The sequence below is a fragment of the Schistocerca americana genome, chromosome 2 (assembly GCF_021461395.2).
Source record: "Schistocerca americana isolate TAMUIC-IGC-003095 chromosome 2, iqSchAmer2.1, whole genome shotgun sequence".
In the NCBI taxonomy this organism is placed as follows: domain Eukaryota; kingdom Metazoa; phylum Arthropoda; class Insecta; order Orthoptera; family Acrididae; genus Schistocerca; species Schistocerca americana.
Window position 1 is genome coordinate 278,806,459 of NC_060120.1, and position 288,358 is coordinate 279,094,816.

The window sequence follows — 288,358 nt, forward strand, 5'->3', positions numbered from 1 at the left end:
AACGCAGCTTCGACAGTTTACAATTACAATACCGATTGCTGCTTGGTCCCCGCATGTCCTGACTTTGCCCCGCACCCTTTGAGGCCCTTTCTGTACTTGCCCGAGGCCATCTAACCTAAAAAAACCGCCCAGTCCACGCCACACAACCCCTGCTACCCGTGTAGCCGCCTGCTGTGTGTAGTGGACTCCTGACCTATCCAGCGGAACCCAGAAACCCACCACCCTATGGTGCAAGTCGAGGAATCTGCAGCCCACACGGCTGCTGAACCGTCTCAGCCTCTGATTCATACCCTCCACTCGGCTCTGTACCAAAGGTCTGCAGTCAGTCCTGTTGACGATGCTGCAGATGGTGAGCTCTGCTTTCATCCTGCTAGCGAGACTGGCAATCTTCACCAAATCAGATAGCCGCCGGAAGCCAGAGAGGATTTCCTCCGATCCATAGCAACACACATCATTGGTGCCGACATGAGCGACCACCTGCAGATGGGTGCACCTTGTACCCTTCATGGCATCCGGAAGGACCCTTTCCACATCTGGAATGACTCCCCCCGGCATGCACAGGGAGTGCACTTTGGTTTTCTTCCCCTCCTATGCAGCCATATCTCTAAGGGGCCCCATTACACACCTAACGTTGGAGCACCCAACTACCAGTAAGCCCACCCTCTGCAACTGCCCAGATCTTACAGACTGAGTAGCAACCTCTGGAACAGGACAAGCAGCCATGTCCGGCCCAAGATCAGTATCAACTGGAGACAGAGCCTGAAACCGGTTCGCCAGACAAACTGGAGAGGCCTTCCGTTCAGCACTCCGGAATGTCTTTTGCCCCCCTGCCACACCTCGAGATGACCTCCCACTCTACCACAGGTGAGGGGTCAGCCTCAATGTGGCCAGTATCCCGGGCAGCCACAGCCATAGTCTGATCGGGGGATGCGTGGGACGAGCTGGCCGTCCCCGACAAACCCTCGTCCGGACCCCCACAGTGATGCCCATTGGCAACAGCCTCAAGTTGTGTGACCGAAGTCAACACTGGCTGAAGCTGGGAGCGAAGGGATGTCAACCCAGCCTGCATCCGAACACAGCAGTCGCAGTCTCTATCCATGCTAAATACTGTTGTGCACAGAATGTCTGAACTAATATACAGAGAGCACAAACAATTCGACACAAAATTTAAATGGTTATTAAGATACAAGACTGCCTAGCAAATGCAGTAATGCTGCTACTTGCGCACTGCTGACACATTGCTCGGTGGCAGAAGGCTAACTGTACTGTCAGTAATGTACAAAGACTATTTGAAAGAAATAAACAAATGACAGACGACTACAAGACTTTACACGTCACAGATATTAAAATGCAAATCTGCCCCTACTAATTATGAAGCTACACAATGATTTGACGGATTTAACTAAACAAGTGCACTAAGAACACTCAAACGAATTTTCAGCTTGACTACTACACTTATATGAACGCTAAATAAGGCACTTGCTGCTACTTGTGCACTGCTGACACACTGCTCGGCAGCAGAATGCTATACACAAATAGGAAGTGTGCAAGGACCAAAGGAGGACAGAAGACAGACCCCAAAAACTATACACAAAACACGACTTATCTCCTAATTAATCTTCTTACATAATAATTAAAACTTCATGTTCTGAACTATGGTTCTGGATAATAAAAATGTGTGTAATTCTAGTAATAATGCTCAATTATTTATATCCAAAATTAGTTTAAGATTTCACTTCCACTCAATGAAATTATTTATTTTGGAACTTTACATGTAAAATCTCGTACCCTCAAACCTGCCACCCCTTATAAATGAACAAATGTTTGAATGCTAAGTAGTTTCCACCTATAATAAAGCAATGTGAGAATAGTCCCTTGAATAAAAACAGTCCTGGTTTTTTACTTATTCAAGAATGTAATAAGTTCATGCGTTCACTGTATCACCACCACAAACACGGGATAGGATGAATTTTACAAGTTTAATCATTCACACAAGACTGTTGGATCTTTCTGGCTATCCTTTACATCTATATATACCTAAATTTTTTAGTATATGTATATGAGTCTGCGAGTTCATCTACCATCACATTTTGAAATTAGATAGCAGATATGTGATAAATAAAACAGAACAGACTGCTTCTTTATCCCATCAAACATGGAAATTCCATATACTATAATGTTTAGTAACATACTGTTCAAATTTATTATCGCACACAATTAATGAAAATATGTTTTCAAATCTTATTACAGTACTGAGTAATACCCCATAGTTACCAACTAATGTTTACACTACTCGGGTCAGAAATCTTCTAGGGCTGCACCACCTTGGGCTAACATTATTATAACAAGTTTTATGGACCTAATATATAGAAGGCTTCACGTGGTGGAATTATTGCATGTGGATAGAGGGAGGATAGGACCCGTACCTCAATACGGGAAGGCAGAAAGGAAAAGGAAGAACTAACTGTGCAAGGACCAAAGGAGGACAGAAGACAGACCCCAAAAACTATATTCTCCCCACCCCCCCCACCCCGGACTACCCTCCTGGGAAAATAGTGGAGATCGTCGATCCCACAGAATGGACACCATCAGCCCTTCACCACTCCAGGCCCTGGAAAGTGATCCTTACCCCTTACTATGGAATGCTGACGGAAAGTATAGTGTAGTTACCTAGTTTGATTTCTGGAGAGAATAATGAAATTTGAGACTATTGTACTAAATCATACACCTGCTTATTCAAAGATTTCTGAGACAGCTGCTCATTTCTGCAGAATGGGAATGGATTCTATTTAATAACAAAGTACAACTATCCTTACCAAACAAAAACTCATGGAACCCATACCATAAAAAATGTACAACGTGTAATGCCTTTTCCCACAATAATTACACAGGTCTGCGAGATAAAAATTGTTTCAAATTTATTAAGTGATTTTTATAGTGTTTTCAATGCTGATTTTGGGGAAAATAGTGAAAAAATTCCATCAGGTACAGTTATTTCACAAACTGCTTGTCTAGTTTTAACTTTTTTTGATGTTTCAGCACTCTAGTGAGTTTGAATTTTGGTTTTTAGGATCTCCATAAACTGTTATTTAGCCGTTTTTATACTAGATATACATAAAAGAAAGAGTAATTAGGAGAAACCAGCAGTATTTTCATGCCAGTGCCTGTCTGTCGTGCTGCCCCTTCCCCCGCTATCACCAAACAGTGAGCTTCTGCTATTGTGCTTCTGTTCACAGTACTTCTTCACACTGTGCTGTTCACATTTTGTTGTTACTAGTGCTTTAAAGTAGTGACTGTTTTCTTGTGTTGTGAAGTTGTTTTATGGACAATGGACAATGGCTACTGGAGGACGTATAAACTCGCCCAATTGCTTCTTCTACATTTTAGGTAACTATACCGTTAAAAAGCAACAAAGAAACATTTCTGATTTTGTTGAAAAAGTATATTTCGCCTATTTTGGTATAAAGTTAGGCGATCAAGATAAGCCTTGGGCCCCACACAAAGTTTGTTCAGTGTGTGTCGAAGAACTGAGGTAATGGTTTCAACGTAAAAAGCAGTCCTTACGTTTTGGAATACCAGTATTTTGGAGGGAGCCCAAAAATCATAGTGATGACTGCTATTTTTGTTCTTGCAATGTATAAGGTTTCAATTTGGAAAACAAAAAAGGATATTTCTTACCCTAGCATTCAATCAGCCATTCGCCCTGTTCCTCATGGATCTTAAGTACCTGTACCCTCTCCTCCAGATTCTTTGGATGATATAGAGGATCACGAGCCATTGGCTCAGCAAGATGATAGTGAAGAAGACAGAGATTGCTATGATCCTGGCACAACCGATCCCATTCCGTTCTCACAATGTGAACTGAAGGATTTAGTTAGAGACCTAGGCCTTCCTAAAGAATTGGCAGAGGTGTTAGGATCTAGATTGAAAGATAAACATATGTTGGCTCTGGGTACATCCTTTTCTTGGTATCGATTGAGGGAAAAGGAGTTTGTATCTTTCTTCTCTCAAGGAGGTGACCTGGTGTTTTGCGGTGATGTTCCTGGACTTATGGCATGTTCCATAATAGAATATGCTCATGATGAGTGGAGACTTTTTATTGACTCTTCAAAAAGAAGCCTTAAAGCAGTACTTCTATACAATGGCAATAAGTATGCTTCTATACCAGTTGGACACTCGGTTCACTTAAAAGAATGTTACGAAAACCTTGAACTGGTTTTAAGCAAATTCTGCTATTCATACCACAAATGGACACTATGTGGTGATTTAAAAGTGATTTCAATGCTGCTTGTTCAACAAAGTGGCTATACAAAGTTCCCTTGCTTTCTCTGTGAATGGGACACTAGAGACAGAAAGAAACACTAATTAAAAAAAGCTTGGCCCTTGAGAAAAACCTTATAGGTAGGGGTTAAAAATGTTGAGAGGAAAAGCCTTGTGGATCCTAATTCCTAACAAGGTGTTACTTCAACCATTTCACATAAAGTTGGGGCTGACGAAACAATTTAAGGCACTGCCAAAAGAAGGGGGAGTGTTTCAGATATCTTTGTGGACAGTTTCCTGGTTTATCCGAGGCAAAGCTAAAGGAAGGAATCTTTGTCGGACCAGACATTAGAAAACTAATGACAGATCCCAACTTTGTGGACAAAATGGAAACAAAACAAAAGGCAACATGGACATCTTTTAAATTAACTGTTAACAGCTTCTTAGGAAACAAAAGAGATCCAAACTACAAGACAATCGTCCCAGACATGCTTGACAACTTTAAGAAGCTGGGCTGTAACATGAGCATTAAAGTTCATTTTCTCCACACACATCTTGACTACTTCCCTGCAAACCTTGGTGATGTAAGTGAAAAGCAGGGCGAAAGATTCCACCAAGACATCAAAGAAATGGAAAGAAGATATCAAGGAAGATGGAACGTCAACATGATAGCAGATTAGATTAGATTAGATTAGATTAGATTTACTTTCATTCCAATTGATCCGTAGTGAGGAGGTCCTCCAGGATGTGGAACATGTCAGAAAAACAACAATACATGACAAATATTTAAACTAAAACAAATAAGCTAATGTACCATTCCACAGGTCCCAAGTGGAATGATCGTCATTTTTTAATGAACACTAAGAGTCATTTTACAAAATACTATTGCACTGAATTTAAAATAAAAAAGTTTTATATTTATTTATAAGGTAAGAAACATGTAATACAACTACTGTAATACTTATTTACAATGAACACATTACTGCACTGAAATGGTGCAGAAGTTAGATTATACTTACACACACACACACACACACACACACACACACACACACACACACACACACACACACACAAATTTTCAGTGAACACATTACTGCACTGAAATTGTGCAGAAGTTATGTTGTACTTATATACAAATCAGTTGGTTTTCCTCAGAAATTCATCAATGGAGTAGAAGGAGTTGGCCACCAATAAATCCTTTAGGCTTCTCTTAAACTGAATTTCATTGGTTGTTAAGCTTTTTATGGCTGCTGGCAAGTTATTGAAAATGTGTGTTCCTGAATAATGCACACCTTTTTGTACAAGGCTAAGTGACTTTAAATCCTTGTGAAGATTATTCTTATTTCTAGTATTGATTCCATGAATTGAGCTGTTGGTTTGAAAAAGTGATATATTTTTAATGACAAATTTCATTAAGGAATAAATATATTGGGAAGCTGTAGTTAGTATCCCTAGTTCCCTAAACAGGCTTCTGCAGGATGTTCTTGAGTTCACACCACATATAATTCTTACTGCACGTTTTTGTGCCCGGAAAACTTTAGCTTGGCTTGATGAATTACCCCAGAAAATAATCCCATATGACATTATGGAATGAAAGTAAGCATAGTATGCCAGCTTTTTCATTTTTATATCCCCTATGTCTGACAAAATTCGCATTGCAAACAGAGATTTGTTAAGACGCTTCAGCAGTTCTGTGGTGTGCTCCTCCCAGTTGAATTTATTATCAAGCTGTAATCCCAAGAATTTAACACCGTCCACTTCTTCTATCTTCTTGTCATCATATGTTAGACATATACTCTTGGGACACCCCTTACAAGTTCTGAACTGCATGTAGTGTGTTTTTTCAAAGTTTAGTGACAAAGAATTGGCTAGGAACCAGTGATTAATGTCTACAAATATTTTATTGGCTGATCTTTCTAAGACTACACTTGATTTGCTATTTATTGCAATGTTTGTATCATCAGCAAACAAAACAAACTTGGCATCTGGTAATGTTACTGATGAAAGGTCATTGATATACACAAGAAAAAGTAAGGGCCCCAAAATGGAACCTTGTGGGACCCCACATGTAATTAGTTCCCAGTTGGATGATGCCTGATAGCTTGATACATGTCTCTTTCCTAATAACACCCTTTGTTTCCTGCCAGAGATATAAGATTTGAACCATTTTGCAGCATTTCCTGTTACACTATAATATTCTAGTTTACTTAAAAGGATATTGTGATTTACACAGTCAAATGCCTTTGACAGATCACAAAATATACCAGTTGCCTGCAATTTTTTGTCTAATGAATTAAGTACATTTTCACTGTAAGTGTAGATAGCCTTCTCAATATCAGAACCTTTTAGAAATCCAAACTGTGACTTTGACAGTATGTTATTTGAGATAAGATGGTTATAAAGACAACTGTACATTACTTTTTCGAAAATTTTTGAGAATGCTGGCAACAGTGAAATTGGACGGAAATTTGATGCTATTTCTTTATCTCCCTTCTTAAACAGTGGCTTAACTTCAGCATATTTCAGCCATTCGGGAAATATTCCACTGATAAACGACTGGTTACACAGATAGCTTAATATGTTACTTAGCTCAGAATCACATTCTTTAATTAACTTTGTTGATATTTCATCATACCCACTAGATGTTTTTGATTTTAAAGATTTTATGATGGACATTATTTCTGTTGGGGTAGTGAGGGTCAAATTCATATTATGGAAGTTACTTGAAATGTCTGGTCTAAGGTAATCCATAGCAGCATCTACCGAACCTGACAACCCCATCTTTTCAGTAACAGTTATAAAATGTTTGTTAAAAAGTTCTGCAACACTATACACATCTGTCACCAATGCATCATTTACTCTTAATGCTATTTGTTCCTCTTCATGTCTGGTTCTACCGGTCTCCTCCTTCACTATATCCCATATTGTCTTTATTTTGTTATCTGATATGACTATCTTTTCCTTGTAATATATTTGCTTTGACATCCGTATTACAGTCTTTAATATTTTGCAGTATTTCTTATAATGTGCTATAGCATCAACATTGGAAATGTTTCGGATTGACAGATACAGTTTTCTTTTTGTTTTACAAGATACCCCTATTCCTCGAGTAATCCATGGCTTCTTTGTAGACTTTGCTCTAACCTTGGTAAGTTTTGGGGGAAAGCAGTGTTCAAATAAGGTAAGCACTTTATTAGCAAAAATGTTATATTTTTCATTCATGCCATGAGCACTGTAAACATCAGTCCAGTGAATGTCTCTGAGGAGTGTCCTAAAATAATCAATTTTTGGCTTACTGATTACCCTCTTGAGCTCAGATTTAACAGATTTTATATCCTGTTCAGTATTAACATTTAACAGAAGGAACTGCATGTCATGGTCTGAGAGGCCATTGACTATTGGTTTTGTAATATAATTTTGTTCATTTGACTTTTCTATAAAGATATTATCAATGGCTGTTTGTGAGCAAGTGGTTATCCTAGTGGGGAACTTTACTGTGGGAATTAAGTTGAATGATAGTGTTACTAACTCAAATAGGTTCTTATTGGGAGAGTCTTTAAGGAAATCTACATTGAAATCACCAGCAACCACTATTTCTTTGTTTTTGGTTGTTAAATGGGCCAGTACAGCTTCAAGGTGGTTTACAAACAGATTAAAGTTACCTGCAGGTGCTCGATATACACTTAATATTATGAAAGATTTTTTGTGAAAATCTAATTCTGTTGCACATGCTTCCATATGCTGTTCTAGGCAAAATTTATGAATGTCTATGTTCTTAAATTTATGACAGTTCCTGATGAATGTGGCAACTCCTCCTTTCTCCATTTCTGATCTACAATAGTGAGATGCTAACCTAAACCCTGTAACACTTAAAAGTTCTATACCAGTGGTCACATGATGTTCAGAGAGGCAGATTATGTCAGCTGGGTTTGAAGACTCTAATTCATCTATGCAGATAGTTAATTCATTAATTTTATTTCTCAGTCCTCGAATATTTTGATGCAATAAAGATAGCTGACATTTCACATTGACTGACTTAAAATTGGATGGAGTTAAAATATCTGCTGACAGTTGAAAATTCTTAACCAATGGCTGTTTATGTTGACTACTGCAGGATGATAAAAAGAGATGATCCTCAACGAGTCCACAGCTGGAAAAGCAATAAAAGAAGCTTCGGCAGAAAGTGAAAGCGTTATAATAAGGACTTATGAGCTTAAAGAGGAACGGAAGTGTACTGGAAATGTAGTTTAGAACATGATTTATAAGTAAAATTTTATAATGTTGGAAAAAATGTGATAACTTGCTTAAATTTTCTTATTATACACAAAAATACTCCCTTTTTTGTGCCAAAACCTGACATGGCAGAAAAAAAATGGATTGCATTTTTGAAATCAGCACTGAAAAGTACATAAAAGTCAGTTATCAAATTTCAAACAACTTTCAAAAAATATTTTTTGCAGACCTGTTTTATTCAAGCTACATTTACTTTCCCATAAAAAAGATAGAAATCCTCCCCCAGCATTCAAGAAAGAGTAAAAGAATCCCTTCTAAATAACAAAATTTTATTCCTGATGAGCCATTAATAGGTCTTGTTTAATATTCCATATTATCTGGCCGTTTAAGACAAGATTTCTATAGATCAGAGATCAAAGAAAGGTTAAAGTTTTATACACTTACAATTTTTACAATTCCTTTCGCATTCCATGTCCTACATACATCTTTTGTACTCTTTCTGCAAGGGTGACAGATTCAAACATTTTCTACACCATGGACAGCCTCTTTTTCAGAAATTTTAGTCTCCATGTACATGCCAACCTATACTGGATCAACACCTCACTCATCCTTTTAAACCAGACTTCAGTTTGATTTGTTCACTCCACAACACAACAGTTGAAAGTTGCTTCCAAACACCCACATTAACACCTTTAATAATGTAAGCACATACCTTGTGCTGCCTATTTTTCAGAGCCTCCCTTCAAATTCTATTGCTACTTCATAGCTCTACGGTCATACTTACGTCACAGATTCTCTCTTCCTCATGTCTATCTTTCTTCTAAAGCTTCCACAGTATACAACCTCGTAACATTTATGACCTTAACCAATCTATGGACTTGGTTAAATAGTGAATACCTTCTGCACTGATTACCAAATTTCTGAGGTTATACAATCTGCTAATTACACTAGACGACTTTTGAGACCATTTGTATTGTTGTTATCCTTCTCTTATTCACTGATGAATGTGGTGCGGCACATTAGTTATTATGAGTAGCCCCTCATATAAAGTGTGAAATTTGCTTATATTTTTTCATATTTTTCACTCTTTTGCAACTCCAAATCAAAACCAAATCGCCCACCTTGTACTGTATGGCTGTATCTTTCTATCTCTTTTTCCTTCTCTCATTACAAATCACTCACATTATTGCTTTGTGACTCCTGTGTACCAACATCTTCCTGTGGTCATTCAACACGCTTTAGTATGGATTCTCCTTCTGTTTGTTCTACTATAACCACTGCAGAAACCTTTGTAACTGAATATGGCAATTCATTTAGTACCTTTTCAAACTATCTCACCCTCTCTCTCAATTTTTAATATCTACCCATGCAATAAGTCTGAAAAAGCATGCCCAACTTGTGCATGACCCATTCTGCTGGGTTACTTTGCAGATGATATTTGTAAATTAATGTATGGTTCACACTTTCTCATGCCAAAAATTCTTTAAACTGCCTGGCTAAAATCGGTTTCCCACTATCCGACAGCAAATGATCTCTTACTTTCGTTATAACATTATGAGATGCTGCCTTCCCTAACAGATATAATTGTATTAGTTTGGTCCAGCATTCCAACACTACATGTACTTATGTCATTCCTGCCTGGCCTCTGGGCAGTGGACCATAAAAGTTCACAACCAGTAAGCCCCATGGCTTATGTGGGACAATGGTTAATGCTATTTTGAGGGGTGCATAGTAACCATCTGTGGGAGTTGTTTCCTACGAAACAGTATTCCATTGTAGAATTTCGAATTGTCCTTTGAATCAGTGTGTCTTTGGCATAAAGCATCAATATATAACCGAGTCTATCCGTGTATAGTTCACTTTCCAATTTTTTACAAAAATTGTTTATATCTTTCTTATGTATTTACTTTTAGAAAATAAACAGCTAATCTGCCCTTTTCCGTTACATTTCAGTTTGACTGGACAGCTATAGGTAGTCAAGACAGTGCATTGGGTATTATGTTATCTTTTCCTTTTATGTATTTAACAGTTAAGTGGAATTCCTGTAGAAAGGGAGCTCATTGTGTTAACCTACTGATTTAAAGTTTGCTCTTTAATAGGAAAGTTAATGCACTATGGTCTGTATGTATTACTGTCTCATATCCCACAAGCAGGTATTTAAATTTCTTGAATGCCCCCTTTTTTTTAAATGAACACCATATGAAAGGATCATTTTAGAACACTCATTTATTAAGATCACATTAATGCAATGAATTTTAAATTTAAAAAGAAATGTTTTATATATTTATAAGGTAATAATTCATCAATAGTGTAGGAGGAGTTGGCCACCAATAAATCTTTTAAGCTTCTCTTGAACTGAATTTCATTGGTTGTTAAGCCTTTTATGGCTGCTGGCAAGTTATTGAAAATGTGTGTTTCTGAATAATGCACACCTTTTTGTACAAGAATGAAGATCATTTTTATTTCTAATATTGAGTCCACGAACTGGGCTGTTGGTTTGAAAAAGTGATATATTTTTGATGACAAATTTCATTAAGGAATAAATATATTGGGAAGCAGTAGTTAGTATCTTTAGTACCCTAAACAGCCCTCTGCAGGATGTTCTTGAGTTCACACCACATGTACTCTTATTGCACATTTTTGTGCCCCGAAAACTTTTAGCTCGGCTTGATGAATTACCTCAAAAAATAATCCCGTATGGCATTATGGAGTGAAAGTAAGCGTAGCATGCCAGCGTTTTCATTTTTATATCCCCCATGTCTGACAGAATTCATATTGAAAATATGTTTGTTTAGACGCTTCAGCAGTTCTGTGGAATGCTCCTCCCAGTTGAATTTATTATCAAGCTGTAATCCCAAGAATTTAACGTTGTCCACTTCTTCTATCTGCTTGTCATCGTACATTAGGCATATACTCGTGGGACGACCCTTACAAGTTCTGAACTGCATGTAGTGTGTTTTTTCAAAGTTTAGTGACAAGGAATTGGCTAGTAACCAGTGATTAATGTCCACAAACATTTTAGTAGACGATCTTTCTAAGACTACACTTGATTTGCTATTTATTGCAAAGTTTGTATTATCAGCAAACAAAACAAACTTGGCATCTGGTAACGTTACTGATGAAAGGCCATTGATATACACAAGAAAAACTAAGGGCCCTAAGGCGGAACCTTGTGGGGACCCCCCACATATAATTGGTTCCCAGTTGGATGATGCCTGACAGCTTAATACATGTCTCTTTCCTAATAACACTGTTTCCTGCCAGAGATATAAGATTTGAATCATTTTGCAACATTTCCTGTTACACCATAATATTCTAATTTGCTTAAAAGGATATTGTAATTTACATAGTCAAATGCCTTTGATAGATCACAAAATATACCAGTTGCCTGCAACTTTTTGCCTAAACAATTGCTAACATTTCATTCATGAGCACTCTACTGGCGAAAGCTATTTGTTTTTGCTCTAACGTGTGATCAGCCCCATTTTCTTGGAATATGTGATAGCCCAACCCATAATCTGACGCATTCACAGCCATATGATAAGGAATGGCAAAATTTGGGCAAGCCAATAGCCAACATGTTGTCAACACTTCTTTTATCTTTGAAAATTCTTCATGACAATTTCTCTCTCATCTCCACAACATGTTCTGTTTTAATAACCTCATCAAATGCGGTGCATTAAGCACTGGATTGGCAATGAATTTCTTTTATTAGGTTCTGGTCACTTTGTGATTACATCTAATGTCTAAGGATACGGCTGAATATCAACAGTATTTACAACATGTCCCAAGAATTTCATCTCTTTTTCAACCAAATTGCAATTTTGACAATTTGATAGTGACACCTTGGGAACCTGACATCTTAAAAAGTTCAGCCAATGTTGTGGATATTACAACTGTCATCAACATATAACAACACTTTACTTCCTAACTCATTCCCAGTGCTTTATCCATAGGTCTTACGAAAACTGACACTGATACATTTAGGCCAAATGGTAGGACTTGGAATTGGTAAGACCTTCCTTCAAACAGGAGTGCCCTATATTTCTTGAATCTTCGTGCAGGGCAATCTGCCAATAACCTGACATCAGAACCATTGTGCTGATGTATTTTACTCCTTCAAACTTTGCAAGCAATTGGGTCAACCTCCCCCCCCTCCCTCCCCTCCTATTTTATTCTATTCACAGTTTAAGCATCCAACATGATACATACAATTACCGTCTGGTTTTTTTGACACCTAATGGATTGTTATAACAGCTATCAGACATTTCTATAATATTACATTTTAGCAATCTTTAAATTTCATTTGTACTAATAGCTTCGTCAATACTGGTACGGAGTAGGTTCCAACAAAATGGATTGTGTGGTTTAATTTTCAACCTACAAATAAGTGGTTAGATTCTTTGATTTGTGAATGTCATAAATTATGTCTGCTCCTAATTGGTGACTGTCATTCTGTTCTAATGTGGTTTGTCAATAAAGTGAGTCCTAATCTGCCTGTGTTGCTTTGCTTGAAATGAATGACAGCCAAGTCATCTTGTTGCCTGTATATGGGAATGGTGCCATCGCATGTTGGAAGTTTAATGACGTATTGTTGTCTGACAACCAGTGTATGCCCAAAATGTAAAAATATGTACCTATCATATTACCCTTTTGTGGGCCATACGGGATATACTACCCACTAAACATATTTCTTTACACAGTGTGTACGGGAAAATGTGATACCACTGTTGTACTGTGCTGTCATCTAGTGGCAGCCCACTGCACCACCTGCAGTTTCTGTCTGTTGTGAAATATAGCTTTCGGGACTGTGGGAAGTATACATCCCACCAAACCATGATGTTTTAATGGTTAAAGTCGTTCCTGGAAGGGTCCTGGGAAGTATACTTACCACAAAATTAATCTGTCATTTGTGGTCCTTGGAAAGCATACTTACCACCAACTTACGTATATCCTAGAGCTTTTGGAAATGTGTTTTATCATCTCTGTCTATGCTTGATATCTTATGGTAGTACACTGCACCAAGCATATGAAAACTGCTACAACAATCAGTTTCTATTGTCATGGTATCACTACTGTTGTCGGAACAAGGTTTCAAGGAGTGTTTTCACACTGCGGTAAATAAACTTCAATATGGGTAAAAGTTATTTTTTAAGTAAAGTAAAAGAACACATAAAATAAAACAGAAAACACTGTTTTACATGTAATGGCAACACGTAACAGCTTAGAAAAGGGAAGTGGGAAGTTCATTTACCATCATAGTTTTAATACCTCAAAGGCGATGTGGTGATATATGTACCACAATAGTTCTTGGTCCTAAATCACAAAAATAAAATTATCAAAAATAAATATAGTCAGTTGATCACCATTCTAATAAGATAGTAAAAATATTATCTTTGCTGAGTTGCTACAAAAATGCACCTGCGAAAGGGTTAAAATTTCCACTAAAAACACTGCTTGTTGAAATGTGTGTCCGTTTAGTGTAAATTCGATAAACAATTCTGCATGTACTAGTTTGCTTGTCATACCTGTTACCCCTTTTATCTTTATTCCTGTAACAGGTAGCCGAGGGAATGCATTTAACAAATTATTTTGTTGTAAGAAATAGTGATCTACTACTGATATGTCACTACCAGAGTCTAAAATAACTTCCATAATTACATTATTTACAATGGATGTCAATTTCAGCTTCACATATTCCTGTGTGTGTATTTCCTTCATGTGGTTAGATATCTGTTAAACTGCTCGTAATCATACCTAATTAAGCTAGAACAGATTATTTGAGGTTCGTTTTATATTGCTTCACAGGACCAAACCTCTCCCCAGACACTAATTGGTTTTCCCTCTCTGTTATACTAGTATTGTTAAATGCATTATTGTGATAATTTCTGTAATTTTTTCCTGTTTCTATATCCATTCCTTGAATGGTTATAATCATGTCCATTACGTACCTGGTTTCCTCCATTCGTAGCATTCTCTCTACTGGGGCGAGGTCCTCTGTTAACATTACTCAGTTGATTATTGTTGTTGGTGTTGCTGCCTGTGTGCCATCTTTCTGACTGACTTTCCCATGTCAATGTGTTCTAGATATTCCAGTAAGTTGTTCACTTGTTCCCAGGCCTTCCGTAACAATTTGTCTGGCTTACATCCCTTGGTAATCAGGTAAGGACAACTTCTAATAAATGTTCCTCTTATGGGATCATTTAGATATTTTGCTTTGTTAAGATGCCATTCCGCAAAATCTCTATACCCATTCCCTGAACTACGGTTACATGGTTTCAATCCTAAAAGTTTTCATTTCAATTTCTTTTGGGCTCTGTTACTCCAATACTTAACAAAACATTGTAAGTTGTGAATATTCTAGCTTTAACCAACACCACTGTGCAGCATCACCCGTCAAGTGACTTATCACAAATCTCGTCTTATTAAAATCTGACCAGGAATCGGGTTAACAAGTCCTTAAATGACTTGCGTAATAAAATGGGGTGATATCGCAAAAAGGTGAATACTTGGGGAATTTGTGATTTAATCCTTTGTTTAGTGTTGTGGTCAAGTCAAAGCAATTGTTAGTGACTGTCCCATTCTTTAATAACAAGTCTTTTACCTCTTTCCTTAGTTCTTTCCTTGTCTCCTCCAAGCTCTAAACAGTTATTACATATCAGTGCCTATGTGCTTGAACTTTAATTATCATTGTTGTGAACTGTTGGTGTTCCCGAGACTGCAGATGTAGACTTTGTGGGGGTAGATTTATTGTGTACCAATTCTGTGCTACATACATCCTTCATTCACAAATTCAGGTTTTTGTATCCTTGGTTCCAATTCGTTACTTTATTACAGACAAAACATCGATATTCTGTTAGTGAAAGGATGTAGCTTTGTTTTAGTATTTGTTAGTTCTTTTTCTAATATCTCAATCCTCCATCCTAATTTGTCATTTTCTACATTGATATTATGTACTTGCTCTAAGGTACTGTCCTGATTAGTTTCCACTATTTCGAAGCACCTATCTATTGCGGAAACATGATTGAAACCCATATTCAATCCTGCCTCCACCATATCCGTCCTACCGAAGTTGGGCAGTGGAAGCATCAAATCCCGTTTCTAAATTCTTTAATCTGTTGTTAATTTGCACCAATTGGGTAAATTGAAGAATGTGCGCCAGGGCAGGTTGTTCTCTCACTATCCTTTAAACAATCTGTCCACCTACCTGGATAGGCTTCAGACTTGCTCTCCCTTCACTCTGCAATGGCAGATACTGGTTTATATGACAAAGTAGCTTTGACAAAAATTTCTACCAACCAAAAGGCCACAACTCCAGTCCATGGGCACCATCTGAAAGTTAAACTATCGGGCATTCGGGATTCTTGCAGGACTCGTTTGAAAAATGTCTAAAATTTCCTTTTAAGCTGGTTTATTGTCTTTAAAACTATGAAAATTGCTATCAAGTCTGTATTTAATATTCTGAAACTAACTATGCAATGCTACTGACTGTCTATGTAACAAGTTCACACCCAAAATCAGCTAGAAGATATTTAGTCTGATTCGATACTGACCCACAACTACTTGCGAGTTGACGCAGTCAGTCGTTCAGTAGTCTACTTGTACAAATGTGCTCGCCATAATGTCTCTTAATTTCTATGAAACATGCCACGTGGAGTTTATGTACTACTTGAAGTGTTCCCACGCGAAATCTCCTAAAATAAATCACCTGCAAAGCACAAACTTTCTAAAAATATACTCATCAATTACATGGGAACCAATCAAATGCGCACATTTCTTCATTTTGGCACAAATTTGATCATCGCAATGTAACATAAGTGTATACCAGAAGACGGCTCCCGAGCAAATATCTCTACTTATAGATCTGAGGCACCAAGCATTACTCAAACACGCAGGAAATGCTGAATTCCTATTGGATAGTATGTTTGGCAGCCAATCAGGTCATCTCAAGCAGTTTTATACTTGCGGTATTTCTAATGTCAGCCAATCACATTACCAAGCATAACTTAGTCTAAAAACCCAAAATTAGATAAGATTTAATTAAAAAACTAAATACAGTTCCTTTCCACAAAATAAATTACTAATAAATTCACAAATTCCCCTATTACACACATATCGTATCACATTCTCACTATGTACGTACTCCAGTCACTCTCTCAGTCATACAATGAAATAATAATTTTCCAATATACTAATCTTGAGGATAAAGCTCTTTTGTCTGTGTTTGCTTTAACAATTCATATGTTTTTGGGTGGGGTCCACCTTTGGCAAAACGCAATTTTGTTTTTTGTCCCAGACATGTTTCACTGCAGTTGCGGCATCATCAATGGGTTTTTTTATTTTATGGCTGTTAAACATAAGGAATAATATTCCAATATACTGTTAATTAAATCAGAAAACAGTGGTAATGAAACTACAGAAAATTCCAGAAAATTAGATTATATCAACCTATCCTCTTTGTTGTAGTTTCTTTTGACACCATAGGTGAATACATTACAGCCCCTACTTTGTTTCACCATCCCAGCACAGCTATTGTGTGTTTTTGGTAAAAATTTATATCTCCAAAAGTAGTAAACTTATTGATTTGAAATTTTAGCTGTGTGGTTGCATTACCTATAGAATTTGGTATACTACGTATGAAAAATATCAATCAATATTTAACAGTACTCCCTCTGATTACTAGAGATTGTGTAACGCATTACATGCAGCATTAGTCTAGTACATTGCTCATCCAGCCCAGTAGTCAATGTCAGCTGGGCAAGCGTGAGAACCAACTTCTCTCTTCCCGGCTCCACAGCAAGCTACATTTTCAATGCAAGGTGACAGTTCGTAAATAATATGCTACATTGCAAATGGGATACAACCCGTCGTCTCAGATCAATTACATCATAGTTCACTCATAGAAATTAATGTTTTTATTTTTGAGACAGATAATAAATCCGTTATCTTCTGTGGCAAGGCGTTGTCATTGTAAATTGGGTATCTCATTCTTCAAGTAATCCCACGTCGTCTTCTACTGTTGATATCAGCATGGTGTCTTGCGGTGGTTTGTAGAACGTGACCTGACAGACAGCTGCCAAACTACTTCTGCTCTGAACAACACGTAGTGCCCTTCAGACGAATGTCGAGAAACAAAGGAATGCATGACAGAGAAAACAGATGGTAGACACACATATCACGTACATTGCGATCACCGTGTACATCCATATTTCGAACATAATATTAAGTACATTGCTTCTATGAGTTCTAGTATCCTCTTTTCAGTTGACCTATATAGCTCAACAGAAAAATGAGATACTATTGCAAAAAAGAAAGCATGGACCACATCAGTTGACATTGTCGCAGAAAAAGCTGAGTAGCGCCATGGTGCAGTTGTTATGATACTAAACTATTGCATGGAGGGTCACGAGTTCAAAACTCACCTAGACTGTACAATTTTAAGTCTATATTCGGTTCAAGTACATTCTAGAAGTATCCACAAATGTCAAGAATCATTGTACTGGAATATTCTGTAGCTGCATATTTACTGTATGTGTTCTGTCCAGAGGCAGTTTGCTCCACACTCTTGTATGTGAAAGTGCTGAATAAACATTTGTTAAGTTGGTGTTCGTCATTCATCTAATTACACCTTCTTGTATATGACATTATTCTGGTGGAGACGCCGGGTATTGGAACTTGAGATAGCACACATTATCGACGACACAGTGGCTCCCACCAGGCCACAACAGAGTCGCCGTTTACGTGGCAAGAAACCAGAGTTAGAGCCATATTCAACAGACCGCAATCTATCGGAGGCAGAAGGAAAGGACGTTATGATGACTGCAACTGTGTGCCACCACATGAGACGTCCTTCCAAGTTCTCTGGTGACGATGGCCAAGATCCAAACAAGTGGCTGAAGGTATATGAGCGTATAGCCAAATTTAACAAATGGGACGACACCGTGTGTTTGGCTCTTGTCTTTTTCTACTTGGAGGGCACTGCCAAGCAATGGTACGAGAACAACGAGGAGATGTTCACATGCTGGGAAGTACTCCAGGCAGAATTGCGCAAGTATTTGAGCAACTCACGACAACAGAAGTGCAAGGCTGAAGATAAAGTGCAGGGCACAGCGCCCAGGAGAAACTACAGCATCCTACATTCAAGACGTCTTGGAGCAGTGTAAAATAGTGGATCCTAGAATGGAGGAGGAAGATAAGGTTGCACATCTCATGAAGGGTGTTGCTGAGGACATGTATCAAGCCCTACTCCTGCAGGAGGTTTCGACAGCAGATGACTTCATAAATGGTGTCAGTATATCGAGACAATGCACCAAAAACGAATTACATGCAAGAAGTTTGAATGGCTTCCAAACATTGTATCGATGTCTGTGATGGAGGATTTAAGGTAGTTAATGGATTACTTTGCAAGAAAAACTTTGATCTGCTTGGAAAGAGGTGGCTACCAGTGATTCCTAAACACGTGGACTTAGAAGTTCTACAGAAATTCCATGACATACCTGAGGCCAGATATTTAGGATTTATTAAGACATACGATAGACTCTCCAAGAGATTTTTCTGGCCAGGTTTATTTAGGAATGCCTGTCACTATGTGTCACACTGTCTAGAGCGCCAGAGGAGAAAAGCAGTTCCTCAGAAACCACCTGGCCGACTCATACCAATTTTACCAGCCGAAACGCCTTTCCAGCGTGTTGGGATTGACCACCTCTGACGACTTCCTACGTCTGCTAGTGGCAATAGACGGATTATTGTTTGCACTGATTATCTGACACGCTATGCCATTACAAAAGCCATGAAAACTGCCGAAGCATCCAAAGTAGCCAAGTTCATCGTGGAAGACATTGTATTAAAACACGGCACCCAAAAGTCGTTAATTACTGATTGAGGGAAAGTTTTTTAATCGAATCTTGTGACAGAGATAAACCGTCGGTGCAACATTACTCATCACATGACAACTGCCTACCACCCACAAACTAACGGCCTTACTGAATGCCTTAATAAGACCTTGGCCGACATACTATCAATGTTCATCAATGTTGAGCAGAGCAACTGAGATGAGGTGCTACCTTTTGTGACATTTGACTACAACACCGCCAGACAAGACACCACAGGATTTACTCCATTTTTCCTGGTGAATGGGTGTGAGGCAACTATGACGATGGACACTGTGTTTCTGTTACAGCCAGATGACGTGGATGACGACTACACCAGCCACGTGTTAACCAGAGCTGAGGAAGCTCGGCAGTTGGCTCGGCTCTGCACAATGCAGGCTCAAGAAAACGATTGCCGAAGATATGACACAAGCCACCGCCATGTTGTCTACCAGCCTGGTGGCCTCGTCTGGATCTTCACTCCTGTTCGGAAGGCTGGTCTGCCTGAGAAGCTCCTCAGGCACTACTATGGACCTTATATGGTTGAGTTGTCTGATGTTATTTGTGGTGTCACCGCCAGACACCACACTTGCTAGGTGGTAGCCTTTAAATTGGCCGCGGTCCGGTAGTATACGTCGGACCCGCGTTTTGCCACTATCAGTGATTGCAGACCGAGCGCCGCCACACGGCAGGTCTAGAGAGACTTCCTAGCACTCGCCCCAGTTGTACAGCCGACTTTGCTAGCGATGGTTCACTGACAAATTACGCTCTCATTTGCCGAGACGATAGTTAGCATAGCCTTCAGCTACGTCATTTGCTACGACCTAGCAAGGCGCCATTATCATTTGCTATTTATCTTGTGATGCATGTACCGTCAGACCGATGTTTACCAATTATGGATTAAAGTTAAGTATTCCAGAAGCTACATACTTTTTTTACTAGACTCAACTCCTTTAACTGTTCCAGACCTCACGCCAGCCTGCGTGAGCTTAAACGCGTGCGTTTCGGCTATCTCATAGTGGCTTGGCTGTCTTGCCAAGTCACAACATTACTTATGAAGTTGAAGATTTCAACTCTGACACAACAATGAAAGGTCAGAGATACGGTCCACGTCCTTCGAATGAGCCCTCTAAGGATCCTGCAACCAAGGGTAAATTCGAAACTCAACAATAGACAATAAGCAGAAAGGTGACGAAGAGCGTAGCAGCAAAAGAAGTTCTAAGAAGATCACTGCCAGGGTGAGAATCAGTCATCAGGAGGCGGAGTATGCAGGACCAATGACTTGTTCCCGGTCTAGGACGACGTACCACCGAGACACTGTTCTCTTAAGGACGGAGAAATGTCACAGAAGAAGCTGAGTAGCACCATGGCGTAGTGGTTATGATACTAAACTGTTGCATGGAGGGTCACAAGTTCAAAACTCATCTGGAGTGTAGAATTTTAATTTTTACATTCAGTTCAAGTATATTCTAGAAGTATCCACAAATGTCAAGAATCGTTGTATTGGAATGTTCTGTAGCTGTACGTATACTGTATGTGTTCTGGCCGAATGAATTGGAATGAACAAATTATTTAAATTAATGCAAGCGACAAAAATCGTACACAATGTCTGGCCTTTTCTTTAAAAACACATTTATTTACTTCAATTTACAATGATGACGCCTCACCACAGAAAAAAGCTGATTTATTATCTATGTTTTGAAAGTAAAGACAATATCTGTGAGTAAACCATTACATCATAGGTTAAAGCCAATTGCTCGTATCTCTTTCTTCAGTTGATCCAGTTGTTTGTATTGGATCCTGAACAGTAATTTTAGTATTGGTTAGTATTGCCTGTTACCAACACCTGTAACTTTGTTAAAATTGCTACTTCCGGAAAGAAGAACGTACATTCCGACTATATCCATATTGCCTGGTTAATAGTGGCTTCTGGTATCCGCACTTTTAACTTTTGTTCCCAGATCTTCCTTACTGATGTTAAATCTTGTTACCCATTTTCATTTTGATGTACCGATATTACTTAACTGTCTTCCAGTTCATTTCACACCAGGGTTGCCACATGCGAGGGTTTGTTTATATTTTAAGTTAACGCATTGTGATCTTCAGCTTGGAGCAGTCTCCAAACCCTTAACTTGTTAAATATTCTTATCTCTGAAGTAACTTAATTTTTACCAAAAGCCAAGACTAGGCAACTCCAATGTTTTAAGGCTTTTATTGCACCTTTAAATAAAACCACATATTAGATGTTCAGTATTTTGTTACAAGCGACCTTCTGGGTAGCTAATACCAAGTGTTTTTTCCCGATACAAACATACACGCATTACTCATCTAAACTTCTGGTCACTTGTATTCCTTGGGAGCATGGCTGACGCAGAAGACTCTCTCCTGCCTGCTCGTCCAAACTCCAAGTATGTCTTCAACACTCTTGGAATGGCATGGATACTAGGCGGAAAACCTCATGGAACAAAATACACAAAACAGGACTTTCACCCAATAAATCTTCTTAGCACACCAGTAAAAATACGGGCATGCGCGGCCTGCCCGAAAGTCCCGCGTCCGTAATTTTATGGATGCGTGCTCTCGTTCTTTCCCTTCCTTCCTTTGTGTGTTCTTACAGCTCCAGCTTGGCTGGGAGGTGCTGCATGGACTGTAGTTCGCGTATTGGTCACTAGATGGTGCGGGCATGCTGTGGAAGGGTGTGCTTCCCTTTTTATTTGTCGGGTTTTGTGAGTGGCGATTTTTTCCCGCGCAGTCTCAGTAGCGTCGACATGGCGAAGCGTGGCTTGACGGACGAAGTTGCTGCTTGCAAGTTATATCATGATTTAGAAGAAAGTGACGTTGATTTGTCAGAGGAAGATGTTGTAGATGACTCTGATGATGATGTGGACTATGTTCAAGAAGAAGTTTCTGGCAGTTCAGGTAAAGAATTTGACAACAAAACATATATAATTTTTGTTCAGATTTTCACTGAAAAAACTCTCAGTACGTAATTTTGATTTTATTTGCAAATACTACTCTTCTGATAGATTCAGAAGAGGAGAGCAGGTGTCCAAGCACTTCAGCAGCAAGTAATCCCGTCGATATTGTGCCTGTGGAACTAGCGAGACTGATGGCGAGGGGGAAGCCGAGACCTGCGTGCCGCACCGATTCTGAGGAAGGTTGGACGACTACTGATCGTGCACCAGATATCGATCTATAATAATAACGCTTGTCAAAAGTATGTATGAATTCGAGAAAGGTATTATATGTGGTTTTAAACAAGAAAGTCTAGGTTTTTCAATAAGAGTAATTTTATTGCTATAACTGAAACTTTTCATGAGTTGTTGTAGTTTAAAATACGTTAAAATCAGCCAGTCTTTATGGTAGAAACCCACGCGCAATGGCTCAGGACCCAAGGAGTTAGTAAACAATTGAAACTTTACATTCTGAACTATTATTCTGGATAACAAAAAGGCATGTAATTCTACTAATAAAATCTGTTAAATTTATATTCAAAATTAATATGTGATATCACTTCCACTCAACTATATTTATTTCCAAACTTTGGATACAAAATATCTGGAGTATCTCGTACCTTCACAATGTGCCCGTCAAAATAAAGCTTCAGGTAATCCCACATTATCTTATGGCAGTACTGCTTCAATTCAATATCTGCCACTTTTTTTCAAACAAAGGAAATAATGTTTTTTTTAAATTACACTTTACATCATCATCATCACCATCAGCCAGTTCTGTCACTTAATGATGTGGCCTCTTTGAGTCGCCGTGTAACAAAGCATCCCAGTAAGATCTTCCATTTCTTCCGATACTGAGCTTCCCGTTGCCAACTGAATCCCACTGTCTTCCTTATATCTCTGTCCCATCTGTCTGGTGGTCTTCCTCTGGGTCTTTTTTGGTAAATTGTGCTTCAGTCTAGGACTTGCTTAAGCCATCTACCATCTTTTGTTCAAGCAACATGACCAGCCCACTGCCATTTCAATGTATTCACACTTTCCATTATGTCAGTGACCTCCATTGTCGTCTTATTTCAACTGCTCTCTTCCTGTCTTTTTCATGTAACCCGACATCAATCTTTCCCTTTCTCTTTGGAATACTGTTAGATTCATAACAATGAACTCGTTTAATGTCCATGTTTCACAGCGGTAATTTATTATTCCAATATTTTTTCCTTGTCTGCAATTTAGCCTTGATCTGTGTCTAATGCTATTTGCTGATTCCTTCCAATAATAAGCATTCGCTTGGCTTTCTTTAAACAAGATTCATTCTCAAGACTGGCTTTTAGTGTGTCTTCTTCATACTTCCTGATGTCTTTCACACTCTTTCTCAAAGCTTTGCACACCTCTGCATATTTTATCTTATCTTTGTCTGTATCAATTTTCATTCTTCTTCTCTTGTCCATCAAACCTGTTGCTTCATTTGTCAGTTTCTTGGGTTGGTTTTGAGAGTTCCACAAGCCACCCACTTCTTCAGCTGTCTTAATTAGTATCTTTGATACTACTTCTGATTCACTTTCTTTTAATTTTCTCTGAATTCTTTCTTGAAATTCCTCTTTCCATTCTTCAAGATTTGACATTTAAAATTTTACTTTTTTGTTTAATTAGTTTTAATCTTTCATATTTTGTATTAAATTCAAATCTTGTTCCTACTAACCGATGATCACTGCTTGTCTTGAACCTGTTAAACATAGCGACATCTTTAATGTTTTGAGGCCTATTGGTCAGAATGAAGTCTTTACATATTTGCAAAAATTTTCTCATCTTCCTCATACATATAGGTTGAATAACAAAAGATCATGGGAACAAATCAAATGATTTGACCTATCTGTTTTGATGACAAAGAAATTCATCGACACTACAGTAACTTTTCCTTAATTTCCTCTAATTTTTTCAAATTTATGTGAGTTTGATTTCTTAAGGCAAGGCACTGAACATTTTTGGAAGATACGTAACACTATTTTGGTACAGGGCTTTTGAATGAATGTGTGTCTAAAAATCATGCCTATTTCTGGTTTCATAGGTATGTACTGAACTGTTTAGTGTAGAGAATTCTGGATATGACTTGAGAAAACATATAGATTCATCAATTCCCATATCATTTTCTCGGTTACCAGTTGGTGTCCTAGCAACCTACTTTTAAATGAGCCAAAGTCACTGGATAACAATTTCTTCTCAACTTTTGAAGTTTTTATAATGTTTGTCTTTTACATAATACTTAAAACATCCTTGGTTGTTTATTCTGTTACCAAACTTCTAATAATTGTATGTTGTTATAAATGGATTCTGCGGAATGTTGTCAATTCTCACAACCATTCGCTATTAGTAATGTTATGCCAGCATCAGTGGGCAGACCTTTCGCTCTTGAACTACTAGTGACTCAGCCTTATTCATCAGTGTTCTTTCAGACTTCTCCAGAGGAGCCTTCTCTATACCGCCATCTACTGCTGTCATCAAGGTTATATCAGCCATACTTTTATTTTAGTCTTATGATTTAACCTCTAAGAAAATGTGTTACCCTGTTTTACAGAGTAAAGAGTGTCTGATGATGATTCTGTAAGAGGTTAAAATGGTCGCCGAATGAAATAAATAAGTTACATGTGGTCAGGACTGTTTTTACTGAAACAATTATAAATTACTTGTACATCAAACTATAAGGGAATTTAATAAGAAAATGGAATTATTATACTATAGAGGGTGTTTCGGAAATAAACACCTAATTTCAGAACTCCATATTTATTGATAAAAACTTACTACAAACACGGTATATATATATATATATATATATATATATATATATATAATGGAAGGAAACATTCCACGTGGGAAAAATTATATATAAAAACAAAGATGAGGTGACTTACCGAACAAAAGCGCTGGCAGGTCGATAGACATACAAACAAACACAAACATACACACAAAATTCAAGCTTTCGCAACAAACTGTTGCCTCATCAGGAAAGAGGGAAGGAGAGGGGAAGACGAAAGGAAGTGGGTTTTAAGGGAGAGGGTAAGGAGTCATTCCAATCCCGGGAGCGGAAAGACTTACCTTAGGGGTAAGTCTTTCCGCTCCCGGGATTGGAATGACTCCTTACTCTCTCCCTTAAAACCCACTTCCTTTCGTCTTCCCCTCTCCTTCCCTCTTTCCTGATGAGGCAACAGTTTGTTGCGAAAGCTTGAATTTTGTGTGTATGTTTGTGTTTGTTTGTGTGTCTATCGACCTGCCAGCGCTTTTGTTCGGTAAGTCACCTCATCTTTGTTTTAATCTCAGAGACTGGTCTAGAAAAAATTGGAAATGAAATTCGTTGTCAAAAGATGGAGACAGCTTTTAGACTTACAAAGGACATCTACAACAAAAAAATGTCTCTCGAGGTACTCTAAATTGAGACATTACAACACGGTCATAAAACCAGAGTGCCTTTATGGGGCTGAAACGCTAATTTTAAACAGAAAAAAGGACATTCAAGAAATCCAAAAAAGAGAAAGAAAAGTAATCAGAAAAATTCTAGGTCCAAAATATACTGAAGAAGGAACATACAGGCTAAGAGCAAATAGTGAAATTCAACAATACACTAGCATATATTCGGATATGAAAAAACGCAGATTAAAATTTTATGGGCATATTAAAAGAATGGATGCTACCAGACTAACTAAACAAGTAGTGGAATTCTACGAAAATCGAAGTAAAGCTAAATTTGAGACAATAAAATGGATTGCTGCTATAAAAGAGGACATGAAAGAGGCAGATATAAAACAAGATGAAATTCAAGACAGAAAATTATTTAGGCAAAAAATTCATGACTGGGTAGTTGGTCAAGCTGAAAAACCAAAGAAAACTGGAACCACATGGTCTGATGAAAGGAAAAGAGCTCATTCCGAGAGAATGAAAACAATTTGGGCAGAGAGAAAGTCTAAAAGAAAATAACTGAATGCCCCGTGATTGTACTTCGTGTGGTCCAGTAGGGCCACAAACGTGAATAATAATAATAATAATATATATATATATTTTTTTAAGATATCGCAAAATCTTAAAGTTTTGGCTGTGCTGTTACAAATGCTGTGTGTCCACCAGCAGTAGCACGAACATCTAGAAAATAGCTAAATTTGTCAAATTTTACAAAGTGTATCAGCTTTTACAGAAGTTATGGCAGCTGTTTTCTGTTGTTCACTTTTTTCATCACAAGGTAAAGTGGAGATGAACACACTTTCCTTCACATATTCCCACAAAAAAATAATAAAAATAAAATAAATATTGCAATGTCGTGTCTGGGGTTCTCTGAAGCCAAGAATACAAGGCAATGTCTGGGTACCCTGTGTGCACTATGCAGCATTGAGCTATCTTCAAATGCTGCACAATTGGCTTTTTCACCAACTTCAGGATGAATCTGATGACTTCATTTTCCAATAGGATGCAGCTCTACCGACTGGCATAACTTATGTCAGTTTCTCAGTGACACACTGCCTCAGCGCTGGATAAGGTGCAAGGGTTGGCTGGTTGGTTTGGAGTGCAAGGGACTAAACTGCAAGGTCATCACTTCGTTCATCCGTTAAGTGTTGAACCAGTAGTAATCAAAGGAAGGAGGCGAAAGGCAAATACCAGAATGCCTAAGTGTAACTAACACAATAAAACAAGGTATTAAAACCAACATTTACATTGTATTGTCAATGACTGATTATTTTTGTTGTTATGAAAGCCTATGCAACCATCATTCCTTCTTATATAACCCTCTTGTCAGCCTTCGTTGTAGTCTGTTTTGTTCAAACTATTGCTGCTTTCTATCTTTAGTGATAGTAGTCCAATCGTTTGTCTGTACCACCCAGATTAATCAACAGTTTGCCCCTACATCTTGTATAGTACCAGTTTTCGTGCACTTAGAAGAACCCATTCTTATTTGTGAACTTTCATACAATTCCACTGTTATCTACGAATTTGCCTACAGGTCATTATTCAGCATGGCTTTCTCCCGATCGTCTTTTGCCGATTTGCAAATTTGACAGCTATTTTCTTTCCTACCCTCCACTTATCCTGCTTATACGCAATGGTTTCACGTTTTTGTGCATTCGTTTTTCGTCAAACTACTCTGATCGACTTTTACTGCCTTCTCCTACATTACTTTATATGCCAAGCAAATAAAATTACATTATCTCCTGGGACTTTCTCTTTCCCCATGTCCAGTTTTTAAAATATTGTCTGTCTCCTTTCTCAACTTTCCCTATAGGTTTTTTTTCCAGTCATTTTTATGCATCATATAATCAATTCTTCTGGCAAGAAATCCTCACCTACTCATCGACTCTTGCTAACCACTGTCTGATATCAGGTTTTTCTATGTAATTTTTCCCCAGCTTTTCTTCCACATTTCTATCTTTTTCCATCCTCTGCCTTTCTTTTTCACCACTCCCACCATCTGTAACAAGCTGTCCTCTCTTGCCATGATGAATCCCACCATATATTACATCAATTCTTTTCGAAAACATGCTTTTGCACTATCAAAATTAAGGTCCTGCATTCTGTTTCTTGAAACCTGCTTGTCGCGTGAAGTTACTCCCAAGCGCCTAACATTGCATGTCCCTGTTTTTGCAGGTAATCCTACTCTACACCAGGCTTTTACAGTTTCCCACGTTTCCTTGGATGGTATCATCAGCCAAACCCACTTCAGACTGCAACAAAATGCCAGACTTCACCTCAAAAACCTGTTCCACCTTCTCCTGGACTACCTCAACAGTGGTGTTTCCCTTTCTGTCCCTCTGCAGCTCCCCAAACAGCCACCACCTCTCCTCTCCTATGAACCAAGCTTGGCCAACCTTAACATCCCACAGCCTTCACCATAGCCTCCCAGACCAGTAATAACTCAATCACAAGAACTAGTCACAACAGTACCATGCTCTCAACCTCTCAGCTAAAGCACTCAGCCCTCCTGAATTATCTGTGTTATCCAAGGGTCTAACTTTCAGCCCTAAACCTGCATTTAACCATCCTGCTTTGGTGAACGGTCTCCTTTCCGTAACATGTAAAGTCAACTGGAGATATCACTTTGCAATCCAATCTCAAAACATTTCCAACATCAAGCCCGACATTCAACCCTGCCTTTAACAGTTCCGAACATGTTTTTTTTTTTCCTCCTCCTGCCACAGCTTGGTGAGCAGAATTTTTTTATCTATCCATTTACATTGTATTGTTAATAATTGATCAATTTTGTTGTTATAATTATCCATTACTGTTATCTGGAGGATCAATGTTACCGTGCTTATGCACATAATATCCAGTCTGAGGTGAAATAGTTTTAACTGACATAGTACATAAATTACAAGGGTTACGGGTCATTGGAAGGATTCTGAGGTCACTAAACTGTCTTTAATCACCATTTTGTCACCAATAAAACTTTATGTACTGCTGTGTCTGTAAGAGCACTTCCCACCTGTACAGGCAGTCTTGACCTGGAAATTATTTCATGGTGCCATCATCAGCTAGTGGAAGTATTTTAAGAAACGCTGTCATACGAAATTCTTTATACCTGCAAATCACATCACACTGTTTGGGAGTTATGCTGCAACATAAAATGTTTTGCATTTTTATGTAAATCAGCATAGATAACTGGCACTGGACAGGAGACAATTATGTGTTAACATTATATTACACATACTATTTGTTAATTTGAAGTATGTAAATGTGTTGAAGTACATAAATAAACTGTCACGCATTTACTGACCTACAGAATTTGTTTTATATAAGCAGCACACCCTGCTGCAAAATACTCTTGACAGAGCACAAAAAAGGTGACTATGCCCCTCTTACAAAGATGCTAGCAGAAATGTGGTGAAACAGCTGCCTCATTCCACCTTCCATACCAAACATTTTGGCATGCAAACATTTTCAAATTTCTGTGCTGAAACAGTGTAGCACAGAGATGATGGGAGAGAGAGAAAGTGGCAGTGAAAGAGAGAAGGGTGAAGACAATAGAAGTAGGAACCAAAGAGAGATGAGATAGTGATGGTCAGTGACAGGAGAAGAGAAAGAGAGGTGGATGGATGGATGTAGAAGCAATGGGAGCTACAGAGAGGAGAAAATGATCCTCGAGGACACGTGTGGGGAGGAGAGAATGTTTGTTGACAAGAAAGACAGTGGACTGTAAGTGAGAAAGAGACTGTGGTAATGGATCAAAAAAGTAATGGGACAAAGACAATGGCAGTGGCGGTGGGACAGCGCGACAGTGAAAGTGGCAGAGCAGGAGGTTAAGGAAGCATAAGGTAAAGGGGTGACGAGAGTGACAGTTGGTGAGAGAGACAGGAGAATGTGCCAATGGAAGCAAAAGGTGACAATGGGAGACAGACATATATACACAGTGGCAGTGAGAGGAGATACCAAGTATGAAGGTTTCACTAAAAGAGAGACTGGGTAGAAGGATTTAGAATGTTCTGTGTTAAAGTGGTTTGAATATGCCTGCATGCCAAAATTTTTGGTGAGAAAGGTGGAATGAAAACTGGGGCAGCTGGTTCCTCTTTTCTTCCACTCTCTTAAAGGGGTGCATATTTGCCTTTTTTGGGTGCCAAAAAGGGCAGTTTTCAGTGGTAGCTATTTGTATAAACTTTGGCTCCTCAAATATTTTGCCAATTTGTAATAAATAATATGTCATTATGCAACATTCTGCTCTGCTTGAGGCACACTATGGTAGGGCCTCATGCAGAATTTGTAGATGCTATATTCTGAGGGCAGGGGAGGGAGACAGGATGTGGCACACTGGGACAATAAATACTGAAATGGCCTATACCTTAATTTGTGACTTTTCGATTCTATAGCTGTATATTTTTCTCACACGTTTTGAATAACTGCTGTTTTGTCTATCCATATTTCCAGTTTGTTGAGGACATTATTTTCAATTTTGTATCAGGTACAAGTTTTATAATATAAATCAATCTACTGTCCATAAAATTTTCTAGTGTTATCATCTTGTGTACATCTCTGGAACAAGACAATTTTTCACATAAAAAAAAAGGAGAGAGAGAGAGAGAGAGAGAGAGAGTGTGTAGTAGTAGTAGTAGTAGTAGTAGTAGTAGTAGTAGTCTGCAACAGAATCAAGAACACATACAGAATCTGAAAACATATTAAAAATATAATTAAAATATGACAAAGAACCAGTGTTTGAAAGCAAAATTTATGAGTTTACATGAAAGTGCTAAACAACTAGAACTGTAATAGTATCAGAGGATAATGAAATTCAATAGATGATGATGATGCGATTTTATTAAATGTGATGTGGCAGTGGCCACAGCACTCAAGTCAAGTCAAGTCAAGTCAGTCAGTCTTCTTCAAAGGCAGCATAGTCAGACTCTGCCACAGTTAAGTCTTTGTAAAAATTAGTGTATTTTACTGGTTTTAATTAATAACATGGAAATGAACTTCGAAGTCATGTGTAGATCATTTTTATTTCTATATGCACAATGAATCCAGATATAAAATTATATTACAGCAAATCAAGATCAACAGCAAGGAGAAACTAAGAATAGTAACATCCTACTACAAACAGCAAATTCTGTGATATGCTAACAGAAATCACTTACAACCCAAAAAATAAAATTTGTTATTTTTTATTAATTTTAAAATTTTAATAGAATTGTTATAATGTGAAAACCATATTATTGAACTTTCTTTGTGCATAACAGAAGGGGAAATTCAGATAAATATTTATTAGTCAACATTCATTGTAAATCTTTACCTCTATTGAGAGGCATACCAGAGGACACACTTCCTTTCAAGGTATTTCTGTAATCGCAGGTATGCAGAACTAAAGTGTCACACCACAAGAAAACAATAATTTGTCATTGGAGAAACAATACAATGTAACTGAATGTCGATTTGACAAATGCGAAAGTGCACACAGCCACAGCACATTGTTATTGACTATTGTGTATCTGTGTTGGAAAGCTGACCTTAAGTTACAGCTTTAGTTGATGGAAAACATGATTTCCCATTCTCATCTGAGCAACAGCATCATCCATAAAGAGCCTCATAGAGCTTCCAAAATTTCAGTACTCAGTAAGTCATTCTGTTGCAGTGATCTGGAATTTACACTTTTTTTCACTTGCAGGTATTCTTTCAGCTTCATTTCCATTGTTGAGAGTGGAGAATTTGTCTTCCTCGTGGTTACAGCAAGTGTGCCGAGTCGAGTATACCAATTGTTTGAAATCTGGAGAAGTCACTTAATATTGTTTCTTCAATGATGAATTATTTCTTGAAAGGAGCTATCAGGATCAACTACATAACAATGATTACTGCATTTGTTGAAGCCACTATTTTGCTAACCAGAAAGGTCAATGGAAACTTGGAACTATATATCAATAACAAAGAACTAACCATATTACAGCCATCTTCCAATCACTTGCGTTCTTTCAGTGCTTCAACAACAGCAATCAGTTTCTGCAAGGTAACAGACAGTTCCTTGGCACAGATTTTTGCTGTTTCCCTCTCTGCCCTCTGAAAATTAAAAGGCACCATTAAAACACTGACATCTGTCAGAAGATGGCTGGAAGGGAAAGGGGAGAGGATATTTACGAAGCAAGTGTAAGATCCAGAAAAGATGGTTTAAAGCCAATTCTGTTTCTGAGTGAATTATTTCCATATGAAATAAGAACATGAATGCAAACAATATTTGCAATGGAAGAGAAGAACCTGCATACCACATGCCAAATGTGTCTTATAAATTAATTAAATGACACCTACAACTAATATCAGTGCTAAGCAAACCATTTAAAATTTAAACTAAATTATTTCAAAACAAGAATCTTCTTTGAACACTTACAAAACTGTGGCTGCTTTAAGTGAATGGTTTGGATTTGTCAGCTTCATCAACATGACAGAGCGATATTTTTGGGTGCGTTTCTGTTGTTGACAGTTGACTAAAATACATAAAACGACAGCTCTTTTATTGAAGAAGATCTCTAGCATCATTTTTGATTAATTGTTGTAGTAGATAATTACAGAAGTGTCACACACATTTTATTTTGCATTATTGGTCACAGAGTGATTTGTGTTGTCTTCATTAAAGCTCCAATAGCAAAAACATTTGGACATTTGGAATACAGTCAGTTTAGTTAGAATTGATACACTAGAGCTGGTAATTTGTCTTAATCTTGTCTACTCAGGTGGAGGCCTTAGGAAGCATATCTTATATCAGCCATTGAAACAGCACTGTTCACGTAGTCGAGGGGTCAGGCATCCAGCATAGGTAGTTTGTAAGACAGAACAGGGAAATTAGTTAAATACATTGGCTTATTTATGTCATGGTTTGGAAAACAGGGGGTGCACCCCTGAAATCGGCCACTGTCCGAAGGACGAACACACCCAAGTTAAAATGTAGGTAGGGGAGTGCAGGGGAGAGCATGTTGCCAGGCTGAGATGGTAGCAGAGCATGCATCTATTCTGGAATCAGCACTTTGTTCGCATCTATTAAGCAATATTAAGTTTTTGCCTTGGTTTGGAAAAACAGTAGATCCAGGGCTGGTGGAAGCGATCTCCCAGTCAAGCAACAACTTATAAGCAAGGAAAGTCTTCCAACTTAGAAAATTTTGACTAGACTATCCTGGCTTCCTTTCTGACCTTGGCCACATGTTCAGCACCAAAATAAGATATCGCACCTGTTTCAAGGAGCTCAGCAGGCCTGTGCCCACTCACTTCATTGCAGAGTTAATCTACAGCCTGTCATAGCATCACAGGACCTCTAACAACAGTAACACTTGTGTGCACAGTGGCTGCTTCTACTTTTCCAGGTCACCCCTAATACTGAAGTCAGTGGTTTTGGTCTGGCTGTTTCCAACTCCCTCAAGCATCAGCACTTTGTCATCTTTGCTAAAATCCCTACACGTTTGTCCTATGTTTCATGTTAATGGCTAAGACTACCACTTTGTTCACAAAAATGACGAACCGATCGCGCGCGCGCGTGTGCGTGTGTGTGCGTGTGTGTGTGTGTGTGTGTGTGTGTGTGTGTGTGTGTGTAGTTGTTGGCCAACAACCCTCTCATGACTGCTTCCTAGAAATAGAACTACTTCCAGACTTACCTGAAAGGTTCTCAGTACTGTACATTCCATCTACATCTGTATGAGGTTTGTTGTTCTCCAATTTCCAATTCCAACAGGTAACAAAACCTACTTGTTAACTAAATTCTGAAGCTGTTAACAATTTTTCACTCATTTTCTTTCTGTTTGTCACCATTCTCAGCAATCCTACTCACTCCCCACCCCCGATGTGTGATGTGGCAGAGGGAGGAAAACAATTTATCTGACATCAGTGGATGATGTGTCCACTAGCATAGCAGGAGGGGTTGAGTGGTGGTCTGCAAACATTCAGTGCACAGGGAATTGGCTGAACTTTGGGCGTGACTATACCGTATTTACTCAAATCTAAGCCGCGCTCGAATCTAAGCCGCGCTCGAATCTAAGCCGCGCTCGAATCTAAGCCGCGCTCGAATCTAAGCCGCGCTCGAATCTAAGCCGCGCTCGAATCTAAGCCGCGCTCGAATCTAAGCCGCGCTCGAATCTAAGCCGCGCTCGAATCTAAGCCGCGCTCGAATCTAAGCCGCGCTCGAATCTAAGCCGCGCTCGAATCTAAGCCGCGCTCGAATCTAAGCCGCGCTCGAATCTAAGCCGCGCTCGAATCTAAGCCGCGCTCGAATCTAAGCCGCGCTCGAATCTAAGCCGCGCTCGAATCTAAGCCGCGCTCGAATCTAAGCCGCGCTCGAATCTAAGCCGCGCTCGAATCTAAGCCGCGCTCGAATCTAAGCCGCGCTCGAATCTAAGCCGCGCTCGAATCTAAGCCGCGCTCGAATCTAAGCCGCGCTCGAATCTAAGCCGCGCTCGAATCTAAGCCGCGCTCGAATCTAAGCCGCGCTCGAATCTAAGCCGCGCTCGAATCCAAGCCGCGCTCGAATCCAAGCCGCGCTCGAATCTAAGCCGCGCTCGAATCTAAGCCGCACCTGAAAAATGAGACATGAAATAAAGGAGAAAAAAATTTCCCAAATCTAAGCTGCACCTGAAATTTGAGACTCGAAATTCAAGGGGAGAGAAAAGTTTTAGGTTGCACCTCCAAATCGAAACAAAGTTGGTCCATTGTAATATGAGACACAATTTAGGTCGAATGAATGACGATACCGCTACAGTAGTTTGGTTGGAGTCGTAAGCTTAGCAGCTAAGCTTTACCAGGTAGCCATTGCTATACGCCAGGCGCTCCGTCCGTATTTATACGGGTACTCTTCCTTTTTCACGTGGTTCGCCTGGTTTGAATCGATTGCTTATTTTGCTTTGATCTGATAAGTGCCGTTTTCTTTGTTGTAGGTGTTTACGTCACTCTAAGCTGAAAATGCATTACTGTACTGCGTCATGCATTGTTCGTCGCATTCTGATAGTTCGTGTTTACGGCCTGTCGCCGCTCGCGGCATGGCTTGCTTTTGTGCGCGCTACCACCGCTTAAAATTTAAAAAAAAAAAAAAAAAAAAAAAAAAAAAAAAAAAAAAAAAAAAAAAAAAAAAGAGAGAGGAATCGTCTCATTAGCGAAACAATGGCAATAGACTGCTATTTGTTGTTACTTACACAGCTGCTTTCTTTGATAATGATCAACAAGAACCAAATAATAGACTGCGTATGATAGAACATGTTCTGAACGAGAGTTAGGCGAAAATTTTTCTCCGTTTGAAAATCTTTGCGGCCGCTTCTTTAGTACATCAAATTCTGCACAGAAATTAGAGTCATCTTAGATTTAAAAATCTAGTCAGTTGCCGTGCTTCATTTCTGACTGTATCACTACTAGGCATAAGAATAATACGAATATAAACATGACACGATATGTATATTCTTCCGCGTTTGCTGGTGTCTCACTCTAGTTTCGTAGTTTATTAGGTATACAGGATTTAAATGAGATAGCAGCAAACACGAAAGAATACATGGCAAAATGTTTATATTCGTATTATTCTTATGGTGAAGAGAATACTTCATGTGATTCACATTTCATCAGGTTCCTATTAGCAACCATCTCTTCTCACAGGTAGGAAAAAATTCAGAACGTAGAGTTTGCCACATTGACAAATATCCCAGTCTTGCCAGTCAGATTTTCGTACTACATTGAAATTCTGCTACATTCGAGGATGAACAATACGGAATTTGTATTTACTTCGTTGGATAATGTATGAATATGCAGTGGTCGAAACTTAGGCCGGAGAAAAAAAAATCTAGTCTTCCACCTTTTTCTTTTAAATTTATTTACTAACGCAGAGGTTTTGGTGCCAGTATTTATCTTTGTGCCTACAAAGCATGCCTGTGTAGCGTTACATATATTCGACGGCAGAAGTTAGTTGTAGCAGCACCTACCAACATTTTTCTGAACTTCCGCTTGCTTTGCACTCGATTCTAAGCCGCAGGCGGTTTTTTGGATTACAAAAAGCAGAAAAAAAGTGCGGCTTAGATTCGAGTAAATACGGTAACCACGGAGCATAAAATTGCACTAAACCTCCTGCATCACTATCCACACAAAATTACCCATGTTCAGGAGTTGCTTCATGCTGTCCTGCCACTAAGACAAATGTTTGCTCTAGAATTTCTTGCTCACATGGAAGTGTACAATGAATGGCTATTGAACATTCTGTGGACAGATGAAGCCCATTTCCATCCCCAAAAACATATCCATGCACAGAATTGAAGACATAGGCAACAGAAAATTCACTCACACAACCAGTACCACTTTATTCTGCAAAGGTAACAATGTGGTGTGAGCTGACAGCCTTGCTTATAGTAAGGCCATATTTTTTTTGAGGAGATGGGCCCTGCAGGTCCTGTTATCTGTACTGTCACTGCTAAACATTATGAGTGTCTTTTGTGCATCAATGTCATTCCAACCCTTCAACAGCTTGGATGTGTGGGTAGGATCATTTTTATGCACAATGGTGCTCTTCCACACATTGCACAACCTTATGAAGCAGCTGCTGCAGAGGGATTCTGAAAATGCTAGAATTATCCGCTGTCATTTCCCTACAACCTGGCCATGCCGATCACCTGATCTTAAATCCATGTTACTTTTGGCTATGGGATTACCTGAAAGATGCTGCATTAAGTGCTCCAACTACAAATGTAGCCAAACTGAATGCACACACTGTGCAATACATTCTGAACATGACACAAACTCCAATCAGTTGTGGAACATGCCATTTCTCGATTTCAACTTGTGATAGAAAATGGGGACAGCATAATGAATATGTCTTATGCCACGACTATTAAATACCAATTTCATTGTCGTTTTTTCTGCAGTTTATGGCCTCAGGGCAATTAAAAATTGCTGTTGCTGTCTTGAACATTGCACAGCACAGCTGGTTTAATGTGCAACTCAAATCACAGCCGTCACATTGCAATTCATCAGTCACTTATTGTCAAACCCATTTACATTACATTGTAGCTCACAGCACCATCTAGTGGGAAAATTTTTGCTAAATTTTTCTTGTTTCATACCACTTCCTCTTTCTTGATAACCTTCCATTCAAATTAGACATCAATCTGGGCAGTGTTGCCTTTTCTTTCTTTTTAAGCATTTTGAAACTAGGACTTTATAATTAAACTTCTTGTGTTAAGAACAGATGCCTCTTAAGCAATGCAGTCATCAATCTCTTATGCTCCCAGATCATATGGGAACAGGAGAGAGAAAATTTTCCAAACTCGTTATAGCCCAGCACTGCTCAAGCACACAGAAGTATTAACACAAGCCAACCGTAGACATAAACATTTCGACACAATCACCAGGAGTACGACAACAACATTTCTGCGCGTGAATGTGAGCGAACTCGGCAGAATAGTGTAAGACAAGTACAGACCGACCTGCCCCCATTACTCTCTTAACGTTACATTAAGATACACTAGGTAAGACATAACACCACGTATCTGGTTTGGTGAAGCAGTTATGATACTGAAACAAATTGATTACACCAATCCTTTTGTTACACCATATTAAAATCATCATATTAATTATCTAAGTTGCTCCTATTTTTTCTTCCAGATTTTTTTTATATTTTATTCTTTTTTTATTTGAAGTCTTTGTGCATGCTATCTAAAATATGTATGTTATGTACTAACTTCAATTGAATTTCTTCCATTTTATCATCTTATATTTTCATCCATGTTATTGCAATCATTTTCTATTCCTCATTTTGCTTGATTTTTGGTGTATTTATAGTCTCTTCTTTCATTTCGTTCTTCACCTCAATAATTTTGTCCACAGTGCAACAAGAATTTATGTTTAAAATGTTTGTACGACAATTACCATAAAAATAATTTACATATGCAACGAGAAATACATTTTCCACAGCACTGCGCAGCCAGTATAAATAGAATGGAATTTTCAAATATTAAAATATTATGATGGATAAATAAAAATATTCCAAATATAAAAAGTGTGATTGTAAAAGAAAGCAAGAGCAAATGAAACCTTAATACAACCTATAAACTTACATGACATACGATTTTAAATTAAAAAAAAAAAAAAAAAAAAATAATAATAATAATAATAATAATAATAATAATAAACCAATCAAGTGAATGAAAATGATTATCAGTCATTTCCATAAAGATTTAAAAATAAAAGAAAAATTGTAAGCATCTGACAGGATAAAAACCCAACAAACTATCTGCTCCTTCAGGCTCTGGAAGGACAATGTGAAATTTTAAATTTTTTTCCCACTGATTAATTGCCAATGATGGACCACCAGAGTGAGATGCCTGGGACCCTAACCTCTATCATGATATACAGGGTGTTTCAAAAATGACCGGTATATTTGAAACGGCAATAAAAACTAAACGAGCAGCGATAGAAATACACCGTTTGTTGCAATATGCTTGGGACAACAGTACATTTTCAGGCGGACAAACTATCGAAATTACAGTAGTTACAATTTTCAACAACAGATGGCGCTGCAAGTGATGTGAAAGATATAGAAGACAACGCAGTCTGTGGGTGCGCCATTCTGTACGTCGTCTTTCTGCTGTAAGCGTGTGCTGTTCACAACGTGCAAGTGTGCTGTGGACAACATGGTTTATTCCTTAGAACAGAGGATTTTTCTGGTGTTGAAATTCCACCGCCTAGAACACAGTGTTGTTGCAACAAGACGAAGTTTTCAACGGAGGTTTAATGTAACCAAAGGACCGAAAAGCGATACAATAAAGGATTTGTTTGAAAAATTTCAACGGACTGGGAACGTGACAGATGAAGGTGCTGGAAAGGTAGGGCGACCGCGTACGGCAACCACAGAGGGCAACGCGCAGCTAGTGCAGCAGGTGATCCAACAGCGGCCTCGGGTTTCCGTTCGCCGTGTTGCAGCTGCGGTCCAAATGACGCCAACGTCCACGTATCGTCTCATGCGCCAGAGTTTACACCTCTATCCATACAAAATTCAAACGCGGCAACCCCTCAGCGCCGCTACCATTGCTGCACGAGAGACATTCGCTAACGATATAGTGCACAGGATTGATGACGGCGATATGCATGTGGGCAGCATTTGGTTTACTGACGAAGCTTATTTTTACCTGGACAGCTTCGTCAATAAACAGAACTGGCGCATATGGGGAACCGAAAAGCCCCATGTTGCAGTCCCACTGTCCCTGCATCCTCAAAAAGTACTGGTCTGGGCCGCCATTTCTTCCAAAGGAATCATTGGCCCATTTTTCAGATCCGAAACGATTACTGCATCACGCTATCTGGACATTCTTCGTGAATTTGTGGCGGTACAAACTGCCTTAGACGACACTGCAAACACCTCGTGGTTTATGCAAGATGGTGCCCGGCCACATTGCACGGCCGACGTCTTTAATTTCCTGAATGAATATTTCGATGATCGTGCGATTGCTTTGGGCTATCCGAAACATACAGGAGGCAGTGTGGATTGGCCTCCCTATTTGCCAGACATGAACCCCTGTGACTTCTTTCTGTGGGGACACTTGAAAGACCAGGTGTACCGCCAGAATCCAGAAACAATTGAACAGCTGAAGCAGAACATCTCATCTGCATGTGAAGCCATTCCGCCAGACACGTTGTCAAAGGTTTCGGGTAATTTCATTCAGAGACTACGCCATATTATTGTTACGCATGGTGGATATGTGGAAAATATCGTACTATAGAGTTTCCCAGACCACAGCGCCATCTGTTGTTGAAAATTGTAACTACTGTAATTTCGAAAGTGTCTGCCTGAAAATGTACTGTTGTCCCAAGCATATTGCAACAAACAGTGTATTTCTATCGCTGCTCGCTTAGTTTTTATTGCCGTTTCAAATATACCGGTCATTTTTGAAACACCCTGTATATTGCTTCAAAGAGTCAATCCCACACATGAGGATCTCCTTGTGAGTCACCGAGCCACACTACGAATTGTGTGAAAGATAGAAAATGAACTTGTGACAGATACTATTATTCTGTATACTGAGCAATGAAGATGGTCATTTAATGTGGTCAATGACTCTACTATTTGTTAACAGTAACACCATAATTTATTCACAAAAATGTGGTGCAGCAATTGTGGATTCTAAAAATAATTTTAAGTAAGTTAGATACCAGGTCCAATGGAATAATGGTCTCACAAACATAAAGAAGATACTGCCACACTGAAAGTTACAACTCTCACTTCCAGTTTAACTAACCTATGACAACAGTTTCACACATTGCTATGACAACACAGAAACCTTGAAGTACTTGTGCAAAAACACTCTCAATATTCCAGTGATGTACAGTATTGCACATAGAAGATATAATTAGTCTCACAAAATATAATATATTTAAAATAATGGCAGAATTCAATACAAGTCAACTGTGCACAGAATAGATATGTAACCTAAAACAATGTTAAGGATCCAAAAATGTACAAGCACAAATGTCACCTTTGTAGAATTTAAGAATGTCTATTACTATCGACAGACCAACTGTTTGTGGCAGTATAGAAGTGCTCAGAGTGGACAGGAAGACAAGTCTACCAGAATCTTAAAAATCTAACATCAAAAGTACAATTTCTTTGTTAAATCTGAGCTTTTTAATATATGTACAGGTGCTCAAGAAGATGATGATGATCTCATCCCTTGCTATTTAACTTAGTGCATTTCGATAACTCTCCTAATAACTTAGAACTTTTTCCAGAACAAACATTGGAAATTCTGAATGCAAAATGCATTTGCTGACAATTTGGCAGTGACCGAGTCTAAATAAAAAACAACATGACACAGGAAAACTACACTAAATAGCAACGACGACAGGCCTGCAGATATAAGTAAACCCTTTAAACGGAAAATCTGTATAGAAACAGCAGGAAAATTAAACTAAAGATGGAATATAAGGTGAATATACAGGTATTCTCCTTCAAAAACCTTTGAGGAATCATACTGCCAAAAAGAGTTGGACAGTAGCACAAGTCTAGAAAAGCCATGAAACTTCAAAGGGCATTTAGAATTACACGGAACCACTAACTGGAAATTTGTTAATTAGACAATGCAAAACTGTGATATTAGACTAGATCTCTTATACCAGAAGCCCTAAACCCATTAGAGACCACAACTGCTGGGGGCATTCTAAAACATGCAGAAATTAGAAAACAGGAGCAAGAAATTCTAAGGACTCAGCAAGAAGACTAATCAACATTAACAACTATGAAAAGGATAGATTGCTATTCACTGTAGAGATGACACATTGAGTTGCAGACAGGCACAATGAAAAGACTGTTACACACCGAACTTTTGGCCAAATTCTTTTTTCAGAAAAGGAAGGTAAAAACGAACAAACAAAAGCACACACACACACACACACACACACACACACACACACACACACACACACACACACACGGTTGCTACATTCGGATGCTGCTCTAGCCAGACTACAACAATTGCGTTGAATGGAAGCAGCAATCCAGAGTGGGGTGGAAATGGGGGTGGGATAGTAGGATACATGTGGGGGGAACGGAAGTCAGCATTGCCTCGCACAGCATGCAAGATGCAAGAACTGGAAGGAAGTAAGATGAGTCTGCCAGGTGAATGTTGGAAGGCTGTGGAGAAACGGGGAGAGGAGGAGGAGGAGGAGGAGGAGGAGACAAGGAGAGGAGGAGGAGGAGGAGGAGGAGGAGGAGACAAGGAGGGGAGCAGAGGAGGAGGAGGAGGAGGAGACAAGGAGGGGAGCAGAGGAGGAGGAGGAGGAGGAGGAGGAGGAGGAGACAAGGAGGGGAGCAGAGGAGGAGGAGGAGGAGGAGGAGGAGACAAGGAGGGGAGCAGAGGAGGAGGAGGAGGAGGAGGAGGAGGAGGAGCAGGAGGAGGAGGAGAAGACAAGGAGGGGAGCAGAGGAGGAGGAGGAGGAGGAGGAGACAAGGAGGGGAGCAGAGGAGGAGGAGGAGGAGGAGGAGGGGAGCAGAGGAGGAGACAAGGAGGGGAGCAGAGGTGGAGACAAGGAGGGGACCAGAGGTGGAGACAAGGAGGGGACCAGAGGTGGAGACAAGGAGGGGACCAGAGGTGGAGACAAGGAGGGGACCAGAGGTGGAGACAAGGAGGGGACCAGAGGTGGAGACAAGGAGGGGACCAGAGGTGGAGACAAGGAGGGGACCAGAGGTGGAGACAAGGAGGGGACCAGAGGTGGAGACAAGGAGGGGACCAGAGGTGGAGACAAGGAGGGGAGCAGAGGTGGAGGGGAGCAGAGGTGGAGACAAGGAGGGGAGCAGAGGTGGAGACAAGGAGGGGAGCAGAGGTGGAGACAAGGAGGGGAGCAGAGGTGGAGACAAGGAGGGGAGCAGAGGTGGAGACAAGGAGGGGAGCAGAGGTGGAGACAAGGAGGGGAGCAGAGGTGGAGACAAGGAGGGGAGCAGAGGTGGAGACAAGGAGGGGAGCAGAGGTGGAGACAAGGAGGGGAGCAGAGGTGGAGACAAGGAGGGGAGCAGAGGAGGAGACAAGGAGGGGAGCAGAGGAGGAGACAAGGAGGGGAGCAGAGGAGGAGACAAGGAGGGGAGCAGAGGAGGAGACAAGGAGGGGAGCAGAGGAGGAGACGGGGAAACGGGAAGCAGAAGAGGAGAGGAGGAGACGGGGAAATGGGGAGCAGATAAAGAGAGGGGAGAGGGGAATTGGGGAGGAGATAAGGAGAAGAGGAGAGTGGAGAAAAAGACTGGTGAATTGGCAGAGAGCAGCACACAATGAGGGTGAAGTCACTAAGCAACTATCATTTTGAGAGTGGAGTATCTATTTGAAATGACGTATTTTTCAACAACTCTATCATCCAAGACGGGGTTGGCGAAAGAAACCAATTATTAATTTATTCCCATTGTCAAATATAAGCTCTCCCAATACTAACTCGCAGGAAGTAGCTACTTCAATTGTAATACAAGATAAACTGTCGAATTGCTACGAACACATCACCACCAACTGTATCTAATCTACGTTTATGAACACTGTTGCGCCTTTTGTAGAAATTGTGACAGAACTTACCTCTGACTTTAGCTAGCTTTCAGGACCTATAAGAATTTGAGCTTCAGCACACACTATTAGTGCCTGGAGCCATGGTTCTTTCCCAACGTAACTATGTCAACTTACAACCACGGTACCAAATGTTCCTAGGTCTACCCTTATTCTGTGTTTGCCCCATACCGAAGCACTTTTTGTACTATTGTGAGACACACTAACCTAAAATCAGCTCAGGTCACAGCCCCTGCTACCCATGTAGCTGCCACCTGTATGTAATGCACCAGTGATCTATTAAGTGAAATCCAAAATCCTACTACCCCGTTGTGTGTGCCAGGGAACACGCTGCCCAGATGCTCACAGAACCATGTGAGTCTCCTATTCAGATACTCAACTGGCTCTGTTCCAAATGTCCGAAATTTGTCCTCTTGATAGTGCTGCAAATAATGAACTCTGCCTAGGTCCCACAAGCAAGACTGGCAGTCTTTACCACTTCAGGTTGGCGCCAGAAACCACAGAGAATCTCTTTCGATCTGAAGTGACACACATCATTAGTACAGACACGAGCCACCACCAGCAGTTAGCTGTATCTCTGTGCTTTTCATGGCATCCACAATGACTCTTCACTCCTCTGATGACTCCACCATATGCACAGTGAACTACTTCCCATTCTACACAGCTACAAATCTAAGGGACTGCATTATGCACCTACCACTGGACTCACTCCCCTCCCCCGTTAATGGGCACATCTTGCAGGTCAAGAGACTTCCTCTGAAACAGAGCGATTGACTGCATTTGGCTCAGAATCTTTATCAGTTACAGGTAGCACATGAAACCTGTTTTGTCAGATGAACTGGAGAGGCTCTTTGAATGGTCCCATGGAAAGTCTTTCATTGCCTGTCATACCTTAATGTGGGCAGTAACCGGGGCAGTCACTGTGGTGAACCAGTCAGGAGATGCGAGGGATGTTCTCAATGTGTCTTGCAACCGCCTCCCCCCCCCCCCCCCCCCCCCCACCACACACACAGCAATGCTCACTGACAACAGCCTGAAGCTGTGTGACTGAAGCCAGTGCCCCTTGGAGCTGTGAGCAAAGAGTCACCAATTAAGTTTGCAACTGAGCACAGCATTCACAGTCCCTAGCCGAGCTAGAGACAGAAATATACACTAAACATTTTTAATAATGCAGAATTGTGGCTACTAGACACACAAATAACCACGAAATTTAAGAATTCAGACAAAAATGCACATAGTAAATAAAAAATAAGTTGCTTCTTATTGTTAGAAGCTCAAAACAACTCATAATCTAAACACTATGCTCTGAGGTGCTGCTGACTTATCACAATGGATTGACAGGACATCACAAAAGTGTAAATAAGGGCAGCTCATTTTGTATTATCACAAAATTGGGAAAAGAGTGTCCCAGATATGATGCCCAAGTTGTGATGGCAATCATTAAAACAAAGACTTTTTACTGTGGTGAGATCTTTTCATGTAATTTCAATCAATGGCTTCCTTGTCCAAATGTGAAAATATTTTTTTGATGCCCACTTATGTAGGGAAATAGGATCATCATAATAAAATACCAAAACTAGAACTAGAGCAGAAATATTTAATCTTTCATTTTTCCCCACATGCTGTTCGGCATACGAAGGTGGTTCGATGAACCCACTGCCAGACAGCTTGTGTGACTGCAGAGTAGACACATGTGGATGAATATACAAAAAGACAATGTAGTCTCTAGTGCTGTTACAGGACAGGGTGTCACCTAACTGTTATTCAATCGGCACCAGGGCAAACAATAAAAGAAACAGAAGTTCAGGGAGAAGCAATACTAACTTTTAGTGTTTGCCGACAACATAATTATGTCAGAGAAGGCAAATGATTTCGAGTATCAGTTACACACGGTAGACACAATCATCTAAAGAGGTTACCAATCAAAGTAAAATAAAGATAATGGACTGTAGCCAAATGAAGTTGGGTGATACCGAAGAAAAGAAGACATAAAATGCATCGGACTGGTAACAGCAAAATGAAACAGAAATCTGCTGGTATTTAATATAGTAGTGTGTGTCCAGGTGTTCTGCACACAATCAGTCAAACTGAGAATACTTAGTACTGAAAATCAGTTTAAAGTGTTACAAAGCTACGTCTCTGGGATGTAGCTTTATATGGGAGTGAAATGAAATGAAACTTTGCTACTGTAAGCAGGTTCTAATGCTTGTCGGTAGCAGTAGTTCTGCAGAGATGAAATACTTGCACAGGCTGGACTAGCATAGAGATCTGCATGGAAACAGTCTTCTGATGCAATAGCAGCATGAACAACAATAAATCAGAGGGGCTGAAATCACGGAGTTTGCTGCGTACTCTTTCTGACCAGAGATGGAGTTTACAGCCTGCCACTCTAATGTAACACACTAAAGCTGTGATTCCAAACACGGCGACAGCGACCGACTGTGACTGCAGAAGACAGATGGCAACGCTGCCGCCTGCTGTCAGTGGGTTGCGGAACGCAGCGACAGACAAGCTGTGCAGTTGCCGGGAACAAGTGCACGAGGCGAGATGTCTGTTAACACCACTACTGTTGTTGGAAGAGGAAGACGATGACATTTTATTGTTGCATTCCAGGAAAAGACGAAAGCTGGTAATGCCTTTATATAAAGTAGAACTGCAGAAGGTAGTTACACAGCACTGATAAAAAGACATTTGTTAGGTGATGAAAATATCTTTGGGAGCTACTGCCGTTTCAATAAAAGACAATTAAATGACATAATGGCACAGTGCCTAAGAAACGCAATAAGTGAAGAAGAAAAATTATATTTGACGCTGAGGTAAGTCCACAAAATGTTATACATTATTAGATTGTGCTGCAGTTCCAAGACTTTCTGAGAGAGTTGTGGAGGTTGAAGGGCTGCTGTTATCACTTGGCTGATACTAATTTTTATTTTGGCTTCTGCCTTATAAACTGGAGGTAAACTCCTTACAACTGTGCTGATGTGATGGAAAAATAAGTCAATATCATCATCTTTGTGTTCCATAAACGTTTTTAGTAAATTTTGCCTAATTTCCTCCCTTTCTTTCCACATTTGTAATATTGTATCATCATTACTACAAACTTTACTGCGTTTTCTTTTCCGTGCTGGCACATAACGTTCATCGTTTGTTACTACAGATGTTTCACCACTATTTCCTATTGTAGGTATTTCTGCCGTGTCTTCTTCCTGTGATGCCGAAAGGTCCAGTTGACGAGTTCGATCTCCCCTCTCTTCTAGGCTTTCTTGTATTGTTGTCTGTGATGATGTCAATGTAATATTTGTTCCTCCAGATCTGCGTTGTGCAACACTGTCAAGGAACGATAGCTGTTTGTGCCTTTTTGTTTTGAATTTTTTGAGGCAGCAGAGCCCGTTCCTAATTTGCTTTTCTTCTTGAACCTCTGGTAACCGTCCCTTAAAAATTTCCACTTCTTCTTACAGTCATCACCTGTAAATGGAAATTATATTAGCTGTATGTTTTCGTTTGTTTCAGATTCTTGGCCACAGGCGAAAGTTACCGGTCTTTATCATTTGCCTATCGTATATCACCATCTTACATATCAAGAGTTGTCAAAAATGTTTTGAAGATATTAAGAATAAGGCTGCTGCCCATGTTGATGCCACCTTCTACTGAATCAGATTTCAGACGTATTAAAGAAGAATTTTGGCTTAAATGCAATATACCTAATTGTGTAGGCGCTATAGATGGAAAACATGTTCGCATAAGGGCACCAGAGAAAAGTGGATCTCTGTTTTTTAAACACAGAGATTTTTTTTCAGTTGTTCTGCTGGCTATTGTGGACGCAAATTGTATATTCATTAGCGTTGATGTCAGCGCTTATGGAAAAGAGTCTGATAACGGTACACTTCAGAAATCGGCTATCGGCAAGAAAATAGCCGCGAAGGAGTTTAATATACCTCCACCAAAGTGTTCGCCAGGCACAAATGTGGGTATGTTCGGCCAGTAAAAGCTGTCTCCGGTCGCTATGCGGTTCGGAGGCAGCGGCACTACTGGTCCCTGACTGGATGTGCGGTCTGCTGCCGAAGCAGGTATACGGCGGCAGACAACGCTGTCGCTGCGTTCAGCATGCCTCACATTGCAAACAATGGCAACTAGTGGTGCCGCCTGCAGCTGATCGGTGCGGTCTGCGGCCGTGTTCGGAATCGCACCTTAAAGCTCATCTGTTTTAAAAGAACTCAACAAGAAAACATATGACCAAGGGAACTACACTCCACAACCTGCACTAGCATCATTTAGGTACTGTGGTAATTTGCACATTAAAGATAGCTATATTTGAGGTTTTACAAATGACGAAATGTCATGTGATCACTGCATGTCACTCTAAACGCAATGTTATTTATGAATAAGTTGGTGATTTTGGCAGACACAGAAAAAGCTCTGAAATGAGTGCTGCACATGTTTACTGAAATAGCACAGGAATACCAATCAAGCATCTCTGCAACAATGACTAAACTGATTGCATTCAGAGAAAAGCTGGTCAATCTGGGGCAAGGTAGGTAGTTATTAATAAAACAAGTCAACATGGTAACTGTACATCACTGGTGGGATATAAATAATGGAATGAAGAAATTAACTATTTATATAAAGTTGAGGCATTGAGTCACTGACAGACACTTGAAAAGACAGAGGTGGAGAGTGGGACAGAGGGGTAAGGGTTGCCAACAGCTGGCAGGGAGAAACAGTGGACAGGGTATGAGTGTGGTACTAGGGAGCTCATACTGGGTGCAAGCAGAGAGTTGTGTGAAGCACACAATGACGCAGAGGAATGGATCAGGAGGCAAACAGAGGAAGAAGGGGACTGAGGAGAGGTGGGTGTGAGGGCATGATGGTCCCGGGCCATGGGTGGTTGTGGATACATGACAATGGCCAGTGGAGATTGAACCCAAGAGGGTTAGGGACTCATGAATGTGTTGAATAAACAATTCCCACCTACATAACGACAAGCCAGTGTTGTTGGGAAGGATCCAGATGGCACAGCTTGTCAAAACCCTTGTAGTTGCACTCACTCTGTTCTTGGCCACAGTGTGCTGCCTCTCCTGTCAACAATCAATCAACCACACTTCCTCAGTCCACCATCTCATTCTTCGCCACCTTTCTCCCCTCATCTGCTCAACTCAAAAACACCTAACCCCCGCAGAGCTGCAGTGCCAGCATTGTGTTGTTGCCCAGGGCGGTGTGTGATGGCTCTGTACAAGGTTTCATCTACACCACATTTTCAGTCATTTATTCGTATTTGCCTACTGATGACTCAGAACAGAACAGGTCAAGAAGTTCATTTACAAGGGTGTGCTGAAAAGTAATACCTCCAATTTTTTAATGTGAAAACTCGTAAAGCTTTGTAAATGAAACAAGCATTAATAATATTCTACATTTTTATTCTCCGTATCTGCAGCCTCTGCCCCTAAAGGGCTCTAAACTGCAGCATGTAACATGGCAACGTTTAACTTAACTGACGGTGCTTAAGAAACAAAATGAGTGCTGTGGCATCTGCAATAATCCAATACCGTGGGCCCATCTGATTCTCCTCTGCTTCCAAAACTAAAGAACATCTTCAAGGACTTTAATTTGATAGTGCTGAAGCGGTGCAAGCAGGTGAGGTCGTGGCTCGTCAACAAATTCAACCATTTTACAGTGATGGTAACAAGAAATTGGTCTCTCATTGTGAGAAATATGTTCATTACCAGGGTGATTTCATTGAGAAGTAAGTATGTGGAAATGAAGAATAAAGATGTGGAATGTTGTTAATTTTTATTTTACTTAAAAAGCTTTGAGCATTTTCACGTAAAAATTTTGGATGCATTACTTTTCAGCATCCCCTTGTACTTTGTAATTATGTGATTTAGGTAATGTAACAAACAAAGTTACAAATATTTCACATTCTATATGGAGCAATTTAAAGGAGCTTCCAGGGCAACAAATGAGAGGGATAACTTAAATTCTACAAAATAATGGCAGGGCCAACACTGCTGCATGGGAGCAGGTGTTTAACACAAACTAGATAATAGGCCAGATGAGAAGAAACCACAGAAAGGTTTATTAATAGCAGGCTATGCCTCACCTGACACAGAAGAAAAGACATCAGAAGGAAACAAGAGAAATAGATATTTTATCTTAATAAAGCAATAATGAAATACAAAAGAAATGGAAGGAATATATTACAAGACTGGATGTGGACTGAATTTCAAACAATCTGATGAACATCATGCTTAAACGTGCAAGAAGAAATGTGTGATAATCAAGAAAGAGATGGCTGGACCAATAATTCTGGTAAAAGGAACAAAGATTAAGATTTAAAGTTCTGTTGACATCAAGGTCATTAGAAACAAGGGTTGGGGGGGCAGAACACATTACGATATAATTTTTGATGATTATTATATGTAAGCATTACATAAATCTTATTTTAGTTTGAACAATGCGTATATGTTAAAGCATATATAAGGTAGATTATTCATGTCTTCAAGGATGAATATTTTAGTTCTGTGAGAGAACAGAGAGAAAAAAAAAGTTCAAATGTGTGTGAAATCTTATGGGACTTCGTTCCCTAAGCTTACACACTATTTAACCAAAATTATCCCAAGGACACACACACACACACACACACACACACACACACACACACACACACACACACACACACACACACACAAGGGAGGACTCTAACCTCTGCCGGGACCAGCTGCACAGTCCATGACTGCAGCGGCTTAGACCGCTCGGCTAATCCCGCACAGCCGAGAACAGGGAGATTGGTTCACAATGAAGTCAATTTCTGTGTGAGGTCAAATAAGATTCACATTATGGTGAAAGAAAAAACTGGATGTAATATGGCAGTAATCAAACTGCAAGTGAACCACAAGAAAGAGAAATCACTTTTACTAGAAGAAAGATATTCAAGTGACAAATACATGTTAATTTGTGCTTCACACTGTACCTAAAACCTGTAAAAGACAAAAAAAGGAATTAACCATTGAGTGGGTGAGTCATTTTACATAATCCAAGCAGGAATGCAGCAAACTATGTACATGTGTGAAGAATATGCCGTCTTTATGTTACCAAGGTAAAGATGTATGAGCTACATCACAGTTTTAATTTAATTAAACAATGTTAAAATTAGCTTGTGTTGTGTGATTTAAATCACTGTTCAGTTAAACAATAGTAAAAATAAACTTTCACTATATCACTCAAGATGTCGTTGTGGCTGACCTATATTAATCTACCCAATACTTTTCTTAAACACAGCAACACACTTACTACAATATAAAATGACACAGGTTTTCTACGTCGAGGCAGTATCAGTTATCACAAATTTATTTGTGATCTGCAGAGTCAATTGTCTTGCATATTTTCAAGAACTGTTGGCATTTCTCACAGGTATGAGAAGTTTTCACATGTCCTTTGCAAACTAAACTATGACATGAGCCACACTTTATGGTAGTAGAGGTGGCATTTGCTCATCCACATGTCACTCACCATCGTCTTGCCTTGATGGAAGACTCCTCTCAATTCTTTCAACCCCTGGTTTTTGTATTTCTTGAGGGAAGTTGGTATGCTGGCAGGAAGTGAAAGAATCTTAGCTCGTTCCACAAGCCGAGCCTTCAAAATGAGAAACTGCAAAATCTTTCAAGAAAATCGTTTTCTTCCTTTCGGATTTCCCCTTTTGTGCATGAAAAATGATTTGAGCATCGATTCCTGCTATATCCATCACAGCATAAAATATGACCAAAGGCTATCTTCTTGTCACCTGTGCGATGGAATATGCACAACCCAATTGACTGTGTTGACTCCACATTAGGAAATGGGACATGAATAGTAGACGAGTTCTGCCATTTGTGCAGCAAAATAACTGATGGTGGCCGAAAGAGAGCTATAAAATGTAGACTGGCAATGGCAAGAAAAGTATTTCGGAAAAGGAGAAATTTGTTGTTCTTAAATATAAATATAAGTACTAGTAAGTCCTTTCTGTGCATATTTGTATGGGATTTAGTATGGATGTGAACAGAAGCTTTTGCAGTGAGGTGCTGCAGAAGAATGCTGAAGATTAGATGGGTGAATTGCGTAGCTAATGATGAGGTACTGAATAGAATCTGGAAAAAAGAAATTTGTGCCACAACCTGACTAAAAGAAGGGATAAGTTGACAGGACACATTCAGAGACATCAAGGCATCACCAATTCAGTATCTGATGGAACTGTGGAGGGTAAAAATCATAGGAGGAGACCAAGAGATTAATACAGTAAGTACATTCAGAAGGACATAAGTTGTAGACGTTACTCGCAGAGGATGGTGGTGGTTAGTGTGAGGTCATTAGAGACGGAGCACAAGCTCGGGTTAGGGAAGGATTGGGAAGGAAATCAGCCGTGCCCTTTCAAAGGAACCATACCGGCATTTGCCTGAAACGATTTAGGGAAATCACGGAAAACCTAAATCAGGATGGCCGGAGACAGGACTGAACCGTCGTCCTCCCGAATGAGAGTCCAGTGTGCTAACCACTGCACCACCTCGCTCGGTTACTCGCAGAGGATGTGGCTTGCACAAGATAGAGTAGCATGGAAAGCTGTATCAAATCTGTTTTAGGGTCAAAGATGACGACAAAAAAATAGGTTATGTTAATAAAAGACAATGACTTACCAACAGTGGAAGTATTTCTTCAATTTTTTCCTTAATTTGCTGACACTCCATATCATCAATGATGTCAATCATATCCTGAAGAGTAGCAACAGATGCCCTGAAACATATTTAACCATTTCATTGTCTTCATTGTATTAAAACTTTTACAGCATTAGAATTGCCTACCGATTAGAATTTCAATGCAAACAAGAAATGGAAATCGTGGTAAGTGTGCCATCAGGTAGATTTGGTAGACGGTGTGTTGAGAAGCAGAAATGGACAAATTTGCTTATGGTACTTGTTTTCATCGGGGATTTTATGGCAAAGAGATAAATAGTGTGCGCGTGGTGGGAGAGGGAGTGTTTTAAGTCAACAATAATGATCACTACGATGGCAAAACGCCTTCGCCACTATCATTTTACTTAAACCAACACAAAAATCAACATTAAATATATGGTCTAAAATACATCTGATTGGGAGAACTAACAGAATGACACTATTGGCTTGGTGCACGATTTGATATATTCTCTCTTACTACCACACACTTTCTCACCACTTGCGTTCTTTGCTGCATACGTGTCTGGGGCTACGGACTGTTATATGACCAAGCTATTTGAGTGGAGTACACTATTAGGAAATGATTACACTTCTGCTGAACTCTTCATGCCTATTTTTATTATTATTATTATTTATTTATTTAAACCCTTTAACCATGGCTTTAAGGTTTATGTTCATGCCTATCATTTGCACAGTGGATGGTTTATTTAAACCCTTTAACCATGTCTTTAAGATTTATGGAAACATCTTCTTAAGAACAAATTAGTAATAATGAGCTACATATTGTGACAGAGGTAAGTTAAAAAATTAGCCTAAAGACGTCAGTAAAATATTTAATACCATGGAAGTGAAATTTTATATGTTACTGGTGCCTTTCGGCTATTTTTAAACGTACCTCCGCCACACGTGTACCCCAGTTATCACTAAACGCATACACTCTTGTATTAGCAATTACAGTTATTCGTCTTTCATGCAGTAGAAATCACGAACAACTCCGCGTGCCTTGCCACGAATAAACTTAAACTCTAATGCACGTTTATCCTACGATCTGACGCAATACCTTCAGCTTATAATCATACCTGCTGGAAAATCTACGCGCGTTGCGCCTGCAGTTGACAGCTTCTAACGGAACACAAATCACCTCAGCGTCGCCAGAAGCCCAGGCACAGTTGACGGTCAGGTCGATTGAGCTGTTGTCAGCAGGCTCACGCACATGCGCGGGGCTGAAGTCGCATATGAGCTGAAGTTCCGATCGATTAATAGCCAGGCACGCACGGGCGATTTTTCTGTCGACGCGACTAACAACCGCTGTTGAAGTACATCAAGATGCGCAGTCAGCGCCAGGAAAATCGCAAGTACTCTCGGTATCATAACATGTAACGGTATCGCCATGACATTCATGGAAACAATTGTTTGGTGGCGCTTTTGCTACGAAGAACGAGAAAACGGCGCAGATATCGTTACTGGTTGCATCCGATTCTAACTGGTGAAAGGCCAGTTTTACAAATCACACGAGGAGTTACAAAAAAATAAATAAAGGCTTTCAGTACAATCGAATGAGTAAGAATGCTTTTGACGCACTGCCTCAAGCAACAGGGCAGAAAATAACAAAACAAGACAACGTAGAGGAAGTCTGCACCACCTGAGAAGTGGTTATCACTGACCTTGAGGCAAGCACATATCATTTCATTCAACAATTTTTATTGCCTATGATTACTTTACATAACTGATCGGATACATCAAGAAAATCACTATCAAGTCGAAGCTGGCGAGCTTGTTTCCCGTGAAAGGTGCAAAACCAAGTTGCGCACTGAAGTTTCTGAGCTGTTGCGGTTGTCTGCAGAGGGGCACAGAAAAACGGTTTGTGGAGGTTCCATTTCATTTAGTACATGTGACGAATATGGCTGAGCGAATGAAGTTGCTGGAGAATAAGTTGCTCTAGTAGTGTTGGTATAACGCATGTCTGCAGGGGCGGTGGCAATGGAGTATCATGTTACACTGGATAAAATGACTTCAGAAATCAGCTAATAAATTACTCCAACAGATTCAATCATTTTTTATACTTATGTAGCAATACAGGTTGCAATTTTTTTCAAAACTCATTTTAACAAAAGAATAAGAGCGGCAAATAGCTTACTATCTAAACCAATCAGTATCATTTAACTTGAAATGAGCTTATTTTTATTACGAGGGAAATCCCAAAAGTAAGGTCTACTATTTTTTTTTTATAAATACATAGACATGTTTATTTCTACAATGGTTTACATCAGTTTACAGTTTGAACATTTAGCTATTTTTCGACATAATCACCATTTCTGTCGAAGCATTTTTGTAGACGCTGTGGCAGTTTTTGTATGCCCATATCATACCAACTCGGCGCCATGCTGTTCAGAAAGTTATGAACATCATCTTTCAACTAGTCGTCGGAGCTGAATCGCTGGGACCATAATTAACGCTGTAAGGTAGTGTGAGACTCTGAAAAAACTCAAACGGGCAATTCAGAACCGAAGAAGAGGAATGTTGAGCAAGCGCGTACACATTCTCCATGACAACGCTCGCCCACACATCGCTCGGCAAACCGTTGCTCTCCTGCAAACAGTTTCAGTGGGACAATCACCCACCCACCCTATAGTCCTGACTTGGCGCCCAGTGACTATCATTTGCTTGGCCGGAAAGCGATTCAGCTCTGACGACGACGAGGTGAAAGAAGAGATTCATAAATTTCTGAACAGCATGGCGGCGAGCTGATATGACATGGGCATACAAAAACTGCCACAGCGTCTACAAAAATGCATCGACAGAAATGGTGATATGTCGAAAAACAGCTAAATGTTCAAGCTGTAAACTGATGTAAACCATTGTAGAAATAAACAGGTCTATGTACGTATAAAAAAATGATACCTTACTTTTCGGATTACTCTCGTAACACATTTTTTACCATGAACTCCAAAACAGTTACCAAAAACTACTTTAAGCAACACTAAATTTTACGAATTTATCGGTGAAGGACCCCAATTCGCATTTTGTTAAGCGATATTCCATTCTCCCAACCCCCAACCCTTCCAATGACCGACTTCTAGAATCGCCCCTGCATGTTCGGATGCTGTGGAAAAACTGGTGGATGCTGATGTCTTGTATTCCTCATTTTGTCTTCTTTAAGTTCTTCCTTTTGTTTCTCTTTCAATATATTTAAGAGACATTCCTCGTATGAAGCAACATTCTTGGCTTCTCTTTTAGTAGGGTGTCTTACTTTTGTGCTCTGTGCTGCATCGTTGTTGTCGTTTTGTGAAGATAACTTTTGTTGTTTTCCAGAACTTCGATGTTGCTAGTGGTCAGTCTGTCTTCCATTGGAGGGAATAGAAATAACATTGCAGCAAAGTACAGATATTTTCTCCGTTTTCTTGCAGCCTCGCCCGACAGGCTTTTTTGTGAGGCCAGTTCTCTCGCAAAACAGTCCTTCAGATTCTTCCATTTCTTTTGAACTTTTTTACCTGTCATAAATGAAATTAATACTGCGTACACTTTATTGTAAGTATGTAGCCTAATATTCCTATGATTAAACATTAATGCTGTTACTGAATATTATTTCTCCCAGATGTCTTGTAATTGGAAAGAGCTTTCGCTCATTACGCTACGAGTATCTGCTGGGAGCCACTCTAATCAAAGAAATTGTGCAGGATACATGCGAACAGTTGTGGAAATGTATACATCCTCCTCATATGGCAGAAAAAACTCAGGATGACTGGATAATTATTGCCACACGTTTTTTGGAAAGGACCGACTTTCCGTATTACAATAGTGCTGTGGACGGATAGCATTCAAGACGCAAGGAACCCGCCAACACTAGCTCTGAGTTTTATAATCAAAAGATTTTTTTTCCGACAATACTTTGGCGTGTAGTGGACGTTGACTGTTGTTCCGCAGTGATACCCGTGCGCTCTTACGGCGAGAGTGGGCATTCTGAAGCATTCATGAAATCCAACTTCTTTCAAAGACTTAAAGATAATTAGTCAAACTTTCCAAATCCTCGAAAATTACCTCACGACGAGGAAGGAAACTTAGGTCTTTTAATTTTGTAGGAGGCGAAGCATTTGCACTGTCTAGACATTCTGCAGCCTTATTATAAGAGAATTCTGACAATGAAACAGCGTGTTTTTCACTAACCTACGTCGTGCTCGTAGAATGGTGGAGATACTTTTGGGATTTTGGCTAACAAATGGAGAATATTTCATCGGCCTATCGATGTGGACGTCAGTTTTACAGACATAATCGTAAAAGCATGTTGTATTCTACACAATTTCGTAAGAAGAAATGACGGTGTACGAATCGAGGACAAGTCATAAGAATGCCTCCTGAATCACTGTGAGCCTATAGAATTAGACCTAATGTGGGGTACACAGATTAGGGGTTACTTTGCAATCTGCTTTGTTATTCCACAAGGATCAGTCAGTACCTTGGCAATATGACAAAATATAAATTGTGGTCATGACGTTGTCTACATGAATGAATAAAATGTGTGAACTTTGACATATCTTTGTTTTTATTTTCTGGTCCAGGCAATTCAGTCCAGTTCCGAATGACGCTGCAGCACATTTCACCCCATAATTTCTCTTTTAAACTGCGACCACTGTATTATTGTAATTTCCTACTGTAGAGAGCTGGTCTCTTTCCTACTTATGCAATTCGTCTTTCTGAATCGACAACACAACGTTGTCTTTCGCAGCGCAACTCTCGTTATCAGACGTGCTGCTGGCGCACAGAACTTGTGTCTGCAAACACACTGCGAGAACGACTGAGGAAAAGCATAGCAAGTGCGTGTGATCCATTCAGCATCTGCGACTCGCGTCGCGCGTAGAATAGAGCAGGTCGCGTTTTTCAAATTGCCGCTACTGTTTGATCGCAGGTGCGCGCGCTCGTGTTCCAGCCATCGTTTTTCAACTTTGCGATAAACTAATCGAGCGATGGAAAATTACCCGTGCGCGTCTAGACTAAAGACTAGATTATACGACGACACTGGGTTGCGCCACGCTCGTTGTTCAGTTTCGTCGCTTTGTGAGTGCCGCATTCATGCCTAAAATGAAAGTTTTGGCAGCTGCACAATTTGTGGGGGAGTTAATGCCCGTTTGCGTGAAATCGCTGCACAAGACTAGAAATAAGAAACTTGTTTGTGCCCGTGGCTGAATAAAGAAGAGGCGTCATCTCGGTTGTTCGGTGATCTTGCTGAAAGAAACTGTAATGGAAGCCCCGAAGTTGTCTTAGTTATCTTAGTATGCTACCAGAACAGTCCACGTTTCTTCTAAAGGAAGAAAAATATTGTAATGCATGAAGCAATGTCGCCAGAACTGAAATTACATATCACATTGCTTTCTATATAGGGCCCAGAACTTCGTTCTGCTACGAGGTTCAGTTTTAGTTTGTGATGGCGCATTTACATTAACACCATATTTAATTAAGCTTTCTTCAACACATGGTCCACTGAGCTTCAAAGAAAAAATAGAGCTCGCTGTGTTGGCGAAAAATTCATTTGGAATTCTGGTTTCTAAATTTCGCTTGTACGAAAAGCCAATACCACTACGACTAGAAATAGTTTACTTAACTGTCAGTGCTACATGTGCAAGTTCATCACAGAAAAACAACTCCCTAACAGTATGCAAAACTACAGCTAATAATATACAAGGATGGTTGGTTGGTTGTTTGAGGTTAAAGGGACCAAACAGCAAGGTCATCAGTCCATTGTTTCAAATAGACTCCATTCTGCTAACGGGACATCTCAGAAAAGTCAGAACAATAAAACGGAAAAAGGGGAAACGTAAAAGGGCAGTCACGTTGTCAATAGTAAAAACAAATGAGGGAAGTTGGCAAGAGAACGAACCCAACACTTGTCTTGTGACAGCCAGAGCGAGAGCACCAGCAGCAGCGAGTACTGTTTGTATAAAGCGTTTATTTTGCATTTTGTTTACGACCTTCCACTAAGGAAGGGATTCTATTTGTGTTTATCTGCTCTGCATAGTAACTAACAGTTCTTGATAAAACTTTACGTAGTTTTCGTGTTAGATTTCTTAGTGTTTTCTTGATCGTTTAGAACAGAAAGCGCCCTAAAACCGTCTTTTGTTTGTTTCGCGGCCGTTAGCCACTAGTCACTTGAATCAGCAGTTGTCTTGTGACAGCCAGAGCGAGAGCACCAGCAGCAGCGAGTACTGTTTGTATAAAGCGTTTTTGTACTTATTTGCTGCGCTTAGCTTTTAAATAGTTTTTCTGGGAAAACCTAGCGTAGTTTTCGCGTCTCTTATTTCAGTGAGTGTTTCTTGATTATCAGAGTAGCTCATCAGAAGATTATCTTGGGAATTTGTCACCGTATAGAGTAGGGTAAACATAGTCATGTGTAGGGACTGTGGTTGTTGTGAGCCAAGGAGAATTGGCCACTATTCGGGGGCAGGTGGAGGCTTTGTCTGTTAGGCTCATCGAGCTCGAGGCGCAGGTGTCGGCTCGTAGTGGCGTTGGGGCAACTGTGGTGAGACCTATGCCTACTTCGGTGGCCTTGGAATCACATGGAACCCCTGATGTCGCTGCGTCTTCCGGCAGTGAGCATCTTACCGGTCAGCCATCACTCCAGGGTGAATGGCGGACAGTGGTGGGCTCGCGCGTGCCTGGCCGAAAGGCGAAGGTGGGATCTGGCCGCGTGGCAGCTGCCTTACCCCTTTCCAACAGGTACGGGGTGCTTCCTAGTGGTGATGACATCGTTTCCGAGCCACCACAGGATGCCTCGCCTGTTGGGCCAGTGGCCGATTCTCCGGCAAGGTCCCGACAGTCACAGAGGGCGGGCCTATTAGTTATAGGGAGCTCCAACGTTAGGCGGGTTATGGAGCCCCTCAGGAAAATAGCGGGTAGGTCGGGGAAGAATGCCAGTGTGCACTCGGTTTGCTTGCCGGGGGGTCTCGTCCGTAATGTGGAGGAGGCCCTTCCGGCAGCTATTGAACGCACTGGGTGTGACCGGCTGCAGATAGTAGCACATGTCGGAACGAATGACGCCTGCCGCTTGGGTTCTGAGGCCATCCTTGGTTCCTTCCGGCGGCTGGCTGATTTGGTGAAGACAACCAGCATCGCACGCGGAGTGCAAGCTGAGCTTAATATCTGCAGCATAGTGCCCAGAGTCGATCGCGGTCCTCTGGTTTGGAGCCGTGTGGAGGGTCTAAACCAGAGGCTCAGACGACTCTGCGACTATAATGGTTGCAAATTCATCGACCTCCGTTATTGGGTGGAGAACTGTAGGGCCCCCCTAGACAGGTCAGGCGTGCACTACACACCGGAAGCAGCTACTAGGGTAGCAGAGTACGTGTGGCGTGCACACGGGGGTTTTTTTAGGTTAGAGGGACCCCCCCCCCCCCCCTGGGCGAAACGATAAAATACCTGACGGCTTACCAGAGAGGACATTATCATCGTTGATAAAGAACGTCCGTCCTCAGAGACCAAAAACAGGAAAAGTTAACGTAATATTGGTAAACTGCAGGAGTATCCAGGGCAAGGTTCCTGAATTAGTATCTCTTATTGAAGGAAATAGTGCGCATATAGTATTAGGAACGGAAAGTTGGTTAAAACCGGAAGTGAACAGTAACGAAATCCTAGACACAGAATGGAATATATACCGCAAGGATAGGATAAACGCCAATGGTGGAGGAGTATTTATAGCAGTAAAGAATTCAATAATATCCAGTGAAGTTATAAGCGAATGCGAATGTGAAATAATCTGGGTTAAGTTAAGTATCAAAGGTGGGTCAGATATGATAGTCGGATGCTTCTATAGACCACCTGCATCAGCAACCGTAGTAGTTGAGCGCCTCAGAGAGAACCTGCAGAACGTCGTGAAGAAGTTTCGTGATCATACTATTGTAATAGGGGGAGACTTCAATCTACCAGGTATAGAATGGGATAGTCACACAATCAGAACTGGAGCCAGGGACAGAGACTCTTGTGACATTATCCTGACTGCCTTGTCCGAGAATTACTTCGAGCAGATAGTTAGAGAACCAACTCGTGAAGCTAACGTTTTAGACCTCATAGCAACAAATAGACCGGAACTTTTCGACTCCGTGAATGTAGAAGAGGGTATCAGTGATCATAAGTCAGTGGTTGCATCAATGACTACAAGTGTAATAAGAAATGCCAAGAAAGGAAGGAAAATATATTTGCTTAACAAGAGTGATAGGGCACAAATCGCAGAATATCTGCGTGACCACCATCAAACGTTCATTTCTGAGGAAGAGGATGTGGAACAAAAATGGAAAAAATTCAGAAACATCGTCCAGTACGCCTTAGATAAGTTCGTACCGACTAAGGTCCAAAGCGAGGGGAAAGATCCACCGTGGTATAACAATCATGTACGAAAGGTACTACGGAAACAAAGAAAGCTTCATCATAGGTTTAAGAGTAGTCTAATCATAGCTGATAAGGAAAAGCTGAACGAAGCGAAAAAGAGCGTAAAGAGAGCAATGAGAGAAGCATTCAACGAATTCGAACATAAAACATTGGCAAACAATCTAAACAAGAACCCTAAAAAGTTTTGGTCATATGTAAAATCGGTAAGCGGATCTAAATCCCCTATTCAGTCACTCGTTGACCACGATGGCACCGAAACAGAGGACGACCGAAGAAAGGCAGAAATACTGAATTCAGTGTTCCGAAACTGTTTCACTGCGGAAAATCGTAACACGGTCCCTGACTTCAGCCGTCGCACGGACGCCAAAATGGAAAATATTGAAATAAACGATATCGGAATTGAAAAACAACTGCTATCACTTAGTAGCGGAAAAGCATCCGGACCAGACGAGATACCCTTAAGATTCTACAGTGATTATGCTAAAGAACTTGCCCCCTTTCTATCAGCAATTTATCGTAGATCGCTGGAAGAACGTAAAGTACCTAGCGACTGGAAGAAAGCGCAGGTCGTTCCCATTTTCAAGAAGGGTCATAAATCAGATGCGAATAATTATAGGCCTATTTCGCTTACGTCAATCTGTTGTAGAATAATGGAACATGTTTTGTGTTCTCGTATTATGACGTTCTTAGATAATACAAATCTCCTTCATCATAACCAACATGGATTCCGCAAACAGAGATCATGTGAAACTCAGCTCGCCCTATTTGCCCAAGAAATTCACAGTGCCGTAGACACTGGCGAGCAGATTGATGCCGTATTCCTGGACTTCAGGAAGGCATTTGATACGGTTCCGCACTTACGTTTAGTGAAAAAAAATACGAGCTTACGGAATATCGGACCAGGTTTGTGATTGGATTCAGGATTTCTTAGAAGAAAGAACACAACATGTCATTCTTAACGGTTCAAAATCTGCAGATGTAGAGGTAATTTCGGGAGTACCGCAGGGAAGCGTGATAGGACCTTTATTGTTTACAATATACATAAATGACTTAGTTGACAACATCGTTAGCTCCGTGAGGCTATTTGCAGATGACACGGTTGTCTACAAGAAAGTAGCAACATCAGAAGACTCGTACGTACTCCAGGAGGACCTGCAGAGGATTAATGCATGGTGCGACAGCTGGCAGCTTTCCCTAAACGTAGATAAATGTAATATAATGCGCATACATAGGGGCAGAAATCCATTCCAGTACGATTACGCCATAGGTGGTAAATCATTGGAAGCGGTAACGACCGTAAAATACTTAGGAGTTACTATCCGGAGCGATCTGAAGTGGAATGATCACATAAAACAAATAGTGGGAAAAGCAGGCGCCAGGTTGAGATTCATAGGAAGAATTCTAAGAAAATGTGACTCATCGACGAAAGAAGTAGCTTACAAAACGCTTGTTCGTCCGATTCTTGAGTATTGCTCATCAGTATGGGACCCTTACCAGGTTGGATTAATAGAAGAGATAGACATGATCCAGCGAAAAGCAGCGCGATTCGTCATGGGGACATTTAGTCAGCGCGAGAGCGTTACGGAGATGCTGAACAAGCTCCAGTGGCGGACACTTCAAGAAAGGCGTTACGCAATACGGAGAGGTTTATTATCGAAATTACGAGAGAGCACATTCCGGGAAGAGATGGGCAACATATTACTACCGCCCACATATATCTCGCGTCATGATCACAACGGAAAGATCCGAGAAATTAGAGCAAATACGGAGACTTACAAGCAGTCGTTCTTCCCACGCACAATTCGTGAATGGAACAGGGAAGGGGGGGATCAGATAGTGGTACAATAAGTACCCTCCGCCACACACCGTAAGGTGGCTCGCGGAGTATAGATGTAGTAGATGTAGTAGTAGATGCTGAAGCAGCATAGGCAAGACCACCTGTGACTTAAAAGGTACAACTGCTATAATGCAGAAAGTACGTATGGGAATAGAAAAACTAACCAAGCCTTAAAAAGAAGGGGTAAAAACAGAGTAAAAGGGAAAGAAAAGAGGATTCCGGTCAGGGAGGTGAATCGGGAATCTCTGAACACTGCCTACAGTGGGAGACACCCAAACACTCACCGCCCTGCCCCAACACCAGAGGGAGATTAAAAACTTTAAAACTGAGAATAAAAACCACTCTCCCGGAGGAAACCTAGAACCAGAGAGACCATCCGGGAATCGTCAGCCAACATCAAAGGTAAAGTGTGGGGGAGTCTGTACTTAGCACGCAGAGCCAAAAGAAGGGGGCATTCAACCAAAATGTGGGCCACTGACTGGAAGGCTCCACAACCACATAGCGGGGGTGGCTCATCACGCAAAAGGAAACCATGGGTCAGCCTGGTATGGCCAATGCGGAGACGACACAGTGTGGTCGAGTCCTTGCGGGAGAGGCGAAAGGAAGAATGCCATGGGCCTGGATTCACCTTAATGGCACGAAGTTTATTAGACAGTGGAGTAGCCTACCAAGAATTGGCCCATGACTGTGCAAAGTGGGATTTGATGTGAAGCCGTAAATCCGCTGCAGGAGGGGTTACAGAAAACGGGGGGAAGTAACTGCTCCCCCAGCCAAACGATCAGCGAGCTCATTACCCGGGATACCCACATGGCCCGGGACCCATAGGAAGTCAATGGAACAAGCAGCACGGTGAAGATCAGCGAGATGGTCATGGATGGCAGAGACCAAGGGATGGCGCGAAAAACACCGGTCAATAGCAAGAAGGCCACTCATCGAGTCCGTACATAACAAAACGCGGTTGTGTTGGGATTGTTTAATAAAGGTAAGGGCCCGGGAAATTGCCATCAATTCCGCAGTAAACACCCCACATGAGGGTGGCAGTAGATGATTTTCCGTTCCAACAAAGGACGTGAAGGCATACCCAACATGATCAGCAGATTTAGAGCCATCAGTGTAAAAAACAACAGCATCCCGAAACTCCCATAAAATTTGGCGGAAAAAGGAACGGAACACCACCGGGGGGATGGAATCTTTCGGACCGCGGCGGAGATCCATCCGAATTCGAGGCCAAGGAACTAACCAAGGAGGGGTGGAGGGGAGGGAGCGAGGAAGACAGGACAAAGAAGGAAGCCGAAAATCACGGTTAAGAGACGCAAGGCGCAGTCCAACCGGTAAACCCGCCCGAGGGCGGGAGTCAGGCGGGCGACGTCCATGGTCTGGGAATAGGATAGAATAGGAAGGATGAGCGGGAGAAGAACGGATAGTAAGGGCATAAGACACCAGAAGCTGGGACCGCCGAACAGAAAGGGGGGGGGATCCCAGCTTCAACCAGGAGACTATCAACAGGGCTAGTAGGGAAGGTACCGGTGGCCAAACGGATACCACGATGGTGGACCGGATCCAGCACGTGCAGCGTGGAAGGAGCAGCTGAACCATAAACTTGACAACCATAGTCCAAACGTGACAGAACTAGAGCACGATAAAGACGGAGGAGGAGGGAACGGTCCGTACCCCAAGAGGAGTGGGCAAGGAAGCGAAGGACATTGAGTTTACGGAAACATCCTACCTTCAGGAGTCTGATATGGGGCAGCCAAGTGAGCTTGTTGTCGAAAAGAAGAACTAGGAAACGAAACTGTGGAACCACAGGCAATCTTTGTGCAGCGAGATAGAGCTCTGGATCAGGGTGGACCGTAGTACGGCGACAGAAGTGGACCACCCGCGATTTTAAAGGAGAGAATTGAAACCCGTGTGAGAGGGTCCATGCAGAGGCACGCCGTATAGCCACCTGGAGCTGCCGTTCTGCAGATGGCATCGAGGAGGAACTAACCCAAATGCAGAAATCATCCACATACAGGGCAAGGGCGACCAAGGGACCGACAGAGGCCACAAGTCCATCGATAGCAATGAGGAAAAGAAGGACACTCAAGACAGAACCCTGTGGGATGCCCGTCTCCTGGGTCCGTGGAGAACTAAAAGCAGTACCAACTCGAACTCTGAATGACCGATGGATCAGGAACTGGCGGATAAAAATCGGGAGTGGGCCCCGAAGACCCCACTGATGAAGGGTTAGTAAGATGTGATGGCGCCAGGCCGTGTCATAGGCCTTGCGAAGGTCAAAAAACACTGCAACCAAATGGCGGCGCTGGGAAAAAGCCTGCCGAACTGCGGATTCCAAGCGAAGTAAATGATCGATTGGAGATCGTCCCTCTCGAAAGCCACACTGGTAAGGGGACAATAGATCCCGAGATTCGAGGACCCAAGTGAGCCGACGGGCTACCAGCCGTTCAAGTAACTTACAACCAACATTGGTCGAACTAATTGGCCGATAGCTGTCAACAGATAGGAGGTTATGACCAGGCTTAAGGACAGGAACCACAATGCTATCCCTCCACTGAGAAGGGAAGTCACCCTGGAGCCAGATACGGTTAAACACCCGAAGAAGATGGTGCCGTTGTGGAGCACTGAGATGTTGAAGCAGCTGGTTATGAATGGAATCTGGGCCAGGGGCCGTATCGCGAGAAGAAGATAGAGCAGAAAGAAATTCCCATTCAGTGAAAGGTTCGTTGTAAGATTCTGACTCACAAGTGGTGAAACATAAGGTGACAGCTTCAGCCTGCTGTTTTTGATGAAGGAAAGCAGCTGGATAGGAGGCCGACGCTGATGCCACTGCAAAATGGGTCGCAAGATGTTCTGCGAGAACTAATGGGTCCGTACAAATGCCATCTGGGAGGTGAAGGCCTGGGAGGGTGGACTGCCGATGGCAACCTTGGAGAGAGCGAAGCCCATACCCGTGACAGAGGGACAGTGGAACCAAGGGAAGAAACGAATCGTTCCCAACATATCCGCTTGCTCTGTTTGATTAAATAACGGGCTTTAGCGCGAAGGCGCTTAAAGGTAGAAAGGCTGGCTACAGATGTGTGCCTCTTAAAGTGTTGCAAAGCTCGACGGCGATCACGGATGGCAATGGCAATGGCCGTACTCCACCACGGGACTTGCCGACGATGAAATTGTCCAGATGAGCGCGGGACAGCAAGGTTAGCAGCACGAACAATCGCGTCAGACACGTCATGTAGGACGTCATCAATACAACCCGACAAAGAGGGAGAAAACTCGACCTGTGCAGTATATAGAGGTCAATCGGCGCAGTGGAAAGACCAACGAGGTAACCTCTCCATCGGGGAGCGGGAAGGGAGCGTGATAATCAACAGGAAATGGTCACTATCACAAAGGTCGTCGTGTGGCGACCAGTGTAATGAAGGGAGGAGAGAGGGAGAAGAAAGAGAAACATCAATGGCAGAAAAGGTACCATGACCAGCACTGAAATGAGTAGGGGAGCCATCATTAAGAAGGCACAGGTCGTGGTCTGCAATAAATTGGTCTATAAGAAGACCTCGTCTTGATGGAAAGGCACTGCCCCACAAAGGATGATGAGCATTAAAATCCCCAAGGAGGAGGACGGGAAGAGGAAGTTGCTGAAGGAGGGTGGTTAAGGCAGCAGGTGTAAGAGTCCTGTCAGGAGGGAGATAAAGATTGCATACTGTGACTGCAGAGTCTAAGTGGACCCTAACAGCAACCGCTTCCAATGTAGTTTGGAGAGGAATCCACGTGCTAGCAATGTCTGTACGGACCAACGTACAAACGCCACCAGAAGCCCGCAAGGGTCCGATCCGATTTCGACAGAAAACACGGAACCCACGGAGGGTCGGTGAGTGAGCATCAGTAAAATTAGATTCCTGGAGAACCACACAAGCTGCTGAGTAGGACGAAAGAAGGGATTTCAATTCCGGAAGGTGACGATAGTAGCCATTACAATTTCATTGGAGAACCACAGAACGATGGTTTAAATGAGGGCTGAACACGCTAAATCCAGTCATACCGCCGGGTCCCCACCCGTCACCGACAAGGAGGGGGCGACATCCATAAACGACAGGTCAGAATCCGGTTGTGAAGTCAGGGAAGGGACCTCCGGTGACACCAGAGGCTCTTTGTCCCGGGACTTATGTTTCTTCTTCTTTTCAGGCTGAGATCGAGGAAGGCTGTGTGGCATAATGGAGCCAGCTGCAGCAAGATCAGGAACAGAAAGAGACCTGGGGGCCGATAGACCGCGGCTCTCGCGGTCGCCGCGCTGCAGCAGACCTTTGACCTGGAAGGTGCCGGGAAGGGGCATCCCGGGAGAGGCGCCCTCGACCGGCAGACGCCGAAGGAGTGGGACACTTCTCCGGCTGGGGAGGGGGAGCAGCGCCCAGAGGAGAAGGTGTGGGAGCCGCAGGGGAGGGGGGAAGGAGAGGGGTCCGGGATGGGGGTAAGGAAGGGGGAGGAAGGGATGAAGATGTAACCAAGGCGTAACTAGATGTCATGGACACAGGGTGCAATCGTGCATATTTCTTACGGGCCTCTGTGTAGCTTAAACGATCAAGGGACTTATACTCCTGTATCTTTTTTTCTTTCTTATGGACTGGGCAATCTGCTGAACGTGGAGAATGACTACCATGACAATTTACACATACAGGAGGGGGAACACAGGGACTCCCCTCATGGAGTGGACGTCCACAGTCACCACAGAGAGGGCCCTGGGAACAGCGAGAAGACATGTGGCCAAAACGCAAGCACTTAAAACACCGCATAGGAGGTGGGATGTACGGCTTCACATCACAGCGATAGACCATAATCTTAACTTTCTCAGGAAGGGTGTCCCCTTCAAAGGCCAGGATAAAGGCACCAGTATCAATACGATTATCTTTAGGACCCTTCTGAACACGCCGAACAAAGTGAACACCCCGCCGTCCGAGATTGTCCCGAAGTTCCTCATCAGTTTGAAGGATGAGGTCTCTGTGAAAAATCACACCTTGTACCATATTTAGAGACTGGTGAGGGGTAATGGACACGGGAATTGTGCCAAGATGGGTACAGGCACGAAGGGCCGCAGATTGGGCAGCCGAAGCAGTTTTTATCAGCAACGAACCCGACCGCATCTTGCTCAGGGAGTCCACTTCGCCGAACTTGTCTTCAATGTGTTCCACAAAGAATAAAGGTTTGACACTGGTGAAAGTATCTCCATCAGTCCTGGTGCAAACTAGATAACGGGGGAAAGGTTTTGCTCCTAGACGACGGGCCTGACCCTCCTCCCAGGGGGTAGCCACGGAAGGGAAGGCCGAAGGGGCAAGAGAAGCAGCACTTGAGGAATCAGTACCACGCAGAGAGACGGCCGCAGAAGAGTGGCCAGAGTTTTGGACCCGTATGCGTTTCATCTGCATAGCGTCCGCCCTGATACCACCCACTCCGATCAGGGGCTCTCCTCACGGGCGCCACCCAGCCACAGCAAGGGCCGTCTGGCACGGCGGCCATTGCCGGGAGTTCCGATGCTCCAGGATGACGAGCAACCACTCCAAGGCATGCATGCGGAGGTCACAGCTCAGGTATCAAAGTGTGATCCCTGTGTGTTCAGGGGGCTCAACCAAAAGGGTACATAGCGACCCCACCACACGGGCTGGCTACCGTGCTGGCTATGCACCCTAGCATCAGACAACGACGTAAAAGAAAAGGTGGAATGTACTAGGAGGGCACACGTTGGAGACACTAGGTAAGGTGCTCTTCCCGAAATGGCTCACACTACGGAAGAGAAATTTTGGAATGGAGGTCAAACCCCAGAGGGGGACCAAGGAATGCCAAAAGGAGGAGATGATTACGCAACAAAGCCGGAGTGTAAAACCAACAGAACCAGGAGGATAGCGGGGCCAACATAAGCAAGGACACCAATAGAGGGAGAGGAGAGGGCGAGGGGAAAGGGGTATGGAGGGGAAAGGAGGGAAGGGAAAGGAAATGCAGCCCGGGAGAGAAAGAAGGCTGCAATGGCTCGGGGCCCCGTGCTCGCCACGCACGTATCCACAAAAGAGTTGTGGACCCCTGGGGGGAATATACAAGGAGCACGTGGTAATGTTCACCAGCCACGTACAAAGAGAAACATCAATGCAATGACTATTCGAAGCAGTCCTCATTAAGGAGAGAATGGTTTGCTAACTACTTTCTTGGTGATTCTGTGCCGCATCAACATTTCGAAATTCACTCATTTTCTTTATGACGATGACTACTGCGACTTTTATTAATAAATACACAGACAAATATTGAATAAAAAATTCAACTTTCAAGATCTGTACAGCTTTTTCTCCTGTAAACGCTTTTCGTTAAAAAAGAATCGGCTAACTCGAACCAAGAGATTTTAGTTTTGTAAAAGCCAACTATTCCACAAGCAAATGTTTTGCACGCCTGTGTTTTTCATAAGTCATTTGTATATTTACTCCTAATTGAATGAATTTTGCTCTACAGCTCCGACACTTTCAACCTGTTCATGTTCAAATCGCGTATGACAGTTTCATGCAAAGCAGCGCCTGCTTGTTACTGTACACCATTTAAAACCCGCGAACACTTAGCCTACCATTGATATCCAATAAGCAAACAATTCCCTCCGTTCCTCACTTCATACCTCGGTTTGATTACACTTTAACCACCAGTCTCGTGCAACTAGTATCGCCAAAGTTGAAATAAGGCAAAAGTGTTTAGCTTTACCAACGAGTTGAGCTAACACACGCCGCGCATGCGCAGTTGCGTGCAACCCTGTATAGTGTAAACTAGGCTTAAAACTATCACAACCGAGTGAAACAATTTTTTCACCCTGACTCTACTGCGCATACGCAGCTTCGTGATATTGGCGACCGTCAGAACCGAGCTCCTACCACGCCGGCGAAGTGAAGCAACTGTCCCCACATTGAAGGCCCCAACCGCCGCCATTTGCAGGGACGAATGTAACTAGTAGATTGAAGGTTGCTAGTGACAACAGTAGCATTGTAAAACAATTAAAGCATGTTGGCCTCACAATTCTCGCTGAGTACCCAAATTTGACTGAAAGTTATTCTTAAAAACTGCACATTTTTGGTAAACATTAAGCGGGCCCTCCATGCCGACACTGAACAGTGACCATTCAAAAGATCTCACCTCTTCCTTGATTAGTATCTAAAAAGAATTATGCCAAAAATGCAGAAATTTTTTCGCCTGGTTTATTAACCATTTGTAACTTTCAGAGAAGAGTCGCAAGTGGGGAATTTTGAGTAGAAGCTACACATTTTCTTGTTCCCTTGTTAAAATTTGCTTCTTTTGCCAAAGCTCAAAGGACTTTACACTGTCTCAGACGCAACGAGAGAATTCTGAGACGGTGGTTTTAATACTGAGGAAAAGTACGGTCAACATCTTATGAAAAAGCACATCCTCGGTGCAAAACAAACGTATTCTATTTTGTTCCAAGACAGAGCATTTCTCGTTTCACCAGCTACAGGTGGCCCTTAAAAATTACATTGTTTCATCGGAAAAGTCTGTAGTTAGTGGATTAACACGGTATATAATGAAGTTTTGCATAATAACCATACGGCAAAATACTCTCTTTGTATGCTATCATTTGCTAAAATCTCATTTCGATATCTCAAGTAGTTTATGAAATATGAAGGATGTTGTGGATATTTCACTCTGGCTTTATCACTGACGCGGTGCGATCGCAGAAGAGTGCGTTACGTCAGATTGTTTTCTCTTGCAAACTTTTTCGAATTTCGCGCAGTCTCTCACTTCCCTGTAAATATCCCAATAAATTGGGACATCAGCGAAATGATGGGCGCATCGTAATGAACCTGACATAAAGCAACAAGTGCAGCAAAAACGAATTTTTTTACAGAATCATTTCTGTAATATCGTTTGAGAATGATTGCAAACTCGTTAATGCGTATCGGCCACTATAACCTGGGCAACCTATACTAAGGGGGATTCCATCGCACAGGATTGTGTATACAACATTTTGTTAAGATATTTGACATGTAGTACTTGTAAACACAACCAGATGAAATATGTCAAGTGTCTAAATGCCGTTAAGTCTTCAGGCTCTCTGCTTCATACTTTTATATTTTCTTCTTAATCTAAATACATATATGTACTTAATTATTCAGTGAGCTCCAATTTGTATTTTAATTTGGATAAGAGTACATGTCTCTCCCCCTCCCCCCCTGAATTTTTTGTAACCCAATTACAGCACACGTCTATGATATGCACTAAAATACTAGGTAGACAATTTTTGTCTGCAATGCATTACACATTTTATGAATGTACCTTGCAGTTCTAGCACTTTTATCCCAGCAAAAAGTGTTTTAGATAGGCCTATATGGCACTGATGGAGATCGGCCTACACTGTAGATGAATTTTACCACAACTAGTCTTTAACATTCATTACCTTCCAAACCAACTTAGATCTCAGACTACATTACAGCTCAGTCAGTCACCACAACCAAGATTTCAGTGGAGGGGGGGCACTACCAAACTCAAGTCATTAATATCTGTAATTAAGTTTACAAAACTGCTCCAATTTTGTTCAAATTCAAAAGAAAATAACTAAGAAAGATTACTATTTTGTTCTTTGCTATTATCTACACACAAAGAAGCAGGAGCTGGAAAGGTACAAGAAAACTGATGTTTTCAATGATTAAACAGTTCATTTTTAACAAATTGACATCTTATGGGTTACCTACATCACTGATTATGAAAGAAAATAGATTTTGTCAGTGCTCGCCTGATTATTTTCCTGTGCAAATTGGCATTTCATGTATTTGCAATGTGGTGAAAATTAATTTTAATATACTGCTTTACTGCAGGTTTTACAATAATATGAACTTTATTCTCAGAGAAATCATTTTCAAGTAAATGCTCTTTCAAGTATGGGAATAAATCTCACTGTATCACTATTGGCACAGCATTTAACATTATGTCACTGACCACACTACCTTTTGGAAGTACATTACCAGATGACAGAACTTGCAACCTTATTAGTTTCGGTGCCTCTCTGCACACAGTACCAACATCTGTTCGTAGCATGATCAAGCCACCATTGTCTTGTCTTTTTAACAAATCCGAGTATTGCACAGGTTCTACACAAAAACTATGTATGCAAGTGCCCCAATTTAATTATTTCACCAAATGTTTGACATCAAATCCAGCAATGTAAATAACCATATTGCTAGTATATTCACCCATATGACATGTTTTCCCAATCCAAGACAGGAGACGTGTGTTATCTTGAACCTGACAATAAGCACTTGCTTTATGTTTAACCTCATTTGAAAGGGGAAAATTCCTGAGGATTGCTCTGAACTGGAAGAGAGATGGATTGTTATTCCAACCTAATATATACCTAACAAAAGAAAAATACATTTCCAGGTGCTACAGGCTTAACTTGTACCACACTTAAAAGTGGAAATACATACCGTACACAACATTTACAAACCACTTCGCATTAACAGAATCACTACCCTTCTACCATAAAACACCAGTAATCAGCAATAAAAATTTATTGACAATGACAACCTACCAGAAAAAAGATCCAGTACAGTAGCTACAGCATGTAAGATATGCCACCAATCTGACTTGAACAAATTATTTATTGAGGCTATAATCTATAACTAAAATTTCCAATACAGATTTTGCCTATTTGAGGTTTCGAATAAACCTGCAATTTCAGTCCAAAGATTTTGAACTATATCCTGATTACGATACTTTCATCCTCGGGATGCCACGAACTGACTCTTTCTTGGACTAACCTCATCAGTTTCTCATACTCCACATTTCGTGTGTGAGAATGTCAGTCAATTTGTCTGAAGAAAACAAACTGATTTTAATTTTATTGATTGTCTTCTGAAGTCTGCTCATTCAGTAGATAACATCAGTTATAATGTGACCATGCACATAGTGGCGTATGATTTGAAAAGATCTACCGTCTCCAGCTGATTTGCGCCACCTGCGGAATCCACAGCCTTACTGGAACGCATATTTCACGCGTTTCGTTGTCTGACCACTTATAGTGCTAGGTGACACTTGTGCTATCTTTGTGTTGCTCACATGTTTCTGAGCTAAATAATGAAACAGTGCACTAGACACGTATTTTTTTCAGGCTTAGAACTAAACGTTTTGAGAATTTATTGTCATTGTCAAGTGCAAATACTTAGGTAAGTATTTTGTGTGCTGTTTGTATGTGTGTTGTGTCATCTTTCTGTGGTTAAGGCACAGTACTGTCACTCTTGAAACCTAAAATTACAGATAAAGGGACATAAGGCGAAAGGGTAGGGCCCATGTACTATCATGGCTCATTTCTTGTAACTACTTTATTGGCATAAATACCTCTGAAACAGGTAGGCCTTTGGCAATCACCATTTCAGTTAATTACAACACAGAACAAGCAAGATATCAGATCTCAAAAACAGGGCAACAAAACAGGTAGGCCTTGATTAATAGTTTCAGCTAACCAAGATTGTGAAATAGCTCCTAATGTAATTAAAAGGAACAGGCAGGCCTTCAACAATACCAGCTTCAGTTAAGTAAAATTACCAAATAGAAAACAGCCCGGCCTTTAATAACAGCTACAGTTAAGTACTTGAGTTTGAATTGCCTTCTAAAAAGGGTTTGCCAGCAGGCTTACAAACAAGGAGCAGAAGGTACACCAAACAGGAGGGCCAAGAAAGGTTATAACAAGAGGACTGGCCTTCCAGGGCCCTTTTTGTTGGGTACAGACCAGCAAATGAAATACTAACACAGCAAGGTTAATTACGTGAAAGCAAAAATTACTAGACAAAATGTGTACCCGCATCACTGCAAGATACCGCCTCTACAACCACGGCAAAATGCTGGAAAGAATACCAGGCTTCCAAAACCAATCACATAGCCTCAGCAACTGCAAATTTTGAGACTGCAGCACCACATAAGTCAATATAATTAACAAAGCCACGATGTCTGCAATGGGCGAAGATATCTCTAAAACAGCAACAGGCCGTATTACAGGACAAAGGTACTTCTCTGATATTCGAACACGTTTGGCCGGGAGCTTGGCGAAAACCCAACCATCTACGTACCACGTGACAACAGGTAGCATGGGAGTGGGGTGATGGTCCAGCCACAGCATGGAAGTAAGATGTTATCTATCACTCTGGTTCAGGAAACACCATGGGCTCACACAGTTTAAGATGTCCTGTTTAGAAACAACCAAGGGCAGTATTGATTCAGAAAAGGAAACAACAGCCACAACTGAAGGAACCAACTGGTGGTGAAGTAGATCAGCTAAGAAACCACAATGATTGCAGCACACCTATCGGTATCAATTTGAAAATAACAGTTCAGATCTCAAAATCAAGAACTTAACTGAAGTTCACGAATTGAAGCTGAAGCTAGCCAGTTGCAAATGGGGCCCAGAATTCAGCACAGCAAAACTGGCTTCAACTCTCTAATTGGTGTGTCACGTCCCTGAGCTGGCTGGCCAGGCTACGCACAAAGACAGCACTAAGCCAGCCATGGATTCAAATCGGCCCACAGATGTACCCAGCTCACTAACTCAGTGTGTGTGTGTGTGTGTGTGTGTGTGTGTGTGTGTGTGTGTGTGTGTGTGTGTGTGTGTGATACTAGAGTAAATACTTGATCACAATAATGAGAAATTCTTGAAATGCATCGAACCCAGCATGAAAAAATACGTAAGTTGTGCAGTGTTTCGTTATTTAAAGAATGAATGGCAGTTGCAGACTTTGCAAAAACATCGATTGTGATCAATGAAAATGAGTCCAACGTAACTGATTCACACCTGTGGTCAGCACTTCTTGAAGAAGCAGTGATACAAAACATTAACTGAATACGCTAATAATTATTCCTAACATAAATTTCCTCATCTACATCCAATTTCCTTTCAAGTATTTTGATTTTATGCATATGATGATAAATTCAAGAAAATTATCTCCTTTATTTTGGACACACAGATTTTGTTGCTCAATGACAATGCATTGCAGATAATTAGTGCCAATGTTAATAAATTACAATGTAGTAAATACCCATACATAACAATGCTGGAAGTTATCTAATCTTAAGAAAAATGATCCTTGGTTTTTGTTTGGTAGGTAGTAGCTTCCATGTGTCCACTGGTTATGAATCTGGTATGCAGCTTAATTTCAACAATATATGTGCAACAGCATAGCATGATTATTTCTACCTACGCCACCTCCCCTCTAAAGAGACCCAACTTAGTGCATGCATGCCATTTATAGCAATGAGAATTGTATGCAATACCCAGTTACCAGCTCTTGTTACGGATCCATGTAGGAAGATGGAGAATTTATTTGTTTTGGAAGTGGTGTTAACAGAGGATAGTGAGATCCTTTTGCTTTTGATACACCAGACTTTAAATATGCAACGCTTTTCCACATAAAAATCCATCAAGGGCATAAAAATATATGAAGAGGTATGAAATTTTCAAAAGGTTGAGCTATAGTTCCTTTACATGGCTAGCAACAAGAATGCTATGAGACTGAATGCAAAAAGTTATGTGCATGCACGCACTGATCTCTTTGGAGCAAGTGTCTAAAGGCTTTGGAGCAAGCAAAATTATTCTGATCTACCAGAGCTACATATATACTCAATTAACCACCCTGAGGTGCATGCCAGGCAGCACATACCACTGTACCAGTTATTCGGGTTCCTTCCTGTTCCATTCACGCATAAAGTGCAGGAAGAACTATTATGATCTTATCCTCACGATCCCTAATTGAGCGGATAAGTAAGGGATTGTAGTATATTTCTAGAGTCATCATTTAAAGCTGGTTCTTGAAACTTTGTTAACAGGCTATTTCAGGATAGTTTACACCCATCTTCAATATTCTGCAAGTTCAGTTTCTTCAGTATCTCTGTGACACTCACCCACAGATAAAACAAACCTGTGGCCATTCGTGCTGCCCCTCTCTGTCTATGTTCAATATCCCGTTACTCCTGTTTTGTATTCTAGAACTGGTTGCACGAGTTGTTTGTAAGCTATCTCCTTTGTAGACTGATCGCACATCCCCAGTATTCTTCCAATAAACTGAAGACCACCACCAGCATTACTGATGATTGAGTCAGTGTGAGAATTTCAATTCATATCCCTACAAAGTGTTACACACAGATATTTGCATCAGTTGGTCGATTACAACAGTGACGCAATGATATTAGTCATATGATACTACATTTTTGAGCAGTTGAAGTAATTTGCCAATCTTTGCACCACTTTCGACTCTTAATATATGACTGAATATTTATGCAGCTTCTATCAGACAGTACTTCCTTATTTCTAACTGTATCATCTGTCTAAAGTCTGAGGTTTCTATTAATATTGTCTGCAAGGTCATTAATATGCAACATCAACAGCTAGGGTACTAACACACTTCCTTGGGACACCCCTGAAGTTCTTCTACATCTGACAATGACACACTACTCAAGATAAAATGCTGTATCCTCACTACTAAGAAGGCCTCAATCCAGTCCGAAATTTCACTTTATACCCCTTATGACTGTACTTTTGACGATAAGTATGTCATACTGAGTCAAATGTTTTTCAGAAATCAAGAAATACTATATCTATCGGACTGCCTTGGTCCAAAGCTTTCAGTATGTCACATGGGTTTCACATGACTGATATTTTCGGAATCCATGCTGGTTAGCATGGAAGTCATTCTGTTCAAAATACCTTTCATGTTAGAGCTCATAATACGTTCCAACGTTCTACAACAAATCAATGTCAAGGATATTAGATAGTAGTTTTGTGAATCACTTCTACGATCCTTCATGTAGATCGATGTGACTTGGGCTTTTTCGAAGAATTGGGAATGCTTTTTTTGTTCAAGGGATCTACGATAGAATAGTTAGAAGAGTGACTAACCAGCCGCAAATACAGTATAGAGCCTGACAGTGTTCCATTGGGCCCTAGAGCTTTGTTCAATTTTAATGATTTTGGCTGTTTCTTAACGCCATTGACACTAACACATTTCAATCATCATCTCGATGGTATAAGAATTAAATTTGGGAAATTCTCCTGGGTTTTCCTTTGTAAAGGGACGTTTGAAACCAGAGTTAAGCATTTCAATTTTTGCTTTGTTACCCTCAGGGTTCCCGTCTCATTCACAAGGGACTGAACATGAACTTTGGTGTCACTAACAGCTTATAAATATGATCAGAATTTATTTGGGTTTTAAGAAATATCATTTGACAGTATTCTGCTACAGTAGTCATTGAAAACATCAGGCATGGTTCTATTGACAAATAAATGCATTTCATTCAGCATCTCTCTACCCAAAGCCCTACACTGTTTTACACCAATTCTGCAACAATCTGTTTGTTGCCACACCCGCGTTGTGTTCACTCATACCAGTTTCAGTGCGGACATCCTCAAAAGAGGTCAGGTCTATCTGTTCCCATTAGATCCAATGAAATGAATTGATCATATGGCATTTATTGGCTGGGATATCCCTTTTAGGGTTCGGCCGCCATATTGCAAGTCTTTTAGTCATTGCAAGTCTTTTAGTCAACGCCAGTTCGGAGACTTGCGTGTCAATGATGATGAACACACAATACCCAGTCCCCTGCCGGGAATCGAACCCGGGCCCCCTTTGTGGTGGGCAGTAACGGCTACTGCTGCACTAAGGAGGCGGACATTAGATCCAATATATTTCCATCACAAATAGGTTTCCAAACTATCTGTTCTGGGTAGTTTTCAGAGAAGACATTTAGTAAAGTTTTGCAGGATGTCTTATCACGCCCATCTCTAACAAAACTGGAATTTCCCCAATTAATTGTTGGATGATTAAAGTCTCCACTGACTATTACAATATAGTTTGGGAACTTTCGTTCAAGTGAATTTAGAAAGTCTCTCAAGTTTTCAGTTACATCAGGAGATGAGTCTGTTGGATGATAGAAGAATCCAGTTAATTCCAGCCGACCCCTGATACTCTGTCTTGCCCTATCAATCTCAAAGGCATCTTCAATTTCGGTCTCAGTGGATTTGAATTCCTTGTTTACAGCGACAAATACACCACCACTATTTTCTATTTGCCTGTCCTTTTGATATACTCTTAAATGTTCCCCAAAAATCTCACTGGTTGTTGAAACTAGTTGCAGTCGTCCTTTGGCTGCGACTAACAGCCTTCACCCAGTCACAAACCGCAGGAACTCTGACAATACCTGCATCAAATGCATTCATGTGGTTCCAATGGTTGCAACTGTATCTCGAATGAACCTAGAAGCTTTTTCCACTTCTGGCTGCAAGTGGAATATGTTTATGTATTCTTATCTATAAAATTCGAGTACTTTGCCTCATTTTGATCACTCAGATATACACACTAAACAAATTACCAAGTATACTAAAATAGCTGCTATAAAAGGGGGAAAAGTATGGTGCTAGTTACATTTCAGTTGTGCTGAAGAACTTTCGCCTGACATAGAAAGCACGCGACTTATTTTTGAAATACATGTATGTGAACCTGTTGTAGAGGTAGACTAAATATTAAACACTAGTCAACTATTTTATTATGGTATTGGAGATTTTCTCGCGAAATTACTACAAGAAGGCCATACCATACACCACTGGTACACTGGGGATTATTTTAAATACACTTATATGAATATTTTGAATGTAATTATTATTTTATGCCCATGAAGTAATCCTGTATAACTGCAGTGGCAGCTGTTTAAGAGAACAAGAGCATGTGAACACCCTAACTTATGACACCTTTCGGATTTATTGGTAATTTTTCTTTGAATACTGGTAAACATAATGTAGATGCAGTAATCTGAAATACACAGCACCAAGTCTACAATGTTACGCTACATTGCTACCCCTCTGTGAAACTTGGCATCTGGGTTGCAAGCGCACCTCCAGTTGTGCATGTTTTAAGGAGCTTTTTTGCATGCACAATTGGTGTGACGTAATTGCCTTATGGGCCAAATACTCACGAATTTGATAAATAAAGTGAATGGTTCATGGCATGCACAGCTAGCCCTTACCACTATAAGTTCATGCCAGTGCCTCCTGGTGGTAGCACACTCCACCAGACTTTCATCCCCGTCCACTTAGGATAAATTGCGCTAGATGGTAGCGCACTACTCAGGTATGACAGTTAACTCACTATATGGTAAAATTAGATTGGACATCAATATACGTTATAGTTAACCTGATAGAAAGACCTATGTTATGGGAGTATTCTACTGCATTGGCTTCTTGCTTAGTTTGCATTTATCGTGAACCTCTTGCTCAACATAAAGTCCCGAGTGACTGGAAAAAAGAGCAGGTGACGCCTGTATATAAGAGGGGTAGTAGGACAGATCCTCAAAATTATAGACCAACATCCTTAACATCGGTTTGTTGCAGGATTCTCGAACATATTCTCAGTTCGAATATAATGAATTTCCTTGAGACAGAGAAGTTGCTGTCCATGCATCAGCACGGCTTTAGAAAGCATTGCTCCTGCGAAACGCAACTCGTCCTCTTCTCACATGATATCTTGCGAACCATAGATGAAGGGTATCAGACAAATGCCATATTCCTTGACTTCCGGAAAGCGTTTGACTTGGTGCCCCACTGCAGACTTCTAACTAAGGTACGAGCATATGGGATTGGTTCCCAAATATGTGAGTGGCTCGAAGACTTCATAAGTAATAGAACCCAGTACATTGTCCTCAATGGTGAGTGTTCATCGGAGGTGAGGGTATTATCTAGAGTGCCCCAGGGAATTGTGGTAGGTCCGCTGTTGTTTTCTATCTACATAAATGATCTTTTGGGTAGGGTGGATAGCAATGTGTGGCTGTTTGCTGATGATGCTGTGGTGTACGGGAAGGTGTCGTCGTTGAGTGGCCGTAGGAGGATACAATATGACTTGGACAGGATTTGTGATTAGTGTAAAGAATGGCAGCTAACTCTAAATATAGATAAATGTAAATTAATGCAGACAAATAGGAAAAAGAATCCCGTAATGTTTGAATACTCTATTAATAGTGTAGCACTTGGCACAGTCACATTGATTAAATATTTCGGCGTAACATTGCAGAGCGATATGAAGTGGGACAAGCATGTAAAGGCAGTTGTGGGGTAGGCGGATAGTTGTCTTTGGTTCATTGGTAGAATTTTGGGAAGATGTGGTTCATCTGTAAAGGAAACCGCTAATAAAACACTAACATGACCTATTCTTGAGTACTGCTCAAGCATTTGGGATCCCCATCAGGTCGGATTGAGGGAGGACATAGAAGCAATTCAGAGGCAGGCTGCTGGATTTGTTACTGGTAGGTTTGATCATCATGCAAGTGTTACAGAAATGCTTCAGGAACTCTGGTGGTAGTCTCTACAGGAAAGGAGGCGTTCTTTTCGTGAATCGCTACTGAGGAAATTTAGAGAACCAGCATTTGAGGTTGACTGCAGTACAATTTTACTGCCGCCAACTTATATTTTGTGGAAATACCACAAAGATAAGATAAGAGAGATTAAGGCTCGTACAGAGGCATATAGGCAGTCATTTTTCCTTCCTTCTGTTTGGGAGTGGAACAGGGAGAGAAGATGCCAGTTGTGGTACGAGGTACCCCCCGCCACACACCGTATGGTGGATTGCAGAGTATGTACGTAGTATACTAAATCTCATTCAGAATCTACATCTAAGTTTTGGATTTTCTCACACAGTAATCAATTTGAGGTGCTGAGAACCAAGAAGTACATCACTGTTGATTGTGACTTATTCATGCTTCTCATACCTGTTTATCTTATGGTGGAAAGGTTTACCTGTGCTAAAGGCCCACAATGTATATATGAAACATTAACAAAAAGCTGTCTCTCAGGTTTCTTGGATATTCACTTAAATATGCTTTTGGCCCTTATGGTTCTCAGCACCTCATTTCTATCCCAGTCAAGTGATCATGTTCATAGACAGTACTACCTGAATTTAATCATTTCCACAAATGGCAATTTGTGTTTGGAATTGATTGTTTACTTAGCAGGAATCTGCTTTCATGTGTAGTATCAATATGAACTCCATTGAATGTTTTTATGTGCTAACAGCAAAGAAATTACAAGGAAAAGTTAGTCGCAAAGGAACTAGGTCTTCTATCGTCCGGAAAAGTGACGAACTCAAATAAGCTTGACTACAAGCGAACAATGAAGAGTATAATAAGCGTAAGTTGTTGTGTGGGTACAGCACAAGAATGTCCGATTTTCAGCCTGCAAGTTAATTCAGTAAGTGATACATGTGTTAGCAATCTTGTACATTTGTCTGAAAATATAAAAAAAAGCACGAAAACTCCCATACACACAAACATGTGAAACTGAGTGTAATGAAAGCTTAAACATTATTTCTTTCTTGCCCTAAACTGTAATTAATTATGTATAGAACAACAAAAATCCCCAAAACAATTCTGTCCTTTTTCAGACAAGTTATTATTATTATTATTATTATTATTATTATTATTACACTCGTCACTTCACAAACAATCATCATAAAGGAATTCAAGTTCAAACGCTCTCTTAAATGGGAATAATCGAAAATAATAATAATTACACTCGTCAACAGCCATTTTGCATCTGGGATGTGATACATCAACTAGTATGTATTTTGGTGTGCAGAATCCGAATACACCTTTTAAAATGGTCTAGCATGTACCATTTTTGAGTTTTTAAATGTTTTTTATTTTTCATATTCAAAATTTTACTTTTTGCTGCTGTTCTGTTTTGATGTTTAATTGTTTTTGATTTGCAGGGGAGAGCTAGAAGATCTGCAGATTGTCAGTAAATGGTTGGTGTGGTAATCCAGTGGTGTGAAAGAGATCCTCAGTGAAAGATAGTGTAAGTTTCAAAGTTTCAAACACACAAAGTTTGCACTAAGAAAAATGGCAACTAATAAATCTCGTTGCTGTCTAAACCACAACAACAACTTTTGTTATGTGTGTGAGAAATTCACTCCAAAAGCCCAAAGAAAACCAATCACTGATTTGGTTAAGAAGGCATATAAATTTTATTTTGATCATCCTGTTGGTGATCAAGATAAAAATTTTGCACCTCACATTGCCTGCATAACTTGTACTACAACTTTAACCGAGTGGTTGGAAGGAAAACGCCAAGCCATGCCATTCACTGTTCCGATGGTGTGGTGTGAGCCAAACGACCATTATTCAGACTGTTACTTCAGTCTTACAAACATTTCGGGATATTCAAGCAAAACTAGACATAAAATAAAGTATCCAAATGTATCTTCAGTGAATCTGCCTGTGCCCCATGATGAGGGGTTGCCTGTTCCTGTCTGTAACTTGAAAGCCACAGAACCAGACACCATGTGAAGTGAATCAGAAAGTATTGAACACATAGAAGAGTACTGCTCCCAATATCATGAGATTTCACCTCAGCTCTTTAATTGAAAGGAATTGAACGATTTGGTTCACTATCTAAAACTTTCGAAAGAGCAAGCTGAACTCTTGGTGTCAAGACTGCAACAATGGAACCTGCTAGCTCCAGGAACAAAAATTTCCTCTTTCAGATCAGGAGGTGCTTCCTTCGCTCACTATTTTGACATGTAGAATTCAATGTGTGTATGTAGAGATGTCAACGGTCTGATGATGCAGCTAGATGTACAACATAATCCACAGGAGTGGTGACTATTTATTGACTCTAGTAAAATCAGCTTGAAAGCAGTACTACTGCATAATGGCAGTACTACTGCATGGCTTATGCAGTAGACAAGAAGCAAACTTACAAAACCATGGCTTTGCTGCTAGAGGCAATCAAATATAAGGATCATGAATGGCAGCTTTGCTGTGATTTAAAAGTTGTTGTACTCCTTACACGTTTACAGGCCGGATTCACGAAATACTGCTGCTTTTTGTGCCTTTGGGACAGCCATGACACCAAGAACCACTATACAGGCAACGATTGGCCTATAAGGAAGTCATATGTTCCTGGAAACGTAAATGTGAACACCACCTCATTGGTTGGGCCCGATAAAATTATTTTGCCTCCCCTTCATATCAAGTTGGGTCTTATCAAGAACTCTGTAAAAGCTCTGGATAAAGGTGGTGAGGCTTTCAACCACTTAAAAGAAAAACTCCCAAATTAAGTGAGGCAAAGCTGAAACAGTATATTTGTTGGACCACAAATAAGAAAATTGCTGAAAGATCCAACCTTTGATACCAAACTCATAGGCATCCAATTAGCTGCTTGGTCTTCTTTTAAAACAATTGTGAAGGGCTTTTTGGGTAACAGAAAAGGCAAAAACTATGTTACCATTGTGAATGACCTGTTGGACAACTATAAGAACATGGGATGTAGAGTGTCACTTAAAATTCACTTTTTACATTCGCACCTTGATTTCTTCTCGGAAAATTTGGGAGCCGTAAGCTACGAGCATGGTGAACGCTTTCACCAAGAGATTCTTACCATGGAACACTGTTACGAAGGCCATTGGAACCCTTCGACAATGGGTGACTACTGCTGGGGTCTTGTTAGGGAGAGTGATGAAATGGCAAACAAAAGAAGAGCTCCGTCGTCACATTTTTCAAAAACAAAAAAAATGATTAAATGGGAAAATATCTTCTGGACTAATCTGGACCTTTTAACGGCATCATGCCCACATATAAATACAAAATAGTATTGATTTAAAATGTTCTGAATTTGTATTTTTGTTTGACTTAATTGCGTCAGTTTTCACTGTTACCATTTGTTATTCTGCTGTGTATCTAGGAAATGTGACATCATAGAGAGAAACTGATTTTACCAGTGTATTCAGCACCCCAAAATTAGGAAAATCCACCCATTTACAACCCAGACCCAGAAAAAAAGTTCAAATTTTTTAAACTAGTGGTGTTATCATTATTAATATTGGCAGTAGCTGTAATTGTATAAATATGTTGGTAAGCATAACTTGTGTGTCAGATGCTATTAATTTCACACACTCTTTTTATCTGAATCAAAAAATCTGTGAGCACCTAGAATGAATACTTACGAGCCGTCACTGTATAACTGTTTGTCTAAATCGAATAAACAACTTTCAAATTTTGCAAACACTTTTTTGTTAGTATTTGATTTATGACACGACATTCTCACAGCTGCTTATCTGGTAAAAGTAGTTCATCCACCTCTTCATCCCAGCGGAGTTAAAACTCTTAAGATTTATTCAGTCAAAAAGCAAAATGTCTGTAGTGTGGCTCATTCTATTTAGTCACGTATTCAATATTTCTTTGATAGTTTCGGTTGTTTTCTTTGAACAAGAATACTGTTGGTGTACAGTAGCTTCCACAGAGACTAATACAATAAAGAAAACTTTAACATAAGAATGTTTAGCATGTAAGCAACTGTTTTTCAAGAACAAACTATTTAACCAGTGACAATCGTCACCATAATAATATTGTTGCCATCGTCGTCGTCTTCTCCTTCAGTTCAGAGACTGTTTCAATGCAACTTTCCACACTACTCTATACCTTGAAAGCCCCCTAATCTCCAAACAACTACTGCAACCTACATCATTTCGAACCTGCTTACTGTATTCATCTCTCCAATATCATAAGAGATACAAAAAAATAACTAAATTAGGGCAACAAACAAAAAATAAAGAATGCAAGCGAAATGTGAATAAGCAAGCGATATGGGAGTAGGCAAGCATAGCACATGTCCTAATACCTACTTTCAGAATGGTGAAACACACACAGCCAAGTGTTCTCTAAAGCCGGGTGTGTATGGTCACGTGATGTCAATTTCCGGTCTGTAATGTCAGTGCCACCAGGCATTTTTCTGGTGTGACACACAGCCCTATTTGGTGTGTGGCTGTACGAACAGAAGCGACGAGTACCCAGGTGCTACCTGGAAAAATTTTTGTGGCGCACCCAAGCTGACAGACTCTAGCACATTCAGAGCTGTAGTGGGAGGTACTCTCTACATGACCCGGGTGTGAATGTTTCGTGTGTGCCATTTAATCTCTGTTTACAGCTGTCAGGTCAAATGAAAACAAAATGGGTTTCTGTGGTTGGGAGTTATCAAGTGAATTAAAATATATTCACATAATCACGGACAACTAAAATATGCTATTAGTTTCCGTTTTCTGATTTCATTTTATTTCCAGCAAGCAACCAATAATTGCCTTGCGCAACAATAAAGTTATTTTTGTTGGTTTGCTAAACAATTTTGGCTTTTATTAATCTTTTCCAGAGACAGTCCATTTAAAACAAAGCATTTCACTCCACACTGTTGCCTAGTTTCAAGTATTTACTCAATTACAACTGCATAGTTTCATTTCCTGTCACATGCGGCCGTATCCCAAAATAAGAACCAAACATGAGATAACATAATACTGGTATACCACGAAAATCAGCATACTGAAAACCACACTGAAAAGCTTAACACCAGGTACTTCAGGGTGAATTTAGTCATACAAACATGCACTTCAGGCCAAATTATGCATTCTGATATGGTTTACAAAATTCTGATGCTCTTTGAGTATACCCTGATACCCTGTTTGTTTTATGACATACTGTACTATCTCTTAATGCTTATGAATACTGGTAAATGTTCACTTGAAGATTAATAAGCAGGGAAATTTGGTCAGTGGTACTGAATAAAATGTTTTGTTTCAAATATATTTACAGTTTTAACAAAATTTTACAAATCTGCCTTCCGTGAAACACAGTTTTTTGATCATATGATATGTTTCAGCACTTCTCTGGTACATCTTCCACGCTTTACATTATTTCTTAATTTGTATTGTTTACCTCTTAAATTAAGAGAATGACATCCTTGGTAAATTATTGACTGGACACACACTGTGTTTTATCGTGCAAGTCCCTACATGGCTTTATATTTATTCCTAGAGTAGAAACTGTATCTACTATCTAAGAACAGCTCTGACATTATCATTTTCATGCATTACAAAGAATACTGCAAAATATTGAAGCACGTGATCCAGAAATCAAAGCAGCTGTATTATGGGAAAAAGATAATTACATCACCCAACAAAATAAAAACTGTTTGGGATATAGTGAAGACAGAGATAGGTAGGGGCCGAAAAGGAAGAGGGATAGGAGCAGAGAGCTCTAAAAATAAATGAGACATTGGTAACAAATGAACGTATTGCTGGAAACCTGCTAAAGAAATACTTTGTTTCTGTTACGGGCAGCTTGGGGTTTTAGGTTCAGTGACCAGTGCAATGGAGTATCTGAGACCAATGATTAAAAATAAGTTCAGTAAAATGGAAATGACACTCCGTCTCCCAAAGAAGTAGCGTCCATCATAAAATCCTTAAAACCTTAGTATTCTAGTGAATATGATAGCATATCAATTAAGTTAATCAAAGAGTGCTCATGCAAGTTGAGTTCTATCTTAAGTTATTTGTGTAATCAATCTCTTAGCAGAAGATTTCCTGACTGGAAAGCCTCTCTACAAGAAGGGGGATAAAGAAATACCATCAAGCTATTGACAAATTTCACTTTTTCAAAAATATTTGAAAAGCTTGTGTTCAAGCATCTCCTTGAGCATCTGACTGCAAATTATATATTGTTCAAATTACAGTTTGGGTTTCGTAAGGGTTCTGATCTAGAGAAAGCTAATTAGGTTGGTTGTTTTGAGGGGAAGATCAGACCAAACAGTGAGGTCAAGGGTCCCATCGGATTAAGGAAGGGTGGGGAAAGAAGTTGACCGTGCCCATTCAAAGGAACTATCCTGGCGTCTGCCTGGACCGATTTAGGGAAATCATGGAAAACTTAAGTTAGGAGACCAGATGTGGGTTTGAATCACCATCGTCCTGAATGCGAGTCCAGTGTGCTAAACACTGCACCACCTCAATCAGTAAAGTTACTGACATTTACAAAGCTATTCGCATGTACAGTGAGAATGTGCTTAATTCATTAGATAACAGATTAGAGGCTACTGGCATTTTTTCTGTGAACTGTCAAAAGCCTTTGACTCTGAATCACAACATTCTCTTAAGTAAATTAAAATATTATGGGTAACCCTCAATGTTACGAAATGGTTTGAGTCTTATCGAATGAACACGAAACAAAGGGTGTCATAGCAAAATACCTGTGCAGTAAGCAGTCTTCATCTGATTGGGAATTAATTCCTTGTGGTGTTCCTCAAGGTTCCATCTCGAGTGATTTGCTTTTTCTTGTGCACATTAATGACCTCCCGTCAGTTACACTGCCAGGTGCTAAGTTTGTTTTGTTTGCAGATGATACAAACATCGCAATAAGTTGATAATCAAATTTTCACTGGCCATAATAAATGGATTAAAGCTAATTCACTGTAACTAAACTTTGAAAAGACTCACTATATGCAGTTCAGAGCCCGTAAGAGATTTCCTTCCAAAATGTGTATAACATATGAAGACATGCTGATTTAAGATTTATTTTTTTATTTTTTGGGCACTCAACTACTAAGGTCATTAGCGCTCAGTCACAAAAGTTAGTGCACTAATAGCATAGAAAAACGCAAGGGGGCAACACCAGAAAGTACTTACAAAGACGCAGATAAACAAAATAAAGGAGTTAGATATCTTTGGACAAGTCCGTCAATGTAATAAAACTAAGGACACGAGCAGCTGCTCGAGCGTCATCAGCTAAAAGTTCCTGTAAGGTAGACGGCAGACACAGGACAACACAAGAGTGAAGAAAACGGGGACAGGACAATAAAACATGGCGCACTGTCAATGGATGACCACAGGGGCACTACGGGGCGGGGTCATCAGACAACAGGTAGCGGTGGCTAAATCGGCAATGCCCAATCCGCAACCTGGTCAAAATGACCTCCTCTTGCCGGGAAGGGCGTGGGGAGGTCGTCCAAGCAGTCGGGATAAGTTTGATGGCCCTAAGCTTATTTTCATGGAGAGAGGACCAACAAGCCTCATGCCACAATGATGAAACACGCCGACAAAGAACCCCACTAATATCAGTTGATGGGACACAAAAGGAAGCTGTCCGAGGCAGGAGGACAGCAGCCTTGGCCGCAGCAGCAGCTTCATTCCCAGGCACACCAACGTGGCCAGGAATCAAAAAAAAAAAAAAAAAAAAAAAAAAAAAAAAAAAAAAGACACCAGCGCCAGTATCAGCTAGCGACTGAAAGGACCGGTGAATTCGTTGCACGAGAGTGTGGTCTGAATATGGGTCACGGAGACTCTGAATGGCGCTCAAAGAATCAGAGCAGATGGCATAGGGAGAATGACGATGGCGGTGGCGGATATACTGAACAGCCTGACAGAGAGCAAAAAGCTTGAACACTGGTCAACGAGCCGGTACTGAAAGGTATCATCCCCAACGACAAAGGGACATCCGACGCCAGCAGTAGTCTTGGAGCCATCTGTGTAAATAAAGACGTTATTAGCGAGCCCCTAACAAAGTTCGACAAACCCTGAGCGGTATATCGAATCCGCGGTCTTCTCCTTTGGGAGCGAGCTGAGTTCAAGGTGAACATGAACCTGAGCCTGGAGCCAAGGTGGCTTCAGGCTCTCACCCACTCGAAAAGTCATAGGGAGGGTAAAATCAAGTTGCTGAAGCAGCCGACGAAAGCGAACTCCAGGAGGTAACAGGGCAGAGACGTCCGCATCGGCGGTCGAGAGAGTAGTCAAAGAAGGATAAATATGACGGGTGTTCGGGCACTGACATCAGTTGGCAGGCGCACCGACAAAGCAACATATCGCATGGTAGTTTAGCGGTAATGCGGCAGCTTCGGCATACAGACTCTCAACAGGGCTGGTGTAGAATGCTCCAGACGCCAGACATAACCCCCGATGGTGGATAGAGTTTAGATGGCATCAGATGGACGGCCGGGCAGAAGAGTAGACAAAGCTCCCATAATCCAGCTTTGATCGGACAATGAACCGAGATAAGCGAAGCAGGACCATTTGATCCGCTCCCCATGACGTACCGCTAAGAACACTGAGGACACTCAGGGAACGGGTACAGCGAGCAGCCAAGTAAGACACATGTGGAGACCAGCAAAGTTACCTGTCAAATGTAAGACCTAAAAATATTGTTGTCTCCACGAATGGGAGAGCAACGGGACCGAGATGTAAGGATGGTAGAAGAAGCTGTTTGTAACGCCAGAAGTTCATACAGACTGTTTTCTCACCAGAAAAACGGAAACCATTAGCGACACTCCAGGAATATAGATGGTCTAGACAACACTGAAGACAGCGCTCCAGGAGACATGTTCTCTGAGCGCTGCAGTAGATCATAAAGTCGTCCACGAAAAGGGAGCCTGAAACGTCAGCTGGAAGGCAATCCACTATTGGATTGATAGCTATGGCAAAAAGGGCCACGCTCAAAACAAAGCCCTGGGGCACCCCATTCTCCTGGCGAAAGGCATCTGACAAAACAGAACCCAAACATACCCTGAACATTCGATCCATAAAAATGCATTAATAAAAAGAGAGACCTCCAAATCTAAGAACACAGCCACCGTCTGGCGCTTACACAAAAAGCTGTTCATAATGAAGGTCGACAAGGTAACTAGGTGGTCAACAGCACAGCGGCGCCTACGAAAGCCACATTGGAGATTGGTAAGGAGGCGTCGAGATTCAAGGAGCCAAAACAATCGAGAATTTACCATGCGCTCCATCACCTTGCAGACGCAGCTGGTAAGGGAGATGGGGCGATAACTGGAAGGAAGGTGTTTGTCCTTCTCTGGTTTGGGTATGGGAGCAACAATTGCTTCATGCCAGCGTTTGGGAACATGACCTTCAGTCCAGATGTGATTATAGGCGCAAAGAAGAAAGCCTTTACCTGTAAGAGAAAGGTTCTTCAGCGTCTGAATATGAATACCATCGGGCCCCAGAGCAGAGGATCGGGACCGGGCGAGTGCACTTTCGAGTTCCCGCACGGTGAAGGTGGCATTGTCACTTTCAAAAATTCAAAGACTGGAAAGGAGGTGGGCATGCCTCCTCTGATTTTTCTCGGGGGAGGAAGGCAGGGTGGTAATGGGCAGAGCTCAAAACCTCCGCGAAAAAGCAGCTGAAGACATTTGAGACATCCTCAGGATTCACAAGGACTTCATTCGCCACAGTCAGGCCAGAAATCGGGGAGTGGACCTTGGTGCCAGATAGCCGGCGCAGGCTACCCCAGACAACTGAAGGAGTAAAACTGTTGAATGAGCTGGTGAAAGCCACCCAGCAAGCCTTTTTGCTTTCTTTGATAACACGACGACATTGTGCATGGAGTCGTTTGTAACTGATACAGTTCGCCATCGTAGGGTGGCATTGGAAGGTGCGTAAAGCACGTCGCCAAGCACGAATAGCGTCACCGCATGCTGTAGTCCACCAGGGCACTGGGACTCTACATAGAGAAGAGGAAGTACAAGGGATGGAATATTCAGCAGCACCGAGAATAACGTCCGTGAGGTATGCAACCTGACTATAGCAGCTGGAGAAGGTTTGATCATGGAAGGTCGCCAGAGAGGTGAAAAGCCCCCAGTCAGCTTTGGAGATGTTCCAGCTAGTGGAACGTGGAGAAGGGGTGTGATGCAGGAGGTGGATTACGCAGGGGAAATTGTCGCTCAAGTATGTGTCAGACAGAGCATACCACTCGAACCGACGTGCAAGTTGGATAGTGCATATTGAAAGGTGCAAGCGGGAATAGGTATGTGTTGCGTCCGAAAGAAAGGTAGGTGCACCGGTATTTAAGCAGACTAGATTGAGGTGGTTGAAAAGGTCTGCCAAGAGGGAGCCTCTCGGGCAGGATGCTGGAGAGCCCCAAAGGGGATGGTGGGCATTAAAGTCTCCAATCAACAAAAATGGTGTAGGAAGCTGAGCAATCAGTTGCATCATGTCTGACCTAGTAAAGGCAGACGATGATGGAATGTTAACGGTACAAGTGGAAAATGTGAAAGTGGGGAGAGTAATTCGGGCAGCAACTGCCTGCAGATCTGTGTGCAATGTGATTGGATTGTAGTAGACATCATCCCGAACCAGCAACATGACTCCTCCATGAGCCAGAATGCCTGCCACAGGCGATAGGTCAAAACGCATGGAGGTATAGTGTGCCAGGTCACTATGATCGCATGGGTGTAACTTCGTTTCTTGGAGACCTACGACAAGTGGGCGGTGCATTCGAAGGAACAATTTTAGTTCCTCTCGGTTGTACCTAACGCCGCGAATATTCCATTGAAGAAGTGCCATTATGAAAAAAAAAAAAAACAAGAAAGGGTCACCTCGATGGCCACTGAGGGGCTGGCCTTCGAGGGAGCACTGCTGCTGCAATCGGGGTGAGTCATGGTCCATCAACTCAATAGTTGCGTCTGCCACCTCCCTGAGCTGGTCAGGAGGGGCAGCTTCCTCCGCTGGTGCAAGGCCAGCTGATCAGCTACCAGCGGTGCGGCCTGGCGAAACTGAAGATGGCTGAGGACGGCAACCGCTGGGTGGCGCAGGAGAAGAAACGCGCCTCGTCGGAGATGGAGATCTCTTCTTTCTATGAGCCTTCTTTGAAGAATTATGTTTTGTCGAAAGAACAGTTGATGGCTGTGAAGTTTGTGTACGCAAGAAATCTTCACGTGTCGGTTCTTTCTTGAAGGTCCGATCATCTGATTTAGAGGTCCTCGTCTTAGCAGTAGCAGATGATTATGTTTGAGCCTTAGGGTTGGTGGGAGGAAGAGGAGACGTTGATCGGGCGATCTTAGCACTGGCCTATCTGGCAACCGAATCGCTAAATGTTAGATCGCATGTCTGTGTAGCTACCTCCCTGGTAGGCCGAGGAGAGGCAAGAACGGTACTGTATTGACCTGCCGGAAGCACAGTGGGCTTTCTGCTATTTAATAACTTGCGAGACGCCGAGGTCGACAGCTTCTCTTTCACTCGAATTTCCTATATACTTTTCTCATCTTTGTAGACGGGGCAGTTGCGAGAGGAGGCAGCATGGTCGCCCATGCAGTTGATGCAACGAGGGGACGGAGGGGCACAGTCACCCTCATGGGCATCCCTGACACAGGTAATGCTTTTAGCCGCACTTTAACAAGACTGCCGTGTATGGTTAAACCACTGACATTGATAACGCCTTGTAGGGCTGGGTACATATGGCCGAACAGTAATGATCTCATAACCCATTTTAATTCGTGAAGGCAACTGGACATTGTCGAATGTCAGGAATATGGTTCAGGTCGGTATGAGGTCCTTGTCGACCCATTTCATGACCTGATGGACGGCCGTCACTCCCTGATCAGAAAGGAAAGACAGAATCTCCTCATCAGTTAGTCCGTCGAGTGACCTGGTATACACCACGCAACACGACGAATTCAAGGTGTGGTGGGCCTCCACTCGTACAGTAAATATGTGTAAGAGAGGGGCTCGAAGTAATTTTTGGGCCTGGAAGGTGCACTCTGTCTCCAACAGCAAGGTACCATTGCGCAACCGAGTACAAGATTTCACTGGTCCTGCAATCGCTCTACACCCTTCTGAATGACGAAAGGGTTGACTGTTGAGAAATCGTGACCGTCAGATCTTGTGACAACAAGAAACTTCGGTGCTGATGGTAGAATTTTTGGAACAGGAGTTTCATCTAGCTTTCTTTTTTGGGCAGAAGACAGGGGGGAAGAAGAAGAAGAAGAAGAAGAAGAAGAAGAAGAAGAGGAGGAGGAGGAGGAGGAGGAGGAGGAGGAGAAATCCATTGCGGATGTATCCCTCATGATTTCCAGCGTCCCCGATGGCGCACTCCTTCCTTATGGGGACCCTTTCAGAGGGCACTCCCGCCTTAGGTGATTGTCCACACTTCAGGTCACACCTCCCGAGAAACGGACGGAGGGACCAATCGGCACGTTCGGAAGGTAACAGCTCTGGCAATCACCCCTTCTTGGGCCTGGCCTTTACCAGGGGGTACTAGCGTGCCTTACTTGTCTACCCAGGGCAGGGAATTACGCATTCCCCGTCACCGGCTACATGCGCGAACGCGTGGGTCGGCCTTCAGACATGCACAGGGAGGAAAGAAGAGAGGAAAGAGAGGGATAGAAGAAAGAATCTCAAACACCAAAGCGGAGAATAATACACTGAAAAGAAGACAAGGAGAATAGGGCAAGGAGAATGAGGCAGAGATAGAAGTAAGGGCATGAAAGCAAGGAGAAGAGTGAACGTAGGGAAAGACCAATAGAGGAAGAAAGCATAAGGATGGAGAAAAACAAAGGAAACAGGATCCTGGCATTTTCAAACGTCTGTCTCTGGACAAAGGCTCGATACTTTCCTCCCAAGAAGAGGGAGTGTGAAGGGGAGGTAAGGGGGGGAAGGGGGGAAGGATTGGGGACGAGGAGGGATGGGGGAGGGGGGGGGGGGGGGTAGGGCAGCCCTGAAAGGAAGGAGAACTGCACCAGCTCGGGGCCCCGTGCTCGCCACGCACATATCCACGAAAGAGTTGTGGACCCCTGGGAGGAGGGGGGATTGAAGAGGCTGGTAGTGTTAAATTTCTGGGATTACAGCACGACAATAAATTCAGCTGGGAAGGACATATCACAGAATTGGTGAAGCGCCGAAACAAGTCTGTATTTGCAGTGAGAATTATGTCAGATGTAGAACATATAAATATAAAAAACTTGCATACGTTGCTTACTTCCATTCTATTATGTCATACAGGATCATGTTCTGGGGTAACTCATCAAAAGCAAAAGTTTAGTGTGTGAAAGTGTGTACTAAGAATCATTAGTGGTGTAAATTCAAGAACGTCTTGCAGAAACCTGTTTAAGGAACTTTGTACTCTAACCACTGCTTCTCAGTACAATTATTCCTTAATGAAATCTGTTCCAAGTAATATCTCTCTCTTTCCAAGGAACAGCTTAATACCTAGTATCAATACTAGGAATAGGAACAATCTACGTAAGGACCTACAATCACTTACCGAGGTAGAAAAAACGGGTCCAATATTCCGGAACAAACAATTTTCAATAAATTGGGAGCAACCATTCAAAATTTGGTTTCAGATAAAGCACAGTTTAAACAGAGTTCGAAAGACTTTTTGATAGGCAATTCCTTCTGCTCTATAGATGAATACCTTAACAGGGCCTGTCACACCAGCTTAAGTAAAAATGTCTGTTAGATTTCAGTAGTAAAAGTAGTTTTGCTGTTTGGGGAGCAAAATAACTGATGATGGTCGAAGTAGAGAGGATATAAAATGTAGACTGGCAATGGGAAGGAAAGCGTTTCTGAAGAAGAGAAATTTGTTAACATCGAGTATAGATTTAAGTGTCAGGAAGTCGTTTCTGAAAGTATTTGTATGGAGTGTAGCCATGTATGGAAGTGAAACATGGACGATAAATAGTTTAGACAAGAAGAGAATAGAAGCTTTCGAAATGTGGTGCTACAGAAGAATGCTGAAGATTAGATGGGTAGATCACATAACTAATAAGGAAGTGTTGCAGAGGATTGGGGAGAAGAGAAGTTTGTGGCACAACTTGACTAGAAGAAGGGATCGGTTGGTAGGACATGTTCTGAGGCATCAAGGGATCACCAATTTAGTATTGGAGGGCAGCGTGGAGGGTAAAAATCGTAGAGGGAGACCAAGAGATGAATACACCAAGCAGATTCAGAAGGATGTAGGTTGCAGTAGGTACTGGGAGATGAAGAAGCTTGCACAGGATAGAGTAGCATGGAAAGCTGCATCAAACCAGTCTCAGGACTGAGGGCCACAACAACATTATTTCAGTTTTAACAGCACTTTGTCACAACAGTCAAGATTAGGTATTTTGTGTATGATGAATTTATTAAAGTTCATAGCTATGTCTCATTCTCACATTGTACTAATACTGTAAATATTAGAAGTTCCTGTCTATTTTAACATATTCACCAATTTCGACGATCTCCTGACAAATGATCAGGGTAGTGAGTATTATGTTCAAATGTTTTGTATTATACTTACGGACATGTTCCACGCCCACGAGAATCTTCTCATTTTTGGGTCTATTGAATCCAATCAAATATAAACTGCCATTTGTGGAGTTTCTTGGCTTCACAGAGAACCTTGTTAATTTTTTACACAGTTTGAAATAGTCAAGGAAAATTTACTTTATCTTTCTTACTAACTTTCTGTAGTGCTGTGTGGATGTAAACCTCATTGGAAATGGTACAAACATTATTGCAGATTAAGAATAAAAGAAAATCTATGTTTAAGTTACCATACAACAAAATATTAGGGTGCTCTTAGCTGTACTGTCTAGATTTGAAACTGGTTTTGGTTTTGTTTAGTTTTGCTTTGCTTTAGGGCACAAAAAACAACTGGGGTCATACGCGCCCAAGTCAAAACTATAGAACACGAAGACAGAGAGGAGTTAAAAAACAACTCTACATCAATCCCAATTGACATAATAGAATACAGCTAAAAACAGGCATGGGATAAAAGGGCTAAAAAAGACTGCATACAGAAAAAGAGGCCCACAACTAAAAATTACATGGCTTTTGCCACACTGCTTTCGCAGATAAAAAGTAAAACGTGGTCGACAACCCGCATGTCATTTGCTAAAACAACCAATAAATCAGATGGCAAACCCATGCAGGAATGTAAATGGTTAAAAAATGGGCATTCCATCAGGAAGTGGAAGACAGTTAAAATCTGGGCAAAATGTGCACAAAGGGGTGGGATAGCAACACTTATCAAATGACTATCGCTAAAAGGGCAGTGCCCAATACGCAACCTAGTTAAAAGGACCTCCTCCTGGCAGGAGGGCCAAGAGGAGGTCGTCCAAGCCACTGGGAGAGGCTTAATAAGACCGAGTTTATTCCCGTGAAAGGAGGGCCATTGGCGATGCCAAATGGACATCACCTCCTGACAGACAGCGACACAGTGATCATCGGAGGGAATATATGACTTGCAAGCTGAGGTACGAGAACTGCAGCCTTGGCAGCAGTGTCAGCAGCCTCGTTTCCTGGCAGGCTGACATGCCCATGAGTGCACAGAAACGTCACACTGGCTCCACCAAGAGTGAGCAAGTGACAGTTTTCCTGGACCTGCTGCACTAAGGGATGGGCAGCGCACACAGACTTTGAAGGGCACTGAGTGAGTCTGAGCAGAGGATGCAATTGAAAAGGCTGTGTCACTGGATGTACTCCGTGGCCTGATTCAGGGCTAAGAGCTCAGCTGTAAATACTGAGGAGTGTGCCAGAAGCAGATATCTAAAGGCACACCCGACCCCACGGTCAGCCAAAGAGCCATCAGCGTATACAAAGGAATTATTGCGAAGTTCCATGCGAAGGTCGTGAAACTGAAGGCGATAGCCCGAGGCTGCAGTAGTATGCTTAGGAAGCAAATGAATGTCAAGGCCACCATGGGCTGCTTCATGAAGCCAAGGCGGCAAAGGGTTCCAACCACCGGGAAAGTCGCAGGTAGTAGGTTAAGCCACTGTAGCAAGTGCCAAATGCAGACTCCAGGAGGTAAAAGAGAAGAGGGACACGTCCCATTCTGGTGATCACAGGAGTCATCAAAGGAGACGGCATAGGATGGGAGGCCACGCCTGGCAGACAAATGGCATGCATACCTGCTGAGAAGAAGTCACAGCGGTAGGACAGTGATAGTTCAACAGCTTCAGCACACAGACTCTCAACTGGGCTAGTGTAAAAGGCACCTGTGGCGAGACGGATGCCACAATGGTGGATAGTGCTGAGACAGCGTAAGAGGGATGGATGTGCAGATGCATAAACACAGCACCCAAGTCGAGTTTCAACAGACAAGGAAATGGTACAAACAGGGAGTGTGGTTTGATTGGCACCCCAGGAAGTACCACTGAGGACGGGTAGGACATTGAGGAACCATGTACAGCAGGCTGCCAGGTAAGAAAAATGGGAGGACCAAGAGAGTTTCCTATCGAGCATGAGCCCTAGGAATTTCATAGTTTCAACAAACGAAAGGGCAATAGACCCAAGATGTAAATATGGTGGGAGAAACCATTTGCGCTGCCAAAAATCGATAGAGACAGTTTTGTCAGTGGATAGTGAAGAGGACGACGCTCAGGATGGAACCCTGAGGCACACTGTTTTCCTGGATAAAGGTGTCTGACAAGGCAGATCCCACAGACACCTTGAAAACTCGATCTTTTAAAAATGCCTGAAGGGAACAGGGCAGGCAGCCACAGAAGCCCCACGTGTAAAGACTACGGAGGATACCAGTTCTCCAGCAGGTGTCGTAGGCCTTCTCCAAATCTAAGAACACGGCCGCTCTGGGATTTCCGCAGAAAACCATGGGTAGACAAAATAACAAGATGGTCAACTGCAGAACGCCGCGCTCTAAATCCACACTGTGGATTAGTCAGTAAATTGAGAGTCTCAAGCCACCATACCAGCCAGGCATGAATCATACGTTCCATGAAGTTGCAAACGCAGCTGGTAAGAGAGAAAAGGCAGTAGCTAGAAGAAAGGTTTTTGTCCTTACCAGGCTTAGGTATAGGTACGACAGTGGATTCAAGCTAACGTACAGGAAATGTGCCTTCTGCCCAGATGCGGGTGTATGTATTAAGCAGAAAGTGCTTACCCGCAAGCGAAAGGTGCTGCAACATCTGAATGTGGATGGCATCTGGCCCTGGAGCAGAGGATCGGGGTGAACTGAGAGCATGATCTAGCTCCCTCATAGTAAAGGTGGCATTGTAGCACTCACGATTCAGGCAAGAGAAGGGTAGCACCTGAGCTGCCTCCGCTTGTTTCCGATGGAGGAACGTAGGGTGATTGTGGGAAGAGGTTGAAACTTCCGCAAAATTGTGGCCCAAGGTGTTGAAGATAGCAATAGGGTCCATGATAACATCGTCTGCTACTCTAAGGCCAGAGATTGGGGAATGGATCTTTGTCCTGGAGAGCGATCAGAGGTTGGCCCACACAACAGAGGAAGGGGTGGAACTGTTAAAAGAACTGGTGAATTACATCCAGCTCTTTTGCTATCCTGAAGAACACCATGACACTTTGCATGCATCTGTTTATAATGAATGAAATTTGCCATTGTAGGATAATGGTTAAAAATGTGGAGAGCACGTATCCGTGCGCGAATTGCGCCGTGGCATGCCACAGTCCACCAAGGGACTGGTACACGACGTGGAAAGAGGCAGTGCGAGGAATGGTCGTTCCTCAGCAGTAAGGGTAACGTTTGAGAGATATTCCACCTTGTCATCACAACTGGGGAAATCTTTTTCTTCAAAGGTCTCCAGGGAGGAGTAAAGCTGCCAGTCAGCCTTAGTAAGCTGCCATTTGGGTGCATGCAGATGGGGGAGGAGTCGGCCAAGGGATAGCACACGCGAAATTGTCATTCGAGTAGTTGTCAGAATCACGGACCACTCATTACGATAGGCAAGCTGGGCAGTGCATGAGGATAGGTCCAAATGGCAATAGGTGTGTGAGGAGTCGGAAAGAAAAGTGGGTGCTCCAGTGTTAGGGCAGAAGAGGTTAAGTTGGTTAAGAAGGTTGGCCAAGAGGGCACCTCTCTGACAGGTCCTGGGAGAACCTCAAAGGGGATGATGCACATTAAAGTCACTAAGAAGCAAAAATTGGGGATGTAGCTGACCCAAAAGCTGAAGGAAGTCTGCGCTGGTGATATCGAGTGATGGAGGGAAGTACATGGTACAAAGGGAAAAGATCAAGTGAGGAAGGAAAAGGCAAACTGCAACAACTTTAAGATGGGTAGTCAGGGAGATGGGCTGACTATGAATGTCATCCCTTATGAGCAGTTTGACGCCCCCATGAGATGGAATGCCGACATCAGGGGGAAGGTCAAAACAAATCCATAAGTAATGTGAAAGCTCAAGGCGGTTGTGAGGGTGCAATTTCGTTTCCTGAAGGCAGAGTACAAGGAAATGCTGCAATGCTAAAGCAGCTGTAAATCCTCTTTGTGAGACCGAAGACCGCAAACATTCCATTGGAGGACAGTCATGATAAAGAGATGTAGGGGTGTCTACTTGGCAGCTGCCAAGTGACAGCTGGTGTTGGGTCACTACTACAAAGCACAGGAGCAGAAGGATCCTGCTCCATGGTGTCCACAGAAGCATCGCCTTGCTTATACGGTTGGTCCATGGAGTCCAACACTGGAAAACAGTTGGTGGTGCACATCGGCGATATGGAGGCAGGTCGGGCTAAGGATCCACGTGGTGACACCGTTTAAGAAGATCTTCGAGTTGGCGAAGCAGAAGACCGTTTGCCTTTGGTGAACTACTTCAAGCCGTTCCAGTTGGAGGAAGACTTGTGTGCTGTTTGGCTGGGCAATTTCACAACCCGAGAGCTGAATTTGAGGTCATGTGTCTGCATGGCCATGTCCTTCATGGAGCGAGGGGTAACAAGAATAGAACTATGGGTGCCAGACAGCAGAACACAGGGTTTGTGACTAGCTAGTAACTCGTTAAAGAATGGTTATGGCACTCTTTCCTATACCCGAATCTCTTGGGCAGCCCACTCATCAAGATACACGGGACAATCCCAAGAGGAAGCGGCATGGCCACCATTGGAGTTGATACAGTGGGGAGAAGGAGGTGGACAATTGTCCTCGTGTGGGTCCCACCACAGGTTACACATTAGATTGATGTCGACAAAATGTTCCGGTGTGGTTGAAATGACGACACTGGTAGCAGCGCAACGGGTTTGGAATGTACGGCCGGACTGTGATGCTTGCTTTGATCTTGGACGGCAGCACCACTCTGTCAAAGGTGATGAAAAGAGTGCGTGTGGGCATGAGGGAGGAATCTACCTTTTCCATTATACGATGGATGGCAATGACACCCTGATCAGATAAGATTGGATTTCGGCCTCTGTTAGACCGCCTAGCAGTCTGGTGTAAATTACACCACGGGAAGAATTGAAAGTTCTATGGGCCTCGACATGAACAGTGTAGCCATGCACAAGCAAGGCGGCAAGCAGTTGTTGTGCTCGAGAATCAGAATTAGTCTCCGCAAGCAAAGTACCATTCTGGTAAATGAAAGCAGGACCTCACAGGGCCAGCAATTGCATCAACACCTTTCTGAATGATAAACGGATTTACCATGGCAAAGGACTGACTGTCTTCAGTACGTGAAACCATGAGGAACCGTGGTGCAGTGGGAAGGGTCTTTGAATCATTAGCCTCACCTCATTTATGTTTCGTAGACGTTGACTGGGAAGATGATTGACTCATTGTGAGAAAATCTCCCACGATTTCAATCTTCAGGTTTAGGCAGTGCAAAGATTATTCCATTAACTTTCGTGTGGGCAGCAGCAAGAATTCTCCTTCTAATATTTCGGCTGTATAACGTTCATTCATCTTCAGAGTGAGCCGCAAGACTGCCACTCCAGTGCTAGCTTCATCCCTTTGTACTCGTGTACTGCGCGACTGCGCATGCGGCCACAGATGCAAATGCGACAGAGACATTGGTCTGTGGCAGAACGTGCACAATGCGTGAGTTGCATCTATGACTCCGCAGCCGATCTGTGTTGGCGTGTTGATATATCATTGTGAGCTGCACTGTGACGCTGTCTTTGTGAGTTTATTACAGCAAGTGCCGGATTCCATGATTTATGAAGGTTGAAGCCACTATCTCTACTAATTAAATTTGTCGTCAAGTGAACCTGGATCGCCTCCTTCACAATCGAGTCCCAAAAAGATGAAGTTGCCAAAATTTCGACGTTCTCATACAACATACTGTGACCAGTGTCAATAGAGTGCACTGCTGACTTGTTAGATTGTAAAAGTGTTCTGTACATCTTTCTTGGACAATACGAGTTGTTCGTCCGATGTAAGAATAGCCACATTCACATGGAATTAACTCCAGATTTTCCGAGCAGCAAATCATCTTTGTCGGAGCCCACCAGCGCAGCTGTTTTGGGTGGAGGACGAAAAATCACTTTTACTTTCTGCCTGCTGAGACTCCATCCTATTTTTGATGAGAGGCTACCCACACAGGGCAGGAAGGCCTTCATCTTCTTCTGCTTTCTTTGTGGCCTTTCTCACTTTCATTTTCAGTGCTTGCTTTATTTGCTGTGGGGCATACCCATTGTCTTCAAACACTATTTGTAAGTGGGTAAGTTGATCTTGCAGACTGCTTTCGTCAGAAATAATATGCACTCTGTGGGTCAAAGTTCGGAGAACACTCATCAACTGGGCAGGATGGTGGCAGCTATTAGCACACGACTTTTACAATGCAACAAGGCAGCAGTGGCAGAACACTGTACTGACACTGGTCACAGTATTTTGTACGACAACGTCGAAATTTTGCCAACTACATCATCCTTTTGGGACTCGATTGTGAAGGAGGCAATCAAAATTAACTTGACGACAAATTTAATTAACAGAGATAGTGGTTTCAACCTTGATAAATCATCGTCACAGCGCAGCTCACAATCATATATCGACATGCCAACACAGATCGACTGCGGAGTCATGGATGCAACTCGCGCATTGTGCACGTCTCTGCCACCGACCAACGTCTCTGGCACATTTGCATCTGTGGCCGCATGCGCAGTCGCACGGTACAGGAGTATAAAGGGACGAAGTTAGCACTGGAGCGGCAGTCTTGCGGCTCACTCTGAAGGTGACTGAACGTTATACAGCCGAAATATTAGAAGGAGAATTCTTGAGGCTGCACACCCGAAACTTGATGGAACTCTCCCATGATTGCCAGCGTCTCAGATGGCACGCTCCTTCCAACTGGGGGGGACCTTCACAAGGGTGCGCACCCACTTTAGGTGATTGTTCACACCTCAGGTCACACCTCCCGAACACCTGACAGAGGGACCAATCGGCAATTTGTGAAGGTCGCAGCTCAGGCAATCACCCCTCCCCGAGACTGGCCTGTACCAGGGGGTACATGCGAACTCTACCTGTCGACCCAGAGCTGGAAATTACGTGTTACCCAGTCACCTGTTATGCATTAGATGCATGGCCTGGCCTTCAGGAGTGCACAGGGAGGAAACAGAAAAAGAGGAACCTCAAACACTGAAGTGGAGGAACGAGAGGAGGAGGGAAACAAAGAAAGGATAAGGGAGTGATAAACAAAGGTGAGTCTGTTCTTACGACATCGACAGACAATGCAGAACATTCCCAATAACATCCCAGACGTGTTCCCTAAGGGAGGGGAAAAAGAATAGCAAGAGTATAGAAATACAGCACAGAAGGGGGGGGGGGGGGGGGGGGGAATGCTGCAAAGGCTGGGGCCCCGTGGTAGCCAACTACGAACCGACCAAAGAGTGGCGAGCCCCGGGAGGTTAGTTTTGAAATGAATATTATGCCAAGAACTGCTTTCTTATTTTCCATCCCTTATCTGGATAGGATACGAACAGAGCAAACACTGAGCACAGGCTTTCTACGTGATCATACCTGCACATGCACAGTAATGCTTGTTTTCTGGTGCTCTCTAGCAACTGCTCAAATGAACCTAGTAAGGCAGTGCCCGTACCGGGGGAAAGATGCATTCAGCTTCAAAAATTTCAGAGGCCAGCAACGTATAATGAGTACAATTTACTACATTATAACACAAATGATAGTAATACTATTTGCAACAGTACTCCTGTTTGAAACATTCAGCAAGTAAAGACAATTTCTTAACAGCTTTTCATAACATTGGCCATATCCATTTCTGGAGCCTCTTTCACCTCTTAAGTAACTGGTCCTTATGGACTGTATAACCTTTGCAAAAAAAGAAACTCTAGGCATTTTTCAAGACCACCATTACTATATGTTAGATTCTTTATTACTCACTCTGCATTTGTAAGTGTAGTATGACTGTCATACATTTACTCATTAACATTACAAAATACATATTTACAATGTTGTATTTGGCATTTCTCAAAATTCTTCTAAAGAATAAAATGTGTTAGGTAATAAGCAGTTTTTCCTTAAGTGGTTTGATTGGCACGCTTATGATATGTTTACACTGTTTGCTATATCTTTTGAATTCGATGAATGTATGACTATTTTGTGATAAGACCGGAGTAGTACTGGTTGTATTTTAATCCTGTCCAATCTGTTACACTTAAATTTGGTAGTTTAGTTTTCTAGAATATATAAATTAAGTAAGGTTATGTAAGGGGTCCATAGGCCCTTACTATAAGTTTTGCGACAGCACAGGTCGACAGGACAAACAATCGATAGTGTGCGTTGGGTGGCGAGAGCGAGAGCGAGAGCGAGTGTTGAGATAGTAGTAGAGTGGGACCCAGGCTGCGGGCCGGGTCGTGGGGCGGCCGGTGGCCGTAATGCAAGGCCGTACCGACAAAGGGGGTGGCCATCGCCGCGGTTTAACCCCTTTTGTGTTAGAAATATACGGGAAAGTGAACAAGTACAATTACTAGTGTGATTCAGTGATATTTCAGTGCCGATATTTGTAATTACGCGTCTACCGCGCCGGCATTATTTGGATTGCAGTGTTGGATTACAATGATTGAAATTGCGTGTGACGATAATGAATAACAAAGAGGCCTGTGCTGAGAATAGCCGTTATTAATTCTGTACGACGAAGGCAGTGGCTGTCTCCTTACTTTTGCGTTTTGGTGATGAATATAGGTCGTTGATTAATGAAGCTGTGTTGTTGTTCTTCTTGCCACCAGACATTTTATTATTACAGCATTCGAGAAGGACAAAATGGAATGTAACAACTCCGTAGCAGTCCAATCCGATCGCCAGCCCCATTAGGTACACGGTCACAATAATTAATATCTGTTTTGGGCTGCTATCAGATCTCAATCGAACGGGATAAGTCAATAGATTAAACCGGAGTGTTACAGTTATCACAAATAAACCTTTTGGCCCATAAGGCTTTCAGCAAAAATAGACAACCCCCCCCCCCCACACACACACACACACACACACACACACACACACACACACACACACACACGACTGCAGTTGTGTGTGTGAGTTGCCCACCCCACTCTGGATTGCTGCTTCCATTGTGTGTGTGTGTGTGTGTGTGTGTGTGTGTGTGTGTGTGTGTGTGTGTGTGTGTGTGTGTTTTGATGAAGGCCTTATGGGTCAAAAGTTTCATTTGTGACAGTCTTTTTTTGTGCCTACCGTGACTCAGCATCTCCACTACATTGTGAGTGGCAAATTTCCTTTGTTACATTCCATCCTGGATTTTCCATTGTTTGACTAAGGAGGTTAAAATCTTATACCTGGTGAACAAAGGCTTGCAACGAGTTTTGCTATCTGCTCTAGCCATTACTCTAATTGCCTACTTCTGAATTAAAAGAATTTATTTCTTCTTTTTTCTTTTTCTTTTGCTGTTTTCTCAGAGTATGAATCCACATTCCAAGACAGATTGAAAAAAGACAAAAATGCTGCCCTTACGTATTCAGAGGTGACACTTGACATCGGTCTCTTCAGCAAATATAATACTCTTGATAACCGAACTGTCATTGTTCCACATGGGTGTTCAATGTCAGTTTGTTGTCAAGTGTACTGCCCAGAAATTTTACATTTTGTTGTTCTATTTTTGCAGTCTCTGATAGACTGAACCACATATTGTGTCTCTCATTTTGTTTTACTATTAAACATGTGCATTGAACCAGGATGTTGCACTTACTTTCCCTAAATTCATTATTTTGACAAGGTCTTCCAATACATAATAATTTTGTTTTACTATTAAACATGTGCATTGAACCAGGATGTTGCACTTACTTTCTCTAAATTCATTATTTTGACAAGGTCTTCCAATACATAATATACAGACAGAAAAGCAGTGCAATCTGCGTACATATATGCCTTTATATCTGTATTATCCAGTATGTCATTTATTTGTAACAAATTTTGATCCATGTGGCACTCCATGTTGAACCTAAACATGTTTCATAACTGACCACCTGAATTCACCACCTGCATCCTTCTCTGGAGGTATGATTCCACCAGTTTTAGACTTTCATCACAAATTCGATAGTATTCTACACTCACGCTCATAAGTTAAGAATAATGCTGATACATGATGAAACAACCCTCTGGTGGGCAGTTTGTGGGTTTAAATCACCTCGGGATATGACCATGCAGTGCATCTGACCTGCGGTCATCACACGGTGGTGCTGGCGGCAGTCCACATATGCAGAGGTGTGTTGGTGCATGTCAGAGTATGGTGCAGTGAGTAAGTGTGCAGACGTTTTCAGATGTGCTAATAGTGACTGTGTTGAAAATGGCTCAAAGAACACATATTGATGACGTTATGAGGGGCTGAATACTAGGGCGACTGGAGGCTGGTCAAACACAGCAAGTCGCAGCACGGACCCTCCATGTGCCAAAAAATGTGATCAAGATTATGGCAATGATTCCAGCAGACAGGAAACGTGTCCAGGCACCACAGTATGGGACGTCCACAGTGTACAACACCACAAGAAGACCGATATCTCACCATCGGTGCCCGCAGACCGCCATAGAGTACTGCAGGCAGCCTTGCTCGGGACCTTACCGCAGCCACTGGAACAGTTGTCTCCAAACACACAGTCTACAGATGACTGAACAGACATGGTTTAGTCGCCCGCAGATCTGCAAGGTCCATTCTACTGATCCCTGGTCACAGGAGAGCCCGTAAATAACACAGTACATGGTCATTGGAACAGTGGTCCCAGGTTATGTTCACAAATGAGTCCAGATATAGTCTTAACAGTGATCCTTGCCGGGTTTTCATCTGGTGCCAGATATAAATCCCTTAATGTCCTTGAAAGGGACATATATGGGGGTCGTGGTTTGATGGTGTGGGGTGGGATTATTATTGGAGCATGTACACCCCTACGAGTCATTGACAGAGGAACTGTAACAGGTCAGGTGTATCGGGACTCATTTTGCACTGCCTTTTCAGGGGTGCAGTGGGTCCCACCTTCCTCCTGATGGATGATATCGCATGGCCCCACCGAGCTGCCATCGTGGAGGAATATGTTGAAACAGAAGATATCAGGTGAATGGAGTGGCCTGCCTGTTCTCCAGACCCAAACCCCATCGAACACGTCTGGGATGCTCTCGGTCGACATATCGCTGCACATTTTCAAACCCCTACGACACTTCAGGAGCTCCAACCGGCACTGGTGCAAGAATGGGAGGCTATACCCCAGCAGCTGCTCAACCACCTGATCCAGAGTATGCCAATCCGTTGTGCGGCCTGTGTACGTGCACATGGTTATCATATCCCATATTGATGTTGGCGTACATGCCCAGGAAACAGTGGCATTTTGTAGCACATGTGTTTCGGGATAGTTTTCTCAACTTATCACCAATACTGTGGACTCACAGATCTGTGTCGTGTATGTTCCCTATGTGCCTATGCTATTAGCGCCACTTTTGTGCAGTGCCATGTTGTGTGCCACCACATTCTGCAATTATCGTTAATTTATGAGTGAGTGTAGTTTGGGGAGCAAAACATGGAGATCAACACAGTCAAAGGACTTATTCAGATCACAGGTATTACCTGTGTGCGAGCACGGTCCTCTAATGCTGAGAACATGTCTAGTAGTTTTACACCTTATAGCTTACATACGTGACATTCCTTTCTTGTAACCAAACTGTGACGTACTTAACATGTTTTCCAGTTTTTCTTTTCCTCTTTTTTAATTTATTTTGCACATCTACTTCCATATGACCAAATTGAGGAACAAATCTCCAAGGTCATGGAATGTGTCTGTACATGATATTACAACATAAAAGTTATAACAGATAAAATAAAATGTTTATGAACCCAAAAGGAGACAAGCTGTAAGTTTATGTAAACACAATCAACAATATAACACAAGAATCAGCTTAAATTTTCAAGGAACTCCTCGACAGAATAGAAGGAGTGGCCCCATGAGGAAACTCTTCAGTTTTGATTTCATTACTGCTAAGATATTTGAATACATGTAATATCTAATTGAAAATGGCTGTAGCAGTATACTGCACACCTTTCTGCACAAGAGTCAAGGAAGTGCGATCTAAATGCAGATTGGATTTCTGCCTAGTATTAACCGAGTGAAAGCTGCTAATTCTTGGGAATAAGCTGATATTGTAAACAAGAAATGTCAGAATACCCGGACTAATGAACAGGGGTTGACAAGATGTTCACGAGCTTACACCACTTATTGCCCGAACCGCCCGTTTTCGAGCCAAAAATATCCTTTGAGAGTGGGAAAAATTGCTCCAAAATACTATACCATATGTCATAAGCGCATCAAAATATGCATAGTGCACTACTTTTCCATGTCTATCACTTACTTCAGATACCGTTCGAGCAGTAAAACTGGCAGCATTAAGTCTCTGAACAAGATCCTGAACGTGGGCTTTCCCATGACAGTTTGCTACCTATCTGAACACCTAGAAATTTGAACTGTTCAGTTTCACTAATCATATTCTCATTCTGTGAAGTTAAAACTTTGGGTTTTGTTGAATTACGTGCTAGAAATTTGAAACTTATTCTTACTGTGATTTAGTGTTAGTTTATTTTCTACAAGCCACAAACTTATGTCAAACTGCATTATTTGAAACAGTGCCGATGTTGCACACAATATCCTTTACAACCAAGGTAGTGTCATCAGCAAACAGAAATATTTTAGAATTACATGTAATATTAGAGGGCATATCAGTTATATAAAAAAGGAACAGGAGTGGCCCCAGGACTGGTCCCTGGGGCACCGCTCCATTTCACAATGCCCCACTCAGACCCCAAATCATAGCCGTTCTCAACACTGGATAGTTATCTTATGCTGTCTATTTTTAAAGTAAGAGGTGACGCAGTTCTGAGCTACTTCCCGTATTCCATAATGGTCCAACTTCTGGAGCAATATTTTGTCATCAACAGAATCCAACACCTTAGTTAAATCAAAAAAAGATGCCTAGCATTCGAAAGCTTTTGTTTAATCCATCCAGTACCTCACAGAGGAAAGAGAATATAGCATTTTCAGCTGTTAAACGATTCCTAAAACTGAACCGTACACTTGATAGCAAATTATGCGAAATAAAATGGTCTATTATCCTCATACACACAGCCTTTTCAGTAACTTTGGCAAACACTCATAGCATAGAAATAGGTCTAAAATTGTCTACATTATCTCTTTCCCCCTTTATAAAGCAGCTGTATTACTGAGCACTTTAATCGTTCAGGAAACTGACCATTCTTAAAGGAAAAATTACAAATCTGGCTTAGTACAGGGCTAATATGTGCAGCACAGTACTTAATATTCTGCTAGGCACTCAATCATATTAATGACAGTCATTACTCTTCAGTGATTGAGTCAATAATTAAATCTCGCCCTTGTCAGTATCACAAAGGAGTATTTCAGACATCAAGAGATGTTACACAATTTCCTGTAGAAACTAAGTTTTTTTTATTTCACCAGCAATGCTCAGAAAGTGATTATTAAATACTGTACATAAATCTAACTTATCGGTAAAAGAAATATTTGTACTACGAACTGACTTTCTATTGTCGACCTTGCACTGCTGACCAGACTCTTCCTTCACGACTGACCCTATGGTTTTAATTTTACCCTGTGAATTAGCTATTCTATTTGCGTTCAACGTATCTTTGCCTTCCTAATAACATTTTTAAGCACCTTACAATACTGTTTGTAATGTACTACTGTAGCTTGATTGTGACTATTTCTAACATTTTGACATAATTCCCACTTTGTTCTACATGATATCGTTATCTCGCTAGTCAGCCACTCACACTGCCTTTTACTGCTTGTACCCTGTTTAGAACATTCTAATGGAAAGCAACTCTCAAAGAGCATGAGAAATGTACTAAGGAAAGCATTATTTTTGTCATTTATGTTAATAGCACTATAAACATCCTGCCACTCTTGTTCCTTAATGAGCTTTAAAAAACTCTTTATTGCTGTTGGATTAGCTCTTCTATATACTTTGTAATCATATACAACATTGGTTTGAGCGCAAAAATCTTTTAATGTTAAAATTTGTGCATCAAGGTCTGAAAGGCCATTGACCCCCTTACTAACAGAATGCACATGTACTAATGAAGAATGAATAAAAATATTGTCTATGGCTGTGCTGCTGTTCCCTTGTACCCTGGCTGGAAAAATACACAATCTGCATCAGATAATATGAATTTAGGAGATCTTCCTACACCCTCTTTCTTGCACAATCACATACTAAATTAGTGTTGAAGTCACCACATATAATAGAAATATAGTTTCACTAAATTCAACTGCCCTGCACAACATTCAAATACCTATTCCTGCAGTGCCATGACATGTACGGACTCAAATGGAATACTCTTTATGTAAAAGGCCACTACCCCAGCAAATAACTCTTTAAAAAACAGCCAGCTAATCTGTATCCTGGTAAAGGAAGCCTCTGAATTGTCAAATTATTTAAGCAGTGTTCTGAAATAGCAATTGTGTCAGAGTCAACATCTATAAGCAGTTCACTTACTTTATCTCTAATGCCTCATATTTTGATGAAATATGCTAATTCCTTCTCTATTTGAATACCTGACCTTTGAAGCTGATTGCTTTGTTAGAGGGACTTCCTTTAAGCTGGGATACCTATCAGCTGACTTCAATCTAAGAAAGGTGCAGCTCTGACACTAACTACTACGGGAATTTTTCTATGAGAGGTCCCACCACTGCCCACTACACTGTCACCTATAAGTTTTGCCATCCTCCCTTTCCCACACTGTTGAGGTGCAGGCCATACCCAGTGAAACCAGATTTATTGACAGATTCAACTGGCACCACTGCAATGTGAGCCACACCCTCCGCCATCAGTGCCTTCTCCAGCCCCATAAAACATGCATAACAGCAGCATTAATACAAGGCCGATCATGACGCTGAAACAGTTGCACAAAGTGCACATTAGTGCTAGGTACTCATACATTAGTTTATACATAATGTTTTCGAAGACTTTAGTTAGTACTGAGATTAGTGAAATTGGCCTGTAGTTTGCGGGTTCAGATTGCTTCCCTTCTCAAAAGACCAGAGTCACCTTGCATAATCTGAGGGGATAAGGAAAAACACCCTCTGTATGACAAGTTTATGGAGTATGTGAATCAAGCTACAATGTAATGTATTGTTTCTTTTAGTAGGTTATTTGATACATTAAAAATATCTGTATCAAATGAATTTTTTCAAGTCTTCAACAATTTCAAGAACTGCCTCTCAATTTACCTCCCTAAAGCTGGTTAACCCTGCGGCAGGCGCGCTTAAGATTGTTGCATCAGCGGGCGCGGGCGGCACTCTGTGCCGCCTACATTTAAATACATAAAAAACCAGTTTTTTTAGAATTCTTTGGTGGAATTAATTATTTATTGTTTATAGCATCATTCTTAACAGCAACTTTTAATATGATCTGTATGCATATATCCAAGGTGCATGGGAAAATTGAAATTGTTACAGAATATCTGACATACATTTCCAGGATATTTCCTAAGTGCTACCTTAATAACAATTCTAAATAAATTATAACCACAGATATGATTCAATTGTTTACCATTGTTAAAGCAAGTTTTACAAAAACGTGTAATATGTATAAAAACTTTGTAGTAATAATAAAGAATAAGGCAGTCAGTAAATACATATCATGAATCACACACTTTCTTCCTCCGGAGAAGCTCTGCAATCATTACATGTGACAACATTGTGGCAACGTCGCTTGCAAACGAATCTTTTGCAGCTATTGCAAGTGACAGTTTTATTTATTTATTTCCACCACAAAGATGGCACCTCCCACACCACCTTACAGTCTCATTGTGATTGGCGGGAATTGATTGATGAGGTGACAGAAATCCTTGAATATCTCATGGTAGAGTAGAGAGCTGCGCCCTTTCTTTCAAATGGCAGTCCATCAGAGCCAAGGCCAGGTTTGTTAGGTAGGTTCTTCTTCTGAATCTTCTCTGGATCGTTTGCAAAAAACAAGACCCAGAACTTTATCCCAGCAATATCCAGATAATGAAAAACAACGCTAAGGGCCATCTTTTGTGGTCCTTTGTGTAGAGTAGGATGTACACACACAATCCACAGTATCGACTCCACCTTTTGTTGCATTGTAGTCCAAATTTACAACAGACTTGCCTGTAGCTGTGTCGATTTCAGCAGATTCATGCATTGACAACAGGAAAAGCACAGCCTTGTTCCTTTTTGTTTGACACGACACAAGACAGAAGTCATCTTGAAATCCGAAAAGACAATTTCCAATTTCTCGCGATCTGTTGGGCAAAAATTCCGGAGGAATTTCCTTCTTGTTCTTTTTCAATGTTCCAGTGAACGTTAGCCCATTTTCTAAATGATGCTGGGCTACAGGGTAACTACTGTAGCAGTTGTCCGTAGTTACATTCCTGTGAGTTCCCTTGATTGGCTCAACCAATCTATTCACAATATCCATTGGCTGGTTAGACGCAACATATGGTCCACGATTCTGTCTGCCGCAGTATACTTCAAAATTAAAAGTATAAAATGTCCTGCTATCGCACAATGCATACAACTTCAATCCATACTTAGTGGGCTCATTGGGCATGTACTGAACAAAACCACAACATCCGTGAAATGGGACAAGCATTTTGTCTATGGCTGTGAACTCCCCTGGACTGTAGTTATTTCTGCAATTGTTCAGAAATGCTGAGTGGAGATTGCAGATGGCAGTAGGTTTATTAGTTGCTAGTTGTTCTTTTCTTGTAAAGTATTGTCAAACCTGAGTGACCGGAGCAAGAACAGAAAGCGCTTGTAGCTAAATGCTGCCCTTAGAATAATCATTCCTGTTCCATTTGATGCCCACAGTCCTAATACATTTGTGCGTCCTTTTTGTACAGCAATGAGAAACAGTTCTCCTAAAAGAGCCGTTACTTCAGAAGCAGTAGTAGTTTTGCAATCTCTAGCCCTCGAGTAATTCACAGATGATCTCTTGTTATTTACGTACTTGTTTGTGTTTGCAATGACATAATCAATTATCTCAGGATCAAACAATTTGAGAAAACTTTCAATTTAAGTATTAGCTTCTCTACCATTGCGTTTCGGGCCAGGTAGGACTTTGATTATATTCTTACGTTTTGGTTTCCCTGGTAGTGCTAATGGATTATTTATCCACAAAGTTTCTTGGTCCTTTCCAATATAAAAATGGCAGTCATCATGTGGCATTCCTTTCACTTCATTCCCGTCAACGCATGACTGCTCAGATTCGCTGGAATGATCTGCACTTTCAATTATTTCTGCTTCCTCATCGCTGTCAGAGAAACCTGCGTAATCTTCTTTGTCAGATGATTGCAGAAGAAGACGCTCAATTTCTTCTGGTGTTAGTCCTTTCCTTCGTGCGGACCTGGGAGACAATAAAATAATTCTAACACCAAAGCAATGTTAATAACTAAACCATCATTCACCCACAGAGTTGTAAAACAAAGCTAATAATCATCAGAACATTCGACAGTGGTATGGCTACATGTACTTACATTATCAGGCGCGTGCGGTACGCAGTGCCGTCTCAGTGCAGTCGTCCATTTCACAGGTGAGTCACAGCTGTTATGGTGGGTATAATTACGGAGAAGTAATGCAGTTTGGCGTGTGACTAAACACTAAGCATATCTAGCACCACTGTTGTGTGCTCAGCACGCTGACGTAATTATTGAATGAAAACAAAATTGGCGGCACTGTATGCCGCCACGCGCCCGCTGCAGGGTTAATGAAGGTCCAGCCTGGTAATGATATAGGTTTGTGTTCTTGCGGTAATCCCTATATGTTTCATTAGGTTTTCTTATTAACTTTTACACTTCCTTTGCACAGCTTACAAAGTGATGGGTGAATGTAGTGCTTGATTTTTGAAATTTAGACATTTAAAAACATTATCTGAATACTTTTCTGAGGATTTTTTAAGTACTTGTACTAGTAAAACAAAGTTCTATCGTACCACATCTCAAAATCTGTGAGTACGATTTCCTTTCAAAGATATATGGGTGTAGGAGATATATGGTTGTAGAGTACCAGTGTGTACCATCACAAATCAAGCACTGGTTAAATATATCTCCTGTTATTGTAACTGTGTTATCAAGTTTTTGACTACACCTTTAGTATTATTAGTGACCAGGCTGCTTTGCATTGGTTTTAACTATTTTTTTATGGAATTAGTGTTGGATCTTTGTTAAGCCAATTGTAACTCTTTCTTGTACAGTTTCTTGGTAATTTTTTTCAGGGCTTTAATTTCATCAGAATTATTAACTTTGCTTAAGCGTTGTAATAGCAGTAGTTTATTCTTTACGTTCTCGCATTCTAGGGTGTACCATGGTTTTCCCTTTCTAGTTGTAAGTTTTTACTTTAGTACTATATGAACACTGAAGATAGTAATTAATTAACTGTGGAAGACTTCATAATCAAGTTAGGCTTTGTACCACATTTTAGAAGTAATTTGTTCCAGTCTGTTATGCTGATCAGGTGCACTAGTCTTTTTCAGATTGTATTTTGTTAGTACTAAGGTATTTATAGACTTAGTTAACTTATGTTGGGACTTGTTCCAGTCCACTTTTATACAAAGATTTAAATGTATTGTTAACATGATGTGGTCTCAGAAAACAAATTCTTTCACACTGACTATATACGTAACATGAAGACAGTTGACAAAGACGTTATCTAAGTGTGCTTTAGGTCTAGTACGTTTTGAATTAATGTAATGGAAATTGTGTGAATTTAGGATATTCAGTAAGTTTTTAAACCAAGGTTTGTTACACACTCTTTCACTTAAGTAGGTGACAGCAAAAATTAAAATGCAGTATACCAACAGCAATCAAATCTGTAGAGATAGTGAGAAAAAAAAATGAAGATTAATTTTCTTAAGTTTTGAAAAAACTATCAGATGTTTCATCGGTCTTGTACTATCTGCTTTTACCCATCCATGACAGAGGACGTGAATTTCTGTTTAGTTCACTAATAATGTGAAATATATTAATTCTTATAGTAATAAGCGGAAAGCCCATTCCGCTTATTAGTTCTTTATTTTAAATGACCTATTTGTCTGCATCATCAGTACTTTAAACACTATGGAGAAGCAAGAAATTTAAGCATAACAAGGCTTGACACCTTACTGCCTTCAAAGAAGAAGAGGAGGCAAATCACCTAACGGCTAGAAGAAATATCTAATAATCTAAAATTACATGTTAAAGATTTTTTGTGTTTACAAAAAATCACAAGCTTGACTGTCTGGAGTGTGCATTCCTGTTCGTAAATTAGCTGAGACACACGGTCCCGAGCAAACTAACTATTGTTGCACCTTTTGTATGGCACCAGCAAATTTCCATCGTAATTATTATTCTTAAAATTTTAATTGATCTGTAGATTATGTGGCCGAGTACCCTGTCAAAGTTATTTAGATAAGTATTTCATCTGAGTTAGGGGGCTCTGTAATTATATGCTAATTTAACTTTGAAATTACGGGTATCATATGTGATTTAATTGAAGTTTCAACACACGACCATCTGAAATCACGTGTTCTGAGGTCTAAGTCACTGGAAACGTAGATCACAGTACCATCCTTTTCGTTTCGAGATCTGCAAAAACTGATGCGTATTTATAACCTCCTTGTTTATAGTATTCTATTTGTTCTTGTTTAATCCAGTGTTAGGATAAATAGAGGAAAGAATACTTATTTTGTGTTAAAGACTCCTCCAGTATTTTAGTTTATTAAGTAAAATTAGGACCATTCAAATCTGTGCTATAGAAGTCTTCCTCAAGTCACCATCAAAATCAGTTTTCCATCAGTCACGTACTTTATGGTATCTTCATTAATTCCCAACAGATTTCATGGTATTTCCCTATACAGCACGGTCTTCGCCTAATCCAGTGGGGCTCAAACTTTTTTGCCCGAAAGTCAATATCGAAATTATAGGGCGGAACTTTGGCTTTAGGAAAGGTAAAGGCATGAGAGAGGCAATTCTAATATTGCAGTTCATAATGGAAGCAAGACTAAGACACGTTCATAGGATTTGTCAACATGGAAAAAGCATTCAACAATGTAAAATGGCGCAAGATGCTTTAAATTCTGAAAAAAATAGGGGGTAAGCTATAGGGAGAGACGGCTCATATACAATATTTACAACAGCCATGAGGGAATAATAAGAGCGGACAACCAAGAACGAAGTGCTCGTATTAAAAAGGGTGTAAGACAAGGATATAGGCTTTCACCCTACTGGTCAATCTGCACATCAAAGAAGCAATGATTGAAATAAACAAAGGTTCAGGAGTGGAATTAAAATTCAAGGTGAAAGGATATTAGTGATACGATTCGCTGATGAGATTGCTATCCTGAGTGAAAGTGAAGAAGAATTACATTATCTGCTGAATGGAATGAACAGTCTAATGAGTACAGGGTATCCATTGAGAGTAAATCGAAGAAAGACAAAGGTAATGAGAAGTAGTAGAAATGAGAATAGTGAGAAACTTAACATCAGGATTGATGGTCACGAAGTAGATGAAGTTAAGGAATTCTGCTACCTAGGTAGTAAAATGACCAATGACGGACAGAGCAAGGAAGACATCAAAAGCAGACTAGCAATGGCAAAAAGGGCATTCCTGGCCAAGAGAAATCTACTAATATCAAATATCGGTCTTAATTTGAGGAATAAATTTCTGAGAATGTATGTTTGGTAGTGAAACATGGACAGTGGGAAAACTGGAACAGAAGAGAATCGAAGCAATGGAAGCGAATGTTGAAAATTAGGTGGACTGATAAGGTAAGTAATGAGGAGGTTCTACGCAGAATCTGAGAAGAAAGGAATATGTGGAAAACACTGATAGGGAGAAGAGACAGGATGATAGGACATATGTTAAGACATCGGGGAATGACTTCCATGGTACTAGATGGAGCTGCAGAGGGCAAAAACTGTAGTGGAAGACAGAGTTTGAATACACCCAGCAAATAATTGAGGCTGTAGGTTGCAAGTGCTACTCTGAGATGAAGAGGTTAGCACAGGAGAGGAATTCGTGGAAGGCTGCATCAAACCAGTCAGAAGACTGATGGGGGGAGGGGGGGCGGGGGGGCGGGGGGCGGCACCTTGGGCTAAATATGAACTGATCATAATATTAATGGATAACCTATATAAATTAGTATGTCATGAGCCACCAATAGACTACCTGTAGTAAGGGAGTAATAGGTTCCACTGGCAAAGTAATAAATGTTAAAAGTCTTACTCTATTCAACATACTTCATATTTAATTCTATTTTAGATTACTGCCTCCCTCCCCCATCCTACAACTGTTACACTAATTGCCTGATGAATTGTCATCTTGGTGGGTGGGTGATTAATTGTAATTACATTTACATGTATTATACAGTATGAGAGACGATGGCAAATGTTTAGTATCCATTCTGATTGCCATTTTTCTTCTTCTCATTGCTTTGTATTAGAACAGCCTTAATTTCATACTTCTTGCTACAAATATTTACCAAATTTGTGGGTGACCATCTCTATAACGTGCAGTTATGAATTCATGGTACTTCCATGTCAAAATTTATACCATAGTACCTGATCCGTACAAGTCGTGCAGGCCTGTGAGTTGCCACCCTCCAAGGTAAGTGGCCAACTTCACTTAGCTCACGGCCGAATTCACCAATGTCAGTTAAAATCAAGCACATCTTAAAATATCACTCTGTCTGTGAAGTATTTTTATTTGTTACTGAACAAAAAACTGAAGTTCCCTCCTTGCTTCTGTCTGTATAATGATGTAATCTCAGAAACTACAGGGAATCTGAACCAGTTTTGACTGCTGGATTGACTCATAAGAAAGGTTTGTGTGCGTAATTTATAAATATTTTGTGGAAATTTGCTCAAGCATGATGAATTAAATTCTGCCAGCACTGTAAAATGATTACTTTTTCATCTAGTGGTACAGCCACTGTAACTCCAGACAGTAGTGAAGTGGGATGTAATATCCTGTCAACTTCACATGGTGCACTCCGGATAACAATAAAGAGGTTACAACAGAGGTTGCCAGACAATCTTTGGATCTCTTGGCTAAAGCACACGATGCCTTACAATACAGCAAATTTAACAGGCCCTTCTCAGGGCCACCTGACAAGTCTTTGACCATGTATCGAGATCTGCCACCTCACTGCAGAAGTGATAATCCAGCTAAATACCAGGTCCTGCATAAAATTCTGGTAGATAATTTGATGTCTCACCCTTTCACAAAACCCATATTGACAGTAAAGACCGCTTAACAAAAGAGATAAAATACCGGGATATGACTTGTTAGGAGCCACATACCATCATACTTACAATCACTATGTATGTTCACTCCTACATGAACTTTCCTGATTAAGACATCCATCACCAACACCACTCACTAAGTTGCCATCAAATTAAGGGAAATAGCTACGAGTAATATATAAAACTCCCACCACCAACTCAACATCCAAAACCTTTCCTCTAGTGCTCCACCGAGCAGTCTATGCTGGAGACTAACAGTCACCACACACAATGGAAATAGAGGACCAACAATAGCAATGGCGAAACACTAATAAGCTGGGCTGATAATAATCTATTACTGCTTTTTGATGCAAAAGTGAAGGGATCTTTTAAATCAGCAGCTAGAAACCTAGTATACAACCATGGTTTGGACTTCGTAAGCAAAGACGATGAGAACATACTGCTACAAGGGACCCACAGAATACTTCAAGACTTCCTACCTAGCCAACATAGACCAGTTCTAATTGAAATAGGAGTAAGTGTCTCCTTGATAAGGTCCTATCCCTGTCCAAGATGGAATTTTTAGAAGGCAGGCTGGAAGAACTTCTCCAGCCACCTTGACAAATGCTTAGGCTGGACTCCACCCACTATCAAAAGCTACCAGAGGTTCACAGGAGCAGTGACAGACAGCAAAGAAGACCATCCCTAGACGTTTCAGTAAGGAGTACATATCAGGATTGAATAGGATGTTAAGAACTATTCATACATTTAGTGTGAAGAACTATTCATATGAGAGTTCCTCCAAGGAGGAGACAGACGGGTAGCTGATGACCTGATAAGTACAATGGACATGGCTCGTCATAAGAAATGAACAGAGACAGTCATGAACTTGGAGCTGAAAAGATCTGGCAGAGAAGCCTGGGCACTTTTAAAGTAAAAAGGCAAAATGCTAACGACGCAAGAGGTGAAATGGCCTTGCACCTACACAGGACTGTGAATCATGTTATGACTACTTCAAGTACCCCATGGGACAAAGCACATGTCACCCATATCAAACATGAATTCACAGGTTCAAAGACATCTAGTCCTGAGCGTATTTTCTCAGGCATTTGGTGTCAAGGAAACAACAATGTCACTCGAAGAAGTCAAAGCAGGAAAGGCACCAGGGCCTGATGTAGTTCATCCTGAGTTCCTCCTGAACTGTGGTAAATATATCAAAAATGACTAGCAGAGTTGTTTACTGGTATCCTGATGAGAGGGGGAGTCATGAAGAGATAGAAAAATTCTAATGTCATTGCTATCCTTAAGCCACAAAAATCAAGCAATGAGCCAAGAAGCTACTGCCCAATAGTCTTTGTTAACTGAAGGTACAACCTTCTTGAAAGAGTCATCTACAAAATAATATAGAAAATTCTGATTGAACAAGCTTTTTTTGCTTTTTTTTTGCCCAAAAAAAAAGCTATACACACCAAATAATGTCACTCATGGCCTGCATAAAAGCAGGTGTTCACAAGAATTTAAAAACATCAACTACATTTATAGATCTCTCAGCAGCTTATGACACAGTATGGATACATAGGCTTCTCTACAACCTCATTCAAATAACCCCACGCAGAAAAACAGCCCAATATATTAATACAATGTCTGCTGGAAAGTCATTCTGGGTCATACTGGCCAACAGGGTGAGTGCTTTAAAGACACTAAATTATGGATGACCTCAGGAATCCATCCTTGCCCCACTCCTGCTCAATCTGGAGATCTCCGATATGCCTGAAACTAGATCTCTAAAGTTTGAACGCACTGATGACTGTAAGCTGGCAATGGGACATAGAAGAAATGGAAGTCATGTTAACATCTTGTTTGGCGACAATGGGAATCTACTTTCGGAGATGGAGACTGAAGCCAAACTCCAAAGAGAGCAGATACAGCTTACTTTCATTTGTGCAGCGTAGCAACGGATACACAGCTCCAGGTCTATTTTGGTGACAGACTGCTTCACCACAATCAGCACCAAAAATGTCTAGGGGTTATGTTCCACCATACACTACCCGACCAGAATCATCTGAGAAACACTTCCGTGAAGATACTAACTAGAAACCATTTCCTGCATAAGCTGTGCGATACAACTTGGGGTTCCACTGCTGAAACACTGTGCACTTCAGCACTTGGACTTGTGTACTCTTCTGCTAAATATGGTGTTCCCGTAAGCTCAACAGCACATGCATACAAACTCTCGATGCACTGCTGAGCAATACAATGAGAATCTTCAGTAGTACCCTCCTATCGACCCCATCAAATGGCTGTCCATATTGAGCCACAGTCCACCCTTAGCACTTCAATGAAAAGCAGCTCTACCCTACAAGTTTAAAAGCATACAAGGCATTCCATCTCCCTATCCATCAAGACATGGTTATCCTAGAAAGAAACTGCTTTAATCAAGAAAACAACCATCCATGGAACTACACATGTATCCAACCAAGTCAATGGAATCATGGGAACGAGACTGGGCAGAGGCTTGTGTTCCACATTGCCAGAACTTTCCTTGCATAAGAACATAAGAAAGAAACCTGCTGCCTTTGACCAATCATGCAGAATGTGGACAATGAGTAACGGATTAAACATCAATCATGGCAGAAGCATGGAGTCTCTTCACATATGGAGTAAGGATACATCTTCAATCCTGTGACATCCAAGGATTTCTACAAGCCCTTATTTTTTTACCTATTTATCCCCTGCTGACTTCACTATTTCATCTCTCACAGCTAGTCATTCATCTTCTACTGGATTCCTTTTCCCTGTTGTAGTAAATCACTGCCCCATGCTCCCTCTGAAACACTAAATGTCTGGTTCTTTCAACACATCCAGGTCTCATCTCCTTAATTTCCTACCTTGTTGCAATTTCTTTAGTTTTAACCTACAGTGCATAACCGATAAACTGTTGTTGGAATCCACATGAGTGTCTTCAGGTCTCTTCCACGTATATAGTTTCCTTTCAAGATTCTTAAACTAAGTGTTAGCAATGACTAAATTATGTTCTGTGCAAAATTCTACCAAATGGCTTCCTCTTTCATTCCTTTCTTCCAGTCCATATTCCCCTACAATTTTTCCTTCTCTTCCTTTTCCTACTATAATTCCAGTCCCCCATCACTATTAAATTTTTATCTCCATTAACTATCTGAATTAATTCATACATTTCTTCAATCTCTTCAACTGTGGAGCTAGTTGGCATATAAACATTTAAGATGTGGGCTAGTATCTATCTTGGCTACAATAATTTGTTCACTATGCTGTTCACAGTAGCTCACCCGCATTCCTACTTTCCTATGCATTATTAAGCTTACTTCTGTACTACCCCTATTTGATTTTGTATTAATAACCCTATCATCAACTAACCAAAAATCCGCTCCTCCTGCCATCGAACTTCACTAATTTCCACTACATCTAATTTTAACATATCCATTTACCTTCAGGCACTTCCTTCCCTTCAACTTAGGTGCAATTAAATTAGTGTCAATAGCTCTTATATTACAAGCAATAGCAAACAAAAATGATTCTGGCCTGAGCTGCCGCAGTTGACAGCCGTGTGCACGAGGTGTGCTTGCTTGTGTGTATGAATGGGTGTGTGTTTCTTTATTTCCCTTTTGCTGATGAAGGCTGTGGCCAAAAGCTTTGTGTAAGTGTCTTAATTGTGCCTGTCTGCAGCTTAATGTGTCTTTATGATAAGTAGCAATCTGTTTTTTCCTACACTGTTGAAATTCCCTAAAAGACAATTAGGTCATTTCATAATGAGTTGGCATAGTTGTGAGCTCTCTTACAGCTCTCCACCCTTTGTAGCTGCAAATGAAGTTCCATGGCAGAATCAGTACCAGTGCATAGCAGGTCCACTACAACAAGAAAGAACGAGAAGGCGACTGTAAATCATTAGTAAGTTAGAAACACTCTTTAACAACACTGAGGTGACAGACCAATCAAGAAGTGATAATTTCTTTACAGCTCATAAATACAGCCACTGTTTAGACATTACATTTCGAGCCAAGGTGAAAGAGACACACAAGAAGTGCTGAAATAGGAGAGGTTGTGAGATACAAAAAGGAATTTTCAAGAAATAACAAAAATTTTGCCAAGAGTAACCGAGGTAAACAACAAAGAAGATATAGGCAAAACTGTGCAGAAGTGTCACCCAATATAATTGTTATATTTAAGTAGTAGTTATGTGGTGACTATAAAACCAATGAAGTGTGATTTAGCACAACAGAATGCATAAATGAGATTACTTGATAATAACAACCACATGAACAACAAGAAATAGTCATGTGTTGAAATAACTGCAGGAAACATTATGTTGATGACATTGAACAGTCAACCAACGATGGCAGTGCAGCAGCGCTTCACACCGCAGCAGCTGAGCAGCAGACTATGGCAATGGTCACACACACACACACACACACACACACACACACACACACACACACACACACACACACACACGAGTATAATATAGGCTGTTCATGAGAATAACCTACATTCCACTAAAGGCCATCATGCTAGTGACAAGACGGTTAAACATTTTATGTAGTGTGAAAAATATATTGTGTGTGTCCCAATCTGTGATGTGTACAGATGGTGCAGATATAGTGATTTAACAGCAGGGGCAAGGCACTAAGTAAGCATGAATATACGTTACATACATATCTGAAAATGAAAAAATAAGCTTTGATACTTATATTTGGTAAAGCAAACAATTATTAACTAAAAAATTGGCTACCTTCATGTATGATCCTTCATGTTCCATGGAGAAATTGAATTTATTAGAAAGCATGGTGTGCTAATAAAGTTGTAATTAGTTAGTTAATTTATTTTACATGACATCTTTCATCTTCGTGGGGGAGATCTGTGATTTAACAAGTTGTTCCACCTCTTCCTCACAATCAAATGAAAGATGTTTGGATAAAAACATTTAGGTAGTTAGCATGTAAATAATACTCACTGTACGCATGCCACAGTTTTGGTTTGAGCAGATACAATGAGAGAAATGTGAGCACAGGACGTCAAGAGTCCCTACCTGCTCTGGAAGTGTTTAATCACAAGGTTCAACCCAGCTCACAATCAACTTCATAAATTTATTATGACAAAAAAGTAACTAAAAGATTTGTTCACTCCTGTACCAACTTGTGAGAACCAGAGTTTGTATTATACAAAACTGTAATAATATCCCTAATTTTTTAAATGAACGTACTATTATTTGCTAACATATGGTATACTCTTATACTTACACAAAATCTGATAGTTCCAAATCTGTGTCTTTTTTCATTTCTTTTACCTTTGTTACAGCTTCACAAATAAATTGTTTGTTGAGTAGTATGTCATCAATTTCAAATGCAGTTTGGGACATTTCTTCAACCCCACCATCTAGAAAGATATTAATATACTGAAGAATATTTTGTCACTTTTGTTCAATTATTAAATCAAATTTACACTCTCCATAACATATTCTATTTTCACAAATAAAAATGTGAGAGAGAACACAAAACGGGCAGGAAGGAAGCAGACAACTTTTAGAGGGATTCGTATCAATTATATCTTGAACTAGAAAAACATTGTCACTTATCAGCAGTGGTGGTAAGGTTGTTATTTCTAAAGATTCATGTTATCCATCTTGCCTCAATTAGTCTATTAACCATGTTTCATATAGTTACCAAGACTGAACCTGTCATGAAAGTGCATTTAATGGTGTATGGTAAGGCTTCCACATCCATCATCTGTCCTACAGCACAGCGGAGAAGAACACACTAAGTCTTTATCTGAAGAATCAACAATGACAACCACACATCTCCTGCTCACACACACACACACACACACACACACACACACACACACACACACACACACACACACACACACCCCTTGGTAATGATGCAATTGTTTATTTCTGCAGGCACTGGGCTGTTTTTGACCAAGAATTGTTTATCTTCTCTATCTGTATATCATCCGGTGTAGCTGCTGTATTGTTGTTAATTAGTTCAGTGGCTATCTGAACTTCATCTACATCACTACTCTGCAATTCACATTAAACACAGGGTTCATCAAATCACCTTCAGACTATTTCTCTACTGTTCCATTCTCCAACAGTGTGAAGGAAAAATGAACACAATCTTTTGATATGCACTCTGATTTTCCTTACTTTATTATGAAGATCATGTCTCCCTATGTAGGCGAGTGCCAACAAAATATTACTGCATTCAGAAGAGAAAGTTGGCAGTTAAAATTTCGGAGGAGATTTCAGCACAACAGAAAACGTCTGTTTCAATGATTGCCACCCCAAATTGCGTATTATTTCTGTGACAAACTCTCCCCTATTTCACGATAATACAGAATCAGTTGCCCTTCTTTGAACTTTAACATCCTCCGTTAGCCCTATCTGATGAAGACCCCATACTGGGCAGCAATAATCCAGAAGAGGACTGACAAGCATGGTGCATGCAGTCTCTAACAGACCTGTTGTACCTTTTAAGTGTTCTGCCAATAAAATGCAGTCTTTGGTTCGCCTTGCCCACAACATTACCTATTCATCACTCCAATTCAAGTTGTTCATAATTGTAATTCCTAGGTATTTAGTTGAATTGACCGATTTTTGATTTGTTCAATTTATCATGTAAGTGAATTGTAACAGATTCCATTTAGTAATCATGTGGATGATCTCACTTTTCATTATTTGGACTCAACTGCTACTTTGCACAGCATACAAGTATCTTATCTAAATCATATTGCAATTGGATTTTATCTTCTGATGACTTCCCTAGATGGTAAATCACAGCATCACCTGCAAACAATACAAGTCGAGTGCTCAGGTCATCTAAAGTGTTTATGTAGATTAGGAAAAGCAGAGGGCCTGTAACACTTCCCTGGAGAACCCAAAATATCACTTCTTGTTTTAATCTATGACTTATCAGTTACCTTTCTGCCAGGAAATCAAGAGTCCAGTCAAAAAATTGAGATAATACTCCATAGGCATGCACTTTGGTTAGAAGTTGCTTGAGATAAACAGTGTCAAAAGCCTTTTAGAAACCTAGAAATATGGAATTAACTTGAGATGCTCTGGCAATAACACTTATTAGTTCACGTGAATAAAGAGCTAGTCTCATTCACAAGAACATTATTTTTTTTTTTACTGTGTACTGACATTCAACAGATCATTTTCTTCGGGCTAATTCATAATGTTTGAACTAAGTGTATGTTCCAAAGTCTTACTGCAAACCAAAGCCAGTCATATATTCCACAGACTACTCTTATATCCTTCCTCGAGTATTGGTATGGTATGTGCAACTTTCCAGTTTTTAGGAACGGATCTTTCATCAAGCAAGCAGTTGTACATGACTGCTAAGTATGTAGCTATTATATAAGCATACTCTGAAAGGAATCTAACTGGTATACCATCTGGACTGGAGGACTTCCACTTTTTAAGTGATTTAAACCGCTTCATTGCACCGAGGATATCACTTCTAAGTTACTTATGTTGGGAGCTGGTCTCTATTCGAATTCTGCTGTATTTACTTCGTCTTCTTTGATGAAGGACTTCCAGAAAACTGTGTTAGTAACTCCACTACAGTGGCACTATCACTGGAAACTTTAGCATTGCTATCACACAGTAAAGGTATTCATGGTGTCTTGCACTGGTGTACTTTACATACTACCAGAATATCTCTGGATTTTCTACAGATATGAGACAGTTTTATTGTGGAAACTACTAAAAGCATTTAGCAGTGAAGTGCAAGCTAAATTTCAAGTTTCAGTTAAACATCGCGAATCTTTGAGACTTTGCTTTCCTTTAAATTTGACATGCTTTTCCCAGTGCGTCTACAACAGTGTTCTGGCCCATTTTGTGGATCATGGTGGGAGGAGAGGGGGGGGGGGAGGGGGGGGGGGGGGAATCAGTTGCATCTCTTATTAGTTTATAACAAACCTCTCAATTGCTGTAAATACAATTTCTTTGTATTTAAGTAATGGCTGGTCTACATATAAATGGTTAGTTTGGAAGGAATGAACACCACCTCTTAGGACAGCATCAAGCAAAGTTTTATGTGGTTTTGATTAGATTAGATTAGATTTACTTTCATTCCAATTGATCCGTAGTGAGGAGGTCCTCCTGGATGTGGAACATGTCAGAAAAACAACAATACATGACAAATATTTACAACTAAAACAAATAAGCTAATGTACCATTCCACAGGTCCCAAGTGGAATGATCGTCATTTTTAATGAACACTAAGAGTCATTTTACAAATACTAATGCACTGAATTTAAAATAAAAAACGTTTTTTATTTATTTATAAGGTAATAAACATGTAATACAACTACTGTAATACTTATTTACAATGAACACATTACTGCACTGAAATGGTGCAGAAGTTAGATTATACTTACACACACACACAAATTTTCAGTGAACACATTACTGCACTGAAATTGTGCAGAAGTTATGTTGTACTTATATACAAATCAGTTGGTTTTACAAAGAAATTCATCAATGGAGTAGAAGGAGTTGGCCACCAATAAATCCTTTAGGCTTCTCTTAAACTGAATTTCATTGGTTGTTAAGCTTTTTATGGCTGCTGGCAAGTTATTGAAAATGTGTGTTCCTGAATAATGCACACCTTTTTGTACAAGACTAAGTGACTTTAAATTCTTGTGAAGATTATTCTTATTTCTAGTATTGATTCCATGAATTGAGCTGTTGGTTTGAAAAAGTGATATATTTTTAATGACAAATTTCATTAAGGAATAAATATACTGGGAAGCTGTAGTTAGTATCCCTAGTTCCCTAAACAGGCTTCTGCAGGATGTTCTTGAGTTCACACCACATATAATTCTTACTGCACGTTTTTGTGCCCGGAAAACTATAGCTTGGCTTGATGAATTACCCCAAAAAATAATCCCATATGACATTATGGAATGAAAGTAAGCATAGTATGCCAGCTTTTTCATTTTTATATCCCCTACGTCTGACAAAATTCGCATTGCAAACAGAGATTTGTTAAGACGCTTCAGCAGTTCTGTGGTGTGCTCCTCCCAATTGAATTTATTATCAAGCTGTAATCCCAAGAATTTAACACTGTCCACTTCTTCTATCTTCTTGTCATCATATGTTAGACATATACTCTTGGGACACCCCTTACAAGTTCTGAACTGCATGTAGTGTGTTTTTTCAAAGTTTAGTGACAAAGAATTGGCTAGGAACCAGTGATTAATGTCCACAAATATTTTATTGGCTGATCTTTCTAAGACTACACTTGATTTGCTATTTATTGCAATGTTTGTATCATCGGCAAACAAAACAAACTTGGCATCTGGTAATGTTACTGATGAAAGGTCATTGATATACACAAGAAAAAGTAAGGGCCCCAAAATGGAACCTTGTGGGACCCCACATGTAATTAGTTCCCAGTTGGATGATGCCTGATAGACATGTATCAAGCTCTTTCCTAATAACACCCTTTGTTTCCTGCCAGAGATATAAGATTTGAACCATTTTGCAGCATTTCCTGTTACACTATAATATTCTAGTTTACTTAAAAGGATATTGTGATTTACACAGTCAAATGCCTTTGATAGATCACAAAATATACCAGTTGCCTGCAATTTTTTGTCTAATGAATTAAGCACATTTTCACTATAAGTGAAGATAGCCTTCTCAATATCAGAACCTTTTAGAAATCCAAACTGTGACTTTGACAGTATGTTATTTGAGATAAGATGGTTATAAAGACGACGGTACATTACTTTTTCGAAAATTTTTGAGAATGCTGGTAACAGTGAAATTGGACGGAAATTTGATGCTATCTTGTTTCGGATTGACAGATACAGTTTTCTTTTTGTTTTACAAGATACCCTTATTCCTCGAGTAATCCATGGCTTCTTTGTAGATTTTCCTCTAACCTTGGTAAGTTTTGGGGGAAAGCAGTGTTCAAATAAGGTAAGCACTTTATTAGCAAAAATGTTATATTTTTCATTCATGCCATGAGCACTGTAAACATCAGTCCAGTGAATGTCTCTGAGGAGTGTCCTAAAATAATCAATTTTTGGCTTACTGATTACCCTCTTGAGCTCAGATTTAACAGATTTTATATTCTGTTCAGTATTAACATTTAACAGAAGGAACTGCATGTCATGGTCTGAGAGGCCATTGGCTATTGGTTTTGTAATATAATTTTGAGTTTATTTTTGGTGGATTTGGGTGTTAATGTATTCAACCTCACTTCAATGGCTTTGCAGCCACTAATCCCTGTAACACTCATTATACTCCCTATTTGCTCAGGATTATTTGTTGCTAAGGGGTTAAGTATAGTTTTAAACTATTTACATTTCAAATTAGTTCCCGAACTAATTGTTCTATTTAATTTTCAGAGAAACCATTCAGGACAGTTTTTGATGACTTATGCCTGTCACCGAATTTATTATGTACACTATAGCTCAGAAGTTTTTGAAAGCCCTGAAAGTAAGATAAAAAAGCTAGTTATCAGATTCAAATACGTATTAGCTATATTGTTTCCCTAGTGTAGTGCTCAATACAATGTTTGAGAGTAGATTCCACATTTCTTAAAATGAAGTTGTTCAAAACATAACCTTCCGTTGTTATGCTGTTCACGTTCCAAACATTTCATGCCACTAATTTTGTATTGTGGTGGCATAATACAATCAGTTAAGCACGAGATAGCAAAGAGTGAACTTCAGTGAGTGCTCAGTGATAATGAAATGTAGCATGGAGCATGGAGCTTTCAACTGAAAAATATTCTGCAATAGTGTCTACACGCTTCCGGCCTTACTATGCAACAAATAGCACATGAAGAACATACGAGGCGGGTGGGGGGGGGGCAAAGGAAACCGGACTCCAAGGGTGCTGCCACTGGTAGATGTAGTGCAGGGTTTTCACACTACATGGTGTTAGTCGAGACCTTCATGAAACAGCTGTGCAGACAGCGCCACGGTGTCAGTGTAGAGCTGAACGTGCAAGTGTGGTATTGTGTTTCTCAGACTGTTGGCGGGTTACCTCTGCGAAGTCGTTATGGCACCTTAAAAGAACAAAGAGTGTGTGTGAAATTTTGTTTCCTGCTTAAAAAAAACTGCAATTGAGACACACCAAATGCTTCAGGAAGCTTTCCAGGAGGATGCTATGAGCCGCACACAGGTTTTCGACTGGTTTAGGCGCTTTAAACATGGTGAGATGTGTGTTGAAGACCAAGCTCGTTCTAGACGCCCTTCAACATCGGGAAATGAGGAGAACATTGAAAAGGTTCGCCAAACAATCGACCAAGTTTCAGCAGAGACAGGAAACACTTGGAGCTCGTGCCAGCGGATTTTGAGTGAGGATTTGCACGAGACGTGTTGCTGCTAAATTTGTTCCCCACCTTCTCACACAGGAGCAAAAAACAATCTGCATGCCAGAATCTGCATGAATGTGTGTCAGGACTTGAAAACAGAGATTGCACGTGATCCAAACTTCTTGAACAAACTCATTACAGGGGATGAGAGTTGGTGTTATGGGTATGACCCAGAAACCAAGCAAGCGTCAAGCCAGTGGAGCACTCCTAACTCTCCCAGACAAAAAAAAGCAAGGCATTTGAGGTCAAATGTGAAGACGATGATCATTGTCTTTTTTGATGTGCATCGGAAATTCATACCCCCTGACCAGACTGTTAACCAGCTCTTTTACTTGGACGTTTTAAGGCATCTACGAGAGGATGTGAGGAGAAAACGCCTGGAACTTTGGCGATCAGGTGACTGGTTTCTGCATCACGACAACGCTCCAGCACACATGACCCACTATTTGGCATCTCGGAGGTGGTCTGACGTTCCCCACGCTCCGTATTCGCCGGACCTAGCCCCGTGCGACTTTTTCCTATTTCCACAAATGAAAAGAACGCTAAAAGGGGAGCATTATGACGATGTGGAGGTGGTAAAAACAGCTTCGCAAAGGGCACTGGACAATATCAAACTTGAAGAGTTCCAAACATGCTTCCAACAGTGGGAAAAGAGACTTGACAAGTGCATTGCATGTAATGGAGAGTATTTTGAAGGTGACTGAAGTAATTTTGTAAAAAGGTTCATCAATAAATTTTTTATGACCACAATCCGGTTTCTTTTGGGTCTCCCCTCGTATTTTCTTGGGATGTGTCTACTCCACTTTGCAGGGGCATGCAGATACTAGCCAGAATATGTACCGACCTCGAAAACGTATGTCATAAGTCACATCAAAAAGTGATGAAAAATACATAGTAGTCACAAGTAAACATGATCACATTGAAACAGTGCCAGTTTTAACAGCAGAACTCAACTATAACAGGGCAAAGCCGGTGAGTGAGTACTGTGAAAAGACTTATTCAGGCAGTGAACCTAAACAGGCATGTGGCAGCTAAGAAACCATTACTGACAGCTACTGATAGGCAGAAGAGGCTAACTGGGCAAGATAACATGAAAGTTGGGCAGTAAATCAGTGGAAAAGGTACTTTTCACCAACAAATCCAAATTTGAGGTCTTTGGCACAAAGCGATAGGTTCGTTCGCCAGTAGCCAAGTGAACGAATGTTACCCCAATGTGTATCTCCAACATTAAAACATGGAAGGGCTTCCTCATGGTCTGGGGATGTTTTGGAGATGATAAGACTGGTGATCTTGTACAAATAAAAGGATCAATGAAGAAAGAGGATTACCATCACATTCTACAGTAGTGTGCAAAGCCATGTGGAAGATGTCTGATAGGCAAGGGATTGTCCCACAGCAAGGTTGGTTGGTTGGTTGGTTGGTTGGTTGTTTGAGGTTTAAGGGACCAAACAGCAAGGTCATCAGTCCCTTGTTTCAAATGTGGTCCATTCCGCGAGTCTGACATCTCAGGAAAGTCAGAACAATAAAAGGGAAAAGGCTAAAAATGTAAAAGGGCAGTCATGTTGTCAATGGTAAAAACAAAATGAGGGAAGTCAGCAAGAGAACGAACCCAACGCTATGCTGAAGCAGCAGAGGCAAGACCACCTGCGACTTAAAAGGTGCAACCGCTAGAATGTAGAAGTACATTTGGGAAAAGGATACTAACCAATTCTTTTAAAAAAAAAAAAAAAAAAAAAAAAAAAAAAAAAAAAAAAAAAAAAAAAAAAAAAGGTTAAAAACAGAGTAAAAGGGGAAAAAAGAGGATCTCAGTCAGGGAGGTGAGTCGGGAATCTCCAAACACGGCTTACAGTAGGAGATACCCCAGCACTCACAGCCCTGCCCCAACACCAGAGAGAGATTAAAAACCTTAAAACTGAGAATAAAATCCACTTTCCCGGAGGAAACCGAGAACCAGAGAGACCATCTGGGAATCGTCAGCCAACATCAAAGGTAAAGTGCGGGGGAGTCTGTACTTAGTACGTAGGGCCCAAAGAAGGGGGCATTCAACCAAAATGTGGGCTACTGACTGGAAGGCTCCACAACCACAAAGTGGGGGTGGCTCATCACGCAAAAGAAAACCATGGGTCAGCCTGGTATGGCCAATGCAGAGACGACACAGTGTGGTCGAGTCCTTTCGGGATAGGCGAAAGGAAGAACTCCATGGGCCTGGTGTCACCTTAATTGCACGAAGTTTATATGACAGGGGAGTAGCCTCCCAAGAGTTGGCCCCCGACTGTGCGAAGTGGGATTTGATGTGAAGCCGTAAATCCGCTGCAGGAGGGGATACAGAGAAGGACGGGTAAGTGACTGCTCCCTCAGCCAAACGATCAGCAAGCTCATTACCTGGGATACCCACATGGCCAGGCACGCAAAAAAAGTCAATGGAACAAGCAGCGTGGTGAAGATCAGCGAGATGGTCATGGATGGCAGAGACCAAGGGATGGCGCGAAAAACACCGGTGAATAGCCAGAAGGCCACTCATTGAGTCTGTACATAACAAAATGCGGTTGTGTTGGGACTGTTTAATAAAGGTAAGGGCCTGGGAAATTCGCATCAATTCCGCAGTAAACACCCCACATGCAGGTGGCAGCAGATGATTTTCCGTTCCAACAGAGGCTGTGAAGGCAAACTCCACATGATCAGCAGATTTAAAGCCATCAGTGTAAAAAACAAGAGCATTCCGAAACTCCCACAAAATTTGGCTGAAAAAGGAACAGAACACCATCGGGGGGATGGAATCTTTCGGACCTTGGCGGAGATCCATCCGAATTCGAGGCCGAGGAACTAAACAAGGGGGGGTGGAGGGGAGGGAGCGAGGAGGACAGGACAAAGAAGGAAGCTGAAAATCACGGCAAAGAGACGCAAGGCGGAGCCCAACTGGTAAACCCGCCCGAGGGCGGGAATCGGGTGCGCAACGTCCATGGTCTGGGAACAGGATAGAATAGGAAGGATGAGTGGGAGAGGAACGGATAGCGAGTGCATAAGACACCACAAGCTGGGACCGCCAAACAGAAAGCGGGGGATTCCAGCTTCAACCAGGAGACTATCAACAGGGCTAGTAGGGAAGGCACCGGTGGCCAAACGGATACAACGATGGTGGACTGTATCCAGCACGTGCAGTGTGGAAGAAGCAGCTTAACCATAAACTTGACAAGCATAGTCCAAGCGAGACAGAACTAGAGGATGATAAAGACGGAGAAGGAGGGAACGGTCCGGACCCCAAAAGGAGTGGGCAAGGAAGCGAAGGACATTGAGTTTACAGAGACATCCTACCTTCAGAAGTCTGATATGGGGCAGCCAAGTGAGCTTGTTGTCGAAAAGAAGACCCAGGAAACGAAACTGTGGGACCACAGGCAATCGTTGTGCATCGAGATAGAGCTCTGGATCAGGGTGGATCGTAGTATGGCGACAGAAGTTTACCACCCGTGATTTTAGAGGAGAGAATTGAAACCCTTGTGAGAGGGTCCATGCAGAGGCACGCCGTATAGCTCCCTGGAGCTGCCACTCTGCAGAGGCCATCGAAGAGGAACTAACCCAAATGCAGAAATCATCCACATACAGACAGACAGAGGCCACAAGTCCATCGATAGCAATGAGGAAAAGAAGGACACTCAAGACAGAACCCTGTGGGATGCCCGTCTCCTGGGTCCGTGGAGAACTAAAAACAGTACCAACCCGAACCCTGAATGGCCGATGGAACAGGAACTGGCAGATAAAAATCTGGAGTGGGCCCCAAAGACCCCACTGATGAAGGGTAAGTAAGATGTGATGGCGCCAGGCCGTGTCATAGGCCTTGCGAAGGTCAAAAAATACTGCAACCAAATGGCGGCGTTGGGAAAAAGCCTGCCGAACTGCGGATTCCAAGCGAAGTAAACGATCGATTGGAGACCGTCCTTCTTGGAAGCCACACTGGTAAGGGGACAACAGATCCCGAGATTCGAGGACCCAATTGAGCCGACAGGCTACCATCCATTCAAGTAACTTACAAACAACAGTGGTCAGACTAATTGGCCGATAGCTGTCAACAAATAGGGGGTTCTTACCAGGCTTAAGGACAGGAACCACGATGCTATCCCTCCACTGAGAAGAGAAGTCACCCTGGAGCCACATATGGTTAAACACCTGAAGAAGATGTTGCCGTTGTGGAGCACTGAGATGTTGAAGCAGTTGGTTATGTATGGAGTCTGGGCCAGGGGCCATACCCTGAGAAGAAGAAAGTGCAGAAAGAAATTCCCATTCAGTAAAAGGTTCGTTGTAAGATTCTGACTCACAAGGGGTAAAACATAAGGTGGAAGCTTCGGCCTGCTGTTTCCGGTGAAGGAAAGCAGCCGGATAGGAGGCTGATGCTGATGCCATTGCAAAATGGGTTGCAAGATGTTCCGCAAGAACTAACGGGTCCGTACAAAGGCCATCTGGGAGGTGAAGGCCTGGGAGGGTGGACTGCCGATGGCAACCTTGGAGAGAGCGAAGTGTAGCCCATACCCATGACAGAGGGACAGTAGAACTGAGGGAAGAAATAAATCATTCCCAACATATCCGCTTGCTCTGTTTGATTAAATAACAGGCTTTAGCGCGAAGGCGTTTAAAGGTAGTGAGACTGGCTACGGATGGGTGCCTCTTAAAGTGTTGCAAAGCTCGATGGCGATCACGGATGGCAATGGCAATGGCCGTACTCCACCACGGGACTTGCCGGCGACGAAATGGTCCAGGTGAGCACAGGACAGCAAGGCTAGCAGCGTGAACAATCGCGTCAGACATGTCACGTAGGATGTCATCAATACAACCCGACAAAGAGGGAGAAAACGTGACCTGTGCAGTGTATACAGGCCAATCGGCACGGTGGAAAGACCAATGAGGTAACCTGTCCATCGGGGAGCGGGAAGGGAGAGAGAGAATCAACGGGAAATGGTCACTATCACAAAGGTCGTCGTCTGGCGACCAGTGTAATGAAGGGAGGAGAGAGGGAGAAGAAAGAGAAAGATCAATGGCAGAAAAGGTACCATGACCGGCACTGAAATGAGTAGGGGAGCCATCATTAAGAAGGCACAAGTTGTGGTCTGCAATAAACTTGTCTATAAGAAGACCTCGTCTAGATGGAAATGCACTGCCCCACAAGGGATGATGAGCATTAAAATCCCCAAGGAGGAGGAAGGGAGGAGGAAGTTGCTGAAGAATGGCAGTTAAGGCAGCAGGTGTAAGAGTCCTGTCAAGAGGGAGATAAAGATTGCAAACCGTGACCTCAGAGTCCAGGTGGACCCTAACAGCAACCGCTTCCAATGTAGTTTGAAGAGGAATCCATGTGCTAGCAATGTCTGTACAGACCAACGTACAAACGCCACCAGAAGGCCGCAGGGGTCCGACCCGATTTCGACAGAAAACACGGAACCCACAGAGGGTCGGTGAGTGAGCATCAGTAAAATGAGATTCCTGTAGAACCACACAAGCTGCAGAGTAAGACGAAAGGAGGGATTTCAGTTCCGGAAGGTGACGATAGTATCCATTACAATTCCATTGGATAACCACTGAATGATTATTTAAATGGGGGCTGAACACACTAAAGCCAGTCATACCCCCGGGTCACCACCCATCACCGACAAGGAGGGGGCGACATCCATGAACGACAGGTCAGAATCAGGTTGTGAAGCTTGGGATGGGACCGCTGGTGACACCAGAGGCTCTTTGTCCCGGGACTTATGTTTCTTCTTCTTTTCAGGCTGAGATCGAGGAGGGCAGTGTGGCATAAAGGAGCCAGCTGCAGCAAGATCGGGAACAGAAAGAGACCGGGCGACCTGGGGCCGACAACGCAGCTTCCGCGGTCGTCGCGTGGCAGCAGACCTTTGGCCTGGAAGGTGCCGGGAAGGGGCATCCCGGGAGGGGCACCCTTGACTGGCAGACGCCAAAGGAGTGGGAAACTTCTTCGGCTGGGGAGGGGGAGCAGCGTTCAGAGGAGAAGGTGTGGGAGCCGCAAGGGAGGGGGGGAGGAGAGGGGTCCGGGATTGGGGTAAGGAAGTGGGAGGAAGGGGTGAAGATGTAACTGAAGCATAACTAGATGACATGGACACAGGGTGAAGACGTGTATACTTCTTACGAGCCACTGTGTAGGTTAAACGATCGAGGGACTTATACTCCTGTATCTTCTTTTCCTTCTTATAAACTGGGCAATCTGGTGAACGTGGAGAATGATTTCCATGACAATTAACACACACAGGAGGGGGAACACAGGGACTCCCCTCATGGAGTGGACGTCCACAGTCACCACAGAGAGGGGCCTGTGAACAGCGGGAAGACGTGTCTAAAACGCAAGCACTTAAAACACCTCATAGGAGGTGGGATGTACAGCTTAACATCACATCGATAAATCATAATCTTTACTTTTCAGGGAGGGTATCCCCTACAAAGGCCAGGATAAAGGCACCAGTATCAATGCAATTGTCCTTAGGACCCTTCTGAACATGCCGAACAAAGTGAACACCCCGCCGTCCGAGATTGTCCCGAAGTTCCTCATCGGTTTGAAGGATGAGGTCCCTGTGAAAAATCACACCTTGGACCATATTTAAAGACTGGTGGGGGGTAATAGTCACAGGAATGGTGCCAAGATGGGCACAAGCACGAAGAGCCGCAGATTGGACAGCTGAAGCAGCTTTGATCAGCAACGAACCCGACCGCATCTTGCTCAGGGAGTCCACTTCACCAAACTTTTCTTCAATGTGTTCCACAAAGAATAAAGGTTTGGTATTGGTGAAAGTATCTCCATCAGTCCTGGTGCAAACTAGAGAACGGGGGAAAGGTTTCGCCCCTAGCTGATGGGCCTGACCCTCTTCCCAGTGAAGCCATGAAAGGGAAGGCTGAAGGCGCAAGAGAAGCAGCACTCTAAGAATCAGTTCCACGCAGAGAGACGGCCGCAGAAGAACGGCCAGAGTTCTGGACCCGTATGCGTTTCATTTGCATAGCGTCCGCCCTGATACCACCCACTCCGATCAGGGGCTCTCCTCACGGGCGCCACCCACCACGGCAGCCATTGCCGGGAGTTCCGATGCTCCAGGATGACGAGCAACCACTCCAAGGCTTGCATGAGGAGGTCACAGCTCAGGTATCAGAAGTGTGATCCCTGTGTGTTCAGGGGGCTCAACCAAAAGGGTACATAGCAACCCCACCAGACGGGCTGGCTACCGTGCTGGCTATGCACCCCAGCATCAGACAACAACATGAAAGAAAAGGTGGAATGTACTAGGAGGGCACACGTCGGAGACACTAGGTAAGGTGCTCTTCTCCAAATGGCTCACACTACGGAAGAGGGGCACCACGGAGTGCCAAAAGGAGGAGGTGATTATGCAACAAAGCCAAATTGTAAAACCAACAGAACCAGGAGGATAGCGGGGGCAAACATAAGCAAGGACGCCAAGGAGGGGAGAGTAGCAAGGAGGGGAGAGTAGCAAGGAGGGGAGAGTAGCAAGGAGGGGAGAGTAGCAAGGAGGGGAAAGGAGCAAGGAGGGGAAAGGAGCAAGGAGGGGAAAGGAGCAAGGAGGGGAAAGGAGCAAGGAGGGGAAAGGAGCAAGGAGGGGAAAGGAGCAAGGAGGGGAAAGGAGCAAGGAGGGGAAAGGAGCAAGGAGGGGAAAGGAGCAAGGAGGGGAAAGGAGCAAGGAGGGGAAAGGAGCAAGGAGGGGAAAGGAGCAAGGAGGGGAAAGGAGCAAGGAGGGGAAAGGAGCAAGGAGGGGAAAGGAGCAAGGAGGGGAAAGGAGCAAGGAGGGGAAAGGAGCAAGGAGGGGAAAGGAGCAAGGAGGGGAAAGGAGCAAGGAGGGGAAAGGAGCAAGGAGGGGAAAGGAGCAAGGAGGGGAAAGGAGCAAGGAGGGGAAAGGAGCAAGGAGGGGAAAGGAGCAAGGAGGGGAAAGGAGCAAGGAGGGGAAGGGGAAGGAAATTCAGCCCTGAAAAGGAAGGAAGGCTGCAATAGCTCGGGGCCCCATGCTCGCCACGCACATATCCACAAAAGAGTTGTGGATCCCCTGGGGGGCCCAGCAAGGTAACTACCTTTAGCACACTTCAAAACTGTGTAAAGAGCATTTGGCAAATTTAGAAAAAAGGGAAGGTACTGAAAAATATTATCTGGCCATCCCAATCCCCTGACTGTAATTCTAGCGAACTGCTTTGGGATCTCTTGGAAAGAGCACTTAAATCAAGGCCTCTTACTAAAGTTCATCACCTGCAGACCAGACTACAAGAGGAATGGCGGTATCTCATGAACGAAACCCAGATGAAGCTGACAGCGAGAGTGCCTTGCATATGTAGAGCAGTGATTAAAGCCAAACGAGGTTACTTTGATGAGAGCAAAATCTGACTGCACGTATTTAGTTTCAATAAAAGTTTATTCCAAATCTGATTTGCGAGTATTTCAAACAATTCTGGGTCCAATTTGCGCTTTTTCCTCAAAATCACTAATGTTAAATCAATAGCAGTTGAATGATTTTGTCAGGTGTCACGCCTGTTTGGAAATCATCAACTAGAAAGTGTAAGTAGCTTACAAACATTATAGACATGTCACGAATCCCCTTTATTCTGTTACAAGACAGAGTATGTTTGCCAATATTTGCAACAAAAAAACCAGCAGACCCGTTTATGCTAGAATTTATTGTTACTTCCATTGTGTCCTCTCTAATTTTAACATTCCACAACTTGTATTTTCTCTTCTGCTACTTATCACTTGCATTTTTAGTTTAGTTTATTCTTAATGTACATCCTGTGCTGCATAGTTTGTCCAATTTGTTAACTATCCTAACAGGACTTCCAGATTTTCTGCTACACCAGCTATGGTGTTTACAAAACTAACAAGTTTGTTTCTTTAGCCATTATGGAATTATTCAATTTAAAACTGTCTCCCTCTAACTTTCAATTTTTCTCATCCTCATTCCATTTTTTAAAATACCTTAAATTCCTTAGTATTCATGGACTATAAAGGCTTTTGATGACTTTAATAAATGTCATCTGTGGAGAATGATGAAATAAAAGGTTATGCATTACTTTGTATTGTTTTGTTTTGCTTTAGGGCCCAAAAAAACTACTGGGTCATAAGCGCTCAAGTCGAAATTATAAAACACCAGGACAGTCCCAACTGAAATAATAGATGACAACTAAAAACAGGGACATGGAGAAAGGGCTAAAAAGGCACCATACAGAAACAGAGGTCCAAAACTGAAATTAAATGGCCTTCGCTATACTGCTTTGGCAGATAAAAAGTAAAAAGCATCATTTGCTAAAATCCCCGATAAATCAGACGGCAAAACCAAGCGGGAACGTAAACAGTCAAAAAATGGACATTCCATTAGGAAGTGGCGGACAGTTAAAACTTGGGCACAACGTGTGCAAAGTGGTGGGGTAGCGCCACTCATCAAATGACGATGGCTAAAAAGGAAATGACAATGGCTAAAAAGGCAGTGCCCAATACACAGCCTACTTAAAATGACCTCCTACCGGAGGAGCTTATTCCCGTGAAGGGAGGACAACTGGCGATGCCAAAGGGACACCCTCTTGACAGACAGAGATCATCAGAGGGAATATAGGAACTAGGAGGCCGAGTTACGAGGACTGCAGCCTTGTCAGCAGCCTCGTTTCCTGGCAGATTGACATAACCAGGAAACCACATAAATATCATATGGGCTCCACCAAGACTGAACAAGTGACAGCTTTCCTCAACTCACTGCACTAAGGGATGGGCAGTGTACAGCACACAGACTTTGAAGGGCGCTGAACGAGTCTGAGTAGAGGACACAATTGAAAAGTCCATGTCGCCGGATGTACTTCATGGCCTGATACAGGGCGAAGAGCTCGGTTGTAAATACTGAGCAGTGTGCTGGAGGCCAATATCAAAAGACACAGCCCCAATGACAAAGGCACACCTGACCCAACAGTCAATTCAAGTGCCATCACTGTACACAAAGGTACTACTGCGAAGTTCCATGCAAAGATCGTGAAACTGAAGGCGATGGACCGAGGCTAGAGTAGTGACCTTAGGAAACAAATGAATGGGTCACTTCACGAAGCCAAGGTGGTCAAGGGTTCACACCCACCAGGAAAGTTGCAGGTAGTGTGAAGTTAAGCCACCGCAGCAAGTGCCGAAAGCAGACACCAGGAGGTAACAGAGAAGAGGGACGAGCCCCATTCTGGCAATCAAAGGAGTCGTCAAAGGAGGTGGTACAGGATGGGTGGCCAGCATGGCAAACAAATGGCATGCATACCTGCAGAGGAGAAAGTCAAGGCTGTAGGATAGTGGTAGTTCGGCAGCTTCAGCACACAGACACTCAACTGGACTAGTGTAAAAGGCACCTGTGGCCAGATGGATGCCACGATGGTGGATAGTGCTGAGACAGCGTAAGAGGGATGGATGTGCAGATGCATAAACACAGCACCCATAGTCTAGTTTCAACAGACAAGGTACTGGTACAAATGAGGGAGGGTGGTTCAATCGGCACCCCAGGAAGTACCACTGAGGACAGGTAGGACATTGAGGAACTGCATGCAGCAGGCTGCCAGGTAAGCCATATGGGAGGACCAAGAGAGTTTCCTATCAAGCATGAGCCCCAGGAATTTCATAGTTTCAACAAACAAAAGGGCAACAGGCCCAAGATGTAAATATGGTGGGAGAAACCATTTGCACTTCCAGAAATTGATACAGACAATTTTGTCAGTGGAAAAATGAGAGCCATTGTCAATGCTCCAGCAGTAAAGACAATTAAGACATATCTGAAGATTGCGCTCAGTGAGACAGGTCTGTGGAGAACTGCAATAGATGGCAAAATCGTCAAAAAAATGAGCCGGAGATGCCCGGCAGGAGACAGGCCATGATAGGGTTAATGGTGATAGTGAAGAGGACGACGCTCAGGATGGAACCCTGAGGCACACTGTTTTTCTGGATAAAGGTGTCTGACAAGGCAGAAACCACACACAACTTGAAGGAAACAGGGCAAGTGGCCACAGTAGCCCCACGTGTAAAGAGTACAAAGGATACCAGTTTTCCATCAGGTGTTTTAGGCATTCGCCAAATCGAAGAACACGGCCACAGTCTGAGATTTCCACAGAAAACCACTCATGACACGGGTTGACAAAATAACGATATGGTCAACTGCATAACGCCGAGCTCGAAATCCACACTGTGCATTCATTAGTAAACTATGCGACTAACCACCATACCAGCGAGACATGAATCATCTGTTCCATCACCTTGCAAATGCAGGTGGTGAGAGATACGGCAGTAGCTAGCAGGAGGGTTCGTGTCCTTACCGGGCTTAGGTATGGGTATGAGAGTGGCTTCACACCAAAGTCCGGGAAATGTGCACTCTGCCCAGATGCGGTTGTGTTAAGCAGAAAGTACTTACCCGCACGAGAAAGGTGCTGCAACATCTGAATGTGAATGGCATCTGGCCTTGGGGCGGAGGATTGGGATGAACTGAGAGAATGAACTAGCTCCCTCATAGTAAAGGAGGCATTGCAGCACTCACAAGAACTGTATCACCAGAGTCTCCTCCACTTGTTTTCGATGAAGGAAGGTAGGGTGCTAGTGGGAAGAGCTCGGAACTTCCGCAAGATGTGTTGGAGATAGCAATAGGGTTCACAGTAACAACATCTGCTACTGTCAGGATGGAAATTGGCGAATGGATCTTGGTCCCACTTGGTCCCAGAGAGCTGTTGGATGTTGGCCCACACGACAGAGGCAGGAGTGGAACTGTTAAAAGAACTAGTGAATGAAATCCAGCTAGCTTTCTTGTTATCCCGAAGAATGTGACAACACTTTGCACGCATTATGCTATAATGAATGCAGTTTGCCATCGTAGGATTACAGTTAAAAACATGGAGAGGACATCTCCGTGAGCGAATTGTGTCGTGGCATGACGCAGTCCACCAATGGACTGAGATGCAGAATGCTAAAGAGGAAGTGCGAGGAATGGGGCATGCTAAAGAGGAAGTGCGAGGAATGGAACATTCTGCAGCAGTAAGGATAATGTTTCAGAAATATTCCACCTGGTCATCACAACTGGGGAAATCTTGTGCTTCGAAGGTCACCATGGAGGAGTAAACCCGCCAGTCAGCCTTAGTAAGCTGCCATCTGAGTGTGCACACAGGTGGGGTAGGAGTCAACAAACCCATAGCACCTGGGAAATGGTTGCTGAAGTAGGAGTCAGAAAGAACATACCATTCAAGACTACGGTCAAGCTAGGCAATGGAGGAGAGGTCCAAATGGTGTGCGAAGAGTCGGAAAGGAAAGTGGGTGCTCCAGTATTTAGGCAGAAGAGGTTGAGTTGGTTAAGAAGATCAGCCAAGACGGCACCTGACTGACAGGTCCTGGGAGAACCCCAAACGGGATGATGTGCATTAAAGTCACAGAGTAACAGAAATGGGGGAGGCTGCTACCCAATAAGCTGAAGGAAGTCTGCCCTTGTGACATCAAGTAACGGAGGGAAGTAAATGGTACAAAGGGAAAAGATCAAGCGAGGAAGGAAAAGGCAAACTGCAACAGCTTGAAGACAGTCAGGGAGATGGGTTGACTATGAATGTCATCCCATATGAACAGTATGACGACCCCATGAGATGGGATGCCGACCTCAGAGGGGAAGTCAAAATAAACTGGGAGGAAATGTGAAAGCTCAAAGCAATCGTGAGGGCGCAATTTTGTTCCCTGAAGGCAGAGTACAAGGAGACACTGTGAAGCTAAAAGCAGCCATAAATCCTCTTTGTGTGACTGAAGGCCGCAAACATTCCATTGGAGGAGAATTGTAATGAGGAAGAGATGTAGGGGTGTCACCTCAGCAGGTGCCAAGTGACAGACTGTGAAGAGTTCTACTACAGGGCACAGAAGCAGGATGATCCTGCTCCATGGGGTCCACAGAAGCATCAGCTTGTTTATGCAGACGGTCCGCAGAATCCAATGCTGAAAAATGGTTGGTGGTATACATTGGCGATACAGAGGCCTATCGGGCTAAAGAACCACGTGGCAACATCGTTGAAGAGGATCTTTGAGTCGACAAAGGCGAAGAACGTTTGCCTTCAGTGGACTACTTCGTTCTGCTTAGAGGAAGACTCAGGGTGTCGGTTGGCTGGAGGGACATAGGAAGTCTTCACAGAAGTACTCCTTCTGTCCTTTCTGGCCTACTGGTTGTGTAGCTGGTGGCTTTGCCCCTTGAGGTGAGAGTTTGATGTCTCTTCGCACAGCTGGACAGGGGGATGGCAATGCTACCTTCATGCTGGGTGATTTCACAACCTCAAGAGCTGAATTTGAGGTTGCATGCCTATGTGGCAATGTCCTTCATGGAACGACGAGTAACAAGAACAGAACTATAGGTGCCAGGCGGGAGGATGCAGTGTTTGCGATTATCCAATAACTTGTGAGCGACTGGGTAAGGCACTTTTTCCACGCAAAAATGAACATGGATTTTCTTGAATTACAGTGCGAACTACCAAGAATCAAAACAAATGTTTAAGACAAAATGCATGTAGGTTTTTATGTAGAATCTGATTCTGCAATAAAAAATGGGTATTCTCATACATCTTTTTGCCAAAAAAGATGACCTACAATAAGAAATTTGTTAGGTAGAATATATAACCTTGAGATAGCAGGAAAAATAAAAAAAAAAAATTTGTGGAAAAAGACCCCAAGAAAGTCTTAGTTGGTAATGAAATATTCTAACTTTTTAAGATCCAATTAAGTCTAAATATGACAAAGATACATACAGAAATTTGAAAAGAAGCTACTAGTAATGGAGACAAGAGAATTGGGTATGGGGGTTCAGGGGCTTTCCCCCAGAATTTAAAAAAATTGACAATAAAAAGAGCACATATCTTCAGACCAAAAGCTGGCAGATATGATGCCAAAATCTGTGACAAAGTCTCACCATTATCTGTTGCTACAAGGGTTTGAAATGGAAATGTACATCTTTTTGTCTTTTTTTGCATGCAGGATTCTAGTGGGGTCTGAGAATTTAGAATCTATGCCTTGGTTGTGTCAATATCTTTTGTGTTGCACTGCATGTTGTCTTCTTTATTCCATGGACTGCATACTGCAATAGTTTGTGTAACTCTGTTTAGCTTGTTAATGCGTACAATAAATCTTATAGTTACATCTGATGCTGCCAGCAAACTACTCTGCTAACAATAAAGGAACTGATTCTTGTACATTTCTTATGATGCTGAAAAATAGAGTCCAAGCTCTTCCTGTTTATCCCTTCTTAAACGCATGTCTTAGGCCAATCCATGTTGCTAACTGGTAAGCCATTTGACGTAAGTCACCACGCCCAAAGTCACAAAATTTGCATTTCATGTGAATTAAGTAAGAAACTAGTTTCTTTTCCAATTATTCAGTAAGTACAAGTTTTCTCCCAGTTTTCTGTGAGATTAGTTTTGAAGGAGATACTTCAGACTTGCTAAATGCTTGCAACATCAATTTTAGCACATTAAATATTCTAGCAGCCTTCATTACAGTTTCATTTCTAACTGCAGGAATCGCCATTGTCATATTTATTTATTTCCATTTCTTTCTTTACTCATGTGGCATATATTTTGGGTTTGTACTTGGCATTCTATAATGAAAACAGTTCATGTTAGTCACATTGACAAAATGGCCCAAAAGTCTGGCAAAAGCCCATATTCAAAAAATATGTAATGGCCCAGTAATATTTAGGTTAACTACAAAACGAAAAAGAGAGTAGCTATTAACACTAAAGCTATTCTGAAAGCTAAGATTATCCTTAACAGAATATGCTGGAGAGAAGACTACTCAAACACAGAAACTAACAAAAAATAATGAATGCTGTACTGTCACTGCCATTGAAAGCATTGCAGGTAGCACCTAGTGACAGTTGGTAACACACTGAGAAATTTCGTCGGATGCCAATAGTGATCATGTGAGAGACCACCGCAGCCAATGATGTGTGTACACTGGGCCTGCCTCCACCGGATGCTGATAAAGAGTGACCTCTGCAAATGGAGATATGACAGCCCCACAGGAGCCAGGGGCAGTTTCTTGTAAGCTAGAGAGCAGACGGCGTAGAATTGTGACATTCCAACTGTGTGTTGAGTCTGTTATTGTGAATAATGGACAATGATTACATAGTGTACTTCTAGATTGATCAAAGTTGGGTACACATAAATATAAAGATTCTTTGTGCAGATCAATTATTTGCTCTTGTTCCAGATATCTACAGCACCAGGATTTGCAGCTCCACTACACCTGCCCACCTGCGTTCCTATTAGGTTGATGCACAAGTTCATACCATTTTTAGTTTGCATGTTGTTATTCAAGTTGCTACAGGTTCATTTATCCATTCTCATTTTTTATTTGTAATCCACTGTAGCTATTTTGTGTTTACATATTGTCATTTTGTCATTTGAAGATAGTGAGTGGAGCTGTGGACACTAGAAAATTGAGTGCCAAGTGGGGAAATCTGAACATTTCTAACATTCCTCGGTTTCCAACATATTCAGCAGCGGTGGCAACCAGAAACATTTGTATCGTATGTGCACAATGCCACTGGTCACAGCATGGCAAGAAAATGGTTTTCTCATTTTAAGGAGAATCATTACAACATTAGTTAGTCCCCACATTAAGGAAGACCTTTGGGGTTTGATGAAGACTGTTTGAACACATTAATCCACAATCATCTACATCAGTGTACTGAAGAACTGCCAAATGTTATGAACTGTGATCATCCCATCATCGTGCAACATTTCCATGCAGTGGGGAAGATTCAAAAATCTGGTGTATGCATGCTGCACGCTCTAAGCCAAAATCACAAAAATCAGCAGGTGGCCACAGGTGCATCTCTGCTTGTTCATTATTAATTGGCTCATGAACAACAACAACAACAATCATTGCTGTCTTGTATTGTTACTGGTGATGAGAAATGGTGTCTTTATGCTGACTTAAGGAAAAGAAAGGCATGGTTGAGCCCAAACAAAGTAGCAACTCGCCATATAAAAACCTGCATGAATCAGTAAAATATTATGTTATGCATTTGGTGGAACAGATTTCTTTTTCCTTCTTCACATCTATATGTATGTTGTGGTACACTACGAATTGCTTCTCCAAGGCATAACTATCACTGCTGACATTTATTGTCAACAACATGCAATGTCTTGCAGATTCAATATAAAAACAACGACCAGGAAGACTGCGTGAAGCGGTGCTGCTCCATGATGGCACCCACCTGCATTATGATAGAACGACAAAATACACTATACAGAAGTTGGATTGGAAAGTCATTCCACACCCACCTAATTCATCTGATCCTGTGGCCTCAGATTTTCACCTTTTCTGCTCTCTACAACCTTCACAGAACTTCGTTTCCGGATGAAAATCCGCACCGAACATGTCTCAACAAGTTCTTTGTCTCAAAACTACCGATTTCTTCAGACTGGCAGACTGTTGTAAATAGTAAAGGAGAATACATTATTGACGTCTAAATTCTCTGTTATGTGTATATGTTGTGTTTATTAAAACCTGTGGAAAAATGCTACAAAATTATGCACCAACCCTATATATTGATGTTCACTGACGGATACAACAAACGCATACCAGCTTACACTTGAATTTATGTTGGCTACAATTGCATGTAACAATGAACCGACATGGAAGTTTTACAGAACACCAACATCTACACTCTGGAAACCACTGAGCAGTGCATGGCAGAGGATACATCCCATTGTACCAGTTATTAGGGTTTCTCCCTGTTCCAAGTACATATGGAATGTGGAAAGAATGATTTATTGAATCCTCGTGATCCTTTATGTCAAAAATATGTAGAGGTTATAGTATATTCCTAGAGTCATCATTTAAAGCCAGTTCTTGAAACTTCTAGTTGTCTTTCTCAGGATAGTTTGCGTCTATCATCAGGAGTCTGCCAGTTCAGTTTCTTCAGAATCTCTGAGACACACTACCATGGATCAAATGAACCTGTGACCATTCGTGCTGTCCCTCCTCTGCAATATGTCAATATCCCCTGTTAGTCCTATTTGGTATGGATCCCACACACTTTAACATTATTCTAGAACTGGTCACACAAATGATTTTATAGCAATCTTCATTATAGACTGATTGCACTCCCGAGCACTCTACCAATAAACCGAAGTCTACCTCCTGCTTTATCCACGACTGAGACCTATGTGATCGTCCCATTTCATGTCCTACAAAGTGTTTTACATAGGTATTTGTATGAACCGTCTGATTCAAACAGTGACTTTGATATTAGGCATACGATACAGTGGTTTTTTTTTTTTTTTTTTTTTTTTTTTCCCATTTTATGAAGTACACAATTTTTTACATTTGTGAACATTTAAAGCAAGCTGCCAGTCTTTGTACCACTTGGAAATCTTATCAAGATCTCACTGAATATTTATGCAGCTTTTCTTTCACACAGTACATCATTATAGATAACTGCATCATCTGCAAAAAGTCTCAAGTTACTATTAAGATTGTCTGCAAGGTCATTAATATAAAATATGAACAGCAAGGGTCCCAACACACTTCCCTGAGGCACACCTAAAGTTACTTCTACACCTGACAATGACTCTCCAACTAAGATAACATGCTGTGTCCTACCTATCAAAAAGGTCCTCAATCCAGTCAAAAACTTTACTTGTTTCCCTATACAATAGTACTTTCGACAATAAGTGTAGGTGTGGTATGGAATCAAATGCTTTTTGGAAATCAAGAAACACTGCATCTATGTGATGCCCTGATCCAAACATTACAGCGTGTCATGTAAGAGACGTGAGAGTTTGGTTTCACATGATCAATGTATTCGGAATTGTTGCTGATTGGCATGAAGGAGGTCATGCTGTTCAAGACACTTCATTATGTTTGAAATCAAAATGTTATAAGATTCTACAACAAACTGATGTCAAGGATATTGGACAGTAGTTTTGTGGATCACTTCTACCACCATTTCTGTAGACAGGTGTGGACTGTACTTTTTGTTTGAGGGATCTATGACAAATTATAGTTAGAAGAGGGGCTAGCTGCAAATTCAGCACAGAATCTGATAGGGATTCCACTGGATCCTGGAGCTTTGTTCACTTTTAATGATTTCAGCAGTTTCTCAAGACCACTGACACTAATACTTTTTTCATTCATCTTTTCAGTGGTACAAGGACTGAATTGGGGCAATTCTCCTCAGCTTTCCTTTGTAAAGGAACATTTCAAAATAGAGATAAGCATTTCAAGTTTTGCTTTGTTGCCCTCTATTTCAGTTCCTGTCTCATTCACTAGGGATTGGACACAAACTTTGGCGCCACTAACAACCTTTAAATATGACCAGAATTTCTTTGGGTTTTGTGAAAGATCATTTGAAAATATTCTCCTACAGTAGTCACTGAAGGCTTCATGCTTTACACTCTTGACTGCCAATGCATTTCATTCAGCATCTCTATCTGTAGCCCCATGCTTTGTTTCACACCTGTTATGCAGTAATGTCCGTTCCTTTACAGTGACTGTATGCCACGGAGGGTCCCTCCCATTACGAACTGTTCCACTGGATACATATCTATCCAGTGCATGGTCAATTATTCTTTTAAACTTGAGCCATAGTTCCTATATAGGCTCCTGTCCTGTGCTGAAAGTTTCAAGTTCCTCATAGAGATCTGACACTATTGATTTTTATCTAGTTTACTGAATGTATTGCTACTCACTGTAAAGTTGCACACAGGTACAATTAAAAGACACTCAAAGCTTTCAGCCACAGCCTTCATCAGTAAAATGCGCATGCGTGCTATCGCCAACTCCAACATCTCGGGCTGAGATGCTAGAGTCGGCATCGTGTGTGTGTGTGTGTGTGTGTGTGTGTGTTTTACTGATTAAGGCTGTGGCTGAAAGCTTTATAGGAGTGCCTCACTTGTGCCTATCTGCAACGTGTCTTTTGCAAAACTATTGATATTGCTACTTGAAGTTGCCATTGTCTGATTACTGAACATATATATCTTTGCTTGTTTTAGTTGTCCTTTGTACTTTGGCAAACATTGTTGCCACAACAGTGTCATAGTCACTGATGTCAGTTCCAATGTGGATTTTGACGTGAACATTCTCAAATATGTCTGGTCTGTTTCTTTCCAGTAGATTCAATCTATTTCCATCATAAGTGGGGCTCCGAACTATCTGTTCTATGTAGTTTTCAGAGGCGGCATTTAGTGATGTTTCACAGGATGTCTTGCAACACACACTACAAAAATCTTGTTTATCCAACTGATGGTGGAATGATTGAAGTCTCGACTGATGATTACGTTATGATTGGGGAACTTAGGTACAAGTGAACTGAGTTTTCCTCTAAAGTTTTCAGTTACATCAGGAGATGAGTCTGACGGGTGATAGAATGATCCAATTATTTTTTGCCTACCCTGATACCATCTCACATGCAGCTTGAATTTCTGTCTCTGAGGACTGGAGTTGCTTGTCTACTGCAACAAATATGCCACCTACACCTCCCATTTACCTATCCTTTCCATATGCACTTAAATTTTCCCTAAAAATAGCACTGCTGTAAATTTCTCATTTCAACCAGCTCTCTCTCTCTCTCTCTCTCTCTCTCTCTCTCTCTCTCTCTCTCTCTCTCTCTCTCTCTCTCTCTCTCTCTTCCCCCACCTTGTGTTATGTGAGCTTCACTGCTTTGAGGAGAGCTACAAACTCTGGCACAAACAACTGATGTGGTCTGCAAGATTTTTGCCATTTACAAACTTTATTTGTTGTTTACAGCATTAAATGCTACCTCGTAGGAACATAGGTGTACAGCACAACTAAAATGATAGGAGTTTAGTTCCATCACTTGGTGGGACTATAACAGAAGCAAGCCCAGCCTGCACTCAGAGCTGCTATGATGGCTACACCATCGGAGTAGAGAGTGTGCCAGCCTGGGTGGCCTTTGCCCCACAGCACTTCTTTATTCTGTACCCTTGTCACTTCAAGCATTCATCACCTAACAAGCTGTGCCTGAGTGTGGTGTGCTCGAATGAGTATATGTGAGCAAAATCCTTACTTTGCAGACCTTCAGTTTAGACTCATCCAAGATCACACAGTGAATGAAGTTGCTCAATTCAATTGTGTAAAAGGTGCACAGTCCAATGAATCTTCAGGGATTGGGGTACCACTTGCAGCCATGTAACACAGTGAAAGGACAGCAGTCATGAAAATATCCTACCAGGGATGGACCAGAGACAAGTGCCATGACTTATCAATTACAATCTTCATTTGGCCAAATGACAAACTGGACAGTAGGTGGCTGTAGGCACATAGTGCAGTCTGATGAGTCACAATTTTGCCAGTTTTCAAATAAAGTAAGGTATTAAGTGCAGTAATGGCCCAATGAGGCATTTAAACCACAACGATTGAAAGATGTAGTTCGATTCAGAGGTGGTTCAGTAAAGTTTTGGCAGCAGCATTTTTTTAACCATGACTTAAGCCCATTCATTCACATTACAAGGCACGGACCATGAGGCTTATTTAAACATTCTCGGTGATCTAGTGTTGCCCTTTCTTCAACATCACAATGAATACGCTGTGGACAATCCTCCCTTTAAAGACAGCCGTATTCACAGGGCTGTATGCATACTTTTCTGAAATGATGAACACTGAAGCACCTTTCTGCACATCAACTGTGCCACTAAATTGCCAACGGATGAAACACGGCAATTAACATCCCTACAATTTGGTAGTTTTACGGGATCTAATCATCACTAATTAGGTTCGGCTTAATAAACTTGTGCCAAACTGTGGTCAATACCAGGACTATATGCAGTGTCAAATCTGCTGGGAGGGTGACAGTCTTTGACCACTGTGTTTACCCTTAGTATAGGGCAGGGGTCTACAAACGTTTTAGTCTGCGGGTGGGGACATCCGACCAGCTAACGCGGGCCGGTTTCGGCCTGCGGGCCGTATTTTGGAGACCCCTGGTATAGGGTCTTGATTTTATGTCCTCATACTCTTAGAGGAGGTAATATTATGTTAAATGTAAAGAAATCCGCCAAGCAAAATTTCAGAAAAATATCTGCTTAGGCATGGAATATATTACTTGTGTAAAGAATGTTCAATACTCAGGAGTACAATTAGAATAAACAGCTGCTACATCTGAACTTATAATCCACAGGAGCCCTTATAGAGAGAGAGAGAGAGAGAGAGAGAGAGAGAGAGAGAACTACTACCACCACCACCTCACCAAATCCCTGAAATATTTTGAAGATACTGTGGGAGGATGACAGGATAAAGCATGGCCAGAAGTTTTACAAAGGGGTGTGTTTGCACTCCAGGATAATGCACCAGGTCATTCTGCACAGGATATAGTCATACTTCTTTGTGCTTTAATTCTGCCTTATTCACAAATTTTTCTGATATGAGGTGATTTTCGAGGTGAATCTTTCGTGAACAGAGAAAATACAGACTTTTACTATCAAGGTCTTTGCCAAGTCATCCATCATTGCAAAAAAATTGTCACAATGAAGAGCGAATATATATATGAGGATTAACATAATCAAGTTTCATGGTTGCAGGTTGATTTTTTGTCATTGTATTTAAACCTTTATGATGACCCCTCATTATATATATATATATATATATATATATATATATATATATATATATATATATATATACACACACACACACACACACACTCCTGGAAATTGAAATAAGAACACCGTGAATTCATTGTCCCAGGAAGGGGAAACTCTATTGACACATTCCTGGGGTCAGATACATCACATGATCACACTGACAGAACCACAGGCACATAGACACAGGCAACAGAGCATGCACAATGTCGGCACTAGTACAGTGTATATCCACCTTTCGCAGCAATGCAGGCTGCTATTCTCCCATGGAGACGATCGTAGAGATGCTGGATGTAGTCCTGTGGAACGGCTTGCCATGCCATTTCCACCTGGCGCCTCAGTTGGACCAGCGTTCGTGCTGGACGTGCAGACCGCGTGAGACGACGCTTCATCCAGTCCCAAACATGCTCAATGGGGGACAGATCCGGAGATCTTGCTGGCCAGGGTAGTTGACTTACACCTTCTAGAGCACGTTGGGTGGCACGGAATACATGCGGACGTGCATTGTCCTGTTGGAACAGCAAGATCCCTTGCCGGTCTAGGAATGGTAGAACGATGGGTTCGATGACGGTTTGGATGTACCGTGCACTATTCAGTGTCCCCTCGACGATCACCAGTGGTGTACGGCCAGTGTAGGAGATCGCTCCCCACACCATGATGCCGGGTGGAGGCCCTGTGTGCCTCGGTCGTATGCAGTCCTGATTGTGGCGCTCACCTGCACCGCGCCAAACACGCATACGACCATCATTGGCACCAAGGCAGAAGCGACTCATCGCTGAAGACGACACGTCTCCATTCGTCCCTCCATTCACGCCTGTCGCGACACCACTGGAGGCGGGCTGCACGATGTTGGGGCGTGAGCGGAAGACAGCCTAACGGCGTGCGGGACCGTAAGGTAAGGTTTATCATTAGGAAGGTTCTGAGATATGGTGATGCTGTAAGACTTCCAATTACAAGAAAGGAAGACCATAAATCTGCTAGTTAGACAGTAGACATTCATGATGAGAGAGGGTAAGTAAAGACATATTCATGACACTACACTCTTGTTGGTTCTTGTGATTCTGGGTGGTGGTGGTGGTTAGTGTTTAACGTCCCGTCGACAACGAGGTCATTAGAGACGGAGCGCAAGCTCGGGTTAGGGAAGGATTGGGAAGGAAATCGGCCGTGCCCTTTCAAAGGAACCATCCCGGCATTTGCCTGAAATGATTTAGGGAAATCACGGAAAACCTGAATCAGGATGGCTGGAGACGGGTGGTCTTAGATATTAGAGGTATACAGCTATATTCATTTTAAAAAAGTATGACTGCCATTACACAGAGACAAATGGAGGTTGGTTGTTTAGTTGCTGGAGTTAAAGGGTCCAAACTGCAAGGTCATCCGTCCCTTCATACTGTATGTACTGGACCAGGAAAAACCCTCAGAAGGATGCAAAAGGCAAATCCTCAGAAGCCTGATACTAAGAAGATACAATAAGGCAGAAATAAAATCATGGAGTATCAGGAAGGGAGGGAAAGAAGCAAAGGTGGACAAGCTGCTCACAAGTGGATGGGGAAACCCACAATCAAATTATAGTTGCTCCTCACACTCCAGAGAGGTGGTGGTGGTGGTGTTGGGATGTTTAAGGGGGACTAAACAGCGAAGGTCATCAGTCCCCCATTCCAAAATCAGGTGAGCCGAAAATCTACGGAGCAGAGAAAAACCAAAGGGGGAGGAGACGTCCCCCCAGGCGCTAAAAGAACACAAATGCAGCAACAAACACTACAGACAAGAACAGGACAGAGGATCACCAGACAGAAAGAAACAGAAGAAAGGAGGATGGCCGGAGACTGGTTGACTGACCATGAGAAAAAAAAGGGAAAGAGTCAACCATCTGACGGCACACCAGAACAGCAACAGACACAAGGACAAAAGACACAGAAAGGGAAAGGCGCAGGACCTCCCTAAATCGAACCATAAAAAGGACTACTACGGATAAAATGTAAAACAATGTCAGCCATGGAGGCATCGTCGGATAAAACCAAAGCCAAAGTGCCCGGGAGATTAAAAGATTGCCGGAGTGTGCGCAGTCGAGGACACTCCAGCAAAATGTGGCCGACCGTCAGCCGGGACCCACACCGACACAAGGGGGGATCCTCCTGACGCAACAGATGGCCGTGCGTCAAGTATGTATGGCCGATGCGCAGCCGACATAGGACTACCGAGTCCCTGCGAGAAGCCCGCAGGGAGGAACGCCACACATCGGTCGTCTCCTTAACAGCCCGCAGCTTATTCGGGGCTGTCATGCCACGCCACTCAGCAGCCCACATCCCAATCAGCTTACGGCGCAACACCAGCTGCTGGTCGCGAGCCGTAAGGCCGATCTCCAAAGCCGGGGCGTCGATCGCCCCTTTGGCCAGCCTGTCGACACGTTCATTCACCGGGATGCCAACGTGACCTGGCGTCCAAACCAAGACCACCGAACGACCAGAACGGGCAATGGCGGAAACAGACTCCTGAATAGAGGACACCAGAAGAGAGGAGGGATAGCAGCGGTCGATGGCCTGAAGGCTGCTCAGGAAGTCACTACAGATGACGATGGACCTACCTGAGCAGAAACGCATATGCTCAAGAGCGCGCAAGATGGCCACCAGCTCTGCAGTAAAAATACTGCAGCCAGCCGGCAAGGAGCATTGCTCAACATGGGCAGCGTGAGCAAAAGCGTAGGCAGTGCGACCATCAACCAGGGAACCATCCGTGTAGACAGGCTCGCAGCCCGGAAATGATTCGAGGAGCGCAAGAAAACGGCGACGGAGGGCCACAGGCGGAACCGAGTCCTTAGGTCCCTGTGCCAAATCCAGACCGACGGACGGCCGGGACAAACCCCAGGGAGGCGTAGGTGTACGGACCCGGAAGGGAGGCGAAAGAGGGAATGAACCCAGTTCTGACAGCAGGGACTGGACACGGACAGCTACGGAAAGTCCAGACCTAGGTCGCCGTTCGGGCAGATGGAGGACCATAGCAGGGAAAAGCAGGCGACGATTGGGATGATCTGGCGAGCAATGAACGTGGACAGCATAGTCGGCGAGCAGACGATGGTGGCGAATCCGCAGTGGGGGAACCCCGGCCTCCACCAGTAGACTATCCACGGGGCTGGTGCGAAAAGCGCCAGTGGCAAGCCTAACCCCACAGTGGTGTATGGGGTCTAACAACTTCAACACTGAGGGGGACGCAGACCCATAGGCCAGGCTCCCATAATCAAGCCGGGACTGCACAAGGGCTCTGTACAACCGCAGCAGCGTGCAGCGATCTGCACCCCAAGACGTGTGGCTAAGGCAGCGGAGGGCGTTGAGGTGCCGCCAGCATTTTTGCTTCAGCTGAGTAACATGAGGAACCCATGTGAGCCGGGCATCAAACACGAGTCCCAAGAAGCGGCAAGTGTCCACCACTTCAAGCAGGTGGCCATCGAGGTAAAGTGCAGGATGAGGGTGGACCGTCCGACGCCTGCAGAAGTGCATAACCCGAGTCTTGGCAGCAGAGAACTGAAAACCATGAGCCAGAGCCCATGATGCTGCCTTGCGAACGGCGACTTGCAGCCTGCGTTCGGCGACTCCCGTAGTTGTGGAGCTAAATGAGATGCAGAAGTCGTCGGCATACAAAGAAGGAGACACCGACGACCCCACTGCTGCAGCCAAACCATTAATGGCCACTAAAAATAAGGAGACGCTCAACACCGAGCCCTGCGGGACCCCATTTTCCTGTATATAAGAGGAACTAGAGGTGGCACCGACTTGCACCCGGAAAGAGCGGCGCAATAAAAAGCTTTGAAGAAAAGCCGGGAGCCGACCACGAAGACCCCACCCATGCAACGTGGCGAGGATGTGATGCCTCCATGTGGTGTCATACGCCTTCCGCAGATCGAAAAATACAGCAACAAGATGCTGACGTCGGGAAAAAGCCGTACGGACAGCAGATTCCAGCCGCACCAAATTGTCCACCGCAGACCGGCCCCGACGGAAGCCACCCTGGGATGGAGCGAGGAGACTGCGCGACTCAAGGACCCAACACAAACGCCGCCCCACCATACGTTCGAGCAATTTGCACAAAACGTTGGTGAGGGTAATGGGACGATAGCTGTCCACTGCCAGTGGGTCCGCACCGGGCTTCACGATGGGGACAATAAGACCCTCTCGCCATTGCGACAGGAACACGCCCTCGCTCCAAATGCGGTTAAAGATGGTGAGGATGTGTCTCTGGCAGTCCCTGGAGAGATGCTTCAGCATCTGCGCGTGGATGCAGTCCGGTCCTGGTGCTGTATCAGGGCAATCGGCGAGGGCAGCGAGGAATTCCCTCTCGCTGAAAGGAGCATTGTATGTTTCATAATGACGCGTGTGGAATGAGAACGGCGTCCGCTCGGCTCGCTCCTGTAGAGAGCGAAAGGCGGGGGAATAGGATGCAGTCGCAGAGCTCTGAGCAAAGTGCGCGGCTAGCCGTTCAGCAATGGCGGCAGCGTCCGTGCAGACAGCGCCGTCCAGGGAGAGCCCAGGGACACCCATAGGGGTCTGGGAGCCATAAATCCGCCGGATCCGGGACCACACGTGCGAGGACGAGACACGGGAGCCCAGGGAGGAGACGTACCTCTCCCAGCACTCCTGCTTACGCCGTGCAATAAGACGACGGGCGAAGGCACGGAGCCTCTTAAAGGCGATGAGGGTCTCCAGAGACGGGTGCCGCCTATGACGCTGGAGAGCCCGCCTACGGTCGCGAATAGCCTCAGCAATCTCCGGCGACCACCAGGGGACAGCCTTCCGCCGAGGGAGGCCAGAGGAACTGGGGATGGCAACCTCGGCCGCTGAAATGATGGACGTGGTGAAAACACGGACCACCTCGTCAATGTCACCCTGTGGGGGAGACGCAATGGTTACAGCGGAAGTAAAAGCTGGCCAGTCAGCCCTGTGGAGAGCCCAGCGGGGCAAGCGCCCAGAAGAATGACACTGTGGCAGTGACAAATAGATGGGAAAATGGTCACTACCACACAGGTCAGGATGCACCCTCCAGTGGAGGGATGGGACAAGTCCAGGGCTGCAAATAGAGAGATCGATGGCCGAGAACGAGCCATGGGCCACACTGAAATGCGTGGGAGCACCGGTGTTCAAGAGGCTAAGGTCGAGCTGAGCCAACACATGCTCCACGGCCCAACCACGATCATCGGAGACAGTCCCACCCCATAGAGGGTTGTGGGCATTGAAATCGCCCAGCAGCAGAAAAGGTGGCGGCAGTTGTGCTATCAGAGCAGCCAGGACATGCTGCGCGACAGTACCATCAGGTGGAAGGTAAATACTGCAGACGGTGATAGCCTGTGGCGTCCACACCCGAACAGCGACAGCCTCTAAAGCTGTTTGTAGAGGTACAAACTCGCTGTGAAGAGAGTTAAGGACATATATGCAGACGCCACCAGACACCTTTTCATAAGCGGCCCGGTTCTTTAAATAACCCCGATAGCCACGGAGGGCGGGGGTTCGCATTGCTGGAAACCAAGTTTCCTGGAGAGCAATGCAGAAGAAAGGGCGAAGGCTGATAAGTTGGCGGAGCTCAGCTAAATGGTGGAAGAAACCGCTGCAGTTCCACTGGAGGATGGTACTGGCCATTGCTGGGAAAGGCGTGACGGGATGGGGAAGGCAAATTACGCCGCAGGGTCACCTGCTGCCTCCAAGTGAGCACCTGTGCCAGTGCTTTCCATGGCGTCGGAGGGACTGGCGAGATCGAGGTCCTCAGCGGACGCCAGGATCTCCACCTCGTCCTCAGACGCAGAGTTTGAAGGGTGCGGTGGGACAGGTGCCACCGCAATGTCAGGATGCTTGGGAGCCTTTTTCTTCAACTGCTTCGCACGCTGTGCCTTGGGAGGGTCTGGCTGGGAGGGCCCCACTGGGTCAGTCTCAGGGACGGACGACGACCGTGAAGCCCTATGACCAGCGACCGGTTGTTGCTTCAAAACTTTGCGGGTATCCGCTTTGACACTGGGCAAAGCCTGGGAAGGGAGGGCCCCAAGGGACCCCTTCCTGGCTAGAGTAGCCGAAGAAGCCCTACGCTTCTCCGGCTGGGAAGGGGGGGACGAATGTCCCTGATGGTTGGGGTGGTGTCGCTCCTGGAGTAGATGGAGCAACCGAGGGCGAAGTGCTCCCCACAACCAAGGGGGCCGGGTCATTTTGACATAGCTGAGAGGCAACAGTACGTGACGACACGGGAGAGGATCGGACCGCTGTTGCAGCAGCGGCATAGGTGGATGTCATGGGCACAGGATGTAGCCGCTCATATTTCCGCCTTGCCTCTGTGTAGGTCAAGCGGTCCAGGGTCTTATATTCCATTATCTTCCTTTCCTTCTGGAAGATCCGACAGTCCGGTGAGCAGGGGGAATGGTGTTCTCCACAGTTAACACAGACGGGAGGCGGAGCACATGGAGTATCAGGATGCGAAGGACGTCCGCAATCCCGACACGTGATGCTGGAAGTACAGCGAGATGACATGTGCCCGAACTTCCAGCATTTAAAACACCGCATCGGAGGAGGGATATATGGTTTCACATCACAACGGTAAACCATCACCTTAACCTTTTCGGGTAAGACATCACCCTCAAAGGCCAAGATGAAGGCACCGGTGGCTACCTGATTATCCCTCGGACCCCGATGGACGCGCCGGACGAAGTGAACACCTCGTCGTTCGAGGTTGGCGCGTAATTAATCGTCGGACTCCAGAAGAAGATCCCTATGGAATATAATACCCTGGACCATGTTGAGACTTATGCGGCGTGATGGTAACTGAAACATTCCCCAACTTGCCACAATTGAGCAACCTCCGTGACTGGGCAGAGGATGCCGTTTTGATGAGCACAGAGCCAGAGCGCATCTTGGACAAGCCCTCCACCTCCCCGAACTTGTCCTCTAAATGCTCCACAAAAAACTGGGGCTTGGTCGACACGAACGATTCTCCATCAACCCGCGTACGCACAAGGTACCGGGGTGAATATTCGCCACTGCCTTCTTTAGCAAGACGTTCCTCCCATGGAGTAGCTAGGGAGGGAAACGATCTCTGATCCAATTTCTTCCCGTTGAGGTTAGACCTCGATCGCTTAGAGACTGCCGGTGGACGCCCACCAGCGATAGATGATGTACCACGCTTCATTGCGGGTCATCCGCCCTGATGCCACCTACTCCGACCAAGGGCCCTCCCCACGGGCGCCACCCAGCCACAGCAATAGCCACCTGGCAGGATGGCCATTGCCGGGAGTCCTGATGCCCCAGGGAGATGGGCATCTACTCCTTGGCATACGTGGGGAGTGAACGGCGCAGGCATCAGTAGAGCGATCCCTGTGTTGTCAGGGGGCTACAACCAAGAGGGTACATGGCGGCCCCACCACAACGGACTGGCTACCGTGCTGGATGTTAGGTGACATGTGGTCCATGGGCGTCGCCAGTGCAGAAAATGGCCCTGCACAGTGCTTGGCAGAAAGAGCACGCAGGAGCGCATCCATGCCCAAGGGATGGAGAGCGGGCAGGACTGCAATGCAACGACGAATAAGATGGCGAAAGTCCTCAACACAACATGGACACAATGCACCAAGTAAGGCGCCCTTCCCCAATCGGCTCGCTCTTCGGAAAAATTTGGAAATATGGAGGTCAAACCCGACAGGGGACCATCACATAAGGCCGAAACGTTTGAGACTCCTTTTAGTCGCCTCTTACGACAGGCAGGAATACCGCGGGCCTATTCTTACCCCCGAACCCGCAGGGGGGGACTCCAGAGAGGATATCTGGGTTCCATTACAGGAAAATATGTGACAAAGAGAAGCAAGGTGGGCAAGGAGGGAAATGAAGTTGTTTCTTACATTCAACACACACAGTAAGAGCACTAGTTTCACCTGCGAGAAAATTATGGTAATATGGATAACTCTCTCTTGTGCGACAGCTCGCTGCCGAGTGCAAGTCTTTATGTGACATCATTTAGGTGATTTCCAAGTCAGTGATGAAATGATGAGAACAACACAACACTCAGTCCTCTAAAAGCAAACAATCTGGAGATAGTAAGTATGTATAAGTTATTTTTCCCCATAACCACTACAAGGATTACTGTGTGGTCAGTTTCGTTAAAAAGTTACCAGCTGTTAACCAATCCCAGCTTCATGAACAAAATTTAACAATAAATCGGCCCTGTTCGATGTGCTACTCTTACACCTCCGCTGTTCATGGAGGAACATGGCATCCAAGCACTCGTGTGTGCAAAGAACTAATTATATATACAGACTGGTTTGAAAACATTTATGTGTAACTACAGAAATTTATTTATCCATCACCACTGTATTAAGGAAGTATTTATTGAATTTGGTGAACAGAGCTTCCAGCATGTCATTCTGGCCAAAGCTCTTACCTGGAAACTTTCTCCCTTTATTTTTTTACTTCCATATTACACATGGTTTTTGAATTGTTTTTTCAATATTAATTTTTTGCACATAGGCCCTACTTCTTTTCCATAACAGACTGTAGAATGTTTCAAAATTAAGTTTTCAATCTCTGATATAGAGTGCACTCTGAATTAAACAAAAAGCTCTTACTGATTAAACGTTGCAATATCAGGCTTTATATCATTTCCTATTTTTATTCAATTATTTCCTCATCTGCTTTATAGAAAGGGATAATTCAAGAAGCTGTAAGAATGAGTAAGCGAACAAATTTCTCACGTGTACATAGTGTCTGCTCCATAAATCTCTTATCCAAAAAGTTATGTCAGAAATACACACATCAAAAAAAGTTTTGCATCACCTCGATTCCGAGAGTTCCGAAACCTGTACAGAAAATTTAAAGAGAGATCAAGATAAACATTATTTCCACCTTTTCAATTGCTCATGGGAACCACACACTGCATGTTGTACCACCATACTACGGGACCTTCGGAGGTGGTGGTCCAGATTGCTGTACACACCGGTACCTCTAATACCCAGTAGCACGTTCTCTTGCATTAATGTATGCCTGTATTTGTCGTGGCATCCACAAGTTCATCAGGGCACTGTTGGTCCAGATTGTCCTACTCCTCAGAGGCAATTCGGCGTGGATCCCTCAGAGTGGTTGGTGGGTCACGTCGTCCATAAACAGAGCTTTTCAGTCTATCCCAAGCATGTTCGATAGAGTTCATGTCTAGAGAAGATGCTGGCCACTCTAGTCGAGCGATGTTATCCTGAAGGAAGCCAATCACAAGATGAGCACAATGGGACACGAATTGTCCTCCATGAAGACAAATGCCTCGCCAATATGCTGCCCATATGGTTGCACTATTGGTTGGAGGATGGCATTCATTCAAGTATTGTACAGCCATTACGGCACCTTCCATGACCACCAGCAGCGTATGTCGGCCCCACATAATGCCACCCCAAAACAGCAGGAAACCTCCACTTTGCTGCACTTGCTGGACAGTGTGTCTAAGGCATTCAGCTTGACCAGGCTGCCTCCAAACACGTCTCCGATGATTGTCTGGTTGAAGGCATATGCGACACGCATCAATGACGAGAACATGATGCCAATTCTGAGCGATCTATTCAGCATGTTGTTGGGCCCATCTGTTCTGCACTGCATGGTGTTGTTGTTGCAAAGATGGACCTCATCATGGACATCTGGAGTGAAGCTGCACAACATGCAACCAATTGCACACAATTTGAGTCTTAACACGACGTCTTGTGGCTGCACAAAAAGCATTATTCAAATTGGTGGCATTGCTGTCAGGGTTCCTCCAAGCCATAATCTGTAGGTAGCAGTCATCCGCTGCAGTAGTAGCCCTTGGGCAGCCGGAGCGAGACATGTCATCGAACGTTACTGTCTATATCTCCTCCATGTCCTAACATCACTTTGGTTCACTCTGAGACACCCGGACACTTCCCTTGTTGAGAGCCCTTCCTGGCACAAACTAACAATGCGGACACGATCAAACCGCAGTACTAACTGTCTAGGCATGGTCGAACTCCAGACAACACAAGCCTTCCTGGTGGAATGACTGGAACTGATCAGCTGTCGGACCCCCTCCATGTAATAGGCGCTACTCATGCATAGTTGTTTACATCTTTGGGCGGGTTTAGTGACATCTCTGAACAGTCAAAGAAAAATGGTTCAAATGGCTCTGAGCACTATGCGACTTAACTTCTGAGGTCCTAGAACTTAGAACTAATTAAACCTAACCAACCTAAGGACTTCACACACATCCATGCCCGAGGCAGGATTCGAACCTGCGACCGTAGAGGTCGCTCGGTTCCAGACTGTAGCACCCAGAACCGCACGGCCACTCCGGCCGGCACAGTCAAAGAGACTGTGTCTGTGATACAATATCCATAGTCAACGTCTATCTTCGGGAGTTCTAGGAACAGGGGGTGCAAATCTTTTTTTGATGTGTGTATTTTACTTTTATACTAGATATGACTGTTTGGCCACCCATATGCATAGGATCTGTGGTATAAGATTGAACCAATCATGAACAAAGAACATTTTAGAGTTTACAAAATTAAGTGATTGTAGTTCAGTCTTAACAACACTGTATTTGGAAGCAAGAGCAAGACGCTAAATAAGTCAAGTGCCAGAACATTATTATTTTAATGTTTTGCTTTCATTAATGAGAAATAACTTATTAGGGTTTTCTTTTGACAAACAGTTCACTGTTATAGCACATACTATTTCCCACTGCTTCCGAATCTAAGTGGCTGAAGGCATTTAGAACTAAAAACAGAAGAAGAAGAAGAAGAAGAAGAGTGAGGTATTCAGCAGCAAGGTCATCAGCACCATTACTAAGTGTCAGCTTGCTATTTGCTTGGGAATACCACGTGTGTCCCCACAGGCAGAGCTGCTTATAATGCAGGAGAGTCACCTAGCAATGACAAACTGCCATCACGATGTACTGAACTATTACACTGAAAACCAATCAAAAATGCCTAACTGCTTTGGCACAACATGCTGAACACCCCTGCTCAGCACATCAGGGATAAGGCCCAACAGTTCCCGAAATTTCAAAATCCATGTAACACTGGTGGCAGTGTCGGCAAGGGTGGTGGGCAGATCTCCAGATAAACTGAGGGTTTCTCTAATGTCAGTAAATAAAACTGAAACAGGATGTCAAATTAAACACCTTTCAGCCATCTAGTTTTCAACCTTATTTTATTTGGCAACCAGATTCAGCATTTCACTACACCATCTTCAGGCCCCTGATCAACGTGTAGAAAGACTACCTCAGCTGCGATATGCCTGAAGACCGTGTAGTAAAAAGCTGAAACCGGTTGCCAAATAAAATAAGGTTGGAAACTAGATGGCTGAAAGATGTTTAATTTGAGATCCTGTATTTAACAGCCACGTCCCACAACCATCTCTAAAAAGATGAGCATACAGGGGAGGAAACCATGCATTAATGGGCAATGTCCTATGCACCATTTGATGAGCACGACGCCCTTCCATACGCCTGCATGGTTGTGGCACAGTTCCATGCGACGTACACCATGCGAGCACTGCGGGTGGGGTGGGATGAGGCAGGGAGTGGGAAGACAGTCCTGCCATATGCTCACTTTGGTAAGATGCATATGCACAGTGGAAGAATTCCCCATCCGAAAAATACAGACTTACAGAACTTTATTGTCACTGAGTAGTGTTGCAGTTTTTATCGTTTAAGTGCTCCATCTCTTTTCATTAGTACATAATAGTTTTCAGTCTCATATATCAGTGTATGTTTTTTGTTTATTTTTTTGTCCAGAACAATGAACGGTTCAGTAACTGGTGAGCCATTACCAACTGGGATTATAGCTTCTGCCTCTACATGTTTTCAAATCATAAGAAGGGACAGACGATTCATCGTGAGGGTAGTGAATAAGGAAGAAAGGAATATTATAAAATCACATGATCTAAAAGCACGGCAGGAAAATAAAACAAGGTTATCTACTTGCTGCCTGTTATCCTGGCGCATCTCTAAGATACATTACAAAAAGTAAAAAATGGGTCATTTCCTTGAGTATGACCCCTTTGTGCTCCTGGTAAAAAGTGTCCAAGATCTGAAGTACATAAGTTTCACTGTCATTGCTTGGGTATGGATGTAATAAGAGCCATTATACTAAGTACAAGTGGATATCACATTTCCACTGCAAGCTAGAGACAGTCGAGAAGCCCTCACGAATAACAATGTTTTAATTGACTCGTCATGACAAGAGAAAGCATTTCAATGGTTGCATACACATTATCAGTATTAATAAACTAACTATACAACAGGCTATGCAAATGATGAGATGGTCAGTATTATTGCGAAAGTATGAGTATCCTGAAGTCATGTACTGATCAGATACTTAATTTGTTGAAAGGTATTGCTGACAAAGGCAGATCTACTTTCACGACAATCTCTTTCAAGCAACATGAACTCTTTTTCTCACAAGGCACACCTACTCATCACTTTTTCAATGGTAAGTGTCACTGATGTATCTGGATTAGAAACAAGACTATTATGTTGAGGCTGACATGAGCAAATTTCACATAATTTTTGAATTTAGTTCGTCTGTGACTGACTTCACAATGGTCTCATACATCTACAAATTCGAGGTTGAAACCATTACTTTTCTGTGTTGGACTGACGTGGAATTACCACATAAAATAATGCATATAGCCCCACATCATAATTTGTAGTGTTCGGGAATGTGTAGATGGAAAATCCTATCTGGCAAAACAACTGAACAACCAATAGCATTCCCTTGCTAGAAGCCATCCACACATACAATGATAAAACTGTGGTATTTACTTAAAACTGAAGAAAACAGATTCGTAAAAAAAGTAGTGTTATGTAAAAGTTTTCTTCTACTTTGTCAAGCTTAAGATCACTTTGGGCCTATGAAGACACTAAGTTGGCAATCTGTTCGAGCCCTGGCCACATACTCTGAGGTCTGATACAGCCAGATCTGCGAGACAGTCAGTAGCACATATACTGAATGACTTGGCCACATGGGACCAATTCCTGAACAACCACTCAAAGTTAGTGTGGGCTAATGACTGAGGCAATGTTAAGATTTTAATGGCCTGTCAAGTCAGAAAGAGGTGCCGCCAAATCCAGAGTGGTCGTTTACCAGCCTCTGCACACAAACTCTGAACTGGTCTGGTCTGAGAGACTCTAATCGATAACCTACTCTTCTCATGGTGGACAGCATCTAACGTCTTGGGGTGGAAGTACATGCTGATACATAAACCATGCTGCCATAATCTAATCGTGGTCTGACAGACATACTACAAAACTGCAAGAGGCTGGACTGTCGGCTCTCCATGCATTTCCACTGAGGTATTTCAAACTGTTCCATGATCTGAAGTTCTTTGTTCACTGGTCTTTCAGGTACAGGAACCAGGTTAATTTAATGTCAATCAGAAGGCCTAAAAAGTGCATATGGTACTTACAATTTCAAACAGCTCTAGTTGGCTGAAACTGAAATGTGGTCTTCTCTGGTGTGAACACAGAACCATTTTTAATGGCCCAAGCTTCCAGCCTCCTGATGCTCATCCCTTGTTGTCATTGCAAGATCGGAGGAAGAGTAGAAGAAGACTGCGAAATCACCCACCAACAAAGATCACTTACATGGCTCCTGACTGTGGAGGAGATGCCACTGATAACTATCACAAACAGTGCAAAACTGAGTATACGGTCTTGGGGGACCCCAAGTTTCCTGAATGTAATGGTCATACAAGGCACCACCAACGCAATACCAAAAGCATCAGTTCTCGAGGAAGAATTCGATAAGTGGCAGATGTCCAGGTAGCTGCCATTCATGTAGTTGGTGCAGGATGTTGTACCTTAAAATGGTGTCTTACACTTTTTCAAGTTAAAAAATCACATCATCCAACTGGTTTCCATGTAACAAAGACTGTTGTATAGACATCTCTGGAATTAAACTGTGAAGAGCAGAATGGTTGCACTGAAACTGCACTAGCAGCAGCACAGATCTCGGGATATGACGAGCCAGACGAGGTAGTGGTTGACCATGGGCTCTAGGGTCTTACCCACAGAAGATAATTGCCCGTTTCCCAGAATGGAATTAATATTGCCTCCTTCCAAGTGGTGAACTACTGACCATCAAACAAGATTTGACTGAAACAAGACAGGAGCTTGCCTTTAGCTCCGGGGCACAGATGACTGAGCATGTCACCAACTCTCCGCGTGTAGTTCTACACTTCCATGACACCCATGGTTTTCCATTTCTCCCACAATTCCTCAGGACCCATATCCATCACAACAGAGCATGTAACCATGCCTTCACATAAGTTAAAAATATTATGCAATTCAGCCACAATAGGATAGTCCTCTAAGGCCTTGCATCTCCACAGTTTAGATAATTTAGGCGACTTGTGAGTTTCATTTACAAGGGAAACTCTCCATCGCAGCCCCTCTCTGATTTAGTGGTAAGATGGCCCAGTGGATAACCTGTCAAAAACTGAACACAGATCAAGCATGAAAACAAGAAGATGATGTACTGAACTATGGAAAAAAAAGCAAAATGTAAACTGAATGGTCCAAGAACAAGAAGTGCTTATAGAGTAGCTGGAAAAAAAAAAAAAAAAAATGGCGTGTTGGTTAAGTGGTTACGGCATTGCATTACCACCACGCGGGTGAGCAGTATTAAAAACTATCTCGTGCCCTTCCTCAACATTATGAACTGTCCCTCTGGTCATTGAAACGTTTGTCCTTTTTCTGTAGTCTTGGCAGTTGTCATACTGTACATTGATTACTGAAAATGAGCCGTCGTAAGAATATGTTGACGTCACAAGTAAATGAGGTGAATAGTGAGAGCAGCCAAGATACCACATAGACGTATCACAGAAATTGAAACAACATATAAACGGGTGTGAACTATGTTACAACGATAGTATTTAAGAGTCAAGATTTCCAAAACGGAACACAACTCCAAAAACGTTAAAAGCATGTGTTTTCACAGTACACAGAAACTGTGTCATTGGGAGTGATCACGTTCACACGAACACCTATATCGGGCAATGACATACCTCGATCATTTACCAGTCGTACAAATTACGTGCATCGATAAGAGATTCCTATTGTATGACCCACATACTGTCACTAATGCCGTATATGACAACAGACATGTTTCCTGAATAAAAATCTCTCCGTGTACATGCCGCGTCAATTCAGGATAAAACTCCAAGCTTTCGACCACTACCTCCATGGTCGTCGTCAGGGCTAAGACTAACTGTCGTGAACTAGCGAGGCTCCCACTCGTAGCCAGACATGTTTCCTGGTGGAGGATTTGACTGATTTGTCACCTTGTCATCAAATGTTTGCGGTTCCCATTCAAAAGCTGCTTCCTTTTGACTAACAGAATAGTTGTGGAGAATCTACTGTTATTACAGGTCCCTACCTTAAACCTCGTTATTGCAAATGGATGTTACACCACAATACAGACACAAATTTGAATAGAATGAACAGCAAGAGGAACAAAAAGAGGTACGAGGGAGGTTTGAAAATGGCTCGTCCATTGCTGTCCAACATCGTAACCGCGATGCCACTTCTTTCCCCAGATGCTCTATATTGCACTGCTACTTCTTGGACCATTCACTGTTTCCATTCCCCACCCCCACCCCCTCTTTCTTCAGAGTCCAGTACAACTTCTTCCTGTTTCCATGCTTGATCAGTGTTCAGATTTTGATGGGCTGCCCACTGGGGCCTCTTACCACTAAATCCAAGGGGGGGAAGGGGGGGGGGTGCAATGGGAAGTTTCCCTTGTTAGAAGTGTTCCACTATGAAGTCATCTAACACTTCAAGGCTCCAGCAATACCCTTCAATCCTTCATAATTAACATCTATATCTACATGGTTACTCTGAAATTCACAATTAAATGTCTAGCAGAGGGTTGATCAAAGACCTTCAAGCTATTTCTTTATCATCCCACTCTCTAACAGTGCACAGGAGAGATGAATACTTAAATCTTTCCATGCAAGCTCCAATTTCTCTTATTTTATGATGATTTATTCCTTTGTAGGTGGGCACCAACAAAATATTTTAACACTGAGGAGAAAACAAGTGTGAGGCATCATAAGAAGATCCTGCCACAACAAAAAAATTCCTTTGTTTTAATTATTGCCACCCCAATTCACTTATTGTACCAATGGCTCGCTATCCTCTACTTTGCAATAATACAAAACGAGTTGTCCTGAATTTTTTCAACGTCCTCCGTCACTCCTGTCTGATGTGGACCCCCACTGCACAGTAGTACTCCAGAAGAGGACAGAAAAGTGTAATGTAAGCAGTCCCTTTGGTACACCTGTTGCATTATCTGTGTGTTCTGTCAATACATCACAGTCTGGTTTGCTTTCCCAACAACATTATCTTTGTGATTGTTCCAATTTAAATTTGTGTGTGATTTATCTTGTAACAGAAATTTACCAGATTCCTTTTAGTCCTCATGTGGACGACTTAACAGTTTTCATTATTTAGAGTTAACTGCCACTTTCTGCACCATACATATATTATGCCTAAATTGTTTTGCAATGGATTTTGATCACCTGATGACTTTACTAGGTGGAAAATGAGAGTATCATTCGCAAACAATCTAATGGAGCTGTTTAGATTGTCTTCTGAATCGTTTAGATTGATCAGGAACAGCAGAGAGCCTGTAACACTCCCTTGGGGAACGCCAGATATTGTTTCTGTTTTAATCAATGACTTTCCATCAGTCACTACGGACTGTGATCTTTCTGTCAGGAAATCACAAACCCAGTTGCACAACTGTAGTGATAACCCACAGGCATGCAATTTGATTAGAAGTTGCTTGTGAATATCAGTGTCAAAAGCCTTCTAGAAATCTAAAAATATGGAATCAATTTGAGATCTATTGGCAGCATTCATTACTTTGTGAGAATAAAGAACTAGTTGTGTTTCACAAGAACAACATTTTCTGGATCTTTGTTAGCTATTTGTCAACAAATCACTTTCTTCAAGGTAATTCATAATTTTCAAACATAGCAAGGGTCCCAAAATACTACTGCAAATCAACATTACTGATATGAGTCTATAATTCAGAGGATAACTTATTTCCTTTCTTGGGAGCTGGTGTGACTTGTGTGTGCTACTTTCCAGTCTTTAGGTATGGCTCTTTCGAGGATTCTACGTGTGGTCTATGGATCTTTGATGGACAAAATAATGTATGAGCTTTTTTTTCCTATATTAAGAGGTTGCCTTCAAAGAGCCAGCATAGAAGCCTTTCACAGCTGTCAACAAAGTTTGCTCTTATCTACTGTGGAGAACTGTTACAAGATAGATGGTTTGTATCATTGGCAAATGACACAGGTGTTGTGGATAGGTGTTCCAGGAGGTCATTAATAGAGAGAAAGAAGAAGGGGCTAAGATTGAGCCCTGTGGGACTTCTGATGTAACAGATATTGTATCTGAATAGCTTGTTCTTATATCATGTGTTGTTATTTCTACCAGCTGCTCTCTGTCTGATAGATATGACAAACCATTCACTGCAGACTTCTCTTATAATGTAAGCATCCAGTTTATGTAGGAGCACTGTGTGATTTACTAGATCAGTGGTTGTGAAACTCTGGCCCAACTCAAGTATTCATGTGGCCAGCAGTTACAAGCCTCATTTGACAATAATGAGCGTCTAGCAACTAACAGCTGAATCCAAAAAGAGCTTCCGAAGACTGTAGCTTTCTGCTCAATAACCAACAATTTTTTTTAGATGTGCTTAATTGTAATGGACATTGGTGAATTCAGCCATTAGCTACACTAAACTGGACGCTTACCTCGAAGGCAGAGGGATAACTAAGGTGACGTCTGTGGTGTTAGAGGACGTAGTGAGGGGATGTTTTCTTGGTTAACTTCCAGTTATGACAACTGATGGGCATGCACAAGTCGTACCAATCAGCCACTATTGACACGGAAGTAACATGTTCACTACACAAAATATCATCCTCAAATGCAGTACTTATTTGTAGAAAGTAACATTAAATTAATTAAAGCTGTTTAAAATAATGGCATGTGTAGACGAAAATTGGCATTTAAATCATTTAGCACACTTTTGTGATTGAGTCTAATATTGAACAGTGCAGTCATTCACATATATAGTAAAACCAACAACTCTTATCACACAGCTATAGTGTCACAACTGTTAGATTGTTGAGTTTGGCAGCAATCTGAAAGAGGGCACAGTCAACACTACTTGTTCTGAATGGTGCCAAAAGGCAAAGATCAGTGCTTTTGGGGCTGTTGTCCAACTTTTTGTGCTCTTATTACAGCTATTCTATTTTGGGTTAATTACGCACTAATTTATGTAGATTACCAACTAATAATATTACCCACTATATATGCGATACCAACTGAAACCCCACAATGTCAATGTTGACTCCTGAGCAAAAAAGTTTGATAGCCACTGGACTAGATCAAACGCCTTTTCAGATCAATGGAAACTCCAGAAGCCGACTGTGTCCAAATTAATACAAGTTGTTATGCACACTATGTGATCAAAAGTACCTGGACACCCTCAAGCACATATTTTTCATATAAGGTGCAGTTTGCTGCCACCTAATGCAAGGTACTCCATATCAGTGACCTCAGTAGTCAGTAGACATCGCGACAGAGCAGAATGGGGCGCTCTGCGGAACTAATGGACTTCGAACATTGTCAGGTAATTGGGCGTCACTTTTATCATACACCTGTACGCGAGATTTCCACACTCCTGAACATCCCTAGGTCCACTGTTTCTGATGTGATTGTGAAGTGGAAACGTGAAGGGACATGTACAGCACAAAAGCATGCACGTCTACCTCGTCTGTTGACTGATAGACACTGCCGACAGTTAAAGAGAGGTGTAATGTGTAACAGGCACACATCTATCCACGCCATCACACAGGATTACCAAACTGCATCAGGATCCACTGCAAGTATTATGACAGACGGGAGGTGAAAAAACTTCGATTTCATGGCCGAGCTGCTGCTCATAAGGGAAATACAGAAGCATCCGATCCCGCCCGTCTGCTTTGACCCATGAAGTCACAAATATGGCAGAAACTACCATAAACCACGATTCCAATATGGCGCATATTAAGTCGTTACGTACACATTATGAGGACGAAAACGGGAAATAGGGGTTTTCTTGGTGGGGACAAACTAAATATAAACAGATTTAGGCACCCACCCCCATACAAAACGACGAAAAAAACCGACATCACAAAACTCCCCAAATACCACTAAACACACATCATCTGGATACTGATACTTCCATTAACCTATATAGCTCAATAGCAGCGCCCGATCCCATAAATTAGGACCTAACACTTCCCTTGACCTATATGGCTCAAAAACATCTCCCGATAGTAATACCAACGTTCACAGCCACACATTGGGATCGAACACTTCCCTTAATCTGTTATCCTTACGACATCTCAACATACAGCTGTCCCTGCTCCGAGACGCCGGAACTTTAAGTAAGCCTCATTTCTTCACATCATACTGAACACTTCACGACTTCATCCAAAAATCCGAATAGTTGGAGAAATTGTATTAGAGACAACACACTGTCCCCCTTCATAGCTGACAACCGAAAACTGTTGACCCTGTCAGGCATATCCATACCCACCAAAGACATAAAAACAGCAATTTACCAAAATTCACACACGACGCCACACTCACAAACTAAACCAAATACATCACATAACACACCACCAGAGAGCACCACTGATCGCATCAAAATGACACCTGCAAACACGGCACTCTCACAAACTAAATTCCGCGCCATCGTGATGTCACGCACCACAACAGCCTTACGTCACGGGTCAAAGCCGACAGGTGCGATCCCTCATAAGGCATACATCACACCAGTAAATGCCAAACGACACCTCACTTGATGTAAGGGGTGTAAACATTGGACGATTGAACAATGGGAAAATGTTGTGTGGAGTTACGAATCACAAGACACAATGTGGCGATCTGATGGCAGGGTGTGGGTATGGTGAATGCCCGGTGGAGGTCATCTGCCAGCGTGTGTAGTGCCAACAGTAAAATTCAGAGACGGTGGTGTCAGGGTGCAGTTGTGTTTTTCACGGAGGAGGCTTGCACCCCTTGTTGTTTTCCATGGCACTATCACAGCACAGGCCTACATTGATGTTTTAAGCACCTTCTTGCTTCCCACTGTTGAACAATTCAGGGATGGCGATTGCACCTTTCAACATGATCAAGCAACTGTTCATGGTGGTTGTTGGGATGTTTAAGGGGGACTAAACAGCGAAGGTCATCAGTCCCCCATTCCAAAATCAGGCGAGCCGAAAATCTACGGAGCAGGTAAAAACCGAAGGGGGAGGAGACGTCCCCCCAGGCGCTAAAAGAACACAAATGCAGCAACAAACACTACAGACAAGAACAGGACAGAGGAACACCAGACAGAAAGAAACAGAAGAAAGGAGGATGGCTGGAGACTGGTTGACTGACCACGAGAAAAAAAAAAAGGGAAAGAGTCAACCATCTGACGGCACATCAGAACAGCAACAGACACAAGGAAAAAAAGACACAGAAAGGGAAAGGCGCAGGACCTCCCTAAATCGAACCATAAAAAGGACTACTACGGATAAAATGTAAAACATTCTCAGCCATGGAGGCATCGTCGGATAAAACCAAAGCCAAAGTGCCCGGGAGATTAAAAGATTGCCGGAGTGTGCGCAGTCGAGGACACTCCAGCAAAATGTGGCCGACCGTCAGCCGGGACCCACACCAACACAAGGGGGGATCCTCCTGACGCAACAGATGGCCGTGCGTCAGGTATGTATGGCCGATGCGCAGCCGACACAGGACTACCGAGTCCCTGCGAGAACCCCGCAGGGAGGAACGCCACACATCGGTCGTCCCCTTGACAGCCCGCAGTTTATTCGGGGCTGTCATGCCACGCCACTCAGTAGCCCACATCCCAATCAGATTACGGCGCAACACCAGCTGCTGGTCGCGAGCCGTAAGGCCGATCTCCAAAGCCGGGGCGTCGATTGCCCCTTTGGCCAGCCTGTCTACACGTTCGTTCCCTGGGATGCCAACATGACCGGGCGTCCAAACCAAGACCACCGAACGACCAGTACGGGCAATGGCGGAAACAGACTCCTGAATGGAGGACACCAGAAGAGAGGAGGAATAGCAGCGGTCGATGGCCTGAAGGCTGCTCAGGGAGTCACTGCAGATCACGATGGACCTACCCGAGCAGAAACGCATATGCTCAAGAGCGCGCAATATGGCCACCAGCTCTGCAGTAAAAATACTGCAGCCAGCCGGCAAGGAGCGCTGCTCAACATGGGCAGCATGAGCAAAAGAGTAGGCAGTGCGACCATCAACCAGGGAACCATCAGTGTAGACAGTCTCACAGTCCGAAAATGAGGCGAGGAGCGCAAGAAAATGGCGACGGAGGGCCACAGGCGGAACCGAGTCCTTGGGTCCCTGTGCCAAGTCCAGACGGACGGACGGCCGGGACAAACACCAGGGAGGCGTAGGTGCACGGACCCGGAAGGGAGGCGAAAGAGGGAATGAACCCAATTCCGACAGCAGGGACCGAACGCGGACAGCGACGGAAAGCCCAGACCTAGGTCGCCGTTCGGGCAGATGGAGGACCATGGCAGGGAAAAGCAGGCGACGATTGGGATGGCCTGGCGAGCAATGCACGTGGACAGCATAGTCGGCGAGCAGTCGATGGCGGCGAATCCGCAGCAGGGGAACCCCGGCCTCCACCAGTAGACTATCCACGGGGCTCGTACGAAAAGCGCCAGTTGCAAGCCGGACCCCACAGTGGTGTATGGGGTCTAACAACTTCAACACTGAGGGTGATGCAGACCCATAGGCCAGGCACCCATAATCAAGCCGAGACTGCACAAGGGCTCTGTACAAGCGCAGCAGCGTGCAGCAATCCGCACCCCAAGACGTGTGGCTAAGGCAGCGGAGGGCGTTGAGGTGCCGCCAGCATTTTTGCTTCAGCTGAGTAATATGAGGAACCCATGTGAGCCGGGCATCAAACACGAGCCCCAAGAAGCGGCAAGTGTCCACCACTTCAAGCAGGTGGCCGTCGAGGTAAAGTTCAGGATGAGGGTGGACCGTCCGACGCCTGCAGAAGTGCATAACTCGAGTCTTGGCTGCAGAGAACTGAAAACCATGAGTCAGAGCCCATGATGCTGCCTTCCGAACGGCTACCTGCAGCCTGCGTTCGGCGACTCCCGTAGTCGTGGAGCTAAATGAGATGCAGAAGTAGTCGGCATACAAAGAAGGAGACACCGACGACCCCACGGCTGCAGCCAGACCATTAATGGCCACTAGAAATAAGGACACACTCAACACTGAGCCCTGCGGGACCCCATTTTCCTGTGTATAAGAAGAACTAGAGGCGGCACCGACTTGCACCCGGAAAGAGCGGTGCAATAGAAAGGTTTGAAGAAAAGCCGGGAGCCGACCACGAAGACCCCACTCATACAACGTGGCGAGGATGTGATGCCTCATGTGGTGTCATACGCCTTCCGCAGATCGAAAAATACAGCAACGAGATGCTGACGTCAGGCAAAGGCCGTACGAATAGCAGACTCCAGCCGCACCAAATTGTCCGTGGCAGACCGGCCCCGACGGAAGCCACCCTGGGATGGAGCGAGGAGACCGCGCGACTCAAGGACCCAACACAAACGCCGCCCCACCATACGTTCGAGCAATTTGCACAAAACGTTGGTGAGGGTAATGGGACGATAGCTGTCCACCGCCAGTGGGTCCGCACCGGGCTTCAAGATGGGGACAATAAGACCCTCTCGCCATTGCGACGGGAACATGCCTTCGCTCCAAATGCAATTAAATATCGCGAGAATGTGACTCTGGCAGTCCCTGGAGAGATGCTTCAGCATCTGCGCGTGGATGCAGTCTGGGCCTGGTGCTGTATCAGGGCAATCGGCGAGGGCAGCGAGGAATTCCCTCTCGCTGAAAGGAGCATTGTATTTTGCAGAATGACGCGTGTTGAATGAGAACGGCGTCCGCTCGGCTCGCTCCTTTAGAGAGCGAAAGGCGGGGGGATAGGATGCAGTCGCAGAGCTCTGAGCAAAGTGCGCGGCTAGCCGTTCAGCAATGGCGGCAGCGTCCGTGCAGACAGCGCCGTCCAAGGAGAGCCCAGGGACACCCATAGGGGTCTGGGATCCATAAATCCGCCGGATCCGGGACCACACGAGCGAGGAGGAGACACGGGAGCCCAGGAAGGAGACGTACCTCTCCCAGCACTCCTGCTTACGCCGTGCAATAAGACGACGGGCGAAGGCACGGAGCCTCTTAAAGGCGATGAGGGTCTCCAGAGACGGGTGCCACCCATGACGCTGGAGAGCCCGCCTACGGTCGCGAATAGCCTCAGCAATCTCCGGCGACCACCAGGGGACAGCCTTCCGCCGAGGGAGGCCAGAAGATCGGGGGATGGCAGCCTCGGCCGCTGAAATGATGGATGTGGTTAAAACACGGACCACCTCGTCAATGTCACCCTGTGGGGGAGACTCAATGGCAGCAGCAGAAGTAAAAGCCGGCCAGTCTGCCCTGTGGAGAGCCCAGCGGGGCAGGTGCCCAGGAGAACGACTCTGGGGTAGTGACAAATAGATGAGAAAATGGTCACTACCGCACAGGTCAGGGTGCACCCTCCAGTGGAGGGATGGGACAAGTCCGAGGCTGCAAATAGAGAGATCGATGGCCGAGAACGAGCCATGGGCAACACTGAAATGCGTGGGAGCACCGGTGTTCAAGAGGCTAAGGTCGAGCTGAGCCAACAAATGCTCCACGGCCCAACTGCGGTCATCAGAGACAGTCCCACCCCATAGAGGGTTGTGGGCATTGAAATCGCCCAGAAGCAGCAATGGTGGCGGGAGTTGAGCCAGCAGCGCAGCCAAGACATGTCGGGGGAGCTCCCCATCCGGAGGAATGTAAACAGAGCAAACAGTAATAGCCGGCGAGAGCTCAACCCTGGCAGCAACTGCCTCTAAAGGCGTCTGAAGGAGTACTGGCGAACTACAGACAGAGTGGTGAACAAAGAGGCAAACCCCACCTGACGCTCGATGACAGGCAGCACCGTTCTTATAGTATCCCCGATAACCGCGAAGGGCGGGGGTCCGTAGTGCAGGAAACCAAGTTTCCTGCAGAGCAATGCAGAGAACAAGGGAATCACTCAGAAGCATCCGGAGCTCAGGCAGGTGGCGGAAATAACCGCCGAAGTTCCATTGGAGAATGGAAGCAGGAAGGGACTGGGAGGGCGTGAATGCAACTAAGAGGCAGACAGCGCTTCAGAGCCAACTGCCGCCACTGGGGGAGAGTCAGCTGAGTCCATAGGAGAGGCCCCCAAGGGTTCCGTGAGGGCGAGATCCGCGGCAGAGGCGAAGATCTCCACCTCATCCCCGGAGCCAGGACTATGTACAGCAGGCGGTGCTGAAACCGCCGGAACGTCCTTCTTGGACACATTCCGTTCCTTCTTCTCGCGTCTGCCCTTAGGGTGAGAGGGCTGGGAGAGCTTCTCTGAAGGAGCGTCGGAGGCTGACGACGACGCAGAAGCCCTACGACCAGCAGGTGGCAGAACCTTCAGCCACTGGCTGACATCTGGCTGGGAAGGAGAAGAAACGGAGGAAGGGAGAGCCCCGAGGGACCCCTTCCGCGAGAGAGGAACCGGCGGAAGCAACGCCGGCGGAGAAGGAGGGGGAGGAATCGAGCCTCCCGGTTGTGGAGCAGATGTCACTCCCGAAGTAAGCTTGGGGGGAGAGACAGAAGAGGGTTTGCCCCCAACTGCTTAGGGGGCAACAGAGGAAGGCTTGCCCCCAGGCACGAGGGGGGCAGACAGAGATACACGGCCCCGAGGGCCCACTGAAGGCGGCACAGATGAGGCGACAACCGTCGCTCGCGTGGGCGACGATAACGTGGCTGCAGCATAAAATGGTCGAAGGGAAGCAGGATACAACCTTTCATATTTCAGTTTTGCCTCTCGATAAGTAAGCCGGTCCAGGGTCTTAAATTCCATGATCTTCCGCTCCTTATGAAGAACGGGGCAATCTGGCGAGCATGGAGAGTGGTGCTCCCCACAGTTGACACATACAGGCGGGGGCGCACATGGAGAATCGGGATGAGAGGGGCGTCCGCAATCTCGACATGTAGCGCTGGATGGGCAACGGGAGGACATATGCCCAAACTTCCAGCACTGGAAGCACCGCATCGGGGGAGGGACGTATGGCTTCACGTCGCAACGGTAAACCATTACCTTGACCTTCTCGGGCAAGACATCACCCTCGAAGGCCAAGATAAAGGCACCGGTGGCCACCCTGTTAGCCTTGGGCCCTCTATGCACACGACGGACAAAATGGACGCCACGTCGTTCCAAGTTGGCTCTCAGCTCGTCATCGGATTGTAACAAGAGGTCACGATGATAAATAATGCCCTGGACCATATTTAAGCTACTGTGGGGAGTGACGGTAACAGGGACGTCACCCAGCTTACCGCACAAGAGCAACGCTCGTGACTGGGCTGGGGAGGACGTCTTGAGGAGGATGGACCCATTCCTCATTTTAGACAACCCCGCCACTTCCCCAAACTTATTCTCCAGGTGTTCCACAAAAAACAGAGGCTTCGTCATAAGAAAGGAGTCACCATCAGTCCTGCTGCAGACAAGGTATTGCGGTACTTAAGGCTCCCGCTTGGCACTAGATCGGCGTCCCTCCCATGGCGCAGCCAACGAGGGGAACGTCTGAGGGTCATATTGCGCAGCATCAAAGTCGACTCTACCTCGCTTAGAGACGCTGGTGGCCGTGCGACCACCAGCTTGGTGTGATTTATTGCGCTTCATTGCGCCACATCCGCCCAGATGCCACCTACTCCGAACGAGGGCTCTCCCCAAGGGCGCCACCCAGCCAAAGCAACGGGTACCTGGCCAATATCCCATTGCCTGGAGTCCCCGTGCCCCAGACAAGATGGGCACATACTCCTTGGCATGCATGGGGAGGAAACAGCTCTGGCATCTGTAGTGCGATCCCTGCGTGGTCAGGGGGCTACCACCAAGAGGGTACATGACGACCCCACCACAACGGACAGGCTACCGTGCTGGATTTTAGGTGTTGAAAGGGTCCACAGTTGTCGTGGGCGCTAAGAAGAAGAGTGCGCAGAAGGCGAGAAGGAGACAACCCAGAAGATGTTGGGCGTAGTCCCCCCCCCCCACACGACAATAGGTAACATGCAAGATGGTGGAGCATGATGGACCAATAGAAAAACACCACGTAAGGTGTCCTTCCCCAAATGGCACGCACTAACAACGGAAATTTGGAAAAAAAAAAATAGGTCAAACCCAAGAGGGGACCATCACAGAAGGCCGAAACGTTTGAGACTCCTTTTAGTCGCCTCTTACGACAGGCAGGAATACCGCGGGCCTATTCTTACCCCCGAACCCGCAGGGGGGGGGGGGGCAACTGTTCATAATGCACGACCTGCTGCAGAGTGGTTATACAACAAGAACATCAATGTAATGGACTGGCCTGCACAGAGTCCTGACCTGAATCCCATAGAACACCTTTGGGATGTTTTGGCCCACTATGCATCTGCATTCAGTCTTCTTTAACATCATTTGGAATGACTTCCTTTATCTCTGTTCCACACTGCCCGGAGCCTTGTAATGTCCCATTTAACAAATGGGAGCTTTCCAGTGCCATTGCTATCTGCACCAACATGACTACTGTGCTGGACTGGGTGCACAACCAAATGCTTCAGTAATTATCAGTGGCTCTTAAATGACTTTTCACTGACCATTTTGCCCTACATTTCACTTGAGCAGAAAGCATAGAAGGCCAGTCGGAGGGGGGAGATGAAGGTTGCATATCTTTACCGCAGAGTCTGAATGGATCCAAAATGGTCATAGCTTCCAGTGCAGTATGACAAGAAACCTAGGAACTAACAATGTCAGTGCCGACCAACGTATAGGCATCACAAGATGCTCACAAAGACCCGACCAGGTTTCGGCAGAATACTTGGAAACCATGAAGAGTCGGGAACTGAGTATCCACAAAATGGAGATTCTTGTAATACAACACAAGCTACAGAGTATATATAAACAAGGTACCGCAGTTCCAGAAGGAGACAATTAACACTATTACAGTTCCATTGGAGGAAAGTAATATAAGAGGCCAGATGAACATTAAATGTGCCAGAATCAGTCATTGTGTGGAATCAGTGTCCATCACACCTGCTGGAAATCGCGGGTGGGTGGTTGTCCTGAGACTTGCACATTAGGCCAGGGCCAGCCACAACATGCCAAACTTCACGTGAGCAGTGTGTGTGGGTCAAGGCCTGGCCTGTCACTCAGGTTTGCTTGGCCCGTGTCTGAAGCACACAAAGCAGCGTGACATTTCATTTATCATTGCAGTGCAGAATTTTGCAGTCTACACAACTCAGAGTTTGACAGACTGTTTGCACAGAAGGAAGTGGTCTAGTGAACTATCATCACAATCCTTTAAAAATGGTAATAACAGAAGAGAGGGATGAGAATTCTCAATTCTCGTATGCAACAGGTGCTGCTTATATGCTACAAAATGACAGTTTCGTACAATGTCAAAGGAATTAAAACTTATAGCTGACAATGAAAAAAGGCAAAAACTACAACGATCGACAGACAGGATCCATTGTTCTGGACATCAAGAAGCACTTTGTACTAAATTTGCAGACACAGCACTTGAAGAAATTGGTGGTACATACAGTAAAATTTCTGAAACGACACCCATGATTCCACCTTCAGTTGCAACAGTTTTCAATGCAAATGAACAGTACATTACTGCAAAGTGCAAAGTCAAGGAGCATGACTGGAATAATTTTTCCAGTTATATCTCATTATTGTTGAATTTACGAAGAAAAAAGCAGTGCAGGAACGAAAATTAGAACATTCAGAATGTATTGAAGACTTCACGTTTTAAGTGGACTTGACTGCACACTACATTACACGGTAACTTCTTTCTGATTTGATGGAGGGCCACTTAAAAAGAAAATCGAATTTTAGAAGGAACAAATTCTGACAAAGGCAATCCAGTTTGCTAAGCTCACTGGTGTTGAAGGAAGCATGAGGTTTGAAGAATTCATTGTGTCCTTGCAAGAATTACAACAAAATTTTCATCAAAGTTTTGAAGATGCTGTCAATGTCACACCTGTTTACAAGAAAGACCTTTTTCGATTATGAAACTAAATAAGTCACAATTACATGGCAACTTGAGTTTAAAACTCTGAAACTGTCTGCACCTGTCCATAAGCCGACAGTTCGTACCAGATAAAAGTCATGTCTTCAGCGCACCAATAATAATTAATACTGACACCTTGTTTTTTTTGTGATCTATATTGTTGAGAAATGAGAAACCTAAGACCCAGGCATACGCAGTACCACTATACAGCCATTTAAATGTGGCAAGTTTTCTGTTTCCCCATCTTCCCCCTCCTCATGCACAGTGTGGTGGAGCAGTGGGGGAAATGCGAGGCAAGGCTGAGTGCTTTGGCAGTCAGGCTTAGGCCTTAAATCTTGGCCACCCCAGCCATTAGGCAAGAGTCGCGGTAGTCTCAGGATAATAAAAGAGAATGAATGACCTTGAGGCCTCCACAGCATGGGTCCCCGCATCTGACGAAGTAACAGGCTTCTTGTCTTCGAGATGCTGGAGAATGGGATTCATAGAGCCCCAGCCCCAGTGGGTGCCAGGAAAGATAGTTTCTTCTCCAGCTGAAGAGAGGAAGAGGGAACAGGAACACCTGGGAGGAGGTAGGGGAACACGACAGAGCTACGGAGGAGGAAAGCATGCAACAGAAGCAAAAGTGGAGATGGTCAAATTACTGTCGGGCCTCAGAGTAGGCTAGACTGTCAAGAATTTTGAACTGCTGAATCATCCTTTCCTTTTTAATAGATCGAGCAGAATGTGGGCTGGAACAGTTCACGCACATGGTAAATAATATATTGTCCAAGTCACAGTTTGGGGTTCTTAAGGGTCCTCATATAGAGAAAGCTATTTACATTTACAGTGAGAATGTACTTAATTCATTAGATAATAAATCAGAGGCCACTGGCATTTTCTGTGACCCGTCAAAAGCCTTCAACTGTGTGAACCACAGCATTCTCTTGGGAAGTAAATAAGAATACAGTGTTACCAGCAATGCTTCCAAATGATTAGAGTTTTATCTAACTAACAGGAAACAAAGGGTGTTGTCGTAAAATATCTGTGCAGTAAGTTGCCAGTCTTCATCTGATTGGGAATTAATTACATATGGTGTCACTCAAGGCCCCACTGCTTTTTCTTGTGTACAAGAATGACCTCTTGCCTGTTACATTGCCAGATGCTAAGTTTGTTTTGTGTCACTCAAGGCCCCACTGCTTTTTCTTGTGTACAAGAATGACCTCTTGCCTGTTACATTGCCAGATGCTAAGTTTGTTTTAATTGCAGATGATACAAACATTACAACAAGTAGCAAGCCAAGTACAGAATTAGAAATGGCTGCTAATCAAATATACACCGACATTAATAAATGGTTTAAAGCTAATTCGCTCTCACTGAACTCTGAAAAGACCCACTACATGCAGTTCAGAACCTGTAAGAGTATTCCTTCCAGCATGTATATAACATAAGAAGACTTGCAAATAGAAGAGGTTGACAGTGTTAAATTTCTTGGATTACAACTCAATAATAGATTCAGTTGGGAAGGGCATACCACAGAATTGCTGAAGCAGCTAAACAAGTCTGTTTTTCAGTGAGAATGATGAAAGATGAAGGAGATATAAATACAAAAAAACTAGCATACTATGCTTGCTTTCATTCTGTTTGTCATACAGGGTATTATTCTGCGTAACTCATCAAACTGCCAAATGATTTTAGCAAGTAAAGGCATGTAATAAAAATCATTTGTGGTGTAAATTCAATAATATCATGTAGGAACCTGTTGATGGAACTTTGTATTCTAACCACTGCTTCTCAGTATAATTATTCCCTAATGAAATTTGTTGCAAGTAATATATCTCTATTTCTAACAAATAGCTCAATACACAGTATCAGCTGTAGGAATAAGAGCAACCTACATAAAGAGTTACAATCTGCCAGCAATCATTAAAAGCTTGGTTTCAAATAAAGTACAGTAGAAGCAGAGTTTGGAAGACTTTTTGATAGGCAACTCCTCCTACTCTATAGATGAATATCTTAACAGGGACTGTCAGGCAAGCTTCAGTAAAGTCGTCGGATTTCAGTTTTGACGGCACTTTGTCACAACTGGAAAGATTAGGCATTTTGTGTATGATAAATGTGCTTAACAAAGTTTCATTCTGACAAGTGTATTAATTCTGTAGATATTAGCAGTTACAGTTTACTGCAATGTATTCACCCATTTTGACGATCTGGCAAATGATCAGAGTCATAAGTATTACATTAAAATGTTTTATGTTTTTTTATGTTATACTTTCTGACATGTTCCACACCCATGAAAATCATCTCTTTTTGGGTCTACAGAGAGAAATCCGAATCTAATCTAACCTTCATTTTCATCCTTGCAAATAATATCCCAGGACTGAGATTGAAGTACATTCTTAAACATGTCACTACTGCTAGGGTTTCTTATCTGCCTCCTGCAGATGAAAGTAGGTGATGACTTTTCTTCTGTTTGTTCTAAACTCAGCCATAACACGCTCCCCTGATAAATTAGACCAGTTCAGGACTTCAGTAAATGGGAAAGATAATGGGTATAAGAATATTGCATTCATACAGCTGCTTGAATTGCGTTCTTATTCTAGTTGGACACTATACTACGTTCTGGATATCGAAAGTTGTTAGTAGGTTAACGACATGATTCGCTGCACGTAAAATGTTACCAAAATTCATGTTAAAATCACCACACAATATGTTCTTACCTTTGAATCTGTAAAAATACACAAGTTTAAAATGTGTTCAGAAACTGGGATATGCTGTCATCAGGAGAATGGTAGGTACAGACTATTATTACATTCAGATGCTTGATTTCTACACCATAATGCTCAAAATGTTTTTTAAATATTTAGGTGGTCAGCTTTGTTGCATATGCTGAATACTACGTCCTCCTCAACAAGTATTAGACAGCCTCCAACCCCCCCCCCCCCCCTCCCTGCTGTCAGACCTGCAGAATCCATTACCAACTCCATAATTTGAAAAGCTGAAGAATGACATGTTCTGAGTTTTGAGCCAGTGCTCTGTGAAATAAGTAACATCAACCCTGAAACTGTTGACTGACAGACTTCAACTTCTGTTTGTTATTTATTGATTGGATATTATGATAACATAACAAAAGATCAGGTTCCCGTGTTTTTTTGTTGCTTCTGGGCCAAATTCTTTTTTTCGTAGGTTCCCAAATCGACAAATGAGAACACACTATTGAAGTACAATGATCACTTTTATTGAATCCTACACCTCACTACACATTACCTATGAGATGAAGCATGTTTATCCTAAATGAAGGAGACAAAAGTATATGGATGCCATCTATGTTCTTCACCATAAGCCTTATCATAATTCTAGTTTCTGACACAAGGAAGACCATCTTCCCGATGATCACGATGCCTTGACAGAAGTAACTTCATGTGAACACTGTAGCAATTGTGAGGATGTGGCATGTCCAAACTGAGGATTCACCATTGTCATAACATGTAAGACTAGACCACAAGAGCTATAGTCCACTCTGAAATAGCAGATTGCTATTTTGCAAAGAGATGGCGCAGTGCCATTTACACTGAAAATATTTCCCATTTGTGGCCATTAAACTTCCATTTTTACTAGCTTTTGTGTCATCTAATAATATTTGTAACCAGAGTAATCTTTGAAATGGCGAGTACTGCAAGTAGAAACTAAAAGAAATATGTTAACTTCATATGTTTCTTTAATGTGTGTGACATACTATTTACTGTAGCTTCCTTTCATTCTGTTCACACATAAAGAATATGAAGATGATGACACTGTGTCAATTGTTATTGGTGCCAAATCTTCACGACCTAGAAGTATATTGTGACTGTGTGACTCTTAGCGAAAGGGCCAACACTACGGTTGTACTACATACTAAATTGTCTTTTAACTAGGCCTAACAAAAATCCATATTTCGAAGTTTATTTATTCACTGTACAACAACACTGGTTATATCGTATTTGTATGTGAACTGGTGTTAACAAAACATATTAGCAAACATTTAATAGGTTCCACATCATACGTATATCCTACGAAAAGTAGAACACCCAACTTCAAAAATCTCATACGCCCAGGAAAACTTCATGCATGACGGATGCAGATATCTTAAAAACAGTCATTAATTACCGAATTAAATTTCATACGAACCAGACATGTTTTTCACATCTACCACGTTGTTCTTCAACATTATTCTTTTTACAATTCACTACGTCCCGACAACATCACACACCTTCTTCGAAAACAATTTTTTTCTGGCATTTGTGACTTCGCGCTCAATCGACAATCTATTTGAATTCCGTCATGCCAACCACTGAAGCTCAAAAATCTCAACCGGGTACTGAAAATGTCCCGTCTCTGTCCCGTGGTAAAGAAAGACATCTGATGCCTAAAAAAAAGGAGAGAGAGGGAGAAATAATGGACTAAGATTCCACAAGGAGGAATATAAACTAGTAGTAGTGTTTAGGATGCACAACTACCATATTTACTAAAGCCCTTGCAACACTACATAATATAAAGTAAATTCAGGACTTGCGTTATTGAACTGGTTGCTTCTCGTTTCAGTTGATACAGCTTTCCTTTTGTAGAAATATTACTCCCGAAACACAGAAGTTTTCCTCATTTAGTCCCCATCGCACACTTAAACTGTCACTTCATACAAGCTTTTCTTAGTGTGAAAATTGAGATGTTTCTGTTCCACTTGATAAGTTGAGCAATCTATTCCTTTTGCTTAAAATGAAGATCCCACAACACATATGGAATTTAAATTCTCTGTTCCAATTCTGTTCCGTTTTCTTGCTATTACATCACTTGCAATAGAAAATATTCTTTGAGCTACAGCATTAAATTGTGGAAGTGAACGAAACAGCTTAGCAAGTTAACTGATATTTTGAAAAAGCAGCTGATCGTGGAAGTCTTTCAACTTTGAGATTTCACTCCACATATAATCCAAGTCGATTTCTGAAAGTTCCTTCTTCCTTCCCTCAGGCACAAATGGAAGACTTCTCCATTCAACTGCTCAGGGATTTAGATCAAATCCTTCAAACTTTGATGCAACAAACAATACATCATTTATCTGGGACGATCTGTCTACTATTAATGTAATATTTGGCTCCATGAATTTTAAGTTTTCAAAAAAATCATCGTGTGTAGGTAGATATTTCTTCGGTTGCTGTGATATAGAAGTCAAGACATTTAAGTCTTAGTTGATGAATTCACTTTTTACATTCTCTAGGGAGAGTTTGTACTAACTGCTCACATTCGGGCCAAGATACACTGATTCTAATGTGAGACAATGGTATGGCTGAAGTTTATTAACCTTGTGCATGTCAGTGATGACACACGGGCTAGAAAGTTCTGACCAGTGTTTTGAAACAGACGCAAAGAATCTTCCAAAACCTTGTGAATCAATATTTCCCTCAATTGTAAAAGGACGTTAAAATTGTTGAAGTAAACCAGAACATACTTTAGAAACGACATCTAAGATTTAGTATACAAATTTTCTCTACCCAATGAATCGTTTCTGCAGACTTTAACTTATCTTCAACAGTTGCTAACTGGAAGTAATGGAAAAATACATCTCAGTTTTCCAGCAGATGAACAAGACATGCATGTAAAACAAGCTATTGTGTACCCCATAATTCAGCACCTTTTTACGTTTGACTCCAAACAATTCTTGAAATTTTTGTAAAATTGCGCATTACTTTGCACTGCCAAATGTGTAGCTCGCCACGGATCTTATTAACTCTTCACAGGATCTAGGAAGCTTCTCACACGCTTTCCTTGTAACTAAAGCAGATGAATGGCATATACAGTAGAGAACAATCAGATTTGGTACAACATTTGTAAGTCTTGTTATGACAGAAGTACGGCTTACCACAATTACAGACGCACTGTCAAAACCATGCCAATTAAATTTGCAACTGGAATATCCTTCTCTTTCAACATAATCTCATGAGCTATGAATAGGTTTTTGCCGAGCAGTCTTTGGCATCCATGGGGATCAATTCCAGAAGTTGTGTTTTCACACAACCGTCAATTGGCGACAATTATTTCACTATAATGCACACATGTCTGCTATTTGATACATCCATACCGTCGTCCACCAGAATAGAAAATTTAATGTCCTTTAGTAACTGAACCTTTTTACCAGTTTCCACCTCTGCAATAACATTTTTCACTATATTAGTACACTTTATACTGCGTAAAGTCATCTCTGAAACAATGTCGGAGTCAGTAAAAACATATTTTACCAGTAACAAGGAACAAGATGCTACATTGTTGAAAACGAAATATTATGCCCTGCGAAGAAAGTTGATAATCTTCTTTCAGCTTCCCAAATGAAATTTTCACTTTGCAGTGGACTGTGTGCTGGTATGAGAGTTCCTGGATTAAAACTGTGTCGGATCGAGACTCGAATTCAGAACCTTTACCTTTTACAGGCAAGGGCTCTACCAACTGAGTTGCCCAAGCACGACCCACGTCCTCTCCTCACAGTTTTACTTCTGTCAGTACCTAGCTTCCTACCTTCCAAACTTCACAGAAGCTCTCCTGCGAATCTTGAAAACTAACACTTCTGAAAGAAAGAATACTCCAGTGAAATGGCTTAGCCACAGCCTGGGGGATGTTTCCAGAATGAAATTTTCACTCTGCATCAGAGTTTGCACTGATATGAAACTTCCTGGCAGATTAAAACTGTGTGCTGGACCGAGACTCGAACTCGAGACCTTTTCCTTGTGCGGGCAAGGCAAACTAGGGGACTGAGACTCGAACTCGAGACCATTGCCTTGCCTGCAGAAGAGAAATGTCCCGAGTTCGAGCCTCTGTCCAACACACAGTTTTAATTTGCCAGAAAGTTTCTTATTTCAGCTGTCTTCACTTTTTCTGCATGTTTGCTTTGATCACACATTTTCGTAAATAAATCGACAACAGTTCTGTTACTTTGCACAGGTGTAACGTTTGAATGTGATTAACTCGAAAAGCATGTTTTTCGAGTTCGTTTTACCACAAGTAACAATCACGTTAATCGCTTTACACCACGCCTGTCTGTTGTCGACTTCAGCAGCCTCCAAACACCCTTCAAATCTGTCAGTTCAAATAATAGAAAGTTTTGGTATGTTTTACCAGATCTAATTCACTGCACCCGGATTTCGATTTCTTTGCACTCGAAGGATCACAGTCCAACACTCTCAGACGCGTACAAAACAAGTCACTCAGAAAAATATTATTTAATAACGTCAAGATTCACACACTAGACTCTAAGTCCAAGAGGCAACAAACAGGTAATACCTTCAGGTGACAATGAACTGAGCAAATTAAACCACTTCAGCTTGACTTAGTCTCCTGTCTAACTTGCATTCTGAGATGCATCGTTTATTCGTAAATTCGACAATGTTTCACACGTGTCACTCATTCATAAATAATGGTGCATTTAAGTCATGCTTACGAAAGGAAATTTGAACTAACCATAGCTCCTACAATGGGAGTGCAGACTGCTGGTTGAACAGGTGTCACATAATTACTTCCATGAGTTGTTTTACTGTACTTTCGCGGTATGTGACAGTCTTACCTACAACAGTGTATGTGTGTTACCTTTGTGTATGTAAACCTATTCTGTCCACAGTGATAATGCTGACTGCTAGTTGTACAAACGACAGCTGGCGGGTGTTGCATACTTAACGTCTGTGAAATGTTTATCTTTGCTGTGTGCCATAACGATTACTACACTACATTAGAGGCAGCAATTAAAGGTCCCATATTTATCTCCCTTTTTGCAAAAAAAATCCCTTCTCCCTTCCTGAAAAATACTTGTCAAAATGTCCCACAATGTAGGAGAAATCCCATTGCTTGGCGACACTGTTTGAATTTAATGTGACAATTTCTAAGATCATACACTACACAGCAAGTCAACCATGGAATTTAGTTGCTTTTCTAAGCTCCTTGAAATCTACATCCTACGAAACATTACTAAATGTCTTCTACCTAGAACAGTTAGATCGGAATCCCATTCATGATGGAAATATATTAGACCTAATGGCAAGAAATAGACCAGACACCTTTGGGGCTGTCCATATCGAAAATGGTGTCAGTGACCGTGAGGTGGTTGTGGCAACAATGATTGCCAAAGTACAGAAGACAACTAAAACAAGTAGAAAGATATGTATGTTCAGTAAACTACATAAAAAAGCCGTAGTGTCATATCTCAATGAGGAACTTGAAGCTTTCAGCACAGAACAGGAGGTTTAGGGGAACTATGGCTCAAGTTTAAAACACCCTGTCTCAGGTGTGGTCTGAGTGAGTGCTATACTTACATAGCCATAAAAGTTGCATTCAGAAATTTCAGTGGAACAGTTCAGAATTTATGTAAAAGTTTGCATTAATACCACCCAAAAATACATTCAAATAAATTTTAAAGTCAATTTTTACTAAAAAAATTGGCTCTGAGCACTAAGCGAATTTACTTCTGAAGTCATCAGTCGTACTAAAAAACGGCACAAAATTAAAACAATATTACACGATAACATTAATACTGTGAAAACCCAAATATTTTGCATTCCAAATTCTACTTCTTGCAGTAATTTTATTGTTTATTATTCAAGTAATAATAAAAGCATAAAAACTCCCACAAAACATTCAAAAAAATGAAAATTATACTAGTACATTTTAGGTATTTAGTTTCCTTCTCAGGGGTTCTCTTTGCACTCACTGGAAATTTTTGTACAGATTTCAAGTCAGGTCGATTACTTGCAACAATGGCAAATATAAGAGTTTTTTCTCTTCTGTATTGGGCCACATTTGGAGCATGTTTTGAGTTTTTCCAATCGTTCTACAACATGTACTCCTGGTTCTGCTACACCCAAAACATGGTGAAGGATGCATGAAGTTCACAAGGTATGTGAAACTAGTTGTCTCGCTTTTTATCTGTGGTGTCACAAATGAGTTTACAACCTTCTTCAACACTTAAAGCAGTTCACCTGATTATTGTCTTTATAGTATTGTGAAGGACAAACTCGTTCAATTTCGTTGTCAGTATCTGATCCAGCATCACTTCCGAAACATACCTCAAACCATTTTGTCCATAGCATGAATAGTAGATGTAGACCGGGTTACTGAATGCAGTTCAGAACTTGTAAGGGGTGTCCCACGAGTATATGCATAACATATGATGACAAGCAGATAGAAGAAGTGGACAGTGTTAAATTCTTGGTATTACAGCTTGATAATAAATAAATAAATATATATATATATATATATATATATATATATATATATATATATATAATAAATTCAACTGGGTGGGGCACACCACAGAATTCCTGAAGCGTCTAAACAAATCTCTATTTGCAATGCGAATTCTGTCAGACATAGGGGATATAAAAATGAAAAAGCTGGCATACTGTGCCTACTTTTACCCCATAATGTCATAGGGGATTATTTTTTGGGTAATTCATCAAGCCAAGCTAAAGTTTTCCTGGCACAAAAACGTACAATAGATTATATGTGGTGTGAACTCAAGAACATCCCGCCGAGGCCTGTTTAGGGAACTAGGAATACTAACTACTGCTCCCAAAATATATTTATTCCTTAACGAAATTTGTCATTAAAAATATATCATTTTTTGAAACTAACAGCTCAGTTCATGGAATCAATACTAGAAATAAGAATAATCTTCACAAGGATTTAAAGTCACGCTTGTACAAAAAGGTGTCCATTATTCAGAAACACACATTTTCAATAACATGCCAGCAGCCATAAAGAGCTTAACAACCAATGAAATTCAGTTTAAGAGAAGCCTAAAGGATTTATTGGTGGCCAACTCCCTCTACTCCATTGATGTATTTGTCAGTAGAGTCAACTGATGTGTGTATATACATAATCTAACTACTGCACCATTTCAATGCAGTAATGTGTTCATTGTAAATAAGTATTGTAGTAGTTCTATTATATGTTTATTACCTTATAAATAAAAACATTTTTTTAAATTCAGTGTATTAATCTGATAATAGTACATGAGTATTGTAAAATGATCCTTTCATACAGTGTTCATTAAAAAAAAAAGACGATCATTCCACTTGGGACCTGTGGAAGGTATATTAACTTATTTGCTTTAGCTGTAAATATTTATCATGTATTATTGTTTTTCTGACATGTTCTACGTCCTGGAGGACCTCCTCACTTATTAGCAATTGGAATGAAAGTAAATCTAATCTATAACACAACATCCCAGGTATGATCCCAGAGACCGCTAGCACAAGGGAAGCAGTAATGGTACAAGTCCACGCCATATTCAAGTGGCTACTGACAAAGGAAACCACAGCAGCTTCGGGAAAGAGCAACTCCACAACGCTGCAATCTCCTACCCCACCATTATACATTAGCAATAGAGTAACAATAAACTTTAGTGATCTATGAGACCGCACATGGAACGTCAAGGGTGAAAAAAGCAGTTGACCATGCACTGGATAGATATGTAGCCTGCCTAGTACAACAGTTCATAATAGGGGAGGAGGGAGCAGGAGAGACCCTCCATGGTAACAATCATTGTAAAGAAACTTCTAAAGAAACAGAGATTACTGCATAACAGATGTAAAACAAAGCTTAGGCCTATAGACAGAGAGATACTGAACGAAACGCTTTTGGCTGTCAAGAGAGGATTGTGGGAAGCCTTCAATGAGGACCGTAGCAGAACCTTGTCAAATGAGCTTTCCCGAAACCCAAAGAAATTCTGGTCTTATGTAGAGGCTGTTGTGACACCGATGTTAGTGTCATAAAAGAACTTAATATTTTTTTCTTATTGACAAAAGGTTTAGATAATTATTCGACTCTCATACTAAAGATTCATTTGAAAAGTATTTAACACTGATGGACAAAAGAAGATTTACGGTCTTCATTTATTAGTTTTAGTAATAGTTACCTTGTGCTGTTCTCATGTCCTGGTGAGAATACGTACAAACGAAGTGCTGTGTAATTTCTGGTGCAATCCCGCTAAATAATGAAAGCAATTTCTCATTTATGGTACCATGGATCCCAGGTCCTGTAACTCTGGAAGGTTATTATTATTTTAATTTTGAATGGAGAATTTAGATGGAGACGACGATCTTGACGACAGCGCTGCTTAACAACAGAGGTACCTGAATATGTTCACCTCTTTCCCTTCATGGCCCCCAGTATCAGTTTCAATGTTTAGGTCGTATTTTCTGCGACATTCAGAAACTGCAATCTTTCTTATCATTTAATTACAAAGTCCAATTATTTTCTTTCTCAGACGAATAAATGTATTTTAACTACAGTTATTTTTACCCAGGCCACGAGGAATGATAATACTTTGAACGTACGTTCGCATACAACTGAGTGTGTACCGATGTAACTATACTTATGACCTATTTCCTTTACAGTATTGATTCTTATTTTGAACCGCTCACTCGCGAATGTACGTGCGCTTATTTTGTGTAGTCAGTCGAGTGTATTCCTTAATAACGTTATTCAGTGGCTTAGTTTCCACAGTTAACCTTTGCCTCTGTCGCAACAGCGCTTCACATGAAATGTTTATTACGTGACATTTATACGAACTCTCATTTCAAAATTACGACACCGGCTGACTAAGCTTTTAACAATTTAACAGGGCAGTTACAGTGTCTAGTACTCGCGAATGAGTCAGGAACTTAAACTCACTATAGGAAAGCAAAACAAGAAATGCTTAACTCTGTTTTCAAATGTTCCTTTACAAAAGAAAACCCAGGAGAATGTCCCCAATTTGATAGACGTATCATCGAAAAGATGAGTTAAATATGTGTTAGTGTCATTGGAGTTGAGAAACAGCTGAAATGGTTAAAATTGAACAAAGCTCCAGGGTCCGGTGGAATCGCTATCAGGTTCTATACTGAATTTGCGGCTAAGCTAGCTTCTCTTCTAACTACATCTATCGCAGATCCCTCAGACAAAGAACTGTCTCCAGTAGTTGGAAGAAAGCACAGGTCACACCCGTTTACAAGAATGGCAGTAGAAGTGATCTGCAAAACTACCGTCTAATTTCATTGTATAGATTTGTTGTAGAATCTTGGAACGTATTCTGACCTCAAATATAATGAGGGATTTTGAATAAAATGACATCCTACATGTCAATCAGCATGGATTCCGAAAACATCGATCATGTGAAATCCAACTGAAACCGATGTACATTGTTAGCCGATGTGCAAATTAATTTACAACCGTACCAAATTTGATTTTTATAAATTTTGAAGTGAATGAACTGAATTAAATGGATTATCTTTCGATCTTAATTTACAACTCTTGTAAAATGTAAGTCAGTAGTAGTGTGAACTTACGTCGATTTTTGCGTTCTCTACGCCGTTGAGATTTCCATAAATTAGTTATATATATATTTCTTCTTCCGTCATAAGTACTTCTCATTTTTGACCATGAATACAATGCTGATTTTTATCGGACTTCCTCTTCAGATGCAGGCAGCTACAATGACATGAAGTTAGCATAATGCGCGGAAGGAAATGAAAACTTTCGTGGTTTTGCACTAACAAGAATCCTTACACTTCGTATTTTCATAAAAATTATTATTCAGTTAATACAATATCTACTACACACTTCTCACAAGAATACGTCTTCTCCCTACGAGAACTAAAGACAAAGTCTATTAAATAATTGACAAAAAAATTTAATGAAATTTCCATCATTTGTCATTCGCCTTCCGGTACATCTTTTCTGACACTTACAGCGCTCTCGCTAGTGTTTATTATCACAGGTTTTTAACTTTCGTCGTAGCGTGTTGGGGATTTTCCTTATGTATACAATTGCCCCCACACTGTGCGGTGACATGTAATGGAGGCGTACAATGTTTTAAGTACATTCATACAGCTTAAATTTAAATTTTTCCGAAAGGGGTACAATTACCTTTATTTGTCGGCCTATTTTTGTTTTTATATTGGGTTGGAGATGTCAGCTTGTCTTGCTTATACCTTATATTACAGGAAATACATGGCTTACATACGTAATGATAATTCATTAAGTACTTACATGAGAACGCTGCAAGAGCGGCCACTTGTCCTTTTGGCGACATTGCCAATCTCTGTGCTCATGCGCACAAAATATATTTGTTGTCTGTGCAAGAGCCGTTAATGCTCCACGCATTATTGTGTACGGTCGTTCGTGCTTCCACTCACGCTTTCAATGTCATTTTCACACTGAGTGTCGTATCATCCGTCGAGTAATTTTGCTGTGGCGTTGTTTTCCATTGTGAGTGCGGTGCATACGCGTTTACTCATCAAGAACCGATGCTGTGCCAGATAATTCACCTTTGATACGGCGAAAGTGAATCAACACCACCACAGACTTTGCATACACCGAAAAACTCTAGAAAACCGGCCACATATATCTTCTATCATTGTACTTACAATTAAATGTTATGATCGTGGTCTCAACTGATTGGTATTCGGCAATGAGCGAAGTATCGGAAATACACCCCACTGAAGGCTGTTGTTCTGGAAATGGAAATATCTGTGCCTTCCTTACTACTGGATATACTCTTCCCTTTGCCATCACAGTACTCCAAGTCAAATCCATACCCACCTTACGACAGGACATAGTCATTTCCTTTACACAAAAACAAACTTCATAAACCTCATGCTCAAATGCGAACATATCACGCCCCCCCAGCACTAATACTACGTATAATACTTCGTCAATAACTGTTTGCCTACGATACGAAATAATACTGACCGAAAATCAACGATCGGTGAGCATGTCTCCTACGTTCTTCCTGTGAGTCCTACCACCCTGACATAGACGTAATCGACCAGATGTCAAAGAAAAAACACGATCCCAACAACTACTGCATGTTACTGTCACAAGCGGTCTTTTTTCTACAGGTGCACACAAGTATCCATGTTAATTGCTGTATCCTCTTTACAAATCGAAGTACGACATTACCACTGAATGAGGCGGTGTTTTCTGAACAAATACCGTGATGGCGATTGTACAAATTCATATTATCAGCCAACGATGCAACCTCGTCATAAAATCAATGAACTTTCAAAGTGATTCTGCTAAGGAACATGGTATGTAAGAGGTATTTGCGACTCCTTCACACCACCCTAACTAGAAAATTCTTTAGTATTTGCAAAGCATACTGTCTCGAGAACATATCAGAAGTTCTGCGATATATCTGCCTAGTTATAGGCGATGACTGATTGAGAAGGAGCACAAACAGTAGTAGCAGATGATGTGCCGATTAAGGTCCTAAGGAGAAAAAATGTACACTAGCTTCCCAGATCTCTAGTGTTACACTATATGTTAGAAATTATGTCCATCATTTGGAATCAGGTTTTCCATTCAAGCACATCCTTCCATAGGCTCACACCCACAAGTGAATCATATTTCTGGCACTCTCATATCTCTAAACGAGGCACCTTCCTCGAACCTGTCTGCTACAGTAAAATTACAACCTGGTTTTAGTCACACCCTGCACATCTCACAGTCGCACCCATTTCTACAGCTTTCCACAAGTGTTCGTTCCAATTTAAGTCGGAACTGAGCAGAAACCAGAGAAAGACACATCCACCATCTTCTGCAACCCGTGTAGAAACAGAATGATCTGACTTACTGCAACAGGAACGTGTTTTGAACACTCGATGAAAATGCGCGCAATGTGGTACGTCCCCAAAATAGATACAAGTACTACGGATCCCTGTCCATTCAAGTCAATCAGCCCAACATGCTGTCATAGTTATTCTCTAGCCTCCAATCATAGAAAAATTACGCACTGTAAAAGCTCATACAATTTGCAAGTCTCCTAGGCATCGATGCGGATGCAATGACGCATAACTGCGGCGGACCTCCAGCGCGGAGAAACAGATTTTATAATACTTCCCCAGAATAGTGCAGAGTGCAGCCATCCAAGCATTCCTAATGGTGTTCCCAATTCCTCACCTCAAACTGCTACATCAGATGCCTGTGTGGACACGATCCTATTAAATACTACAGACACTGCAGAGGCCACTTTAAAGCCTAATCACATATACTCTAGGCGAATGATCGTATGAGACGCTCCCTCTTGTCCTGTTTAGTTGTTTCAAACACTGTTTTCAAACACGCTTTTGTAGATCACCAAACATTTGTCGCACAGATGACAAAATGGTAGATATCGAAATAGACGACAGAGGGATAGAGAAACAATCAAAATCACTCAAAAGAGGAAAGGCCGCTGGACCTGATGGGATACCAGTTCGATTTTACACAGAGTACGCGAAGGAACTTGCCCCCCTTCTTGCAGCGGTGTACCGTAGGTCTCTAGAAGAGCGTAGCGGTCCAAAGGATTGGAAAAGGGCACAGGTCATCCCCGTTTTCAAGAAGGGACGTCGAACAGATGTGCAGAACTATAGACCTATATCTCTAACGTCGATCAGTTGTAGAATTTTGGAACACGTATTATGTTAGAGTATAATGACTTTTCTGGAGACCAGAAATCTACTCTGTAGGAATCAGCATGGGTTTGGAAAAAGATAGTCGTGTGAAACCCAGCTCGCGCTATTCGTCCACGAGACTCAGAGGGCCATAGACACGGGTTCACAGGTAGATGCCGTGTTTCTTGACTTCCGCAAGGCGTTCGATACAGTTCCCCACAGTCATGTAATGAACAAAGTAAGAGCAGATGGACTATCAGACCAATTATGTGATTGGATTGAAGAGTTCCTAGATAACAGAACGCAGCATGTCATTCTCAATGGAGAGAAGTCTTCCGAAGTAAGAGTGATTTCAGGTGTGCCGCAGGGGAGTGTCATAGTACCGTTGCTATTCACAATATACATAAATGACCTTGTGGTTGACATCGGAAGTTCGCTGAGGCTTTTTGCAGATGATGCTGTGGTGTATCGAGAGGTTATAACAATGGAAAATTGTACTGAAATGCAGGAGGATCTGCAGCGAATTGACGCATGGTGCAGGGAATGGCAATTGAATCTCAATGTAGACAAGTGTAATGTGCTGCGAATACATAGAAAGATAGATCCCTTATCATTTAGCTACAAAATAGGTCAGCAACTGGAAGCAGTTAATTCCATAAATTATCTGGGAGTAGGCATTAGGAGGATTTAAAATGGAATGATCATATATAGTTGATCGTCGGTAAAGCAGATGCCAGACTGAGATTCATTGGAAGAATCCTAAGGAAATGCAATCCGAAAACAAAGGAAGTAGGTTACAGTACGCTTGTTCGCCCACTGCTTGAATACTGCTCAGCAGTGTGGGATCCGTACCAGATAGGGTTGATAGAAAAGATAGAGAAGATCCAACGGAGAGCAGCGCGCTTCGTTACAGGATCATTTAGTAATCGCGAAAGCGTTACGGAGATGATAGATAAACTCCAGTGGAAGACTCTGCAGGAGAGACGCTCAGTAGCTCGGTACGGGTTTTTGTTAAAGTTTCGAGAACATACCTTCACCGAAGAGTCAAGCAGAATATTGCTCCCTCCTACGTATGTCTCGCGAAGAGACCATGAGGAAAAAATCAGAGAGATTAGAGCCCACACAGAAGCATACCGACAATCGTTCTTTCCACGAACAATACGAGACTGGAATAGAAGGGAGAACCGATAGAGGTACTCAGGGTACCCTCCGCCACACACCGTCAGGTGGCTTGCAAAGTATGGATGTAGATGTAGATTTACTTTTTTTCTACCACGATTTCGATTCCTGTGTTAGGTTCTAAATTGACATTAAGACGCTCCGATCCACGGCCTCTCATAGAGAACTAGACATCGCATGGTCTATATCATATTCTTACCGCGCATAGCATAACACTCGATGATTTTAAATAAAAGACAATTACAATATAAGGAAACTAGAAGAGTTTGGCTGCCTTGTGGAGAGCTTCCAAACTACCGTCCAGAAGGGATTCACGACCTCTACATTTAAACTCATATGTCACAGTGGCAGAACAGATGATGGCTCCGCGTTCCATTTCGAGTGATTCCTCATTTTGCACTCATGTACGTGATCACTGTTTCACTGCTAGCAACTCTCAGAAGTTGTCACCCATCCACAAAACTTTTTCCCCAACTCAAACAAGCGTTGTCAGTCAGTCATTATCTGGTAACCAACAGTGCACCAATGCATGGATGGGATGGGAAAGACGCCGCCGATGTGCTGTAATATTAAGCAACACACTTGATAGCGCGAAGAATTTTACAGTAACTCCAATACTGGCCAATCACGTGAAAGCATGTTTCCCCAATTTCAGTATCATAGCTAAACCATCCCTCCTCTACTTTGCAAGTATCACTGCGAACATGAATAGATGACTACTCAGTACTCCCATTCACAGTTAATTCTCGAACACATAAGACATAGCTCTACATATTTCTAAGGCCTCGAGCATAGGACTTAATTTTCGACCCATCTCTCTGCTTATGGGGTCACAGAGCATTCTCACCGTCTTAGGGTAAAAGACCATCCTCACATAGTCATTGACCAATCCGTCCTGCAGCACCGTTAGAGAATTAATCTCCAACCGATCAAAAGAAGACCGCTACACTCCACGCCTTGTGAATGAATAGAGCTTTCCAAGTCCTAACCCGTCCAAGTGCTCGAGATGTGACCAGGTCGAGGAGCTTAGCACTCCTTATCAATGTATAGTAACAGATTTCAAAGTGCCGTAATGCAATAGCATACAGTTAAGAAGAACAAGAAAAGACTGAGTTTTACACGCGATGGAGTTCCAGATGAATTGAGCTCGACACATTTTTACGTAAATCATCCAAGCTCTCAACTCTGAAGTATTGTTCTAGAGTCTAGGATCGGTACCTGGAAGGTATTGGTAAGAGAGAGAACATAAACACACGCAGTCCTAAGACTACAACGTTCTGCACTAAAGAACGGGCTATAATGTTAGATCGCATACGTTTCCGGCCTATCAGACACATCCTTCTTCAAGGTTTTTCTACGCTGAACTATCTTATCGAATCGTAAAACGAAAAAACTACTCGGTCTCGGTTTACATGAGCTGTCAAAGAACTGGCGCTCCAGCTTCACCAACTAGAAGAGAAGGTCGAACAACTTGGAGAACTCGAAGTTGTGGTATCGAGAAGCGGCGAAAGTTAACAGGTGTCGTGCGTTATATTAACAACATGTTGGATATAAAAAATCTCGTTGCGGAATGTGATCGTTACCAGATTATTATTTAAGTATATAAAAATCATGTTGTGTGTTACTAAGCTGTGTTTGTGTGAACATAACATAATATAGCATAACATAATATGCGTTTATGTACATAACATACGTTTATGCACATAATATACGTTTATGTACATAATATACGTTTATGTACATAATATACGTTTATGTAGTTTCATCTTCATTGTAGTTATAAAGTGTTGGGCACCAAAGGTAATGGAAATCACACAGCAGGAAACAAGTTTCCTAAAAAGGATGTAATGAGACAGAAATGGCCTCATTCAATTCCAACGCAGGGTTTCGTAGTCACTAAATATTCAGTCGTAAGTTTTGCTTTGAATGTGATTTATGAAGGCTTGGTTTAGATTATGTTATATTATTATTTGCCGGGTCACTTGGATTGAGTATATTACGATTAGTGTACTTCACTGCTCACTTTGCAGGTGTGTCACAATCATTCCAATGATAGCAACGTCGTCTGAGAAGTATCTGCTACAATTGGAAAACCATAACTGCTCTAGTTTCAAGGCCACGGCTTGATTCAAATAATGTCCCAGGCATTTTTCCAATCTGTCCGGCCTACCTATCTTCTGCTGAAGGACCATCCGGAGAGGGACCAGAAGGAAAAAGGAGCACGCTGGAGGCAGCAGTATTGCAGGAAAGCATCAAGATTAGGGTAGCCAGTCATCAGTATTTGAGAATAATTTCATGTAACAGCCTCCAGGAAGTTAAGGATAAAGTTCATGTAACATTTTTACAGTAGAACTGAGTGAAAACAGTGAAAGAAGAGGATTATTTTTATGTGTGTCGTTCTATCTGTGCAGTCTCATTACTTAGTGTTTACTGTGTCTGACAATCATCTGAAAGTGGAGGTCTATTCAAAAGGAGTTTTATGAAACAAAATTCTAGTCACTAAATTTGTTCTAGAAGTTGTACTGCGAAAATTGTGTGAATACATCGACTGTGATTTATATGCCTCAGTGTAAGAGTAGCGTGTGGAGAGTCGGGTGTTAGCTACACTACTGAGCGGATGGAAGTGGCTTGCAGAGCACAGAGTTAAAGAGGGACCCCCCCTTGGGCGAAACGATAAAATACCTGACGGCTTACCAGAGAGGACATTATCATCGTTGATAAAGAACGTCCGTCCTCAGAGACCAAAAACAGGAAAAGTTAACGTAATATTGGTAAACTGCAGGAGTATCCAGGGCAAGGTTCCTGAATTAGTATCTCTTATTGAAGGAAATAGTGCGCATATAGTATTAGGAACGGAAAGTTGGTTAAAACCGGAAGTGAACAGTAACGAAATCCTAGACACAGAATGGAATATATACCGCAAGGATAGGATAAACGCCAATGGTGGAGGAGTATTTATAGCAGTAAAGAATTCAATAATATCCAGTGAAGTTATAAGCGAATGCGAATGTGAAATAATCTGGGTTAAGTTAAGTATCAAAGGTGGGTCAGATATGATAGTCGGATGCTTCTATAGACCACCTGCATCAGCAACCGTAGTAGTTGAGCGCCTCAGAGAGAACCTGCAGAACGTCGTGAAGAAGTTTCGTGATCATACTATTGTAATAGGGGGAGACTTCAATCTACCAGGTATAGAATGGGATAGTCACACAATCAGAACTGGAGCCAGGGACAGAGACTCTTGTGACATTATCCTGACTGCCTTGTCCGAGAATTACTTCGAGCAGATAGTTAGAGAACCAACTCGTGAAGCTAACGTTTTAGACCTCATAGCAACAAATAGACCGGAACTTTTCGACTCCGTGAATGTAGAAGAGGGTATCAGTGATCATAAGTCAGTGGTTGCATCAATGACTACAAGTGTAATAAGAAATGCCAAGAAAGGAAGGAAAATATATTTGCTTAACAAGAGTGATAGGGCACAAATCGCAGAATATCTGAGTGACCACCATCAAACGTTCATTTCTGAGGAAGAGGATGTGGAACAAAAATGGAAAAAATTCAGAAACATCGTCCAGTACGCCTTAGATAAGTTCGTACCGACTAAGGTCCAAAGCGAGGGGAAAGATCCACCGTGGTATAACAATCATGTACGAAAGGTACTACGGAAACAAAGAAAGCTTCATCATAGGTTTAAGAGTAGTCGAATCATAGCTGATAAGGAAAAGCTGAACGAAGCGAAAAAGAGCGTAAAGAGAGCAATGAGAGAAGCATTCAACGAATTCGAACATAAAACATTGGCAAACAATCTAAACAAGAACCCTAAAAAGTTTTGGTCATATGTAAAATCGGTAAGCGGATCTAAATCCCCTATTCAGTCACTCGTTGACCACGATGGCACCGAAACAGAGGACGACCGAAGAAAGGCAGAAATACTGAATTCAGTGTTCCGAAACTGTTTCACTGCGGAAAATCGTAACACGGTCCCTGACTTCAGCCGTCGCACTGACGCCAAAATGGAAAATATTGAAATAAACGATATCGGAATTGAAAAACAACTGCTATCACTTAGTAGCGGAAAAGCATCCGGACCAGACGAGATACCCTTAAGATTCTACAGTGATTATGCTAAAGAACTTGCCCCCTTTCTATCAGCAATTTATCGTAGATCGCTGGAAGAACGTAAAGTACCTAGCGACTGGAAGAAAGCGCAGGTCGTTCCCATTTTCAAGAAGGGTCATAAATCAGATGCGAATAATTATAGGCCTATTTCGCTTACGTCAATCTGTCGTAGAATAATGGAATATGTTTTGTGTTCTCGTATTATGACGTTCTTAGATAATACAAATCTCCTTCATCATAACCAACATGGATTCCGCAAACAGAGATCATGTGAAACTCAGCTCGCCCTATTTGCCCAAGAAATTCACAGTGCCGTAGACACTGGCGAGCAGATTGATGCCGTATTCCTGGACTTCAGGAAGGCATTTGATACGGTTCCGCACTTACGTTTAGTGAAAAAAATACGAGCTTACGGAATATCGGACCAGGTTTGTGATTGGATTCAGGATTTCCTAGAAGAAAGAACACAACATGTCATTCTTAACGGTTCAAAATCTGCAGATGTAGAGGTAATTTCGGGAGTACCGCAGGGAAGCGTGATAGGACCTTTATTGTTTACAATATACATAAATGACTTAGTTGACAACATCGGTAGCTCCGTGAGGCTATTTGCAGATGACACGGTTGTCTAAAAGAAAGTAGCAACATCAGAAGACTCGTACGTACTCCAGGAGGACCTGCAGAGGATTAATGCATGGTGCGACAGCTGGCAGCTTTCCCTAAACGTAGATAAATGTAATATAATGCGCATACATAGGGGCAGAAATCCATTCCAGTACGATTATGCCATAGGTGGTAAATCATTGGAAGCGGTAACGACCGTAAAATACTTAGGAGTTACTATCCGGAGCGATCTGAAGTGGAATGATCACATAAAACAAATAGTGGGAAAAGCAGGCGCCAGGTTGAGATTCATAGGAAGAATTCTAAGAAAATGTGACTCATCGACGAAAGAAGTAGCTTACAAAACGCTTGTTCGTCCGATTCTTGAGTATTGCTCATCAGTATGGGACCCTTACCAGGTTGGATTAATAGAAGAGATAGACATGATCCAGCGAAAAGCAGCGCGATTCGTCATGGGGACATTTAGTCAGCGCGAGAGCGTTACGGAGATGCTGAACAAGCTCCAGTGGCGGACACTTCAAGAAAGGCGTTACGCAATACGGAGAGGTTTATTATCGAAATTACGAGAGAGCACATTCCGGGAAGAGATGGGCAACATATTACTACCGCCCACATATATCTCGCGTAATGATCACAACGAAAAGATCCGAGAAATTAGAGCAAATACGGAGACTTACAAGCAGTCGTTCTTCCCACGCACAATTCGTGAATGGAACAGGGAAGGGGTGATCAGATAGTGGTACAATAAGTACCCTCCGCCACACACCGCAAGGTGGCTCGCGGAGTATAGATGTAGATGTAGATGTAGATGTAGAAGAAAGAATTGTGAATTATGATTTTGTAAAAATTAATTGCACAAGTGAAGTTCTTTTAGGTAAAGTGTTGCCGCATCGCTTGCTTGTACATAATTGTGAATAACGTATTGTTTTAGTGGGATCTCTCTTTATTTGGTATGGTTTAGTTGGTTTCATTGTTCAGATGGGAGTTAGTAAAGATTTCTGTTCACATTGCTTGCACTCAGAAGTTATAGATTTTACCGCTCCTTTACCATTTTCAGAAATTAAACTTGGCAGAGTAAAGTTTGTCAGGAAAGATAAATCTCGGTAATGATGATTGGAATAGTTAGACAATGAGTTTCAGTTTTGGCAATACAGTTTTTTGAAGAACAGTTCCTTTACTGATTTAACAAGAGAATTTTATTTTTTGCTTATGTATGTAGCTACTTTGCACTCTGCGGAACACAATGGTTAAAACTGAGACATGATTTATTCAATATAGTTGCACGTCCTTGCATTGCACTGCACGGAGCTATTTCTTTCCTTTTAGCTTTCTTGTGCTGCGTATTTTGCGTTCACCATTTCAAGCAATACCAAGTTTCTGTTGCCACAGGTAAGCCATAAAAACGTGTTAGGGCCAGTTTTATAGTACAGTTAGGACAATGATTTAGCTTTGCTTACCAAAAGTCACTATCAGATTGGCTTAGGTAAAATTTATTTCAGTTTCCATTTCATATGCAGACAGTTTTATTTTCACAGTTCAGTGTTACATTTGCGTGTCCATTATTCTGTTGTTGTTGTTGTGGTCTTCAGTCCTGAGACTGGTTTGATGCAGCTCTCCATGCTGCTCTATCCTGTGCAAGCTTCTTCATCTCCCAGTACGTACTGCAACCTACATCCTTCTGAATCTGCTTAGTGTATTCATCTCTTGGTCTCCCTCTACGATTTTTACCCTCCACTCTGCCCTCCAATACTAAATTGGTGATCCCTTGATGCCTCAGATCATGTCCTACCAACCGATCCCTTCTTCTAGTCAAGTTGTGCCACAAACTCCTCTTCTCCCCAATTCTATTCAATACCTCCTCATTAGTTATGTGATCTATCCATCTAATCTTCAGCATTCTTCTGTAGCACCACATTTCGAAAGCTTCTATTCTCTTCTTGTCCAAACTATTTATCGTCCATGTTTCACTTCCATACATGGCTACACTCCATACAAATACTTTCAGAAACGACTTCCTGACACTTAAATCTATACTTGATGTTAACAAATTTCTCTTCTTCAGAAACGCTTTCCTTGCCATTGCCAGTCTACATTTTATATCCTCTCTACTTCGACCATCATCAGTTATTTTGCTCCCCAAATAGCAAAACTCCTTTACTACTTTAAGTGTCTCATTTCCTAATCTAATTCCCTCAGCATCACCCGACTTAATTCGACTACATTCCATGATCCTCGTTTTGCTTTTGTTGATGTTCATCTTATATCCTCCTTTCAAGACACTGTCCATTCCGTTCAACTGCTCTTCCAAGTCCTTTGCTGTCTCTGACAGAATTACAATGTCATCGGCGAACCTCAAAGTTTTTGTTTCTTCTTCATGGACTTTAATAGGTACTCCGAATTTTTCTTTTGTTTCTTTTACTGCTTGCTCAATATACAGATTGAACAACATCGGGGAGAGGCTACAACCCTGTCTCACTCCCTTCCCAACCAGTGCTTCCCTTTCATGTCCCTCGACTCTTATAACTGCCATCTGGTATCTGTACAAATTGTAAATAGCCTTTCGCTCCCTGTATTTTACACCTGTCACCTTCAGAATTTGAAAGAGAGTATTCCAGTCAACATTGTCAAAAGCTTTGTCCAAGTCTACAAATGCTAGAAACGTAGGTTTGCCTTTTCTTAATCTAGCTTCTAAGATAAGTCGTAGGGTCAGTATTGCCTCACGTGTTCCCATATTTCTACGGAATCCAAACTGATCTTCCCCGAGGTCGGCTTCTACCAGATTTTCCATTCGTCTGTAAAGAATCCGCGTTAGTATTTTGCAGCCGTGACTTATTAAACTGATAGTTCGGTAATTTTCACATCTGTCAACGCCTGCTTTCTTTGGAATTGGAATTATTATATTCTTCTTGAAGTCTGAGGGTATTTCGCCTGTCTCATACATTTTGCTCACCAGATGGTAGAGTTTTGTCAGGACTGGCTCTCCTAAGGCTGTCAGTATTTCTAAAGGAATGTTGTCTACTTCCGGGGCCTTGTTTCGACTTACGTCTTTCAGTGCTCTATCAAACTCTTCACGCAGTATGATATCTCCTTTTTCATCTTCATCTACATCCTCTTCCATTTCTATAACATTGCCCTCAAGTACACCGCCCTTGTATAGACTCTCTATACACTCCCTCCACCTTTCTGCTTTCCCTTCATTGCTTAGAACTGGGTTTCCATCTGAGCTCTTGATATTCGTACAAGTGGTTCTCCTTTCTCCAAAGGTCTCTTTAATTTTCCTGTAGGCAGTATCTATCTTACCCCTCATGAGAAAAGCCTCAACATCGTTACATTTGTCCTCTAGCCATGCCTGTTTAGCCATTTTGCACTTCCTGTCGATCTCATTTTTGAGACGTTTGTATTCCTTTTTGCCAGCTTCATTTACTGCATTTTTATATTTTCTCCTTTCGTCAATTAAATTCAATATTTCTTCTGTCACCCAAGGATTTCTACTAGCCCTCGTCTTTTTACCTACTTGATCCTCTGCTGCCTTCACTACTTCATCCCTCAAAGCTACCCATTCTTCTTCTACTGTATTTCTTTCCCCCATTCTTGTCAATTGTTCCCTTATGCTCTCCCTGAAACTCTGTACAACCTCTGGTTCTTTCAGTTTATCCAGGTCCCATCTCCTTAAATTCCCACTTTTTTGCAGTTTCTTCCGTTTTAATCTGCAGTTCATAACCAATAGATTGTGGTCAGAGTCCACATCTGCCCCTGGAAATATCTTACAATTTAAAACCTGGTTCCTAAATCTCTGTCTTACCATTATATAATCTATCTGAAACCTTTTAGTACCTCCAGGGTTCTTCCATGTATACAACCTTCTTTCATGATTCTTGAACCAAGTGTTAGTTATGATTAAGTTGTGCTCTGTACAAAATTCTATCAGGCGGCTTCCTCTTTCATTTCTTAGCCCCAATCCATATTCACCTACTACGTTTCCTTCTCTTCCTTTTCCTACTGTCGAATTCCAGTCACCCATGACTATTAAATTTTCGTCTCCCTTCACTATCTGAATAATTTCTTTTATGTCATCATACACTTCTTCAATTTCTTCGTCATCTGCAGAGCTAGTAGGCATATAGACTTGTACTACTGTCGTAGGCGTGGGCTTCGTGTCTATCTTGGCCACAACAATGCGTTCACTGTGCTGTTTGTAGTAGCTTACCCGCATTCCTATTGCTTTATTCATTATTAAACCTACTCCTGCATTACCCCTATTTGATTTTGTATTTATAACCCTGTATTCACCTGACCAAAAGTCTTGTTCCTCCTGCCACCGAGCCGGCCGGAGTGGCCGTGCGGTTCTGGGCGCTACAGTCTGGAGCCGAGCGACCGCAACGGTCGCAGGTTCGAATCCTGCCTCGGGCATGGATGTGTGTGATGTCCTTAGGTTAGTTAGGTTTAATTAGTTCTAAGTTCTAGGCGACTGATGACCTTAGAAGTTAAGTCGCATAGTGCTCAGAGCCATTTGAACCATTTTGAACCTGCCACCGAACTTCACTAATTCCCACTATATGCAACTTTAACCTGTCCATTTCCCTTTTTATATTTTCTAACCTACCTGTCCGATTAAGGGATCTGACATTCCACGCTCCGATCCGTAGAACGCCAGTTTTCTTTCTCCTGATAACGACGTCCTCCTGAGCAGTCCCCGCCCGCAGATCCGAATGGGGGACTATTTTACCTCCGGAATATTTTACACAAGAGGACGCCATCATCATTTATCCATACAGTAAAGCTGCATGCCCTCGGGAAAAAATTACGGCCGTAGTTTCCCCTTGCTTTCAGCCGTTCGCAGTACCAGCACAGCAAGGCTGTTTTGGTTAGTGTTACAAGGCCAGATCAGTCAATCATCCAGAGTGTTGCCCCTGCAACTACTGAAAAGGCTGCTGCCCCTCTTCAGGAACCACACGTTTGTCTGGCCTCTCAACAGATACCCCTCCGTTGTGGTTGCACCTACGGTACGGACATCTGTATCGCTGAGGCACGCAAGCCTCCCCACCAACGGCAAGGTCTATGGTTCATGGGGGGGTCCATTATTCTATGTTAGGAATTTTGTTTAGTCGGATTGATTACGTAAATGCACAAGGCATTTCATAGAAACATTTTGGTGATTTATCTTTCATAAATTGATTAGTAGCTTTATTCAGCGTTTTGCTCCTGTAAACATTGTGTGCTGGAATTGCAACTCACGTATTGTGACCCCATGCATTGTAGCATTGATCGCTCCTGCACAATATGTAGTTTCACAGAACAGCTTATGTAGCTCAAAGTTTGGATTTTCTGATTACTTCATTATTTAAAAATACAGTTATAAAGGTTTTGGCAACTTACTTTTTATGAGGTAGTGTTTATGTAATTACACCACTTTTATTGTTCAGCATTACAATATGGACACGCACGAATACATAGAACAGTAGCTCAGTTTACTCAAGTTCACAGTTCATGAAAATTAAACAAGTAGAAAAGTTAATCAGTAAAGCGTATCTATGGTAAAGACACAGTGAAGGGGATCGTATATTTGACTGGCAGTGAGTCGGACATTAGCGTTGTTCCCCTTACTGCACGAAGCCTAGACGTCGTCAGCAGGAGTACACACTAGAAGCTGCAAGAGATACAATTGTTTTTACCTGTGCTGTAGCTCAACTGCCAGTTAACTTCAGCATGCAAATACGCGGCGAATATACTTTTACGGTTGTCGTAATCTCTTACCTGATCTTAGGGGTCGATTTTTAAACCATTTCCCGCAGTCGCGAACTTATACAATCATCAGCTAATTAGAATGAATCTACAACATAGAATCCCTGCAACAATGGTGACAAGCCGAAATATCACCACCGCCACTAGTGAAGATGACAGTTGTTTTCGACAACTTCTACGGAGTTTTCCAGACTTAATCACACAAGGCATACCCATTACGGAAGCACAAGATCATTGCACTACATTCGAGCAATTCCTGGACAGCCTGTCTCCACCCACACGAGCTGCTCAGTGCCAGAACGTTACGCTGAAGCTAAGCAGCGTTTCGTTGTTGGACGCAGATATTACACCCTGATCGGACAGCCCTTGGCCATCACTGCTTCATTCAGCGAGTAAAAAGGACGGTACCAACCTGCGGCAATTTCAGGGCTCTGAATCCTGGGACTGTCCCAGATAGTTACGCCATTGCAAAAGACCAGGACTTTACAAGTGCTTTATACGGTTCTACGATTTTCAGTGCAATAGACTGTGACAAGACTTATACGCAAATTCCAGCAGCCCCATTTGACGTTCCTTAGGCGGCCGTCATTGCAAGCTTTGGGTTATTTGAATTCCAATATGTGCCTTTCGTGCCAACGGCGTTGCCATAGCGATAACACCGGTTCCCGTCAAATCACTGAACTTAAGCGCTGACGAGCTTGGCTCTAGCACTTGGATGGGTCACCATCCGGGCCTGCCAATTGCTGTTGGCAAATGGGCTACACTCAGCCCGTGTGAGGCCAATTGAGGAGTTACCTGAATGAGAAGTAGCGGCACTGGTCACGAAAGCTGACGACAGCCAGGAGAGTGGCGTGCTGACTACATGCCCCTCCGTCTGCACTTCCGGTGACACCTAAGGGCTGAGGATAAAACGGCAGCTGGTCGGTACCATTGGCCTTCAAGGCCTGTTCGGACGCTGTTTGTTTATTCCGTTGTCTGTTGTTACGCATTTCGTATCGCGTTACACATCCCAGACCTGGTAGCGCTTTACCGGTGGCTTTTTGAGAGGTCTGATTATTTGTTTCATGTATGCAGATGACAGCCTGGTTTTTTTTATCGTTATGAGCAAGAGCACAAGGAGCATTTTCAGTTGCTATATTCAACCTCTCCAGCAGTGTGGTGTCCTCCTAAATGCAAACAATGCACATTAGGAAAGCTGTCTATTAAATTTTTTGTATATGAAGTGTCAGCACAAGTTATCAGACCACTCCTAGACCATGTTCAGGCAAGTTTGAATATGCCCCAGCCCATAACTTACAAGGAGTTAAGACGTTTTATAGACACGATAAACTTTTAGCGACAACATTTGCCAAATGTTGCACAAATCCAAGCTCCTCGAAACGTCGCTGTTAATGGAAAACACACCACCAGCAGAGCTCGGTAGCATAGACACAAACTATGAGAGAAGCCTTCAACACGCTTAAGGATGCATTGTCGATGGCTGCCTTGCTCTTTCATCCAAGTCTTTCCGTGCTTTGACAGTAGACGCCAGTCAGACTGCCATTGCCGCAGCATTACAATAGTGGGTATCGGAAACCTGGCAACCATTTGCATTTTTTTTTCTCATGTACCTAAACAGGCGCCGGCCGCTGGTGGCCGAGCGGTTCTAGGCGCTTCAGTCTGGAACCGCGCGATCGCTACGGTAGCAGGTTCGAATCCTGCCTCGGGCATGGATGTGTGTGATGTCCTTAGGTTAGTTAGGCTTAAGTAGTTCTAAGTTCTAGGGGACTGATGACCTCATATGTTAAGTCCCATAGTGTTCTGAGCCATTTGAACAATTTTTTTGAACCTAAACAGGCTCAAAGCCTTTGGTCGCCAATAGGGCAATAGATCGAGAGTTACTGGCAATGTACGAAGCTGTAAAATACTTCTGCAGGAAACGTGAAGGAAGAACATTCGCCCTCTTCATGGATCATTGACCACTCGTCATGGTTTCCAGAGAATTAGTCGCAAAGTCCGTTCGCAGCATAAGATATTTAGACTAAATAGGATAGTTCACTACAGACATTCGCGATATAAGCGATTTAAAAATCATGGTGTTGGATTGCGCCTCATGGGCATGCAAAGCAATCAGTGGAGTGTCATGGCCAGACATCGCTGCCACCCAGCACACAGATCCTGAACTTCAAATGCTATTTTGCAGTTACGAATTTAAGGAAATATTCTTTCTGGCATAGGAAAACCGCCTTATGGTGTGACATATCACAAAGATCAATCGCGCCCATACATTCCTGCGATACATTGTGAGAAAATAGTCCACGTTGTTCATGATCTTTCTCACCCTGGCGTTCGTGATTCCACATGAACATGGCCAGGAACTGACAACAATTCTGCCAGCTAGCGAGGGCATGCTTACATTGCCAACAAAACAAAGTCAGTCAGCACATCTTCGCACCTATTGGAGACATAGTCACCCTAGTAACAGGATTTATGCACTGGGTACAAGTACTTGTCGATGCTAGTAGACCGCTCTATCGTTTGGCCAGATTCTACGCCAATCACCGATATTTTGACAGAGACTGTGGCTAAAGAGTTTGTTCACACGTGGATGGCCTGAGCTGGAGTTCCACATACAGTGAGCACAGAGCGTGGCCATCAACTTGACTGCTTGCTTTTTACGGAGCTCACAAAACTATGTGGAATCTCCCAACTCAACATTACGAGCTACCACCCCATGAGTAATGGAATGGTGGAACGGCTGCATAGAATACTCAAAACGTTACTCATGTGCCACGACAGTACCTGGAGCGATGCATTGCCTGTCGTACTACTAAGCTTGAGAACAGCTATTAAGACAGACACTGATCTGGCACGAGTCAACTATGAGGGAAGATCGGAAAATAAAGCTGATCTAGAGGTAAGTTAAGGTATTTGTCGCGAGAAATAACAAGACGTTTAAGCTGCCAAACGTGCTGGAGCTAATACACGAAGCTTTGCGACACGTCGCCGCCGAAAGATGGTGAAATGTACACTCCTGGAAATGGAAAAAAGAACACATTGACAACGGTGTGTCAGACCCACCATACTTGCTCCGGACACTGCGAGAGGGCTGTACAAGCAATGATCACACGCACGGCACAGCGGACACACCAGGAACCGCGGTGTTGGCCGTCGAATGGCGCTAGCTGCGCAGCATTTGTGCACCGCCGCCGTCAGTGTCAGCCAGTTTGCCGTGGCATACGGAGCTCCATCGCAGTCTTTAACACTGGTAGCATGCCGCGACAGCGTGGACGTGAACCGTATGTGCAGTTGATGGACTTTGAGCGAGGGCGTATAGTGGGCATGCGGGAGGCCGGGTGGACGTACCGCCGAATTGCTCAACACGTGGGGCGTGACGTCTCCACAGTACATCGATGTTGTCGCCAGTGGTCGGCGGAAGGTGTACGTGCCCGTCGACCTGGGACCGGACCGCAGCGACGCACGGATGCACGCCAAGACCGTAGGATCCTACGCAGTGCCGTAGGGGACCGCACCGCCACTTCCCAGCAAATTAGGGACACTTGCTCCTGGGGTATCGGCGAGGACCATTCGCAACCGTCTCCATGAAGCTGGGCTACGGTCCCGCACACCGTTAGGCCGTCTTCCGCTCACGCCCCAACATCGTGCAGCCCGCCTCCAGTGGTGTCGCGACAGGCGTGAATGGAAGGACGAATGGAGACGTGTCGTCTTCAGCGATGAGAGTCGCTTCTGCCTTGGTACCAATGATGGTCGTATGCGTGTTTGGCGCCGTGCAGGTGAGCGCCACAATCAGGACTGCATACGACCGAGGCACACAGGGCCAACACCCGGCATCATGGTGTGAGGAGCGATCTCCTACACTGGCCGTACACCACTGGTGATCGTCGAGGGGACACTGAATAATGCACGGTACATCCAAACCGTCATCGAACCCATCGTTCTACCATTCCTAGACCGGCAAGGGAACTTGCTGTTCCAACAGGACAATGCACGTCCGCATGTATCCCGTGCCACCCAACGTGCTCTAGAAGGTGTAAGTCAACTACCCTGGCCAGCAAGATCTCCGGATCTGTCCCCCACTGAGCATGTTTGGGACTGGATGAAGCGTCGTCTCACGCGGTCTGCACGTCCAGCACGAACGCTGGTCCAACTGAGGCGCCAAGTGGAAATGGCATGGCAAGCCGTTCCACAGGACTACATCCAGCATCTCTACGATCGTCTCCATGGGAGAATAGCAGCCTGCATTGCTGCGAAAGGTGGATATACACTGTACTAGTGCCGACATTGTGCATGCTCTGTTGCCTGTGTCTATGTGCCTGTGGTTCTGTCAGTGTGATCATGTGATGTATCTGACCCCAGGAATGTGTCAGTAAAGTTTCCCCTTCCTGGGACAATGAATTCACGGTGTTCTTATTTCAATTTCCAGGAGTGTAGAACAGAACAGCATAAAAGATGAGGAGGAAATGTGGACTTTTTGGTGGCTTGGTGTTGTGTTGCTGATCGCCTCGCTATCAATGTAGCAGTACTGAAATGTATGCGTTGGAGTCCAATATGGAAGGAATTCAGAGATTACCAGACAGTTGACTTTAATACCCTCAATGGCACCAATATTTAATTACATGGGAAATCAACAATGTGCTTTTACGCCAGGCGTAGCTCGTACAGAAAAATTATCCTAGTTAAAGTCAGAAATTTTCATCTCTCTTGTTTTTAATTACAGTACTAAGTTAGCTAAGATTGAGAACGTGGTATGTTTTCCGTCAGGTCTCCTAAGAAGCATATCGCTTGGTTTTGCCATGTACAACTTCCTTCTGTTTAAAAAATAAATGCCATTCAAAACTATATTGTTCTCTGCTCGCATCTTTTGACATCTTTACTGCAACTGTTCACATCACTGCGGGTTAGTTGGGTCGCTTACCTGGCCAGTGCTGTCCAAGTTAAAGCTGTTGCCCAGTATCATCGCTGAGTCGATGTACGTGTAACGCACAGGATAAAACGTATCCACATTATCTTACTTGATTGTACTTGAGACTGCTTGGCTTCCGTTCCACGTGAAACGAAATCCAATGAGGTTCCAGCAAACAGGGAAGAATACATATTGTATGTTTACATGAGGTTTATTTTTATGATGAACGGAGTATAGAGTGCTGAAATTTCATGACGATATTGTTTAAAGTCTGCGGTACAGAGGGTATTTTGTTTTCGTGTGCAGCTCTAACGATGGAAGCTTGAACTAGGAAACGGAATCATGGTGCGCATGTCACTGTCATAAACTTGTGAATGGCAGCAAAGTGTTGTTCGATATTTGTAGGCCAAAGTGCATAAACCGAGTGAAATTCACAGGGACATGTGCGGCGTTGATGGGGACGACTGTAACAGTGTCTCCAGGTGGTGTGTATTCTTCCAAGAGGGGCATCTGAACCTTAGTGATTCGCTATGCTCAGGGCGGGCGATCACAGCTACAGCCCCTCAGAATGTCGGAGCCATTGAGGCAGTAATTTTGAACGACCGGCGCGAGCAGCTGCGACCCTTATCGCTGCAGTTCAACATTTTCTATGATGGAGTGTGGTGTATGATATTGTAACGACACGTAGAAATTTCGTAAAATTAGCGCTCGCTGTATGCCTAAGAACCTGACAGATGACCACATGGGCCAGCGAATGATGACAAGCTCGGATCAGTTAATAACCCATTCGCCGCAGATGGGCTTGACTCTCTGAAAGGAGTCGTCATTGATGATGAGTCATGGGCGCACCACTACACACCCGAAACGAAGCAGGCCTCTATGGAATGGAAACACGCTGGTTCCTCAGTGCGAGAAAAATTCAAAATGACTCGGTCTGCTCGGAAAGTGCTTGTGACAGTGTTCTGGGATATGCGTGGTTTGTTATTGGTGCTTTGCTTGTAAATGCTGCAGCCTACATTAGAACTTTCGTTAAGTTATGTCGTTCCCTTCGTGACAAGCGTCACAACATTACTGGTGACGTGTCAAACTTCTTCATGTCAATGCTCGCCCCCATGTTCCCGCTCCTGTTCGTGAGACAGCTGGCAATTTTAAACTTTTTGGTAGTAAAATTATTGCGCGTTACTTCATGATCTTCCCTCGTAGTTTATGGATAGCAAATTCGTATTGCAGCAGACCTCATAGAGATCCAGGATGTTACAACCGCCCCAGCCCACATACTGCAAGAGTTTGCACAGACACTACATTACACAATGCAGCGATTATTCCGGCAGCACCAACCTATCATGGCACAAAGCAAACATTTTTCCACAAGGACCTCCAAAACGGTCGATGCGCTCAAGTCTCTGTTGTGTTACCTGTACGTAGGGCGATATCCACTATTACAACGCGGCTTGCACGTCATCGTAAAGCTGCGGGATGGCAAGGCCACAACAATTTATGTCGCGAGAGTAAAGCCTGCCTGTGTCCCTTAGGACGAGTCTTCAGAGACGAAACATGCAGATTTTTCAAGGCAAACCCCACCGTGTGAAGAAACCTCAGAGGAGAACACCACCACAGTTTCACCGAAGCTGTTAACAATTCAGTTCCATCGGCAACACCTACGAGATGCAGCTCCCCGACATCCCCACTAGATTTAGTTACTCGAGCAGGTCAGAAAATTAAACATACCAACCAGTACCGGGCGCCCCACTGTTTCTCCTGCACCGACGTATGTCCGATGGGCACAACCAATCTCCACCAACAACATTTTCACTACCCCCAACAACCATCTCCCACAATGGTGTTCCATCTACGGCGTCAAGACCTTCTCGAGGTCTCGAGGTATGTTCACTCTAGCAAGGTGGAAGATATGCCTCAAATTACTGTCTATTCCTGGTGCCCCAGGATTCTGCAAGCAAACACTGCAGTCAACGGTAAAAAGTTGTCACCCCCTCATTAGCAGAGGCACAGGGTTCGTGTGGTAATGACAACTATGGTGCAGAAATGGTACAGCGCCGGCCGGAGTGACAGAGCGGTTCTAGGCGCTATAGTCTGGAACCGCGCAACCGCTACGGTCGCAGGTTCGAATCCTGCCTCGGGCATGGATGTGTGTGACGTCCTTAGGTTAGTTAGGTTCAAATGTCTCCGAGCACTATGCGACTTAACTTCTGAGGTCATCAGTCACCTAGAACTTAGAACTAATTAAACCTAACTAACCTAAGGACATCACACACAGCCATGCCCGAGGCAGGATTCGAACCTGCGACTGTAGCGGTCACGCGGTTCCAGACTGAAGCGCCTAGAACCGCAGGGCCACAATGGCCGGCGGTTAGTTAGGTTTAAGTAGTTCTAAGTTCTAGGGGACTGATGACCTCAGAAGTTAAGTCCCATAGTGCTCAGAGTCATTTGAACCATTTTTTTTTTTTTTTTTTTTTTGTGTGTGAAGTCTTATGGGACTTAACTGCTAAGGTCATCAGTCCCTAAGCTTACACACTACTTAACCTAAATTATCCTAAGGACAAACACACACACCAATGCCCGAGGGAGGACTCGAACCTCCGCCGGGACTAGCCGCACAACCCATGACTGCAGCGCCCCAGACCGCTCGGCTAATCCCGCGCGGCTTGAACCATTTCTGAATTTTTTTAAATTGTACAGCTGTGCTGTACCCCTGGACAATGTGACACAGCCAGTCGCTCACCATACCACACGCAAAAGAGAATGGCTACTGTGGCGACATATTGGCGATACAGATCGACATTCATGGAATCAACACGAGTGCTCGAAGTTTCCAGTAGCTGATATTTGATATCGATCTCTTGTATGGAATTGGAAATAAAGTAACCTGCATTGTTGCCGTTTATCAGCACATCTTACTTCAGGACAAAGTGAGTTACTACAAGCTCTCCTCTAGCGATAACTAGTCTCAAGTATCAAGTATCTTTTCTGTGTTTATTAGTTAATAAATGTTATTTATTCCTGGTACGCTGGAGTTTATATTTCGTATAACTGATTGAGTGTCTCGACCACGCCATTATAGTTGTCCAGACAGTTAACACCTAGTTGGCTACGTAGTAACTTAACCAAGGAGGGTATTTTGTTTTCTAAGCTCCTTGAACTCAACATTCCATCTATGAATCCAAAGACAGGGAGCTGCAAACGAAAAATTGGGTGACTGCTGGCTCGCCGTTTTCAGTTTTTTGTTGCATACTAGTTGGCCAAAAAACAGAAAAAATCTGGCAAAGAACTGGAACCCTCTGAGCAAGTGGAAGATCTTGCCCAACATTAAAAATTCTTTCATTTTGAAGTGTGGTTTCAAACAGTTTTGCTCACTAGTCTATCCTGTACAAATCTTTCTATTCCTTTCTAAAAAAATCCATTTTAAGCACTACCCCCCACTTACCGCTATACCCATATTAATTGTTTTTAATCCACGTTTTCCTCTTACATATGGTCATAGTCCAGACAAACACTTTCGTAAAATTAGCATTAGAGATAAATCATTAGCTATATTTAGAACATATCCTACTGACAGGGAAGTATATACAAATAATCAAACGTCACAGTTGTTGAAAATAAAATGTAGAATACCACAGGGTCCGGTTCTTGACAATTTCTCTTCAATGTTTATATAAATGATTTCTCAAGTCATATACCATGCGAGAATGTGCTGTATGCTGACCATATCACACTGATAACAACAGGTGAAAACTTATGAATTGTTCAAAATTACAACAGAAAAATAACTGAGAGGACTAATCACTGGTGTCCATAAGTAAAACAAAAACAGAAGAACTTTATTGCAGTCACAGAACAATGAAGCCTGGGAGTAAGACTATGAAATTAATTTTACTTGTGACAGAGAGAAGACTGTCATGGGATGGACACATACTACCTAAGCAGCAGACTAGCAAGATTATTATTTTTGTTTCACAAATTAACATAAAACATCAGTATGAATCATCTACTCTACTCTTACTATGATGTCTTCCACACACACCTGCAATATGGAATACTGCTGTGGAGAAATGCACCAGAGATATAACTTTCCCTTTGTTCATCACTGACAGCTCCACAAGGAGTAGGGAAAGAATCTAGGCAGGTGTAGAGGAAACGCACTTCAAAGGAAATGTCGCATCCAAGTTAATGGTATTATTGCAGGAGTGTTGCCACGAAATGAGAACAGTTATCGTCTCTTTTGCTGTCTAAAAATCCATGAAAAACTCCCTTGAAGGCTTCTCAGCCTTCCTTTGTCTCTCCTCCAAAACTCGATCAAACGCAGCATTCTTTACAAGTTGACGAATTTACGCCCCAACAAAATACCTTCCTAAACTTTGCATTACTTAATGAAAGAAATTTGTCTGTTAAGTACTTAAAGACCCGTCCTACTTGGTTTAATGATTTGACAAAATTTTTCATCAACCCCAGCTTTATATGTAGGGGTGGAAGAATAACATCTTTGAGTCCATTGGAGGCTCAGCGGGCAACAGTTTTCTCGCTAGGGATAAGATTTCTTGCAGACCAGTGTGCTTGAATATAATGTGATTTTCTGTCCCTGGGTGGTTGGTTTGTGGGGGTTGAAGGGACCAGACTACAAAGACCATCGGTCCCTTCTGTCCCCACAGTCACACATACATAAAAAGGAGCAGTACTTAATGTAGCCCAGATGCATTCCCAAGAGAACACCTATGATTTTTAGACGCCACGTATTTTCCATTTGTGTTCAGTGTATTTGGTTGGGTCAAGAGGGCTTTCATGTTAGCATAGGTCTTCTTCATGTGAACTGCATGACAAACAGGAATATAAGAAAGATGACTGCCATTGGAAAGTAATAAAGTCTTCTAACTTAGCTTACAGGAGTCTCTGAATTGCCTCCATTTTATAGTATCACATTTCAGATTCAAAGATTTTCTTAAACTATCAATGTCACAGCAAACAACAAGCTTGTTTTCTTCTCCAAATAAGGAATCAGATTCCTCTGATATTGTCAATAATGTGAGACTCTCACATCTTGTTGGAGAAGATACCATTGCTGTAATCTTGACCCTGAAAGTTCTTTGACAAACCGAAGTCTCGTGCGAGATCACTCAATTCTGACTGACTCAGTTGGGTAAATTTATTATGTTATTCCTCAAAATCAGGGTCATTGAAGGCATAAATCTCCTTGGGCTCTTCTTCCACACTCTTTCCGCCTCAAAGTCTTGGGTAGAGAAGGCACTGGAAAAGCATCTGAATGTGGTATACCGCCTTTATGAAATTACTGCAACAGATGCAAAAATCAAAGGAAAAAATCTCAGGAGAAAACCAGAGAGATAACTAAAACAAAGTCGTTAATCTTAACCAAAGATGCTGCTAGATAGACTGTCACATAGGCAGAAGGATTGGTCACAGTTTTGATTACATTGAAACGTCCCCTTAGAAAAATTTCTGAATTATTGTGCTGATAAACCTCTTACATTATTTGCTTTTCAAACAGCTGAGCAAAACTGAATGTACTCAAACATGCACTAAAGTGAAACACAATATTTTTAGCGCAACGCAATCTGACTTTCAATAATCCCTACAAAAGAATGGCCCTGACTAACATTAACCTATACCTTTCACAAATCACTTACCTCACAAAAATCTTCGTTACTCGAACTACTGCAATACAGCGAGCGCCACTACTGCCAGCTAAATAAAAGATTGAAACTACGGAAGGCACTAACTACTGATAGGCATAGTTAGCAAATGAAAGATTTTGATAGAGAACAAACAATGTATTTATCTCAATAGTGTTCAAAAGTCATAATGTATAGAGCAGTTCATGATATCCAGTGTTACAAATTTCAAAACTCCGCCATCTCTCTCCCCACATCCACCACTGCTGGCGGCTCACCTCCAACTGTGCAACGCTACGTGCTGTTCACATCCAGCTGCCCAACACTACAATGGCCAACAACAATGCAAACCAGCCACAGACTGCACACAGCACAGCCAGTGATTTTCATACAGAGCGCTATGTGGCGTTACCAATAAAAAGCTATACAGTCTACTTACATAGCCCCCATGCTCCCCACAAAAAATTTTACAAATTGTTTTGGGCAGTGGCCAATAATGATTTGTTAAAATTTTTCATAATTACAATAACAAAGATATCAAATGCACACACTTATTGATACAATGTCGGTCAAAAGATAAAATTTTCTCACAGTCCATAATGACAGTCCTGATCATCCAGCACAGTAAAATTGCAGTGTTTTTTTTTTTTTTTCAAAGTCTGAGCAGTAAAAGAAAATGCACACGGAAGTAGTGGATTTCCATGCAATCTTGAAGAAGTAGTGTTGTCCTTCCAATGGAAAGACAGTGCTGACTCTTGACATGCAGACAGGTATTGGTCCACAACAGAGCAAACCCACAGCAGAGTCAGTCGAAATTTTGAAGAGTATTGGTAGGTAGGTCATCACAGAGCAGACCCACTGTAGTCCTGGTAGAGATTACGGTATTGGTGGGCCACCAGAGGTGCAGACCCACTGCAGTCCTTGTAGAAATAATGGTACTGGTGAGTCAGCAAAGGTGTAGACCCACTGTAGTCCTTGTAGAAATAATCATTTTGGTGGGTTATCAAAGATGCAGACCCACTGTAGTCCTTGTAGAGATGGCCAGCAGCCATCTGTTGTGACTGTGCAGGTGCACAATCACCATTGAAGAGTCTTCCGGATAATATAGCAAGTCCATAACCACCACTTGTGCACTCAGAAAGTTTTTGGAATTGTCCTTAGAACCAGCAATGCTGTTATCCAGTCCCTTGCTGAATTATTAACACATGTGCAAACACTAACAGTCCCTACTTCTCACAGATTGTCCATATACTATGACCAACAGAAACGCGTGCAGTGAAATGTAACTTACAAGTTAATAATATGATGAACTGGTATCAATTACAATTTTATAAAATGAGAATACAATAACAACAGTACAAAATACATAATTAAAAACATAATAATACAGATAACATTTGTAGTAATAGGGGCTTTACAAAAGAATAGAAATAAACATATACATCAGTGTTACAGGAATTATGACATAAGTAAATGCATAAAAGATCAGAATAATTATTGAAACATCAACTTCACACATGAGCATTAAAACAGAACAGAATTAATAATGTCAAACATCTTTACAAAGTAAATAACATATTATTAATGCAAATTATATTTGGGGATAACAGTATTCCTCATCATAGTTCATGTAGCTGAATATTAGAAAAATTCTACAACATAAGTCTTATCAGATAAACATATAAAGACAGGAAGAACATAAATGCACAAGGGTACACAAACACATAGTGGGATAACACAAGGAAAGGACAGGGTTTGTTTTACTGCAGTATTCTGCAAACAAAACTTTCTTTACTTCTCGGAGATCTCCCTTCGTTCTTCATTACTTCCAAAAACTCCTATCTATACCTGATTTCTGTACTTTTCTCATATAGCCTCTCAGTGCATTTCTTCAAATTCATCGCAACTCATTCTCTTATAGGCTACCCCCTCTTAAGCTAACTTAAATCTACTGAGCTCAGATGCTAAACTAAGGGACAAGGCAATGCAGCAGCACAAAACAATTAACACAAACAGCAATGACAAAAAAATGGAAAATTGCAAAGCAAGCTACAGTAAATCTAAATTACCAAGCAATGCAACATTACAACTAATATGAGCCAATGTGCAGCAACAAGAAAAATAAATCAGTAGTAAAACTAGCTTAACAGAGTAATACAAAGTGAAATTTAGTAGCGCTATGCCTGGCAAACAGCAGCAGCAAATGCAATAACTTATATCTGAACATGACATAGCTCAAGCAGAAAAAATATTACACTAAAGGCAACAATGCAGACAAGGGAAATGTATATCCACATCTTAATGTCTATGTAATTAAAGTGGTGCACCACAACTCATTCTACCATAAAATTTACCAAGTACTTGAAAAGTAAATTATGTATGCAGTTCCTGTGAAGGGAAATGTCTTTGTGCTCCCTCATTTTTTGGGAAGTGTATTACAAAATTAGTATTTACTGGATCTGTAGACAGAAAATATTTATATTAGTACATCTATAAAATTCTATTTTAACCAATGCTGCAGTGCAGCTAGAAACTAGATATTAAACAAAATGAGTAAATAAATACATAAAGCAAGCCATACGGCATTTCTCTCAACTAGCAAGACAATAGCCGTGAAATGTTTCTCATCATTTCATTAGGCATTTTATTAAATATCATAAAGTGAGAGCTCCACAGTGTAATTATATGTTTTCAAGTTTGAGCGTGTCGTATTTGCAATGCTTTCGACAAAGAAATGTCAATAGCGAGGATAATGGCCTCTTTTTTTCCACCTGTGCCTCTGAAAGGCACACACTAATGGCTTTTTTCCAGCCAACTGTCACGCAGCCGCCCACGATGCATTACATGCAGGTGGTCACTTAACTTTCTTACGGAAATATTTACGACAGCAGTTTCCGCTACAGTGACAGTCTCATATAAAAATATTTCACAGGTCAAGAATTTGCGTTAGAAATCTGTAGAAACAAAATCCTATTGATATAACAGAGTCCAAAAAATTTTCGTCGGCATTGTAATACATTCACGCATTTACATACATTTCATAACTCTTAAAGTACGATTCTTGGTTTCCAACAACCTTTTTCACAAACCAGAGTCCCTAACCACTACTCATTATTCCTTACCTTATTCGTCGACACTTCTTCAATATTTCATCATAACAGATACGTAGCATACTCAAATAACTCATATAGCATCAGCTTATTGATCATAAACATACCGCAACGGCATAATACACATAGTCGTCGTAATAATAACATCATAACACCTCAGTCAAATCTCAAAATCGTCATAGCTTCCTCCAATAATTTCAAAACCTCAAAAAAAATTCTCTGCTCATTTCAATAAGTGTCATCCACCTGAAACGTACTTTAAAATCATGCTCCCTTACCAAATACATCATTCAAAGCTCTTGTAATATCACAAAGGTTCCAAAAAAATATGAACATTTCACAAAGTACAGACAAAATACAATTTCATAAGTGTGAAGTTATCCAATTGTGTAATTGCGTAAACATGTGTCAATGACATAGTAAAAAAAAGTCTGTTTCTCTCAGTTAAATGATAAGATAGCTGTGTAATTATGTGTTAGAGAAATATGGTACCGATGTGTAAAGTTGTGTAAGCAAATACCATATTAGCTAGGGCTCCTTGTGCTTGCCAAACACGTGGTACACAAAGTAAGCGTGTACCCCCCTGAGGATTAATGTAATTATACCCTCAGGTGTTACAGATTACAGCAATGGAATGAAACGTATCACGGAAAACCTTTGTATCATTGTACTTCAAAAATCTTTAAAAATAAATGTTTTAAGTACAAAATTAATCACTCAAATATGTGTACTGTAGCGCTAAACTGTTCGTCTTGTTGTAAGATAATCTCTGTGGAAGTGTCGTAGTTATCGTCCTCCGAAAGCTAAGTTCTGCAGAAGCCAATGTACTTACCTCATGATAAACAAAAGTGAAATGCTTTGGGTATAGATATCTTAGTTATTACGCTTATTGTTGTGATGAAGAAAGTACTGTCCTGTAACGTATTGTTGTGCTGCAGAAAAGGCTGTCTCATCGTAGCTATACCACAAAATTACTACTAAAACATGTTTTACTTTCCAGAATAATACAGAAAAACTGTGCAGATTTAAAACAGAAACACTGCAAAAGCAACATTGTAAATTGTCACTCATTAGTAGCGTCGTGATAAAATCGTGTAGCTGTCACATAAACTAACCACTGTCTCATCTGGTATCTCACAGAAAGGACTTTAAGTCCAGAATGTATTTTCAAGTAAACCAAAATGTTGCATTAAAATCTCATTAGCAGTACCAGTATATTTTCTAAGTATGTGAGCCTTATAGTCGTTACGTAATTGTGCAACTAACAAGCAAAAATGTACACACACAATAACACTGTGTCGTCTGTTCACTATAACAATGCATTTGTAATTACTGTTTAAATAAGTTCTCTTGGTTCTTGATTGGATATTTAACTTCAACCATTGTTGCATGGTAACAGTTTCTAAGTCTGACAATGCATACTAGAAATGTGAAGTGAAAAGTTTGATGGCAAAGACAAAGTTAAAAAGCAGATTATCTTTCAATAAACGGTTTTACATGTGCAATGTGGTGTAAACCTTTACTCTTCCTAGTACGCAGAGTTTCAACTTCAACGCAATTATCATGTGGTATACGTTGGATTATGAAGGTCCATTGTAAACTAGAAAGAATTTGTGACTCAAGTGTTTCTTCTTATGTGACAATGAATGAGCTTTAATGAGAACTTTCTGACCAATATATAATTTCTTTGCATTTGCTTTACCGTGTAGTTTTCTCCTTTTGTCTGCTGCAGATTTTATATTTATAATGGCCAAATCAATTATGTCTTTGTGTCGAAGTTTACGTGTAATCGGGAAAGGTACAAGCTCTCTGATTCTGTTCGGTGGTTCATCATTCTTCAGTACAAGAGTAGGTGGTAAAGCAGTGGAGTCATGAGGCATTTCATTCAGCACGTTTTGAAATAAGTGTAAATATCTGTCCTAGTGCTGATGCTTTCTGTGACAATAAAGTCTACAAAGCTTATTGATTTCTTTCATAATCCGTTTGGAGGGGTTACAATTTGGTGAGTACAACGAAATAAAGACAGGTTTGATTTTATGATTCCGAAGCATGCGTGACCAAACAGTAGATCTGAATTGCGGCCCGTTATCTGAAATGACTTTACCAACGAGTCCAACTTCACGTAAGAAATTTTTAACAAAGGCGTTGAATACAGACCGTCCAGTGGCTTTACGTAACGGTGTGAAAGAAAGAAATTTGGAAGTAAGTTCAACAGCGACTAGAACGTACGAAAATCCATTAGATGTTCTGACAAGCGGTCCCAAGAGATCAACAGCAGCAAATTCTTTTAATTTAGAAGGAATGATAGGAAACAGCGGAGCACGATGTGAGATAGTAGATGGTTTCGCCTTTTGACAAAGTTTACAAATAGACAAGACTCTTCGAATTCTCTTTTCCATATTGTTAAAATAACAAGTCATTCGAAGAATATGATAACATTTTCGTGGACCAAAATGTGCGTAGCTGAAATGAATGTACCAAATGAGCTTATTAACAAAATCGTCTGGAATGCAAACTACCCATAGCTTGTCATCAACAGTGCAGCGTTTGAAGAGTATGTTGTTTCTAACCAGGTAATATTGCCGAATCTGGGTGTGTGTCTTTTCATGCCATTTACTTTTGATGTCTTTTCAAATTGGATCTTTATCTTGTTCATGAGCAATGTCCTTTAAAGATGTGGTGATGAAGTTTTCAAAGGCGACTTTCTGAATGTAAAGAATACTGAAATTTTTCTCGAGGTTGCCTTCTGTGTTACTTTTCTCAAGCCCAGCTGGTGCGCGTGACAGTGCGTCCGCAACAATGTTCTCCTTGCCGGGAATGTAGACTATTGTGAAGTGGAATTCTTGCAGAAACAATGCCCAACGTTTTAACCTGTCATGATTTAATTTTGAAGACATAAGAAATTGTAATGCACGATGATCACTGTATACTTTTACGTGCCTACCAGAAAGAAAGAAACGGAATTTGTTAAATGCCCAAACGATAGCTAAAGCTTCTAATTCAGTAACGGAATAATTTCTTCAGATTTTGTTAGCACTTGGCTAGCAAAAGCAATGGTTTATGAACGGTAGTGTCATTTTCTATGGCTTCTTGAAATAAATGGGCACCAAGACCGACTTTAGAAGAATCCGTGCTAAGGCAAAAATCTTGTGACAGATCTGGATGAGCTAGTATTGGCGCGTTAAGTAGCGATTCTTTCAAAGAATTGAATTCCAACTGTGCTTGTTCGTCCCAGTTCCTAATAGTATTTTTTCCAGTGAGAGAACAAAGTTTTGGTGTAACAAGAATTTGTATATTCAGAAAACGACGGTAAAAATTTACGAGACCTAGAAAACTGCGGACTTGTTTGTTTCTGGATGGAACTGGAATGGCTCTGATTGCTTCTAACTTTTCAGGATCCGGCTGAATGCCTTCAGAAGAAATAGTATGTCCTAAAAACTTCACCTTTGTCCTACCGAATTCAGACTTTTCCAAGTTAACTGTAATTCCAGATTCTGCAAAAATATGCAACACGCTGTTGAGGATGCGATTGTGTTGTTCCCATGAGGCTTCTGCTATCAGAATATCGTCCACATATAAGGTGATGTGACGTTTTAAGAACTCAAGTAATATGGAATTTAGCCCGCGAATGAATGCTGCCGAAGAAATGTTCAAACCAAAAAGAAGTTTCCGAAACTGATAACAAACGCCGAAACAAAGGAAAGCTGTGTATTTTCTACATTCTGGATGAAGTTCGATCTGATAAAAGCTGGATCTGAGATCAATAGAAGACAACACTTTTACACCATTAAAATTTTGAAGAAGTTCTTCTAACGTTTGCGGCCTGTCTGTTTCAGGAATGATGATAGTATTGATTTGTCTCAAATCTAAGACAAGCCTGATCGATCCATTTTTCTTCTCAACAACATGTAATGGATTGTTGTATGAGCTTACTGCAGGCTCAATAATGCTCTCGTCAAGCATAGATTGTATTTCTGTTCTAACATGGTCCCTATAATGTGCTGGAATTACGTATGCTCTAACGCAAAATTTAGTATGCTCACGAACACGAAATTGGTATTGAAATCCCTTGATTGTTCCTGTTTTGTGAGTAAAAACTGTGGAATGTGCTCGTAAAATCTCAAAAAGGTCCTGCCTATCATTGTCATTACAATTCTCAATTGTTTGAATTTTATTCTGAATTAACTCATTAGTTTCAAATATGCCGTCGATATCATCCCTGTTAGTACTTGCAGAGTGATTGTTAGTGTCTAGTTCCGTAGAAAATTCCGAACTGTTGTCTAACAGAAGGTAAAGCCGGTTTATTTCCTCGTCATGGTTTGAGAGCCAATCTTCAAATTTCAAGGCTATTGACCTACCTTCTTTCTCTAAACTTATTTCAGCATCGTGAAAGTTTAAGATTACTTTGTATTCATTCAAAAAGTCTACTCCCAATATAATTTCCGTCGACAATAATGGAACAATAAGAAAGTTCATAGAGAAGCTGTGGCTTTGACAAAAGAATTCTAAGTTGGGTTGTTGGCGTACATCTACACTTTTTCCAAAGATTGCACCTTGTAATTTAATCTTACGTAACGGAAGTGTGGGACAATCGTTCGATTTGTTGCATTTGCTAAAAGCTGTTTCACTAATTACTGAAATGGGACTGCCAGAGTCAAGTACTGCCGTAAATTTTATGTCATTTACAGTAATGTGAATCACAGGATATGCAATGTTGTTATGTTTTATGTCGTGCTCCTGGAGTAAGATGTCCCTAATGTCTTCCATTTTTACGTAATTACTAGCTACGGCAGCTGCGTCGTCTGTTTCAGAAGTACGTTTTGTGGCTGCCAGCGCTATGAGTCATTGCCTATTGTCTCTTTGTTGGCGCGCGTCGTTATTGGGATTTGGAGACCTAACTTCTACAAATTCACCTTGTCGAGAGGGCCCCGCTCTGTTTGAATCCCGCCAGTTCTGATGCAATTCAGGTCTGTCGTTACGATCATATCGTCTGTCGTCGTGTCGGTAGATTCCATAGTTTCTTTCTTGTCGGTCATGTGGTGGAGAATTTCTCCCTGAATCGTAACTGCGCGCTGGACCGTTGCGTCTAAAGTTATTCTGTCTCCCTTGATAATTATTTTGGTTCCCAAATTGTCTGTTTCTCTGATTGTCTCTGTGATAGTTACTACCGCGGAGAGGTGATCTTTCCCTATAATTATTACTACTCTGCCAACGGTTGTCATATGGGTGGTGTCTGTTTTGATCACGATTTACGTTGTAAGAATAGCCTTGTCGTGTATTATTTCTGTCATCGCGGAATTGCGACGGATGTGACCTGTAATTGTTGTGTTCCTGTTTTCGCGTTCCGCGATTGTCAGTGTCAATTTCCAGTTCTTGTAACAGTCCCTGAAAAGCTTCAATGTCGTCTTTGCAACGTCCTGCTAAAATAATATGTCGTAAATGTTCAGGCAATTTGATTAAGCAAATGCGGATGAGTTCTGAGGGGCTGTATGGGTTTGAAAGATACTGATTCTTGTGCAACATGTCTTCAAAATATTTCACAAGACTGGAAAATTCGGATTGTTCGAAATGTTTCATCATTATGATGCTATGTTTTACTCGGTCTTGTGTAGCTTGAGACCAATATGTTGAGAGGAAGGCATGATAAAATTCTCCTTCACTGTGACAATCGTGAATGACCGATCGCATTCTTACAGCTGGTTCATTCTCTAAGTAGCCACACATAAATTCTAATCTGTGTTCTAACGACCAGTTGGGAGGAAAACAATGAGAGAATTGATGGAGCCATGCCTGTGGATGAATGTCGTTGCCAGAATTCTTAAATGTTTTGAATTTACATGTAGTAATGAACAGCTTATAGTCAAAATCATCATGTCGGCGAGTCACATGTCGGTCATTGTTACGTCGTGTCGGCGGTTCCATCTCAAAATTTGGTGCACCTTGCCAATTTCTTTCATAATTTCCGAAATGCCCTGTGTTATTATTTTGTGACTTTTCCGTATTTCTAAGTTCCTCTTCCCGTGTTGGAGCGCGTGTGTCCTCTGAAATATGTAATTCTTGTATTACTTGTACCAACTGATCTTGTACTTCCCGGATTTCTCTTTTGTACTGTGTATTGATTTGATTTTGATTTTGTTTGAATTTTCTAATTTGTTCATACTCTTCAGCGTCCGTGAAGGCTACAGGTCTTGTGTCATTCAGATCATCATCTACCTTTGTAGATAAGTTAGTGAACTGATCTGAAAGTTCGGCTACTTTATCCGATAGTGAAATTATTTCCTCTGTGTGTTTTTCTGAACCAAGTTTCAGAGTGTCCATTTGTGTTGAAATCGTATCTACTGTGTCCTTTAAGTTTTCCTGAGTTTTTGCAAGTTGCGTAACCGAATCGGTAGATGCAACTGAGTCAATTTTAGCTTGCAAGGTGTCGTGATTTTCATGAACAATAGTTTGCAGTTCTTTTATGGCTGCTTCGTGATTCTGTAATGCATTTTCATGACGCGAAAAGATAGGTTGGAAATGCTCACAAATTTGTGTTTTTACGTCATTACAGACTTTTTGACATTTCGATTCGATGTTATGTAACTCAGTAGTTAAATCTTCACGTGTTTGTTCAAGTGTGGTGTCTAACTTTTGAAGATTTTGTTCCATTCTGTCTAACTTTTGAAGATTTTGTTCCATTGTGTCTAACTTTTGAAGATTTTGTTCCATTGTGTCTAACTTTTTAAGATTTTGTTCCACTGTGCCTAACTTTTGAAGATTTTGTTCCATTGTGTCTAACTGTTGCTGTGTTTGTCTCTGATTTTGTTTCATTTGTTGCATTAATTGCAATAATAATGTATTTGTGTCTGGAATCTGTTCCTCTATGCTTTTCGGCAGTGAATTTGCACCGGCAACATTCACATTTTGACAAGCGGAAAATGTGTCTTGACTCATTTGAGAAAACGGTGAGAACCCAGAACCAGAGTCTACAGTATTTGCAATATTGTGTTCTGTCATTCCCGATTCCTGAGGCGAGCTGTTGCCGACCGATCGATCGATAATGCTTCCCTGTTCACTACCTGTTTCACTGTCTACACCATCATTTGACGCCCGCTTCATTTCCCTATGCACAGTTACCAAATTACTACTTTGAATGTCTGTTAATTCATTACAAAGTGGTACTGGTAAGCTACGCTCGTCGTCACTATTATTTCTCTGTTTACTTTGGAGCCTAGTGTTACGTTTTTCACACGCCATTATTGTCACAATATTTCACACGATAACACAGAAAAGCACAATTTGAAGAGCAAAAATAAGAAAACACATTAACATAGCACTGAAAATAATATCTAGTTAATTGCAAGCGCAGCTGCGAAATACTTGGTGCAAATTTACATGCGTGCCACACCTGTTTTACTGTACAACAATGAAAGACTGCAACTACAAAGGAGATTCTCCCTACAATTACGCGCTAGCAATAAACAAAATCTACACTAATCACACAAACTACAAGGAAAAATCAGAAGATTCCAATGAGGTATCCTCGGCTAAGGGTCGACATATGAAACGTCCCCTTTGAACAATTATACATGACTGAGTTTAAACTGACACACAATATTTTTAGCGCAACGCAATCTGACTTTCAATAATCCCTACAAAAGAATGGCCCTGACTAACATTAACCTATACCTTTCACAAATCACTTACCTCACAAAAATCTTCGTTACTCGAACTACTGCAATACAGCAGGCGCCACTACTGCCAGCTAAATAAAAGATTGAAACTACGGAAGGCACTAACTACTGATAGGCATAGTTAGTAAATGAAAGATTTTGATAGAGAACAAACAATGTATTTACCTCAATAGTGTTCAAAAGTCATAATGTATAGAGCAGTTCATGATATCCAGTGTTTACAAATTTCAAAACTCCGCCATCTCTCTCCCCACATCCACCACTGCTGGCGACCACCTCCAACTGTGCAACGCTACGCGCTGTTCACATCCAGCTGCCCAATACTACAATGACCAACAACAATGCAAACCAGCCACAGACTGTACACAGCACAGCCAGTGATTTTCATACAGAGTGCTATGTGGTGTTACCAATAAAAAACCTATACAGTCTACTTACAACATGTTCGAAGGCTTGCATCGCCACACAACCACCCCCCCCCCTCCCTCCCCCTCCTGGGGTGAAAGGGAGCTTGTGCCCGATTGTCCTGCCTGTTCTCATGCTGACCAGCATTATTGTCTCTGAGTGCGAGCATTCGTTGAGAGGAGAAGGGCACGACCGTATGTGAACACCTGTGGTGGCTGATTCCATTGACGATGATGGCAGGGCTGTGGATAGGGCAGGTGGGGTGGGGGTCTAGTCAGCAGGGGAAGATCTAGAAGCTGGTATCGGCCGATAGAGGAGCTGCTGTTGGCAGTGTCATCTGATGGGACCAGGTATATTAGTTTTACACATTCAGTGGAAACCCTGTTTGGTTTGGCGTTAGTTAAGAGCATTGGGAAAGGGGCCAGAGTAAGTCTGTGGTAAGGGTGCTTTTAATACCATCCGTGCAATGCCTAATAGGGGATCATTAAGCAAGGTCTTTATGAACGAAAACGGGAGGTTTCGCATGGTATGACGAGACTGAACGTCGGAGATTTGAAATGCAGTTCCTCGTTTATAGCACCAATGAGCAAGGATCTTAAGCGTGGCTTTCTTGTTGAATGGAGAAAAAGTCCAACGGAAGTCACAGGGTTTCACTGTACACCATTTCTACTGCTGAAGTGCCAAGGTCGGTTCTGAATGCGGTCTGAAACCTGAGTAACACCAGTAACAAGATGGTCAATCAGAAAGACTTTGACACATTGATGCTGACTTGAGTGCCCCGAGCCAGTGCTCCATCAAGCCAGTGCTTGCTGGATGGTAGCTTCTGGAATGATGACGGGTGAATCTACATAAAGTAGCTACTTCATTGAACAAATAAGAATCACATTGTCGATCTTGATCTGTCGTGTTCACATATCGGGCGTCCAGACCTTGAGATCCATGTAGTCAAAAAGACTCATGCAACCGTCTCTGCAGAAATGTCAATAATAAGCGTGGATTCGACCCAACGGGTAGACCTGTCTTTAGTCGTAAGAATTTGTTTGAATTCGTGCACTGGGGGGTAGTAGTCCTGAGGTTTTTGTGAATATGAGGAAAGCGCCACGTCGGTTCTCGTAAGCTCGAAATGAACCGAGAGGCTCGTGGACGTGGCGTTTAACTATGATAGGGTAAGCAGGTTTTAATCCAGAAGCGACAGTCATGTCGTACCTCCGGCCATACATATACGTCCGTTACCAACCAAATGTCCGCCCCTGGTAGCTGAGTGGTCAGAGCGACGGAATGTCATACCCAACGGCCCGGGTTCGATTCCCGGCTGGATCGGAGATTTTCTCCGCTCAGGTACTGGGTGTTGTGTTGTCTTATCATCGTCATTTCATCCCTATCGACACGCAAGTCGCCGAAGTGGCGTCAACTCGAAAGACTTGCACCAGGTGAACGATCTACCCGACGGGAGGCCCTAGCCACACGGCATTTGCATTTTTACCAACCAAATATTCGTGTTTGCATCAGAATATGAAGTCAGGAATTGCGCCAAATACCTGTTTCCTACCTTGGAAACGTACGGAAGATCAGGGTCGGCTTTGGGAAACATCACACCAGACGAGGAAGTTGCCCATAGGTAATTGCTTGAGCTGCATTCCTGTCTTTTGTTTCGTAAGGAACTTGTGTAAGTCCTTGTATGATTCCTGTGCCGTAGATAGCTGCGTTAGGTCAACTCTTGCAGAGAGCACATTGATTCTTGTGAAACAGTGAGCAACCACGTTGTCGGCTCCTCGCAGGTAACGGAAATCAGTAATGGATTGCACGATGAATTTCGAATGGCGGAACTGCAGAGAAGAGAAGGAACTGCGAGGGTTGTTTAACGTCAAAGAAACAGGTGCACGATCTGTAAGGACAATGAAGTGGCGTGGCTCACTTTGTGGTCGGAAATGTCTAATTGCTAGTAAAAGATCATGGTTCGTAGGTGCTCCATTAGGTCTGTGCATCAGGCAACCTACGCGAAAAAAAATCTGGGGGCTGACACGAACCTTTGACCTTCTATTCCAGCACGGATCCTACAGCAGTCTGGCTAGCGCAGCTAACAGCAGCGCAGGCAGAGGGTCAGCAAGAAGTTCTACCTATCTCAAGAAGAACTTGACTCTGTAAAAAGCATACAACATTTCAGGTGTCTACACGACAGCTGTCATGCTGCTAAGTGCAACTGTGAGCAGTGCCTGCACGTGCAGGTGGCGCCTGTAGAAATTAGCTTTGCCTAAGAAAACAAGCAATTGCTGATTTGTTTTGGGAAAGGGAATCGACTGAAGGAAGTCCAATGTAGATTGCAAGGGCCTAATACTTTCAGGATGTACTCGTTGTCCCAACAGTCCACTGCCTGTTTGTGAAGCACACACTTGCACTGTTTATCTTCAATGTATATTCGGAAAGTCTTTTAAAAACAGTTGCAGATGAATTTCGTGCTCGGGAGCAGATGCAGAAAAACTCAACATGTTGTCGAGGTGCATCAAACAGAGATTCAGGCCACAGAAGACCTCGCAGATGGAACGTTGCCATGTTTGTGCTGCATTCTTATGGCAGAATGGCGACCATACAAGTTCAAAAAGGCAAAAAGGCATAATTACTGCTGTCTTTTGTACATTCTCTGGTGGTGCTGGAATTTGATGGCAGGCCTTTAAGAAGTCAATTTGGAAACCTGTCACAGCGGCCATAAAATAATGTGAGTGGGGAACACAATATCGATCCATGGTGGTGTAAACATTTACGGGATGATAGTCCCAACATAGACACCATGAAGCCTCTCTCTTTTGAACTAGATGCAGGGGAGACGACCAAGGGCTGTCAGAATGTCTGATTACCCCCATAGCCAACAATCCTTCAAACTCTTTCTTTGCCGCAGAATTCTTATCAGAGCCAACCGACTGGCCTTGTAAACGACCAGTGGTCCTCATGTAGTTGGAATATGGTGTGTACTGTTATGCTGTACTAGGCACTGCGGTCCGAACTGGCGTTGTGTTGCGTCCAAGGTCATACTGGGCGCGACGTCAACCCTGCATTGGCGTAGGTGCCCTTGAACCACAGCAAGTGCGGCGGCACTGTCTCAAATGCGAGCGCGTTGAGCCCTGTTGTCCGTGAAGATGTGCACCTTCTGCTCTTCCACCAGCGTAAGGTAAGGAGTTCCTTTAACGGTGTTTTTGCGCCTACCGCTGAAGTCCTCTCATGTGGGGTGAGCTTGTTGCCAACACAGAAGCATCTCGCAGAAGTGATCTTTTGATCATGTACTGTCTCACTGTTCATTTGCAGTGTAGCCTCCGACATGGACACAGTTATGTTGTAACAATGGACAAAATCTGTGACGAGTGAGAGCTCGGGACACCAGAGATTAGGAAAGTCCGTCAAAAATTCTGTGAGAATCCTAAATACATAACTGCATTTTAATGACCGAAAGTTTTTCTTTGCTTTTGTTACAGAGGTGGAATCAGCGCCAGCGGGAGTGGCTAGTACAGCCACTGTTGAAAATCGTTTCATATCTGTTATGTACACTGAAGAGCCAAACAAACTGGTACACCTGCCTAATATCGTATAGGTCCTCCGCCAGCACGCATAAGTGCCGCAACACGACTTGGAATGGACTCGACTAATGTTTGAAGTAGTGCTGGAGGGAACTGACACCATTAATCATGCAGGGCTGTACATAAATCCGTAAGAGTACGAGGGGATGGAGATCTCTTCTGAACAGCATGTTGCAAGGCATCATTTCTGGGGAGTTTGGCGGCCAGCGGAAGCGTTTAAACTCAGAAGAGCGTTCCTGCAGTCACAATTGTCGAAGTCTGTCAGAATGCACAATGGACATGAATGGATGCAGGTAATCTGACAGGATGCTTACTACATGTCACCTGTCAGACCCGTGTCTAGACGTATCAGGGGTCACATGTCATTCCAACACTATGACAGAGCCTGCTGACTTGCAGGGTCCATGGATTCATGAGGTTGTCTACTTACTCGTACACGTCCATCCGCTCGATACAATTTGAAACGAGTCTCGTCTGACCAGGCAACATGTTTCCAGTCATCAACAGTCCAGTGCCGGTATTGACGGGTCCTGGCGAGGTGTATAGCTTTGAGTCGTGCAGTCATCAAGGGCTAACGAGTGGGCCTCCGCCTCCGAAAACCCATATTGGTGATGTTTCGTTGAATGATTCACACGCTGACACTTGTTGATGGCCCAGCATTGAAATCTGCAGAAATTTGCGGTAGCGTTGCACTTCTGTCACGTTGAACGATTCTCTTCAGTCGTCGTTAGTCCCGTTCTTGCAGGATCTTTTCTGGCAGCAGCGATGTCGGATTGTGACGTTTTACCGGATTCCTGATATTCATGGTACATTCGTGAAATGGTCGTACGGGAAAATCCTCACTTCATTGCTACCTCAGAGATGCTGTGTCCGATCGCTCGTGCGCTGACTATAACGCCACGTTCAAACTCACTTAAATGTTGATAACGTGCCATTGTAGCAGCAGTAACCAATCTAACAACTGCGTCAGACACTTGGCTTACATAGGCGTTGCCGACCGCAGCGCCGTATTATGCCTGTTTACATATATCTGCATTTGAATTCGCATGCCTACGTCAGTATCTTTGGCACTCCAGTGTAATAGGAAAAGTACTCAGTGACAAGGAAAAGTTTGAACATCTGACGATGTCTTCAGAATCACCAAGCAATTATGAACATCCAGAGCACACAGAGGTTCAAATGGTTCTGAGCACTATGGGACTTAACATCTGAGGTCATCAGTCCCCTAGAACTTAGAACTACTTAAACCTAACTAACCTAAGGAGATCACCCACATCCATGCCCGAGGCAGGATTCGAACTTGCGACCGTAGCGGTCACGCGGTTCCGGACTGAAGCGCCTAGAACCGCTCGGCCACCGCGGCCGGCATTCTATTTGATTAGCTAAACGAATACTCTTGGGTACTTTATAGCCAACAACTGAGAGGTGTATGCTGTTTTCTGGTGTAGATGGTGGAGGCAAGCATTCTGCACCTCTAGGATCTTTAGTCACTCGCCCACTTTGTAAAAATTAAAAAAAAAAGCGTCGGAAATCTTCAGAAATCATTCTGCTACCGATTATCACAAGACGGCGGTGTTAAAAAGTACCTAATTCAAAAGCTGTTATGAAAACCCTGAAAAGGCTGTCAATGTTTTAATTGTAACTGAGAAACAGAAAATAATTAAATCACATAGACAGTGGCTGATTTCTATAGTAAAGGCGACCATATTATGTGGTCGTGAAAATGTTCCTTAAAGAGGATACCGAGATTATGGTACAAAAGTGAAGAAATCGACCAAGGAAAATTTCGAGAACTTTTAAAATTTTGCATCGACTCAAATGTTTCATCTCTCCAAAATCGTTTGGAGACAGCGTCAAAAACTGCTACATAACTGAGCAAAACATCTCAGAATCAGCCGCTTGATAGTTGTCATTCTTTCAAAAAGGCACCAGAAAAAAGTAAAACAAGCAAAACATTATGCTGTCCCTAGCGACGAAACTAGCGACACTAGTCGTACAGAAAAACTTATTGTATGTATCAGGTATTTGAGTATGCAGAAGCTCGCAACACACGAAGAGTTAATACGCTTTTTATCTGCAACTGACTTGTCTGGTGCTCCATTAAGCGATCAAATCGTTCTTTCCTGTCATCGATTTTGTATTGGGACAGTTCAGGAGTCGTTGCTCGAGAGCAGAGCACATTTCAGTTCTCGACATGTTCACCCTTATACCAAACACCATAGTAAGAACAGAAAATCTGAACTCAGTAGTGTCAGCTGCACGTGTGTACAGCCGCGACTTGCCTCATCCTGTCTCTTTATCAGGAGAAATAATTCTTTAGAAGGAGTCCTGGAGAGACAGGGAACATATGGCCCAAATAGCAGCAGAGGGGCATTAAGAAACAAATGAGTTTTTCCCAAATATAAAAAGTATTTTACAAATTATAGCTACATTACCAGTATCCACTCGTAGCGTGGAGTGCAGTTTCTCTTCTCTTAAAGTAGTGAAACCGTACCTTTGTGTGAGAATGTTGGAAGACAGGTTGAACGGTTTGGCTGCCCTGTATATTCACCGAGATATATCTGGCAGAATTTGCTCGAATGTAGTACAGTGCTAAATGCCGTGCTTCCTCACGGGTTATACTTGGTGTTATTTAGTGTGGAAGGCTTCGTAGAAATTGTTGAAATGCATTGTCGTCTTTACTAGTGGCGATGGTTATGTTTGGACTTGTCACCATTGTTGCAGGGATTCTATGTTGTAGAATCATTCTAATTAACTGTCATTAAAGAATTTTCTAAAAGTTGTCCGATGAGACTCGCTATGCGTTAAATGAGCAAAATAAAGTTTTGTGTTTTTTTCATGTTTTAGTGTTTACTTTGATAATGCCTACCCTCAGCAGCGGTCAGGCCCCTTCCAAAGTCAAGCCCCTTCCAAACCAAAATTCTGGATCGCCACTGAAAGGCCACCAGGCGGAGGAAAACCGGGAAGTTTTCTAATGTCACGTGTCCCGTGGACGCAATGTAGTGCCGGCTGTATCAGGTTCTTGTGGCGTCCCCAGTAATGCAGCAGCTGGTGCAGGTTAGGTGAGCTGCGTCTTGAGAGGGCGGCACATCACAGCACTTTGTACTGTAGCGTATGGCTGGATTACACAGCACCAGCCAGAAGCAACATTTGTTTTCCCTTCAGAGAAGATGGCGGAACTATCTCGCTGCGTGGACAGCAGATTTACTGCATACGACAGTCGAGGACGAGGCAGACCTCCTCCCACGGAGGAGCTGGCGGAACCAGCTCGCTATGAGGCAGTGGCTGTAGCGGAGATGACAGCTAAAGATACGGCACCCCTCTTCCACACACTACTCCTCTCCACGGAGGGAATGGCAGAACCATCTGGGAAAAGCAGACCTGAGAAGAAAGACAGGAACTAAGCAAGGGCCGTCATTCAGGACAGCTACTGAGCTGCTGAAGGTGACGTGACAGGCGAGCCAGGGTTGCGGAGAAACCTTCGTTAGTGGAGAACAGGAGTGCAAGCAAAGACCAACCAAAGACCTGAATGGGGTGCCCTGAACAGAAGAACAGAGATATCCGCAACCCATGATCAGGGTAAAACGTCACAGAGTGAGATTCAGATGAAAGCACATGGTAGGTCGCAAGGGCGCCTGTTGGAGAAGAGACCCAATGCAGGAGACATGCAAGAGTCACACTACAAAGAGAAGCAGCCCAGGAAGGAAGTAGGCCCTGAGGGCAGGGGCTGAACACCAGAAACAGACAGGAAGAATGCCGGAACAAAGGGCTAGAGGTCTGGGGGAGACAGCAGAGGTGGCAGTGGATGCTATGTATACAGGGGCGGGGACAACAGCCAAGGATGCAGAATCCCTTTTCGCCACACTCCTCCCCTCCATGGAGAGGATGGCAGTGCCATCCTCTAGAAGCAGATGTGCCACCTTTGGACCGAGAACGTGTCGGTATGCAGGAGACTGACCCTGATAGTACAGGAAACACCAGGAAGGGAGTAATGGTGGAGGATGGTGAGTGGGTTGTCAGCATATGGGCAGATGGCATGCAGGCCAGAAGCATTTTGGCAGGCAGCATGTGGGCCAGCAGTTTGCAGACCGGTGTTATGTGGGCTCACTGTGTGCAGTCCAATGGTGTACAGGTCAGCAGTGCACTGGCCAGCCATGTGTGGACCAGCAGTACGTGGGTTGGAGGAAGGTGGGCCAGAGGCATTCAGACTGTAGGCATACAGGCTGGAGGCATGGAGATCAGAGATATGTGGGCTGGCTTTGTGCAGGCCAGAGGCACACAGGACAGCAGGGTGTGGAGCAGCAGAATGTGGGCCTGCGGTGTGTGTGCGGGCAGTGTGATGGTTGCTGGTGGTGATGGAAAGTAGGAAGGCACTGGGGCCGGCAGCAGCGATAGTGGCGATGGCGCTGGAACATGGCACAGTAGGCGCCTCTTGTGGAGGCTAAAAGGTGTGCTGTGTAGTGCTGGCCAGGAGGGCGCCAGTGGCTGCTAGGAGACAGATGCTTGAAACAACGGTGGCTGTTGCTTCACAAAAGTGCTGATTGGGCCAGCCAGGCAGAAACCTCTGGACAGGACACATTGTTAACTGCGTCCAGACACGACAATGCAACCGAAACGCCCCTGGGGATCATCAGTCTTGTGCTCAGCGGTAGGAGGAGCCCTGGGCATTGAGACACCCATAGAAGGAAATCAGGCAATGGCTATGGGCTTCCGGCAGACGGAGTAAACAGCGTCAGGCGCGAAAACGGAGGGCAGCTGCCAGGAAGATAGGGGGCAGTAGGGGGGGGGGGGGTGGAGTCGACAACACAAGGAGTACAACATGAAGGTTGAGACTCATCCAGGGCGATTGTCGAGAAAGGGGAACTAGGTTTCCGAAGGTAGAGAGACCAGGCACAGCTGAGCCTTATGGTAAAACTTTCAAGACCAGAAAAAGCAGCTGCAGAGAAGTCCATGAGGCTATATAAGACGACCACGATGATAGACTTTGGAGGGTGGCTACCAGGCGGAGGTGGCGCCAAGCAGGGCGCTGCAGAAGGTGGAAAGGGCGTCATGGAGTTGGAGCTGCCTGTCGGAGAAGAAGGCGAGAGTGGGAGACCCACACCAAGATGGCAGGAGGCCAGGGAGTGGAAAGAGGATACTGGAGGCGGGTTTGAAGCATCGGTGATAGGCAGAATGATTGGAGATGTAGCAAGAGGCGAGAGTCCATGAGTCAGCCATCAAGTGGCTGATGGTGCGGTGATGGAGTCAGTAATGACAGCAGGGCCAGCATTGAGAGCTCTGATGGCGCTAGAACTCGAAAAGGTACTGAGTACAATGGCAAGGGTGCCGGCAGTGAGGGAATAGGCGGCGCCCTTGGCGCTGAAATAGGAGGTGTCGCAACCCGAGGCACTCGAGCAGGGGCACTGGAACAGGGAGTCTTGAATGAGAGAGGCAGCAGCACTGGGAGCGAGTGCGCAAGAGACAGAGAGTCCAGAAGCCAGGGGGACTGGAGAGAAACATCAGGATGACACGTGAAGAAGGTGGTTCAGTGCAGCCAGGAAGATGGGCCATGATCCTAAGGCTTTGTCTAAGTCGGTAGGAAGCTGTAACGTTGATATGGAGCCTTGTGCTGTTTGGGGAGGAGGGGAGGAGACGTCGAAGAAGCTCTGAGGTGCGCAGGAAGTGCTGTGCATGATGCAGAAGTTGTGATGCCCTATCCGCAGTATGAGGGGGCGTCGCCAACGATCAGTGTTGTGTCAAGTATGTGGTACCCCGAGTCAAATGAAGCAACTGTTGACCCCGCAACTGGAAAAGCTACAGAAGAGAAATTTCTGGCGTGAGAGACTCTGACAGGAAGTGAGAGAAGGGGACAGATTCAATGAAACGGCACTAGCAGAAAAACACTAGAACCAAGAAATGAAGCTGCACTAACACGAGACAGAGACAAGGTAAAACAAGTAGGCATGCGACATAAAATTACAGAACGTGAGAGAGAAAAATGGGCACAGTCAAAGGCAAGCCAGAGGAAACAGTAACAACGTTGACTGAACATGAAGTAGAGCCATCAAAACAACATGTGGAGAGAGATGAATGCATAGAAGAAGGCTACCTAGCTGAGCACAAGACACTGGGAATAAAGTTCCGGAGACAATACAGTCATGAAAAGTTTACCCTCGTCACTACTGTAGTATCCCACTGTGGGTGATGCATGCACAAGTGGAGAAAGATGTCACTTAGCCAAGAACAACATAACTTTATTACCACAGAGAAAGTAGACGATAACATTAGCAACTGTAACAGCTCTCGATTAAAAGCAGCTTAAAGATTTCTATTTATTTATTTACACATCAAGTTCTGTACGACCAAATTGAGGAGCAAATCTCCAAGGTCATGGAACATGTCAGTAAATGAAATTACAACATAAAAGTAATAACAGACAAAAATAAAATGTTTATGAACCTGAAAAAAGTCTATCCATAAGTTTAAGTAAACGCAATCAACAAAACAACAAGAATCAGCTTAATATTTCAAGGAACTCCTCGACAGAATAGAATGAGTGACCCACGAGGAAAGACTTCAGTTTCGATTTGAAAGCGCGTGCATTACTGCTACGATTTTTGAATTTGAGGGGTAGCTTATTGGCAATGGATGCATCAGCATACTGCACACCTTTCTGCACAAGAGTTAAGGAAGTCCTATTGAAATGCAGGTTTGATTTCTGCCTAGTATTAACTGAGTGAAAGCTGCTTATTCTTGGGAAAAAGCTAATCTTGTTAACAAGAAACGATAGTAAGGAATATATATATATTGAGAGGCCATTTTAAAAATACCCAGACTCATGAAAAGGGGTCGACAAGAGGTTCGTGAACTTACACCACTTATTGCCCAAACCTCCCATTTCTAAGCTAAAAATACCCTTTTAGAATGGCAGGGGTCACACCAAAATATAATACCATACGACATAAGCGAATGAAAATAAGCAAAGTAGACTAATTTTCGTGTCAAACGATCACTCACTTCAGATACCATTCGAATAGTAAAAATGACAGCATGAAGACTTTGGGCGAGATCCTGAATGTGGGCTTTCCACGACAGTTTACTATCTATCTAAACACCTAGAAATTTGAACTGTTCAGATTCACTAATCATATGTCCATTCTGTGAAATTAAAACGTCAGGGTTTGCTGAATTGTGTGTTAGAAACTGTAAAAACTGAGTCTTACTGTGATTTAGCGTTAGTTTATTTTCTACAAGCCATGAACTTATGTCATGAACTGTACTATTTGAAACCAGACCAATGTTGCACACAACAATCTTTAGTACCAAGCTAGTGTCATCAGCAAACAGAAATAATTTAGAGTTACTTTTAATACTAGAGGGCATATCATTTATAAAAATAAGAAACAGTAGTGGCCCCGACACTGATCCCTGAGGCACCCCCCACTTGACTGTACCCCACTCAGACCCTTACATCACAGCCATTCTCAACATTGTGAATAATGACTTTTGCTGTCTGTTGCTAAAGTAAGAGGTGAACCAGTTGTGTGCTACTGCTTCATAATGGTCCAAGTTCTGGAGCAATATTTTGTGATCAACACAATTAAATGCCTTAGTTAAATCAAAAAATACGCCTAGCGTTTGAAACCTTTTGTGTAACCCATCCAGTACCTCACAGGGAAAAAAGAATATAGTATTTTCAGTTGTTAAACGACTTCTAAAGCCGAACTGTACATTGGACAGCAAATTGTGTGATCAACTATCCTTACATGCATAGCCTTTTCAATAACTTTAGTAAAAATTGATGGCATAGAAATATGCTCAAAATGATCTACATTATCCTTTTCTCCCTTTCTATAAAGAGGCTTTACTACTGAGTACTTTAATCCTTCAGTAAACTGACCACTCCTAAACGGAAATACAGGGCTAACATGTGCAGTACAGTACTTTCTTATTCTGCTAGGCACTCCATCATATCCATGAGAGTTCTTAGTCTTCAGTGACTTAATTATTGAGTCAATCTCCCCCTTGTCGAGATCACATAGCAGTATTTCAGACATCAATCTCGGAAATGCATTCGCCAAGAAAGTTATATGATTCGCTGTAGAAACTAAATTTTTATTTAATTCAACAGCAATGCTCAGAAAATGATTGTTAAATACTGTAAATATATCTGATTTATCGGTAACAGAAATATTTTTACTATGAACAGACTTTATATTGTCGACCTTGTGCTGCTGACCATACACTTCCTTCACAATTGACCACATGGTTTTAATTTTATCCTGTGAATTAGCTATTCTATTTGCATCCCAGATACTCTTTGCCTTCCTAATAGATTTTTTGAGTACCTTACGATACTGTTTGTAATGGGCTATTGTAGCTTGATTGTGACTACTTCTAACATTTTGATATCATTGCCACTTTGTTCTAAATGATATCCTTATTCCACTAGTCAGCCACCTGAGCTGCCTATTACTGCTAGTACCCCGTTTAGAACGTTCTAATGGAAAGCGACTCTCAAAGAGCAAGAGAAATGTCTTAAGGAAAGCGTTATATTTATCTGTGTTATAGGCACTATAAACATCCTGCCACTCTTGTTTCTTGACAAGGTTTAAAAAACTCTCTATTGCTGTTGGATTAACTTTCCTACATAGTTTGTAATTACATGTGACATTTGTTTGAGTACAAAAGCCTTTTAGTGTTGAAATTTGTGCACCATGGTCTGAAAGGCTGTTCACGCTTTTACTAACAGAATGACCATGTAGTAATGAAGAATGAATAAAAATATTGTTTATGGCTGTGCTACTGTTCCCCTGCACCATAGTTGGAAAAAATACAGTCTGCATCAGATCATATGAATTTAGGAGATCTACCAACATCCTTTTTCTTGCAGCATTATATTTATATTGAAGTCACCACATAAAACTAATTTCTGGTACTTCCTACAAAGTGAATCAAGAGCCCTCTCTAGCTTGAGCAGAAATGCTCTGAAGTCAGAGTTAGGGGACCTATAAACAACAACAATTACAAATTTAGTATCATTATATTCAGTTGCCCTTGCACAACATTCAAATATCTATTCTGTGCAGTGCCGTGATACGTCTATGGACTCAAATGGAATACTGTATTTTACGTACACAAGCACTCGCTCACCCTGCAAGGAACTCCGTGAAAAACAGCCAGCTAATCTGTATCTTGATAAAGGAAGCCTCTGAATTGTCAAATTGTTTAAGTGGTGCTCCGTTATACCACTAATTTCAGAGTCAACATCTATAAGCAGTTCACTAATTTTGTCGCTGATACCTCTTATATTTTGATGAAATATGCTAATTCCTTCTATACTTGGAAACATGATGTCCTCTGGAGGTGAACCCTTAGTTAGAGGGACTTCTTTTAAGCAGGTATACCTAGAGCTGACTTCAATCTAAAAAAGGTGCAGATCTTACAGCAACTACTACAGGAATTTTTCCATGAGTGATCCCACCACCACCCACTACACTGTCACCTATAAGCTTTGCCAGCCTCTCCTTCCTATACATATTAGGGTGCAGGCCATGCCTAGTGAAACCCGATCTACCGATAGACCCGACTAGCAGCACTGAAATGTGACCCATGATCTTTGCCATCAGTGCCCTCTCCAGCCTCGTGTTAACGCGTCTAGCAGCCTCATTAAGATGAGGCCGATCATGAAGCCGAAACAGTTGTACGAAATGCACATTAGTGCCACCAGTTTGAGTAGCTATCTTTATCAAGACTGTTCCCTGTTCCATCCACTATCACTGCCTGATCCTCCTTCGTAAAATTTCTGCGTAACTCCCCTATGCTATGAGTCATCTGAGCCAACCCTGCATTAAGTTTCACAATGCTGGTGACCTAGTACTCACTCCCCAACACTTCCTGCAACTGCTGGCCCACACCTCTACATAGTAGCTAGATATAATGAAGGTTTGTCAAAAACACGATAACAGTCGTTGAATGTACAAGCAGAGTACACTGTCGGTCACTATCGAGAAAATACTGCCGTAGGTAGAGTCTGTATTCGTGGGACTGGCGATTATGTTTTTATTAGCGTCCGCTGCGCTCTGATGAGTAGAAGCCTCGAGGTCGGGACTGGTATTCGCACTGGCTGGCTGGCGAGTTGCAGGGCGGTGTTCTATAAGGGTTCGCCCGGCGAAGGAGTAATGGGAAGTTGATGAATGTCACGTGACTCATGGACGCAAGTTAGTGCCGACTATGTCTGGTGGATGCGTCACCCCCCCAATACAACAGCGGCTGCCGCAGGCAACATAAGCTGTGTAGACTTGCAGAGATCTTGAGAGGGCGGCAACCCGCAGCACAGTGTTGCGTGGCGTGTAGCGGGATCGTAAAGCACCAGTTAGGCGCAGCATGTTTTACGAGTACAGAGAGTACTCTAAGGCGCTGCCTTGTATTTATCATGAAACTCTCTCCTAGTTCAAAGTCCCAAACAACTGGAAGAAAAGTGCTGGTAGCTCATGTACATAAGAAGAAACACACAATATTACACATAAATATCTTTAGCATCGATCTGCTCCAGAAATCTTCAAGATATTCTCAGTTCGAATATAATAAATCTCCTTGATAAGGAAGAACTTCAGTCAACAAATCCGCATGAATTTAGAAAGTATCACCAGTGCGAAATTCAGATTACCCTTTTTTTCACATGATGTCCTGCGAATCATGGATGAAGCGCAACAACGAGATTCCAGATTACTACAGGCCGATCCTCGAACGATGGCGGTTCGCTCATTACTAGGCACGTACGAGGATTGCATTGCTCATGATTCCAAGCGACAGTTGCCGTACATGCATGCGCGTGCTTTCCTCTCGAAGAAAGCATATGGCTCTGAGCACTATGGGACTTAACATCTACGGTCATCAGTCCCCTAGAACTTAGAACTACTTAAACCTAACTAACCTAAGGACATCACACAACACCCAGCCATCACGAGGCAGGGAAAATCCCTGACCCCGCCGGGAATCGAACCCGGGAACCCGGGCGTGGGAAGCGAGAACGCTACCGCACGACCACGAGAGAAGAAAGCATATGTTTTGCAACTTATGTGTCTCCCTTGCTTATGCGGAATGTATTACTTACCACCACCATCGGCGATGACAACTAGCAACAAATGGAATAAAAATTCACTGAACAGTTCTCTACGATCGCGTTTAATGCTCAAATTAGCTACGGAATACGGAACAGAGCGCTCAGAACATTACTGAACGCTCACTGGCTTTCGGAAAACGCGTGACGGACGTGCGCAGAGCAAGCCTAAACACAACCGCCATTGTTCATGACTCCAACTACAGATTTCTGTAAAGCAAATGACACAGCGGACAATTGCAGACTGTTAAAGGACGTACGGGAATACATAATAGGTTCTCAGATTAGTGAGTGGTTTGACGACTTCTGGAGAAATAACCCAGTAAGCTGTCCTCCACAGCGAGTGTTCATCAGAGACAGAGGTATCGTTAGGAGTGCCCTATGTAAGTGTGATAGGACCACTGTTATTCTCTACATACGTAAATGATCTGGCGGACAGGGTAAGCAGCAATTTATGGCGTTTTGCTGATGACGGTGTGATGTAAGAGCAGGCCACAGCCGCTCATTTTATAGCGCCTGCCCACTCGCTGTTATCAGCAGATGCCCATGAAAACCTTGTCACAATATAGTGCAGGTATAAGTGTTATAGAACGTTCTTTAGTAAAATGTATGGCTAATAGTGATGTGTTTCTGACAAGGGAACCTCCCCATCGCACCCCACTCAGATTTAGTTATAAGTTGGCACAGGGATAGGCCATGAAAAACTGAACACAGATCAATCGAGAAAACAGGAAGAAGTTGTATGGAACTATGAAAAAAATAAGCAAAATATACAAACTGAGTAGTCCGTGTGCAAGATAAGCCACATCCAGGTACGTGTACACTAAGGAGCACCGTGGTCCCGTGGTTACCGTGAGCAGCTCCGGAACGGAAGGTCCCTGGTTCAATTCTCCCACGAGTAAGAAGTTTTAATTTTTTATTTTCAGACAATTATCAAAGTTCATGCACTCAGACATGATCAACTTCGCTCTCCAAAATTCCAGGACATGTTCAGATTTGCTTGGACACATGCAGGATTTGACGGTCTACACACGGAAAAACTTGAAAACGTTAAAAACGTATGTTTTGACAGAGCACAGGGAAAACTGTGCGACTGTGAAACTGTTGCATTCATTTGTTGCCATTTATGTGACAAACTCTTATGTTTTCATCACTTTTTTGGGAGTGATTATCACATCCACAAGAAAACCTAAATCGGGCAAGGTAGAAGAATCTTTTTACCCATTCGCCAAGTGTGCAAGTTAGGTGGATCGACAACATATTCCTGTAATGTGACGCACATGCCGTCACCAGTGTCGTATAGAATATTTCAGACGTGTTTTCCTGTGGAGGAATCGGTTGACCTATGAATTTGCGATCAAATGTTTTCGGTTCCTATTGGAGTGGCACGTCCTTTCGTCTACTAATCGCACGGTTTTGCGGTGCGCTCGCAAAACACAGACACTAAACTTATTACAGTGAACAGAGACGTCAATGAATGAACGGTCAGATTGTAACTTTGCGAAAATAAAGTAAGTAAAATTTTTATTTGAAGGAGCCTTCGAACCAAGAACCTCTCGTTCCGCAGTTACTCACTCTAACCACGGGACCACGGCGCTCTTCGGCTTACATACTCCTTGATGGTGCATATCTTACACTTGGACTACTCAGTTTGTATATTTTGTTTATTTTTTCATAGTTCCACACAACTTCTTCCTGTTTTCTCGATTGATCTGCGTTCAGTTTTTCAAGGCCTATCCACTGTGTCAATTTATAGCTAAATCTGAGGGGGGTGCGATGGGGAGGTTCCCTTGTGAGCAGCCATCGGTCATTACCCTGACAACAATCATCCCACCTCTACTTTGCTACTGTAGAGATCATCTGCCTCAGATATGTACGACATGAATTTGTGCAACACCAGTGCTTGCACAAATAATTCCAGATAATCCCATATTGATAACAGGGCCACATGAATTTTGACAGGTGCGTTTGGAAACAGCAGTACATGGTGTCACTGCCGTATCAGCTGTCGCGCCACTTATAGTGGCGTCATTTTTGTTGGATGTGGAAACCCGGCTTAGAACAGCAGAGGATCAGTCAATTCCCGGAGACAGCCCTTTTTCTCGAAAACACGATTAGTTACTGACAGAATTACAAATTTCGCCAGAATTCAGATGAAACTGCAGGGCGAAATTCGCTATAGATACGGATGACATGAGGTACAAATATGTGTGAAATACCGTGTGTTAAATATAAGTGAAATTATGTATGTGTGAAATGTATGTGACTTGCGCATACCTAGGCAAAGGCACAGGCAGTAATGACGAGAGTGGCCTAAACCTGGGAAGTCAATGCATTTTACATGGTCAGTTACACTCTGAGGTGACAAAAGTCATGGGATAGCGATATGCACATATACAAATTGCGGTAGTTTCACGTACACAGGGTACAAAAGGGCAGTGCATTGACGGGGCTATCATCGGTACACAAACACTTCATGTGAAAATGTTTCCGACGTGATTATGGCCCCACGACGGGAATTTACTGACTTTGAACCAATTTCGCATATCGTTAGGGAATTCAGTAGTCCGAGATCCACATTGTCAAGAGTGTACCAAGAATACCAAATTTCAGGCATTACATCTCACCAAGTACAACGGAGTGGCCGACGGCCATTTCTTGACGACCCAGAGTAGCGGGGTTTGCGTAGAATTGTCAGTACTAATAGACAAGCAACACTGCTTGCAATAACAGCAGAAATCAATGTGAGACGTACGACGAACGTATCATTTAGGACAGTGCGACGAAATGTGGCGTTAATGAGCTACGGCAGCAGACGACCGACGCGAGTACCTTTACTAACAGCACGACATCGCCTGCAGCCCTCTCCTGGTCTCGTGACCGTATCGTTTGGACCCTAGACGACTGGAAAGCGGTAGCGTTGTCATATGAGTCCCGATTTCGGTTGGAGCTGATAGGGTTCGTGTGTGACGTAGACCTCATGGAGCCACGGACTTAAGTTGTCAACAAGGCACTGTGCAAGCTGGTGATAGCTCCGTAATGGTGTCGGCTGTTTTTACATATAATGTACTGGGTCTTCTGGTCCAACTGAACCGATCATTGACCTGATATGGTTGCGTTCGGCTACTTGGAGACCATTTAAAGTCGTTCATGGGCAACGATTTCATACAACAGTTGCTTGCAATTGGATTGAAAAACGTTCTGGACACTGCGAGAGAATGATTTGTCCACTCAGATCACTCGACATGAATCCCTTAGATCGTTTATGGGACATACTCGAGAGGTCAGTTGATTGCACAGCATTGTATTGTATTGTATTGTATTGTATGTTAACCGGGGACCTAGAAACGACGGAGAGGCTCCATCTCCGCCGCAGTCGCAGTGGTCCACAACCCCACGACGGCTACTGCAGTCCACTTCACCCCTCCGCCGCCCCACACCGAACCCAGGGTTATTGTGCGGTTCGGCCCCCGGTGGACCCCCTAGAGAACGTCTCACAGTAGACGAGTGTAACCCCTGTGTTTGCGTGGTAGAATAATGGTGGTGTACTCTTACGTAGAGAACTTGTTTGCGCAACAATCGCCAACATAGTGTAACTGAGGCGGAATAAGGGGAACCAGCCCGCATTCGCCGAGGCAGATGGAAAACCGCCTAAAAACCATCCACAGACTGGGCGGTTCACCGGACCTCGTCACAAATCCGCTGGGTGGATTCGTGTCGGGGACCAGGCGCTCCGTTCTCGCTTCCCACGCCCGGGTTCCCGAGTTCGATTCCCGGCGTGGTCAGAGATTTTCTCTGCCTCGTGATGACTGGGTGTTGTGTGATGTCCTTAGGTTAGTTAGGTTTAAGCAGTTCTGAGTTCTAGGGGACTGATGACCATAGATGTTAAGTCCCATAGTGCTCAGAGCCATTTTGAACCAGGCGCTTCTTCCCGCTCGGAAAGCTGTGCGTTAGATCGCACGGCCAACAGGGCGGGCATTGCACAACGTACTACAATGGCAACATCTTCGCGATTATGGACGGCTATAGAGGCGTCATGGCTCACTATTTCTGCAAGGGAATTCCACCGACTTTTTGAGTCCATGCCACGTCGAGTTGCTGCATTACGCTAGGCGAAAGGAGAGTCTACACGATATTAGGTGGTATCCCATGACTTTTTAGACCTCAGTGCTATTGAAAACTCGGGATGGGACATGCGAAAAACTTTTTTTTCTCAGAAGATGGAAAGACCAAGAATATTGTACACCCTGAAGCGCATGAATAAACTTTTTTTCAAATTACTTTAACACACAAAAAATCATTATCTTTCATTTATTTTCAATACGTAAATCTGTCTGCTTTGTATGTGTGTACTAACTTAGAAATGAAAAGACGCACTGCAACGCATGCCTATCACACGTACTTTCTTATAAATTATAGTAGGAGAGGCTAATAAGGTACTGTTTTAATTTATAATTCAATATCCTAGCCTTTTTAATTTCCTACTTGATGTCTACTGGCCACTTGTTATATGTCTACACGATTACACAAGAATATGAAGCTCCCTTCTGCACTCTAGATAGGAATACACAGTTTGTATCTGCACCTCCAGGTATTTACAAATACACAAGTGTTTGCATGAGTAGTCAGTGAAGGAAAACTGCTATGTGAGAGAGTTCCACTGAAGTAGTGGTTTGGTGGTATAGTTGCGGAGATGAGTGATACCAAATAGAAGTCGGCTCATTGTTGTAGTGTGAGTCGGCAGTGGCTGAGTCGAAAATGAGTCTTTAGGTGAAGGCCATAGAGTACCGAGTCATTGTAATAATTCTTGGCTGGTGGAATACATTGATCAGAATCAGAGATATTCAGGAATGAGTGTGTTTGACCTATGGGCCGTATCCCTTATTAATAATAATTCACCAGAGGGGGTTGGAGGCAGAGGGACACATGACTATTTCAGTCAGCCGCATTGGTGCTGACGTAGACGGCTCAGTACCAGAGTAGTTTCAGTTGACTCCCTCTCTGTGTCACTCTCTGAAGTGTCTATTTACATACAGTAGATCTCAAAGCTCGAAACAAATCGTGCGCTAAAGCGACCAGGAAGTCGCATGCAGTTACATGCTCCACAAAGCACACGTCTGTGCCCTGCTGTATGCACAGAGAGCAAGGTGTCATGACGTTTAGTGCTAAAAGGAAATCAGCAATTTGTTTTTTACCTACAGTCACTACATTACATACTGTGGCAGTGAACACCACGGATAGACTGAAACGGCAACAATAGATGCAAAAATAGAAGAGCAAGTGAGAGGTGAGGGGAAGCTTGACATATCTTCGAAAATAAGTTTTTTATGATGACAAATACTCGTATCCAAATTAAGTGACTATGAGCGAGGATAATTATCGATTTCCACCGGATCTTGTGCAACAGAAATCGCGAAACCAGGACATTTTGATGAGACAATCAATTAATTCTTCTGAGAAGTTATCAGCTACTCAAATATTGCGTGCCACTGGTGGATCGAAGTTTGTCAAGAAAACTACACACATCAACAAAAGATTTGCATCACCCTGGTTCCCAGAACTCCTGAAGATAAGACGTTGACTATGGATATTGTATCACAGACACAGTCCCTTTGACTGTTCTGAGATGTCACTAAACCCGCCGAAAGATGTAAACAACCATGCAAGAGCAGCGCCAATTAATCAGAGGGCTCCGACTTCTGATCAGTTCCAGTCATTCCACCAGAAAGGAGGTACACGGCTCATGTTGTCTCTAGTTCAACCATGCCTAGACTTTCAATACCGCGGTTCGATCAGGTCCGCATTGTTACTTTGTGCCAGGAAGGGTTCTCAACAAGGGAAGTGTTCAAGCATCTAGGACTGAACCAAAGCGATGTTGTTCGGACATGCAGGAGATACAGGAACTGCCGATGACATGTCTCGCTCAGACCGCCCAATGGCTACTACTGCAGTGGATGACAGCCACCTACGATTATGGCACGGAGGAACCATGACAGCAACGTCACCGTGTCGAATAACGCGTTTCGTGCAGCCAGAGGATGTCGTCTTACGACTCAAACTGTACGCAACAGGGCTGCATTGATGCGCAATTCACTCCAGACGTCCATGGCGACGTCCATCATTGCAACCACGACACCATGCAGCGCGGTACAGATGGGCCCAAGAACATGCTAAATGGACCGCTCAGGATTGGCATCACGTTCTCTTCACTGATGAGTGTCGCATATGCCTTCAACCAGACAATCGTCGGAGACGTGTTTGGAGGTAACCCAGTCAGGCTGAACACCTTAGACACAATGTCTAGCGAGTGCAGCAAGGTGGAAGTTCTCTGCTGTTTTGGAGTGGGCTTACGTGGGGCCGACATACGCCGCTGGTTGTCATGGAAAGCGCCGTAAAGGCTGTACGATGCGCGAATGCCATCCTCCAACCGATAGTGCAACCGTATCGGCAGCATAGTGGCGAGGCATTCGCCTTCATGGACTATAATTCGCGCCCCCATCGTGCACATCTTGTGAATGACTTCCTTCAGGATAACGACATCGCTCGACTAGAGTGGCCAGCATGTTCTCCAGACATGAACCCTATCGAACATGCCTGGGATAGATTGAAAAGGGCTGCTTATGGACGACATGACCCACCAACCACTCTGAGGGATCTACGCCGAATCGCTGTTGAGGAGTGGGACAATCTGGACCTACAGTGCCTTGATGAATTTGTGGAAGCCACGACACATACAGGTATGCATCAATGCAAGAGGACGTGCTATTGGGTATTAGAGGTACCGGTGTGTACAGCAATCTGGGCCACCACCTATGAAGGTCTCGCTGTATGGTGGTATAACATGCAATGTGTGGTTTTCATGAGCAATAAATAGGGCGGAAATGATGTTTATGTTGATCTCTATTCCAATTTTCTGTACAGGTTCCGGAACTCTCGGAATCGAAGTGATGCAAAACGTTTTTTGATGTGTGTATAAATCTGGCACATAACCTCCTCCCTATCAGCAATATTCCTCTTCGAGGTCTCAATGCCAAGTCTTGCTCGGCAGTACTGTGAACGAAGAGTTTTTATTTTCTGTTTAATTTCTGCCACTGTTGTATATGCCCATATTTCTTTACCGTACACATATTCCACTTAAGGTTGTACCACATATGTTTCTGTCGTAATAATCTTTATTTCTGTTGTCAAACAGACACAAATTCAATACATATTGTTCAGCAGAAACCTGCACGTGTTCTTTGCAACAAGTTGCCATATTCTACTTTCATTCTTCTCGGCATCGCTTAAGCCGTCACCACACGAGAGCAAGGCACTTACCGTTGACGTGCTTGGAGATGGGATATACAGCTTCACAAGAGACAGCGCTGTCGGCTCACGAGAGGAGCTGGTTAACGTGATTTTGCGCCCTCAGCGCTCTCCAGCGGCAGTTGTAGGCCATACTCGTTGTTCACGAAAATGGACCTCCCTAGTAAAATTCTTACATTATATCCATTAAAATCTACATTTCCTCTGTTGTCCATATGCTACTTATCGTGTTCTGTCTGTGGTATACGTAAATAAAAACTTCAGTGCTTGTGAACATTTAATATGACGAAAATGAAATATGCATGTCGAGTCAATAAGGACATCACCTTATAAAAGTTCACCAAATCGAAAAAACTCATTCCTGACAGAGAGCACACTTATATTTACATTTTAACGATTATGCAACTAATATATGTGTAGCTACAACAAATATGCCGATGTTCGTCAGTGAAAATGGACTCGATAAGCAACTGGAGCTATCAGTAAACGGAATCTAACCTGCATAACCCTGTATATGTACTGTATGAGTGTCAGTTTCAGTGTTGTGCCCTGTTAATCTGCCGGATGGAATACCCAGTTTCGCTGAATACTGTCTTTAGATGGGCGGGTTGTTGAGGTAAGCTATCTAGATCTGAGACAGTATGAGCTCTATGAACAAGTGTTTCAAGCAAACTCATGGTTTGCGATGGCTGATGGCAACTCGATGATTGCAGGTACAAATCAGTATGAGTGGGTTTCCAGTAAACTGAATGCCCTAGAGAACCATCATTCTTCCTTCGAACCAGGACATCCAAGAAAGGCACTAACAGTTAAAACTAAGAAGCAGGAAGTGAATAAAGAGGTGAACATGCCGGAACAATCTTTAGCTTTTCTTCCTTTCGTTGGCAACACTTCGTTTAAAATAGCAAGAATCCTCCGAAAATTTCAGGTAAAAGTGGTTTTCCGCCAACCATCGAAGATTGCGGACCTTGTGGGATCAGTTAAGGACAATCTGTTACTATGAAAGGCCGGAATTTACAAGATACCGTGCCAATGTGGTATGGTATACATAGGTCACACCACACGCACCGTAAAAGAACGCTGCACTGAATATCAACGTTACACCCGCCTTTTGCAGCCAAGCAAGTCCGCTATTGCTGAACATTGTATTTCTACTGGACATTCAATGGAGTATGAGAAAACAATGATTTCTTCCACAGCAACGTCTTTCTGGGACTCCATTATTAAAGAATCCGTAGAAATACGACTAGCGGAAGATCTGTTAAACCGTGACAGCGGCTACCAGCTGGACAGTGCATGGAATCCCATCATCTCCACGATTTGCTCAAATCGAGGACGACAGTGCCTCGACGGCCGTGACAAACAGCAACGCAGAGGGCGACTGAGTTCCGCTATTCCACCAGCGAGGGCGCTGCCGGCGGGCAGTGTGGTTCATCTATCAAGTTTTCGTCGCATGCGCAGAATAGTTACAGTATGCTATATATTGCGGAACGGAGGACGTTTTCGCCAGTCTGCGACGGCTCACCTGAGGATGACTGGCAAGTGCCCAGTTGAAATATCGTGCGAAGTATTGAACGACGACCGGCTGGAAACCAGAAATTTGTTTGAACAATCAAAACGCTGGAAAAATTTTAAAATTCACATCCTCTGATGTCTCCTAACAACTGTTCTGCAATGCTCCTGTGTTCAACAGAAAACTTACCCCGTCTTGCCGCTGCAACTGTGTGATCAGCAACACGCTAAAATATTTCAAAAAGCAATACTGCGATCCATGTGGATCGCAATCCATGGACTAATTGCAACAATTACTGGCATACTTTTATACATAGAAACTGAATTATCAGGAGCGGTTTGATCAACTAACCTTAAACGATGTAAAGAAAAATGAAAGAAACCAATAAAAACTTTTAATTTGCTATATTCATAAAATTGATGATTTAAATGCTGACAAACTTTACATGGACTTTTAATTACTCCACAATGTCTATACTTTTTTTTTTTTTAAAAAAAAAACACTTTTCTAGCTACAACAAAGATACGAATATTATTCTGAGTTTATCCATACATACATCTGACAAAATCCCGCCAGTGCACACGCAAACAACAGCTACGTGCAGCGAAAAGGCAAATTAGCAAAAAATTCTCATTCAATACCAAACTCTCCTCTGGCGCTGCTAGTACGATCACGGCAGGCTGCGACCTCTCATGCCGTGCGGCTTCTTTCCACCGCACCCAGCGTCCGACCACTTACGACTCCCCTCAACTGCTCGCTCGTTACTACTCGCGATAATAACATCTCAGACGCAGAGTTTATGTATACACTCAGCAGAATCATGAATGTCCAACTTTCGTGCTGAAGGCGTTGAAGTGCAACTCCAACTGTTGAAAGTACAGACCCCAGTTCTTTATCTGACCGTCGAGCACACGAAAAGCGGAGCTGATGCTGGAACGGCCTGCGAGAAGCAGCTGCAGTAGCTTAAACCTGAGTAAGCTCAGTTACATACTGTAGCAACCCCTGAATTTGCTGATCCTGCAAGTGAACTATTTGAGACAATACTTGCTCTGATAATGAGACAGACATTACGATATACTTGAACACGTAGACAGTGCATGAGAAAACTGTAAGCGAAAAAGAAACTTTAACCTTTCAGCACTGTAAATAACGTAGACCAGCAGTGGCAACGAGAATTCAGTCTGGCACACACCTTAGTGAACTGCCTGAACTAAGCAGAAAAGACAACTATTGAGAAACTTGCCGCAAGGCCAGAAACCCGTATGCACGTAGAGGAACCTTGAATGCGAAGAACACTGCCCTCTGACAGGGGGCAACTGAAAAAGCGTGAAAACACATCCCCAGTAAAACTAACTAGCACACAACGAGCAATATGAAAACAAGACCTGCTCCAGAAAACAAACCAAAACACAGAAAAACTCTAAAACCAGACTGAAATAACAATGAAACACGAAATCTGTGAGAGATGGTAACGTCAAAACGCACTTGTCCCACATGGCAACAAACTCTTCACCAACAAAGTATGGCGGATATAGAATAACACTGAAAAAACCTTTTCCTCGTCGCTAATGATGTACAGTAGACGAGAGAGGGAGAAAACAGAAGACCTCTATATGCTAAACCACTGTAACGCCGCACAAAAAGCGTTTCCTCAACGCCAATAAAGTATGCTCATACTGAAGAGTAATCTAAGACACTAAAAGAATAACTTTTTACTAACAAAACCATAACTGAATTACACTGAAGAGCCAAAGAAACTGTTACGCCTGCCTAATTTCGTGTAGGGCCCCAGTGAGCAAGTAGAAATCCCACAACTTGACGTGGCATGTCTGGAGTAGTGCTGGAGAGAACTGACACCATGAACCCTGCAGGGGTGTACATATATGCCTAAGAGTATGAGGGGGTGAAGATCTCTTCTGAACAGCATGTTGCAAGAAAACCCAGATCTGTTCAATAACGTTCATGTCTGGGGAGTCTGGTGGCCAGCGGAAGTGTTTAAACTCAGAAGAGTGTTTCTGGAGCCACTCTGTAACAATTCTGAATGTGTGGGGTGTCACATTCTCCTGCTGGAATTGCCCAAATCCGTCGGAATGCACAATGGACAAAAATGGATGCAGGTGGTAAGACGGGATGCTTACGTACGCGTTACCTGTCAAGCGTCTTATCTACACTTATCAGGGGTCCCATATCACTCCAACTGCACACACCCCACACCACTGCAGAGCCTCCACCAGCTCTAACAGTTCCCAGCCGACATGCAGTGTCAATGGGTTCATGAGGTTTTCTCCAGACCAGGCAACATGTTTCTAGTCATCAACAGCCCAATGTCGGTGTTGACAGGCCCTGTCGGACATATAGCTTTGAGTTGTGCAGTCATCAGCGGTACACGAGTGGGCCTTCGGCTCCGAAAGTCCACATCGATGATGTTCCGTTGAATGGTTCGCCCGTTGATGGTCCAGCACTGAAATCTGAAGCACTTTGCAGAAGGATTGCACTTCTGTCACGTTGAACGATCCTCTTCAGTCGTCGTTGGTCCTGTTCTTGCAGGATCTTTTTCCGGCCGCAGCGATGTCGGAGATTTGATGTTTTACCGCATTCCTGATATTCATGGCACACTCGTCAAATGGTCGTACAGGAAAATCCCCACATCATCGCTGCCTCGGATATGTTGTGTCCCATCGCTCGTGCGCCGACTATAGCACCACGGTCAAACTCACTTAAATCTTGATAAAGTGCCATTGTAGCAGCAGTAACAGGTCTAACAACTGCGCTAGACACTTGTTGTCTTACACAGGCGTTACAGATTGCAGCGTCGTATTCTGCCTGTTTACATATATCTGAATTTGAATATGCATGCCTATAGCAGTTTCTTTTGCGGTTCAGTGTATAATGTCCTTGGATGAATATCCACACACCTATGATACGTGGGGAGGCGCTGGCGCCAGTCGCTTTCTCTGTTCGATTCACCCGGATCGATTGTTTCCCTCTGGCGTTGCTTATCTTTGCCTCGTTGGCCGGTGGTGGCGCTGGTGGGCTGGCGGGCAGATTGGGTTTTGACTTCGGAACGGCCGGTACGTGTCGCTGCTCAGAGAGTGAAACTTGTGTTTGCGCGGAGTTAGCTGGATTTTACCGGTGTATGTGGCTTGGAGTGCGGAAGCGGGCCTGTTATTGCAAGTTCTTGAGACGTCAATGGGCCATGGTCTTCTACACAGGACGTTGAGCAATGTGTTATTCATTTTAGTTAGTGGAGTTGAACTATGTACCACGCAGCTGTCTATTGAAGAAGTAGACATTCAAGCTTTCTAGTTTTGCACTCAGGCCTACCCGTGTTATCGCTAGCTTCTACCTTTTTTTATGAGTGCCAATATTGTATTGGAACTGCGACGTACTGGTGTAATAATATTATGATATTGACTTATCATTGAACTTTTAAAACTAGTCTGTTTGTGCTGGGGCTATTCTACATATTATTTTGAAATTTGAGGTCTACAGTTAATTCTATGAACCATTTTTATTTGCATTTGACTTGATGTGATCTATCTTTGCAGAATTTTATCTTACAATATTCTGGGGCTGTTGACATTATTTCTTTTGGCTGTGGCTGTGTGTTTGTGCTTTTCTGTTGCAGCACTGCTGTGGGCACCTACTCCATGTCTAAATCGATGTCTGGAGTATGACGCCTTGGCCAACCAGTACCAGAGGGAAGGGGAGGTTCTTTTCGCCGCAGAGAAAATGGCAACCGATACGGCGGCAACTGAGTTCTTCGGGTTGCAGTGAGTGGGGATCTTGCATTAAGTTAAATTTCCTCTGCATTGAGATGCCAAGGCGTCTGTTCCGTTTGCTATACTGCTTATATATTTACCTTCAAAACCATAAAGGAAGGAGACTAGTGTTTTGAATTACACCTTACGTGCAGCGGGAGTTGAACTTATGTACATGTTAAAGAGAAATACTTGATGGGTAGCGGAAATTGGAAGTTATGTGTATTGTCCTATTCCGCTTGCCCATGTGACCTATTTAAAAGAAACTTATTTCACCTTTATTTTTCAAGTGCCCTTTGTTAAATGAAACTGATTTTACCTTTTATTATTGAAGTGCTTACAGTTAGTATAGAAGTTACAAGAAGTTCTTGTTTGCACCTAATTCAATTAGAAAGGTATTGTGTAATGTATTTTTCTGACTTGTGAATAAGAGACACTTGTAGAAAATTTTTGGTAAATACTGTGCCCTTTGGGTTAAACTTTTGGTCAGTAATAAATTAGTTGGATCACTGCTGCAGTGGTACTGCCAAGAGGGGACCTAACTGCTGATGTGGTCGGATGGAACTGCATTTACGGCCGACTTGAGGCGTAGGGCGTAACTGACATCGTACAGTCCGGCAGTAACCTGAATAGTTAGGAACGCATAGATATCTATGTGGCGCTCCGAAGGCACGTGAACTAGCGCAGCAAAATAGTGCCCTATCGACAGCGCTGTATGCTGCGACAGTGCGCTGCCTGTCGGCGAGGTTGCCGCCTCCAGACGCTGTGGAGGCGATGCGTAACCCCGTGGTAAACAGCACAGACCATACAAGGAAGATATCTTGATGTTGATGAGATCAGTTTACCCCATTCTCCTGGCGGGGAGTCTGCCCACACGGCCTGCCTGGTGTGTGAGGAACCGACAGCCAGAGATGTAACAATTATCAATGAAAATTCTGTAATTTTTTCGCCTTAGGGGTTTTCAAAGTGTGAACTAAGTCTTCTATATCCTTATTTCTTTCTGGATCGAACTGGTCAGACGCAATGAGTGCTAACCGTTTGGAACTGGTGCGAAGTACACTGAGCCTCATTGTTTAAAGCCATAGTTTGTGCTAGGTTGACTGTGGCGAATCCCGACACAATACTTCTTCAGTTTCTTCTGTAGCCGTTTTAGCTTTCATATAAAATATGCAGGGAAATTTGACAAAGCATATACACTGACTACATGCATAGATTTTAGAAAATGATGTATGTTATCAGTGTGGGTGCGTTCCTACAGTTGTGAGTGTGTTGGCTACAGTGCATGACTGTTGGTGGTGCTGAATAGCTTTTAGTGCGGAGTTTGCAGGGGCACATTAATTTCTCAGTAGGAGTCTATATCTGTGGTGAATACATGTGATGGTGTGCATTCTTCATTCTTCGTGCAAGTGTGATAGGACTTGGGGCCATGGTCATTGTGGGATCACTACTCTTTGTTTTTCTATGTTCGTACAGTTTTTCCAAGACAAGAAGACACTTGGTGCTGGTGCTGCCCAGTGACGGTGAAAATCGTCGCAAGGCCAGTGATGTTGGCAGGTACTCACTCGTATAGGTAACGGCAAAATTTTGCTAGTTAACACATTGTATGCAGCCATTATTTCTTTACTTTTTACAATATTAGATATCAAAATAAGTGAAGAGGCTGTTCCTAGTTCATCATGGGACCTACACACGACTACATACGTACTCCACAAGCCACCATTTGTTGTATGTAGAGGGTATCATGTACCACTACTAGTGATTCCCTTTCCTATTCCACTCGTAAATGGAACAGGAGAAAACGACTGTCTATATGCCTTTTTATGAGTCTTAATTTCTCTAGCCTTGTCTTCAAGGTCCTTACACGAAATTTACGTTGTCAGCAGTACAATCGTTCTACAGTCATTTACAAATGCCAGTTCTCTAAACAGGCTGTGGTAGATGTAAACCTAGGCTTCCGCAGCCGTTGTCACAGTCAATAAAATTCTTCTGGGTTTGACGCCGCATTGTCATGTGTAAAATTCCAACATTTCGGCGACTGTTGCGAGGCGCCTTCCTCAGGTTGTACTGCTAACTAACAGCGTTAGCAATACACCCTGAGGAAGGCGCCTTGCAACAGTCGCCGAAACGTCGAAATTTTACAGATGATAATGCGGCCTCAAACCCAGAAGAATTTTATGGACAGGCTGTGGTAGCTTTCGTTAATCACTGACATTAGTCGCTGCACATTGGCAGTGAAGGGGAACAATCCGCACTTTACTCATGCGTGTGCTTACTGGTTTGTTAGTCACAGCACGACAGTCACTACTTGATAACTACACTACACACGGATATTGTACTGTTAGATCGACAGTGTTGACAGCAACCGTACACAAAATCTTAGGAACCCAAAATCGACCGACTTCCACTGACTTCCGCTGATCCAAAACGAGGAGTTCCTGAGTCAGGACGTTGTGAACACACAATACTTTTGACAAAGATACATTGTATAACTGACAATGTGTGCCATTGAGAAAAGAGGATGTGTTACAGGGTATTATCACCAGGAATCTTCAGGGCATTGTTTACAAATCAGTCATCACTTTTGTCAAAAACGAATGAGTTTAACTATTATTCGTGCTTTGATCAGAAATTCATCTACAACTGTTTCTATATCTCTGTCTAGTTGGAAAGACACAACTGAGCTGCATTCCTTCCATATTGGGGCTGCTCCCTTGTACAGATAAAGCCACACAAGGCGAATGTTCCTGACTAGTTGCTGGGCAACGTAAGAACGCCTTCCCGCCAGGGGCAGGGAGGCGGCGCCGTATGCCATATATTTAGGGAATTTTGGCTTGTCAATGGAACGGTGTATAGTTCGGTGTCCGCTGTGGCCGCTGATGTGTTGACATACCTGTGATCTGAACATCGTGTCAAGTCGGCTTGGCGTTTGTGTTGTTGTCGCTAGACGCCGGTTGGAATTCGAACTGTCAGCCACTTGCTAATAGTCATTTCATATATATTATCGTACTAAATTCCAGAGGAAGCCCAGAAGATGGTCCGCAGCTCGTGGTCGTGCGGTAGCGTTCTCGCTTCCCGCACCCGGGTTCCCGGGTTCGATTCCCGGCGGAGTCAGGGATTTTCTCTGCCTCGTGATGACTGGGTGTTGTGTGATGTCCTTAGGTTGGTTAGGTTTAAGTAGTTCTAAGTTCTAGGGGACTGATGACCATAGATGTTAAGTCCCATAGTGTTCAGAGCCATTTGAACCAACCCAGAAGATGGCCTTGCTGTACTGTCCTGTGTGCCACCCAGCGGAACGAAGTCCGCAGCTAATTCAAAAACAAGACAAAAACAAAAGGGAACATGGGGTACCTCACTGTTCTGTTTGTAAAACAATCGGCCAGTAATTTCATGTATGCACTTTATTGCTAGTTGTTTACTGCTCTACTGCATTTGAATGTGCTACTATTGCGTTACGTATTTTGTTTGTCTCCGTCTGCTGTACAGTGGACTCAAGCCAATGTATTTAATGTCTGTATTGCCGGCTGTAGACAGATATAAATGTTTTAACTGTTATTTCGTCTAATTGAGCACTTACTTTAGTTCCATTAAGGCGGTTCTACACTGAAGCGCCAAAGAAACTGGTATAGGCATGCGTAATTTCAAACACAGGGTTATGCAATCAGGCAAAGTACACCTATATAAGACAAGTGTCTGTCACAGCTGTTAGATCGGTTACTGCTACAACAATGGCAGGCTATCAAGATTCAACTGAGTTTGAACGTGGTGCTATAGGCGGCGCACGAGCTGTGGGACAGAGCATCTCCGAGATAGCGACGAATTCGGGATTTTCCTGTACGACCATTTCACGAGTGTACCGTGAATAAAAGGAATCCCATAAAACATCAAATCCCCGACATCGCTGCGGCCGGAAAAAGGTCCCGCAAGGGCGGGACCAACGACGAGTGAAAAGAATCATTCAGCATGACAGAAATGCAACTCTTCCGAAAATTCCGCAGATTTCAATGCCGGGGCATCAACAAGTGTCAGCGTGCGGATCATTCAACGAAACATCATCGATATGGGCTTTCGGAGCCTTGACGACAGCACGACACAAAGCTTTACGCCTCGCCTTTGCTCGTCAACACCAACATTGGATTGTTGATGACTGGAAACATGCTGCCTGGGCCGACGAGTCTCGTTTCAGATCGTATCGAGCGGATGGAAGTGTACGGGTATGAAGAAAACTTCATGAATCCATGGACCCTGCATGTTAGCGAGGGGCTGTTCAAGTTGGTGGAGGCTCTGTAATGGTGTGGGGCATGTGCAGTTGGAGTGATATGGGACCCCTGATACGTCTACATACGACTGTGACAGGTGACACGTACATAAACATCCTGTCTGATTACCTGCATCCATTCTTGACCATTGTACATTTCGACGGTCTTGGGCAATTACAGCAGGGCAATGCGACACCACACACGTCCAGAATTGCTATAAAGTGGCTCCAGGAACACTCTTCTGAGTTTACACACTTCCACTGGCCTCCAAACTCCCCAGACATGAACATTATTGAGCATATCTGGTTGCCTTGCTACGTGCTGTTGAGGCGGATTTACGGACAACCCTGCAGGATTCGTGGTGTCAGTTCCCTCCAACACTACTTCATTAATTCGTTAATCATGGTTGTTGATGTCAAATCTTTTTGCTAAAGTTATTTGTGAAGATGTATAATAGTGAATTCGATAGGTGTGTGTTGGTGCCGCCGGGGTGGCCGAGCGGTTCTAGACGCTACAGTCTGGAACCGTGCGACCGCCACGGTCGCAGGTTCGAATCCTGCCTTGGGCATGGGTGTGTGTGATGTCCTTAGGTCGGTTAGGTTTAAGTAGTTCTAAGTTCTAGGGGACTGATGACCTCAGAAGTTAAGTCTCATAGTGCTCAGAGCCATCTGAACCATTTTTTTGTGTGTTGGTATGATATTGAATTTGCCAATAAAAGGGCATTTTAAAATTTAAAATCGTTTTCGAGTTCACAGTGGGCCTCCCCTGTCGAGTCCATGCCACGTCCTGTTACACCACTTCTGCGTGTTTTTTTTTTGGGAGGGGGGGGGGGGGGGCTCACACGATACAAGGCAGAGGTACCAGTTTCCTTGGCTCTTCGGTGTATTTTGATTTCACTGCCTTGCTGGCAGGCGATCTTTTGCTATAATAGCCAATAGCGCTCACAGTTAATTTTATAACTTTATTAATAATCTGAATGACTGGTACTAAGCTTTGTTAATCATGGTTGTTGATGTCAAATCTTTTTGCTAAAGCTATGTGAAGATGTATAATAGTGCAATCGATAGTCGTGTGTTGGTATGTTATTGAATTTGCCGATAAAAGGGCATTTCAAAATTTAAAATAATTCTCGAGTTCACAATGGTCCTCCCCTGTACCTAAGTTCAGTACTCTGTGTATGTTTAACATTTTGAGAGGTCTCACTTATCACAAATATTTACTAGCCATGGGCTAAGAATTTAACCGCATTAAAAAAATTGTAACCTATCCGCCGGAATGGTGTATTTGGATAAACATTATAGACATACTTCTGATGGACCTTTTTGTAGTATACTGAAATATTCTGTAACAACCTGACTGGGGGTCTGTTATTAGCTTATTGCCATTATCGCTTGAACTGAAACTCTTTCTCTCATATTGCTTGACTCGTTTTTGTATTTCATTTTAGGCGCCGCCGTACTTATACAATATTGTTCTATGCTTTTAAAATTTCGAAAATTATACTTAATTGTTTTTTGTTCATTTTTGCTTAAAGGTGATTGATTCCTCCACCTTGTTATCGTTTGATGTTAAGAGATTGCTTTGTTTCAGAGAGAATAAAATATTATTTATGGAAATACGACATAATTTGTGCAGCACCTTACTACTCAGCAACCAGCTCTCTCCCACTTCAACAACGTCTTGTTTATCAGAATCGTGGTTTATGACCATTGGCGACCGGGACAATGAATCCACATTCATATGTCTGGACATAACATCGTAGTAGAAGCTAAAAAGTAGTACAGTCGCTGTAACTGCTACTCTTTTCTTTGTTACATTTTTGCAGGGCTCAAATATATACTACTGAGCGTTTCTTGCCCATTATTAAGCGTTACTTGACGCCATAGAGGTAAACACGCAACTTCTTTACTGCATAATCACTCGCGAATATGTCATGTTCTATTTGGGACTACTTGGTTTGAACCCAATGGCTAGGCTAAGATAACTCCAATCCCATACAAGGATACATCTGTCGCGAGAACCAAATTACTGTTGGACGTAAGTGTTGCTACTCATGGGGCTGATTGCAGCTTCCATTGCATAATGAGAAAAGCTCTGTCACATTCCGTGGACCAAATGTATTGCATTTCTTTGCCGTCTGGAATAAAGTTCGCATAATGGCTCATTTTGCCTGGAGAGCCATCAGCTTCGTTAGATTTTGTTTTGTTTGGGCACTGAATGTGTGGCTTCTAAATGGCACTGTGTTGTAGAGATTCCTTTTGACCTTGGGATGTGGCCTAGTTATTCTATTTGATCCTGGAATAATTGACACTTTTCGAGTTTGCATTTACTTCTGCATCGTGCAGCTTGGAGAAGCTGGTTCACAAACTGCTCAGACAGTTCTGTTGGTCCACTTCCGTGACTATGATGATATCAAGGTAGTAGATCAAGCACATTGCTACATTTTGGTTTAGCTTCTCAAAGAATGTTTGAAAAATTGTAGGCGCACATGCTATTCCAAATGGCAATTTTGGTATCCATCCATCTAATAAGTCTATTACTTACTACGTTAGAGAACATCATTCAACAGCAGCTGCAGGTAACCACCTGCGAGGCCAGTTTTCGGCAAATACGTATCAGCAGATAACTTGGCAAGCAGGAAATCTACTACTGACAGCGTTTATGGTGCTCTTGCAATCACCACGTACGTCGGTGTAGGTACTTATTAGGATATTTGACAATAACAACTGGTGTTGTTCTCGTTGGTTCAGTTAGCCTCATTTCTTTTCTTTCAATAGTTTCTTCTTTCGACATCCCTCAAAATCAGTGAGAAATGTGTAGGCTGTGGATGGACGAAATTAGATGTGGCCGTTTGCTTAAGCGTTATTATGAGCTTCGACTTGACATGCATCTCCTAACCCAAGTGAAAATATAAACATATTCTTGGTACAATTTGACTAAGAATTCAAAACGAATAACGGAAGATATTAAATTCACGACAGTTTGGATTTTAAACCCAAAGATTGGACAGACATCAAAGCCGAAAATGTTAGTAGAATTACGCAGAGTTACAACTAGAATACTTATTTGCTGTGAGACATTCCCATATTTAGCATATTATTAAATGGCTAAGAGTGTCACCCAATTCCAGTTGCAGGGTGCCTATCAAACGGCTTCCAGAGGCAACAGAAATTTGATTTCCAGTATTTCATATAATTACTGACAGAATTTAAAATCATAAATTACAAATTGAAAAAGAGTTATAGTGTTTTCTTAAAGTTTTAATACAAAGTTAAACTGTGTATATGTCTTGGGACCGTGTAACTCGCGGTGCACAAATTACCCAGAGTATATTCATCCGGTGTTTGGTAATGAGAGCACATATTGATTTCCAACAAAATTTACGCATATTTTCAAACCTTTTAGAAACTTTTTCTATCTGAATGATTAATCAAAGGAAACAAATTTATTGTAGCGCTTACTTCGTTTTCACTGTTCCTGCAGTAAATCTTCAAGGTCAGTCTTACGCTGGGATTTTTTACTTTCTTAGCACTAAGTCTATTTGCAAGACATTATGCAGGGAGTATCCACATTTACCACTGAAAGTACCTGTTCAATTATGTTGTTGTATGATGGATAGTTTAGGAGATATGGCGTCATAAACAATGAGATGCTTGAAAAATTAGCTTAGCACATTAACTCATTTGTAAAGTAATTAGACGCTTGAAGCCGTTTTATACATGGGAGTTGGATTCTCTAAAGTATCACTGGAACGGGGGGTTACAGGTTGGCAGAGAATCTACCTTTGACAGGAATCGTTTGATTGATTGAATAGTCCTTTCACAGTAGGTGGGATGTGACAATGGCAGAGCCTCTAATTGGTAAAATATTGATTGATTTTTATCTGAGTACATTTTGTACAAAGTGTGTGCTTGTAATATAGGACAAGTCAACTTACACCTATTTTCTTGCAATATTTAACCTACTTATTACAATTTAATACATCAAAGTGGCAATACTTACAATAATGTTGCTTATATTTTTCACCCATTTTTAGGCCCTGAAAATTATTTACATACTACATCATAATCATATTTACATTTTTCTCAAACTATTCATGTTCTAAAGTTATTTACATATCATATGTTCAATTAGTTACAGTACCTCTATAACAGCTTATTCATATTAGTGTAGTGGCTGCTCCCGTACATATTTGAAACAGGACTTACTGATAGCCTACTTGAAAAGAAAGAAAATGCTTGCATGGCGTTTGAAAAAATAGAAAGTAATGGTTTGTTAGAAAAACCATGTTCATCTGAAAATAGTCTGGAGATTCAATTCTTTCTTTCAGTTTACTTTGATGTACAAGAGCTTTGTGGAAGGGTGTACTCAGTGAGGGACAGAGGAGGGGAGCTCACCCATTCTTAGAAAAAATTCTTCACAAATCAGACTAACATTCCGGCTCATTTAACTGACATATTTATCAAGTCAGAGTCAGTTTGAAGACCACTACAATTTGTAAGGCCAGCCTCACATAGGGCCACTTTACAGCACTTCTCTGTGGTTTGCAAGCAGCACTTCATGCTCCAAGCTCTCCCATTTAATACACCCTCTGAGGAGACTAAAAGGTACACTAACTGACACATATCTTATAACAGTATATTATACACTATTTCGTGGCCACATAAATTGTGGTGTACTGTTATGGGGACACTCAACATGTTACTTGGATGTATTAATGCTACAAAAGAAAGCAGTCAGAATCATTGCATCAAACAAAAGACTGGAGCACTGCCAGCCTATATTCAGCAGTTTAGGAATAAAGACAAGCTTCAGCACAGTACGTGTGTTTATGGCTCATCAGTGTAAAAGAAACTAATGGGTTTTCAGCATGTGGCAAGACATACATAATCATGGTACCTGCAACAAGAGGAACATTGATACACCAAACAGTCGACTGTCTGGAACACATTATACTTTTCCAATGGTTGCTTTAAAAATGTTCGACTTATTACCCCGAGAAGTGCAATCCCCACCACCAGGAACATTCAAAAGGAAAATTGCGCAGAACCTAAAAGAGTACCCATTATACTCCATTGGAGAATTCTTCAATGGTGGCAAACGTGAATGGGCAAAATAATACTATATCATCTTACATACAGTGGATATTTTTGTTAATATATGCATATATGTATGTATCAAAAAACTGTAAATAAATCACATTTATGTGTGTAATCTTGACCAGGATGTTCAGTCTTGACTGGTAAACAGTGCAGATCTAGTAATAAAATAAGTAAAGTAATAAGTTATAGTGGAGCATTTACCCATTGTGAGAGGTGCTCAAAGTGGGCATTAATGACACTGCAAGCTCTGCTCACCTTGTGTAAAATACTGAGCAATAAGTGGAGGATATTTCATTAGATGTTCAACAAGATTTGGCAGAAATTACAATAGAAACTTGCACCTTCTGCATAACTTTGTCAAAAAAGAGATGGGTATAAGTTCGATGACACACTTTTTTGTTTCTGGACTAGAGGATGAGATGCCAGAAGACAACTCTCTACATGAAAACGCTACTACATGCATCCAAACAGCAATTTTTTATTTACTTGATAAATGAAGGGCATTGAAATAACTTAAATGCAACTCTTCAGGGTTTCCCGGCGAGATCTTGACATGTGGAATAATCGGGTCTATTGCCGGATGTTTGTGTCGCTCTGGCACAATACTTCTGTTTGTTTGGTAATGCAGGGATGTGCAACATCTGTTTCAGCAAGAAACATCTGTTTCAGCAGCTGAAACAGGCAGTAAGTTCAAAAAGAATGTAACAAAGAGTGTATCCGGGACCTGAGCTGGACGGTGTCACGATGAAGGGGGCGACAACGAAGACTTATGTTTGTTTTCCGTAAAATGATTAAATAGTTGTTCACAACTGACTATGGGTACATCCACTACTAGTCAGTACCAATTAGGGTCCCTTTAGGCGTAGCCACTTAGCACTGCATTTTAAAAGCGCTATCAATGGCGAATGCTACAGGCTTATGAGCCGTTTGACGCGCGGCAACAGCCGCTGAACGGTGGCGCTGTTGGTCGTCTCGGTGGTCTGCTTGACGCTGAACTACGCCGTTACGGTTTTAAACTTGAGCGGAATGCATACTGAGGCGATCAGTTTATTTGAGTGCCAGACCGGCGCCTCGTTATATTCCGTGCTGCAGGACAAGGCTGCAATGAAACAAGTTTGCTTGCTCCTTCGTTGTAGACATGGAATTTTATGCGGAAAACCTCGCCTTGTGTGTTCTCAAACCCTGATGAGGATGTGTATGACTGAGACTAATACGAATGGTGCAAATCGGAATTTTATACTTCCCGAGAGTTTTCATCAGTAGTATGCTGGGAGAGCCTACATTCACTCGACCTACAACGGTCTCTTTATAGTTTGCTCTTCCCTGAATGCCTGTAGAAATGGCAATGCTTACTTCAAAGAGAGATCTGGTAATGTCAATTCTTCCTGTTTTACTTCTTTGTATGAGACATACTTCAGCATAATTCACAGATTAGGGAATCTGTATGCGATTATTGGCAACTAAGACTTCCTCTTTGCCGCTGCCGATATTATCCTGTTTAGTAATCTGTATAGCGTCTTTGTGTAGCCCGTCACTGCAGTAGCTGCCAGGAACTCGGTCTTACGAACAAAATCCTGTAGCTTCCTGACCGCAAATCGTGTTCCACTACAGTTGATATACATGTTTCTCCTCAGCAGCAGCCGTTCTCTTCGTAGGAGTCCTGTCCACATACATGTACATACAACCACACGACATTCTGTGTGGCCCACTCCGGTATTTTTTAGCGACTGGCGAGCATATATTGCCGACGTGAAACATTCTTCTGGCTTGCTTGCGGATTTGTAGTATACTACAGTGACATGACATTTTTCCACAAACTTCCCTATACGGTCAGTAAGACATTTAATGAAAAATAAAAATATTCTGGGTTTCGTAAAAGGCTGTATGAACCTTTACTTGACAGTCGCAGTGCACTTCGTATGTTCTAGGTCCTAGAACGAACAGCGAACCATTGTTTAAGATGTGCCACATCTTCCCAAGTAATTTCAGTTTACGGATACAGTATTTCTCCATCATTTCCTCTAAAGTTTTACAATCCTACTATTCTGTCGCGAATGATGTTCCGAATCATGGTGTAAGTAAGAGTTTGTGTGCATGTGGGCTTTCGCTACTTTTGCCACTTATCAGTCAGATCTTTTCTGAAAACTAATAAATTCGAAAATGCCCTCTATTTCCTCTTCTGTGGCGAAATGCACATCCGTGTTTCCTCCTCATTAGTAATTTCCATTTTTATTTCTGTAAAACTCGTTGTTCAAAAATGGTTCAAATGGCTCTGAGCACTGTGGGACTTAAAAAAACTCGTTGTCATTAACGGACTGTCCATTCGATAAAATGCAAAAAATCGATCGATTGTACAGGAATTTGGACATATGCTAGTGGTATGCCGTGTTAGAAATAGATATTAAAGCACGAGGAATGAGAGCAATTGAATGTCAGCCGCACAAGGTCAGTGGAGGTGCTGCTGATATTGCAAGACCAACACCTCCGTAAATAGTACAGGTAAATCGAATCGCCATAGCGACTGCTATCGACCTAACACCTTGCGCTGCTGAGTAAGGACGATGTAGTAAAATATACGTATGTTTGTGTGGTTGGAACGAAAAAATTGATTAGGTAGCGTGAAGAAAGCGGTAAAATTTAATCGACGAACGCTTCTGGTTAGTATTCTTGTTAAATATGTATTTCATGGAAGTGGCTGGTACTATCACAACAATGTATCTTTGTTGTCAGTTGCGAGATTCGCACTTTATTTTGGGTACTTAAGGAAGTAATTAGTCTTTGGTTATGTGTGTGATTAGGTATTGAAATTCAAATTATTTTAACAGGTGTCAACTTCACAATGAGTGAGGCGAAGGAAGAGAAAAAGGACGATGACGAAGATCCGCGATTGGACTTCATCTTTGCGTATCTCGCAAGATCGCTGAGAATAAAATCCGAAAAATGGACGAAAATGTTGAGCAACGAAGACACGAATGTAAGAGGAAAGTTCAAATTAGCTTGTTGTACTGTTTCATATGTCGCTCGGTGTTTTATAGGGAATGGATTCTGAACGATATTGTGTACTGGGTACACCGAACGTGATTCCAGAATTTGTGAATATGGGTAATTTGATTAGCGATAAAATTTTAATTGAATTGTCATATTAATTTTTTCTATTAATGAGAGCAGATACACCCCGCATTACGCAAACCACAATGTGATATAATGCAAACGAGGCGTACAACACCAATGCTACAGTTAAAGCACGAGGAAGAATTATTAACCAAGATAGAAAGTGTAGAATTTTTGGTTGTACATATCGATAAGAGTTTAAATAGAAAAAAATATATATATCTGCTTAAACATTCTAGACGATCCACATCTACACGTTGTTCACTGCAAGTTTTGGAGAGAAAGAAATCTGTAATTTAGCAGACTCACCGTATTTCATTCAGTAATCTCCCATATAATTATATTTTGAGATAACCTATCGATTTAGAAGTATAGTTTTCATTGTTAAAAAGTGCGCAGTAAGAATGTACTAGGATCGTTACCATTTATTACTGTAGCACCGTTATTTATTTATTAATTGTATTTTTTTTTGCATGGAGACACCAAATAATTTGTTTTAGTTTAATATTAATATTCACTTAAAGAATATAAACACTTGTCAATCAAGAAATATTTCAGTTTCACTTTGAATAAGTTCCCTTTGTGGCACCTTATAGAGCTCGGTAATCTGTTGTACCATATTTGACCACTAATGCATGGACTATGGTGTGTTGTTTTTAATTTTGTTCTTTGCCTGTAGTAGCAGTCTTTATTTCTTGTATTATAGGCATGCATATCAGAGCACTTTGTTGCTTTGTTTTGGAGGAGGAGGAGGAGGAGGATATTAGTGTTTAACGTCCCGTCGACAACGAGGTCATTAGAGACGGAGCGCAAGCTCGGGTGAGGGAAGGATGGGGAAGGAAATCGGCCGTGCCCTTTCAAAGGAACCATCCCGGCATTTGCCTGAAGCGATTTAGGGAAATCACGGAAAACCTAAATCAGGATGGCCGGAGACGGGATTGAACCGTCGTCCTCCCGAATGCGAGTCCAGTGTGCTAACCACTGCGCCACCTCGCTCGGTATTTTGTTTTGATGTGTCACAAAAAATATAATTAATTTGTAAAGATACAGTGAGTAGACTGTGAGGTATTTATGGTGAACTAAGAGTTCCCTGCATGCATCTCTATACCCTAATCCATGGATAATTCGGATTGCTCTTTTCTGTAAGGGTTAAATATTCTGTTCATATGTATGTTGGCAGCACAACCCCATATCTCTATCCCGTAATTAATCTGTGCAAAAATGGTTCCATAGTAAATTGTTTTTAATGTCTGATGTGGGACTACTTTTGATAACTGGCTGATTAGATGTAATGAACTGCTGATTTTATTGCATAAAAATTTGATATGGTTTACCCATCTTAGATTTTCATCTAGGTGAATACCTAGAAATCTGCAGCCTTCTGTGTCCACTACTTCAATTCCACCTATGTTACTGATAGAGGTTTGGTGTGAGTTTGTAAGTTTAAATGGCAATAACTGAGATTTACTGATATTAACTTTCAAACCTTGATCTTGGAAATAAGTAGTTATTTGACTTAGTCCCTCAGTTGCTACTAACGCGAAAGGTTGCTCTATATCATTTATGTACACTAGGAAAAGGAAAGGGCCCAAAATTGAGCCCTGGGGTACACCTTGTGTGACTGCCTCATATTTGGACTGGAAATTAATGATCTGATTATTGATTTTGTAAGCCAGCTTTGTACACTGCTTGCAGTTAAATAATTATGTAGCCAGCAATTGCATGGATGCAGCATTTACATTGTATGACTCAAGTTTACTTAAAAGTAACTCATGGTTTACCGAGTCAAATGCTTTAGTAAGGTCTAGAAATATGCCAGCTGTTTGCATTCCTTGATCAAGGGCACCATACGTTTTGTGAAGAAATTCCGTAATTGCTGTGATAGTACTATGATCTTTTCGGAATCCATGTTGTGTCCCTGTTAGGAACTTATTTTTCAAGAAATAGTCACTAAATTGTGTCAGCAGCACAACTTCAAATACTTTGCTGAAGACAGGTATTAATGATATGGGCCTCAAATTTGAAACCTCTTCCTTGAATCCTTTTTTATGCACTGGTTTAACTGTGCTGCATTTCAATACATTTGGAAATGTACGTTCTCTAATACTGCAGTTTATCAGGTGGGTGATTATTTTAACTAATTCCTTATTACATTTTTTAATCACGATACTACTCAAACCATCCCATCCAGATGAGAACTTATTCTTTAGGTTATTTATTATCCTGCCTATTTCTTTTTCACTTACTTGTTTGAATTCAAAAGGTGGCTCTTCAAAGGGGCAGAGCTTTACCTCACTACTCACAATTGTGTTATTAACTGGACTAACAGCTGCAGATATGAAGTATTTATTGAAAACATTGCAGACTTTATTAAGATCTTTCATGTTGTTTCCTTCATGTCTTATATTTACAATTTCAGTTTCTGGCTTCGGTGTGGCTTTGCGAAATTGATTTACAATTCTCCATGAGGTCTTGGCTATATTGTCTGATTGAGCTATTTCACTGCTGTATATCTGTTTTCTTAGATTTGAAAGCTCTTTCTTAAAGATTTTCTTGGCTTCGTTGTACTTGGCCTTCAAAAGCTGCAGGTTTGTTGACTTGTATAACACATCCAGGTCCTGGATGTTTTGCCTGAGTTTTATCGTATTTGCTGGAAGTATCAGTCTGTTGGTTTTTGCGCTTTGGTTATGGGTGAACACTCTTTGTATTTTCTTAACAGGGCAGCATCTGTCAAAGTGTCTTAGTGTAGTATCATAGAATTTGGCCCATTTGTTTTCAGATCCTTCAGTCTGGTAAACCAGATCCCAGTCCTCTATAGCTGATTTATTTTTTAGGGCAAGGATGTTATCCTCTTTTAGGATTCTTTTATTTTCGATAACTTTTGTCATTTTTGGGATTCTTGTGTTTACATACTCTACAAGCTGGCATTTGTGGTCAGAGTAGTGAAAATCCATATTCCAGCACCTAACCCTGTCTTTAATATGTTTACATAGTATAATGTAATCAATTATGAGTGGATAGACTCCGTCAATGTTACAGTGTTAACATTACACAAGCATTATAATACAAGAACAAATTAGTATAAGAATGTAGACAATTTAGCACAAATATAGCATAACACTTAATCACATGTAGAGTGGGAATTTTTTGACCAATATATGTTCACTTGATTTCATATAGGCTTAGTGGTGGACTGTTGAGGCAGTCCAATTTTCTGTTTCAGCGTCAGAAAACTCGTTCAAACTGTGTAGTGGCTTTTGGTGAAGATTGTGCCACATCTTTCCCCGAAACTTCACAAATTCCATTTCAGTATTTAGATGGACGAACATTTTAATGGCCACTGCTGGAAAACTGTCCCATGTAATGGAGCATCAACAGCTTTGCATGTCTGCATCTTTCTTACCATTGTGCATGTTATAATTGTGGATGTCACTCCAGTTGCTCAACGCGTCATGATTTTCTTTCACATACGTGAGACAGCTGACTGAAAATTGTCGTCATTCCTACTTTTTTTTTTTTTAAGTACTTTCTTGCAGCCTGTAGAATGACCCCAATGGCTTTCAAACAGTGAATAATGTACTATTACTAGTAGATAAGATACGGATCAGTTATCATGTTATAGTTTCCTCAGGAGGTCAGGAGGTGCATGAGAACTTGTAAACAACTGTTTAAAGAGTTTAGTATTTTAACTATTGTTATATGATTTCTTGTTAATAATTCCTTAGAGTATAGAGAAAATGATGACATCCAAAATTACAGTATGTTCTTGAAGCAAAAATAACTATAAGTAAAAAATTGACCTTGTCTTGGAAAGGGTTGAATAATATGGCTATCAAAATCTGTGACTGCTTATTCAATAATATTAATTTTCTAACAGGCAGCAAAGCAAAATTTGGAAGTAAGCCAATGAAATAGACTCTTGTAGCAACTCCAGATTTAAAGAATTTCTGTTTAGAAATGTAATTTGTTTAGTGTAAAAGTGGCTTGTTATGTAATTTATAAACAAAAATAACCAGTTTCTGAGAATATAATGTAATTGAATAGATAAGAAATCTACTCATCAAGTGGCTATTACATAATTTCTTATTTATTTGTTTATTCCTGTCCGTTGATCTGATAACAAAATAATTGCTTCAAAGGGAAAGATTCATGTTACATGAAGTAAAAAAAGTTGAAAATTAACTAAATAGGCCTAAGCTAATAATTACAAACTGTAGTAAATAACATGCTTACAGGAACAAAATAGGTTAATAATTACAAACTTAAGCATTTGCTACCATGAAGCTGAAGAATTAAACAATAAAATCGTAAATTGCAGCTATTCCACAACATAAGTTATAAATGTCTTGAACTTAAAGTATGTAATTAAACTGAGCATAAAAATTTCAGTGATAAGGTGGGCTATTGTATTCATTTACAAAGTGGTAATAACAAAAATTACACATATAGTGTGTCATTCCTAAATGACTATGGAGAAATATTTACATTTAAAAAAGCAAAATAGTAGAAATAGTTTTCAGTTGATATTCCTTTAGTTTATCTTTAAGGTGTGGCATTACATAAGTAAGACCTTTATGTCAGACTGCAATGCATTGAACACGAGTATAATGCAGGCGAGAGTAGTGTACTGTGAAATAAAAATGACATTTTTGATGATTTTGTAAAAATTATTTCATACACAACAAAGTTTGTATTTATTTAAAAGAATAATTCATTGTCAATATTTTGGAATAAAACAAATATCATTTGGCAGCTAATTAACAAATGAAGTTATAATTGTAGCTATCGGCAATGCTAGAGGCGGAATCATCGCAATGCCCTTAATGTGCCCTTAATGTGATACACAAGCCATGTCTTCTGCTACTAGGGATATAAAATGTGTTTTTGTAATCCCCCTCCCACTAAATGTATGAGACCTCATATTCATCATCACCATCTACTGCCTTCAACACTTTAGTACTAAAAATAGTTAATTTTGAGTTTTACCAAAATATAGACAACAATCACAACATCCCATTTCAAATTAAAAATCTCTAGTGATGAACTCTCCTCTGGTTTACTGGATGACACTTCATCACTTATGTCTGAAGCCCTTTTACTATCACACTGCTTAGTTTTCTGCTTGTGTTTAATTTTCTGCTTATTGGTTATTGTCATGCTTTCTTCTCATTTTCTTCTAACTTTACCATTTTCCTTGAAGTTTTTTCTTCAATAGACATTTTTTTAGCTGTTGAAGTCAATATGATGCTTCTCCCTTTAAAATGTCCAGTTGTTTTTGTTGTTTTTTGTTTTTGTTTTTGTAGGAGCTTTGGAATACAACTAAAATCCTTCACTAAGATATATGATTTGCTATAGCTTCTAGTATATAAACTGCAACTGGCTGCCTCAACATCTTGCAAATTGTCTCCCAGATATCGTCTTCTTGGAGGGATCACACATGTATCTGAATCCAGTGGTTCTATCGGATCAAGCACACCATCTGAAACCGCAAACATGAGGAAATCCAACTCATTGAAGATGTTGATATTAAGTTGATAAATTACACATTTTCTAAACCGAGAAGTTACAGTTGTTAGTGTGAATGCTTTTTTTTTTTTTTTATTTTTTTTATTTTTTATTTTTTTTTTATTTTTTTTTATTAAATCCAGAATGACATGTTTTGCTCAGATGGGGTATCATCAGGTTACCCCAAGGAGGCGGCAACAACAGGCTGAGCAGTACAGAACAAGATCTTGCTCACAAACGGTATACACAGCCGTACACTAGAATGGTACTGGAGGTCCTTCTGTATTCACATATGAATGATCAATTACAAAGAGATGCATTAGATTTACTTTGACGGATATGCCATCCCGTGCTAATAGATTTTGGATTAAGAAAATACAACCTCTAAGGGGAATAAAAATTGTATTATGTCACTAAGAAATGATGATACCTTTGGCTGACTTGATAGCACTATCATCAGTAGCTCGGTGGATATTTGTTGAGAATTAAATAAGCTGTAGTAACAGCTGTATATACAACTGTACATACTCAAACCACCTTATAATTACACAGCTATTTTATTCCTTCCAGTTTTTCCAAAAGTTTTTACAAAATGATTAATTATTGAATACTGCCTCATTTTTTTGAGCAGTACTTGTTAACTGACTCTCACTTTGGATTTTGTAAAGGATTCTGCACGGAGAAAGCTATACAAAACTTCATAAATGAAGTCCTGGCACAGCTAAACAGGAAAATTATTATGTTGAAGTGTTGTGAGACCATGACAGTGTGGACCATAAAGTACTTGTCAAATAAAATATTTTGTGATCAGTGGCACCCCTTTAGTATGGGTGAATTCTTGCTTTCATATCAAAAAGCAATAAGTCATATTAACAAACTGTCTCCCAGGGATAAAGCTAATATTAGAATGGAGGACACTACTTGTGGGGTCTTACAAGGTTTGGTATTAGGTTTGTTGCTTAGGTTGACCTATAGAACTGATCTTCCAAACAGATTTAAAGCACAGTCAAAAACTGTAATTTTTGCTGATGATATAAGCATGAAATCCAGGGTGTGAAATCAATCTTTGCCATACATGACCCAAATGTTAGTCGAACAGGACTACATCTGGTTCATAGTCAACAGTTTAAGTCCTAATTCACACAGACTTACATAATCCAACTTCATACAAGACAAAAATATCTTCTAATTACAGATATAAAAATAAATGGTCATACGCGAAGTGAAACACTTTTTGTAAAATTCCTTGGGATCATCCTTAATAAAAAGTGAAATGGAGTCAATGCAAAGAAATGCTAATGTTACTTACAAGTATTTTTCATAGTGTTGATGAGAAGGCTAGGGTGTTGGTTAATTTTCCATATTTTCATTTCCTGTTGTCTTAATAAATTAATATCTAGGACATGAAACTGAAGTTTGGAAAGTGTTTATACTACAGAAGGGAGCAGTGAGAATATTACAATATGTAAAGAATATAACAGCACATGTTGTGGATGCCTCTGTAAGGACCTTGCCATTGTTACACATGTTTATCAGAACTTTTTTGCTTAATATTGCATATGGCTTCTAATAATATTTAGTTTCGGCTGAAATGGGATTTGCACAATCAAAATACTGCACAGAAAACTAATTATCATGTAGAGTTTGTCTCATTGTATAGAATCAGAATGCACTTTCAGACCTTGGTGGAAAGTCTTTCAACAAGCTCCAGTCTAACATAAAGCAAGATCAGAAGGAAAAGAAAATCCAGAAGAAAATTAAAAGCTTGCATCATTTAGCCACCCAGTCTACAAATAATCTATGCATCTGGATTAAAGGATTAAAATTTCCAGTTGGCTGCATTGTAAGTGCCAATGTTTAGATGTGCGACTTACAGCAGTGTATTGTAAACAGGTATCTGTTGTTACAAATGAAGGTAAGTATTTTATTCAAAAAATAATAGTGTATTTTTCCAAAGAAAAAAAAAGCTACGAGTAGGAGATATACAGATGTTATCTAATAAAACCGAGGGAGGAGCATTTTTTTAAAGTAATTGACTAGGTTACATTTAGCTGGGATGGGAACGATTAGTATTAAGAATTTAGTGATAGTTCATTGTTAATACAGTGTGCAGATTCAGTTTCTCTTTTTTCATGCATGCCTTGGATTATTTCAATTCCCTGAAAGCAGCTCATTCTTGCTGTCAAGCCAAAGTAGTCCCATTCTTACGGAATGAGTGCGGGGGAACATATGCAAGAATCCTGCATTCCACTCCTAGGTGAGGTCCTAGTGTAGGTGGTTTGCTGTTGCCTTCCTCTGAGCTGTTATGTAGTGTCAAGTGTGTATCCGTGTTGACTTGATGACTGTGTTGAGCCTCGTAAGTGTAGTATTCAGTTTGTGGATGAAGTGAACAAAAAGGATGAAACCCAGTGCTGGCACACAGCATACTACTTTCGAATAGCACCAAGCGATCCGTTGAGTTTAGCGTCCCAATCTGCTGGATGGGTCATCATCAACAGTATTGTGTGTCTCTTACTTTATGAGACACTGCAGCGTGGATGGAAATTTAATGCAAGACATTGGTGCAGATACTGGTGATCAGGAATTTTACACCACTACCCCTCATCTCCCTGCTGGCCAAATACTGACAGTAAAAAATTTCCACCACTGGGCTTCGGATCAACATACCTCTGAGTCTAACTCCATCATGAAAGCATAAGTTAGTGACTTCGGCTTAAGAGGCAGGACCTTCCTATTGGGATACGTACAGAACATGAGGAATGAATAAATGGAGACATTTTTGTGGTCACTTTATCACTAAGCTATGAAAACCATTTCCTCCAGTAATGACAGTCTTTTAACATTTCATTCTAAGTGAGAGCTGTACAAAAAGCTATTTTTTCTGTAGTTTGCTGATTTTTATGGTAGGTGGTAGCAGCTGTTTTATGTCAATGCCAATGCTGTAGTCACTCATTTAACTCAGAAAGTATTGACATCTGTTGAACTTGTATTACATTTCTTTCCGCTCTTATTTTGTTACAGAAAATTGTGATGGATTTTTTGGATAAGACAACAGAATATTTGTTAATTGTCACAGTCAATACTGCTGGACAGCTTATACCTATCAACAGTTTCCCAGTTAACAGTAAAACAAAATGTTGTTATTTTATCAAATGTTACAAAGAGCCAGTAACATCTCAGAACTATCAGAAAGTATTGCTTTGTGGAGATATGTCATCAAAACCTATTGATGAATTATCTGTTTTAGTTGCAGAGGTAAGATGGTGCGTAAAATATTTTTTTAGTTAAAAAATAATGTGACTTAGATGAAAGCAGTGAGCTACTTTGAAACTGAAAGTTCTTGGATATTGGTGCTGCATCACACTCACTCTTATAATCTGGTACTTTGGTCTGCTTGCTGTGCTTGCCTGCGTGGTTCAATTTCATGGAAGAAGGCCTCAGCGTAAAGTCTTTAAGTTGGACTGGAAGATGCTGTATGCAGGAGGTACTATCAATACCCAAGAACTTCTAACATTATCATCAGTGGTCACAAAATGAGCTACTTTATTTTTTGTATCTTATTGAGCAGTGAATAGTAACATACAATTTAATCAAAAATAGTCACTTTGAAATTGAAAGAGTGCTATTACAGAACTGAATTTTCTCTCTTAGCTGTAGTGGAGTTCTGTAAACAAAATGAAATTTATCTATTTTGTTGATAAAAAGGTTACTCAAGTATTTTGGTTAAAATAATAAGCAGAAATTTTATATCTATAAACAACTTGTTTGCACTCAAAACTGGACTGGAAAAAAAGCACAGGTCATTCCTATTTTCAAGAAGGAGGGTCGAACTGATCATAAAACTGGAAAACAAATTTTAATAATTGGTGATATCTTGGTATCCATCACTTGTTCTGAGATAAGTGAAACACGCTGATTCAAAATAAGCAAACAATTTGTCTCTATCACCCACTGTATTTTAGATAGACTCCTACAATCATTTATATTTCAGTATAAAAATTATTTTTTAGTGAAATCATCCACTTTTGGCTGTTAAAACATTATTTATTACCATTACAATTTAGGCATGTTCTCATTTTCAAGCATTATGGGATATTCTAACCCACCCAATAATATAAAGCTGCCCGCGTCCGGCCGTCCTGATTTAGGTTTTCCGTGATTTCCCTAAATCGCTCCAGGCAAACGCCGGGATGGTTCCTTTGAAAGGGCACGGCCGACTTCCTTCCCTAATGCGATGAGACCGATGACCTCGCTGTCTGGTCTCCTTCCCCAAACAACCCAACCCAATATAAAGCTGTGCCATCTGTGTAAGAGCTGTTGCACTAGGTGTTGTGAATGTATGAGCTATTCCATGTACCATCTACATTACAGAGCTGGAGAAATAATGATGTAAACCCTGAAGTGAACAGCTGATAAATTCACAGCTATTCCATGTATCATATACAGTATAGAGCAGACGAATAATGATATAAACACTGAAGTGTTTACATATGTGTTATGTACATGGTATATGGAACAGCTGATATATTCATAACACCTAATGGAACTGCTCTTACACAGCATGGCAGAGCTTTATATTATTGAGTAACTTACAGCATCCAGTCCAGTCACTAACATCAGCTATCCCATCAAAGGCAGGGCTACCTGTGAAACCAGTCATGTGGTCTACAAGCTAAGCTGCAACAATTGTGCTGCATTCTTTGTGGGCATGACAACTAACAAGCTGCCTGTCTGCATGAATGGTCACCGACAAACTTTGGCCGAGAAACAAGTGGACCACCCAGTTGCTAAGTGCGCTGCCGAACATGATATCCTTCATTTCAATGACTGCTTCAGAGCTTGTGCCCTATGGATCCTTTCAACCAACACCATCTTTTCTGATGTGCGCAGGTGGGACCTTTCCCTGCAATACATTCTACGTTCCTGTAACCCTCCTGGCCTCAATCTCCTTTAGTCACTTACCTCACCCATCCAGCCCCTTCCCTGTTCCAATTCCAGCACTACACAGCTGTCATTCCACCACCACACCCAGTCTTTTTATTTCTCTCCTTTTCCGTTACTTCCCCCCCTCCCTACCTCTCACCTGCCCTCCGTCTAGCCTGTAGCACTTCACTGTCTGCCACCCCCACCATACTATCCCTCCCCACCCCAGCCTCCTCCTTACCCCCACCCAGATGCCACTCCCATCATTTACTGGTGCTACTGCTCTCGGTGTGGTTTCAGTTGCCTGAGACTGCAGTCGTGTGTGTGAGTTGCATTTGCGTGAGTATGTGTGTGTGTGTGTGTGTGTGTGTGTGTGTGTGTGTGTAAGTATATGTGTCTATTGTTGACGAAGGCCTTAATGGCCGAAAGCCGCTTGTTTACACACAGCGCGCGAAGCACTCGTCGTAACAGTGTGACCAACTGCCACACAAACAGAGTTCTGTACTTATAAAGAAATAGAGACCTTACTTTTGGGATTACCCTCATACAATTTAAGTTTTTGAACAAAAAGTCCTTCTACCAAAATAGAACACAAACACATACATTCATGGAAACACAACTCACTCACACAGGGATACTGTGCCTGGCCGGGCCCTGGCAACCATGTGTGTGTGTGTGTGTGTGTGTGTGTGTGTGTGTGTGTGTGTAGCTGTACTTGCTTGGATGTGTGTGCGTCTTTGTGTTCTGTTTTGGAAGGAGGACATTTTGTCCAAAAACTTAAATGCTAAGCAGTTTTTTCATTGTGCTTCTCTGAAACTCAGTACCTCCTCTACGTGGTTTGTAGCTATCTATCGTTTTCATAATATTGTTGTTATTCCATCCTAGACCTTCCATTATTTAATACAAAATATTCCGAAACACTAAGAAAAATGACAATAATAGCAAAAGTAATGCATAATGATGAATACATTTATAATTAAAAAAGTCAATCTGATGAAAATATAGAATCATAAAAAAACAGAACACTATTATGAAAAGGAAAGTTGGTACTCACCAAGTAGCGAAGATGCTGAGTCGCAGATAGGCACAACAAAAAGTCATGTGTGTGAGTTGCGTTTCCATGAGTGAGTGTGTTTGTGTGTGTGTGTGTGTGTGTGTGTGTGTGTGTGTGTGTGTATTTGTGTCTGTTGTCTATTGTTGACGAAGGCCTTAAAGTCCGAAAGCTGTAGTTGTGAGAGTCTTTTCGTTGTGCCTGTCTGTGACTCAACATCTCTGCTATATGGTGAGTAGCAACTTTCCTTTTCATATTGTAGTTACATTGTATCCTGGATTTTCCATTGTGTAAAAGTAGAACACTGTCACAAGAAAATAAAGAAGCAATGAATCACTTGAAAGTAGTCACCACATTTAACAACTTAGCACAGGTGTTGCTGCTAGCATGATAAACTTAAATAAAAACGCCCAAGACAATTAATATAAAGTAAGTGCATGTAGAGTGCCAGTGAACATCACCTCTGTCTCACAAGATGTGGTAGCCAAGTCCTTCTTCCAAAATAGAAACACACACACACACACACACACACACACACACACACACACATTCATGCAAGTGGTGTCCCAGAAACAATCTTAAAGAAGAGCACACTAATTGAAATACGTACATTCTTATATCACTGCTCACTTCAAGCAGGAACTTTTCCCTGATGTATGGAGAACATCTAAAGTTATCCCAGTACATAAAAGGTGAGAGAGATAATGTTAATAACTACAGACCCATCACAATTTCCTCTTTCATTTCTAAAATATTAGAAAAAGTTATATATGACGAACTTATGGAATTTGTCAATGAAAACAATATCCTGTGTAATGAATGACATGGATTTGGAAATAACAGGTACCATGTTTTGTGGCTTTGTAGTGAGTTGTTTAAATGTAGAAGTCTCTTATAGCCCTAGCCCCTCTGCAGTCGGAAAAGAAGTCAGTAGTCAAATATGCGGCACTGCCTAGCAGGACAACAACATCAAGAGGAAAGGCAGCGACTGCGAAATTCAGGAAAGAAAGTAACTGTTATTACAAGGGAACAAGTAAAGACTTGGATCGCGCAATACGTCAATCACTTAAAATCAACTCACAACAAGAAAAACACCTCAATTGAAAGGATAGGAAAATGAGAAATGGAGACGGTATTTGTCACAGTAGACAAGAAAATCGAATCCACCAAAATAGAAATAGAAGCTGCATGTGAGATTGTTTCGGCTAGACTCAGTATCAAGGATGAACATAAAATTATAATACAGTCCTTTTACTGACCACCAGATTCTCCTCTTGACGTAACCGAAAACTTTGGAGAAACCCTTAGTTTGCTTGTACATAAGTTCCCTAATTGTACTGCAATAACTGGAGAAGATTTTAATCATCCAGCAATCAATTGGGATTATTGTAGCTTTGTTAGTGGTGGACATGACAAGATATACTGTGAAATGTTACTGAATGCTTTCTCTGAAAAATATGTCAAACAGATAGTTCAGAGCCCCATTCACAATGGAAATATGTTAGATCTTATGGCAATCAAACAGACCTAACCTCTTTGAGGAAGCTCACATTGAAACTGGTATCAGTGATCATGAGGCAGTTATAGCAACAGTGAATAACAAAACAACTAAAACAAGCAGAAAGATTTGTACATTCAGCAAACTAGACAAAGAAACAGTAGTGTCAAGTCTCAATGAGGAACATCAAACTTTTAGCTCAGGACAGGAGCATGGAGAGGAACTATGGCTTAAATTTAAAAGAATAGTTGACTAAGCACTGGAAAGTTGCTACTCACACAAACGCAACTCACACACACCACTGGAGTCTCAAACAATTGAAACCACACTGCGAGCAGTGGCACCGGTGCATGATGGGAATGGTGACCGGGTGGGGATAAGGAGGAGGTTGGGTGGGGATGAGGAGGGATAGTAGAGTAGGGGTGCTGGACAGTGAGGTGCTGCAAGTTATACGGAGGACAGGGTAGAAGTGGAGAGGGTGTTAGCGCAAAAGGAGATAAGTAAAAAGACTGGGTGCTATGGTGGAATGAGGGCTGTATAGTGCTGGAATGGGAACAGGGAAGGGGCTGGATGGGTTAGGACAGTGACTAACGAAGGTTGAGGTCAGGAGGGTTACGGGAACATAGGATGCATTGTGGGGAAATTTCCCACATGTACAATTCAGAAAAGCTGGTGTAGGTGGGAAGGATTCATATGGCACAGGCCGTGAAGCAGTCACTGAAATGAAGGATGTCATGATTGGCAGCATGCCCAGCAGTATGGTGGGCCACTTGTTTGCTAGCCGCAGTTTGTCGGTGGCCGTCCATGCGGACAGAAAGCTTGTTGGTTGTCTTGCCTACATAGAATGCAGCACACTGGTTGCAGCTTAGCTTGCAGATCACATGACTGGTTTCACAGGTCTTTGATGGGATAGGTGATGTTTGTTATCGGACTGGAGTAGGTGGTGGTGGGAGGATGCATGGGACAGGTCTTGCATCTAGGTCTATTACAGGGATATGGGTCACGAGGAAAGGGGTTGGGAGCAGGGGTTGTGACAGGATGGATGAGTATATTGTGTAGGTTCAGTGGATGTTGGAATACCACTGTGGGAAGCATGGGAAGAATAGTGGGCAGAACATTTCTCATTTCAGGGCATGACGAGAGGTAGTTGAAACCCCGGCGGAGAACGTAATTCAGTTGCTCCAGTCCTGGGTGGTACTGAGTTACAAGGGGAATGCTCCTCCATGGCTGGACAGTGGGAGTTTGGAAGGTGGTGGGAGACTGGAAAGATAAGGTACGTGAGATTTGTTTTTGTACAAGGTTTGGAGGATAATTACGGTCTGTGAAGGCTTCAGTGAGACCCTCTGTATATTTTGAGAGGGACTGTTCGTCACTTCAGATGCGACAAGATGGAGGTCAACATCTAGGAAGGTGGGTAGATGTTGACCTCCAGTTTAAAGACAGCTATATCAGTACCTCCGTCCATATCAAACCCACAAACCCTCTGTAATATCTTCACTTCGACAGCTGCCACCTGTTCCTTACCAAGAAGTCTCTTCCACACAGACTAGCCACCCGTGGTCTCCACATCTGCAGTGACGAGCAGTCCCTCTCGAAATTTACTGAGGGTCTGACTGAAGCCTTCACAGACCATAAGTATCCTCCTGACCTTGTACAAAATCAAATCTCCTGTACCTTATCTTTCCAGTCTCCCACCACCTTGCAAAGCCCCACAGTACAGCCTCAGAAGAGCATTCTCCTCGTAACTCAGTACCACCCAGGACTGGTCCAACAGAATTACATTCTCCGCCAGGGTTTCAACTACCTCTCGTTGTGCCCTGAAATGAGAAATGTTCTGCCCACTACCCTTTCCTCACCTCCCACAGTGGTATTCTGCCATCACCGAACCTACACAATATATTCGTCCATCCGGACACAACCCTTGCTCCCAACCCCTTGCCTAATGGCATTCTGTGTGTGCAAGACAACCAACAAGCTGATTGTCTGAATGAATGGCCACCAACAAACTGTGGCCCGGAAACAAGTGGACCACACTGTTGCTGAGCATGCTGCCAAACATGAAATCCGTCATTTCAATGACTCCTTCACAGCCTGTGCCACATGGATCCTTTCCACCAGCACCAGCTTTCCTGAATTGCGCAGGTGGGAACTTTCCCTGCAATACAGTCTACATTTCAGTAACCCTCCTCGACTCAACCTTTGTTAGTCACTGGCCTTACTCATCCACCACCTTCCCTGTGCCCATTCCACCACTACACAGCCCTCATTCCACCACCACACCCAGTCTTTTCACTTGTCTCCTTTTCTGCTAACCCCTCCCCCCGCCCCCCCTCCTTCCAATCTCTCCCCTGCCCTTTCGTGTAACCTGCAGCCCTATCCCACTATTCCACTATTCCCCCCCCCCCCCCCCCCCCCCCTGCTGACCCAGCCTCCTCCTTATCCCCACCGTCACCACTTCCATCATGCACACTGGTGCTGCTGCTCACAGTGTGGTTTCAGTTGCCTGAGACTGCAGTTGTGAGTGTGAGTTGCATTTGCTGGAGTGTGTGTATGGGTTTCTGTCATCTGTTTTTGATGAAGGCCTTGCTGGCCGAAAGCTTTTTTGTGACAATTTTTTTGTTTTGTCTATCTGCGACTCAGCATCTCTGCTGTATGGTGAGTAGCAACTGTCGTTTTCATATAATTTTTACATTCCATCCTGGATTTTCCATTGTTTGACTATGCATTGGATAGATAGAACAGTTCATGATGGGAGAGATCCTCCATGGTATAGAGTCACTGTAAAGAAACTTAAAAGAAACAGAGACTACTGCATCACATGTGCAAACAAAGCCTAGTGCTATGGATAGAAAGATGCAGTGACAGTGAGGAGAGCATTGTGTGAAGCCTTCAGTGACTACCTTAGCATAACAGTGTCAAATGGTCTTTCACAAAACCCAAAGAAATTATGGTTGTATGTAAAGGCTGTTAGTGGCACCAAAATTACTGTTCAGTCACTCATAAACAAGACAGGAAATCAAATGGAGAGTAGTAAAGCAAAATCAGAAATGCTTAACCCTGTTTTCAAATGTTACTTTACGTAGGTAAACCTACAAGTATCGCCCAGATTTAATCCTCATACAACTGAAAAGATGAGTGAAATAAATACTAGTGTCAGGGGTGTTGGGAAACAGCTGAAATTGTTAAACGTGAATAAATGTCCAGGGCCCAATGGAATCCATATCAAATTCAATACTGAATTTGTGGCTGAGCTAGCGTCTCTTCTGACTGTAATCTTTCATAGATCCCTTGAACAAAAACCTGTGCCCAGTAGATGGAAGAAAACACAGGCCACACCCATTTACAAGAAGGGCAGCAGAATGATCCACGAAACTATCGTCCAATATCCTTGACACCGATTTCTTGTAGAATCTTAGAACATATTCTGAGCTCAAATGTAATTAGGTATCTTGAACAGAATGATCTGCTCCATGCCAACCAGTATGGATTACGAAAACATCAATCAAGTCAAACCAAAGTTGCACTTTTCTCATATGGCTTCCTGAAAGACATGGGTCAAGGCAGTCAGGTAGTTGCTGTATTTCTCAATTCCCGAAAGAGTACTGCACTTATGCTTATTATCAAAAGTATGATCGTATGAGGTATCAGACAAAATACATGACTGGATTGAGAATTTCATGGTGGGGAGGTCACAGTATGTTATTTTGGATGGAGAGTCATCGACACGTCTAAAAGTAACTTCAGGTGCATCCCTGTGGAGAGTGTTGGATCCCTTGTTGTTCATAATGTGTATTAATGATGTTACAGACAATATTAATAGTAGCCTCAGACTTTTTGCAGGTGATTCAATTATCTGTAGCTAAGTGCAGTCTGAATGGAGCTGTACAAATATTTAATTAGATCTTGATAAATTTCAAAGTGGTGCAATGATTGGTAACTTGCTTTAAATGCTCAAAACTGTAAAACTGAGCATGTCGCAAAATGAAAAAACTTAGTAGCCTGTGAATATAATATTATTGTGTCATATTTGAATCTGTTAACTCGTACAAATACTTGGGTCCAACACCTAGTAGGGTCATTAAGTGGAGTGTTCATATAGTCTCAGTCGTGGGTATAGTAGGCAACAGCCTTTGGTTTATTGGTAGAATACAGGGGAAATGCAATCAGTCTGCAAAGGAGGTTGCTTACAAATCCACACTTGCAACACATCCTAGAATATTGCTCAGATGTGTGGGACACATACCAAACAGGACTAACAGTGGATATTGAATGTATAGAGAGAAGGGCAGCTTGAATGGTCACAGGTTTGTATGACCCATGGGAGAGTGTCACTGAGATGAGGTGTTGAAAGAACTGGACTGGCAGACTCTTGAAGATAGACATAAACTATCTTGAGGAAGTCTACTGACAAGTTAGTTAGTTACTTACATGTTTCATAGATCATTTGAACAATTCTTTTATCAAAATAATGCAGAATGAGTCAGTTTACAGGATTAGTGTTGACATTAATGAACAAATTATATGTTAATGGAAGAGAAGGAGTTGTCCAGGAGAAATGATTTTAAATTAGATTTTTTAAACATTGCTCCACTACCTATCAAACACTTTTATGTTATTGGGCAAATGATCAAATATTTTTATTGCTGTTTGTTGAACTCTCTGCATATCACTCCCCTAGGAATCGTGAACATAAGATTGGAATAATTACAGCAGACAGAGCGTGTTAAACAATAATTTTTCCCACACTCCACACATGAATGGAATGGGAAAATGCCCAATAACTGGTACAGTGAGATGTACCCTCTGCCATGAATGTCACAATGGTTTGCAGAGTATAGCCACAGATAGGCTCAATGCACTTTTTATGCTAATTTTTCGTATAAAGTGTAATGTGCCTAATGCAGAAATAGATTGATTAACAATACATTGTACGCTGTGGGAAAAAATGTTATACAGTACTACTGTGTTACAGTATACCTTAGCTGTTCATGACTATAAAAGGACACTACTTTTAATATGAAAATAGTTAGCCTTGACAATGCTGTTATGTGAAAGATATGATTGTTTTCCCCTTAAACAATGGTTTTACCAGGTGAGGTCAAGCATTCCAAAGAAATGCCTTACCTGCATTATTTTCTGCCAGTTTCAGTTGACTTGTAACACCTTGAGTGACAACATGACTTTGAACAAAAAGTATGTATTCCCAACACTTGACAAAAAGATTAAGGTAATTGAGATAAATGAGAAAGACAAAGTCTTTGTGGGCAACTTACATTTGCCTGGACCCATGTTGCAGTGTGAGGCTTCAAAAGTTGCTGAAGAGCTTGAGAATATGGAGTTCAAAGCATCTACAGGATGGCTGGCCAGTTTCAAAGCTAGACACAACGTCGGGGCGAGTGAAGTGTGTGGGAAGCTAAGGATGTGCAAGAAAATGTAGCACCAGAATGGAAGCCAGTACTGCACAATCTAATTGTGAATTATGACGCAAAAGACATGTTCATTGCCAATGAATGGGACAGTTTTATCGTACACTCCCTTCGAAATTGTTAGCAATTCAAGGTGAAAAGTGCATCAGTGGAAAATGTCCAAGGAAAGACTCACTGTACTGCTGTGTGGAAACATGTTGAGTGAACTGGAGAAGCCACTGGTGATTGGAAAGGTAGCAAAAACCCATTGTTTTGAGAATATAGACATCAGTAAACTTCGTGTCGTATGACAAAGCTATAAGAAGGTGTGCATTGTAAATATTTCAATGGAAGAGTGGCTGGGCTCTTTCATTGCCAAAATGAAAAAAGGAAATCTCTAAGTTCTCCTTTCCATAGACAGTGCAACCTGCCACTCAGAAGTCAAGTTATCAGATTGAAATTGACTAAGTTCCCACCAGGTTCAACCAGTCTCTCACAACCCATGGACCAGGAGGTTATTTATGCATTCAAGTTCCATTATAGGCGATTATTGATGTAGTCGCTTATTCTTTGCGACTGAAAGTGTGTTTGCTCTTGCACAGTTTGTTCCTGTCCTGGATGTAGTGAACTGTATTGGCTTAGCAGTAAGGGAAATAAAGCCCGAAGCTGTCATCAAGTGCTTGAACAAAGCAGGGTTTGGAAGTGATGGACAAGATGCTTCTTTACTCATCCAAGCTCAAGAAAATCCTGCAGCAGTTGCTGAATTAATTCAACTGAAAAACATTTCATGTAGTCCAGATGACTATGTTCAGAGTGATGACTTTCTGTCTAAAATGTTGAGGAGGGCACAAAACAAGAGGAGGAGGAGCAAAATAATGTCCATAGAAAAATTAACAAGCCTGAAGATGCAATAGCATGCATAACAGTGTTTTGCAATTTCCAACACACACAAATTCTCCCAAGCAGGTGGATCTACTGTATAGTACAAAAAATTTCGTAGAAAAAACAATTCTGAACAGGAAATTCAAAGAGGTTTCCCTCCTTGGTATGTGGTAAAAAAAAGTGACATGTAAATTAAACAAACACAGGAATAATGTGTGTGTGTGTGTGTGTGTGTGTGTACAACAATATATGAATCCGAAGTTAAAGTAAAAACACAGACATACCATATTATGTATGAGTTGGTAAAAACACAGACATGCCATATTATGTATCAGTTAGTATAATAATATAGTGTGTTCTATTGTACAGTATACAGTAAGTAAATATCTACCTACTGTACAAGAGTAAAGGTAAGTAAATATGTAGAAAGCTACAAATTTATACTTGTGTGCATAGCACTTGACAAATTTTTTTGTAACCTATTGTGTTCTGTGTAATCTAGAAACTTTTCCAGTTTGGAAAATTATTTTGATCCCATGCGATTCCATTTTGAGCAAGTTGTACTGCAAATACTTAATGTATGAAGTGTTGTATTGTAATCTTAAATAAGGAAGCATAGAAATTACTTTTGCCTGTATACTTGTAAACTGACTTGTACAATGTCTTATGCATAAGCTACTTTTGTAGACAATAGGCCCAATGAAATATAATTTGCAGTCAGTCGATCCACAAAGATAGTAGTTGCAGACTTCACAGCATATGTAGTCAGGGTACTGGAAAATCAGAAACAAGTCTGTAGTATCTTCCTTGACTTATCAGAGACTTCTGCTTGCGTGTGTCAGAGACTTCTATTAGAAAAATTTAACCAGTATGGCATAAGAGGCAGAACAGTAAATATTATCAAGTCATTTATTGAAAATAGGCAAGAATATGTAGAGATAACATACAAACATGGGAACAGAATCGAAAATGTGCTTTCAGTATTCAAAGAGCTATAATATGGTATACTCCAACATTTGGTATTGGGACCATATTACTATTTATTCTATATGTAGATGACATGCCGGAAGCTGTAAAGGAAACAGTGATCATGTATGCTGATGATATATCTCCAGTAACCACCAGCGAATCTGCAAAGGATCTAGAAATTAGGACACGTTCAGAAATGGATTTGGCATACAAATATTTTGTGTGTGTGTTTGTGTGTGTGTGTGTGTGTGTGTGTGTGTGTGTGTGTGTGTGTGTGTGAGGAGAGTGGGGGGGGGGGGGATGCAGTCTTTTTATAAATGGAGCAAAAAAAGGAAATCAAACCAGACAACCTTGATATCGTGTTGAGGTGTCAAATATTTGAGAAGTTCATTGCAGCAAGTTTCTGTGGGTGATGGCAGACAGTTTCATGTTGTGGAAAGTTCGTATGAATAAAATCTGTTCAAAAATTAGCACAGATATTTTCTCCTGCAAATCCAATGGTCCACCTGTATGGCATACAGCACACTTCCTAGCACTGGCTATCTTGCGTGTCACTAATGAAACGATGGACGAGATGCTGCAAACTGGTGTAGCAGACAGAAGTGACAATACAGTGCTGTGCAAGTCATGTGGTTTTCACGTTTAATTTTGTAACACTGTCAAAGTGTTTCCATGCTGGCTGCCAAAGGTGCTGTGTTCTGTGATGCTTATGCACTTACTCTTAGAATAGTTTTTTATTCCTTTGTTAATTAGTTATACAGGGTGTTATAAAAAAGTCCTGCCAAACTTTCAGGAAATATTCCTCACACACAAATAAAGAAAAGATGTTATGTGGACATCTGTCCGGAAACGCTTACTTTCCATGTTAGAGCTATTTTAGTTTGTTCTTCCACCTACGCTCAAAGGAGCCCGTTATCATGATTTCATACGGGATACTCTACTTGTGCTGCTAGAACATGTGCCCTTACAAGTATGACACAACATGTGGTTCATGCACGATGGAGCTCCTGCACATTTCAGTTGAAGTGTTCGTACGCTTCTCAACAACAGGTTCGGTGACCGATGGATTGGTAGAGGCGGACCAATTCCATGGCCTCCACGCTCTCCTGACCTCAACCCTCTTGACTTTCATTTATGGGGGCATTTGAAAGCTCTTGTCTACGCAACTCCGGTACCAAATGTAGAGACTCTTCGTGCTCGTATTGTGGACGGCTGTGATACAATACGCCATTCTCCAGGGCTGCATCAGCCCATCAGGGATTCCATGAGACGGAGGGTGGATGCATGTATCCTCGCTAACGGAGGACATTTTGAACATTTCTTGTAACAAAGTGTTTGAAGTCACGCTGGTACGTTCTGTTGCTGTGTGTTTCCATTCCATGATTAATGTGATTTGAAGAGAAGTAATAAAATGACCTCTAACATAGAAAGTAAGCATTTCCGGACACATGTCCACATAACATATTTTCTTTCTTTGTGTGTGAGGAATGTTTCCTGAATGTTTGGCCGTACCTTTTTGTAACACCCTGTAGAGTTGCTTTTGACTGTTGTATGTTCTAATTGTTGGGTCAATTCTCCTTCCATGTAAAATGCCTCCAACATTCGTCATTTACCAGCTCTCTGTACATCAGAATAAAGTGTTGCTGAATCTGATGTGAAGAGAGTCTTTTATTATATTGCTGGCTAATAATATGTGCATAGTAATTTGTCCAGACAGCCACAGACACAAGTCCTTACCAACAATGGTGATCATGACATGATAGAATTAGCCACATTATATCACAGGAAGGACCTGCGTTCAACATGATGTATGCATTGATGAAGCCCGTGCCTTCGGTATCATTTGCCACTATTTTGGCCACATAACTCAACATTATGATTTTTGCAGGTGGAAGCAAGCTTTCTCTATGCTGGAATAATCGCAGATGCAACTAAATTCACCAGCTGGATCAGAAATACGGAATGGAGATCGAAGATGTGATCACCACTTTGCCTACGATGAATGCAGATGAGAAGTTAAAAATGAAACTGACATGACAGGTTTCCACTTCACAGGAAGAAGACATCAGACAAGTTCTAACCCAATAATACATTGGCGACAAAAGATGTTCACAATATTTATGACACCTGCTGAGTGAGGTGGACGTGGGAGCCGTGCCTGATAGTCTTTTGCACACACTGTAGAGTAATTGCTCTGCCACCACAGGTGAAAGGCATTATTGTGTCACAAACCGGAATGCCCTTAGATGCTGTAGTGGAGTTATTTGACAAATTTTATGCTATAACACCTGCACCAGTGATACAGTTATGGTGGTGTGCAACAGCTTGTCGTTGCACATGGTAACACTGGCCGATTATGACATGTTTTCCGCCAGAGTGGATCTACTAACCAAGAAGATGGAAGAATTATTGACTAGGGGTGACTGCAGCAGAGACAGGGGTTATTATTGCAAGAAATCAAGGAGCCGCTCATCTTCCTCTTTGTCGACGTCAGATACTGACAAGCCCGCTGTTGGCTGGTATCACAGCAGATTTGGGGACCTGGGAGGCAAGGTACAATTCTATGTTCACACCCAAATGCTGGTGGCAATCAGATGTAGACATGCTGATAAGTTTCTGGGCATCGTGTCAGTGCCTATTCATCAGTGACTGTAAATCTGGGCAGAAATAACTTGTATAAGGGGCATTCAAGTGAAACCCAGTCACTAGTGTAGA

The 288,358-nt window shown here is 42.2% G+C and overlaps 3 protein-coding genes across 3 annotated transcripts in view; 2 read left to right on the top strand and 1 right to left on the bottom strand.

Annotated features, from left to right (window-relative positions):
- Nucleotides 1-21,235: 21,235 nt before the first annotated feature.
- LOC124596329 lies at nt 21,236-22,644 on the top strand. Its single transcript, XM_047135432.1, has 2 exons — nt 21,236-22,283; nt 22,391-22,644. The coding sequence occupies exons 1-2, from the start codon at nt 22,037-22,039 to the stop codon at nt 22,561-22,563; spliced, it is 420 nt and encodes a 139-aa protein (XP_046991388.1). The 5' UTR covers nt 21,236-22,036; the 3' UTR covers nt 22,564-22,644.
- Nucleotides 22,645-30,758: 8,114 nt separating this feature from the next.
- On the bottom strand, nt 30,759-181,181 carry LOC124596342. Its single transcript, XM_047135445.1, has 4 exons — nt 181,038-181,181; nt 120,988-121,123; nt 51,471-51,567; nt 30,759-31,825 (listed from the first exon to the last, which is right to left on the bottom strand). Exons 1-4 carry the CDS (start codon nt 181,075-181,077, stop codon nt 31,727-31,729), a joined length of 372 nt encoding a protein of 123 aa, XP_046991401.1. The 5' UTR covers nt 181,078-181,181; the 3' UTR covers nt 30,759-31,726.
- Nucleotides 181,182-234,235: 53,054 nt separating this feature from the next.
- Nucleotides 234,236-288,358, top strand: part of LOC124593960 (dynein beta chain, ciliary-like) — a 746,507-nt gene continuing 692,384 nt past the window's right edge. The window contains exons 1-3 of the mRNA XM_047132308.1: nt 234,236-234,455; nt 265,125-265,273; nt 273,937-274,170. Coding sequence (XP_046988264.1) covers nt 234,236-234,455; nt 265,125-265,273; nt 273,937-274,170 — 603 coding nt within the window. The remainder of the gene's footprint in view (nt 234,456-265,124; nt 265,274-273,936; nt 274,171-288,358) is intronic.

Coding starts and splice junctions, on each gene's coding strand:
- LOC124596329 (XM_047135432.1), top strand. CDS start 22,037: ATGGTGCGGGCATGCTGTGGAAGGGTGTGCTTCCCTTTTTATTTGTCG. Junction 22,284..22,390: donor AGAAGTTTCTGGCAGTTCAG/GTAAAGAATTTG, acceptor CTCTTCTGATAG/ATTCAGAAGAGGAGAGCAGG.
- LOC124596342 (XM_047135445.1), bottom strand. CDS start 181,077: ATGTTGAAGAACAACGTGGTAGATGTGAAAAACATGTCTG. Junction 51,568..120,987: donor TTGGAACTATCAGATTTTGT/GTAAGTATAAGA, acceptor AATATGTTTCAG/GGCATCTGTTGCTACTCTTC. Junction 31,826..51,470: donor AAGAAATACTTCCACTGTTG/GTAAGTCATTGT, acceptor TTTAATTTTCAG/AGGGCAGAGAGGGAAACAGC.